The 284,716-nt window shown below is 40.0% G+C and overlaps 1 long non-coding RNA gene and 5 pseudogenes across 2 annotated transcripts; 3 read left to right on the top strand and 3 right to left on the bottom strand.

Annotated features, from left to right (window-relative positions):
* The first annotated feature begins 14,819 nt into the window (after positions 1–14,819).
* LOC149119230 (heterogeneous nuclear ribonucleoprotein Q pseudogene) lies at positions 14,820–16,360 on the top strand (annotated as a pseudogene).
* Positions 16,361–24,083: 7,723 nt separating this feature from the next.
* On the top strand, positions 24,084–240,441 carry LOC149119231 (uncharacterized; annotated as a pseudogene).
* LOC149119232 (uncharacterized) lies at positions 32,809–52,356 on the bottom strand. The gene is made up of 3 exons (XR_016228731.1): positions 52,274–52,356; positions 36,134–36,235; positions 32,809–33,160 (listed from the first exon to the last, which is right to left on the bottom strand). It is a non-coding gene; the product is annotated as an uncharacterized LOC149119232 (long non-coding RNA).
* Positions 57,205–57,591, top strand: LOC149119233 (vesicle transport protein GOT1B pseudogene; annotated as a pseudogene).
* LOC149119234 (vomeronasal type-1 receptor 90-like) lies at positions 152,217–153,118 on the bottom strand (annotated as a pseudogene).
* LOC149119235 (serine/arginine repetitive matrix protein 1 pseudogene) lies at positions 159,846–163,654 on the bottom strand (annotated as a pseudogene). The gene has a single exon (XR_016228669.1). The product of XR_016228669.1 is annotated as a serine/arginine repetitive matrix protein 1 pseudogene (transcript).
* Positions 240,442–284,716: the final 44,275 nt, after the last annotated feature.

Consider the following 284,716-nt stretch of genomic DNA (forward strand, 5'->3'; position numbering starts at 1 on the left):
CCTATGTGGACTTGTAGTTCTGGAAGGTGAACCAGAACCTGATCTCCAGCATGAAGATGTACAGAAACCACAGCATCATGGCATAGCCATGCTTGGCTCTGCATCGTGGTGCCCTCATGGCCACCTAGCTCAGTGCCAGGAGGAAGCTCAAGTTACCCACCCAGCACAGGGTTGCACTTGCTGATCTTGACTGCCTCTGGTTCTGTTCCACCAGGTGTGTGTCCATGACAGCCATGCTGCCTATCATCACCAGTGAGGTCAGACCACTTGTGATGGTGGTTCCAGGGAGACAGTACCATGCTCAGCCTGGGCACACATGATTCCCATGCGAGGCTAGACAAGGCCCTAAGTGGATGGGAGAACTACAGTGCTTAGCAGCTCTCTACCTACAGGGGTGACTTGGTATAGTCAGGCACCCAGGCACCCTGTGTCCAGCTGCCTTCAGGGTGTGGCTGTTCTGGCCTGGTATGTTTGGAACATGGGGAAGACCAGAAGAGACCAGGTCAGCTTGCAGGCCAGGCAGCCAAACCCATCCCCACATGGTGTCTCCTGCTTCATGAAGCATTTTTCCAAGCTCACCACCTGAGCCCCCTGTCACATGCTGGCACCAGTGCAGGAGCAGAGGGCTGGAGCCATTGGGGCAGAGCCTCCAGGGGGAGCTGCAGGCCCACCTGAGATACTGAGACTTTCCACTCCCCACAAGGAAGGAAATGGAACTCACACAGGTGGTTCTACAGGGTTTCATGCATCCCTGAATTCCCAACATTTGTTCCTGCTGCACCTGTACAACTGTCCACCCTGAACTCCCAGCAGAGATCAAATCCTCTGGTTCTGCAGGTGCCATCTGTCCCCACCAGAACAGGTTGGCTCACTTCACTGAACCAGGAGGCCCAGCAGAGCTTGTCCAGCATCCTGCATGGGGTTCTGGCTCTAGATTTGAGAGGACCCTTATATCACCACCTCTGCCTTGCAACCCCAGCCACCTCCTCCCTGCAAACACTTCCATTCCCTGCTGTCTGCCTTAGAACAACCTGCTTGGAATACATGTTAGGAGGCTACTGACATTGCCCATGTCAAATATAGTACTAATAGTTTTCTGGTATTCAGTTTAGGCTCCTAGTTTTGTGGTGAAGGTGTTGTCATCCATGCTGTGTAACAAAGTTGCAGCCAGAAGAGGGGGAACTCTGCAAAGCAAGAAGTCAATGACTAAACTGAAGCCATTCTCTGCTGTGTTTAATAGTCTGAATGATGTAGTTATTGGGTTTGGGTGTGGGGATCATGAATATCAATGCTAAGCAAAATTGTTTCTTGTAAAAAAATGAATACAGGAGGTGACTGGAGAAATGAGAGGGGAATGTCCTAAAAACTGCATAGAGAAAAATGTTATTAGGAACATGTATAATGAGTTTTATGAGAAAATAGAAAGAGCATGCAGGTGCTTGTTCTCACAGACCCTCCATTGCCTTACACAGGAGTGTATGATGAAACTGGTAAGTACATAGTTAATACTACGGCAAGTGGACTGATGTACAAGCACTGACATTCTTACAAAGGTTAGATGTTATGCCCCTGCTTGGAAATATAGAACAAAAGAACAAGGAACTCTTAACATTAGGCAATGCAATAGGTCCTGTAAGAAACATTTTAAAATAAATCCATTAACCTTAAAAATCTTAGACTTTTTGTCTAGCAACTTTAGATAAGATAAGCAAGTTTCATATAGCTGAGGCATCCACTATGCATAGAGGAAAGATTAATGGGAAGGTTATGATGAGGCCATGAAAGGAAAATGAAACAAAACATGATTAATAGAGAAAGGTTATGCATAGACAATCATTTGTGATGTGCTCTTTCTCTGAAAGAATAGAGGCTTAGAAGGAAGAAGGCTTAATGAAGAATATGTGTAAAAAGAGTATAAGGTAAAGCTGTGAGAAGGAACAGCAGAATGATGCCTCCCCTTGCTAATTAAATCTCATCTCCTTATCTTGTCTCTTCACTGGCACCCCCCCCTCCTTCGGGAGCCCTTGGACCTGCCACGGCTGGACCATGGCAGTTTTGTCCTGGCTGTGTCTCAGTTGTTGCTTGTATTTGGGGAAATGAATGAGAAAATAGAAGAACCCTCACTGTCAACTTTCTGTCTCTCTCTCTAATACTTTTTAAAAAATGTTTAAATATTCAGTGTTCTAATACCTCTTACAGTAACACAGTACCTTCTTGTCATTCTTCATATTCAGGATTCCTTTGGAAGTATTCAATTATTTGAAATGAATTTTGAATACCTATTTAAATTTAAGAAAAAGGTATATTTAGTTTCAAATAGTAACTGAGAAAACTTTTAACCAAAAAACACGATCCCAAGTTAATCTATCCAGGTACATTTGGGGATTGAGCCAGCAGCTGAAAGATTTTCTCTCTCTCTCTCTTTCTCCTCCCTCCATTCCTATCTGTATGTAGCTCTGCATTTAAAATAAATAAATCATACAAAAATTATTTTCAAGACAAATGCAAAACAGAAACAGTTTGAGACATAATACAAACCTAAATAACTAATCTCCATCAGAGCTGCACTTCAGGAAATGTTCAAAAGTTTCTTCCAGAGGAGGAAAATGATGCCAGATGGAAATACTTGACTACATGGGGTATGTACTCTTTAGAATACTATACCGCAGTAAGAAACAATGAAATCCAGTCATTTGCAACAAAATGGAGGAATCTGGAACATATCATGCTGAGTGAAATAAGCCAGTCCCAAAGGGACAAATACCATATGTTCTCCCTGATCAGTGACAACTGACTGAACACCAAAAAGGAAACGTGTTGAAGTGAAATCGACACTATGAGAAACAGTGACTTGATCAGCATAGCCCAGACTGTTAATGAACAACTTAATACATTATCCCTCTTAGTAGTTTTTTTTTGTCTGTTCTACTTAATATGACTGGTTTAATTCTGTAATTAATACACAGTTATTCTTAAGTATTGAAATTTAACTGAAATGTGATCCCTGTTAAACATAAGAGTGGGGATAAGAGAGGGAAGAGATGTACAATTTGGGACATGCTCAAGCTGACTTGCCCCGAATGGTAGAGTTAGAAGCATACCAGGGGACTCCAATTTAATCCTATCAAGGTGGCATGTACCAATGCCATCTCACTAGTCCAAGTGATCAATTTCTGTTCACAATTGATCATAATGAAAGGACTAAGAGTCAAAGGGAGCTCATAAACAATGTAGTACCTGCTAATACTAACCGATAGAATAAATAAAGGGGAGAGTGATCCAACATGGGAAGCGAGATACTCAGCAGACTCATAGAATGGCAGATGTCCTAAACAGCACTCTGGCCTCAGAATCAGCCCTAAAGGCATTCTGATCTGGCTGAAAAGCCCATGAGTATTTCAGGCATGGAAAGCCAAGACACCCTTGCAAAAAAAAAAAAAACCAAAAAAACAAAAAAAACACACCTAAATGAAAGATCTCTGTGAGTGAGATCCCAGTGGAAAGAACAGGTCTTCAAAGAAGGAGGTACCTTTCTCTGAAGGGAGGAGAGAGCCTCCACTTTGAATATGACCTTGTCTAAACAAGATAAGAGTTGGAGAACTCAAGGGGCTTCCATAGCCATGGAAACTCATGACTGGTGCATAGGGAGATTACTGATGCCATAAACAGGAGTGTCAATTTCTAAAGTCAACAACAGGAGTCACTGTGCACTTACTCCTCATGTAGTATCTCTGTCCTTAATGTGCTGTACATTGAGATTTAATGCTCTAACGAGTACTCAAACAGTATATTTCGCTTTGTGTTTCTATGGGGGTGCAAACTGTTGAAATCTTTACCTAATGTATACTAAATAAAAATTATTGATCCTGATCCCTGTTGTCTGGAAGCCCAGTCATGATTCTTAATTGACTTATTGATTCATGTCTCACATTAACCACTCATGAAGTGGTGAAACCCAGGTAATGTGCCAGGTGGGCTAGTAAGATGGGTAAGTCAGGGCTCTTCAGAGAAGTGATTTTCATTATTAACTAATAGTTTCATGCTTACCCCACTGCTTTGTAATACATACAGTGACATAACTATAGAACAGGTAGACAAATCAGCAGCCATTCTTCTACAAGAAAATTAAATTAGGTCATTTATCAACTGCTGGGTGATTTCAGATAGTTACTTATCTCAAAATGAAGCCTCCACTGCATGTGTCAAATCTGTAGCTCAGCCCCTAAAGTTCCCTCAAGTTTGGGAGCATAACTAGTCAGTTTTGTTTCTCCTGTCTTCCTGATATGCTATTTTAATTTTCAGAAATTTCCAACAAACCGAGAAAATGGCCTTTAGTCAGGTATGGCTCAATAAAATGATTTATTTTTCTTCCTTGGAATAAAGTAGTCACTTGTTCAAAGCAATTAACTGTGATCTTCTGTACATATAGTTAATTGAAAATGAATCTTGATATGAATGGAATTGGAGAGGGAGCAGGAGATGGGAGGGTTGTGGGTGGGAGGGAAGTTTTTGGGGGGTGAGCCACTGTAATCCAAAAACTGTACTTTGGAAATTTATATTTATTAAATAAAATTTAAAAAAAGAAAGCAATTAACTTGACAGAACAGGCTCTAAAACTAATAAAATAAATGTTCTCTAGATTAGTGTGTATATGATCATGGTTCTATAATAATAATCAGCAACCATATGTGATTATATGGATAAAGAAAAAAGCACATAAGGACCCACAATAGATGCTAACATTGGTTAACATTGGAGTGAGCATTCAGATGAGTGAAGAGTGCACAAATTTTCATAAGATCTAATACATTATTTATGTAATGCGTATAACATTTCAAAAATTACTTTAGCTGTTTTGTAAATATTCACTTGTTTAATCGCATAATAACTATTTAATTGGTTCCATTGTTATCTTCACTCTACAGATGAGAAAAATAAGACCTGGGAATTCTATTATCACTTGGGCAATCTGAGTATGTGGCAGTGCTGAAATTTAACACCATTGACTGGGCTCACCTGTGTTATGCTCTGCAGTCAGTATTACAGGAGATACCAACAAATAAGAGTTTCTCATGGTAGTGAGATTCCAGATAATTTTTTACTCTTTCAGGTATTATTCTGATATCTCATGAAGAACATGAATAATTCATACAACGGGAAAAAATAAAAATACTAGTTTGGTACATCAGATCAGTACAAGGTCTAATTTATTCATTTAGAAAGAATTTGTTGAGTTATTGTTATATTCTAATAAGTATGTTAAGAACTTTACATATATGTGTGTGTATATATATATATGACTTTAATTTTTGATGACAATTTACATGATAATTAGGTATTTCAGTGGGAAGCAAGAGACTTGAATATCTGTGAAAATCTTCTGAAACAGTTATTTTCAATTTTCATTTCCATTTCCATTTATAAGACCCCTTCTGTCCAGATTTTTCCAAAAATTTGTACCACTTCATAAGCATTCCTGGAGTCTATGTAAACATCCCCTCTTGGCCCTCAAGAAGCTTTAGAGTGTGATTGAGGATATACAACTCAGAGGTCTGAGCAGATAGGTTTATAGGTAATCTGTCATTTTCACATATTGAATGACTATTACCATCCATAATTGCATAATCATTATATTTTCCCTCATGATTCAAGTTTATCCTCAGAGAGCCACATCCCCTCATGTAAAGGACCATCTCTCATATCTGCTTTCATACTCTACAATACCTTAACAGTTATGGTCAGGTATTGTTTTACAGGCTCCCACCTTTTATAAAATTCAGCTAGGTTTGTACAGCATTGATTGTTAAATTAATCTTTTCCAAAAGAATGACCTCCTATTTTAAATTCTGGAATTAGTCAATTATATTTATCTCTTTGGTTTAGATTTTTTTTTTGAAAGATAGAGTTACAGAGAGAGGTAAAAACAGAGAGAGGTCTTCCATCCGCTGGTTAAATCCCCAGATGGCTGCAACAGCCAGAGCTGCACCAATCCGAAGTCAGGAGCCGGGAGCTTCATCTGAGTCTCCATGTGGGTGCAGGGGCCAAAGCACTTGGGCCATCTTCTACCACTTTCCCAGGCCATAGTAGAGAGCTGGATTAGAAGAGGAGCAGCTGGGACTAGAACCAGCGCTCATATGGGACATTGGCTCTTCAGGCCAGGGCTTTGACCAAATAATTTGGGTGTTTCAGTCAATCATTGAAGCAATGCAGTCCACCTATTTTGTTTTCTTCCCCCGTTCGGATTTTCCACTGATAGGCAAAGTGGTTTCTGCTTTCTGTGTCTAGTGGGCAGATCTAGAAATCACATTTTAAGTCAGCATCACTAAAACTTGTGTGGTCATGGGGAATTTTACTGAGAATGGTATAAGAATTGTAAACCACAGCATGACAAGCCTGTGCAATTTAGTAGATAGCTCTTAATTCCTGTAATAATCTATAAAACACATCAGATTTCTTTACTAGTAAAGCTGTTTCAGCTTAATTTTTAGAGGCATAATTTTAACCTTCCTCTACTTCCCTCTTTTGCCCATACTGAAGAGTCAATATGATGTTGTTGTTGTTCTCTCTGGAAATTTTAGGACTCATAGCTGCCCATTATTTACTGTGAGTATCTGTCCTAATTTTAATAATTAGATTTGCTGAAGTGATTGGTTCCCACCTCTGGAATACATAGGAAGGAACTTCACATTTCTCCTGTACCTAATTTAACTTTTTCTTTCAAAAGCAACATTTTTTCTTACATTTGTTGAATATTTAGTGGAGGGTTAAGCTTATGATTTTAAAATAAATGGAATGTATGTCATAGTAAAAATTAAAAAAAGAATAAGAAAGAATGTAGGAGAGAGAGTGGGAGCTTGGGTAGGGTGGATATTATGGTGGGAATTATCAGTATGCTCCTGAATCTGTACATAAGATTACATGAAATTTGTTCACTATTATAAAAATTATTAAAACTAAAAAAAAGGACCTGAAAGTCATCCTTATTTACCCCAGACATTTTTAATTTTTCTTTGTATAATTTTATATCCTATGTTTGGCAAGCAAGGGAGAACTAGGCTGACCTGGAATCCACAAGGAATATTTAATCCTCCTCTTTTGGTTCCAACTCTAGATATATTAAGTGCTCCAGGAAGGACCTCTCAAAAAGGAATCACTGACCACCACCACCCCAGTCCTCATCAAAGATCAAGAGGTGAATTATCTTCATTTTTCTAACTCTGAACATTTTTTGGAAATGCCCTGGCTTTCCACAGTGGTAAAATGCCATGGCTCTAATAGCTTTCACTGGCTTTAGAGTCACTCCTTCCCTCTTTGTAGTTTGCTGGCCCCAGTGAGCTTTCATGTCTCTTTGAAGAGGCCTTGTTTTTAACATTTTGTGTATTATTTTTTCCACTGTGGATATGAATTTTTCCATATGCTATTTTTTAATCCTCCTTCCTTCACACAAAGATTTTTTGAGCTTCTGTGTGTCTCTATGTGGCTAACTTTAATTTTGACATATCTAATTTAAAAAACATTGTCTCAGCTGACTCTCAGGGCTGAGCCCAGCATATTTTCTTATCTCTAAGCCTTTGTAAGAATGCAGAGGGATTTTTCTCTTTCTTTTGATGTTGAAGTTCAAATGTCTTTGATGCATTTTGTGATCTCAAGGTTGATTTTTTAAATTTTTTTTCATCATTACCTCCCTTACGCCTTACAATTTTACTCTGGGGAATTATCACATTAATGATCTTTGGGATGTTGTCCTTAGGTGAGGAGATTCCCAGTCCAGCAATGTCTTCTCTTTCCCAAATTTTCATAGCCTCCCTCCCGATCATCCCATTTTTCTCTCTTGCAGATAATATGTTCATTAAAGGCATCACTGCAACCCAGGTATAGTAGCTGAGTTGCAAGAATTGATCTAAATGTTTTGTCAGACTAAGTGGGTTTTTTGAAATTGGCTTCATTTCTTTCTTGAAGTTTCTGACTTCAATACTTATAAAGGAAGCTTACTAAGACAACATCTCCCTGAAACATTGGGACTTCCTGAGGTAGACGCATAATATATGTCATCTGTTTAAGCAGAATAAGAACGTTTTCTACATTTTTTTTTTACATTTTTGCTTTTTTCAATTTTGTTCATAAATCAGGATGTGCGGTACGTTCAGCCTTTCCATATTTTTAAACCCCTCTTTCCTTGGCTCCTCTTCCCATGATGCTCATTCTGGGCTCCATTTTAAGCTGTGTAAGGAGACAGATATGATTACAGATCCCAGAATTTAGCCCCAGAACCTTTTCCCTCTTCTATTAGAGGAAATATGGGAGTAGGAATTAAAACAACAGGACTTAGAGTTTTCATTACAGCAAAGAGTATAATCTCTCTCCTGGGGAGACAAAGCTTTATCATGTACAGACAAAATGAGACCCTGACATATCTAGACTTCATGTGAACCAAGTTTAGGACAGAAAAATGAGGGCATTACAATTTTCTTTCTTTATTTTTTTGCAAACAAAACACAGATTTCACAAATATAAACATGCATATAGCATGCATAATTGAAAATGCATCCAGAGAGAAATGATTCAAGTTCTGTTATTTAGGACTTACAATTTATGGCCCAAGACTTCAATTTTTTTGATAAAGTTTCTTTTTTTGATAAAGTTTCAAGAGGGATGAGACAAAAATAGAAATTTGAGAAGTTCAACCTAACCAAAACTATCTCTTACAAAGATTCTCTGCATCTGTAAGTTGTTTCTTCTATTGATCAAAATTAAACATATTTTAAATAGAAGAATTTTATACAATGGGGAATAAGCTCCAAACAGAAATAATAACATTACGGGACAAAATAATTTATAACAATACAACACACAATCAAATTTAGACCAAGCTTTACAATAGTCATAGCCAAAGGAAAAACAGGATACATGTAGAGTTTGATGCAAAGTAAGGAGCCAAGTATAACTTTTTAGTTTTTTGTAGTTGAAAGTTTGTTTATTTGTAGTTGAAAAACAGAGAGACATACAGAGAGATCTACATCTTCTGCCCACTTATTTACTCTCCAGATGCCCACAACAGACAGGGATGATCCAAGTTGAAGCCAGAAGGCAGGAACTCATTCAAGGTTCCCACCATGAATGGCAGGAATTCAAGTCTTTGGACCACAATATGTCTTTCATTGTACATGTTAGCATGAAACTGGACTTGGAAGCAGACCCAGGAATTGAATCCAGACACTCCAGCATTAGGTGCAAATGTCCTAAGTAGTATCTTAGCCACTATACCAAATGCGCAACCTTGAATATGTTTAATGTATTCAATTAGAACAAGTTTTTTTTTATAGATTTATTTTATTTATTTGAAAGGCAGAGTTAGAGGAGAGAGAGGTAGAGCCAGAGAAAGAGAGAGAGGTTTTCAATCCATTGGTTCACTCCACAAATGACCACAATGGCCAGAGCTGAGCTGATCTGAAGCCAGCAGCCAGGAGCTTCTTCTGGGTCCCCAACATGGGTGCAGGGGCCTAAGGACTTGGGTCATCTTCTACTGCTTTCCCAGGCCATAGCAGAGAGCTGGATTGGAAGTGGAGCAGCCAGGACTAGAATTGGTGCCCGTATGGGATGCTGGAACTTCAGGCCAGGGCTTTACCCACCATGCCACAGCGCCAGCCTGAGAACAAGTTTTATGGGTACTTAAATCTATTTGGAAAATAATTCTTATGTGTTTCTCTGCATAAGATCCTAGCGATCTATGGTTTTGTCTTTTTTCATGATTTACTACACAAGCAATACGTGTGATGTGTTAAAATAATTTTAATCCACACAAAATTAGGTGAGGTAATATATTATGCATTTATAAAATAAGGCCAATTACTTCCCTAAGCCCAAAATGTTAAAAAGGTAAAATGGTACATTGCGGGGAATATAAGCCAGGGGTAAGTTTCACACAGTGGTGTAAGACACTAGTACTCAAACAGTATTATTCACTTTGTGTTTCTATGTGGGTGCAAACTGTTGAAATCTTTACTTAATATATGCTAAACTGATCTTCTGTATATAAAGAGAATTGAAAATGAATCTTGATGTGAATGGAAGGGGGGAGGGAGAGGGAAAGAGGAGGGTTGTGGGTGGGAGGGAAGTTATGGGGGGGAGCCATTGTAATCCATAAGCTGTACTTTGGAAATTTATATTCATTAAATAAAAGTTAAAAAAAAGACACCATTTAAAATGCACACATTGGTATTGGAGTGCTGATTGCAGTCCTGGCACCTCCACCCCAACCCAGCTCCCTGGTTAAACAATACATTAAAGCTCAAGATGATGCCTCAACAGTTTGTGCTACTGCCACCCACAAGGAGACATATCTGAGCCCTGGATCTTGGATCCTTGCTCCTGGCTATGGCTTTTTCCAACCCTGACAGTTGTGGTAATTTGAGGAGTGAACTAGCAGATGGAAGATCTCTGTTCCTTTCTTTTAGTTCTGTTTTTGTTCTGCCTTTCAATTAGATAAAGTAAATAAATAGCTGTTTTTTTAAAAAGTACAGATAAAAAAAATCATGAAAGGTACAGCGGAAAATAACCTTGTCATCAAAGATAATAGCTTTGAAAATTTCATAAAGAAAGTATCATTTTACAATAAATCATTCTTTGAAGAAATTCATATGGCTTTGCTCATATAAAATAATTATCATTTAAGTATATGGTATAACTATTGTTACAGGACAACAACAAAATGATTGTTACAAATGGCCATGGTGACCTCACTGTCATCTGAAATGCCCCAGACTATTATGAGTGGTCTTACTTTAAATTTCTGTGTTGATGCCTGAACCACTTGAAATGCTTTGTGGATGTAAGAATACTGAATGAATATAAGGCCACTTTTTATATATGCTAGAGTTATAAAATATCTACGCACATTGCTTAGCACTGCACATGGAACACTGATACATTAGTGCTGGCCATTTCAGAAATTTGCTTTATATTAAAATTGAATGAGAATTGTGTATTATAACTCTCATACAAGGAGTTAAGATACTTCCCAGTGTATTCTGTGTTCTTCTCAGTGTGCATGTCATTCTCGGCCATTTTTGTTGATTCTGCTTCTCCTGTGTCTTTATCCAAGGTCAAATGTATGCTCTATATCACCAGGAATACTGAGGTGACCTTTGAAATGTGTTCTTTGCCACTCTGCCTCCCAAATCCTTGCTCAGACTTGTAGCTGTTCATATATGTTTTTAAAATGTATATCTAATTGTGTTATCCCATTGCTTAAAAAAACACAACTGTCAGGACCAGCATTGTAATACAGCAGAGTAAACCATGCTTACAATCCTGACATTCCATTCATAGTGTCAGTTCAAATCTGGGTTGCTCTACTTCCAATCCAACCCCCTGCTAATGCACCTGGAAGAGAAGTGGATGATGGCCCAAGTACTTGAGCCCCTGTCACCCATGTGGGAGAACTGGATTGAGTTACAGGCTTCTGTTTTTGTCACTGCTCAACCATCAGCCACCAGAGTTATTTGTAGAGTAAAACAGCAGGTGGAAGATCTTTTTATCTTCCTCACTCTTTAACTCCACCTTTCAAGTCAATTGTTTAAAATCTTTAAAACTCAAAGTATCATTTATGAATGAAATACAGTTAAACATTTCAATTTATATCATCATTTTGTAGTATTTTTCTATGTCTAAGCCATTGCTTTAGATATTTGTGCAGTAGAATTTTTGTTTTCAGTTAAGAATATCTTTCCATTTTTGTGTCTTTCACTGATATTTTATAATTTTTATTGTAGTGATCTTTCACTTTTTTGGGTAAAATTCATTACAAAATATCTGACTGTAGCTGTTATGAATGGTGATTATTCATGATTTTGCTTCCACTGAGTTCATTACTACTACTTGAAAAAACAACTGTCTTTTTCGTATTGTTTTTGTAAAATGCACCTTTACTGAACTGAATTATCAGTTCCAAGAACATTTTTGTGCAGGGTTTAGATTTTTCTATATACAATAACATCATCTGCTAACAAGAATATTTTGAGTTTCTCCATTCCAATTTTGTGGCCTTTCTTTCTCCTCCCTATTTGATCCTCTTAATATTTCTAATATACAGAATAACATGTTGAAACTAATAACAGTGTTGAAACTAATAATGTTTTGTTCCAGACCTGAGAGGTGTGGGGAGCAACTGGGAGCAACTCGGACTAGACTAAGTTACTGGAATTAAGACTTATTCTATGCATCTGCTCTCCCACAATATGGCACTGGGAGAGGAGGAAACAGCTTCTACACAGCTGCCTCCAGTTCAACCAATAAACTGTAGGACCTGCTCCTGATTGGAGGAGAGCAGCGTACTCGGCATGTGGGTAGCAGAGTTGGGATTGGTGGAGAGGACTATAAAGGAGGAGAGAGACAACATGCACCAGGAACATCTAAGAGGAACACCTGTGCAGCCCCCGAGAGAGCCGGCCAGCGGTGTGCTACTCCCCCGCGGAAGTGGGAAAAGTGGCAGGGGGAAGCCAACCCCGGTAGCCAACCCGGGAAGAACCAGCAGCAAACCCGGGGAGGGCCGAGCAGACAAAAGAACAGTGCAGGGTCCTGTGTCGTTCCTCCACGAAGAGGGGGAGCGACAGAGGAAATGATTTCAGCATTTCCCCATTCAGTATGATTTTGACAAGATGCCAAAAGGTAGCCTTTATAATTTTGAGGTCAGCTCTTATATTAAATTTTTGATGGGCCATTAGCTTGAAGCGTTCTTGAATTTTGCGAAGTGCTTTTCCTCATATATTTAGATGCTTATATTTCTTGTACATTCTATTGACATGGTTTATGGTGATTTTTATTTGTGAAGGTTGAATCACCTCTGCATCTCTTAGATAAATCACACTTGATCTGATAAACTATCTTGTAGATGTGTTGGATTTGGGTTGCTAGGCTTTGGTTGATAACATCTGCATCTATTTTCACCAAGGACATTGATTTGTAGCTTTGCTTTTATATTGTGTCCTGTTCTGTTTTGGTATCAGAGTGATCTGTAAGAGGTTTGGCAGATTCACATCCTATTCATATTTTTGTATATGATTTAAAAGGTGTTTGAGTTAGTTCTTCTTAAATATTTTGTAGAATTCAGTAGTAAAGGATATCTGGATATTAAATTATTAATATTAATGAATCTAAAGGGAGACAATCAATTTATTTATTTTTTTTTTGGACAGGCAGAGTGGACAGTGAGAGGGAGAGACAGAGAGAAAGGTCTTCCTTTTGCCATTGGTTCACCCTCAATGGCCGCTGTGGCCAGCACACTGTGGCCAGCACACCACGCTGATCCGAAGCCAGGAGCCAGGTGCTTCTCCTGGTGTCCCATGGGGTGCAGGGCCCAAGCACTTGGGCCATTCTCCACTGCACTCCCAGGCCACAGCAGAGAGCTGGCCTGGCAGAGGGGCAACTGGGACAGAATCCGGTGCCCCGACTCAGACTAGAACCCAGTGTGCTGGTGCTGCAAGGCAGAGGATTAGCCTAGTGAGCCACGGTGCCGGCCAGAGACAATCAATTTAACACAATAGTAAGGGAGGACATCAACAACACCCCACTTTCTTCAATGGACATATCAACTAGACAAAAAATCAGTAAAGAAACAAGAGCTAATCAAAACTCTGGACCAAATGTACCTAGCTGGTATCTACAGAACTTATTTTTTTTAAAGATTTATTTTATTTGGGGTAAGTCCAATAGAGCATGTGCCAAACTGTACAGTTAGAAATGTGCCAGGGGATTCCAATTCAGTCCCTTCAAGGTGGCATGTACCAATGCCATCTCACTAGTCAAAGTGATCAGTTTCAGTTCATAATTGATCATAATGAGAGAATTAAGTGTCAAAAGGATCACATAAACAAGACTAGTGTCTGCTAATATTAACTGATAGAATTAAAATGAGAAAATTATACAACATGGGAAGTTGGATACACAGCAGACTCATAGAATTTTAGATGTCCTAAACAGCACTCTGGCCTCAGAATCAGCCCTTAAGGCATTCAGATCTGTCTAATAAGCCCATGAGAGTGTTTCAGGTATGGAAAGCCAAGACACTCTGGCAAAAAAAAAAAAAAAAAAAATAGCCTAAATGAAAGATCTCTGTCAGTGAGATCCCAGAGGAAAGAATGGGCCATCAAAGAAAGAGGTACCTTTCTCTGAAGGGAGGAGAGAGCTTCCACTTTGGCTGTGGCCTTGTTAAATAAGATCAGAGTTGGTGAACTCAAGCGGCATCCATAGCCTTGGCAGCTCATGACAAGAGCCTCCAGTGAGTGTCAACTGGGGGAGAGAGAAAGAGAGGAGCAGACTTGGCAGGGACTGGGGGACAGGGCGGAGAGAGCAAGAGAGGGAGGGAGTGAGCAATGAGCGAGCATGCCAGGAGTCAGCGAGAAGGGGCAAAGCTGCCACTCCTGCCTGAGGCACCATAGATGGGAGTGGGGGCGGCAGGGAAGGAACACAGAGGGAAGAAGAAAGGCCAAGAGGAGAAGGCGGCCGGAGGCAGTGGCGGCGGCTGCTGCTGCTGCTGCTGGTGGTGATAGGGGAGAAGGAGGAGCAGGTGGAGGGCAGGGGCTGAGGGAGTAAATGAGAGAAGCAAAGGCGCGAGGGAGGGGAGGGAAGGGGGGGTCACGCGGGGGCGCACGTGCACACAGGGAGTACTCTCAGAGGCGAGTGTAACTGGATCGGATTTGCTGCCAGCGGTATGAGCTTTGGCCGCCATTTTACAACAGCTCCACTTGCAGGGATACAGGGAGCAGCGAGCACGCAACCCGATCCCCTGGGACAGGATTCCTTGGCCATAGCCCAAAGGGGAGGGCTAGTTGCACATAGTGATTTAGATGAAAGAGCTATTGAAGCTTTGAAAGAATTCAATGAAGACGGTGCATTGGCAATTTTTCAGCAGTTTAATGACAGTGATCTCTCTCATGTTCAGAACAAAAGTGCCTTTTTATGTGGAGTCATGAAGACTTACAGGCAGAGAGAAAAACAGGGGACCAAAGTAGCGGACTCTAGTAAAGGACCAGATGAGGCAAAAATTAAAGTACTCTTGGGAAGAACAGGCTACACACTTGATGTGACCACTGGACAGAGGAAGTATGGGGGACCACCTCCAGATTCTGTTTATTCAGGTCAGCAGCCTTCTGTTGGCATTGAGATATTTGTGGGGAAGATCCCAAGTGATCTATTTGAGGATGTGCTTGTTCCTTTATTTGAGAAAGCTGGACATATTTGGGATCTTCGTCTTATGATGGATCCACTCACTGGTCTCAATAGAGGTTATGCATTTGTCACTTTTTGTACAAAAAAAAAGCAGCTCAGGAGGCTTTTAAACTGTATAATAATCATGAAATTCGTTCTGGAAAACATATTGGTGTCTGCATCTCGGTTGCCAACAATAGGCTTTTTGTGGGCTCTATTCCTAAGAGTAAAACCAAGGAACAGATTCTTGAAGAATTTAGCAAAGTAACAGCGGGTCTTACAGACGTCATTTTATACCACCAACCAGATGACAAGAAAAAAAAAAAATAGGCTTTTGCTTTCTTGAATATGAAGATCACAAAACAGCTGCTCAGGCAAGGTGTAGGCTAATGAGTGGTAAAGTCAAGGTCTGGAAAAATGTTGGAACTGTTGAATGGGCTGATCCTATAGAAGATCCTGATCCTGAGGTTATGGCAAAGGTGAAGGTACTTTTTGTATGTAACCTTGCCAATACTGTAACAGAAGAGATTTTAGAAAAGGCATTTAGTCAGTTTGGAAAACTGGAATGAATGAGGAAACTGAAAGATTATGCATTCATTCATTTTGATGAACGAGATGGTGCTGTTAAGGCTATGGAAGAAATGAATGTCAAAGACTTGGAGGGAGAAAACATTGAAATTGTTTTTGCTAAGCCACCAGATCAGAAAAGGAAAGAAAGAAAAGCTCAGAGGCAAGCAGCAATCAGATGTATGATGATTACTGCTATTATGGTCCAACTCATATGCCCCCTCCAACAAGAGGTCGAGGGCGTGGAGGTAGAGGTGGTTATGAATATCCTCCAGATTATTATGGATATGAAGATTATTATGATTATTTTGGCTATGATTACCATAACTATCATGGTGGATATGAAGATCCATACTATGGATATGAAGATTTTCAAGTTGGAGCTAGAGGAAGGGGTGGTAGAGGAGTAAGGGGTGCTGCTCCATCCAGAGGTCATGGGGCTGCTCCTCCCTGTGGTAGAGCCTGTTATTCACAGAGAGGAGGTCCTGGATCAGCAAGAGGCATTGGTGGTGTGAGAGGAGGTGTCCAAAAACAAAGAGGTCATGGGCAGGGAAAAGGGGTCGAGGCCTGTCCTGACCTGTTACAATGAAGACAGACTTGCTATGTGGGATTACACCAGAAGCTTGCAGTGGAGTAATGGTAAGGAAATCAAGCAACCTTAAATATCTTGGCTGTATAGGAGCATATTCTATTGCAGAAGACCTTCCTATGAAGATCATGGAATCAAATCCGGGACATTGAACTAATACTTGGACTTTGATATGAATTTCTTTAACAATTTTCTATGCAGTGCAAGTTATTAAACTAAAGCTACTCTATTTTCCAAATGTGTTCCAACAGAAATCCTTCATAACTTCTAGCATGATCGCTTAATAAAGAATAAAGTTCTTCTCTTTAAAAAATCTGCTCTAAGTAGATTCTTCCCCTGTTTTTTTAAATTAAGGATCCCAGCAGTGGTATTCTGAAATATTATCTTGAATTTGTGCATTTAAATTTTATTGCTGTGGTATAGATGAATTCCACTATTGGTATCCTTAAATTTTATTTCTACTCACCAAGGTTAATCATGATTGTCTGTATCTTTTTATAGTAATAATCACTTTTGAATTGTGTTCAGATATGCAGTTTCAGGTGTAATCATCAGGGCTGGTTAGTCAGGCATTCCAGATAGTGGTTCTTTTCAGAATCTTTTTTAAAGGGTTGGTTAACTATCACAGTAGCAGAAGATTTAACTATACCCTGGCTGTACTGTACATAGAAAAATCTTTGTAGATAAAAGCAAGGCTTGTTAAATATGATATGAGGGTAAGATTTGAATATACCAAATGTAGTATTCTTAGTTGCCTTTAGTTTCAGAGGCTTGTAAGACTTCCTCATGACCATGATAACAGGCCTTGCTTTTGTCATATTTTATGGCTGAAAAAGCAGCCTTGCTTCTTCATACATTGTAGTTATTTGGATGTATAATAGTTTAGCAATATGTTACTTTTTTAAGACATCAGATGTTCAAAAAAAGTCCATCCAAACTTGTACTAAATACTGCAGTGTCCCTTTATAAAAAGTCAGAATAAAACTGACAATTGTACAGCAAAGCCTGACATTTGGATATTTTGAAGTTTTTTCATAAATCATAGAAATTAGTATATGGCTGTAGTTTAGCTTTTTAGGTAAAAGGTATGTTTCATTAGTGCATTTCTTACTGCTGATCACTGTAAAAATGTGAATCAGCTTTCCATTTCCTATGCAGGTCATGGTAACTTATAGAGTAGAGTACAATCATTTGTGCTATGTTTTTTTAATTTTCTAAAGCACCTTGATGACAGTGAGTATTCAGTGGTGAAGCATCCTCTATTGAATCACCCTCAAAAATTTTTTTGCCAAGTCCTAAGTTGATAGATTAAAGTCAAAAGTAAAATTATAGTTTAATTAGGACTTTGTGTAAATAAATCCCTTCTCCCCTTCCCGAAAGGGATACTGCAGTTATATCACACAAACCCAATAGGCACCATGAGGAAGATCAGAGCTTATACTTAATTAAGGTTTTATACACACCAGTTCCCCAGTAAATGCAAATTTAACAAGAAAATTAGACATGTCATATGTTCAAAATGCTCATGGCAAACAATCATTTTGCATTCCTGCAAATAAAATTGTTTTATACTGTAAGCTCGAGGCGAGTGTAACTTATTTTTGTAATAAAGTTTTTATTTTTTATGTGTATTAATATAAATGTGTGTTAGTGTAGAAATCTTCTGGTTTAAAAATTTAGAATTGCACACATTTCAGTATGTTTATTTGTACTTACATAATTTTAGAATAGTGGTTGCCAATAGCCTGTATGTTTTACATTAATTGTTTTTTGTTATCTTAATAAACCATTTTGGTATGTTGTATGTCAGTTACTGGGATAGCTGGGACATAGAGTGTAATTTAAAAATTTGTCAATAAGTATTCATTGGAATATATGTAAATGTGCCTTGCCGGTTGTTGAAACTTACCTACAAAATGAGTATGGGGTGACAAAATTAGTTCTTGGTGCTTAATGAAACTTTCTGCCACTGATTTTATATATTATTACCCCGTGCTTTTTAAAAGTACATCTCTCTCAAATCTTAGTGTGAGATTGAGGGCTACACAAAACATTTACATTTCATTCTACCATAATGAATATGCTAGGTTGTGGAAAGTGGGTAAACTAAATGTAGCCTTCAGTAAAATTGAATCTCAGTGTAATCCTTGGTACTGGTATTTTCCAGTTCCAAGGAGTTAAATGATCCCATCCAAGAGGTCATTGCCATGCCTATGGGCACTTTACTGTCGTACCATTTTTAAGGGACACTGTCAAGGTGTTTAAGTTAATTCTGATTTATTTGTTGGGATTTTAGAACAGGATTGTTTGACAAACTAAAAACTGCATTTTCAAAGTTGAAAGATGAACACTTTTGTGAGTTCACAAATGTGTTCTTTAAGAAAACATTAAAATAAGAAGCTGTGGACTTCCAAGACTATTTGGCATTCTCAGTTTGGGGACTTGGGAAAGAAAACTGATGTAAAGAAATTGTGAAGAATTGATGGTTATATGTAAAGAAGGGTAATGTAAACATTGATGATGAAATATGTATACACTCAAGTGAAATTACTTGACAGTATTCATTTGAATAACTTTGAATTCAAGCCATTATAATTACTTTTAAAATTAAATATCATTTGCACTGTTCTGATAATGGGTGCAGTTTTTGAGCAATATAATCAGGGCTAAATATGCTTGTAGTGATTAGTGATGTGAACAATTAAGTTCTGACAAGAAATACTAACAGATATTTTCAACCTTAAATTTGTGTAGTAAAATGAGTATCAAACTGTTAACAGACATCAAGGAAAATAGGCAATGCATATAAACATACTTTTGAATGTTGTGTGGCCTATAAAGCAATAATGCGATTTTTATGGAATGTCATGGGATATAAGAAATGGAAATGCAAAAATAATCCTTTAGTAAAAATGTCAACATGTTAAAGGGGGGATGTTAATTAATGTAGGTTATTGCTATTTGTGATTTGTTTATGGGTTCTTGGCTTTGACAGCTTCAAAGAATGGACACATGGCAAGTTAAAGAAATTTTGTACATATTGTCAAGGAAAGGGTCCTAAATCCAAGAGTCAGGTCCCTTTCTTGGGATCTAAAATGTTTCCTTAAAACATTCTGATTGTTAAAAAGAAAACTTGAGTTACCTAACCCAAACATACACAAGATTTTGTTTCTGCAGACTACTTTCAATCAAAAGTGTTCATAAATTTAGTTTTATCAGTTTTCAGAAAGTTACTTTGTGAGAAATCTGTGTTGTCTCTATTCCCCCAAGCATGCTTTTTGTGAAAGATTTTCAGCCTTTGCAACTTAATCAGATGTTTAAAAAGAAGGGAGAATTCACAAACAAGAGCTGTTGCACTCTCATGGTAACATGTGTAACATGACAAACTTTTCTACTGATAACAAATCTTAACAAAAAACATAAAACATCTTCCTCATAAAATAGGAACAACATAGAAATGGATTAATGGGGTAATCTGGGGCATTCCGTTGTATAAGATATTTGAAAAGAATTAGGTTGAACTTCATGCTAGATGAGCAAAATTGACAAATTCATTACAAGTTTTTTCACGTAGCCAAAAGTTAATCAAAAATGTGGCAAAAGATCACCATGACATGTAGCCTTTATTTTAAGGGGAGAAACAGAAAAGTAGAACGGCTTCATGCATTTAGGAGAGGGAGCGAATCCTACAATAAATGATTGTTCCAGTCTCTAGAACTTTGAACAGTACCCACCATGACAGTTTTTTGTGCATACCATAAAATTTTTCCCTGGCCATAGGAACTCAGTGGTGGGTATGAAGTTAATGAATAAGTAGCAATACATAAAAGAAACAGACTGGGGTGGTGTTTAAGGTGTAGTTATTACTTACTAACCATGCCACTCAATAGGGCATGCCACTAAATATGCTAGTTATAACCAATTCTTGCATTTTTTACCTGGGCAAATTAGTAGACTGACTTTAGAGTCTGTCACTTTAAAAAAAAAAATACTTGAGACTTAAATTCTGTTAGTACCACAGTCTGCCTTCAGTAATATTAAAATATCTTTGAGGACCAGAAGCATTCAGTTGGAAAAACAATCTTTTTGCAAATGCAAATCAGTATTACTAACACTCTGGGTCAAAGATTAGGTTTTTAATGATATTAACAGTAGTCTGGTAAACATTTAGAGTCTGACATTGAGAAACAAAAGCTTGTTACCTGACTAGTATTTTTGTTTAAAAATATTAGTTCCGTTAGCTTATTTAAATTGTCTGACATTTATCCATAGAATTTATATTTATTTCATTCCTTTCATCTCACTGAAAACTGTCTGCAGTTGATTTGGATTAGATGTGTGAAGTACTGTCTTTTGCCAAAAACCTCAAATTAACTGTTCTTTTAAATGTAGTGGATTTGTGTTTGTTTGGAGATCAGTTCAAAACTATCTGTACTATCTGTACTGCCTCTGATGTTAAGATTTTATGTATAGCATAAGGAAGCTAGCTCTGACTATTTTCCTAAGAATAAATACCTATTTTTGTAGCATGTCTTAGGATCTCCAGGAGTCCAAGAATTATTGTGAGTGTCCTCCATTTCATTTTTCACATAATAGCTTTTAAATAGACATTTGGGAGTCATTAGAGACCTATCTTGCTTTTGGATTATCTTATACATTCAAAGAATCTAGTCATTGGTAAAAAAAAAAAAAAAATCCCCAAGATATCCTCAATTGCAAGCACATGAGTGGGAGGTGTATAGAATAAATATTGGTCTGGTCTTCACTTAATTTTAATTGTTTATGGAAATATCCTGTGATCATGTACATGTCTTTGTATTTGAAGTTAATGGTAATTTAATTCTGGTTTTCTGGGAACATGGCCCACTGTGCAGTGTTCTTTTCTACCACTGGCAAATGAAATTTCTCTGAAGATTTGGAAAGAAACAAAAAAAAGAGTGTCCATTGTTAAATAAACAACAGCAGTCACCGTGCACTTACTCCCCATGTAGGATATCTGTCCTTCATGTGTTGTAGAAAAAAATACACTAGAGAAAGAGAATTATAGATAAATATTCCAGATGGACATAGATACAAAAATCCCCATCCAAATATTAGCCAATCTAATCCAAAACACATCAGAAAGATCACTCACCTAGACAAATTGGGATTTACCCCTGGTATGCAAGGATGAATCAACATTCTCAAGTAAAGAAATGTGATATATCACATTAACAAACTGATGAACAAAATAAACAAAGATGATCTTAATAGATGCAGAGAAAGCATTTTATAAAATACAACATTATTTTATGAAGAAAGCCTTATGCAAATTGTGTATAGAAAGAATATTCCTATATAAGAATGTTGTTCATATATTGATTGTGATCACATTGAATCTCTAGAATTATTTTGGTTGTATAGAATTTTGATAATATTGAATCTTCTAATCTTGAAAGATTTTCCCATTTTGTATATTCTTACTCTTTGTTTAGCATTTTGTAATTTTCTTAGAGATTTTTGGAATCCTTAGCTAAATTCAATCCAAGAATTTATTTTTTGTGTCTATCTTGCATGAGATTAATCTTATGAGTAGTTTCTCATCCCTGGTATTGTGTTTATATTTTTAAGAAATGTTATCTTACTAACCACAAACATTATTTTTTAAGATTTATTTATTTTGCTTGAAAGTCACAGTTGCAGAGAGAGGAGAGGCAGGGAGAGAGAGAGAGAGAGAGGTCTTGCATCCACTGGTTCACTCCCCAGATGGCCACAATGGCCAGAGTTGCCTTGATCCAAAGGAAGGAGCCAGGAGCTTCTTCCAGGTATCCCACATGGGTGCAGGTCCCAAGGACTTGGACCATCTTCTACTGCTTTTTCAGGCCATAGCAGAGAGCTGGATCATAAATGGAACAGCAGGGTCTCAACTGGTGCCAATATGGGATGCCGGCACTGCAGAAAGTGGCTTTACCCGCTTTGCCACAGTACTGGCCCTAGTATTCTGGTTGAATGCAAAGGTTATTGAATTTTGTGTGTTGATTTTATATCCTGCCACTCTACCAAACTCTCAGTGAAGTCTTTTGGATCCTCTCTATATAGAACCATGTCATCAAATAGGGGTAGTTTGGATTCCTCTTTTCTAATTTGTATCAATTTGGTTTCTTTTTATTGCCTAGTGGCTGTGGCTAAAACTAGCAGGACTATGTTAAATAGCAATGGTGAGAGAGGGGATCCACTGTATGGAGGAGAAAAAAAAATTATTCTCCTCAAATCAGCTAATTTGGCCCCTTCTAAACAAGAACTAAAAGGTCAAGAACATGCAAGTCTTCTGGAATTAAATCATTTAAATTTAAATTTAGATAATTTAGATGATTGTACAAAGACCCAAGGAACCGCATTGTTTGGAAATATCATGAACATTAGCTATCACTTCGATGGAGCAAAACCAGAACATTTTCCTGAAGCCATATGGTTGTGGTTCAGTATGTTTTTTGAATGACCCAGTTATCTTATTATTAAGGGTCAAACTGATAGTTTTGAGACACAAACACAAAAGCTCTTGTAATTAAAAGTGTGACAGTGAGAGAACACTCAATTATCAAGAAGGATTGGATAGGATAAGGTTGTATTTTTGAACGTTTAACATTGATATCAAGAAACCAGAGTACTGATCTTTTTGAGGGTGGCCAATCCATTTGACGTAAACATGAAGAACTTCTAAAGTAAAACTTCTTGCACCTTTCATTAAGTGCATAAATTGGAAATAAGTCTGGGAAAGCTCTTCAGAAATACATAGGAGTCCCCTATCAGGAGGATGAGTGCCCTGCCAATAGTGTAAGAAAAATTCTGTCCTCATTAAGAAATTTTCTGATACTATATGTAATTTTATTGTTTTTAGTAGAATTAGTGTAAAACAGTGGCATGACTTTGTAGTACTAAGTAATTTTTGGGTTTGACATTTGTAAAATTCAGGCTTTTTATGTATGATGTATCATAATAGAGCTAATTTATCCACTTGCTGATCTTTGCATGATCAAAATACCAGCTTTTTGCTGCTTTGAAATTAGATTTTTTTAAATGTAACTGTTGATATTGGCATTTGTGTATGAAAAGACTCCTTAATCTTGTTTCTAAAAATTCAAATACAACTACAATAAATTCTAGTTAGTCAAGTGTTACTGCATAAATATTCTGTAATATGTGTATAAAAGTGATGCTTTTGACTTCATATGAAACACTCCATTTGACTTATTCATTGATGACTACTTAAATTAATAAACATCACATTAAATTTTCATAAAGGGTGATGCTCTTTGGGAAACATTTGAGTGAACTTATAAGAGTACTAGAGACTCAACCAATTTTCTAGTTAACCATTATTATACATTGCATGCTCACTATCCAGACATTCAGGTAAGTGCCAGCTATATGGTGATTAATAATAATTATTATTAATAATAGCACAAAACTACATTAAATGTACTGGTGGCAGTTATATGACAATTGAATGTAAGATATTTATATAGGCAATAACAATAAGAAAATAATTATTATTCAGCTTTTGTATATTTTAAGAGAAGGTATGGAATATAATTCAAGCATCATTTCCAAGTAGTTCTACATTGAATTATTGTTTTTATTTATCATACTTAGATTAAAGGTGCACTGAATTAGCAGAATTCTCAGTCAGGTAATCATCTCATTCATACATTTCTTGACTTTTATATTCTCATGGATATTTCATTTCTCCATGTAGCATTTGAAGTAATTAAAAACACATGAAAAATCTTACGGACATTTCATTTTAAAGATGTTTATGTTGAGTGGCCCATGAGAGCGGGAGGAGGTGGTGGTGGCGGGAAGATGCTGCTCTTTGGCATAAATTGCAATCAATTAGGGATCGTTTCTCAGAATTGAGTTAGAAGTGGAAGTTCAGAAAAGCAAGGCCACCATTGCTGCTTTGAGCACCTCAGAAGGGCAGAATGGATTTATCAGGAGTGAAAAAGAAGAGCTTGCTAGGAGTCAAAGGAAATAATAAAAAGACTGCTCTGATAAGAAGTCTAAGGACCGCTCTAAAGATAAAAGGGCCACCAAGGAGTCCAGTGAGAAGGACCCCAGCCAGGACCAGGCGCGAAAGCGGCACAGCGCTTCCAGCGGTAGCAACAGCACCAGGTCTCCTTCCAGCTGCAGCTCCAGCTTGGGCTCCAGCACCAGCAAGGGCTCCAGCTCCACCTCGGCTTCAAGCTGCTCCTCAGCTCCAGCTCCAGCAGTTCCTCTGACTCCTGGAGCACCTCCTGGTGCAGGCACAACAGAAGGCACTTGGGCTCCAAATCCAAACCACCTTAAAGAGATGGAAAGCAAAGGAAAAGACGGAACCCATCCCCTAAACCCACCAAAGTGCACATTGGGAGGCTCACCAGGAACATGACCAAGGACCACATCATGAAGATATTTTCCACCTACGGGAAGATTAAAATGATTGACATGCCTGTCATATATGTGATAACAAAGCAGTGGATGTAGAGAGTGTTCAAGTGATACAAAAGCAGTTGTGGATTGCCCATGTTCTTGAGCCCCTGTGCACACGAGAGACCTGGAAGAAGCTCCTGGCTCCTGGCTTCAGATCAGTGCAGCTCCAATCCATTATAGCCAATTGGGGAATGGATCAGTGGATGGAAGACCTCGCTCTCCCTCTCTGCCTCCCCTCTCCTTGTATCTCTGATTTTCAAATAAATAAATAAGTCTTTTAAAAAAGATGTCACAATGATGTAGCTCCAATAGAACACTGTATTGTTTTCCTTTCAGATCATTTCAGTCATTCCATCAGCAAAACTAATAGCTACTCTGAAAATTCTAGAATCTGAGGAGAAAAGGAGAAATCTAAGTGGGATTTCATAGGGGAGTCATTACTTGTTAATATATTATCAAAATAACATTTTTAAATGAAAAAATATCCTTTGTCATTAGACTTTGTGATGCTTCAGATTAATCCCTGCTAAGGATACTTTGGGAAATAGATGTTGACAGTGTAAGTGAAGAAAACTTAGTTCCCACTGTTGTAAGTGTGCCTGGCAGAACACAATGTCTGTCACCTAGCAAGAGGGCAGGATAAAAGGCCATCATCACGGTATAGCAGGTTAAACCACCATCCATAATGCCAACATCATGAGTGCCAGTTTGACTTCTAGCTACCCCCGCAGCATTTCCTTAAAGGGCCAGGTGTCTGTGCCCCGGCTGAGGCTGAGCAGAGCCGGCTGCGGGGCTGTGGTCATGGGGGGCCGCCATCCAGAGCGTCCTGAGCCAGGGAGAGAGAGGCCAGCTGCTGGGCCCTGGCCACATCGGCTCCAGCCCCATGCCCGCCTGAGTGCCAAGGAAGCCAATCCCTGCACAACACCACTGGCGCTGCCCTCCCCCAAGAAGCCCTCAGCCAGAGGCTGGGTGGGGAGGAACCCCCTGCTCCCGCTCACTGCCCACCTGCCCCCACCCCGCCCCTGCCCAGTCCTGTCCAGCCGTGGTCACCCCCGACCTCCCTTCGGGCTCCCGGTCTGGGTGGGGCCCTGGTTGGGAGGGAGCTGGGGTCCCGGGACAGCCCCCTCCCCCCACTAAGTGCACCCCACGGCCTCTCCACTTCCCCCAGAAGTTTCTCTCCGGCCTCGGCTGTCCGCGTTTCCACGGCTTATGGAGTCTGTGGCTGGGAATTGTTGGCCATGATCTGACATTTTAAAGAGTTTTTTATTTATTTGACAGGCAGAGTGGACAGTGAGAGAGAGAGACAGAGAGAAAGGTCTTCCTTTGCCATTGGTTCCTACAATGGCCGCCGCGGCCAGTGCGCTGCGGCCGGCACACCGCGCTGACATGATCTGACTTTTTAAAGAGTGATTGATTTGAAAGTGGGAATTGAGAGAAAGAGAGAAACAGAGAGACAGAGAGAGAGGTCTTCCACCCTCTGGGTCACTCCCCAGATGGCCGCGCAGATCAGGAGCAAGGAGCTCCATCTGGTCTCCCACGCAGGCATGGGGCCCAAGGACCCGTGCCATCCTACACTACTCTCCCAGGCCACAGCAGAGCTGGATCGGAAATGGAGCGGCCAGGACTCGAACCCGCAACCACGTGGGATGCAGCCCAGCAGGCGTCCCAAGCCATTGCCTCTTTAATCAAACCTCCGCTCGCCCTGAGCTCTGCTCAGGGCCCGCGTTCCGTCTGGACGCTGTTCAAACCCCGGGCCCAGAGTGAGGCCCGGAGGCTCTGCCCCCGGTTCGTGGATTCCGCTCCTTGAGGGCTTCAGGCAGCTGAGTGGGGGGCCGCCCGCCTCCCCCGCCAGGAGACGCTCGCGGTCTCCCCGGCCACTGTGTAGCACAGCGCCGGCGAGGCCCTGGGCCGGGGTCCTCGCCCTGCCCGGCCCTGCCGCTGGGCCGCGGCCTCCACAGGAGGAAAACGTGCCGAGGGGGAGGTGGGCCGTGGCCTCCGCCTTTCTCCCCTTCCTCTCCCATCCACCGCGTCCGCTTCTCGCCCAGGCCCTGCCTCCCCTGGCCTTCAAAGCCCTGGGGTCATCATGCAGCGACAATGAGGCTCAGAGGCAAATGACGGCGAGGGGCCGGGCCTCCTCAATGGGTCCCGCACGCGCCGCGTCCTGCTGTCACAGCCACCAGCGCCATGCCCACAGCTTTACTTCGGGGCCGGGTACAGGGCCAGGTGCGGGGCTAGGTGCTGGCCAGGCACCTCCTCCCTCTCCAGCCTCCGCTGCCTGCTGGGCCCCCGGGAGGGCTCTGGAGTCCCGGGCCCTAGAGGGAGGAGGTGCCCGTCCTGGGGGAGACGCGTCGCAGGGTGGGCATTGGAGCAGGGGGCGCCCTCCGGCCCCTAGCCCCACCCCAAGCCCCGTGGTCCCCCCAGAGCCTCCGGGGTCCCCCAAGGTCCTGCCCTGAAGGCCAGGCGCACCCTTGGCGCCCCATGCATGCACAGCCATCCCAGCGCCCGCAGCCCGGGACCCTTGGACCCTCTTCCCTGCATGAAGGGCGCCCCCTCCCCCAGCTGTGGCCCCAGCCCTGGGGCTCCAGGAAGGGGCCCTGGGAGGTGGTGGGAGGGGTCCCGCTGCTCCGTGGGCCCTGCGCGCCAGGCCTGGTACAGGAGCTGTGGAGTGGGCGGCAGGGCTGGGAGCAGCTGCTCCTCCCAGGGGCGGGCGCGGGGGGCTGCTACCAATCAGAGCTGTGGCCGCCCCTGCAGCACAGTGCCATGGGTGGCCACTCGCCTGAGCTCCCATCACAGCTGCCCTTTCCATCTCTCTTCCTCTCCCCCTCCAGCTCCAATGGTCCCAGGCCATGGGAGTCGCTTGAGCTGAGCCTGTGGTGGGGCGGGGGTAGGGTCAGCGGTGCCCCGCGCCAGCATGGAGGTGCCGGGCGCCCAGGTGCCCAGCAGAGCCGGCGAGGATGCGGGCTCTGAAGCTTCCAGAGTGGCAGCTGGGCTAGGACAAGACAGCCAAGATGTGGTGGATGGTGAGTGGGCGCCGGGCCCACGTGGGCCAGCGTCGTGGCCCCAGGGCTGTGTGGCCGGCTCGGCTGGGCCCCTGTGGCACGGGGGGGGGCTGTGGGCAGGTGGCCCCGGGGGCTTCAGGCAGGGCCGGGGGGTTGCCGCGTAGGGCGGGGCTGGGGCAGCTCCACTAAGCTTTGGAGCCCTTCTGGAAGCTTCTAGGGGGCCAGGATGCGGCCCTTGGGGATGTGATCCCTGCCTTGGGGGAGGGAGAGATTCCAGGCCTGACTTGGGGCCAGAAGAAGCCTGGGCCTCTACCTGGGGATTCAGAGCCTGCGGCCCAGGGCCAGGTCTCCTCCCACTCTGGGAAGTGGCCTGGGTCTCATGGCCGTGGCACCAGGGCCCTGTCCCCTGCAGCTGCCGGGCAGGAGTGGTGGTCCCCAGTCCCTGGTGCCGAGTTCATGGTCAGCTTCAGCTCTCAGTCTCCCCTTGGCCAGCATTTATCATACACCTACTGTATCCTGGCCCCGTCTCAGGTGCTCAAGAGAAGGGCAGGTGGTGGTGGCCTGGGGCAGGTGCCCGCGTGGGCCTGCATAGCCTCAGAGTTGAGACCGGACAGTTGACGAAATGGGCAAAGAGAAAAGCGGGCTGAGGACAGGGCCTGGGTAAAGGCCCTGGGCCAGCACGGAGCCAGGAGGCCGGTGCGGCTGGAGCAGGGGGGTGGGAGGGTGCCCACAGCAGAGGCCCAGGCCTCCCATTCAGGGGGTTATGCCTCCCCCAGGGAGCCCAGGATGCACATTGTCAGCGGGGGGCATTTACTGCAGAGGTGTGGCCTGGGGGCACCTGTGTGCCTGCCCCTCCCCAGCCCTCAGCAGGAGCCTGGAGCTGCATCATCCTGCCACCAGACTCCCAGCATAGTGTGGTCGGGTGGCCACCCTGGCACCTGGGAAGGACCCACATGCCCGCCAGGGCCGCGCTGGCCTCGCTGTGCAGGGCTGAGGTCCCTGTCTCCGGAAGCTTCAGAGCCCAGTGGGGCTGAGGCCTCTACTGGAGCAGTGTCTACACTGGGCTGGATGGGTCCAGGTGGGAAAACTGGAACTGCAGGCGGTGTGGCCATGAGAATCGCTTCCGTGGCTTTGTCTCTTCCGTGGGGGGGGTCTCATGAAGGAGGCAAGAGCGAGGATGTGCGGGACCAGGACAGGCGCCGGCCGCCACCAGCCTCAGTCTCCCCTGCCCACTGCCAGGCCGCTGCCCAGGCCGGAACTGTGGGCCGGGCACATGGGCAGCCATGTTTGGACCCCAGGAGGCTCTGCTGTGAACTGGCAGTCAGGTGGGGGGGCTCGTGGGCACCGGGCTGGCGCTGAGGAAGGGGTGCTGGCTGAGGGTCTGGGGTCCGGGGGACGAGGTCACGGCTGTGCAAAGGCCCTGGGGCAGGATGGAGCTGTGGGTGGGTGGGCGGGGCCCTAGGGAGCCACGGTGGGGTTTAGGTGGGCAGTCGCCCCCCATGCCCATCTGAGTGCCACCCACCACCTCCCCTGCTGTGTCCTGGCGCTGGGGTGGGGGTCGGGGCACTCCATCTCCTGGCTCTCGGGCACTGCACACTGTGCCCACATCTGAGGCTCCAAGGAGCTGACCAGTCTGCTGCAAACTACAGAATGTGTCCCAGGGCCAGGCTGGACAGGGGCCACGGGGCCATGGGCACCTCCTCACCCCCACCCTTACACTGCGCAGATGGGGACTGGGCCCCTGGGGCGGGTGAGTGAGTGAGTGAGTGAATGAATGAATGAGTGGCCTGCCCAAGTGAGGCCCCTCCATCTCCCAGGTCAGTGGCCCAGTATCTGGCCCTCCTCCAGTGCTCAGAGAGGGGCAGGGGCTCCCAGGGGCTCTGAGCTCAGCCGGGCAGGCTTGGCCACCTGCGCGGGGTGGACGTGACTTGGGACCAGGTGAGGCTGTGGCGGGGCTGTGACCGGGTGGGAGGAAGTGAGGGAGCTGTGTGAGGTCGCAGATGCCGCAAAAATGAACACGAAAACACAAATTTTTGCCAGAATACAGAATAGCAGTATATCTTATTCATTACTGGTGAGAATGCATAGTGGGACAGAAATTTTACCAGACATCTTGATGTGTTATTAGAAATCCAACCACAGTATAACCATATCATACAGCACACTGGTTCCAATATATTTAAAACAAGAGTAGATAAAAAACTGATGTGAAATATATATAGCAATATATATTGGATATATTGAATATATATATATGAATATATATATATATATATATGGCTATATCTATATATGGATAGACCACGGGAGGAAAACAGGAGATGCATAAACAGGAGGTGCATAGGGTATGGGTATTGGGCATGGGGACGTAGAGAAACACCTGGTTGCAGTCAGAGGCATTCTAGAAACTTAAGTATGACAGTGGGTTCCCCCACAAGAGCAGAGAGGTATATAAAGGTTGCCATGAGCTGGAAGCACAGACAGTGAAGTTACTGCAGGGTAGCAGAAAGATCACTCTGGGGAAGGGAAGCAGACAGTTGAGGGAAGATCTTGGCTTCATGTAAGAGGGGCTGGAGGACATGATGATTGACATGGTGCAGGTAGACACTCAGGAAAATGTGCTGGAGACACAAGGGATGGAGACTCATGCAGCTGGCATGTGCTGCAGGCACAAGGAATAGGGAATGTTGAAAGCTGACATGAATGTCAGAGATGTTATAAATGACAAAAAATCAAGGGTGAACAGGCATCACAATTAAATGAGATAGACACTGGAGAAAATACATGGGTTTCAGACATAGGAATGGAGAGACATGAAGCCTGATATGGCTGTGGGCACATGGGGATGGAGATACTGGGGCAGACAGGACCTGCACACACAGGGTTTGCAAACATGTAAGAAAATTAAGGGATTGCAGAAAAACCAGTGCTGAGAGAAAATCTGCATCCTTAAGTGAATATGTTAGGACAGCACAAACCAATCATCCCAGCTTCCTTCTTAAGAATTAAAAAAGAAAATGCATGAAAAATGTTTAAATAAAGTCAGGAAAAGGGTAATAGCAAGCATCAATAAAATGCTGGTTTCACAAAAGTACTACAGATACATATAAGCAAGGAAGAACATTTTTTAAAATATTAGCAAAATTTATAAGCCAGTAGCCAAGTTTAAGAAATGAAAACAGTGCTATTCTTTACAGGGCTCATAGAACTCTCCAAGATATTAAGGTTCTGTGAAATTCTTATGAATAAAAGTTTGACTCCAAAGAGGCAACTAACAGAATGGGAGAAAATATTCCCAAGCTATGTAACTGTTAAAGAAATGCAACAACAACAACAAAATAAGCAATCCACTTAAGAAATGGTTCAAGGCTGGCACCGTGTTCAATAGGCTAATCCTCCACCTGCGGCACCGGCACACCGGGTTCTAGTCCTGGTCAGGGTGCCAGATTCTGTCCCTGTCACTTCTCTTCCAGGCCAGCTCTTTGCTGTGGCCTGGGAGTACAGTGGAGGATGGCCCAAGTCCTTGGGCCCTGCACTCACATGGGAGACCAGAAGAAGCACCTGGCTCCTGGCTTCGGATCATCGCAGTGCGCCGGCCGCAGAGGCCATTGGGGGGTGAACCAATAGTAAATGACGACCTTTCTATCTGTCTCCCTCTCTCTCACTGTCCACTCTGCCTGTCAAATAAATAAATAAATAGAAATGGTTCAAAGGACTCAAACAGATTTTTTATCAAAAGATGAAATTCAAATTGCCAACAAACACATGAAAAAGGATTATGTTCCCTAGCCATCAGGGAACTGAATATAAATACAACACTGAGGTTTTTACCTCACCCCAGTTAGAACAGCTTCATAGAGCAACCAAAAAACAATAAATGCTGGTGGAGATTGTGGGGGGCATACCCTAATACACTGTTGGTGGGAATGTAAACTAGGACAGCTGTTGTGGAAAACAGTATGGAGATTCCTCATACGACAGGAAGCAGGAGGGAGGATGGCAGCATGAGTGGGAGGGTAGGGTGGGAAGTAGCACTATGCTCCTAAATCTGTATTTATGAAATACATGAAATTATTTACCTCATATAACTAGAAAATTACTTAAAAATTGACTCCAGAGTTAAAAATCTGCTATATTTTTTTGAAGTCCAATTTTCAAAAACACAAATATAAGATGAAATAGGAAAATTCCTATATAATTTAATAAGTTGAACAAATTTTTGGAAATCCAAACCAACTGATCAAGAAAAATGTTCCACAAGGAAAAATCTGGGTCCAGACTTATGGAACATTATAACTTCTAAGAGAAAAATAAATAAATAAATAAATAAATAAATAAATAAATAAATAAATAAATAACCACTGAATTTCCCTGACTTGTTCCAAGTGGACATACACAGAAGGTTTTTGAATCTGTTTTGGGAAGCTAGTGTTACACATATGATGCAAACGAGACCAGGGTATACAATGAAAATGAAATCAAAAAGCATGTCTTTCATAAACTGAGGTACATATATGTAAGCAAAATATGATTATATGAGTTCAGTCATCTAGGAAAGCATACCAGATCAAGAACAAATGAGCTACACTAAAAATTGAAGATTTTTAGCATTCTCAAATAAATCCTATCAATCATCCAGAAAGGTGAAAAATATGAGAAATTACATGACCACTTAAATACTAAAAAGCATTTAATAAAATTCAATATCTGACCAGAAAATAAATCTACTTGTAGCAGAACAGGAAAACACAGACTTCCTTCATGTGATCAAGATAGTCTAAAATGGAGTACAGCACACTACTTAATACAGGGCCAGTGAAAGCTTTATCCTGGGAAGAGACATGGATGTGACTGTCTTCTCTCCCCATCCCTTCAACTCTGTACTGGAGGAGTGGTCATGAAATCAACAAAAAGAAACATAAACTTTAAATATCAACTTTTAAGCAATAAAACTCAATATACATGGATGACACCATTATAAGAAGAGAGAATGCACTCTAACCCCAAGCCAAATACAACCGGTAAGTGAATTTAGCAAGACTACCAGGTAGACAATCATTATAAGTCACAGCAAGAAACAGAAAACATTAAAGGACAAAAGGCAAACTAGCAAACATGTATCTACAAGAGGAATTTAAATTATGTAATATCTTCAACATTATTCAAATGCATATTAAACACACATACACGCACACAAAGGACATAACAGAGAAATGACTCCACAACATGGAGAAAGCAAAGACCCAGATGTCAATGAAGTGCCAGTAGGTCAGGAAATTCTATCTCACCTGAGTATGACTTCAGATCACCAGGGCTGTGCAGGAACATGGAGGTGACCCTGCCACTGGGGAATCTGGCAGTAGAGGAGGCGGCTTCAGACCCCAGCCCAGCTCCTCACTCCCCTCACCTGGCAACACTCCCCTACACCCACTGTGCCAGGGAGCCTACTGATTGGCTACTGCTTTATGACATCATCCATGCCCACCCGCTTTGCAAACTGTCCAACCAGGCACCCCTTGGGGGAGAGGCAAACATGTACTCTCGTGAGATTGTCATGTCACAGTCTCTTCCAGGCTGCACTGGGCAAAGTGTCCCTGTGGTGGCTCAGCTTTCTCCCCTCTGCAAAGAGGGAGCTGGAGACTTGAGAAGCAGGAAATGCGGAGAGCTTAGGGCCCGGTGTCTGAGAAGGGGGAGGTGGAATGGGTGGATCCTGCTAGGACTGACTGTCCTGGTCCCTCAACTTGGACTTGCCCATGGGGAGCTCCTGAATTCTGCAGACTCCACAAGGTGAGGGCTGGGCTGGCTCCAGAATATGGGTGACATACCCTATCCCTGCACAGTGACTTAATCCACCAGGGAGGCAACAGGTGATGGCACAAGTATGCAGGTTCCTATCACTCATGTGGGAGACCAGCATGGAGTTCCTACCCTCAACTTGGCTGAGCCCTGGCTTTGCAGACATTTGGGGAATGACCCAGTAAATGGACGATCTCTCCTTGTTCTCTGTCACTCTGCCTTTCAAATAAATAAATCTTTAAAAAGTTTAGGAAGAATTTTCTCACCAACCATCTCTTGTCCAATAGCAATGGCTGGAAGTATGTTCTGAAGTGAGACATTAACAGACAAATGGCCATCAAGGCCATGGGTACATGGCGGGGCTGCTTGTAGCAGGCAGTTCTATAATGTTTTAGGAGGAATGCTCCCTCTGGACTAAACACTCAGAGATATGCTCTGCACCCTTCCCTCCCTGCCCTTGCAGTAACCTTCAGTAATGGCTAAATGCCCCTGCCCCAGGATACTGCTTTCAAAACTGTCTGTGGCCACAGAGAAGAGGTGGCCTGGACAGTGGTCACTGAGGAGAGAGGAAAGGCTGGGAACCTCAGGGACTGCTTTCCCTGGCCTGGAGTCCCTGCTCCTATGTCACAGGTCTGCAGCAGAGCATGCCTGTCACCTCCCTCAGCCTGCGGCACCTCTATTAACATTGCCCATGACTATGTTAGACTTGGGGAGCACAATGTACTGTCCACTATCTCAAGTCAAACTCCTAGGTTTGCTACAAAGTCATCTTCTCAGTGCATCCCTCCCAGGCCATGAGGTTGGGAAGAAATCTCCCAGCTGGTCAGAGGCTTCTGACCTGACCTGTGTTTGGTGGGGGGTGGCCTGTCCCCATCTGTGAGTGGGACCTGTTGTCTCAGCTGCAGCTCTACCGGCCCAATCCTTGGTGTCTAGAAGGATTCACCAATGAAGCCTCGGCAGGGTGTGTGTGGTGGGGGAGAGTGGTCAGGTGGCTGATGTCCCCATTAAAATGCAGTAGTGGAAACACTGTCCCCAGGCACTTCTGGGTGAGCTCTGTGCTTGCTCTGCCCTCTTCTCCAAGGACTCATCCAGGAGGTACCACTTCTCCATGGGCCCCTCCGACTTTTTCTTTTTTTAAAGATTTTAATCATTTTTTGAGAAATAGAGCCACAGAGAGAGGGAGAGACAGAGAAGGAGATCTTCCATCTGCTGGTTCACTCTCCAGATGGCTGCAATGGCTGGAGCTGTGCCCATCCATAGCCAGGAACCAGGAGCTTCATCCAGGCCTCTCATGTGGGTGCTGGGGCCCAAGCACTTGGGCCATCTTCCACTGTTTTCCCAGGCTATAGCAGAGAGCCACATAGGAAGAGGGGCAGCTGGGACTTGGACTGGCACCCATATGCAATGCTGGTGCCACAGATGGAGAGTTAGCCTGCTATGCCACAGTGCCAGCCCCCTGACTTTTTCTTTAAGGGGGGTGAGGGTATGGGTAGCATAAGGCTTCAGGCTCTGCCTGTGTGCTAAGGGAAGGTAACCATAGAGGGCCAAAGGAGCTGTACCCTAGAATCCCCAGGTTCTGTGCCTGTTCCTATCTCTCTGCATCTTCTCAGGTAGTTTTCTTTTCTTTCTGGTTGTGAAACATGCGTCTGTCATCTAAAGATTGTGAGTCCTGCATTAGCTGCACACACACTTTTATCTAGGGCTGACTGGTTCTGGTGTTTTGCATTCTTCTCCTGCAGTCTCTTTGCTGCCTCAGGGAGTGCTGGCCTGTGGTCATTACAAATTTTGACTACTGGGGTCTCACCCACAGTATTAGATAAGTACATCTCTAAAGCCATTTAAAACAATTTCTGTGTTTGGAAATGAAGAAGTTGCCATTACTGATTTGACTACATGCCTGTTTAAATGACTAACTCTGGGGCCAGCGCTGTGCCGCAGTGTGTTAAAGCCCCAGCCTGCAGTGCTGGCATCCCACAGGGGTGTCAGTTCCAGTCTCAGCTGCTCCTCTTCTGATCCAGCTCTCTGCTATGTCCTGAGAAGGCAGTAGAAGATGGCCCAACTTCTTGGTCCCCTGCACCCACATGGGAGACCCAGAAGAAGCTCCTGGCTCCTGACTTCAGATGGCTGTTGCAGTCATTTGGGGAGTGAACCAGCAGAATGGAAGACTTCTCTCTCTCTCCCTCTCTCTGTAACTGTCTTTCAACTAAGTAAAATAAATCCTTAAAAAAATTAACTCCACCTTGACTTAATTATTGATTTCCCAGTTGGAAGTTAATAGAGTTTTTAGAAAGCTTTTAATAAATATAAATTTCATAGGTACAACTTCTATAATTTAACAATTCTTAACCCCAATCCCACCTTCCCACTCCCAAACTGTCCCACCTCCTACTCCCTCTCCCATCACATTCTCCATTAAGATTCATTTTTAATTATCTTTATATACAAAAGGTCAACTCTATACTAAGACTTCAACTGTTTGCACCTACGTAAACACACAAAGTATAAAGTACTGTTTGAAGACAAGTTTTACCGTTAATTGCAGTAGGTTAAGCATGTGATGCTGGCATTCCACATCAGAGTACGGTTGGAGTCCCAGCTGCTCCACTTCTAATCCAGCTTCCTGTTAGTGTACCTGAGAAGGCAGAGGAAGAGGTTTCAACTGCTAGAGCCACCACTCATGTGGGAGACTCAGATGGAATTCTCGTCCCCAGCTTCATCCTGAGCAGACCTGGCTATTCTGGCCATTTTGGGAGTGAAACATTAAATGGAATATCTGTATCTTCTCCCTCCCAACCTTCGGTATAATCACCATTCAAATAGACTTTAAAATTGTTTTGATATTCATGTACCATTTTTGCATAATATGCATTTTCCATGAAGTTTTTGAAGACTGTTACATGTATGGATTTCAAAATTGGTTGCACAAAGAAAAGGTCCTTTAATTCAATTCTGCACAAGTTTTTCAAAACCTCTCATTTTTTTCTATTTTCTATAAATAATATATATTTGCATTTCTTGAAAAACATTGATTGTATTTCCTTCCTCATTTTGTCCCCAATGATATCATTCTAGTTTGATTTTCATTTTTTTATCTGCACAACTGTATTCTGTCTTGCAATTTCTTCTCATTTCAGTCTATCCTATGTGAAGTGATTAGATCAAACTTCTTGGAGAACAGTTTTTATGTTGTTACTCTCCTGTACAAAAGTGGTTAAGAAAACAAAAAGAAATACTCATATTTCATTAAGAATAAAATACAAAATCTTTAGTCAGATGATTATGGATATCATAAATCCAATGGCCTGTTAACTTTTTTTTTTTAAAAAAAGGCTTATTTATTTGAAAGGCAGAGTGACAGGGAGGGAGATAAAGGGAAGGAAGAAGGGAGGAAAGGAAGGGGAAGGGGAGAGGGAAGAAAAGGGAGAGAGAGAGAGAGAGAGTGCGTATGCAACCAGGGGTTGGGGGGGTTAATCTGATGAGTCACTCACCAAATGCCCAGAACAGGTGGGATTGGGTAAGGCTGAAGCAAGGAGCCAGGAATTCCATTCAGATCTTCCACATGGGTGTTAGAGACCTAAGTACTTGGGCCATCATCTGGTGCCACCCATGCACCATAATAGGAAGCTGGGTCAGAAGCAGAAGCAGGGTTCAGTCCCAGGCATTCTGATATGTGTTGTAGGCATCCCTAGTGGGAGTTTAACCCACTGCACCATAATGCCATTACTGGAAGTTTATTTGACATTTCTTTGATATTTTATGTTTCTCTGGCATTTTGAATTGCTTTACCTACTGGTACTGTGATACAGCAGGTTACTCTCTCACCAGTGATGCTGGCATCTCATATGAGCACCCTCTTGAGTCTCGGGTGCTACATTTCCCATCCAGCTTCTGGCTAATGCATCTGGAAAGAAGCAGATGATCCACGTCATTGAGTCCCTGCCATCCACATGGGAAACCTGGATGGAGTTCCAGCTCCTGGGTTTGGCCTGACCCAGCCCCAGCCAATGTGACCATTTGGGGAGTAAGCCAGCAGATGGGAGATGGATCTCTCTCCCTCGCCCTGCATTTCAAATAAGTAAGTAAATCTAAGAAATAAATTTATTTTTCAATATGTTTCTCCTTAGCTTCTAGAATAGCATTCTCCCTTGGTGCTACTGCTATCTGTTGACTTGTCTTTCTCAGTCTCTTAATGGAGCACAACCCATCTCCCAAATGTTGATATCCTGTCACAGTTATTTGGCCTCTTCTGTTCTCTAAGTTACAGACTCTTGAGCACCTAAATAACTCTCATGCATAACCTTGCCTATACATGCCTGAGGACTCCAAAATATCAGATTTCAGGTCTGACTTAACTTTCATTTTCAAATGACTGATGAAAAAACACATCTGGAAGACAGCATTTAGCCTTGTGGTTAAGATGTTGGTGTCCCACACTGGAGTTAATGGGTGTGATTCCCAGTTCCGGCCTCTGGGAGGCAGCAGTGTGATGGCTCAAATGATTGGGTTCCCCACTCCTCAACCACCTCTGGACATTGCGGGTATTTGAGCAGTGAACCAGAGGGTGAATACCCCTTCTCTTCCTGTCTTTTTGCCTCTCAAATTAAAACACAAAACAAAACAAAAAACCCATGTCTATGTCTTCCAATAAAATGACTGACTTAATGGCTAAAAGCAGTTTCATTGTTAAATTCAGCAAAAATAATTCTTGGTTGTAAATGATATTTGAATAATGAATAATTGTAAATCAAATTTACATAATGGATTGGGAAGAGAGAAAGATGTGGACAATGATTTTTACATGTCACTTTGATACTTCTTTGTCATGTAACCTTAAAAAATCCATTGTGCCTAAGTTTGATGTCCTTAAAATTATGGGCTCATCTAGTTGAGGCAGTAGTATAAAGGGAAGTGGTCAGAATCTTAGAAATCATCTTATCCTGCCCCAAAACAGTTAAGAGACATCAGCAAGTCATTTTATCTCTCTAGTTCTTTCTCCCTTGTAACATAAGAAGACCATCTTTCTATTTAAAGGATTTATTCTACACATTCCTATCTTAAGGTAAGATTCACATGACTGTGACACATTTTGTGACTGTCAGGTCTTCAATTCTACTGCATTGTTAGCAGTGTAATATCAAGCTGGCACTGAAGATGAAGTGCTAAACAACATAGGACTGCCAGGGCTTATTAGGAGCTACAAAGAATCATTTGAGTTCATGAAAATGTTTAAATTTAAAAATAGAATCACTCTATTATTGTTCAGAATCAGTATAGTTATGAATTTTTTTGTTTTAATAATTGAGTATCAGTAGCTTCATTTCTGATAGTATATCCCTGGTATTGTATATTGTAATATTGTACAAAAGTATATATTATATATTGTAGTTATACAATATTTATAGACTAACTAAAATTATAGGTAGCAATATTTATTGCTTTTTTTCTTTTATTGGATTTTATCATAGCATATGTCAATAAACCTTTCTATTTCAGATTAATGACTAATGAGATTATCCACTGTTCAGCCTCCTGGCTTTGACCTGGCCCACTCTGCAATGCTGTAGATATTTGAGAAGTAAACCAGAGGATGAAAGATCTCTTCCTTCTCACTCCCTCTTGCTGTAACTCTGCCTTCAAATAAATAACTAAATTTGTAAAACAAAAATATTATCCACTGCAAATTGAACATAATCAGAAGGAGAAATTCAAATTGGAAAGTATAACAATTTGGTAAAAGATAAAGGCATTTGTTATATAGTAAAGAGATTATTATGCAACCCAGAATTCTCCTAAATTGTATGGAGGAAAAGGAGCACTGGTCACTGACTCTCACCCTTAGAGGTTTACTTGGCATCTCTATTTTCTGGGTTTTTAAGGCACCAATATAATTGTAAATCCAAGTTTATATCTTTAGTTATTTAGAAGGTGGTTAATCACCTTGCCACCCACCTCCAGTCACACACACACACACACACACACAAACACACAGAGTCTGGTTAGGAATGCAATCAATCCATTGAGAAGTTTAATCTCCCTGGGCAACTTAATTTGATACTATAGCTATCAATTTTATGTAGCTTTGCTAATGTTACAGTAAAGCAGGACTGTTTTAAAATTTTATCATTTACAAAAGAAAACAGCCATGGTTTATACACATTACATTTATAATTTATCTAAATATTTTTGTATTTTCAAATCTTTGTATTTAAAAGTTGTTTTATTTTCATTGAGTTCACAAATATTTTTATTTAAGCACTGATATCTATCTATCTTTAAACATTCTCTTTCCCTGTTTTTCTGGGTTGTGCAGACAGTATCCCCTCTGAGACCTCAATCTCTTAGTTCCTCAGTGATTCCTGAATCCTTGATGGTGCATTCCAGACAGGCTACTCATTCATTATTCTAATCAGCAGCCTCACTGACAGAATCAGCTATCTGATTCACTATGCACCTTCTTTGCCACAGGCTGCAGGAAGACACGTGCAGTTTTATCTTATATGACTGTCTATAGGCTATCCTGCAAGCCCTGCACTGAGAGGAGTTATGGAATGTTTTTGTTCCAAGTTGGCATACCTGATGCTATGAACTATTTCCCAATTCTTAGTTATTTCATTTCAATCTCTGGGTAATACTCATTTCATTATTTTAATTTCATTGAGTAACTAGTGAACTCATAGGAGGTAACTTTTTTTTTTTTTTTTTATTCTTTTTTTTTTTTTTTTTTTTTTTTTTTTTTTACAGGCAGAGTGGATAGTGAGAGAGAGAGACGCAGAGAGAAAGGTCTTCCTTTTGCCGTTGGTTCACCCTCCAATGGCCGCCGCTGCAGCCGGCGCACCGCGCTGATCCTGGCAGGAGCCAGGAGCCAGGTGCTTTTCCTGGTCTCCCATGGGGTGCAGGGCCCAAGCACCTGGGCCATCCTCCACTGCACTCCCTGGCCATAGCAGAGAGCTGGCCTGGAAGAGGGGCAACCGGGACAGAATCCGGCGCCCCAACCGGGACTAGAACCCGGTGTGCCGGCGCCGCAAGGCGGAGGATTAGCCTATTGAGCCACGGCGCCGGCTCAGGAGGTAACTTTTTAAAAAAATAATTAAAAATTGTTTTCAGGAAGAGTTTGCTGCTAATGAGGGTTACATGGGTTAAAGATTGATATGACTGATTAAGATTTCTTTTTTCATGGCTTTATTGAAAATTATTTCAGGAAGCCAATCTTGCTTCTGACATTCCATCTTTTTTTTTGAACTTTTATTTAATGAATATAAATTTCCAAAGTACAGCTTATGGATTACAATGACTTCCCCCCCCCCATAATGTCCCTCCAACCCACAACCCTCCCCTTATCCAATCCCTCTCCCCTTCCATTCACATCAAGATTCATTTTTGATTCTCTTTATATATAGAAGATCAGTTTAGCATACATTAAGTAAAGATTTCAACAGTTTGCTCCCACACAGAAACATAAAGTGAAAAATACTGTTTGAGTACTAGTTATAGCATTAAATCTCAATGTACAGCACATTAAGGACAGAGATCCTACATGAGGAGCAAGTGCACAGTTACTCCTGTTGTTGACTTAACAAATTGACACTCTTGTTTATGGCCTCAGTAATCACCCTAGGCTCTTATCATGAGCTGCCAAGGCTATGGAAGCCCCATGAGTTCACTGACTCTGATCATATGTAGACAAGGCCATGGTCAAAGTGGAAGTACTCTCCTCCCTTCAGAGAAAGGCACCTCCTTCTTTGATGACCCGTTCTTTCCACTGGGATCTCACTCACGGAGATCTTTCATTTAGTTTTTTTTTCCCCCCCAGAGTGTCTTGGCTTTCCATGCCTGAAATACTCTCATGGGCTTTTCAGCCAGATCTGCATGCCTTAAGGGCTGATTCTGAGGCCAGAGTGCTGTTTAGGACATTTGCCATTCTATGGGTCTGCTGTGTATCTCACTTCCCATGTTGGATCATTCTCTCCCTTTTTGATTCTATCAGCTAGTATTTGCAGACACTAGTCTTGTTTATGTGATCCCTTTGGTTCTTAGTCCTATCATTATGATCAATTGTGAACAGAAATTGATCACTGGGACTAGTGAGATGGCATTGGTACATGCCACCTCGATGGGATTGAATTTGAATCCCCTGGTATGTTTCTAACTCTACTGTTTGAGGTAAGTCAGCTTGAGCATGTCCCAAATTGCACATCTCTTCCCTCTCTTATTCCCACTCTTATATTTAACAGCGATCACTTTTCAGTTAAGTTTCAGCACTTAAGAAGAAATGTGTATTGATTACAGTATTCAACCAAAAGTATTGAGTAGAATAAACAAAAAAAATACTAAGAGGGATAACATATTAAGCTGCTCATCAACAGTCAGGGTGAGGGCTGATCAAGTCACTGTTTCTCATAGTGTTCATTTCACTTTAACAGGTTTCCTTTTTGGTGTCAGTTAGTTGTCACCTATCAAGGAGAACAAGTGGTATTTGTCCCTTTGGGATTGGCTTATTTCACTCAACATAATGTTTTCCAAATTCCTAACAGGGATCACTTTTCAGTTATAATTTAAACACCTAAGAATAATTGTGTGTTAATTACAGAGTTCAACCAATGGTACTAGAACAAAAAAAATACTAAAATGGATAAAGTGTTACATTGTACATCAACCATCAGGACAAGAGCTGATCAAGTCACTGTTTCTCATAGTGTCCATTTCCCTTCAATAAGTTTCCCCTTTGGTGCTCAGTCATTGCAGGATCACTAAATCAATCTTGTTTTAGTGTGCTACTATGCAGACTGTTCCAGGATGTGCTTCCTTGACTCAGGGTTGAGCTGAGAAGTGGAGCAGGGGAGTAACATTGTTATTATTTGACTTGGAAACCTTATGTCATTCATTAGAACAGTAGGGAGGTAACAGCATGCATGTCATCTTTGCCAGCTAATGTGTGAAATGGGAAAAGTGTGCATACGTTTTGTTTCCTAAGCTTAGGTTAGTATTCATGGATAAATTAGAAAAAATTAGTAACGAAGCCAGGAAGTGATTAACAGTGTTTTAGTAATCCAAGAATATTTTCCTAATCAAAATAGAAATACACAGATAATCTTTGGTAAGTCCTAATATATACCATTTCTCCATGGGATAGACTCTACATTTGTTCATTTACAGAACTCTATTGGTCATCAAACTTGTGCTTCTTATTGTGCTTAACATTGGGCATGAAAAGAAAATTAAGGTCAAGTTTATATTTGTTGAGGAATTCACAGCCTGTGAAAGTATAGATGTAAACTGGAATGTAACATGGCAGTGGGTGGATTTTTCCTTCTGCCTCACCACTTTATATCAAGGTGACAAAGACCCACATCCTTGTGGAGTGCAAGGCTTGCCTTTCTGGGCCATTGCAGAGATTTCCAGTGGAGCACATTGATGCAGAGCTATGCTGGACAACTGCAAGCCCATACACAAGTGATGAGCTGAAGGGCTAACTTTCCTTCTCAATCAGAGTGATGGGTGGTATGTTCTGGAGTTGAAGGAAGGTCTGAGGACTGGGGTCCTCAGGGCAACAGCCTTGAATTGTGATGGACGGCTCCCATCCCTCTTAAAGGCATCACTCTGGGAGGCCAGCACTCCAGCATAGCAGGTTAAGGCATGGCCTGCAGTGCTGGCATTCCATATGGGCACTGGTTTGAGTCTTGACTGCTCCACTGCCAATCCAGCTCCCTGTTAATGAGCCTGGGAGGCAGCAGAGGATGGCCCCATTCCCTGAGTTCCTGCACTCATGTGGGAGACCTGGAAAAATCTCCTGGCCTCAGCCTAGCCTAGCCCTGGTCATTGCAGCCTTTTGGAAAGTGACCAATTAGATGGAAGATCTCTCTCTCTCTTCTCTCTCTCTCTCCTATCTCTCTCTGTCTCTGTACTTATGCCTTCTAAATGAATAAATGAATCTTTACAAAAAGCCACCACCCTGTCTCTGGTTATAGTTTCCCTTCTCCAAGTTGCCTTGCTGAGGTTGGAAGTTAGAAGAGCTAATGTGTGCTCTAAAGAAAGGGCTGAACCAATCATTTACTCTTGGATATAATTATGTATTGCTTCCTTTGGATCTTCTTTAAATTTTTTTTTCTCTTAGATAGTAGTCCTGAGCCATAGGCTACTATGACTGTCTGATGATTCAGATATGCTGAAATGCATAAATGAAAATGCAGGATTGAAAAAGAAACCAATTTGTTGAAATATGGTAATCAAAATATTAAAAAGAAAAAAAGGGTAGAGAATATGTTCACTTCCTGGGAGATGGAATACACACACTTTTCCCTATTTCTTCCCTTTGAATACAACTAAAATGTTTGTACATTATGGAGGAAACAAACATAAAAAGTCTGAAATGTAGGAGCCGGCATTGTGTTATAGTGGGTTAAGCTGCCTCCTGCAATGCCGGCATCCCATCTGGAAACTAGTTGGTGTTCCAGCTGCTTCTTATCCAGTTCCCTACCAATGTGCCTGGGAGAGCAGCAGAGGATGGTTAAAATGCTTGGGTCCCCCACCACATACAAGGGAGACATTGAAGATGTTTCCATCTCCTGGCTTCAGTCTGGCCCATCCCTGAGTGTTGTGGCCATTTGGAGAGTGACCCAATGGATGGAAGATCTCTCTCTTCCTCTTTCTGTAACCATTTTTCAAATTAAAAAATAAATCTTAAAGAAAAAGATGAAATGTAGAAAGACGTAGGACAAACAACCAGAGACTAGACCCAAGGAATGAGATGAGATGGTGGAAAGTTCTCTAGCTTGTCCTTTTGCTTAATATATGTCACACTTGGGCCCCAACAACTGGTAACCCAGAAGTGCCAGGAGAAAGACAAAAAATGTCCCAACAAAAGCTCTGTTTCCTAAGCCAAATGATCAGGAAAGGAGCAGCCTCACAAGACAGATCTGCTTAGGGTTGTCTCTCCCTGTTGGGTGTCAACATAAGCCAGCACAGAACCTGGACTTATCTCCAATCTGAGAACAAAGCAGGACTGCTTCTATAGAAAAAGCACATCCCAAACCAGCTGCAGCATGTTTGGCAAAATAGGATGTAGGTTCTCATCATAATTACTCACTCAGACTTAGAAAAGCACTTGTCATACCGAGAACCAGGCAAATCTCAACTTGCATGAACCCAATAAGTAGATACCAACAATGAGAAAGCAGAGATGTTAGAATTATCTGACAGGGCCTAAGGCAACAATTATACATTTGACTGCCTATATTTGCAAAAGAAATGATTGTCTTTATAAAGCAAAACAAATTCAAGAATCAGGTAAAATAAAATCCTGAAACCAATAAATCCAATGAGGTCTTAGAGTTCAAGATAAACAAGCAAATTCAGTAGTATTTGTATAAAATAGCAATGAATTACAGGCAACAAAATGAAAACTCTAATGCAACTGTAACCACTCAAATGAAGGAAAGGGTCAACATTATGGCATAGTGGGTTAAGTTGCTGTGGGTGGTACTGACATCTCATATGGTCAATGGTTTGGCTCCCAGCTGCTCTACTTCCAATCTAGCTCCCTAATATGTCTTGGAAAGCAGAAGATGGCCCAAGTCCCTGGGTCCTTGCACCCATGTGGGAGACCCAGATGAAGCTATTGTCTCCTAGTGTCCTTCAACCCAGCCCAGCCCTGGTGGATGTGACCATTTGGAATAAGGAAGAGGGAGATAGGGAAGAAAGGGAGGATGAGATGTATCACTATGTTCTTAAGATTGTATATATGAAATACATCAAATCTGTTCCCGTTACATATATAAATTCTAAAAAGAAATAAACCAATGACTCCTAATTTTAAAATATCACATATTATATTTTGGTTAGATTGTTTTTATAGGCAAAAATTGTTCTGGAACTAAGAGAAAGTTGTGACCTAGCTAAAATAACTTTCACATTTATCCTATTCAAAGAGGATTTGTTATTAAAAGGCAGAGCCTGTAGTTTATTCAGTCAATACAAATTCATGGAGCATATAGAATGTGCCTTCCCAGGCAATCAAGTCTCCCATTTGCCTCATCACTTACTTTGTTTTTCTTGCAAGCATTTGTCATAATCTAGAACTACCTTGTTGCTTTATTAGGTAACTTGTTCTTGACATTTGAACCCACAAGATTGTACATTCCACATGGGTAGGAATTTCTTTTATTCCTCTGGGTGTCAGTAGGGCCTTGTTTGAGTAGGCAGTCGATGAGTATATTTTGAATGCGAGCTTGGGCCAGAGATTAATGAACTATTGTGCCTTAAGAAGATGAGCTGGATCTTGAAGATGGATCAGATAAGGGAAGATTAAAGGAAAGGGGAACAATCCAGACAGAAGGTCATCAAGAGTAAAATCCTAATGGCTTTTATAGCAGTATTTGCTGCCCTCCCAATTAGAATAAACAGCAAAAACATTGAAGCTATGATTTTATATTAGATACTTTTGGGGAAAAAATAAAGTTGTCAGGGTAGGGACAGACTCTAAGGAACATCCAAAGCCAGACAGGATTTTGGAGCTGGAAGTGTTTTTAGGGATCCAGTCAACTCCCTTGTAGTGAAGTAACTGAGGAACTAAGGGGTGATAGTCACCTGGTTAACCAGAAAGTTAATTCTGTACGATCAGAATCTTATTCATTAACTTAAATCCAGTGCTCTAAGGTAATTCAGAAATATTTTAATAGAGAATAATATATGGTAAAATGGTGTTTATGGAAAGAAATCTGGGGCTGGTGCTGTGGTGTAGTGGGGAAAGCTACCACCTGCAGTGCTGGAATCCCATGTGGGCACCAGTTTGAGTTCTAGTTGCTCCACTTCCAATACAGCTTTTTTCTATGGCCTGGGAAAGCAGTAGGAGATGGCTCAAGGGCTTGGGCCCCTGCACCTGTGTGTGAGACCTGGAAGAAGCTTCTGGCTCCTGGCTTTAGATAGGCTCAGCTCCAGCCATTGCAGCCAACTGGGGAGAGAACCAGCAGATGGAAGACCTCTCTCTCTCTCTATCTCTCTCTCTCTCTCTCTCCACTTTCTGCCTTTCTTTCTCTGTGAACCCTGACCTTCAAATAAATAAATAAATCTTAAAAAAAGAAATCTGACTCCATATTTAAGGCAAATTGGAAGAGAATCTAATTCGAGGGAACACACAAACACTAGGAAGTAAAACTGGCATGACACAAATGAAGCCTTGATGAGGTGGTGAATATATGAAGGGGAAAGAACAAATTCACATTGGAGTGTAAACAAGCAGAACAAAATCAATGCTACTGTTTCAATGGCTCTTCTGGAGAAAATAGCTCTTGGCCTGAGGATATTTTTGTTCAGTCCCACCTAGAATATTTACATGATTTGTTTTCAGTTACATGTTTTTTAAAAGATTCATTTTGTTATATGAAAGGCAGAGTTACTGAGAGGCAGATTCAGAGAGACAGAGAATAGAGGACTTCTACCCACTGGTTCACTCCCAAAAATGGCCACAATGGCCAGAACTGGGCTGATCCAAATCCAGGAGCCAGGAGCTTCTTCCAGGTCTCCTTCCTTTGGAGCAGGGGCCCAAGGACTTGGGCCATCTTCTGCTTTCTCAGGCCATAGCAGAGAGCTGAATCAGAAGCAGAGCAGCTGGGTCTCAAACTGGTGCCCATATGGGATGCCAGCACTGCAGGTGGTGGCTTTTCTTGCTATGCCACAGCACCGGCCCCTTCAGTTACATTTTGAGAATACATTTTTGATTGGATTATATATTTGAAATGCAGAAAAACAGAGAGAGGAGAAAGGGAGACAGAAAGGGAGAGGGAGAGAGAGATGTTCTATCTGCTGGTTCACTTCTTCAAATGACCATACTGGCTGGGATTGGGCCAAGTCAAAGCCAGGAGCCAGAAGCTTCTTCAAGGTTTCCTATGTGGGTGCAGGGGCCCAAACACTTGGGCCATCCTCTACTGTTTTCCCAGGGATATTGGCAGGAAGCTAGATTGGAAGTGGGGTAGCTAGGACATGAACTTGTGCTCATATGGGATGCCGGTGCTGCAGGTGGTGGCTTAACCAGCTACTGTACAGTACTGGCCCCAAGGGCATGCAGTTTCAGTTAAGAGTTTTTGGGGGTTGGCACTGTGGCATAGCATGTAAAGCTGCCACCTGCATTTCCAGCATCCCATATGGGCTCCGACTCCAGTTCCAGCTGTTCACTTCCAAATCATCTCTCTACTACAGTTACCTGGAAGAAACTCCAGGCTCTTGGTTTCAGATTGAGCCCAGCTCCAGCCATTGAGTGCACCAGCAGATGGAGGATCTCTCTCTCTGCCCCACCTCTGTATAACTCTTTCTTTCAAATAAATCTTAAGGAGTCCATGCATCATTCAGCCAATCAATAAATTGACGATATCATCAGTGAGCAATGGGTCCTGACTATCTTGCAAGACATAATAATAATTTAATATTATATTATATAATTATATAATATTATAAAAATACTTCCATGAATTATTTTTGTAAACTTTTATTGAGATGGGTTATCTCCAAATATTGTATGGTCTGGTCATGATGGATTATGAACCAAAAATCAGACCTTTGCTTAATGCCATTTCCTCAGATTACAGTGCATTTCTTACTCCAGGTGATTCCTCTTTTTATCTGTAAGGCCAAGAAAAGGCTCTTTTGAGTTGTTACAGTCACCTTGAATGACTGCAAACTTCACCTTAACTAAGATGTTAAAAATCAGGTTAAATTTGTGTGGTTGGGCCAGCACTGCTGCACAGTGGATTAATTCTCTGCCTGTGGTGCCAGCATCCCATATGGGCACAGGTTCTAGTCCTGGATGCTCCTCTTCCAATCCAGCTCACTGCTATGGCATGAGAGAGCAGTGGAATATGGCCCAAGTGCTTGGGCCCTGCAAGACCCAGAAGATGCTCCTGGCTTCTGGCTTCTGGCTTCAGATCGGCTCAGCTCTGGCTGTTGTGGCCATTTGGAGAGTGAACCAGCAGATGGAGGACCTTTCTCTCTGGCTCTCCCTCTCACTGTCTGTAACTCTACCTCTTAAATAAATGGATAAAATCTTTTAAAAAAGGGAAAAAAACATTGTAGTCACCATGTAGTAAATTACTTTCTTATGCTGTCAAAAAGCATCTAAGCCAGAATTGAGGAATCTGTACATGTCAAAGCTTACTGATTCAATGGCAGGGATGCTCTATAACATCAGGCTAACTCCTTTAGCTGCAATTTTGGGCTTACATTGGAAAACAAAGTTAGAAATACTGTGACACCTGGCACAAGGTAGGCACCTCCCTGTCCCACACCACCCAAATATATATTGTACACTTTCATCTATGATACCTGTCATGTCCCAGAAATTCACTACTGTTTCTCTTCTCTCCAACACAATGATAGAAATTTGAACCATGAATAGTAAAATATTGTGGTTGGATAATAGCCCCCGTACAAGAGACATGCTCCAGTGAAAATTTTGGGGATTGTTTCAAGTGATGTCATGACAGATAACATAAACTGTTCTATTTGTTTTTTCAGAGTGCCTGTATGAAATTACTCTATGTTAAAACATTTCTGTTTCAAACAGAGTGACAAAACATTACCAAAATGAAGAAATTGACAGGAACATTATATAGTGTATATTTGCAGGGTTATGTGGTTTCTCATATTAAATCTATTTCAACTTATTCCATACTAGAGAACACTGGGAAACACTACCTGAGAAAATGTGCTTTTAGCAGCCCTGAAAGTCCAAACTCTAGTTTCTGTTATCATCTGACTTCTCCTTCCATGAAAGCCAAGAAGTCATAATGTGACGAGCATGAGTTTTTTTTTTAACAAAAGGAAGATGTCTTGCAGATATTCTCAGACATTTGAGTCCATGCGCTCTTAATATCTTGTCCTTATTTCCCTGTTCATTAGTAGATATTGCTTGCTTCACCAAAGTCTATCTGCAAGATCATTAAACACTCATACATTCAACAGTGATTTGCACTGCTTCCATTGTAGCAGGTACCATGCTCAGTGGTGTGATGCAGCAGTGGGCAGGAAAAAGTACAAGTCCTGGCAGCCACAGTCTAGTGGGGACAGACATCACATTATCAAATGATCATGGAAGTTAATGGGAACATGTGACTCCAGAGAACACAGTGCTATGAGAACATCTGAAAGGGAATCCATCTCAATAGATCAAGGATGCTGTCCCTGAGGAGTGGCCACTGCAATGATTTGTGAGTGGTGGGAAAGAACTAAAACTGCACTGCATGCAGAGGAGCCAGCATATCAAGGGCCCTAAAGGTCAGTGGGCAGACAATGTCATGGCTGAGAAATAACTCTTAAGACCAATCCCATTTACAATGCTTACAAAAAATACCTTGGAATAAATTTAACCAAGGCAGTGAAAGCATTAATATGAAAATTACAAAACATTAAAGAAAGAAGTAGAATAAATAAAATGGAAGAGTCTTCAATTTTCATGGATTAGAAGAATCAACATCATCAAAACACCCATGCTACCAAAAGCAATTCACAGATTTAATGCCATGCTAATCAAATTACCAGTAATATTCTTCTCAGCTCTAGAAAAAATGATTCCATAAAAATAAAAAATGATTCCATAAAATAAAAAATGATCCCATAAAAATGATTCCATAACAACACAGGAGACCTTGAATAGCTAAAGAGATATTATACAACAAAAACTAAGCTGGAGGCATCACAATACTTGATTTCAAGCCATGCTACAGGTCAGTTATGATCAAAACAGCCTGATATTGGCATAAAAACAGACGTGTAGACCAATGGAACAGAAGATAAACTCCAAAAGTCAATCCACACACCTACAACCAACTTATCTTTGACAAAAGAGCTACAATGAAAACCTAGAACAAAGACAGTCTCTTAAAAAATGTGCTGGATAAACTGGATCTCCACATGTAGAAGTATGAAACTAGACCCCTACCTTATACCTTACCCAAAAATCCACTCAAAATGGGTCAAAGACCTGAAGCTATGACCCAATACTGTCAAATTCTTAGAGAATATTGGGGAAACTCTGCTTGACATTGACATAGATAAAGATTCTTGGAAAGACCCCAGAAACACAGGCAATCAAATCAATATTGACAAATGAGATTATATTAATCTGAGAAGCTTCTGCACTGCAAAAGAAACACTCAGCAAAGTGAAGGGGACAACTGACAGAATGGGAAGAAATATTTGCAAACTATGCAACTAATAAAGGGTTAATATCCAGAATCTATAAAGTGCTCAAGAAATTCAATAACAACAAAAAAATCCAGTTAAGAAATGAACAAAGGACTTTTCAGGCATTTGTCAAGAGAGGAAATTCAAATGGCCAACAGATATTTGAAAACATGCTCAGGATCACTAACCATCAGGGAAATGCAAATCAAAACCACAGTGATATTTTACCTCAACAGGCTCTCGTACAGAAATTAAACAACAAGTGTTGGGAAGGATGTGGTGAGAAAGGTGCCCTAATCCACAGCTGGTGAGAATGTAAGCTGGTACAACCACTATGGAAGACAATATGGAAATACCTCAGAAATCTGAATATATACCAATCATATGATACACCATCACACTTCTAGAATTTACCCAAACAAAAATAAATCAGCCTATGAAAAACTTAACTGTTCTACCATGTTCACTGCAGCACAATTCACAAGAGCTAAGATATGGAATCAATCAAGTTCTCCATCAACTGGTGACTGGATAAAGAAATTATGGTATATATGGTATATATAGTATATATAGTATATATATATATATATATATATATATATATATATATATACACACACACACACACACACACACATACACACACACACACACACACACACTATGGATTACTAATAACCTGTAAAAAATATGTCTTTTTGCAACAAAATGGATGCAACCGGAAACCATTATACTTAGTCAAATAAGTCAGTCTTAAAAACACAGATACTATGTTTTCCCTGATCTGAGGTAACTTATAGAGTACCTGAAATGTAATGCATTGGAGTGAAGTGAACATTTTGAGAATCAATAATTATTACAGCCCGTCTCTTTCACTGAGGAACAGTTTTTTTTTTCATACTATTTGTTTAACTCCTTTACTTAGTGTAGGATTAACTGAATGATCATTAAATAAACTGAAATTAGCTTTTTGTAAAAAATTAAGAGCGGGAATGGCAAAGGGAGAAGGAAGAAGAATTGGAGAATGGGAGGGAGGGAGGGGGGAGTGGGAGGTATCATTATGTTCCAAAACCTATACATATGAAATACATGAAAGTTACATAACTTACATAAAATTTTAACAAATCTTAAAGACAAAGATGCCAGTAGGCAAAATGCTTAAGTACAAAGACAAATACTTATGTTTGCTGTTGATGCAAAAAAAAAAAAAAAGTCCACAGGGGAATGACAAATTCTCTCAGAACTAAGCATCTTGTAAACATATGCAATGGAAAAGCAGACTCAAGCTCAACCGAGAACACAGCCACTGTGCTGTTTAAGGCTAATTTGTCTTCCCCACTTGGAGTCAATATACTAAAAAATAAGGAGTTAAAAAGATGTTCTAGGCTCCCATGACTGTTGAGTCTATTTCTCCTCTTGTGAGCTGCTCATTTGTTGTGGGGACACAACCTTTCTAGACTCTTGCAATATTTGCAGTAGATCAAATTCAAGGTTAACTCACATTTGCTGGCCCACAGCTCCTCAAATCCTTCTGACCACAGCAGTGCTTCCTCTGGGGGAGGCCTGCAAGAGAAGTTCTGCAATTAAGAGGGCACATATCAGGTTCCCTTTCCAGCTCAGCTGTTCAGGTTTGTGAGCACAGGATTCTCAATTTAATTAATGAAAGTTTATTGTTTGCTTTTCTTGCTGGTTTTGGGCTTCCCAGGAGTGGAAGAATTTTTGCAATAAATAACTCAATCATGTCTTTTAATCTTAAAAAAAAAATCACTAAGCAAACAGGTTTGAAAGCACAACTACAGCTGAATATATTTTTATCCAATAAAGCTGTCTAGTAGCTACAGACAAACCAAATGAGACAAAAACAAGTAGCAATCTTATTGACCTAATATTTAAACTTAGCATCGAATTACTGAAGTTTTCACAGTTCCTCAGACTGTAACTACTAATGTTAAGAGTAAAGGTCAGAACTACCTTAAAATCACAAAGATATCATTTTTTAAAGATTTATTTGTTTATTTCAAAGTCAGAAGCACACAGAGAGAGGAGAGGAAGAGAGAGAGGGAGAGATTTTCCATCCACTGGTTCACTCCCAATTGGCTGCAATAGGTGGAGCTGTGCTGATCCGAAGCAAGGAGCTTCTTCCAGGTTTCCTACATGGGTACAGGGACCCAAGGACTTGGGCCCTCTACTACTGCTTTCCCAGGCCATAGCAGAGAGCTGGATTGGAAAAGGAACAGCCAGGACTTGAACCCACACCATATGGGAATGCACCACTGCAGGCAGTGGCTTTACCTGTTACACCACAGCACCAGCCCCATCACAAAGATATCTTAACATATTGCACAGTCCAAACAGCAGATGATGGGACCTGGCACCATGAATTAAGCCATCCACCCCATATTGGCAATGGGTTGAATCCAGGCTGCTCCACTTTCAATTCAGTTCCCTGCTAATGCAGTTGGGAAAGCAATGGTGGATGCCCCAAGTCCTTGGATCCCTAAGCCCTAGTCCAAGACCCAGAAGAAGCTCCTGTCTCAGCCTCACCCAGGCCCTGGTCCTTGTGGCCATTTAGGGGAGTGAACCAGAGGTTGGAAGACTTCCCTTGTTCTGCCTCTCCCTCTCTGTAACTCTGACTTTCAAATAAACCTTAAAAAAAAAAAAAAAGCTATTTCTGGCCCACAAACAGTGGCAGTTTCTTTGCAAGGTTAATTGCTTTGCACCTTTGGTCCTGGATGCACCAGAGACCATGCATAGGGAGTGATGAGTGATGAGTGATGAGTGATGACTGGCCCCAGCCTCACACCCCTCTGACCCACAACACTCCTTTGAGGAAGACACTGCAGAACTATGATTTGTTCCACAGTCATGACTATGTGAGAACGGCTTTATCATGAAAAAGTGAGAAAGGACTCAAAAGGAAGTCTTCAGCCAGCAAAAGCATGTCCCCTGATATGAGCAGGCATACAAGATTAAGTTAATCAGATTCATGAGCTGGAAAACTATGTCCCCAACCCCTATGTATTCCACCTGTATTCCCAACTTGCCAAGCAGACAACTAATTATGCCCCTTTGGGGAGTGTATAGAAAGCATGGAGCCCTCTGGCCTGCCCTTGCCCTCCCAAGCCTCCAGGCACACAGCTTTTTAGCAGCCCCTCCACTGTCTGCCCACACAACGTGGTTTTGTGGTCATTCCCGCCTGCACAGTTTTTCCTCTCCCCATGGCTCTGGACTGTGAAGGCTTGTACATGGCCCTTGTTCACCCCACGTCTCTTGGTGTGGGGCCTTCTGGCTGCCTCTGGAGCCTCCTGGCTTGCCCCGCCGCTGCTCTCCTGCCCACATGCTCTCTCTCCTTTGCAGCCTCTGGTCTACTCCCTGGAAAAGCCTGGTGTGCCACAGCCGCTTTCAATTTCTGACCCCCTTCCTCTTGGTAAATCCCTCACCTTCCTGTGTATTTCTCTCACACTCTAAATGCTAGACTGTACCATGTTTTCTCATTTACAGAAACCCAATATTTAGAATTCTTATCTAAATAGACAAGGACCCTCAATATATCAATCTTGATTTTAAAATAAACGATGTCCCGCCCACCCCTTCCCCCCAGCAGCAGCACAGGATGATTAAGAGCACAGCGTGGCCAGGGTTCCTGGGATGAAACGGTTCTCAGCCACACACAAGGCCGCTCCACCTGCCTCCTTGCAAGCCCTCCCCGAGTGTCCACACTCACAAAGTGAGCACAGCCCTCATAGATACAATTTCCCGGAGTAAATTTGTATTGTGCACTTGGCTTTTCTGCAGACGTTCAGGTTACAGGATATCCCAAAGTGCCGCATATGTAGCAAGCCGCATGTACTCACTAGGACCAGTTCATCTTCTCCAGCTTTTTCACACTCTTGGTGTCATGCGGTACCAGTCCCCGCACACACAGACTACTAACCCGCAGCCCTCAGTGGGCCGCAGCCTTTACAGCCGGCCGGCGTGGAGGCGGGTCTCTCGGGGCCAGCCCCGCCCTTCTAGAGTGATGATTGGCTGAAGGCCTATGGCAGGGGCAGAGCCTGAGCCGGTGCTGGGCACTGAAGCCCACTAACTGGCTGGAAGCCAGGGAGCTGTTGACGTCTGAGCTACCGCTTAGAGCGCCATCTGGCGAGATGCCACAACCTGCAGGCCTGCAGAAGGCGATGAATTTTTCCAGGCCACAGAGCTATGGCACAGGCTGGCTCAGGCCCTCCTTTCCCCCAGCCTGGGGAATCTCTGCCCCCTAGCTGAGCGGATTTCCGGAAAGCACAACTGTGCCTCTGCTTCCCTCCTTAGTGAGCGGGTGAACCAGGAACTCTGCAACACGGGGCTGGGTAGTCTTTAGCAGCAGGAGACAGTGACTGTCTGAAGGTAACACCTGAGGTGGGCCTGCTTTTGGGTGGACTCTGGGTGGGTGTCTGTGCTCCTGGGCCTGTGGGGCTACTCATTGCCTCCTGGCAGCACTGGGAGCTGGCGTCCTGGTGGCGAGGAAGGGTGAGTGAGGCGCAGTGAGCTCCGAACTTGGGCGCACTGAGGTCTTATGAGTCTAGCAGTGCAAAGAGACAAGCTCGCCTCCTGAGTCACTGCTGGCCAACTTAGAACTCACCAGAACCTTTAATTAACAAAAACAACGTATATAGTGGTGCGGTGGGGTGGGAGCACTTTACTTGAATGAGCTGCATTTGTGAATTCATCAGAAACCACCACCCCCTCCCTATTCCTGCAGCCTTAAAATGGTTGGTAAGTGGGGCATCACTGTGTCCTAACGAGTAAAGCCGCTGCTTTCAGTGCTGACATCCCATATGGGAACTGGTTCAAGTCCCAGTTGCTCCACTTCCAATCCAGCACTCTGCTACAGCCTGGGGAAGCTGTAGAAGATGGCCCAAGTCCTTCAGCCCCTGCACCCGCATGGGAGGCCCAGAAGAAGATCTTGGCTCCTGGTTTCAGATGGGCACAGCTCCAGGCCTTGCAGCCATTTGGGAGTGAACCGGTGGCTAGAAGACCTTTCTGTCTGTCCCTCTCTCTATGTGTAACATTACTTTTCAAATAAATAAATCTTTTTTAAAAAGTTGTATCTAATGTTGTGAACTAACTGTGCATACACAATTAGTTAAGTAAGAAGAATAACAAAAAATAATAAGGAAGAGGAGAATGAGGAGGGGAATGCTGAGATAATGTGGTACAATAAGAGAATGAAGATGTTTCAGGGCTGGAGCCATGGGATATTGGCTAAAGCCACCTCCTGCAGTGCCAGCACCCCATATGGGCATCACTTCTAGTCCCGGCTGCTCTTCTTTCAATCAAGCTCCCTGTCATGTCCTGGGAAAGCAGTAGAAGGTGGCCCAGCTCCTAGGTCCCCTGCACCTGTGTGTGAGACCCAGAAGAAGCTCCTGGCTCCTGGCTTCGGATTTGCATAGCTCTGGGTGTTGTGGCCATTTGGGGAGTAAATCAGTGCATGGAAGATTCTCTCTGTCTCTGTCTCTCTGTCTCTCTGTCTCTCTCTCTCTCTCTCTCTCTGCCACTGCCTCTGCCTCTGCCTCTGCCTCTCTGTAACTCTGCCTTTCAGGTAAATAAAAAAAATCTTAAAAAAAATAAAAAGAAAGAAAATGGTCCAAGGAGAAGAAAGTAGCAAAACAGCTGAATGCTGTTGCGAGTTTAAGATAAAGGCAGGGAAGTGACATTGACTTAGACAAGATTGAAGTTTTTGGCGATATTGCTTAGCACAGCTTCTATGAAATGATGAGGATAAAGTCCAGTTAGAGCAGACTGATGAGATGAGAGGATAAAAAGTGAGGGAATGAAAGAATGACTGTAGAAAGCACTTTAGGGAAAGAAAGGAGAGAATTGAAGTTGTAACTCTAAAGGAGGTGTGATCAAGGAAACAGCTTTTTCTCTTCCCTCCCTCCTCCCCCTCTCCTTTTTCCTCCCTCCCTTCCTTTTTTCCTTCTTTCCTTCCTTCTTTTCTGCATAAATACTTAATAGAGAGGGGAATTTTGTGCAGAAGTAGTTGAGGGTGTCATCCAAAACCCAAGTGAGAAGCCTATAGAATCAGGAACACATCATCTGTTGAAAGAGGAGAGAGAAGGTAGAATTTATATGTGGGGAAGGTGTCTTGCATGGTAGGAATATTAGAGTTCCCAACTCATTCATTATACTTGCTCAATGAAGTATGAGCCAGGTCATCAGTAGACAGTAAGGGACAGTCAGGGGTGATACAAATTTGAGGAGGAAAAGGGTTTGGAAAAGTAACATGGATAGTGGAGAAACCAATGTCCTTGGGAAGTATAGTGTAATACTCACCAGTGTTGAGTGCCCATTTGAATCTGAGATTACAAATAAAAATGGGTTCATTTCTCCTGACTCAGCTTCCCACCATTGGCATTCCGAGCTGCTGCCACTGCTGCCCTTACCACCACAGCCATGATCTCCTTAACAGACACCCAGAAAATTGGAATGGGGTTACAGGATTTGGAGTGTTTTTCCTATTCTTTGGAATGGTTCTTTTTTGACAAAGTGTTACTTCCTATTGAAACGTTTTGTTTGTGGCTGGCTTGGCTTTTGTAATTGGTTTAGAAAGAACATTCAGATTCTTCTTTCAAACACATAAAATGAAAGCCACTGGATTTTTCCTGGGTTGACCTTTGGTAGGTGTGTTTTTCAAAACTTATGGATTCTTTCTCTTGTTCAGGGGCTTCTCCTGTGGTGGTTGGCTTTATTAGAAGAATGCCAGTGCTTGGATACCTCTGCAATTTACCTGGAACTAGATAATTTGTGAACAAAGTTGGAGAAAGCAACAATATGATATAACAAAAAGTGAATTTGAAGAATCATTTAAAATATTATTTATAAAGTTCTTTGAAGAATATTCAGCACAAAATTAAATTTCATGAAGTAGCTTTTAATGTTCTTTACAGAAGTTTAAAATGTATAGCCTACAAAGTACCAACAGCAGTTAGCAAAGGAGCAATGAAAAAACAGGCCTTCTAATCAAGTGACTGGAAGTCAGTAAGCAAACTGAGGGAGAGGAAATCATGTTGCAATGGGTATTGAGACTCCTGAAGGCTGTCTTCATTGTTTCCACCAAGTATGAAACACAGCCATCTTTGAGAACTGTGGTACCTGATTTTTTTTTTTTTTTTTGCAAGTTAAGAAGCACCCATAGGCATTTGGTTTGTAGAAATGTCCACTACAATGGCAAATATATTTCCAATGCAGTGTACCTTTGAAAGTGTTGCATGAGTTAGATTAGATTATGTTCTTTTGATGTATTAAAACCAAGGGAAACCCAGTTTTCATGTATGAATTGCTTTTGTTTTGTAAATATGTGGTTAAAATAAAACTTTTATGGTCTTTCTGAATCTTAGTTTTTTACAGCCAGATGTAAATCTGAACTTTGTAATAGTCTTTTTTTCTGGAATAGGCAGAGGTCTATTAGTTCTCTTGCTTCCTAAATTACAGCTGACTAAGCACTTTTCTGGTCAACCACACACTCTGGAAGTGTGGATGCTTCTTTGGAGTCTGACCTCCTGAGTTTCTGTATCCTTCATTACATGTTAATATTTAATAGAAAGCATTTTTGACCATGAAGAGGTCTGTTATGAAACTTGTCTCATTAAATATTCTACTTAATGATACCAAATGATGCAAACCAAGTAGATTTTTCTACATCATGATGTGGTTTTTCTTCATTCTTTTATTTTTTTTAATTTTAGCAGTGGCTTTACTATTTTGTTTTTAATTAATTAAAATTTACTTTTAATAATGTTTATTTTAAGACATATAACATATTAAAATGTTAAACTTATAACTTATTAAAAGCAGTTCATTTAATCTGAATCTTCATTTATTTTCACCTTTTTCATAATGTACAAAAATGACTATATATGATGTATGCTTCATATGATCATTCTTTGGGTTAAGGAAATGGAAAAAAATATTTTAAGTTCACATCCTAAGGTTATTTTATTAGAATTAAACTGGCCATGGTTACCTAAAAATATGACACTAAAAAAAAAGGTGAGAAGTTGCTGACTGACAGCAAGAAACAGCAGTTGTTTCTTTTATAATAGATGTGGAAACACATTTCAACAGGCACAGTACTATTTGTTTTATCATGAATGTTTGTGCTATTTATTTTTAAACACTTTCAAAGCTTTTTAATACATAAAATACTAATTGAAATTTGTGGTATTATTTACAAACATGTCTACAAACTATATTACAACTTGTATTATCTTTAGTAAATCTTTTGATGCACGTAGAATTCCTAACCTTGTTCATCTAAAGAAAGAAAGACTTGGTACATAGTCTGATGGTTCAGTTTTGGAGATTTCTGTCTTTTTGGGAACTTTCATTTGACCTAAGATGTATCTGTGAAAATGGCGATATATGGAGACTCCTACCTCAATCGTTCATGGAATAAAAGACCTCAAGTTGTGTCTAATGTTCTTCAAAAATTAATATCCTCACTTGGGCAGTGTCAAATATATACACATTGAGTGTTGTCTTATATAGGTGCCCTGTAGGACTCTATTAAACATATTTTTGACTGATTCATATCATTTACAGTGGGTCAATTATTTTCAGAGTAAGAAGAGTATCTGTTGATGTAAAGCACATTTATATTGTTTCACTTCTTTGTAGACATGTATTTCTTATAAAATGTTGCACTGTAACAGAGATACCTTTTCAACAAAAAATAAGAATAGAAATAGTAGAGGGAGGAAGAAAGGTTGGAGTATGGGCAGGAGGGAGGATAGGGTGAAGGGAATCACTGTGCTCCCAAATTTGTATATATGAAATGTATGAAGTTTGTACACCCTAATTTTTTTTAAAGTAAGGAAAACACAATGAGCACCCATGCACTTTCACTAAGTTCAACACTTGCTACAGTTTTGTGGCTTTTGCTTCATCTATTTATGTGTGCATTTTCTGTGAACCACTTCAGAGTTGCAGACATCATGACAGTGCATACTCAGAATGCCTGCCTCAGAAATAAAAGCCAACATTTATAGTCTCAATGATCACCATTTAGCCTCCTTGAAATGTGCCTGAGAAGTCAGCAGAAATTGCCCCCAAATCGTTGGGTTGCTACTAACCACGTAGGAGACCAGAATAAAGTTCCTGGCTCCTGGCTTATGCTTGGCCCAGACCTAGTTATTTTGGGCATTTGGGCAGTGAACCAGCAGATGGAAGATATTTCCCTATCTCTCCTCTTTCCTCTTTTCTCTCTCTCTCTTGTGCTCTCACTCTCACTTTCTCTCCATGTGTGTTGCTATCCCTTTCAAATGAATGAATAAATGAATGAATGAATATTTGAAAAGATACAGTTCAAATAGTGGAAGACAAGTGCCATGCGAGGAAACAGTAGAGGAATTGTATTTAAAATTTATCAAAAACTTAATCAACAATAAGAAAATAAACTCTTCAATTTAAACAGTTGATAAAAATGTGAAAAGTCACTTTCTTTTAAAGATTTTATTTATTTATTTGAAAGGTAGAGTTACAGACAGTGAGAGGGAGAGTCAGAGAGAAAGGTCTTCCTTCCGTTGCTTCACTCCCAAATGGCCACAATGGCTGGAGCTGTGCCAATCTGAAGCCAGGATCCAGGTGCTTCTTCCTGGTCTCCCATGTGGGTGCAGGGGCCCAAGGACTTAGGTCATGTTCTGCTATCCCAGGCCATAGCAGAGAGCTGGATTGGTCACTTTCACATCAAATATACATATTAGAAATAAGTGAATAGATGCAGCGAACTGGAGCCACTCTTGAGCACTGATTTCCAGCTTTTTTTTTTTTTTTGACAGGCAGAGTGGACAGTGAGAGAGAGAGAGAGAAAGGTCTTCCTTTGCCATTGGTTCACCCTCCAATGGCCACCGCAGCTGGTGTGCTGCGGCCGGCGCACCACACTGATCCGATGGCAGGAGCCAGGTACTTATCCTGGTCTCCCATGGGGTGCAGGGCCCAAGCACTTGGGCTATCCTTCACTGTACTCCCTGGCCACAGCAGAGAGCTGGCCTGGAAGAGGGGCAACCAGGACAGAATCTGGTGCCCTGACCAGGACTAGAACCTGGTCTGCCAGTGCTGCAAGGCAGAGAATTAGCCTAGTGAGCTGCAGTACTGGCCCTCCAGCTTTCTTATAGATTGTCCTCTAAGCATCTCATGAAGACAGAAGAAATGGACAATCTCATTTGTCTCTACTTTGAACAAGGCTTATTCATACTTGCAGACCCTGGGAGGCAGTGGAAATGTCTCAAGTAAGTCTTATGCCTAAGTGTGAGACATGGATTGCATTCTTCACTTCTGGCTTCAGCCTGGTACAGTTCTGGAAATGCACATTTGACAGCAATCTCCTATTAGTTAAGATCCCCTCTGATAAATCTTGTCTAGCAGAATACCACCTAGCACTCCTAGAATACTAGCTTTTTTTTATAAAAAAAATCTTCAGCAAATGTCCCAGAGAATATTCTGTTGAGACTGATTTTTATCACATGCTATAAGTCCATTGTAAAATAATTGCTAAAGAAGTAAATGTTAATCATAACACATTTCAATCTTAAGCATAATGCTATTTTTAAAAATAATCTTTTCACTCTCATGTTCATCTGCAGATTACCTTTTCCAAAGTCTCATGTTATATGAAGTCAATTTTTTTCCAAAGAAACTTGAAAATTGTTTCTTTTTCAAATTGCTATCATTTTTTTCTATGAGACTCAGGGGTTTAAAATTCTGCCTATGGGGTCCATTGATGTGTTGCAGTAAACTAAATCTCTGCCTGTGGTGCTGGTATCCTATATTGGAACAGGTTCATGTCCTGCCCCTCTTTTGATCCAGCTCTTTGCTATGGCAAAGAAAAGCAGTGGAAAGTGGCCCAAGTACTTGGGCCTCTGCACTTGTATGGGAAACCCCCAAAAAACTCCTGGCTCCTGGCTTCAGATCAGCCCAGCTCCAGCCATAGTGGCTGTTTGAGGAATGAACCAATGGATGGAAAACCTTTATCCCTGTGTCTTCCTATCTCTATCTGTAACTCTACCTCTCAAATAAATAAATAACATCCTTAAAAATTCTTCATTTTGAAATATTGTGGTATCATAAGGAAGCCTTTTTGTTCTATGATAATAAATTCCAAGAAATTAAACAGCTCTGCCCCTTGAACACAAATAAAATACTTGAAATTCAACATATTTTAGGGTTAATTTCTAAATGTGACTCTTAATAATAGTGCAAAATACAGACTGCATATCATAAGAGGCAGTCAAAATTTATTTATCAAGTCACATTTAATACTGACTGTAGTTTGAATACTACAAATGTAAAAAATTGTGTATAACTTATAACCTCAAAGAAAAGTTACTCTGTTTTGATATAATCCATGTATTACCAAATTTATAAATGATCCAAAGCTCAGAACAACAATTGACAGGTAGATTAATTGTAGTGATAGAGCATAGGAGGACATGTCTATTGAAAAGGGAAGAGTCTCAGTACAAAGAGACTGCTGATGATCAGTGAGATGGTGAAGAAAGAACCAGGAAGATCAGCATGGCTTGGGACAATTACATAAGGAAATAAAGAGCTTGAACTAAAAGATTAAAAAGCCAGGGCGGGCACTGTGGTTTAGCAGGCAAAGCTGATGCTTGCAATGCCAGCATCCCATATGGGTGCTGGTTCAAATCCATCTGCCCATTTCTGATCCAGCTCTCTGATGTGGCCTGGGAAAGCAGTAGAAGATGGCCCAAGTCCTTGGGCCCCTGCACCTGTGTGGGAGACCTGGAAGAAGTTCCTGGCTCCCTGCTTCAGATCCATGCAGCTCCAGCTGTTGTGGCCAATTAGGGAGTGAATCAGCAGATGGAAGACCTTTCTCTCTCTAACTCACTCTCTCTCTCTTTCTCTCTCTCTCTTCCTCTCCTTATCTCTCTGTGTGTAACTCTGACTTTCAAATAAATAAATAAATCCTTTTTTTAAAAAAAGAGATTTAAAAGTCTATTTCAGAAGACTATCAAAGACCTGGTGACAGAGAGGGAGTGCTGCAAAGAGCAAATTGCTAGAGGAGATCACAGAAATCAGCTCTACCCTCTTGGAATGAAAGGGCTGAAATTTTGTTGCATCATTCAAAAATGCTTTATATAAATCTCTGAAAGTCTTCTTCACAGGAGACTAGAGCTGAAAGTCCTTCCACTGAAAGAGGGAGAAGAGAGCAATTGCTATGTAATCTGCTATGCTAGCATTGGGAAACTTTGAAAGTATTGAAATGTCTGTTGTGCACATTACAGGGTAAAAGGGCACACAGGAATACATCCTATGTGAATAAACCCAATGCTAATCAAAATGGGGAAAAACTGTTCTGAGGTACAATCTCAAGGATGGATATAATCTGGTATAGAAAACTCTTGACATGGCAGATTTAGTACAAAAATTTAGCTGAATTTTGAAAGATTCTATATAATGTACAGTAACTTGTAATTTTGCTTTTCATGAGGTTGTGTGGCCCTCTGTGTGAGGTTATAGCATAGATATGAGTCTACTACAGCTACTGAGTGAGGTGATCCCTGAGTATTTATTTACATGTCACTGCAGTTTTGTGTTCTCTTCTCACATTAACAGTTTATAGAATTCCAGTGAAATGCTACAATACCATATTTCTCCATGAAAAATGAGTCTGTGAAGATTCATGATTCATTTGTCAGTGAAGATCCACTCAAAGTGTTAGTAGTTTTATCCATAAACTTACACTTGATAAATTAAAAATGGATTATCAAATTACACAGAGGCATGGAAATTTGAAGTTATCAAGTTCTATATGGAAACAATAAAAAGTGATTTGGGAACCCAACTTAACAAATGTTCTAAATCACCTGAAATTTGCTCTTATTGTGAAAGATAAAACTTTAGTAAAATCTGAATAAAAGAAACAAAATATGCTGACCATTAGGGAATTATAATGAGAAAGCATTAACTATACATTAAGTGAATGCAAATTCACATATCAATAAAACAGTGGAAGTACACACTTATAAGGGTGTTAACAATATAAAACATCAATGACAATGACTATGGTTTACAAGTATACAAAACACCAGAAAGTCTTATTCATGGCAGGTGGGAATATATAGTGGTGCTTTACAAGATATCTTGACATGCTCTCATAAAGGCTACAATAGTATCAACATACCATGCAGCAACCATGTCCCTATTTATTTATCCAATTCTCATGAAAACAAACTTATGCCCACATATAACCATATTTACCATGACCTAACTTTTAAGACATAAAGATTCTTTAAGTAGGTTAACAGATAATCAAATTGTCACACTAGGTAAAGACTTGTGAGGCAGAACATCCTTAATGTGCAGCCGCTTGGCATGGGGACCAATAGAAAAGGAAGAAACATAAAGTGGACACAGATAAATGGCACAGAGCCACCTGAAGGAATGCATGCCCTCTCAGACAAAGGACAGAAGTCACCAAATGCTCATATGAGCTGAGACACAGGGAATGGAGAGACTGCAGGACAGAAACAAAGTCACCCTGTAGGTCAGAAAGGTTAGAGACACTGAAGTCCTGAAATGGGCTATATGGACAAGGGAAGCAGTCATTCTTGTAAGTGGCAGACTCCTCAGCCAGCACATGCTGCAGGCACAATTGACAGAGTCTTCTAAGAGCTGGGCTGGAGACAAAGATTCTTCAATGACAAAAGCTAAAGGACTGACAGGGTTCACAGTCACATAAAATGGTATACTTCAGAGAATATACTGGTTTCAGGATCATGATTAGAGACACACAGAGTCTGGCATAGTTACAGGCACATGGGGTTGGGGCCATTGGGAGGCAGATGGGGTCTGCAGGTATAGGATGTAGAAGCAAAGGTAGGAGTACCTGGGATTCCATTTAAATCAGTTCTTGGAGAAAATTTATATGCTTCGGTGAATATGTTGGAATCAAAGGCAAAATCAATCATTTTGGGTTCATTCTTATAATTAAAATAAGAAACAGAAAGAAACAGAGGGTAGACTGTGGCATAGCAGGTAAAGCCACTGCCTGTAGTGTCAGGATCCCATATGGGTGCCGGTTCAAGTCCTGGCTACTCTACTTCTGATCTAGATCTCTGCTATGTCCTGGGAAAACAGTAGAAGATGGCTGAAGTGCTTGGGCCCCTGCACCCACATGGGAGACCTGGAGGAAGCTCCTGGCTCCTGGTTTCAGATCAGATCAGCACAGCTCTGGCTGTTACTGCCATTTGGGGAGTGAACAAGCTGATGGAAGACCTCTCTCTCTCTCTGTCTTTCTCTCTCTCTCTTCTCTCTCTCTGCATCTGCCTCTTTCTCTTTGTAACTCTGCCTTTCAAATAAATAAATAAATCTTTAGAAAAAGACTGTCTTGGGGCTGGCTCCGTGGCACAGTAGGTTAATCCTCTGTGGTGCCAGCATCCCATATGGGCACCAGTTCTAGTCCTGGCTACTCCTCTTCCAATCCAGCTCTCTGCGGTGGCCTAGAAAAGCAGTAGAAGATGGCCCAATTGCTTTCCCCTGCACCTGCATGGGAGACCAGGAAGAAGCACTTGGCTCCTGGCTTCAGATCAGTACAGTTCCGGCCATTGCAGCCACCTGGGGAGTGAACCAGTGGAAGGAAAGCCTTTCTCTCTCTCTCTCTAACTCTACCTGTAAGATAAATAAATAAAATCTTCTTTAAAACAAAAAACTAACAGCACAATAAACAAAGAACATTGAAACCTTTTCTATGGGCTAGAGCTCCTCTCACAGTCTCTCCTCAACAAATGTAGTGGAGATGTGGTCAGGAAAATAAAACATAAAGAAAATGTTAGATATAACGAAAAATTTTTAAGAAGCTAAATTGTCAATATATGAAGATGGCACTATTATCTACAAAGATAATCCAAAATAGTCCAAACGTAAATCCAAACTGATAAGTGAATTAAGCAAAATTACTGGATTAGCAAGCAATATATGCAATCAAGTGGGTCATTATGTGCCAGCAAGAAACAAACAGGAAACAATTGTAAGTGACCAAATACAGACCAGGAAAGAAATTCTTAAGGGAAATGAAACAAATGTAATATCTTTAAATATTCTTAATATATATTCAAGTGACCTAAGGGCAGAATAAAACAAGACTATGAAGACAAAGAAAGGCCCTGGATCCAATAGACAGAAAGATCCAATAGGTCAGAAAGGTTAGAGACACTGAAGTCCTGAAGTTGCAACTCATGAGCACTTTGTTGTTGCAGTTTACATGACCCCCGTGCGTGGGGTCACCAGGGAGGTGACCCAGCCCCCTGCTGTCTGCAGAGTAAGGCCATAGGAGGGTGAGATGGCTTCAGACTCTAGTCCAGGCTTCATCCCTCACTGTCCTCACTCTGCATGACCCCAGTGACTGCCCCCATGCCAAGGGCGATTCTGATTGGTTGCATCTCCTCTGATGTCATGTGCACTTACTGGCTGTGAGAACTGTCTATTCAGCGCACTGGGACAACACTGCATAACCATGGTGATCTTCTTTGCTGGCTCCGTTATACTGGGCTTTCCAACTCTGCTGCTGAGAAAGGCCCCAGGTGGGTGAGGCTTGTCGTTCTGTGAACATCTCGCACAACTGCAGTCCTCAGAAGTGCAGGGGGAGGCCTTGGAAGCCGGGCAGGGTGAGTGTGTGGGGCCATTCTACTTGGCCTGCAGGCTGTGAGCTCAGCCTACAGCCTGGACACTGGCCATTTTGTCTCACTCGGCACTCAGAGACTTCAGCTCAGACCTAGAGCTCCTTCTGTGCTGCTTGGGGTCCCCTCAATTTGTGTGGGGAGGATGGAACTGTCCTCAGGGAGAATTCAGAATGCATGTGTTGTGTTCCTGTGAGGAGAAACCATGATCTCTGGGATCCTCTGTCCCTTCTTTCTGAGGGACAGAGTTGGGGGAATCAGGATCTCAAGCCTACAACCTGGTCCTCCCGGCATAGCTCTTCTAGGGATCTGGGCACACTTTCTGTTGCTAGTAACACAGTATCACAGACTGTGCAAGTTACAGAAAACAGTTTTATTTGTCTTACGGTTTTGGTCTAATTTGGAGGGGCAGCATCTGATGATGGCCTTCTTATTGACAGAGCCCTGAGGTGGCTCAGAGACCATGTGGCCAGTAGGGGAGAGGCCAATGTAAAAAGGCTTCTATAGCAGACACCCTGTTGAAAATCCATTAAACACTTTTTATAAAGTCCCACCTGGTACCACTCATTGATAGCTCATAATTGCATTTATTTTTCTGTGGGTTTTAGATGGGATAAACCATGTTAAGCCATGCTGTAAAGTCTGGCAGTAAATCCCTAAATGTTCATCTCTCTTCCCCACCTTGCCAAATGCCAAGTTCCCTACTGAAATTTCAACACTACAAAATATTTTCCCCTTGATGTTTTTAATTAAGTTTAAGCTTCTGTATTTTAATTGATTTTTTCTATAGAATAATCAATAAGTCTTTGAAAGGTTTATTTTCTGTTTGTATTTACTAGGAGAGAAAGTAGAAACTCCAGTGTACATACATATATATAATGTATATAATGTGTATATTATACACATACATTATATTATGTATAATATGTATAATGTATAATGTGTATATATAATGTGTACATTATATATGTATGTGTGTGTGTGTATATATAGATATGTATATATATATATGAAGTCCTGGAGTGGACATTTGAGCAGATGTTTTATTAAGAGGCTGCTTGGGATAGCCACATCCCATATCAGAGTGTCTGAGGTCTTCCCATGGTTCAAATCCAGTTTCCTGCTAATTCATTCTCTAACTGTAGGTGATGATGTCACAAGTCCTTGGATCTTTGCTGCTCACAGGCAAACTGTAGATTTGGTTTTGGTTCCCTGTCTTCACTCTGGTCTAGTCTGGCCTTTTCAGGCATTTGGAGGAGTGAACCAGTAGATGGAAAATCTGTCTTTCTCTGCAATTCAAATTAAAATAAATAAATTTAAAAAAAAATCTGGGCACCTCTCCATTTCTCTGTCTATGTGCTGATGTCTTATCAGCATGACATAGAGTTGAGGCTTTCCTTGGAAAATTTAAAGCGATGTCTTCTCAATAAACCCTCTACTCTGCCATTGTCTGGGTTTTAAAACCATCTGTTGGTAATGACCTGAGATTCCCCCAGTGATCAAAGCCCCTAGGAATGTGGTGTGCATAGCAGCTTCTGTGTCAGTCTACTTGGAGAACAGCAGGAGGAAGAACTTGTCATGGGAGTAGCTGGGTCCCTGAGACTGGGGCCTCTGCTGTATACCCTCCACCTAGATAGCTTACACCTTGGGAAAGTAAAACTTTTTCCTCCTTACTGTGGTTCCTATTCCTCAGAGACACTGTCAGCTAATTTAAAGGCTCATATTCAAGAGACAAGATAGTAGTAATTCATGCACTCTGTATTCTCTCAGCTTTGTGAAGGGAAAAAATAAAACTGACAAAAGCAGAAGAAAACCATCATAGCTAAGTGATGTGAAACCTAGAAAGCAATGTGCTTTGGATGCACAGCAGTTTGATTTTACATTTACAGAGTTGATCTTATCAGAGCATGGTTTGTGTAAATGGAGAATAGGAAGATCAGATTCTGTTGGATGAGAAAAATTTGTGAATTTAAAGAGTTTATTTCAGTTCCTGGTATAATAAAATATTTGTTTGGACTTGCCTTAACTTTCTGGCACAGAGATCCAGATCCAGAGACACTGGAAATTTCCTGAGTGATAGGGGTGGCTTTTTTTAAAAAAAAAAAAATGTATTTACTTATTTGAAAGTCAGAGTTACACAAAGAGAGAAGGAATGGCAGAGGAATAGAGAGAGAGGTCTTCCATCCACTAATTCACCCCTCAGATGACCACAACAGCAGGTGGAGCTGTGCTCTGATCTGAAGGGGGTGGTTTTGATTCTGCATGACACATACTTTTAAGATAGTAGCTAAGTTTATGCTAATGAGGTGACTGGGCAGGATCCCTAGATAACATCACAATGGAGACCAGTAATCAGAAAAAGCAAACACTGGCTTTTCCACTGGCATCTGCGGGAGGACTGTTGTGGCACTGAGCACTTAGCCTTTGAGGCCTCTGCTGACTCTAGATGGTGGTACAACTGAATTGTTTGGCAATTAATAGGTATTGGAGAATTGGTTAGTGTTCAACAAACATCTCATGTTTGATGTTAAAACTAATGTCAAAGACACCCTGGGTCAGAACCTTAAACTCATTTTGGGTGAGTGTGTTGAGCTGCTACTCTAGTTTTGGATGATTCCGCATTACTGAAAGTGTGCAGGCTCCAGAGTTACATTTTCTGGTTGTTAATGTTTCATTCATTCTCCAGCTAGCATCACATCTAAACAGTCAGAGTGATTGTCAAGGCTTGGAAACCTGTTTAAGCTTCTGCATTTGGGTTCCTTTGTGAACTGTGGATTAAGCAGGCTGCTTCCCAGAGCTATTCTCCTTTATGTGCTTTGTAGAAGCTTGCTGCAATCTAATTATACTTTGCCCAATTATTTAGGAATTATGTACTGTCATTTGAGTGTTAGATTTTTATGTTCTTGCATGGAACCTGAGTTTATTCAATAAGGCATGAAAAGGGAAAGAGAATTTTTTAAAGATTTTTTTATGTATGTATTTATTTATTTATTTGAAATGCAAAGTTACAGAGAGAGAGGCAGAGATAGAGAAATCTCCCATCTACTTGGCTCATACCCCAATGGCTGGAAAGGCTAATGCTGTGTCAGTCCATAGCCAGGAGCCAGAAGCTTCTGGCCATCCCACATGGGAGCAGGGACCCAAGCATTTGGGCCATCTTATGCTGATTTCCAGGTGAATTAGAGAGCTGGATTGGAAATGGAGTGCCCATATGGGACACTAGTACTGCAGTAAGGGGTTTTACCTACTATGTCACAGCGCCAGCCCCAGAGAAAGAGAATGCTTGGCATCTTTCTTTTCTGCCAAGTTTCAAGAACATATAAACATCCATAGTGTTGTCCCCAGGATAAATGGGCCTTGGTCAGTTTAGGTGTCTTCCTGATCTTTTCTATTTCTCCCCCCGGAGATGATCAAATCTTGATTCTTTGGGATGTTCTTTGTAGCTTATTGTCAGTTTCTACCTTTTTTTAAAATATTTTTATTTATTTATTTGAAGGTCAGAGTTACACAGAGAGAGGAGAGACAGAGAGAGAGAGAGAGAGAGAGGTCTTCCATTCACTGGTTCATTCCCCAGTTGGCTGCAATGGCTGGAGCTGAGCCAGTCCAAAGCCAGGATCCAAGAGCTTCTTCTGGGTCTCCCACACAGGTGCAGGGGCCAAGACCTTGGGCCATCTTCTGCTTTCCCAGGCCATAGCAGAGAGCTGGATTGAAAGTGGAGCAGCCGGACTCAAACCAGTGCCCATATGGGATGCTGACACTGCAGGTGGTGGCTTTACCTGCTATGCCATGACACCAGCTCCTCTGCCTTTTGTGAACTGTCCAATTTCATGTTAACCTATTGATGCTAAAGTAATGCTGCTTCCCCCAAAATTTTTCACATGCAGCATGCTGCTGTTTGAGGCTGTGGTTCACCAAATTCTCTCATCGCTTCTGTATTTTATGGCATTTGGCTTGTTTTAAGTTTATATTTGATGTTGATGACAGTGTTTGTTTTTTTTTTTTTTAATTCTTGAAGAACTAATGCATGGTAAAGCTTTGTACATAATGGGAAAATTTTGTTGTTTCATACATGGTGAATAAGTTCAAATTTAGTAGGAAGTGTTGATAGATTAATATATAACTTTTCATATATGCATTTATTTGTTTTACAATTTGCCAAAACAGAGTGGACTTAATTATTGATTTTCCCATCTTGTGTTAACTAGCGTCTCTGAATGATTACACTAAATAATAGGAATCACTTGCTTGTTATGTGTACTGTTGTGTTTATACATTTAACAATGTTGTGTCAATATTTTGCTTTGCAATTCTGTAAGTTTTTGCATTAATTAGTATGATGCTCTGTTACATGTATAGTTATGAAGCATTGTAATTCCTTTTTAGACAACTGCCTGCTGTATCTTATGTAACCTTTGCAAATTTTTTTCTGATCTAAATCCTGATTTGTCTGAAATGGTTATAGATATTCCAAGTTCATTTGGACTGGTGTTATAATGCTCTATATTTCTGTATGTATTTAAATTTGTATCTTTATGCTTATATCTTTTTTAAAGATTGAGAGAGAGAGAGAGAGATTTTCCACATGCTGATTCACTCTCCAGATGGCTACAATGCCTTGGAATGGTTAGGCCCAAGACAGGAAATTCTTTGAGGTCTCCTATGCAGGTGGCATGGCCTAAGCACGTGGGCCATCCTCCTCTGCTTTTTCTAGTCCATTAGCAGAGAGCTGGATTGGAAGTGAAGTAGCTGGGACATGAACTAACACCCATATCATGATGCCACCATGCCAGCACCTATGCTTACCTTTTAAAATACATATTTATATAACTTAAGTTGACAAACATAAGTTTACCATATAAAATGAAGTTTGGAAATACTTATACATTGTAGAACAGATACATTAAGCTAATTATGATATGTATATTATCACATACTTATTTTTAAAGCTTTATTATTTATTTAAAAGGTGAAGTTACAGAGAAAGAAGCAGAGGAGGCAGAGAGAGAAATCTTTCTTCTGTTGGTTAACTCCCCAAAGGCCAAATGGGCAGGGCTGGACCAGGCCAAAGCCAGCAAACTGGAATTCCATCTGGGTCTCCCACATGAGTGGCAGGGGTTCAGGGACTTGGGTCATCTTTGCTGCCTTCCCAGGTGAATTAGCAAGAAACCAGATCAGAAGCAGAGCAACTAGGACCTGAACCAGTCCTCATGGAATGTCAGTATGGCAGATGGTGGCTTAATCCACTATGCCAAAATGCTAGCCCCACATACCTATATTTCTTATGGTGAAAACACTTAAATTCTAATCTCTTAGTTAATTTCCATAATAGAGTATGTTGTTATTAATTATTGTCACTGTATTGTACATCAGATCTCTTGAACATATTCCTCTTACACAATGAAATTGATTCTCCTTGGACCAATGTGATGTCAAATTCCCTCTATATTTAATTTTTTTGTAGACAACATAATGTTGTACTTTTAATTTTCTTGTTACTTTTTTTAAGATTTATTTATTTTAAAGGTGGAGTTTACAGAGAGAGGCAAAGACAGAGAGAAAGAGATCTTCATCTGCTGGTCCACTCCTCAAATGGCCATAATGGCCAGGGCTGGGCCAGGATGAAACCAGGAGCCAGGAGCTTCCTCTCAGTCTCTCATTGTGGGTACAGGAAACACAAGTACCTGGTTTCATATTTTTCTGCTTTCCCAGGTGCATTAGCAGGGAACTGGATTGGAAGTAGAACAGTTGGACTTGAACCACTGCCCAAAGGGGATGTTGGCATTGACTTAACCACTGTGCCACAGTGCTGGCACCTGCTACTGTATTTTTTGATACATTTAGATAATATACATTTAAGGTTATTGATATAGTTGGATTAATATTTCCCATAATTATTTTTGTTCTAGTTCTTATTTTCCTAAAATCTTATTTTTTGTTTATATGAAAGACAGAGAAAGATCTTCCATATGCTATTTCACCCCCCATATCACTCCAAGAGTCATGGCTAGGCCAGTAAAGTCAGGAGACAGGAACTCCATCTGGGTTCCTACCTGTATGGAATAACCCAAGTATTTGAGCCATTACCTGGTGCCTTCTAGGATGTTCATTAACAGGAAGTTGAATCAGAAACCATGTAACCAAACTCAATCCAGGAACTTCAATATAGGTTGTGATCATCACAAATGGGCATCTAAACATACCAAACACCCACTACAGTTTTTGTTTTTTAAAAAAATTCTGCCTTTATTTTTATTTTTAAAACACATTTCTGTTTCATTATTTATCATATTTGGAGCATAGAGAGATAGAGAGATGCACCATCTGCTGGGTCACTCCCCAAATGCCTGCAATAGTTTGGGCTGGGCCTGGCCAATGCCTGGATCTTAGAGTAGACAGGGATCAAAGTATTTGAGCCATCTCTTGCTTCTCACAAGAGTGTGTATTAGCAGGAAGCTGGAATTGGGAGTAGAACCTGGACTCAAACAGGCACTCTAATATGGGATGAGGGTATTTCAAGTAATTATGCTATGCCTACTCCTCTCTTCTCACTATTTTAAGGTTTATTTAATATATTTGAAAGGCAGAATTAGAGAGAGAAAGAGAGGCATTCCATTTGCTGGTTCACCCCCCAAATGACTGCAATGGCCGGGGGCTGGGCCAGGAGCTTCTTCTGGTTCCCCCATGTGGATGCAGGGGCCCAACCACTTGGCCTATCCTCTGTTGCTTTCCCAGGTCATTAGTAGAGAATAGGAACAGAAGTGGAGCAGCCAAGAATTGGATTGATGCTCATGGGGTTATAAGATCTGGCATTGCAGGCAGGTAAAGCCACTGCCTGTGACACTGGCATCCCTTAGGGTACCAGTTTGAGTCCCAGCTGCTCTGCTGCCAATCCAGTTCTCTGCTAATGTGCCTGGGAAAGAATTGAAATATGTCCCAAGTCCATGGGCCCCTACATCCACATGGGAGACCAGAAGAATTTCCTGGATCCTGGCATTTGACTGGCCCAGCTTTGACTGTTAAGGCCATTTGGAGAGTGAACCAGCAAATAGAAGATTTCTTTCTCCCTCTCTCTTTCTCTCTCTAAGTCTACCTTTCAAGTGAATGAATAAATCTTAAAAAAAACCTGCTTTATGTGATCTGACATCTAAGATTATGTTTCTCTTTTTCTGGAATTAATTCCTTTTCTGTTTATTTGTTTGAGAGACTTACAGAGACTTCCCATCCACAGAATTACTCCCCAGATGCTCATAACTGCCATGTTAGGGGCAAGACAATACTGGGAGCTGGAAATTAAATCCATATTTTCCATGTGGGTTTCATGAGCTTAACCACTTGAGCCATCACCATGGCTTCTTAGGATCTGCATTAGGAGGAAGCTGGAGTCATGGGCCATATCCGTATCCAGAAATTGAACCCAGGTACTCCAGTGAAGAACACAGGCTTCTGTACTGTTAGGCAAAATCCCACCCCCATTCTGTGTTTTAACTGTGAGCCACAGATGCAGAGTTGAACATCCTGCCAGTAATTTGACAACTGTATTAACAATGAGTTAAACAGTGTAAAGATTCTTCCATCTGGCTTAAAGGTTAGTTTTACATTACTGGCATTTTCAGAACACCTGACTACTTAGTTGTCAGTCATGTAAGGACTGATTAGAAAATCCAAGGGGGAAGCTGGCATTGTGGGATAGCAGGTCAGGCCACTACCTGCCATGCCAGTATTACATATTGTAATATCATACACCAGTTTGAATCCTGATTCTTCCACTCCTAATCCAGATCTTGCAAATATGCCTGAGAAAGCAGTAAAAGCAGTAGAAGATGGTCCAAGTACTTGGGATCTGGCTCTCATATGGAGACCCAGATGAAGCTACTTGCTTTAACTTGGCCCAGCCCTTGCTGTTGCAGCCATCTGGGGGATGAACCAGTGGGTGGATGATCTCTCTCTTTTTCTGTCTCTACTTCTCTCTCTAGGGTAGCTTATTGCTTTGGTTTTAAATAATTTTCATCAATTTTAATAACATAAGGCCTGTCAAAGAAATAAGTGTATCTTTCAAAAAAAAAAAAAAAAAGAAAGAAAGAAAGAAACCACACATAAAATAAATGAGTGGCCTGCATTGTGGTACAGCAAGTTAAGCTACTGCTGAGACACTGGCATCCAATATGAGTTCTGGCTGTTCCACTTCCAATCTAGCTACTTCCAGTGTGCCTGGGAAAGCAAGAGAAGATGGCCTCAGTGCTTGGGCTCCTATACCCCACATGGAAGGACCAAGCCAGCCCCAGCTGTTGTGGCCATTTGAGAAATAAATGAGTGGATGGAAAGTATGCTTTCTCCCTCTTTCTGTAAGTCTGCCTTTCAAATAAGTAGATAAATCATTTAAAAAGAGAACATCTAAGGAGAAAGACCACCTTGACATTTTTGTTAAGATTGTATGTTTCATTAAATTATTAAGATTGTATGTTTTATTAATCCCTAAGAGTGCTGGAGGACACTGGCTCCTGTTTTTAATGATACTATATCTAGGATTGTTTCCTCATTTCTTTTTTAGATAGTTCATTGTTAGTGTATACAGATGCTTCCAATTTTTAACATTTTATTTAAATAATTTTTGATTATACATTACTGTAGTGTACAATGCATTTTTTAAGATTTTCTTTATTTGTTTGAAAGGCAGAGTTATACAAAGACAGGGAGAGACAGCAAGATAAATCTCTATCCACTGATTCACTCCCCAAATAGCCACAATGGACAGGCAGAAACCAAAACCCAGGAGCTCCATTTTGGTCTCCCACATGGACATCAGGGGCCAAAGAACTTGCAGCATCTTCTGTTGCTTTCTCAGGCACATTAGCATGAAGGTGAATCAGAAGTGGATCAGCCTGATCTTAAACTGGCACTCATATGGGATGCTGGTGTCACAGGCAGTTGTTTAACCCACAGTTAACAAGGCAATGCCTATTTTGGGATTTAAAATAAAAATTTTACATTATAATGGCATGGATAATAAACATCTGAATGGCCTTCAAAACACATAATTACATGAGTCATTTGTAAGAGACTCACATTCCATTGAATTTAATTCTTTTTAGCTAATTTGTCATTAATATGTGACAGTTGCCAACAGAATTAAGAATTCATGAAGCATACAAACATTAAAGTTGATTCCCAGAGAAAATTCGGAAATGAAAGCCAGTAGTTGTATGTACCCTTATGTTATTAAAATTGATGAAAATTATTTAAAACCCAAACAAGAAACTTTCCTAGTAAAATCTCTGGAAATGTTCCAAAAGACATACTGAAGAGCCAAAGTGACTCCATTTTTAAACAATAAAAAAAGCAGCCTCCATTTCCCTTAGCAGACCCGAGTCCTTGTAAAGACAGGCATTCAGGCATTCTGGAGACATCAAAGCTTGTCAGGGACAGCTAGCTCAGTAGACCAAGGAAAGCACAGTAGAGATTGCTGAACAAAGTAACTCCCTGTGCCCAAAGCTTCCATGCTGTAAGCCCCTGCTGTAACGCCCTGTACCCAAAGCTTCCATGCTGTATGTAACTCTTTTTTCCTGCTGATGTAGCCCTTTTTTCCTTTAAAAACTCTCCCAAACAAAGACTGGGGCCTCACTCCTTCCTCCTCTGTGCTGGTTGGTTGGATGGGGTCCCTGTCTCGGCTTGTACTCCCGAATAAACCTTGCTTTTGCAGTTCACTGTGATCGACTCTCTGGGGGTCTCTGCGGGGATCTAACCATCTGGGCACAACATAAGACATACAATGAGTAAAGCAATACGTACTGAAGAAAATGCCTTGTATTGGGCATGAGAACACTTGGATCCTGTCTTCCATTACATGTGATGTACACAGTAAGTACATCTATAGGAACAGCACATTTGTGTTGGCTTTGGTTTGGGAGAATTGAGGATGGGGAGGAGATAGAAAAAAAGTACTACATTTATTTTATTTGTTGTTTATTTGAGAAGCAAAAGGAGAAAGAGGAGAGAGCAAGAACGAGAGCAAGCCGGAGCTGCGGCTTACTAGGCTAATCCTCCCCCTGTGGTGCCGGCACACCAGGTTCTAGTCCCGGTCAGAGTGCCAGATTCTGTCCCGGTTGCCCCTCTTCCAGGCCAGCTCTCTACTGTGGCCAGGGAGTGCAGTGGAGGATGGCCCAAGTTCTTGGGCCCTGAACCCCATGGGAGACCAGGAAAAAAACCTGGCTCCTGCCATTGGATCAGCGCGGTGCGCTGGCCACAGCGTGCAGGCCATGGCAGCCATTGGAGGGTGAACCAACGGCAAAGGAAGACCTTTCTCTGTCTCTCTCTCACTGTCCACTCTGCCTGTCAAAAAAAAAAAAAAAAAAAAAAAAAAAAAAAACACGAGAGCAAGACCAAGTACTCCCATCTGCTGGTTCACTCATCAAACAGCTAAAACTGAACTATGTCAAAGCTGGGAGCATCAGGAAAGTCATTGCAGTACAGCAAGTTAAACTATCAATTTGGATGGTCACATCCCCTTTCAGAGTGCTGAATCCGTTCCTGGATATTCCTTTTGATCCTTCTTCCTGCTGATACATATGGGAGGCAACAGATGATGACCCATGTACTTGGGTTCCTGCCCCTCACAGGGGAGAATCAGATGAATTTCTGGCTTTGGCCAGTCTGTTGCAGGCATTTGGATGAGCGAACTGGCAGATGAATGATCTCACTCACTATCTCTTTGTTTTTCAAATAAGTAAATTAATTAGTTAATTTTTTAAAGATCGATTTATTTATTTGAAAGACAGAGTTACAGAGAGGCAGAGGCAGAGACAGAGACAGAGAGAGATCTTCCAACCACTGGTTCACTCCCCAAATGGCTGCAGTGTCTGAAGCTAGGCTGATCTGAAGCCAGGAACCAGGAGCTTCTTCCAGATCTCCCACGTGGGTGCAAGTGCAGGGGCCCAAGAACTTGGGCCATCCTCTACTGCTTTCTCAGGCCATAGCAGAGAGCTGGATTGGAAGTGAAGCAGCCGGGTCTCAAACTGGTGCCCAATATGTGATGCCGGCACTGCAGATGGCAGCTTTACCCACCACACCACAGCACAGGCCCTGTAAATTCATTAATTTAAAAACAACTAAAATTAGCTCTATCCTGGTCTCCAGCATGGATCAAAGGCTCTCATCTACTTGAACTATTGCTTTCTGGGTGGTAGTCTCCCAGGGTGTGCATTAGCAGGGAACTGAAATTGAATCAGGCAGTCAAGCCCAGGCATTGTGAGATATGGGTGTCTCTAGCAGTATTTTAATAACTTAGCCAAACATGCACCCTCAACTCTTTTTAGGCTAATGAAAATGTCCTATAATTGAATGGTGGTGATGTTTACTTATAATTATAAAATAAGACTTGTATACTTTTAGTGGATAAATTAGGTTCATATCTCAATTACATTATTTGATTTCTGACATTTTTAAAAGAAATAATTCAATTTTTATAATATTTATAATTTTAGTGCTTCAAATTTAAATCCACATAAAATGCAAAACCCTTCTGTAGGCAACATAGCATCTTTATAAGTAGATATGGATAGAAATGCACGAGAAATTGATAACACTGTAGAAACAGGGTAATTAACATTGATTCAGGTTGGGATTCTTAGGAAAGGTGATGTTAATGTTACCTGTATATCCTTTATGAATATATTTATAAAATAAATTAATATAAACAAAACATAGTCGGACAGCATTGTAGCACAATAGTTTGGGTTGCCACCTGTGATGCCAGCATCCCATATGAGCACCAGTTTGAGTTCCAGCTGCTCCACTTCCAATGCAGCTTCTCATTAATGTGCCTGGGAAAACAGCAGAAGATGGTCCAAGTACTTGGGATCCTACCACCCATGTTGGAGACCTGGATGGTGTTCCAGACTACTGACTTCAGCCTTGCCCAGCATCAACCATTGCAGCTATTTGAGTACTGAACCAGGAGATGGAGCATGTCTCTACCTATTTCCACCCCCTCCCACCAATTACTCCGCCTTTCAAATAAATAAATCTTAAAAAAATTACAAGCATGTTCAGACAACATGGACATGACTAATAATATTGTTAGTGATGAACAAGAAAAGAATGACCTCATGTCTTAGTGCTGCTTGGATCCTAAATTAGTCCCACTCTGTTTATTATTCCCTTTATCTTTACACAGGGACAGTTAATTCTTCTGCATTCAGTACAACTTAAATATTAGAGGGACCAGAGCTCTGGTGTAGCTGGTTAATTTGCTGCCTGTGATGCCAGCATCCCATATGAGTGCTGATTTGAGTCTTGGCTGCTCCTATTCTGCTCCAAATATGTGCTTATGTGACTGGGACAGTAGTGGAAAATGGCCCATGTACTTGGACCTCTGCAACCATGTGGGAGCTCCTAGCCCTGGCCATTGTGGCCATTTGGTGAGTGAACCAGCAGAGGGATGATATTAATTCTTTCTCTCTCTCTCTCTCTCTCTCTCTCTCTCTCTCTCTCTCTCTCTCTTTCTCTGTGACTTTGCCTTTCAAATAAATATTTTTTTAAAAAAATCAAACATTAGAGGGGCTAGTGCTATGGGCTAAAGCCCTGGCCTGAAGTGCTGGCATCCCATATGAGCACAAGTTCTAGTCCCAGCTGCTCCTCTTCCAATCCAGCTCTCTGCTATGGCCTGGGATAGCAGTAGAAGATGGCCCAAGCCCTTGGGCCCTTACACCTGCATGGGAGACCCAGAAGAAGCTCCTGGCTCCTGGCTTCAGATCAGCACAGCTCCAGCCATTGTGGCCATCTGGGGAGTGAGCCAGCAGATGGAAGACCTCTCTCTCTCTCTCTAGATCTACCTCTCTTTATAACTCTGTATTTCAAGTAAAGAAAATAAATTTTTAAAAAATCAAACATTAGAGTAACTTATGATCGCCAAGTATTACATGGAGCTAAGAGAGAAGTGGTTACTTAAAGTCAGCTAACCATAAGTGAGTATAGTGTTCCCACTTTTACAGCAATCCTCATGGAATCCACATCTCTAACCCTACTATGAACACCCCCTGCTAGTGGAAGTATGTGACCACCAGTATAGGAGCAATGACTCCTAAGAAAAAACAAAAGGATCAACTATTCCATGATGCCAAGCTAGTTCCTTAATCCCTGCACATTTATTTTCTATTTCAAGGAATGTGACTTTGAGACCTTTGTGTTCAGGATACAATTGTGTTCTGAGATGGAGGTACCTAGGCTTGAACGTTTGAGACTGGGATTCTTTGATTAGCAGAATAAACTCACTGAAGGACAATGTCAGGATCAGAGAAGACAGAGGAATTAGCACAGGGAAAATTGTATCTTAGACATAGAGAAAACTAGACATTGGTTGGGGCCCAATGCCCATATCCCTATCACATCCCCACTCAAGCCCATACCAACACTGACCAATGCTTATCATTTGTAGAGGAGTAGTGATTGCAGTCATATCTCCTTGAAACACTTGTGTTGACCTTGCTGGATTTGTGGCAAAAATCAACAAATGGAGGGAAAACTGAAGTCTAGCTTTCAGGACAATAAGTGAGGATTTGTTAGAAGTTTAAATGGACAGTCAATGGGTACACAAATGGATTTCAGGAGTTCCTAGGTAAGTAAATACCAGACATTGGAAGTTTTGCATTTGTACAATGAATTTAGGATGAACCCACATTAAGACTTGGTATGCCATTCCAATATATGCAGTAGAATATTTTCCCAATGGGGGAACAAGATCCATGCATGGTTCAGGCATTCTTTTAGTAGATGAGAGCAAGCATCTTATTAAAGGATTAGACATGAGTTGCTATAGCAATATTAGTTTTTTGTTTGAGGATATTAAAGTAAAATAGAGTGATTTTCCTCATGCTTTAAGCAAGCATCACTAATAATTAGATGTGTGTTCTATATGTACAATATAATTATCAGAACTAAAAATGAAAATAAAACAGAATGACAGTTATCAACAAATACTCTACCTGTATTTGAATTTCTCAATTGCTTGTTTTGCTTGCTTGCTTGTTTCTTTTCCCTCTTCACCCACCCCCATTTCTTTTTTCTTTATTTTTACAGATGTATTTTTTTATTTGAAAGAGTTACAGAAAGAGCATTTTTAAAAGATTTACTTATTTGTTTGAAAGGCAGAGTTACAGAGAGGCAGAGGGAGAGAGAGTGAGAGGTCTTCCATCCACTGGTTCACTCTCCAGATGGCCACAATGGCTGGAGCTGCATTAATCCATGCTAGGAGCCAGGAGGTTCTTCCAGGTCTCCCACATGGTTGCAGGGGTCCAAGGACTTGGGCCATCTTCTACTACTTTCCCAGGCTATAGCAGAGAGCTGGATCAAAAGTGGAGCAGCCGGGACTTAAACTGGGACTTAAACTGGGATGATGGCACTGCAAGTTGTGGCTTTATCTGCTACGCCACAGTGCCAGCCCCAGGAGATCTTTATCTGCTGGCTCAACCCCCAGATGGCAGCAATGGCCAGGGCTGGGCCAGGCTGAAGCCAGGTGCTTCATATGGGTCTCCAACATGGGTACAGAGGTTCAAACACTTGGGTCATCTTCTGTTTTTCCCAGACCATTAGCAGGGAGCTGGATTGAAAATGGGGCATCCAGGACTTGGAATGCCAGCATCAAAGGCAGCAGCTTTACCTGCTATACCTCAACACTGACACCCCACCATTCCTTCAAATGTGAGTTTCACAAGCCAAGAATTAATCATCAGAATTCCTTATGGCTGGCACATGGATGAGGACCAACTCTGATGCATCATAGCTGGTCTCCAGGCAGCAGGGCTGAATACATGAGATATGCAAATCCTACTTGTTTCCTAATGGAGAGGTACAGAAGCTTGTGTAGTTTCACCCTCCATGACATTTGTAGCACAGAACCATGGGAAGGGCCTTTTCTGATTGGATCTGAGCATGGACTGTTCTGCTTTCATCTCAGAAATTCTGGGCTCTTGTAGCTCTCTGATCCTGCTGCACAGGCTCTGAGTGGATTCTGTATCTTTGAAATTTGGTGTCAGGAAGAAAGATGGACCCAGCTGGCCATAGGGAGCCCTGCTGAGTGGAACATGTGTTCTCCACTTTTAGGGGTAGAAACAACAGTGTCTCAGGTGGGCAGTATTTGACATGGAGTTGTGATTCCCAGCCTGGGCCTATGGGGGAAGTCAGTCTGTCATTGGATCCTCAGACCAGGAACAGTGCAGGGACACCATGTGCTGTACTTTCAGCAATTGCATTTTTTACAATTTTATTCTTATTTTTTCAGTGATTACATTTTAATAGGTGAGTATTCTGCCATAAGCTGATGTGTTCTTTTAGAAATACAGAGCCTGGTTCCAGAAACTCCATAAATGGAGTGGTCAATCCAAGATGTCTTTTTATGGGACATATTATAGCCATACCATATTTCAAGTTCCATGTGTTTTTTGGCCTTTTCCAACCTATTGTTTAGCTTCAGTAGATTTTCATTTTAGTAACTATATTTTACACCTCTAGAATTTAATTATTTTTCTTTTTTGTTTACTTTTCTCCTAGTAAGCCCTATAATTTTTTCAAGTACTTTTATATAATCTTTTAAATACTAGAAGATATTTAGAGGCTTTTAACAATCTTGCCTGCTAATTGCAGCATTTGAATTAACTTGAGTTTTTCCTTTTAATAACTTTTCCCCTTGATCATGACTGAGATTTTCTTTTTTCACATATATAGTGTTTCTGAATTTTGTCCTGGGTGTTGTAAATCATATGTTTGGGAACAGTGGATACTGTTGAACTCCTTAGAAAAATGATTTATATTTTACAAGGCAATTAATTAGCTGGATTCAGATTCCAAACTCTATTCCTTTCAGTGATCAATAAATGAACTTAGCTTCTGGTGGTTGTTTTTTATCCTTGCATCTGAAGTCTTCCATTATACATGTGCAGTGTAGTAGTCAACAATTTTGGTGAGTTTTTTTTTATGTCAATTTAAGCACTTATTTTGTTCTCTTTCTTGCAGGGCTTATCTTCCTCCATGCTTTTATCTTATCTTCTCTATGTTTTTAAAAACATATTTATTTATTTATTTATTTATTTGAAAGAGTGACAGAGAGCAAGATCTTCCATTCAGTGGTTTCCTTTCCAAATAGGTAAGCCACACTGAAGACAGAAGCCAGGAACTTCATCAGATTCTCCCATGCAGGAGACAGTGGCCTGAATACAGTAGGCCATCTGCTGCTGCCTTCCCAGGCAGATCTGAAGGGAGCTGCTTTGGAAGCCAAGCAGTCAGAACCCAAACTGGCACTCTGCTAGGAGATGCCAGCACAGCTAGCAGCAGGTCAACCTGTTGCACCACAATGCCTGCCTTTCTTCCTCCATTGTTCACTTGTCTTCTTTGCCATAGACTTTCTGGTACAATATACCAAGTCATTAAAACTGCAGCTTTTCCTTTCTCATTTTCTATACAAGCAGAATTTCCTGTGATAAAATGTCCCAAATATTTGACTTTTTTCCTTTTGTTTTGGTTCCTAGTCAAATCTCCATATAGCTGTGCATTAAATTTTGGTTGAATTGCATGTTTTTTCTTTCTTTTCAAGGGTTCATCTTGTAAAATATGTTGTCATCAGCATGATAATTTTCAGGTGCTGATAATATAAAATCTGTCTTCTACAATCTAATCTCATAAGTCATTATTTCCACCCTGGATTATTGCTTTAGATATTGTCCTGTTTTATTTTTCTGTTCAAATCGTCTTCCTTGCATGACTTATACAAATAAATACACATGTCAGATTTCACTGAATTCATTTTTATACATGGACTATGTGCTCCTCTTTTGGTTTACTGATTGTAACATCTTAAATAGTAGTTTTGTGTTTTTTAGTAGTCATTGTTTTTAATATTTATATGCGTATTTGAAAGACAGTTAGTAAAAGGGACACACACATACACACATAGATATCTGCTGTCTGCATGCTCACTCTCCAAATATCCTAATGGCCAGTATTGGGCCAGGCTAAAACCAGGAACCAGGAACTCCATCTGGATCCCCTACATTGGTGACAGGGTCCCAAATACTTGGATCACCTCCACTGCCTTCCCTGGTACATTAGCAAGGAGCTGGATTGAAAGTGGAACAGCCAAAACTTGAACTGGTACCCATATGTTTTGTCAGCATCATACATAGTGGCTTAACCCACTGTGTCCCAATGCCAGCCCTGAGTCATCATCTTTTACTTGCAAATCATATTATACATCTTTGGGTATGGTATAATAACTGAATTACTATACATCCAGTTATCTTTGCCTGGTTTCTATATAATGCTTGTCCTACATTTTACCCCTACATGTTATAAGTCCTTCAATACATTTTTTTTGTCTTGCTTCAAAAGGTCAGTGATTTCTTTTTTAATGGTTCATTTTATATATTTTAAAGGCAGGGTTACAGGGAGAGAGAGAGGAAGATAGAGAGAGATCTTTGATCTGATGGTTCACTCCCCCTGCAATGGGCAGGGCTGAGACAGACCAAAGCCAGGAGCCAGGAGCTCCTTCCAGTTCTCTCACGTTGGTGCAGGGGCCCAAGCACTTGGACCATCTTCCACTGCTTTCTCAGGCTATTAGATTGAATCAAAAGTGCAGCAGCCAGGACTTGAATCTGCACTGACATGGGATGCTGGCATTGCAGTTGGTGGCTTTACCTGCTACACCACAAGGCGAGCCCTGTCGATGAATTTTTAAAGAGTTTGAAAATAAAATGGAAATATATATATATTTCTATGATTTGTATTTTATTTTTAATTAATTAATTTTAAGGGATACAAATTTCATAAGTACATCAGAAATGTAGTTATTCTTTCCACCACACCCGCCCTCCCTACCACACTCCCATCCCTCCCCCTCCTCCCTCTCCCATTCCCAGTTGCATTCTCCATTAAGATTCATTTCCAGTTTACTTTGTACATAGCAGACCAACTCTGTACTAAGTAAAGATTTCAACAAGCACACACATACACAAAGCTGTTTGAGAACTGGTTTCACAGTTAACTCTCATAATACAACTCATTGAGGAGTGAGGTCTTGCCTCCTAGAAAAGGATTGAATGTGGGGAGAAGAGAGCTGACTCCTTAGAGAGAGAGGGATACCTAAGAAAGAGACATACACAGAGAGGCTACCTGAGAGACCTCTCCCTGACCACAGTGTAGGGTGAGAATCTGGGGACACAGACAGAAAAGATCTGCTATGCCAAACTTCTCATCAGTGCCCAGCCCTATCAAGAGCCACTTGTATTCACTGTGAAAAAAATATTCCAGGTGAGGTTAGCAGGACAAATGAAGAAGGAAAAGGAGGGAGATGTTTGGCCAAGGTTCAGTGTTTGACCCCAGGTTTGACTTACAGGGTGGCAACTAGGAACCTGGAGGGGCCTTAAAGCTCTCTTAACTCCAACTTAATTTGGATTTCATTCATTCCCTAACCAGGACCACACCTCTTTTCCTTTGGTGGCTCTATTCTCTGATAGCCACAGCCCTTCTCACCCACTGCTGCACTAATGGCTGAGCCTGAGGATCCAAGAACCTCCATGGCCACTCAGACTGCTCTGCTGGCCCACTTACCACCCTCACGAGTGAAACTTGGGCTTTTGGCCTTAGCAACTCTGTCTTAGGCCTACCTCAGCCTCACTCTGCAACTCCTCCTACCCTGTGCCTAGACCTTCCCTGATCTATGTTACAAAGTCCAACTGTGAACACAGCACAGCCCCTGCCTGTTGCCAGGGAAGGCAGACATGGACTTCCAGGCTAGTAACTCTCCACCTCTTTGTCTTTGCTCCTCCTTAGCCCCTCTCTCATCTTCTCCCTGTGCCTCAATGCAGTAGCCCCTGCATGGCCAGATTAATCCTGTGTCTTTCCTCCTAGCCCTCCCACAGATCCTCTTCCTGCCCAACCCCAGGAGGGCATAACCAGCTCCCAGCCATCTTTATGGGCTCCAGTCAGGAATCCCCCTGCCTTGAAGCCAAGGGGGACTAGAAGCTGGAATGGGGCACCCACAGGTCCACTGGTAGCAGCCACTGCATGGACTTGGCCACATTATGGGCCTGAGTATTTTGGCCCTGCCCAAAAGCTGAAAGATGTAGAGTACTGGGATTTCTGGCTTTCATCCCCTACCAGATGGCTGAGAGAATATGTGCTTATTGAGACTTTTGCCATAGAAGGTCTTAGAGAAACACAAAAGTCACTGGCTCTAATCCTCATCAACATGCTGGGCAACACAAACCTGATGTGGCACTCGAATTTCATGCTCATAGCTTGACACTGGGCCAGGCCTGTGCTACTGTGCTCAGACCCTATGGAGCTCATTGCCTTTCTACCTGCCCTGTCAGCACCTTGTACCTTTTGGCTTCACACCTACCCCTACATTTTTTTAAAATTTTTTTTATCTTTTTTTATTTTTTTGACAGAGTGGACAGTGAGAGAGAGAGAGACAGAGAGAAAGGTCTTCCTTTGCCGTTGGTTCACCCTCCAATGGCTGCCGTGGCAGGCGTGCTGTGGCCGGCACACCGCGCTGATCCGATGGCAGGAGCCAGGTACTTATCCTGGTCTCCCATGGGGTGCAGGGCCCAAGCACTTGGGCCATCCTCCACTGCACTCCCTGGCCACAGCAGAGAGCTGGCCTGGAAGAGGGGCAACCAGGACAGAATCCGGCACCCTGACTGGGACTAGAACCCTGTGTGCCAGCGCCACTAGGCAGAGGATTAGCATAGTGAGCCGTGGCACCAGTCACCTACTCCTACTTTTAATGTAGCAACTCTCTCTGCATGCATTGGCCACTCCCTGGAGTACCTGTTGTAGGAGTGCACTAATCTGGCTGTTCTGTGAAACTCATTGTGGTGAGCTGGCCACCTTTCCCATGAAGCCTAGGGAGCCACAAAGCCTGGCCTTGCCAGCTCTTGTTCCCCCTTAGTCAGAGAACTTCACTCCCCTCTTTTTGAATCCCTCTGTACCCTGAAAGTGTCATTCTGTTTAGCCCAGGAAGTTGTTGCCCTCAGCATCTCTTCCCTGACTCCTTTTAGGTAATCAAGCATCTCAGCATGGGCAGTGAAGAAGGCTGGCCCTAGGTCTAGGGGTCGGTCTATGGTTACTCTGCTCCTGGAACTTGGAATTTGCTATAGGAGTTGCTTTGATGCAGAAGAGCCATCTCTCTCTCTCTCTCTCTCTCTCTCTCTCTCTCTCTCTCTCTCTCTCTCTCTTTTACAATTTTATTGATTTTATTTGAGAGTTAAAGTTACAGTGAGAGAGAGAGAAACAGAGATAAAGGTCTTCTATCAGTTGTTCCACTCCCCAGATGGCTGAAAAGGCCAGAGCTGCACCGATCCAAAGCCAGAAGCCAGGAGCCAGGGATTTCTTCCTGGTCTCCCATGTGGGTGCAGGGGTCCAACGACTTGGGCCATCTTCCACTGCTTTACCAAGTCATAGCAGAGAGCTGGTCTGAAAGTGGAGCAGCCGGGACAAGAACCAGCGCCCACATGGAATGCTGATGCCACAGGCAGAGGACCAACCCCACTGTGCTACAGCACCAGCCCAAGCCATGCCTCTTGAAAGTGCTCATAGCCTCCCTTGCAGGTCAGTCATATCCCATTTACTTTTACTTCAATCTCATAAGAAACACTTGCCTATGAGATTGTGCCCTGGGCTTTCATGAGAGTGAAAGAGTTGGAGTGACAGACACCCAAGAGTGTCCAACTCCATGTGCTTGTGTGGAGGTTGGAGTTGGGGCATTGAGATATGGGTGTGAGCATTGACAAAAGAGACTAAGAATGGAGGTTTCCTGCTAGCATGCTTACCTTGAAAGAGGGAAGTCATCCTGTCTGCATGCAAACTCCCTGATTTTAACCCAATGGGGCATTTAACCCTGGGGAAGAGCTGCTTACCACTCCCAAGGATGGCATTGACAATGAGCTGGAGCTTGGACATGCAGGAGATTACATCCAGGGACTGACTGTTCACACAGGAGAAGGTCCAGTGAAGGACTTTAAGGCCCTGAGTGCAACAGTCATCAAAGACATTTACCTCTGTAGCAGCAGACCTCCATCTGTTTGTGGTGCAAGACGAGGTGGCTGGGCCTTGACTGTTAAGTCTCCTAGAGACAGACCCTACTAGTAAGCATGCAGGCATTGGACTTTGCTTGTTTCTTTAATCTGCTGGCTATGCTATTTATTTTATTTATTTATTATTTTTTTGACAGGCAGAGTTAGACAGAGAGAGAGAGAGACAGAGATAAAGTTCTTCCTTTTCCATTGGTTCACCCCCCAAATGGCCGCTGTGGCCAGTGCACTGCAGCTGGCGCACTGTGCCATTCTGAAACCAGGAGCCAGGTGCTTCCTCCTGGTCTCCCATGCAGGTACAGGGCCCAAGCACTTGGGCCATCCTCCACGGCCTTCCCAGGCCACAGCAGAGAGCTGGACTGGAAGAGGAGCAACCAGGACAGAATCTGGTGCCTCAACTGGGACTAGAACCCAGGGTGTCTGTGCCACAGGCAGAGGATTAGCCTAGTGAGCCGTGGCCAGCTGGCTATGCTGTTTTGCACTATATTAGGCATGCTAAGAAAAAAAGCTTTTGGAATTTGCAGTCTCTCTAAGAGTTTTACGTGTCCTGTGTTTTCCAGAGAAGAGTCTTGCAGGTCCCACGGGCCCAGAGCCCCCACAGGACTGAATGTGCAACAAACCAATGTCTGCCTGTATGGATGACATGAATGTGCGGCACATGTGTGAGTGTGGGGAAGTATAGATGTGATTTAAAGGCCTATAGGAAGAACACTAAAGGAGGAGCCAGAGAAAGGCCCCTAAAGTTATCTCCTTTTCTGTGAAAGGCAGAGCTGACTCATCCCAGTCCTGGAAGGAGTTGCAGTGTGAGATCTCAGCGGGACTGGGCAAGAGACCTAACATTGACCCTGAGGTCCCAAAGACTCCTCTCTGCAGAGAAGACTCCATTTGTGGTGGGAATCTGAGTACAGATCCATAGCCAGGATGATCGTCACTCATCAACTGATTGGGCTTAGGGTAGCCGCTGGCTAACATGTTTTTGTGTACTGACAGCAGCAGCAAGTACACTAACCTCTAGACACCCTCCTTAAGTCCACAGCACCATAGACCCTAAACTTTCTAGTCCCCCAGATGGAATCAGAAATCCCACCCCAGGGACCTCTCATTTTGTTCCAGAAGCCTCAATAACTGTCTCTCCACAGCTGAACTTCCTGATACCATCTTGTAGCAACTTGTAGTTTCATATCTTTGGACCCAAGCTTTGATTCAAAAGTCCCCTGATTCTCTAGGGGCCCCTAGCCCAAGACCAAACCCCAGCCATAGCTATATCTATAGCCTAATGGAATGCTGCTTGTCCTAGCTGACTGCATTGGCTATGCTGTTAGGAAAGGATGCTATGGAATTACATATATGTCTGCTAAGGGGCTAAAAGCATCCTTGTCCTCAGGGCTTCAGGGGCTCCTAAAGTTGTCTCTCCCACCCCACTTCAGGACTTGTGAATTTGTCCCCCAGCAGCACTAGGACTGTGCTAAATTTGCCCTGGGTCACTCCCTCCACCAGGGAGAGAGAACATCAGTCCACCTTTGTCCCCAAGTCCATGGGCAAGTGGTCCTCACTGTGGATACTGTAATCTTCAGAAGAACATGTCAGTTCACATCTCAATTTAAAAAGGGAAGTATAGCATATGGTGATGGCAGTTAATGTGCTGCTTGTGATGTAAGAATCCATATGGTTATGACTGTTGGCTACTCTGCTTTAGATCCAGCTTCCTGATTGTGTGCTCCCTGGGAGGCTGCAGATAATGGCTGGAGTATTTGAGTAGCTGTCACCCATTTGTAAGATCTGGAGGGGTTCCAGGCTCCTGGCTTCATCCTGGCACAGCCCTTGCCATTGTGGTCATTTGTGGGAGCAAACCAGTGGGATTTGAGGTCATTCTCTATTTCTTTCTGATATCCAAATAAATAAAAGAAATGAGTCTATGAAATGTATTGAAAAATTAATCATTGGAATTTAATAAAGAACAGGACCATACTGCAGTGACTCTAAGGGAACATACAAATGTTTCACTATGAGTTAAGTTGGACTAAAATATGCTGTAGCAGCAAACATTTCCCACATCTTAGTGAATTCCAAAGGAACTTTCTGTTTGTGTACAATGCACATCTGGCACAAACAAGAAAGTAGCCACTCCATCTAGTCCCTCAGGCAAAAGTGGGCTCCATCACCTAGAAACCAGTTGCCTCAATAGTAACTAGTTTAGATTTTCATTGTCTTAACCTGGAAGGCATGAACATATTTTTGATTTCTTAAATGTCACAGATTTCATGGACTATTTTAGAATTTCAGATATAAGAAAAATAAAGCAAAATTTAAAAGTAGTCAACAAAGGGAGACTTAAAATTTTTTGAAAAGTACATGACTACAGGTAAATCTTAATATATACTAAATATGAATTAGGAAGTACATATTTAAACTCCTTGATGAAATAACAGCATGTAGAAATAAAAATGACACCTTTATAATTCAATAAGGTTTATCCAAAATTGTCAAGGAATATTGGGACATATAATAATACAATATTTGACTTTGAAAAGTCAGATAAAATAGTCAGATAAAATAGTTTACTAACCTGATTCTTGAATGGCCAAAATACATCTTACATTAGCCAAAATACATCTTACATTAGACAAAAACACAAGTAAATATCTTAGTGTGATAAAATATATTTACTAGAAACTACTTTTTTTTTTTGATAGGCAGAGTTAGACAATGAGAGACAGAGAGAAAGGTCTTCCTTCCATTGGTTTATACTCCAAATGGCTGCTACAGCCGGAGCTATGCCAATCTGAAGCCAGGAGCCAGGTGCAGGGCCCAAGCACTTGGGCTATCCTCCACTGCCTTCCCAGGACACAGCAGAGAGCTGGACTGGAAGAGGAGCAACTGACACAGAATCCGGCACCCCAACCTGGATTAGAACCCAGGGTGCTGGCACCACAGGTGGAGGATTGGCCTAGTGAGCCATGGCACCTGCCTAGAAACTACTTTTCAATATTGTTGTTAACAAATCAATGCATTCTATTTACATTATTATTGTATTTATTCACCTTTCACTAATTTATGAATGCTATGACTCCATTGGTGTTCTATTGTAGGTTAAAGTTTGTTTTCATCTCTAATAGCTACTGTTGTCATAGGTTTTTGCTTTATATTGGAGGGAGAAATATTAAAGTGCTTGAAGATGAAACCCAGTGATAGGAGAGAGTATACATTGGAAAAAGCAATCTCTAGAAGTGATAAGACAAGATATTAGATAATAAGAAATTGATAAAGTGTGCTTACAGCTGATATTTGGGAATAGATCAGGTCAAATTCAGATAACATTTTCAGAAAATAAATGAAAGAAACAATGACCTGTCAATTTGTAGTTTAGTGTTCATAAAAAAAAAAATCTGTGCCCAATGAAATTCTATTTGAAACAGAAGCATGGTCTCGATTTTGGAAACAAATAAGCAGGCAGAAAATGCCAAAATGCAATTTTCCAATATGAAAGAACAACTACAATGGAATAACTGAAAAAATTTGTTCTAAAAAAACATCCCCAGCCTTCCTCTTCAGAAGTAGGGTAACTGGACACTCAATCAGTAGTTGCAACTGGTTCCTTTACTTTTATAAAAGAACAGACATTTAGTCATTCACCCACATAAGTATATAAATTTTCTTTTATTAACATAGGACTGGACTAGAGACCATGGTGGTAAAATGTCTCATGTTCAACTTTTGTTAAAGTTCAGGCAGCAAGATATATCTATATATAACAGCTTACAAATTCTGAGTTACTCCATATCTGCTATTGTTTCCTTGAATTAGGCCAAATGATTACAAACTTGGCTACCTTGGCTGCTTCATTTCTCTCTCTACACAACTGTCATAACACACCTATACTTTTGCACAATCATATTTTATAACATTGAAGGTTGTTGTAAAAGTGAAACAAAGAACTATCTTTTCACATCCTTAATTTTGTTTCAACTTTGAGCTCCATGTCTGAAATTTTTTTAACAAAGGCCCAGCAAATGATTTTTCTTCACTTTTGAGAAATTAGTGTATTTGGATCTATTAGTTAATGTGAATCCCACCTCTGAAAGTGAATCTATTTTGTTTCAGTAGAATCAGCAATTCATCTTTAACTCAGTAGGACTTTGGCTGATAAATCTAAATCTTCTGTTGCTCCTTCCTTTTGACTGTTTCTTCTCTTTGTATTTGTCATTTATTTTCTCCTACATTAGTTCATTCAAGACTCCTCATATCTTCTGTGAGGTCAGCTGGACTATAATTTAAAGAGATAAGGCAGAAAACTCTCCTAAATTCTTTCATATTTTCCTGGATTAAAGGTGAGTATGTAGATAAAATATTCAATGGGGAAATGTGAATAAACATTATAAAAATAACATTTCTAATACCAAGGCTACTTTTGAGGGACCTGAGGTAATATTTAGGGTTCAATAATTACTTTGTGGAGTAGTCTTGAAATATCGTATACTTGTACATTAGGAAAGTGCCTTCTCCCAGATAGCTCAGTATTCAGCAATGTTTGTACAGAAAACTTTCCTTCCACTTGCAAGTTTTCACCATCCAGTCTCTTACAATTTGCATAATATGGAAAAGTATGTAACACGTGACAGCAAGAGTAAGCCTTAGGCTGTGAAATTTGCACCTCACTCACTAATATTCTTGCAGAACTCTCAGCCTGTATCAATATTTCAAAGTTATATCCAGGTGTCCACCTGCTACTTATGTCGTACCTCAAAAATGTGATGACTCCTGAAATTCTCTAATTTCTTTGTATTGAAATATTTTCAGACATTGATTTACTTATTTTAAAAATAGGAAATAATGAGTTACATAGGTGTGCAGTAATATTTCTCTGGCTTGGAGCAAAATGGAGAAGAGATATTTATCAGGGTGATTTTGAAAATGAATTATTCCTGTTTAAGTGACAAGCCTACATTAGCTCCCCTAATTTGGACTGAAGTCACACATAAATAAATTTTAGCTGCTATTAATAAATGAACTTAATTCACTCTTTCTGTACATGACAGTTTGTTGTTTGTTTATTTGGAGTTTTACTGTTTTCAGGATTTTTAAAAATTTGTTTTCAAGGGTTCTTTGGGGAGGGGAATGTTTCTTTTATATTTTCAATTTAAAATTTTAATTAATTTTTAACAGATTCAATATAGTTTATAGATAAAATTATGAGAATAAAATGATATTCCCTTCTTCTCTCCCTGTCCACCTCCCTCCCCCTCTCCATCCCACCATCCTTCTCTCTCCCTTTCTTGCTTGCTTTCTCATTTTACACTTGGAGATAACATATTTTAAATTTACATAACAATAAAAGGCTTACTTATTCACCAAATGAGAAGTTTAACAAGTAAAAAGCAACATAGTTTGGCAAGAATATAAGCAATGGCTATACACAGTAATTGAATGGAAAGAAGTGACCATTTCACTTATGTAAAGTGCATTTTAAAGCAATCACAGATCATGAAACTATAGTAGTATAATAGTCCTAACCACTGGTTTGGCAAAGCTAAAAAGCAACATTTTATAAAATTATATTTCCATCAATACTGATACACACAGGTATTTCTTGTTTTGTTTTTATTTGTTTGATGGGCAGATTTTTTTAGATAGAAACTTCTAGCAAATCCCTCCACCCCACTCCAATCAACCTTTCTGTTTCTGCTTTAAAACATAATGCAAAAAAATCCACAAACCCTGCTCTCTGTACCCAAACCCTTCTATCAGGAAAGCTAGTCTACCTGTGAAGTCTCACACTGTCTTTGTAGCCAGATAACAGTAACAATGACAACAATAATAAATAGAACAAGACAATTGGAAAGTACTATTGGTGTTTACCAACTGATGTTTTTGTTTTGTGCAAGCTGCATGGAAAGGGCAGGAACCTGCGTATTTCAGGGCAGCACTTGAACCCCAGAACCCACTGTGGTCATGGAACCAGAGACACCTGGCCCCCCTTCAGAATTCCACTCCAGCCAAGACCTCCACTGCAGTTCACTGGCAATGCTGTGTCTCCTGGATGCTGCTGCCACATCTGTCACACCCACACTTCCCTGCCTCTCCAGACTCTCCTCCCTTAGTGCTCTGGAGTAGAGGAGGAGAGGCACCCCAGGCAGGATGGCTAAGAGTTGGGATATGGAAACTGTGGCCTCATTCTGGCCCCAGGAGCCTTGCCTCCTCATGATCCTGTGTAGGGGCAGGGTGAGCTGGTATTTGCCCTTCCTCTTTTCTTCATCTTTCTTTTGAAAGATGGGTTGTTGACCAGAATTGCTTGTCAATGCTTTCAATAGGATGGAAAAACTTGGTCTAGCCATGGAAGTGGAGGGAGACCAGCAACCAAACAGATGTGGTTTCTGCTCTTGTATATTATTTTTGAGTACTCACAAACTCCATGGTGGAGGCTGTCTCTTGCCAGAAAGTGCATGTTGGGGGCCCTCACCTGCCCTCACATTGAAGCCTCTGTGTCTCGGCCTCAAGACCCCCAGATTCCTTGTGTATTCATACTCGCTTCTCTGCCCTGCCTCATTGCTCCTTGTTTCATCGCCCCTTTCTGATCTGTGTTTACCATATTTTGTGAGCTGGCCTCTGCCTGAGAAAACACCCTGTGCATTGGAAAATACAGGGGAGAACAGAAAAACATATATTGCACTTCAATAAAATTAAAATTTTGTGTAACAAGTGATTCTATAAACAAACCAGAAACACAGTTCACAGAATGGAAGAGTACACAGGGATACTTAAGTTCATGGAGAGGATGTGTATTATAAGAATAATGTATGTGGATTACAAAGTACCAAAATAAATCCACCTTTTAATTCCATCTTCCACACATTTTAAAGTACTGTCTTACCTGGAAATTATATACTGATAAGGAATTAGTACCTAGTACATAAAAAGAACAATCACTACCCAACAACAACAAAAACCCTGAATTTAAAATGGAGAAAGGTTCAGAATAAACTTTTCTCCAAAAAACATTCACAGGTTGCAAACAAGTTCTTGAAAAGATGCTCAGAATCATTCATCACAAGTCTATTTGTGAATTCACATCCATATAAATTACTATAATAAAAATTAAAAATCATTGGCAAAAATCATGGAGAAATCTGATGTTTGTATATTGCTGGTAGTAATGTACAATAGCACAGCCACTGTGGAAAATAATTTTTCAGATTGTTCTTCAAAATTCAAACACAGAATTAGATTGTTCTTCAAAATCCAAACAGAATTGTCATGCAATCATGTCATCCAACTCCTTAGTATATACTCAAAAGAATGACAAACATTTTTATATAGACATTCCTGGATGTGTGATTCTCAGGAGCCAAAAGTGGAAAACAAGCCAAATGTGAATCAGCTGATGAGCTGACGCAGTGGAAATTGGCAACAAAGAGCAAGTTAGTGCTCATCCATCACAAGCTGTTGAGCGATCCATCCATTGATGAAAGATCACATATTAGATGATTTAATTTATATACCATACCTTGGATAGACTAATATATTCAAATGCATTCATGGTTTCCAGGAGTTAGTGGGAGGGAGAAATAGAGAATGATGGATAGTTGGTATAGTTTGCCAATGATATTGTAAAATGCAGTAAAATAATAGAACGTTGTTCCCTTATTGTATTAGAGTGGTCCATTTAAGATTTTTTTAAATGAGATTATCTAAATAATGCAAATTTAGGTCATATTTATGAATGGAAAATTTTCTGTCATTTGATTTCCAATTAGAAGTATTAACACTTGGCCAAGACCAAAATTTCTTCTTTTGTAAACACACACAGATTCTACTTTCCTCAACTCTCATTTTAAAAATGTTGTTAAATGCTTTGAGAATGATTTATCACCAACAATCTTGTCTTTATTTCCTTGATGATAAGATGATTTAATGAGAAAGATGAGTTGTCTTGCATAAAATAGAAAAGGCTTTCTTCATGCTTGCTACAAACTTGGAGGTTCTTGGTTTAGAGTCAGATGCTCACATTTACACCAGGTCTTCTGTATCTTTAAATACATGTGCAGATACTTCTTTTTTTATTTTTTGACAGGCAGAGTTAGTGAGAGAGACAGAGACAAAGGTCTTCCTTCCATTGGTTCACCCCTCAAATGGCCACTATGGCCAGTGTGCTATGCTGATCCAAAACCAGAAGCCATGTGCTTCCTCCTGGTCTCCCATGCGGGTGCAGGGACCAAGCACTTGGGCCATCCTCCACTGCATTTCCAGGCCACAGCAGAGAGCTGGACTGCAAGAGGAGCAACCAGGACAGAACCAGTGCCCCAACCGGGCCTAGAACCTGGGGTGCTGGAGCCACAGGTGGAGGATTAGCCTAGCGAGCCACAGCACCAGCCTGCAGATACTTCAATAAGTTATTCAGACACATATATACTGGAACTAATAATCCTGGACAAAGCATTTTTAAAATTTTATATATTTTGAGAGACACAGAGAACACACACACACACACACACACACACAGATGAGAGGGAGGGAGGGAGGTGAGTGGAGAGAGAGAGAGGGAGAGAGAGGGAGAGAGAGAGAGAGAAAAGAGGAAGAGGAAAAAGCATGCAGATAGAGAGCACCCATCAATATGTTCACTACTCCAATGTCAACAGCAGCCAGGTTAGGCCAGGCTGAAGCTGGGAGCCATGAACAACTCCCAAATTAGTGGCAAGATCCACCTACATAAACCATCATCTGCTGAATCCCAAAGTGTGCATTTAGCAGGATGTTGGAATTGGAAGTGGTGCTTTACGTGGGTTATGCACATCTCAACAAACTTCTAAAAGTCTGCTTCCATGTAAATGGAATGTCATTTTTAAAATTTTTAAATGTAAGACATTTTTAAAAACTTAAGACTCACAAAACATTGTTAAATTATTGATATTAATCCAAGAAGTTGCTAAGCTTTGACCTCATCATGTAACTTGCTTGTGGCCCAGTGATTTTTGCAAAAAAAAGAAAATATTTGTAGAACGATTTAAAAAGTATTACTGTTACTAAAAAATGTTACTGTTGAGAATGATATTGATAAATCTTTTTATTTATTTGAAAGGCAGAGAGAGAGAGAGAGACTTCCATCTGCTGATTCACTTCCCAAATGGCCACAATGGCCAGGGCTGGGCTAAGTCAAAGCCAGGATCCAGGAGCTGCTTCTGGGTCTCCCATGTGTTTGCAGAGGCCCAAGCACTTGGGCCATCCTCCACTGTTCTCCTATGCTATTAGAAGGGAGCTGGATCAGAAGCAGAGCATCTGGGACTCAAAAAGGCACCTATTAAGGATGATGGTGCTGTAGGGAGAGGCTTAATCTGCTATGCCACAGTACTGACCATGAGAAATGATACTGGAAAATAGAAGTTCTGGGGGCAGGCATTTTGGCATAGCAATTTAAACCACTGCTTGTGGTGTCTGCATCCAATATATGGAATGCCTGCAATTTAGTTTCACCTCTGCTTCCAGTCAAGGTTCCTCTAAATGCACTTTGGGAAGCACCGAGTGATAACTCAAGTACTTGAAACCCTGGCGCCCATGTGTGAGACCTAAATGGAGGTCCCAATGCCTGGCTTCAACCAGGGCCAGTCCTTGATGTTACAGACTGTTGAGGAGTGGACCAGGAGAAAGATATCTCCTTCTTTCTATATTTTTTTCTTTTGAAATGCAGTTTTAAATTTATGTTATATTTAACAGATTCAATATGATATACATGCAAATCTAACAACACAACAATATAACCTTCTTCCCTCTTTGTCACCCTCCTTCCTTCTTATTTTTTCAGTTTTTGAGACAACATATTTTAAATTTACATTACAGTAAAAAGGGTTAATACATCACTGAGTAAGAAGTTTAACAAGTAAAAAGCTAAATGTCCCTAGATTAATGGGAATATAAATAATGGCTATGAGCAATTATTGAATGGAAAAAAATGGCCATTTCACTCCAATATAGTAAATGTTTAAGTGATCATAGATCATTCAAACTACAGTAGCACAACATTCTTAACCACTGGTTTTATAAATGTATAAAACAGTTTTACCAAATTATATTTGCAGTGATACTGATACACACAGACACTTCCTTCTTTTTCATTTGTTTTTAAAATTTTCACTCCCACATGTAAGGTAGAACCTGTGTATTTTTCTTTCCAGGTCCAGCTTATTTCCCTCAACATGATGTCTTCCAGGTGCATCCATTTTGTTGCAAATGGTAGAATTTCATTTTTTATAGTTAATATTCCATTGTGTATACATACCACATTTTCTTTATCCACTCATCTGATGATGGACAACTTGGTTGGTTCCAAATTTGGGTTACTGTGAACAGTCTTGCAGTTAACATGGTGGTTCAGGTATCTCTTTTATACATTGTGTTCAAGACTTTTGGGTGTATACCCAGTAGTTGGATTGCTGGATCATTTGTCAAGTTTATTTCTAGTATTTCCACACTGTTTTCCTCAGTGGCTTCACTAGTTTACATTCCCACCAACTGTGTTTAAGTATTCCCTTTTATCCACATCCTAACCAGCATTTATTAGTCTCTGTTTTTAGCCATTCTAAGAAGAGTGAGGTGATATATCATTGTGGTTTTGATTTGAAATTTCCTGATGGCTAGTGATGTTAAGCCTTTTTTATACATTTGTCAGCCATTGATATTTCTTATTTTGAGAACTGTCCATTGATGTCCTTTAACTACTTCTCAGCTAAATTGGTTTTCTTTTGTTGTTAAATTGCTGATATATTTGGGTTATATTTTGGGTTATTAATTAATTTGGGTTGTAAGTGAAGGACATTTATACATAGACTATGTTCATTATTTTAGCATGTATTTATATATTTAGATGATAACTCTAATTGATTTATCTACTTCACTGACTTTCTAGTTTGCCCTTACAGACACTATCTTGTCTTTCTGTCTTAAATTATTTTCTCCAAGTGCTTTTTCATTTTTGCGTAACTTTCTATTATCTTTTCCTAATTTTTAAAACTTTCTTTACTGGTTTTCTTGTTATTTGTGTTCTACTATATTTTTTCATTTCTTCCAGTTAATATTCCCCATTTTTCTATAGACAGAATAAGATCACATTGAATTTTAAGATTTTAATCAATCTTGGAGACTAATGAAACAGTATTTATTATTTCCATCTGCATTTAACATATGATTCAAGTGGTTGTTCAAATTAAGCACCCGAAATTTAAAGCCCATAATGATTTATCTGGATACAATAAGTGGCAGAAATTAGGTATAATCCCAAGTTTCTTCTTTATAAGTCTGCTACTCCTCTTTGTAATTATACAGAAAAGAAATTTGTCTAGTGTTCACACTAGATGAATAAAAATGGAAGAAGCAGTTGAACCCAATGGAAGGAAGTTTAAGAAGAAAAGGACAGATTTGAAGAGGAACATTATTGGCATGGATAGGAAAAATGCTTTAAAATGTTCTTTCTCCCTTTTTATTTATTGTTATTATTTTTTATTTCTTTTTTGTTGCTGTTCTTTACTTTCTGTGTTCCTTTCCCCTCTTTTCCTTTTATTTTTTCTATTTTCTCATTCTTTCATATCCTCTAAGCTTTGTTTTTTTTTTTCTCTTCATCTTTACTTTATAAATTTTTTTCTTTAATCTTATTTTCTTTCCTCCTTGTTTTCATTCTCCTTTTTCACCTCTCTCTCTCTCTCTCACACACACACACACACTTTCATTCACCTCTAGGTAATACAGTCTACTTCCTATGTATTGATCTTTAACTATATCAACCTCAGTAGACTTTCTGACTTTGATGCTGGAGGATATGATAGAATATAAAAAGATCAGAACCCTCAAACCTGATTTCTCTCCTTTGACTTGAATATGACTCAGGCTTACAATCCAAATGAAAGCTCACTTGGGTGGGAAAATGTGCTTTCCCTCTGGATCTCCCAGGACTAAACAAATGTCCCCAGGACCAAGTGCTATCTGCCTTCCCTCTTGCACACATTCCAGGCAGGGCCCTGGTACAAGAAGGAGGCAGAACTACATGAGACTCAGCTACACTGCCTTAGTTCACAGTCATGCTCAAGTTTAAATCCAGACTTCTAGGAATAGGACTTGAAGAAAAAATAATGTAAGCAGCCAGCATGAGATGGTCTCAGGGCTCCCCTCCCCCCTGCCCTTTCAAAAGGTGTGAATGTTCCCAACTTCAAAGGAAGACCCTGAAGAATTACACAATCTCTTAGCCTGTGGTGCCTTTTCCAGTTCTCCCCTTGCAGCCCATGCCAGTAACCACCTTTGCAGGACCTGGATGTGTCTTCATGTAACACAGCAGCAGGCAGTGGGATGGCCTTTTTCTTGGTCAGAAACACAAGTCATAACATTTGGCCTATATGAGCAGAGGGATATGCTCTGGGATACACTGGTCAATGAACCTGTGTACCATCTGAGTGGAAACATAGTACCTGAGAAACAATATTATGATTCTATTTGGGTTGTCATGTACACATCTATAAGCAGCAATTCAGGATGAGGAAAGGTAGCAACTCCTTAAGTCTAAGAAATCTGCTCTTCCACATTTCTTTCCAAATGTGTAACTAACTGTAAAGTAAATCATTAATTTATACATGTATTTATAAAAACATTGATACCACAAAGACAGTCATACTTTTTTTTAAAAAATCACTTCCGCTGATTAAAACACTATTAAATCAAACTTTTATTGCTATTATCCCATATAATTATAATTCCTATACTTTTCTTCATCCTGAATTATTTCCTATAGATGTATACTTGACAACCCAAATAGAATCATATTATTATGTCTCAGTTCCAAGCTGTAAAAAATACAATTCAACATATTTTTCTTTAATCCTCATCAAGACATTTACATACATATATACATCCATTTATAATATAAAATAATATTTGGCCATATAATGAATTGAAATAATCTTTGGGTTTTTAATTAGATTTTATTTCTTTGAAAGTCAGAGATACAGTGATGGAGGGAGCTTTAGAGAGAAAGATCTTTCACCAGCTGGTTCACTCTCTAGATGGTCACAGTAGCTACAGGTAAGCCAGGCCTGAATCCAGGAGTCAGGAACTTCTTCCAGTTTCAAACATGGGTAGGAGGAGCTCAAACACTTAGCCATTTTCTGTTGCTTTCCTGGGCCATAGGCAGAGACATGGATTGGAAGTGGAGTAGCTGGGACATGAAACAGTGCCCACATGGGCTGTTGGCATTGATGGTCACAGTGCCAGACCCAATCTTTGGGTTTTAGATACACTTAGTTTTAGAACCCCAAATGATGATTTCACTCTAAGCCTTAGGAAATATTTTATGCTATACTACACTGACTTAAATAAATGAATCATGCATATTAGTAAATTTTTACTATGCAGAAGCAATACAGTTAGCACATAATTACATTACTAATCATAGATTGATAATTATAAATTTAAGAAAAGTCCTATGGCCATATATGGAGATGAATAAGTCAAGTCTAAGAATCATATTTGTGGGCATCTGGCCAATAGTTAAGAAACCAGTTAGAATGGCTTCATCCCAAATCAGAAAACCTGGATTTGATTCCTGCAAGGGGCTCCTGATGGCAAATTCTTGTTATTGTGCTCTCTGGGAGTGAGCAGGTGATTCTGAGGTGGCTGATTCCTTGCTGCACATATGGCAGACCAAGACTGGTCTACTGGCTCCTGGCTGTATCCTGGGACAGCATTGGCCAGTGAAGTCATTTTGCGAAATAACTATTAGATGGGATATCTCTCTTCCTTTATCTCACCAATCTAAAATAATTTTTAAAAAATGAAAGAAGTATGTTTCATGTTTTAACATCAGTAAAAATTATGCTGAAAGATGTAAGTAGCAATGGACAGTTCTCAGAATTCCCAGGTGATTATCTCCCTCTTCTAATCCTAATGCAGATATCATGTCTATAAAATGTAGTTAATCATTCATGAAAAAATGTGAACTGTTCATGTTAAATACATACACATTCATGAATTAAATACATGCTCATGAATATTCAACAACTAAAAGCAATAGCAAGAAAGAATTACAGATGTTTGAAGCAGTTAAAGAAGGATAAGTTGGGGCAGGCATTATGGTGCAGCAGGTTAATCCACCACTAGAGACAACTACTTCCCATCTCAGAGTGTCATTTTGAGTCCTAGAAATTCTGTTTCCAACCCAGCTTCTTGATAATGTAACTCACAATGAAGTAGGTAATGATTTAAGTACTTGAGTTCCTGCCATCCATGTGGGAGACCTGGATAGAGTTTGAGGTTTTGACTTCAATGTGACTCAAACTCAGCTGTTGGAGGCATCTGGGAGTTAACCAGCAGATAGAAATGAGATCTCTCTCTCTCTCTCTCTCAATTCAAATAAATAATTGAGAAAAGAAGAACAAAAATTATAAAATAAGTCTTTCTAGGAATAGTATCAGAAATAAATGGATATCATATTTGGATCTATCCACTATAGTTTTTCTAATAGCCTTTAAGCATAAGGAAAAGTTTTGTATGAACTTTTATAAAGGCATAAGACACAAAATCAACATATGAAAGCAGAAGTATATTTATACACCAGTAATGATCTTAATGAAAGAAAAATCAAGAAAGAAATTGTATTCATAATAGCTACAAGGGTTATATACTCAGGAATAAACAACTAAATAATTGAAAGAGTTACACAATGGAAAATATGAATTATTGATGAAAGAAATCATCAAAATCACAAAATGAATTGGAAGAATTAATGTCATTAAAAGTCCATAGTCTCAAGCCGGCGCCGTGGCTCAATAGGCTAATCCTCCACCTTGCGGCGCCGGCACACCGGGTTCTAGTCCCGGTTGCCCCTCTTCCAGGCCAGCTCTCTGCTATGGCCAGGGAGTGCAGTGGAGGATGGTCCAGGTGCTTGGGCCCTGCACCCCATGGGAGACCAGGAAAAGCACCTGGATCCTGGCTCCTGCCATCGGATCAGCGCAGTGCGCCGGCTGCAGCGGCGGCCATTGGAGGGTGAACCAACGGCAAAGGAAGACCTTTCTCTCTCTGTCTCTCTCTCTCACTGTCCACTCTGCCTGTCAAAAATTAAAAAAAAAAAAGTCCATAGTCTCCAAAGCAATTTACAGGTTCAATGCAATCCCTGTCAAAATAACAATATTAGAATTAGAAGAATTAATTAGAAGAAACAGTGCTAAAATTCATATAGAACCATAGTCATAGGATAGCCAAAGTGATCCTGAGGAAAAAAGTCAATTAGGTTCTGAGGAGCTGCAGAGGGCAAGAAGCCCAGCATCCCAGGTTACTGCAGGCCCTGCAGCTTGTGAGTCCCAGAAAGCAAGCACTCTGATCAGCCCCAGCCTTCAGTAGCCCACCCCTCACACCCAAATTTGTATCCCTGTTACCTGTTCTTGTCTCCAGCTGCTACACCACTTTCACCAAGCAAACAGGAGCGACTGCCCTTGGTCTGCTTCACCAGCCTTGGCACCTTTGTGGTAACCAGTGATTTAATCCTATTTGTTGGCCTATGCCTTGGCTCAATAGGCTAATCCTCCGCCTCTGGTGCCAGCACACCAGGTTCTTGTCCCGGTTGCCCCTTTTCCAGGCCAGCTCTCTGCTGTGGCCAGGGAGTGCAGTGGAGGATGGCCCAAGTGCTTGGGCCCTGCACCCCATGGGAGACCAGGAGAAGCACCTGGCTCCTGGCTTCAGATCAGCGTGAAGTGCTGGCTGCCACGCGCCATTGGAGGGTGAACCAACGGCAAAAGGAAGACCTTTCTCTCTGTCTCTCTCTCACTGTCCACTCTGCCTGTCAAATAAATAAAATAAAAAATAAAATAATCCTATTTGTCATTTTCACACCTGATGGAGGAGCTGAAGAGAAACTTGCCCTTCTGAAATGGGAAGGTAAAACCTTCATTGCCGAGACTTCTGGCCACTCTCACCGCCTCTCAAGCCTAAGGATAACCCTGTAGATGAACGACTGGTTTCCAGTCGACCTCCCAACAGGGCGTTTCCAACCTCTGAGTGCACAATCTCTGTAACCAAGCAACACTCCAGAACACAGGTGCACATGCGCCCTCTAGCGGTCAATGGCTGAGCGTGCACACAGAAGTTTGGAGGCAATGGGTGCTCCATATGCACTTGCAAGGTTTCTATCTCTCAAACAGGATGGATTTTGTTGCTTGCAAATGTCAGTGGAATTTGACTGAGTGTTGAGGTCATTGTAGGAAAGTAACACTCGTGCCTGTGGGAAAGCAGTCTGTACTGGACCAGGACTACAGTGGAGTGCAATTTCAGGATGCCAAAGGCCTAATCTAAGTAAACTTTTAAAATCCTTCTCTCTAAATCCCCTTATTGCTCTTTATTCCCCCTCCATGTCCCTTTGAGTCCTAGTTGGTTTCAATGGGGCTTTAACAGTTGGTAAAGCAAAATCATTTTGTGTGATTTCAGAAACTGTGACCATGTGTGTCAACAAGTGTGAACTTGGGACAAGAAATCAACACAGATTTTCCAGAAGTAATGAAACCACCGTTCTTTGTGCCTCTTACTCCTCTCATTTTGCCCATTTGAGTTTTTGCTATTATTTCCCTTAACTGAATCTTTAGTGAATCCACACTTGAATTTGGAGCATCATGTGGTGTTTACAAATTTTTGTAAAGTGGCTGTTTACTTATCCCAAACACTTCATGTTTTGATGGTATGTTACAATGCCACTTTAACCTGAAATATCTAAGTATGCCTTTTTTGTTTCTGGCTTTTACAGTGTGTTCTATTAAGCGGTCTGCTTCTCTTTTTTTTTCTTCTAATCCATGAACATTTTATTCCATCACCAACCACTGTGCCCCATCTAAGCAACAGTCCATAAGTCATCAATCAATTACAATCCAGTTGTAGAATGATCTGAGGCATTTACAGTATTTTTAAGTTTGAGGAAACAGAAATCAAACCGAAGAATCTCCAAATCCTTTGCCCCAGTCAATACAAGTAATGCAGCAATTTTATGTGTATTACATGTCCGATACTCCAGAGGGACTCCACAGCTCGGGGACAAAACCCCTACATGACCAGGCTATGAAATAAGCTGATGACCTCCTCCTCCCTGCTGTGACTGACCCACAAGGGAGAAGGGAGTTCAGATAGCTTGTCAATGCTGGGGAATGCATAGAAGCAGGAAGTGTTTCTGGAATCTGGAAAAGCCTGCTGTAGACTGAACACTTGAGAGGAACAGAGGATGACCGCTGCGCACTGGTACCACCAGGCCAAGTCTACCATGGGCACAGTCCCAGTAGATGGACGCCCACACCGGATAAAGTTCTCAGGACCCAACACAGTTCACAGAGCCTGCCACATTATGTCTGCATGGAGGTTCTTCTTGGAGGATTGTCCTGGGCTCAAGTTGTAGCCTGAGAATCCCTAGATGTACCTGGTGTACGAGACGGAGCCATCAGAAAAGCTGCACATCTGGCCCAGTTCCTCTGCATTACTGTTGGAGAACAGCTGGTAGAGGCTGCAGGGCATGCAGTGCATGGACATACAACCCTGCCAGTTGTGCCTGGTCGAAAGCTGCTGGTACTGTCAGTCACACACTTGCTGATGTGCAGTTTGTGCAAGCACCAGGATCCTGGCCTGGCCCTCAATGACTACTGGTGGCAGAGGCCAGGGCCACAGCAGCCTCCTGAGCAGGCACCCCGGGGCTTTGCTGCTAGGGAGCAAGCACCATGTAGGTAGGCTCTGGCTTCAGGAAAGCTATTTTGGTGGTGCTGTGGTTCATCAGGGCAGACAGCAGAAGAGCCAGCACTGCTCTCCTCATGAGAAATCCACTCATCTTGGACCTGGCTCTTGGTACCCAAGGCCACTGGCCAGGAAAGCAGAGCACAGGGCAAGTGGCCCATGGACAGCCTGAGAACATGCTCAAGGTGGTGCAGCCTGCTCAGCCTGCCCCAGAAAAGGTGACACCCAGATTATCAGTGCACCTTAACTCACTCACCTCTGAAGTATGCAGTATGTTGGTGTGAGTGTTTGGAACATTGCTTAGGATACCATGTGGGATGTCCACATCCCACATAGGACTGCCTCGGTGCTTGGATCAAGTCTAGGCTCCTATTTTTCCTGGCCCTTTCCCAGTTGTTGCTGTCACTTTGGGAATGGGCCAGTGACAGGATGATCTGACTCTCTGTCTCTGTCACTCTCTGCAATTAAAATAACATGAAAGGAAATAAAATATTAAAATTTTAAATGGACAGTATTTTAAAATCTGTTACAGTTAGAAAACTCCCACCTTTTTTTCCCTTTCAGGATTCTCTTGGCAATAATTATTATTATTTGAGGTGAATTTTTAAACCTGTACAATTTTTTAATCTATATAAATTTAAATAGAATATGCTTTGGGATTTTTATTGTGATTAGGTTAAGAACAGTATTTTAACTGTACACCCAAATGTTGCCTTCCCCCTACTTTTTGTCTTATTTGTTTCTTAAAACCTATTTGAGAGACAGAGTGGGTTTTCCTGCATTTTCAGGAAGCAAGCCAGGGAATCTTGTACCTAAAAACAATTTCTCTAACTCCCTTCTCTGATGTATTTGTTGTCTAAATGTCCATAGTACATGATTTAGCACATTTAGCACATTACTCTGTGATCTTCTGATACAACATCCTTGGATAGAAGGGAGAACAATGTGAATTGGGCTTAGAGGAGTAGTATTTGAATTATAACTCTTTAAGTGCTAGTAGTGAGCTGCTGAAGCCTGTTTATTCATATATGAAATGGCTGTAGCATCCCTAACTCATGTAGTATGGGATTAACAGTGATTGTGTTTGTCCAAGGGAAATTGGATAATAAAATGATTTTTTTCTTTAGTTGACATGAAGATTTGCCTTAATGGGGCCATCATTGTGGCTTAGTGGTTTTGTCACCAGCTATCATTTGGGTGCCATTTTGAGTCCTGATTGTTCCACTTCTGATCCAGCTCCCTACTAGTAGTACTAAAGCCCATCAGTCTGGGTTTGGTTTTCTAGGAAGGTATTTCATTGATCTGATCAGATTTGTTTGCTTCTTGGAGAAATGGATTTCTAACACTCTAACACATATTCCTATGGTTTTTCTGCTCATCTAATGTTTTTATGTTTGTTTATAAGAGGAAAATTCTGTTGGGCTTGGATAGGAATGGGTTCAATAACCTTCTCCCTGAGCTACCACCAGGGGATAGATAAGTTTATAAGGTCTACTAAGACCAGTGTCTTGACTTCTGAATTCTGTCCTTGTGTCCCTGAGACCTCTTTCTTTCACTTGATCTACCCAGACTCAGAGGGCTTTGGCTTACTCCTGGCCAGATGTTTTCCCTTGGTCAAACTGTGAAGATAGAAAGTTCACCCATCTTTACAGATTTTTGACTTCCCATGGGTCTTTTTCAGGCTAGCAACACATGTTTTCCACCCTAAACACCTGCTTCCTTCATGTTTCTCACCACCATGGTAATGTGTGCATCTATCCTCTGGTGCAGTTTCACCAGGGACAACTTAAAATTGCAATGGCCATTTTGAGAGACCTTTGGACATCTCCAAAAGAGGTACTTTGAATCAATAAAGCACTGTGGCCCGGCAGGTAAGGTTGCCACCTGCAGTGCCAGCATCCTATATGGGCACCAGTTCAAGTCCCGACTGCTCCACTTCTGATCCAGCTCTCTGCTATGGCCTGGGAAAGCAGTAGAAGATGACCCAAGTCTTTGAGACCCTGCACCCATGTGGGAGAGCTGAAAGAAGCCCTTGGCTCCTGGCTTAGGATCGGCACATCTCCAGCCATTGTGGCCATCTGGGCAGTGAACCAGCAGATGGAAGACCTCTCTCTCTCTGCCTTTGCCTCTCTGTAACTCTTTCAAATAAATAAATAAATCTTTTTTTAAAAATTCAGAGGAAACTTCTTCAGCAGACTATCTTGTTTGTCTAAGAGAGATCATTTTGTTTAATGTAGAAGATATAACCTCTTCAGTTTACATATTTGGGGTTTAATAAATGCTAGCTAGCTATTTAATTATAACTTGATAGAGTTGACAAAGATCCATGTAATGTCAAAAGCAGCTATTTTCCACTCCCTTGTGGGTGCATATGTTTCAAAATCTGTATTTCTACATGTTAACATTCTTTTTTTTTATTTAATTGGGTTGTTTGCTTTATAGTTGTTTCATGGTATTTTTTTTAACTTTTACTTAATGAATATAAATTTCCAAAGTACAGCTTATGGATTACAATGTCTTCCCCTCATAACATCCCTCCCACCCGCAACCCTCCCCTTTCCCATTCCCTCTCCCCTTCCATTCACATGAGGATTCATTTTCAATTCTCTTTATATACAGAAGATCAGTTTAGCATACATTAAGTAAAGATTTCAACAGTTTTCTCCCACACAGAAACATAAAGTGAAAAATAATAGATGATTTTTTAAATGATGATGAAATCAGATCAGACCTATTGCCATGTTTAATCCCAGTGAGAGTCAAGTTGGGAATTGCTAATTTCTTCTTCTTTTTTTTTTTTAACAGAAAATCAGTTTAGTATACATTAAGTAAATATTTCAACAGTTTGCACCCCCATAAAAACACAGAGTGAAATATACTGTTTGATGTTAACATTCTTTTTGCAAAAGAAACTTAAGTAGCCTTTTACAGTGATAACTGTAAATTCGATTGTAGCTGACTCCCTCTTAATTTTTTCTTCTGTCCACTTCTTTTTTTTCTTTCTCATGAACTTTTAAAGATCAATATGTGAAAAATGCATTTGTTGTCATGAATACACTTTGGGAATACAGTCCAGATAAATTTATCTAAAAGCAAAATTTAAAGTAAGTAACATTGAGGGTATGCTGTTTCCTAGGCATCATTGTAGCCATGAAAGAAACAGAAGTTAAAAAAAGAAAAGAAGGTGGAGGCCCTCAGTAAAGTGGTTAAGATGACACCTGAGATGTCTAAATCCCTTATCAGAATACCTGTGTTGGAGTATAACTCCTCTCCCACCTCCATCTTCCTGTTAATTCACACCTAGGGAGGGAGCCTATGATGTCTCCAGCCCCTGAGTCCCTGCCACCTGGATTGAGTGTCAACCTCCTGACTTCAGCCTGGGTCTTGTGGGAATTTGAAAAGTGAACCAGTAGGTGGACGATCGCTCTGTCTTTGTATCTCAAATACATTAATTAAATAAAAATTATTAAATGAAATTTAAAGCATATCTTTACAATTGTATTCAACTAATGGAATGATAATAATGGAGATCTTTAAAAGGCTGTAATTTCATGAAATGCAATGCTATGAATCATGACAACTCAGTGATAACCAAGTTGGAATTTCCAAATTCTCAGCTAATTTTAAGAACTTAGTTCTAAGTTAATTAAAAATAATCTTTGGGTGTTTTTACTGTTCCAAAGGAAAAGAAAGTAAATACACTCATTTACACTGACTTTTTAAATGACAGTATGATAAGAAAGCATGCAATTTTTTTGGAAAATATTATATAGGTGTGTATATATATTATATAGATATATATACTTATATACATATTTATTTTATCATATATACATAATTAAGTTTTCAGAGGAGATATATATCTACTTCTTGCTTGTGAGATGAAGGGAGCTTTGCTTAACAACACTGTAGCTCTGTTTCCTCAATTGTAAATGGAGATACATAGCATGTGACTCCTAAAGCTGTTTTAAAGAATAAATAAATAATTACCTTCAGGGCACCCAGAATGCTGACACCAAGAAGGAGCTCAAAGAATATTTGCTGTTATCATAAGGAGTAGTACTGTGTTTCTGCATTTTCTTGCTGTTTTTCCAGTTATAATAGAAGATTGAATTTCAATTCATCTGGTGTGGTTCATTTAAGCAGGTTAGGAAGCCTCTGGGAATAAATAGGAAGAGATCAGTTCCCCTCAGGAAGTTGGAAAATAATCCTGGAACTTGTTAATTAAAATCTTGCTAATTAACCTGCTTATCCATGGTCTATTAAATAATCAATGAAGTTTGCCACACAAGTAAAGGCCTTGCCAAATGTCTCCTTTTCCCAATTCTCCTGACCCAGCTCTAACTTCTAATGGCCTCACCTAAGAGACACAAACTTCTAAATTCTTCCAAATCTGATATAGCCTCTTCATCTCATCATAGTGGTTGAGCACAGAGTACAGCTATGCTTTCATCCTAGAAAAGATCTCTAGTGCAGAAGATGGTCACATGTTGGTGTGATCAGCCTGTCACCTCCTTTCCTCCAAGCTGAGTAATGCCCAGGTGTTTGTCCCCAGTGTCTTCAACACTCATCTGCACTTCTGGATGAACCACACAAATGATCTGCATAGTCCTCTCTGTGAGCATGATTCCTGCTACAGAGATCTGCCCTGGCAACCAAAGAGTTCTGAGAGTGTGACTCTGCATCCAGAGCTTGCCCAGACCCAGGCTACACCTTGCCTCCTCCCAGGCAGTCACAGTGCTTTCACAGTCTCAGCACCCAGGGTTCCCATGTTCAAGGACTGCCAGAGGGTACACTCTGCCCCACTAGCCTGTTCTGCCCACACAGTGACTGAGGAGTTCCTGGAGCCACATGCCCTGTATTCTACCCTGGCAGATGGAGCCTCTCAGCCAGACTGTAAGTCAGTGGGGAATGTAAATTTTTCCCTCTGGCAAAATCCTTGGGTGACATGCATATGCAATACCTGCCAGCCACAGCCCCACTCCTTTCACAATTGTGCTGGGTGTGTACAAGTGTCCCAACTGGCAACATTTCCCTTTGGTTGCAATAGATTCTCCTCCAAGCCTATTGCAGGTTGAGCATGGAGGAGCTGGTGTTTACCTGATGACAAGGTGGAGACAGTAACCACCAATTTACTTAAAGTGCTGTGGTTGCCCCTGCCAACAGTTCTTACTAGTTGCTGTGAAACAGAGTAGTAGAATTCACTAAACTGTACATTAAATTTCTATGAAGCTACAAATGTTTGAGAAGTCATAATATTGTAAGTTGAAAATGTTATTTAAATCTGAAAATCCTATTATTCTGTACACTTTTGAAAAAGTTTCAAGATTTGGAAATACTTTGAGCAAAAACTGAAAACTTGAAAGTAGTTTACGTAAGCGCTTTTTGTGATACTATTTTTGAAAATTATTTCATGTTTTGGTGAATTAAAAAGCAAATATATATTGGCCAGCACCATAGCATGGGAGACCAGGAGGAAACACCTGGCTCCTGGCTTCAGATCGGTGCAGTGCACCGGCCATAGTAACCATTTGGGGGGTGAACAAACAGAAGGAAGAGAAACATGAGAAATCCATAGAGGAATTTTTGTTGGTAATTGTCATGAGACACATATGATGAAAGGCATTTAGTTTAAATTCTCATTTCTAATATTTCTAAGGAAGATCATAATAGAATATTACAAAAATTGTAGCTTTATAAAGCCCTATTTAAAGCATATCAGACATAGACAGTTGTGATAGAGAAGTAGATGTATTTCTAGCAAGCCAGGGTATTTTATGTTATTTGACTTTATATATATGTATATCAGAATATACATGAGAAGGGTGGCATTATCATGACATTTTAAAAACACATTTCCAGGAGAAGTCTTATAGATTTATATATATATATTTAACTTTTATTTAGTAAATATAAATTTCCAAAGTACAGTTTATGGATTACAATGGCTTTTCCCCCCATAACTTCCCTCCCACCCACTCCCCTCCCATCTCCCACTCCCTCTCTCATTCCATTCACATCAAGATTCATTTTCAATTATCTTTATATACAGAAGATCAATTTATTAGATTTATAATTATTTAAAATACAAAGTGGTGAAATGAAGGGATGGCATTATGGTGTCATGGGTAAGGCTGCTGCCTGAGATGCCAGCATTCCATATGGGCACCAGTTCTTGAACCAGCTTACTCAACATCCAATCTAACTCCCCACTAATGGCCTGGGAAGATCACCAGAAGGTGGCCCAAGTGCTTTGCCCCTGCTCTCCATGTGGCAGAGCTGGAAGAAGTTCCTGGCTCCTAGTTTTGGCCTGGACCATAGTTAGCAATAGCCATCTGGGGAGTGAATCAATGCATAGAAGATATCTTTCAATGTCTTCATCTGTCTTTCTGTCTCTCTCTCTGTCTCTCTCCCTCTTCTTTTTTCCCTATCTCCCTGTAACTCCTTCAAATAAATAATTATTTTTTAAAAATAAACACTAAAATGAAATATTCACCAGAACAATAAATTCAAGAAATACAAGAATGGCTTGGTTTCTTGTCTCAGAATTCATTAATTCTATGCAATTTCCAACTAAGCACAAAAAATAAAAACAGAATAGAAATACAGAAAAATATAATCCATCTATATGACTCTTTAAATGATGCTTGAAGCTCTACATGCACTCTTTAAATACGCAAAAACCCAGTGACAATTATTTTTTTATTTCCTATATTTGGTTCTGCATTCAATTATGACTGCCACCAAAAACTTGGTGTAGACTGAAGGTATTAATAATTATCAATTATTTACCATTATTATTCATCACCATATGCTTTTCACTTACCCTTATATCTGGATAGTGAGCAATCAATAAATAATGATTAAAAATTGAATGGAAAACTGGTTAATATTTCTAACTCTTTCAGAAGGTAACTAAAACCTTTCTTAAGGAATTTCTCTTGTGCTAGCAGATTCATATCAAAGATGTCAAAAGCCTGCTTTGAATATTATAGGCTTTATTCACTATTTGCTAAGTTGAGATGCAGGAAACCATAATTTAAAATTATATAATAAATTCAAAGGAATAATTCCTTTAGCAGTTCTTTGCAGAGAAATAATTTCTTCAGTCTGTTGGGGGCTGAGAGTGTAGAGGAATCACTGAGCCATATATTTCAAATAATTATTTAACATTAGTTTTATTATATTATCATATTTGAGACAAATTCCTATGCCATCATGTGTTCTGAACACAATAATAAAATGAACCACATATGTTCTTCAACACATGCTGGTTGTCATAACAGGAATATCATCACTTCATTACAGTGCAAGTATATGCTGCCTCCCTGAGCTTGCAGAGTGCATCTGTGAGTTACTGGCAGGGTGCCTTTCTCCCCATGGAGGCCCTATGCTGTGAGTATGTCAGAGTCCAACAGGACACTGGAAGTTCAAGCTTGCACTGGTTGAAAAGTTTATTTGTGTGAATGATTGAAGTGCATCTTTTGCAGTAAACAAGAGAGCAGGGAGAGAAGGATTCATATTATATTTGAAACTAATCCTTGGAGCTTGACACATTATCTTACAATATCAACATCCATTTGCTTAAAAAATCCTGGAAGTAAACCTCATCAATTTTTAGAATGTAAATAGAGAGTAATATAGTATGGTTGGTTGTATTTCAATGGTAGAAGCACTAGGAAATGCAGTAGGAGGAGGTTTGATGTATTTGAAGGTTGTTGGGAGGAGTAACCATCAAAGTAGGATGATACAGGGAAATTTTGTTTATCACTTTCTATTTTCCCATTGTTTTTATCACCTAGACAAAGTTCTAGCAAAAAAGCATATGTAATAATAGAGAGGTGGGAACAGAGAAGGTTCTAGTGGTCTGATTCCTTAATTCTGATGCAGTCAGTTGCCAGAGACTTGTTTGGTTTTCAGCCATGCAGCAAAGCAGCTGCCTTGGGAGACCTGGCACTAAATGCATCATGTCATCAGATTTTAGGGCCTGCAGCATTAATCAGGCATTTCAGCCAATGGTGAAGTTTAGGGAGCAGCCAGTTAGGACCTTATCCACAAGTTATGGTCCCAACTGATAAAAATAAGACAACAAATTTTATTTCAACTGTTGTTTCAAGCATTCAAGAAAATATACAATAAAAATATTAAAAAGTATAAAATAGGCATGATTGAAATGTGAATTACAAACAATAAAGATGGTTGCTTATTTTTTGAATTTTTTTCAGTTTATGAGTTTACTCAATTGGGAGTGCATCACTTCTAGGTTATTATACAATTCTTGATGATAGGTTTACTCATGTGGTGCCACTGCAAAAAAGGTAATAGTGAATGATTTCAGTCTGGAAAATGTCCTCTGGCATTCTGTATTTTGAGTGAACTTGAGTTGGTTGCTTGCATTTACTGTCTAATACACATACATACAATGAAATGCATGTTCTTTGGAAGTTTTCTGTAAGTCTTATGTGGGTAAGTACCAATGTATCTGGGATCATGAAAAATTCCACTTCACCCCCATTTCTATTTCTCCAGACTTATCCTCTAGGGGAAAATAACCAAGGAGTAGAGGAGTGAAGAGAGATGAAAAATTCAATGTCTGTGACTTGAAAAATAAACTACAGATGAATATTTTCTTTAGAAATTCATATGTATTGGAATCCCCTGATATGCTTCCAACTCCACCACTTGGGGCAAGTCAGCCTGAGCATGTCCCAAATTATACATCTCTTCCCTCTCCCATTCCCACCACCATGTTCAACAGGGATCGCATTTCAGTTAATTTTCAACACTTAAGAATAACTGTGCATCAATTACAGATCTAAACCAGTCATATTAAGTAGAACAGATAAAAAAACTACTAAGAGGGATAATGTATTTAGTTGTTCATTAACAGTCAGGGCTATGCTGATCAAGCCACCATTTCCCATAGTGTCCACCTCACTCCAACAGGTTTCCCTCTTGGTGTTCAGTCAGTCGTCACCGATCAGGGAGAACATATGGTATTTGTCCCTTTGGGACTGGCTTATTTCACTCAGCATGATGTGTTCCAGATTCCTCCATTTTGTTGCAAATGACTGGATTTCGTTGTTTCTTACTGCGGTATAGTATTCTAAAGAGTACATATCCCATAATTTCTTTATCCAGTCTATCGTTGATGGGCATTTGGGTTGGTTCCAGGTCTTAGCTATTGTGAATTGAGCTGCAATAAACATTAGGGTGCAGACCTCTTTTTTGTTTGCCAATTTAAATTCCAATTCAATCCCATCGAGGTGGCATGTACCAATGCCATCTCACTGTTCCAGGTGATCAGTTTCAGTTCACAGTTGGTCATGGTGAAGGGACTGGGAGTCAAAGGGAGCACATAGACAAGTCTAGTACCTGCTAACATAACTGATGGAGTAAATAAAGGGGAGAGTGATCCAACATGGGAAGTGAGATACTCAGCAGACTCGTAGAATGGCAGATGTCCTAAATAGCACTCTGGCCTCAGAATCAGCCCTAAAGGCATTTGGAGCTGGCTGAAAAGCTCATGAGAGTATTTCAGGCATGGAAAGCCAAGACACTCTGGCAAAAGATCTCTGCGAGTGAGATCCCAGTGGAAAGAACAGGTCTTCAAAGAAGGAGGTACCTTTCTCTGAAGGGAGGAGAGAACCTCCACTTTGACTATGACCTTGTCTAAACAAGATAAGAGTTGGAGAACTCAGAGGGCTTCCATAGCCTTGGAAACTCTTGACTGGAGCATAGGGAGATTACTGATGCCATAGACAGGAGTGTCAATTGGTAAAGTCAACAGCAGGAGTCACTGTGCACTTACTCCTCATGTAGGATCTCTATCCTTAATGTGCTGTACATTGAGATTTAATGCTATAACGAGTACTCAAACAATATATTTCACTTTGTGTTTTTATGGGGGTGCAAACTGTTGAAATCCTTACTTAATGCATACTAAACTGATCCTCTGTTAAAAAAAAAAAAAAAGAAATTATCAATTCCCAACTTGACTCTCACTGGGATTAAACATGACAATAGGTCTGCTCTGATTTCATCATCATTTAAAAAAATCATCTATTATTTTTCACTTTATGTTTCTGTGTGGGAGCAAACTGTTGAAATCCATACTTAATGTATACTAAGCTGATCTTCTGTATATTAAGATAATCAAAAATGAATCTTGATGTGAATGGAAGGGGAGAGGGAGTGGGAAAGGGGAGGGTTGTGGGTGGGAGGGACGGTATGGGGGGGAAGCCATTGTAATCCATAAGTCATACTTTGGAAATTTATATGCATTAAATAAAAGTTAAAAAAAGAAATTCATATGTAATACTTGAAACACTATTTTAAAAATCAGGTTCTTTTTCTGTTAACAATTCCTTCAACAATTCACTTTGCAGACCTTTCATTAATTTATCTAGAAGAAAAAATACATATAAAGCATCCTATTATTATATAAGGCACCATGTTTTGAACATCAAAGTTCACACACAGAAACATATGCATATAAAGCACATGTACACTATGAACTTCTGTATAATCACATGACACCAAATTAATCAGCTATTTAAATTGCTGTGTCATTGTTGCCTTGTAATTAAACTGTAAGATATTTTTATACAATTTAATGTAATTTGTCTAAATACCATGGCTCACAAAGGAACAATATTGTATTTATATGGCTTAGTGTGATGTAGACATTAATGTTCTATTCATAATTTTATTATAAGCTTTAGTACAATTATACAAAGAATGTAGAAAAGCAAATCTGTTGTACACGCTACTCCATGACAACAATTTCATCACATTAAAATATTTATTTATTTATTTATTTATTTATTTATTTTAAAGATTTATTTATTTGAAAGTCAAAGTTATAGAGAGGTAGAGGCAGAGAGAGAGAGAGAAAGAAAGAGAGAGGGAGGTCTTCCATCCAATGGTTCACTCCCCAGATGGCCACGATGGCCATGTCTGTGCTGGTCCAAATCCAGGAATCAGGATTCTCTTCCAGCTCTCTCACATGGGTACAGGGGCCCAAGAACTGGGGCCATCTCCCACTGCTTTCCCAGGTCATAGCAGAGAGCTGGTTCAGAAACAGAACAATCAGGACTTGAACTGGTGCCCATATGGGATACCAGCACTGCAGGAGGAGGCTTTACACTCCATGCCCCAGTGCTCTCCCCACAGTGGAGACTTTCATTGAAAATATGGAGTCTTTCACTGAAAATATAACTGAGCAAATCAATTTGTTAATATTGTTAATATATTTGGCCATATTAGCATATTTTAGAAATTATGTTTAAGATGTCACAGTGATGTGTTGCCAATAGAACAATGTATTTTTTGCTTTCAGATCATTTAGTTGTTCCATTAGCAAGGGTGATAGCAATGATGATACTTCCGGAATCTCAAGGAGAAATTTAAATGGAATTACTAGGAGAGACATTGCTTGTTATTGTAATATTATCAATATAAAGATCCTTTCAAATGAAAGGAAAAAAAGTCCATTGCTGGCAGGCTTTGAGGCTCATCAGATTTATCCCCACTAAACACAATTTGGAAAATAGATGTTGAAAGGGTAAGAACTGATTCCCACTGTGGTAAGGCTGCCTGGCATGGCCACAGTGGCTGTTGCTCAGGAGAATAGCAGGAGACAGGGCCAGCACCATGGTGTGATCATCCCCTATGAATAGTGGTTTGAGTTTCAGCTGCTCTATTTCTGATCCAGCTCTCTGAGAATGTACTTAGGAAAACAGCCAAATATGGCCCAATATTAGGGGCCCTCCATCAATGTTGGAGACATGGATGGATTTCCAGGGTTCTCGCTTCATTCTGTTGCAACCCAGGCTATTGCAGCAACTTGGCCAGTAAACCAGTAGATGGAAATGTGTGCTCACTTGTGCTCTCTCTCTCTCTCTCTCTCCTCTCTCCTGTCCTCTCCATCTCCCTCTTCTTTCCGCTTACTCTATTTCTCTGATTTTCAAATAAATGAGATATTTTTAAAAAAACTTAAAAAATATTTTTCTGATTCCTCCAGTTTTGACTAAATGTAGTTAAAAAAAAAGAGAGAGTGGAGACAGGTTGTTCATATCCATGTTTGACAAAGAGCACTGTCATGGAACTGTAGGGAGTTCACCAGTGTGTGGCAGTACATCAAAAATACCTCTGGATGATCAACAACAAGCAGCACAAAGAAGCACTTGAGGTTTGGGCTATAGGCTCTCTGACATGTCCCATGACATTCTCAGTTGAATGATTAACCAGAGATTGGCAAGGTCAGATAGCATTGTGACTTCATCCAATGCTGCATTGTCTTGAGATGGTTGATGGATATATTCAGACACTGCCATATGGATCAGGATGGTAGGATTCAGGTGTATAATCAGCAGTACCTTCTCATGGTCCTCATAATTGTATAACATCAGCCTTCTGTGATTAACCACATAAATATGTAAGAAACACTGAAATGCCAAATATCTTACCTTTAATGAAACAGAACACAATACTAAATTTTATATAGTTAATATCTGAGGACCTGTTAAATATGTGTATAGTTGATTCATGTTTCTGTAGTTCAGCAGTATTATGATAATGCAAATATTGCAGTTGTGATGGTATCATGATGAACACATTGGGTTCGGTAACTCTTTAATTGTGCCATTGTACATACTGCATTGTCAAACTGAAAAGATGTGTCAGGAATTATGCTTGGGCAAAATGATCATGTGATTTTCTAAATCTCTCCAGTCCTACAGTAAAAAAAATTTTCAACCAATAGGGATTTTAAAATAATACAGATGTTCCTGTGTCTTATTTTAAAAGAGGCATATTCATTGGAAAATACAGCAAAAGCAATAAAGCAATATTTACTTACTGAAAAAAATTACTTGAATTCTTCCTAAGACTTACATGGTCATCTAGATTCAAGCAGCTAAAAGACCCAATGTAGTCCACCCCACTGCAAGAAAAAAAAAAAATCCAGAACACACTTTAGTCAAACTATGAAACATAAAGGAAAATGAGAGAATTCCAAATACAGTAACACACAGTGTCATGTTTATCATGTTTAATATAAAGGAAAAGAAGCAAGTTTTTCAATAGAAACCATAGAGGCCAGAAGAGATTGGGGTGATATATTCAATATTTGAAAAGAAACCAAAAACACTGAACCATGAATATTATATCCAGCAAAACTATCCTTTAGAAATGGAGGCAAAATAAACTATTTCATAGACATACAATAACAGAGAATTCTACACCACTAGATGAGGCTTACAAGATATTGGCACAGGCAAAGAATTTCTGGAAAAGACCCGGGAGGCACAGGCAGTCAAAGCCAAAATCAACTATTGAGATTGCATCAAATTGAGAAGTTTCTGTACTGCAAAAGAAACAGTCAGGAGAGTGAAGAGACAACCGACAGAATGGGAAAAAATATTTGCAAACTATGCAACAGATAAAGGGTTAATAACCAGAATCTACAAAGAGATCAAGAAACTCCACAAAAACAAAACCAACAACCCACTTAAGAGATGGGCCAAGGACCTCAATAGACATTTTTCAAAAGAGGAAATCCAAATGGCCAACAGGCACATGAAAAAATGTTCAAGGTCATTAGCAATCAGGGAAATGCAAATCAAAACCACAATGAGGTTTCACCTCACCCCGGTTAGAATGACTCACATGCAGAAATCTACCAACAACAGATGTTGGCGAGGATGTGGGGGAAAAGGGACACTAACCCACTGTTGGTGGGAATGCAAACTGGTCAAGCCACTGTGGAAGTCAGTCTGGAGATTCCTCAGAAACCTGAAGATAACCCTGCCATTCGACCCAGCCATCCCACTCCTTGGAATTTACCCAAAGGAAATTAAATTGGCAAACAAAAAAGCTGTCTGCATATTAATGTTTATTGCTGCTCAATTCACAATAGCTAAGACCTGGAACCAACCCAAATGCCCATCAACAGCAGAGTGGATAAAGAAATTATGGGATATGTACTCTTTAGAATACTATACCGCAGTAAGAAACAATGAAATCCAGTCATTTGCAAAAAAATGGAGGAATCTGGAACACATCATGCTGAGTGAAATAAGCCAGTCCCAAAGGGACAAATACCATATGTTCTCCCTGATTGGTGACAACTGACTGAACACCAAAAAGGAAACCTGTTGAAGTGAAATGGACACTATGGGAAATGGTGACTTGATCAGCATAGCCCTGACTGTTAATGAACAACTTAATACATTATCCCTCTTAGTAGTTTTTTTGTCTGTTCTACTTAATATGACAGGTTTAATTCTGTAATTAATACACAGTTATTCTTAAGTGTTGAAAATTAACTGAAATGTGATCCCTGTTAAACATAAGAGTGGGAATAAGAGAGGGAAGAGATGTATAATTTGGGACATGCTCAAGCTGACTTGCCCCAAATGGTAGAGTTAGAAGCATACCAGGGGACTCCAATTTAATCCCATCAAGGTGGCATGTACCAATGCCATCTCACTATTCCAAGTGATCAATTTCAGTTCACAATTGATCATAATGAAAGGACTAAGAGTCAAAGGGAGCACATAAACAAGTCTAGTACCTGCTAACACTAACCGATAGAATAAATAAAGGGGAGAGTGATCCAACATGGGAAGTGAGATACTCAGCAGACTCATAGAATGGCAGATGTCCTAAATAGCACTCTGGCCTCAGAATCAGCCCTAAAGGCATTCGGATCTGGCTGAAAAGCCCATGAGAGTATTTCAGGCATGGAAAGCCAAGACACTCTGGCAAAAGATCTCTGTGAGTGAGATCCCAGTGGAAAGAACAGGTCTTCAAAGAAGGAGGTACCTTTCTCTGAAGGGAGGAGAGAACCTCCACTTTGACTATGACCTTGTCTAAACAAGATAAGAGTTGGAGAACTCAGAGGGCTTCCATAGCCTTGGAAACTCATGACTGGAGCATAGGGAGATTACTGATGCCATAAACAGGAGTGTCAATTGGTAAAGTCAACAACAGGAGTCACTGTACACTTACTCCTCATGTAGGATCTCTGTCCTTAATGTGCTGTGCATTGAGATTTAATGCTGTAACGAGTACTCAAACAATATATTTCACTTTGTGTTCCTATGGGGGTGCAAACTGTTGAAATCCTTACTTAATGCATACTAAACTGATCCTCTGTTAAAAAAAAAAAAGAAATTATCAACTCCGAACTTGACTCTCAATGGGATTAAACATGACAATAGGTCTGATCTGATTTCATCATCATTTAAAAAAATCATCTATTATTTTTCACTTTATGTTTCTGTGTGGGAGCAAACTGTTGAAATCCTTACTTAATGTATACTAAGCTGATCTTCTGTATATTAAGATATTCGAAAATGAATCTTGATGTGAATGGAAGGGGAGAGGGAGTGGGAAAGGGGAGGGTAATGGGTGGGAGGGACGGTATGGGGGGAAGCCATTGTAATCCATAAATCGTACTTTGGAAATTTATATTCATTAAATAAAAGTTAAAAAAAAAAGAAATCCTGAAGGGAGGCCTATATTAGAAATAAATGATAAAGACACATAACATTACCAAAATCACCAACAGTTCTGATACCATCAGCAACCAATCAGCTTAATGGCAGGTGGTAGTTCTTATCAGAACATACTAAACTTGAATGTAAATGGATTCAATTCTCCTGTCAAATACATACTGGTTGGATGAATGGATTAAAATTAAAAAGACCCAACTCTACACTGACTACATGAAACTAACTTCACAAGTAAAGAAACAGATAAACTAAAAGTGAAAGCCTGGAATTTGATAGACCAAGCAAATGGAAACCAAAAGTGAGTGAGAATAGCAATACCCATGTTAAATCAAAATAGCATATTAAATAAAAATAACATATCAAACCAAAAACTTATATTGTCACAAACTATAGAAAGAGACTAAGAAGCACATTTTATGCTGATAAAAAGGTTTAAGTCCCAAGAGGGTATAGCAATCATTGATATCTATTCACCTAGCAAAACACCACCAAGAGATATACAATAAATATCATTAGACCTAAAAGGAGAGATGGACTCCAATGCAGTAACAGTGGGCAACTTCAATGCCACACTGTTACCAATAGATAGATAAACCAGACAGAAATTCAATAAAGATATATCAGAATTTAACCACACTGAGAAAATGGATCAGTTACAGATGTAGTTACAGAAGTAACTGGGTGTAGTTTCAGCCACCAGCTGCAGCATACACATTCTTTACATCAGTACAGGGAGGATATTTTTGTTTTACTATCAATTCACATTTTAAGACTCAAATCAAGTCTCACTAAAATTTAAAAGAGTGAAATAATTCCATGTAGCTTCTCAGACCACAAAGGACTAAAACCAGAAATCAATAAGAACAGTAGAATATTTACAAATTAACAGCATGCTACTGAATGGCCAGAGTCCTTGAATGAATTTAAAAAGAGATAAAATGCTCTTGAAATAAATAACAATGAAAACACATCATATCAAATCCTGTGGGATACTGCCAAGACAAAACTAAGAGGGAAGTTTGTAACAATAAGTGCTTAAATTAAAGAGTTAGAAAGACTGCAAATAAATGACTGCAGCATGCATCCCTGAAACTTAGTAAAACAAGAAAGAGCCAATAGAGAGGTGAGGTGAGATGTAATAAAAGTCAGAATAGAGATAAATAAGATTGAAACTAGAAAAACACTGTAAAAAACATAAAATCAAAATCTGGTTTTTAAAGAAGATAAACTTAATACACAAGTTTTAGATAGATTAACAAAATAGAGAAAAATCGTAAAATTACAAGTATAGAAGGAGATATTATAGCTGATACCACAGAAGTAAAAGGAAGACATAGAAAACCTAAACAGACCCATAACTGAGACAGAAATTTAAACAGTAATAAAGGCACTCCCAACAAAGAAAAGCCTAGGATCAGATGGATTCACTGCTGAATTCTATCAGACATTTAAAGAAAAACTAACTCCAATTCTCTTCAAACTATTCAGAACAATTGAAAAAGAGGGAATCCTCCCAAATTCATTCTATGCAGCCAGCATCACCTTAATTCCTAAGCCGGAAAAAGATGCAGTGTTGAAAGAGAATTACAGACCAATATCCCTGATGAACATAGGTGCAAAAATCCTCGACAAAATTCTGGCCAATAGAATACAACAACACATCAGAAAGATCATCCACCAAACCAAGTGGGATTTATCCCTGATATGCAGGGATGGTTCAATGTTCACAAAACAATCACATGATACACCACATTAACAGACTGCAGAAGAAAAACCATATTATTATCTCAATAGATGCCGAGAAAGCATTTGATAAAATACAACACCCGTTCATGATTAAAACTCTAAGCAAACTGGGTTTGGAAGGAACATTCCTCAATACAATCAAAGCAATCTATGAAAAACCCACGGCCAACATCCTATTGAATGGGGAAAAGTTGGAAGCATTTCCACTGAGATCTGGTACCAGACAGGGAAGCCCACTCTCACCACTGCTATTCAATATAGTTCTGGAAGTTCTAGCCAGAGCCATTAGGCAAGAAAAAGAAATTAAAGGGATACAAATTGGGAAGGAAAAGCTCAAACAATCCCTCTTTGCAGATGATATGATTATTTAGGGGATCCAAAGAACTCCACTAAGAGACTATTGGAACTCATAGAAGATTTTGGCAAAGTAGCAGGATCTAAAATCAATGAACAAAAATCAATAGCCATTGTATACACAGGAAATGCCATGGCTGAGGAAGAACTTCTAAGATCAATCCAATTCATAATAGCTGCAAAAACAAATACCTTGGAATAAACTTAACCAAGGACTTAAAGATCTCTATGATGAAAATTACAAAGCCTTAAAGAAAGAAATAGAAGAGGATATCAAAAAATGGAAAAATCTCCCATGCTCATGGATTGGAAGAATCAACATCATCAAAATGTCCATTCTCCCAAAAGCAATTTATAGATTCAATGCAATAACAATCAAAATACCAAAGACATTCTTCTCAGATCTGGAAAAAATGATGCTGAAATTCATATGGAGACATAAGAGACATCGAATAGCTAAAGCAATCTTGTACAACAAAAACAAAGCCGGAGGCATCACAATACCAGATTTCAGGACATACTACAGGGACAGGGCAGTTGTAATCAAAACAGCATGGTACTGGTACAGAAACAGATGGATAAACCAATGGAACAGAATTGAAACACCAGAAATCAATCCAAACATCTACAGCCAACTCATATTTGATCAAGGACCAAAACCAATCCCTGGAATAAGGACAGTCTATTCCATAAATGGTGCTGGGAAAACTGGATTTCCATGTGCAGAAGCATGAAGCAAGACCCCTACATTTCACCTTACACAAAAATCCACTCAACATGGATTAAAGACCTAAATCTATGACCTGACACCATCAAATTATTAGAGAACATCAGAGAAACCCTGCAAGATATCGGCACAGGCAAAGACTTCTTGGAAAACACCCCAGAAGCACAGGCAGTCAAAGCCAAAATTAACATTTGGGATTGCATCAAATTGAGAAGTTTCTGTACTTCAAAAGAAACAGTCAGGAAAGTGAAGAGGCAACTGACAGAATGGGAAAAATATTTGCAAGCTATGCAACAGATAAAGGGTTAATAACCAGAATCTACAAAGAAATCAAGAAACTCCACAACAACAAAACCAACAACCCACTTAAGAGATGGGCCAAGGACCTCAATAGACATTTTTCAAAAGAGGAAATCCAAATGGCCAAAAGGCACATGAAAAAATGTTCAAGATCACTATCAATCAGGGAAATGCAAATGAAAACCACAATGAGGTTTCACCTCATCCCAGTTAGAACGGCTCACATTCAGAAATCTACCAACAACAGATGTTGGCGAGGATGTGGGGGAAAAGGGACACTAACCCACTGTTGGTGGGAATGCAAACTGGTTAAGCCACTGTGGAAGTCAGTCTGGAGATTCCTCAGAAACCTGAAGATAACCCTGCCATTCGACCCAGCCATCCCACTCCTTGGAATTTACCCAAAGGAAATTAAATTGGCAAACAAAAAAGCTGTCTGCATATTAATGTTTATTGCTGCTCAATTCACAATAGCTAAGACCTGGAACCAACCCAAATGCCCATCAACAGTAGAATGGATAAAGAAATTATGGGACAGGTGCTCTATAGAATACTATCAAGCAGTCAAAAACAATGAAATCCAGTCATTTGCAACAAAATGGATGAATCTGGAGAAGATTGTGCTGAGTGAATTAAGCCAGTCCCAAAGGGACAAATATCATATGTTCTCTCTGATCGGCGACAACTAACTGAGCACCAAAGGGGAAACTTGTTGAAGTGAAATGGACACTATGAGAAACAGTGACTTGATCAGCTCTTGTCCGGACTGTTGATGTACAATTTAATACTTTATCCCTTTTGGTATTTTGTTGTTGTTTCAGTACTATTTGTTGAACTCTGTAATTAAAACACAATTATTCTTAGGTGTTTAAATTTAACTGAAAAGTGATCCCTGTTAAATATAAGAGTGGGAATAAGAGAGGGAGGAGATGTACAATCTGGGACATGCTTAATCAGACTTGCCCCAAATGGTGGAGTTAGAAATGTGCCAGGGGATTCCAATACAATCCCATCAAGGTGGCATGTACTAATGCCATCTCACTAGTCCAAGTGATCAATTTCAGTTCACAATTGATCACACTGATAAGTCTAAGAGTCAAAGGGATCACACAAACAAGACTAGTGTCTGCTAATACTAGCTGATAGAATAAAAAAGGGAGAGAATGATCCATCATGGGAAGTGGGATACACAGCAGACTCATAGAATGGCAGATGGTCTAAACAGCACTCTGGCCTCAGAATCAGCCCTTAAGGCATTTGGATCTGGCTGAAGAGCCCATGAGAGTATTTCAGGCATGGAAAGCCAAGACACCCTGTCAAAAACAAACAAACAAACAAACAAACAAAAAAACAAAAAACCCAAAAAAAAAAAAAAAAAAACGAAAAGATCTCTGCGAGTGAGATCCCAGTGGAAAGAATGGGGCATCAAAGAAGGAGGTACCTTTCTCTGAAAGGAGGAGAGAACTTCCACTTTGACTGTGACCCTGTCTAAATAAGATCGAAGTCGGCGAACTCGAAAGGCTTCCATAGCCTTGGCAACTCATGACTAGAGCCTAGGGAGATTACTGAAGCTATAAACAAGAGTGTCAAATTGTTAAGTCAACAACAGGAGTCACTGTGTACTTACTCCTCATGTGGGATCTGTCCTTAATGTGTTGTCCAATGTGAAGTAATGCTGTAACTAGTATTGAAACAGTATTTTACACTTTGTGTTTCTTGTGTGTGCAAACTGATGAAATTTTACTTAATACATACTAAATCGATCTTCTGTGTATAAAGATAATTGAAAATGAATCTTGATGTGAATGGAATGGGAGAGGGAGCAGGAGATGGGAGGGGTGCGAGTGGGAGGGAAATTATGGGGGGGGGGAAGCCATTGTAATCCATAAACTGTATTTTGGAAATTTATATTCACTAAATAAAAGTTAAAAAATAGAAAAAAATCATAAAGTTACAAGTATAGAAGGATATATTATAGCTGATACCACAGAAATAAAAGAATCATAAAATTACTATGAATATTGCATGGTAACAAATTTTAAAATATGAAATAAAGTAATAAATTCCTAGTTACATATATTATAGCAATGACAAGGTTTTTTAAAGCTTTTTAATTTTATTTTTTGGAAGGTAGAATGACAAAGCGAGGTAGAGACAACAAAGTGATCATCAGTCTGCTTGTTCATTCCCCAAAGGACCTCAATTGTCAGGGCTGAGATCGTCAAAAGCCATTAGCCTGGGAATCCATCTGAGTGTCCTGCATGGATGGCAGGGGCCTAGCTACTTAGTCCATCATTCTTTGCCTTTTCAGGTACATAAGCAGGGAGCTGTGTTGGAAGCAGAATAATGGTGACCTAAACAGGCACTCTCGTATGAAGTGTCAGCATCACAAGCAGTAGCTTAGTCTACTGAGCCACATGCTGGCCCTCACAGTTGGTTTTTAACCCAGGGGGTAACATCATTAGGTCTAAATTTTTTAAAATATAAAAAAAAAATCTGAAAGTCTGAACAAGGTTTCAGGAGGCAGGGTTGAAAGGAACACAGTTCAAAGATTACTGCAGTAATCCTCGGGTACATAGTAGTAACCCGAACTTAGGTAAAGACATGGGAGAAGCAGAATCAACAAAGACTAGGAATGACACTCTCACTGAGGAAAGTACCCTGGGAATTATATTAACTCCTTGGCTGAGAGTTACCTTATACAACATTTTTATTCAATTTAAATACAAAGGATATTTCTGAGCTAGACAGCACTATGACATATCAGTGCTTGATGCGCAGTGCTAAGCAGTGTATGTGCATATTCTTAGAATTACAGCATATGTAAAAATTTATTTTTAAAGTATTTTTTTAAAAAAATCCTTTATTTATTTGACAGGTAGATTTACAGTGAGAGAGAGAGAAAGAGAGAGAAAGAGAGAAAAAGGTCTTCCTTCCATTGATTCACTCCCCAAATGGCTGCAATGGCCAGATTTGCACTGATCCTAAGCCAGGAGCCAGGTGCTTCCTCCCATTCCCCCATGCAGGTGCAGGGGCCCAAGCATTTGGGCCATCCTCCACTGCTATCCCAGGCCACAGCAGGGAACTGGACTGGAATTGGAGCAACTGGGACTAGAACCCAGTGCCCATATGGTATGCCGGCACCACAGGCAGAGGATTAAACTAGTGTGCCATAGCGCTGGCCCCATAAAAATTTCTTATATTCTTGCACTGGTCTTATGTTTACAATGAATTCCATGTTGTTCAACTAGAAATATTGAAGTTTTAGAATAAAGCCACTCAAAATCCTCTCATGTTGTTTCAGGTGACTGAGTGATAGCCTGGCCATCTGTAAAAATTATATTAGTTGTAATTTTAAAAATACTTGTACCATATTCTTAAATGTACAGAAGTACTAATTATTTTTATGGGGAAAGCCATAAGTACTTGTTAATAGAACCTATTTCTTGTCAAGTGATGTTTTAATCACACTTTCACACTAAATCCATTTGCAAAACAATTTTTTTCATCTTTCCTTTTATATTTTAAATATGTATTTTTGTTGTTTTGAAAACAAAATACTTGTTTTTTTTTCCATCTACTTGAAAAGCAGAGCAAGAAAAAGAAAAGCAATAGACAAATCTTGCTGCTGTTATACTCTCTAAATTACAAGAACTGTCAGGGCTGGACAAACTACAGCCAAGAACAAGGACCCATGAGCTAGAAGCTCCATCTATGACTCATGTGGGTAGGCAGAAACCCAAATGATCCATTACCTACTGCTTTTCAGGGTGTGCTGTCCAAAAGTCAGATTGGAAGGAAGGTTGCCAGGACACATGTCAGCACTCAAATACTATCATGGGAATCACAAGTGGTGGCTTACTTCACTATGCCACACTCACCCCTACCTTACTCTCTGCAATATATCACTTTGACTTTATAATGTGTTTGTCTAGGGAAGTCAGTTGGCCATCCTTTATAAGATACAAAATATGTTATGTGAGTCATATAATTTTGTTATTGTAATTAAAGTGAATTTAACAAATTCATACTGCTTAATAATAATCATTTCATGGGATGTCCTGCAATGAAATTAAATATTTTACAAATAGTTTTCAGTACCCATAAAAGCTTGTTTGAATTGAAAATATTGGAGCACCTGGGTTCAAGTCCTGGGTCCACTTCTGTTTTCTGTTTCCTGAATGACAGATTGTGGTCCAAGTACTTGAATCCCTGCAACTGCTGTGGGGAACTCAGATTGAGCTCTTGGGTTCTGACATTGGCCTAGTTCATAACCGGATGTTGCAGGCATTTGGGTAGTGCACAAGTGGGTGGATGATATATTTTGGTCTCTCTTTCTCTGCCTTATGAATAGAAAATGAATTTAAAAAATATTAAACTTGGTTTATTTCTATCAAACACAATGGGTAACTTTCTTTTTCCTTTTGCTTTGACAGAAAGCTTAAAGTAAATTTGATTATATATTGAGTTAGTATGAGTGGCGTGATTTTCTTTGTCCCTTAATATTATTCATTCTGTTTTCAATTTAATCCCCATTGTATAATATTATTGCCCTTTAAGTTACATAGAAACTATCACTAGGAAAAAATAAAATTACAATTTGCATTACAAACACAGATAGTCTATGTAAGAGAATATTTTACCCATTTTAATTTTTAACTTTACCCTACCCATTTTAAATTTTATTTTCACGTTTTTAATTTTTAATTTTATTTAAACATTTTAATTTTTGTCTGTTCGTCCCTGAATCTTTACTCAGAAACAAGTCCTGGACCCTAAGTTGTGGACACTTTAGTCTGAACCGTAAGTTACTTCTCTCCACATGAATTCCCCACAATGCATCAGTGTATAAAATGAAACGTGTACATTAAAAATCAACTATGGAAACAATCAATTTTGTTCAATCACTTATCACCTGCCAGTGAAGCGTACTATAGAGGGCATTATGATTAACTTGGACACCGACTGAGGTGTAGGCTTTGCTTCTGCTGCTCTGAAAGGCGGCCTGGGTGCTTCTTCCTCTCAGGGGAGGAGGGCCTGTGGGAGCTGGGCGCCCAGTGTTCCTGGTCACAGGAGGGTGGCCTCGGCCACTGTTCCTGAGCAGCGGAGCTGCTGCCCTCAGACTTCCTCACTCGTGCTGGCAGCCTTATCCTTGTCGGGAAGAGGTACCTGGGCTGTGATTTTATTCCGTTCGCCATCTCTCACCCAGCGGAGGAGCTCAAGAGACACGCACACCCTTCAATGGGGAGGTAAGACCTCCGTCATGGCTGATCCTTCTAGCGGCTTTTCCCAGCATGGGAATCCTGAGGCAAGCCCAGGAGAGGAGCAAGCCCTGGCCTCAATGTCCCAGCACACAGGCTTCCTCTTCCCACAGTCTTAACTCACAGCGACTGTAGACAAGCAACGAGGTTAAAGGGAAGTGCATGCGCACCTGCAGAGGGCAGTCACTGCACATGCGCACGGAAGACCAGTGGCCGCCAATAATCAGTGCCAATGTTGGGTCCTTGCTTCTGAGCGATGGCCCTCCTTGCTTTCAAAATGGGTGGGCCCTGGTGACAGCAGGCAACATTTTGAGAAAGAAAGATTCAGATCTGGAACTTCAGGAGGTTGAAAGCCTTGTACCTAGTAAATTTCCCTAAATTCTCTGCCTCTCTTTATCACTGAAGTAGACATCCTCGACAGTTTCTTTAGAAACTTAATAGCTGCAGCAAAATTGTGTTTTCATGACGTTAGAAACCGGCCATATGCATTACCAGTTGCAAACTTAGCAACAGAAGTCAGTGCATGTTTGTAGTATTTCAATTTATATATTTTTTTGTTTATAGGAACAACCAAATAAAAACTACAGTTTTATGTTATAGATCATGTAAAACATGATAAACATAGATATTTAGGAATATAGAATAAATTTTAAAACTCTCCAAGGAAGCTTCAAAAACAGTATTTTAAAAATGACTTATTTGTATTCAGGCAATTTTTCCAAATATGTTTCTCTCTTTTTTTGTATTTTGATGCTACTCTGATTAATAAATATTTGTTGATATTTCTGATTAGTTTTTGTGCTCTGAAATTGTACAGACTGTACTGAGAGAAGATCTGTCTTGTACAGTACCCTATGTAATAATGGGAATGGATTTTATTTAATTATAATTTTATTGAGCACAATATTGTGATTGCAGTATTGATAATATATTATGGAGGAAAATAAAAGAAAAACCTGCTAGCATATATATGTATTTTATATATGGAAAGGAAAATTTTATAGTACTTTCTGATTTTAAATCTATTTTTTCTGATCTAGAAAACAAAGTGGATAAGCTAATTACTGAATGAAAAAGAAAAGGAATTTTTACCAAAGTCTCAATGCAGAAATGAATAAGCTTAGGATGGTAACAGAGGGTATAAATTATAGTAAGAGTATGTTGGCTTCTCAAATGTTGTAATTTCAGTCTGGAAAAAAGTTTGATTCAAAGCCTGAAGTACATTATAGAGCTCGAAATAGAATGTTTTGTCAGCTCCTCCTTACAACTCTTTCACAAGTCAGAAAAATAAGTTTAGTTTTCATCTGAAATCATTAAATTTAGAGAAAATTTCTAATATGGGACATCAAGATAAGAAAAATCATTTAGGGAAACTGTTTAAAAAACTGTCCAGTAAGAAAGGTAGTAGGTAGGAAAGAGACATTTCATTACAAAACTTGATATTGAAGACCTACAAATTAGATAAATGTAGTTTGAAAATGTTTCCTGCCACCATTTAGAAAACAGCACGCCTATTGAGAATAACACAATGACAGGAACTTTCTTTGAAAAACAGTAAAGATGAAATGAAGCAGATGAATTAAGATTTGTTTAAAATGTTCTCTCAAGTGCTTTATAGGTCTCCGTGAAGAAATGGAGTTGAAATGTTTTTAGTGCAATTTTGAATGTTGGCATTCTGGGTAAAAAGATACTACAACATTTTCTTGCCAAAAATACATCTTTTTGAAAGACCAACCTGCTTTGATAATTAATTAGAAAATTCATTAGAGTTCTCTCAAAGAATAGAAAATACACTAACATTTGATAATGCAATATTTAATCATAATGGTAGAAATGATGTTATAACTAACTTCTATTCAGATAAATGACTATCAAAATGTATGCTAGAATATCATTTTATATACTTAAAATATAGACATATAAAGAGGTATTTACAAAAAATGCAATTCAAATATGAATTTAATAAATTAGTAATTTTATAAATTGTAATATAAATGCTTGTGTTTTGAGTTAAAGTTTGATGTTTTTTTTTTTTTTTTTTTTTTTTTTTTTTTTTTTTGACAGGCAGAGTGAACAGTGAGAGAGAGAGAGACAGAGAGAGAAAGGTCTTCCTTTTGCCGTTGGTTCACTCTCCAATGGCCGCCGCTGCAGCCGGCGCACCGCGCTGATCCTGGCAGGAGCCAGGAGCCAGGTGCTTTTTCCTGGTCTCCCATGGGGTGCAGGGCCCAAGCACCTGGGCCATCCTCCACTGCACTCCCTGGCCATAGCAGAGAGCTGGCCTGGAAGAGGGGCAACCGGGACAGAATCCGGCGCCCCAACCGGGACTAGAACCCGGTGTGCCGGCGCCGCAAGGTGGAGGATTAGCCTATTGAGCCACGGCGCCGGCTGCAGTTTGATGTTTTATGACTATAAAGGCACACAGTATTTCTGCTTTATTTTTATTGAGACACTATATAAGACACTGGGATTTCTTAAATTCATTTGGTGTGAACATTAAATTCAGCTGGGATTTTCATTAAAATTTTAATAATTTTTTTAAAAAATGAAGTCACATTTAATAATGACATCAGATCTGTATATAAGTTTAACAAATGAATAATTACAAAGTAACAAAAGATGAGCTTATTTTGTTTCTCATTATAGTTATCTGTATTTTCACCTTATCTGAACTGTAAATTCTCTTCTTCAGCCCTTCTGCTCACTCCACTGTGGCATGACATGACTCTGTCTTCATGAGACTGAGCTGGCTCATTCTCACTTCTAGCATAGCTCCTCCTGTCAGCTATGTCATCCCACTACAAGATGGAAACTAGCATGAGAGGGATGGTGGCATAAACTAATATCTAAAGATAGCTCTGAACCCATGGCCTCCTGAGCCCATAACCTCTGTAAGTATGGACTGAACATGAGAATATCTTATTGTTAAAATTGTCTCTTACCACGGGGCCATCAAAGAAGGAGGTACCTTTCTCTGAAGGGAGGAGAGAACTTCCATTTTGACTATGACCCTGTCTAAATAAGATTGAAGTTGGCGAACTCGAAAGGCTTCCATAGCCTTGGCAACTCATGACTAAAGCCTAGGGAGATTACTGACGCCATAAACAAGAGTGTCAAATTGTTAAGTCAACAACAGGAGTCACTGTGTACTTACTTCTCATATGGGATCTGTCCTTACTGTGTTGTCCAAAGTGAAGTAATGCTATAACTAGTACTGAAACAGTATTTTACACTTTGTGTTTCTGTGTGAGTGCAAACTGATGAAATATTTACTTAATACATACTAAATCGATCTTCTGTATATAAAGAGAATTGAAAATGAATCTTGATGTGAATGGAATGGGAGAGGGAGTGGGAGATGGTAGGGGTGTGAGTGGGAGGGAAAATAAAAAATACACAATTACTCTTAAGTGTTTAATTAATGCTATGACTAGTACTCAAATAGTATTTTACACTTTGTGTTTCTGTGTTGGTGCAAACTGGAAATCTTTAATTAATATATGCTAAATTGATCTTCTGTATATAAAGATAATTGAAAATTAATCTTGATGTGAATGGAAGGGGAGAGGGAGCAGGATAGGGGAGTGTTGTGGGTGGGAGGGAAGTTATGGGGGGGGGGAAGCTATTGTAATCCATAAGCTGTACTTTGGAAATTTATGTTCATTAAATAAAAAAAATTGTCTCTGACCAAGTTAGCTGAATGGTGACTTTTCACTCTATCACTAAGGTAATGATGTCACATTTACTTCCTTACCTGATCCCTCTCCTCCAATAGGAAAATTCCAAAATCATCCTCCACTTATTTCCCAGAAAAATTAGCAGGGAGTTGGATTGGAAGTGGAGCAGCTAGGACTTGAATTGGTGCCCATAAGGGATGCCAGAACTGCAGGCTGGGACTTTAACCCACTGTACAACAGTGCTGGCCCTAATGGTTACTTTTGACTTTTCTATTTTTCATTTTTGCATTAAAATGGTTATATTAGTCTACACAAAAGCAGAATATTAAAACAATAACATTCTACCACTACCTGTATTATAAACATGTAGCTAAAATTTCTTTTAAAATTATGTATAAAATGCAAAACCTAAACCACATCCCCATGAATCATTCATTCATTAATTAATTTAAAATTTTAAACTATAGTTTGAATACCTCTTTTCTTTCTCATGCTAATAGTTCCTACTTAATAATTGACTCATATAGACTCATTTCATTTACTCTACAGTTGGATTTATTTTAATCGCAGTATTGTGAGAATGTAGCAAGTTAATATATAGGTAGCAAGTAGGTAATCACTTTGGAAATCTTCAAAATGAACCCCAATAAAATGAAAACCCATTAACCATATGAACAAAATATAATTGGCTAAGCATCTGGACTTCAATATCAGATATACCTATATTCAAATTTTAGTTTTCTTCATAACATCTTGAGTGCTTCCAGGCAATATAATGACACTTTCTAATCTTTATCATCTTCATCAGAAATTCAGAAAATGGAAACATATAGAGTGTTAGTGAAAATTCAATGAGATAAGTACCATTTGCCAGCCACAGTGCCTGACACAAATTCATGCCTCATTCATTGAAGATTTTCAGGTGTAAGACATTTGAGATTACTTCTGAACTTAATACAGAAGAATGGGAGGTCCAAGATGGCTGAATAGGGATAAGATATGCTGATTTTGACCACAGGAAGATAACAGAAAGAAGGTGAAGTAACTGAATTTCCAGGACAGATTTTAAGAGAAGTTTACAGTGGAAATCCTACAGAAAGTAGGAAGACTCTGGAGCAGCATGGACAGTACAAATACATAGCAGTGAGTGGGAACACCACAGGGGACTCCCACAGCTGGATCTGGAAGAGACATCATCTTCTTGGAGTTGGGTGAGCTCTATCTGTGACATCCTGTGTCACCTGTGATATTACCTGAGGGAGAACCATTTGGACAGCTTTGACTTTGAGTGAAGCCTGGTGGACAGTAAGGGACAGTTTTCCCACCTTACCCTGTGACAGAAGAGCATACTGATTTCTCTCTATTCCCCCACAAAGGTGGCTGGTGACTAGCAGGAAGAAAGTGCCATCTTAATAAGGCAAGTAAAGGCATCTGCAGCTCACATGTGCTTCTTGACTAGTTTGTTTATTTATTTATTTATTTATTTATTTATTTATTTATTTATTTATTTATTTATTTATTTTTGTTTAAGGAATAAAACTTTATGAATTTAATATATATGGATTTGGGAACATGATGCTTCTTCTCCCCCTCCCTCCCTCCCATCCAAACTCCTGCCTTTCTTCCTCCTCCCTCTACTTTTCCCATAATTATTTTAATGATTTAGTTATTTATTTGAAAGTCAGAGTTATACAGAGTGAGAAGGAAATGTAGAGAGAAAGAGAGAGGTCTTCCATCCACAGGCTCAATCCTCAATTGGCCACAACAACCCGAGCTGCACCAATCACTTCATCCTTAGCCCCTGGAAATCCACAATATATTCTGTGCTTATGATTGACTTTCTTAGATTCCACAAATAAGTGACATTTATTTTCTTTGTGTTATGTTAAACAGCATAAGGTCCACATTCATACTTTGGGATTCATGTTGTGACAAAACATCAGAATGTCTTTTTTAAGGTTGAATTTGATTCCATCTTGTGTATGTGTCTTCTTCTCTCTTTTCATCTATTGATAGACAATGTGGTTATTTCCATATCTTATACTTGTGAATAATGTTTACATGAATATGGATGTGCAGGTGTATCCTAGATATAGTGATTTTATTTCTTTTGTATACACATCCATTAGAGAGATTGTTTTGTCATTCATTCCATTTTTAGAGGCACCTCCATAGTGTTTTCCATAGTGGATGTACCAACTTACATTCCTCCAATTTATGTGTTCCCTTCTCTCTTGTCCAAAACTTATCTTTTTTTCTTACTTTTTGATAATATCCATTTTTATATATGTGAGGTGATAACCACTGTAGTCTTGATGAGCAATGCTGAGCCCCCTCCATTTTAAAGATTTATCTATTTATTTAAAATACAGTGTTATACAGTGTGAGAAGGAGAGGCAGGGCAAGAGAGAGAGGCAGAGAGAGAGAGAGAGAGAGAGAGAGAGAGAGAGATTGAGAGATACTTTCCATCTACTATTCACTCTCCAGATGGCCACAACAGCCAGAGCTGAGCATTTTTATGTCTACATTCATCAGGAATATTAGTCTATACTTCTCTTTCTCTGTCATATCTTTATCTGGCTTAGGAATTAAGTTGATGCAGGCTTCATAGAAGGATTTTGGGAGGATTACCACCCTTTCAATTGTTTTGAATAGCTTGATAAGAATGGGAGTTCATTCTTTAAATGTCTGGTAGAATTCTGCCATGAAGCCTTCAGGACCTGGGCTTCTCTTTGTTGGAATGGTCTTTATTACTGATTCGATCTCTGTTTTGATAATTAGTCTGTTTAGATGATTTATGTCTTCATGGCTCAATTTAGGTAGGTTGTATGTGCCATTTCTCCTAGGTGTCCTATTCTATTAGCAAACAGCTCTTTGTAGTATTTCCTGGTGCTTCTTTTTATTTATTGTTGTTATATTTACTTTTTCATCTCTGATTTTGTTGATTTGCATCTTCTTCCTTTTTATTTTTTGTTAGTTGCACCATTGATGTGTCAATTTTATTTTTTTCAAAAAAAAAACAGCTCTTCATTTCATTGATATTTTATATTGTATTTTGGTTTCAATTGTATTTCTTCCTTAATTTTAATTATTTCCTTTCTCCTACTAATTTGGGGTTTGACTTGTTGTTTTTCTTTTTTCTAGGTCATTGAGATGCATTGACAGCTCATCTATTTTGTTACTTTCCAATAGCTTGATGTAGGCACATATCACTATAAAGTTCCCTCTTAACACTATTTCTGTTGTATTTCATACATTTTGATATGAGGCATTGTCATCTTGAATCATTTACAGAAATTTTTTAATTTCTCTTTTTATTTCTTTCATAATCCACTGTTCATTTAGGAGCATTTTAATCATTCTTCATGTGTTTGCATATGTTCTTGACATTCTTGAGTTTTTTTTTTTTTCAAGATTCAATCCATTGTGGTACATGGTATAATTTTGATTTATTTAAACTTGTTGAGACTTGTTTTATGGCCTAGTATATGGTCTATCCTAAAGAAAGTTCTGTGCACTGTGGAGAAGACTGTATATTCTGCAACTCTAGGGTGAAAAGCTCTATAGTTATCAGTTAGGTCCATTTGGTCTATGATGTCAGTTAACTCTGTTGTTTCTTTGTTAATTTTCGTTCTAGTTGATCTGCCTATTGATGAAAATGGGATATTGAAGTACCTGTTACTATTGTATTTCGGTCTATATCTTCCTTTAAATCCATCAACAGATTTTTTTAAATAGCCAGGCATCCTGTAATTGGGTACATATACATTAATTATAATCACATCTTGCTGTTGTATTGATGCCTTAATCATTGCATAGTATACTTCTCTGTCTCTTTTAATAGTTTTTGTGTTAAAGTCTATTTTGTCTGATATTAGGATGGCTACACCTGCCTTTTTTCTGTTCACGTGAAATATCTTTTTTTCATCTTTTCAATTGCAGTCTATGTGTATCTTTCTGAGTTGTGTTTCTTTTAAGCAGCAAATAGATGGGTCTGTTTTTAATCCATTTAGCAGTCAGTATCTTTTAACTGAAGAGTTGAGGTCATTTAAATTCAAGGTAATTATTTTTAAAGGTTTACTTTATTTATTTGGAAGAAAGAGTTAGGGAGGTAGATATATAAAGACAGAGAGGTCTTCCATCTGCTGGTACTCCCCCAAATGACTGCAATGACCAGAGATGAGGTTATCTGAAGCCAGGGGCCAGGAGTTTCTTCCAAGTCTCCCATGCGGTGCAAGGGCCCAAGGACTCGGGCCATTTTCTACTGCTTTCCCAGGTTATTGCAGAGATCTTGATCAGAAGTGGAGCAGCTGGGACATGGACTGGCTCCCATATGGGATGCTAGTGTTTCAGGCTGGGGCTTTAACCTGCTGTGCCACACCACTGGCCTCTCAAGGTAACTATTGATAAGTAACCACTTGACCATGCCATTTTTCAATATTGCTATCAATCACTTTGGGTTTCTTTTGTACTTTTAGTGGGGGTTATCTTTGCATTCTGTCATGATGGTGGGTTTCATTCTGCATTTCTGTGTGTGGCAAGTCCTTCAGCATCTTTTGTAAAGCTGGATGTGTGGTGACAAATTCTTTTAATTTCCATTTATTATGGAAGGTCTTTATTTCACTCCAGTGAATGACCTTGCTGACTGGGTGAGGGTGACTTCAAGAATTTCTGGGTGCGCACACACAATCTGGGGCAGCCACTATGTCCCAAAGTCCAAAAGTGGTGCTAGCCTTTCCACAACTGACTGCAGGTCATTGTTGCAGGAGGGAAGAGGTAGATACAGACACTCTGCTTTTTACTTTCCTCTTGCATTCTGGATAAGAAGTGGCCCTGCTTTTCTGAGAGATCCTGGCTAAACTCAAAAAGGCACAGATCACAAAGCTTTCCCTCTCACAGTATCAACAATGGTACAGGCCCTGCAGTCTTGTCTCACCTGGTTTGCCAGGGTGGGTAGGTGGGGTGACTAGGGATTTTATCACAGCAATAAATCTGAAGTCCCCAATGATTTGAAGTCTGGCCTGCAGGGTTGACATGGGCTGGAGCTTCAACTTAGTCCCATAAGGCACTCCTCTCATCTCATTCCATCATGGACATTGAGACACAAACTTCATTAGTGAAGCACTGACAGACAGCTGATTCTGGGAACACCTTAGCTCTCTGCATGGATGACCACACTCATGGAGGCTGAGTAGAATTCTTGTTCCCTGTGAGAGTGGGAGGCCTGTGTTCTATGACTGTGGGAATTCTGTGACTTCATGATAGGGCATGATGTATAGCTACATCTATGAGCAATCACTGCATCTGGATTAAGAGACTCAGAGCTTCCTGTGTGCTTGGGGTGTGTCATTGAAGAGGGATCTGTGCTCACACCGAGGACTGCACAGATCCTTTGTGTGGTTCATATATATGCATGGGAAAGGTATGTACCAACTGTGGGTTCATCTTGGTCATCAGTCACATAAGCAGAGTGAAGGTGAGGCTATCATACCAGCTGAGGGGATCACATCACCCCCTGCCGACAGCAGAGGAATTCTATCAAACCCAACTTGCATTCTCAACCCATGTTCAAGCACTGATCACTGATCACCCAGCTCCCATGCAGCCCATGTATCTGTATATCCACTGCAGAAGCTGATGCTCTACTAAGACACAGATGCATATTTCAATGACAGATGCCACCAGATGGAAAAAAGTGTTCCCACAAATGCCTAAATATAAACATAGAAATACAAGATATGTCAGCAAATAAAGAAATATGACTTCACAAAAGGAATAAAACACTTCAATATTAAAATGTAAAGATGGAGGGAATGTTAAAATGCATGAAAAGAAATTAAAAAATGATTGTAAGATTACTCAAAATCATAGAAAAGCAAATATATGACTTAAAGACATACATGCATGACATAGTGAACATTTTTCTGGGAGACAGAGATACTAAAGAGAAATCAAATTGAAATTTCAGAAATGAATGATTCAATAGATGAAATAAAAATACATAGATATCATTAACAGCAGGCTTGTTGAGGCAGAACAAAGAATAAAGAATATCTGAGCTAGAAGACAAATATTTGGAAGTATCTCAGACCAAGGAAAAAAAGAAGAAAAATAGAAAAACTGAAAACAGTGTTCACAATTTAGGTGATACTATCAATTGACCAAATATGTGTGCCTTAGGACTTTCTGAAGATGTGGAAAGAGAATAGATTTTTAAGGTGTATGTATTTAATTAATTAATAACAGAAATTTTCCATAATTTGCACCAAACTAGGGACACACAAGTACAGAAAGCACATAAAACTCTGAATAGACAAGATCAGAAAAGATTTTAACCATGACACATCATAGTGAAATGTTTAAAAGTTAAACCTAGGGGCTGGCTCTGTGGTACACTTGGTTAATCCTCTAACTGTGGCACTGGCATCCCATATGGGTGCCAGGTTCTAGTCCCGGTTGCTCCTCTTCCAGTCCAGCTATCTGCTGTGGCCTGGGAAGGCAGTGGAGCATGGCCCAAGTGCTTGGGCCCCTGCACCCACATGGGAGACCAGGAAGAAGCATCTGGCTCCTGGCTTTGGTTTGGTGCAGTGCCAGCCGTGACAGCCATTTTGGGGGTGAACCAAAAGAAGGAAGGCCTTTCTCTCTGTCTCTCTCTATCTGACTGTCTTACTCTGTCAAATAAATTTTTTTTAAAAAAAGTAAAATCTGAAGATTCTAAAATATGCATGAGAGAAATGTCAGATTACCTTCATAGATATCCAATTCCACTGAGACTAATTTCTCATTAAAAACTCTATAAACTATGAGTGAATGGAAAGACATAGCCTAAGTCCTATAAGAAAAAAAGAAAACTGTCAGCCTAGCATAATATACTCAGAAAACCTTTAATTTATATATGAAGATGAAATAGATGTTCCAAAGCAAACCAAAATTGAAAGAATTTGTTACCACTCATCCTATATTACAAAGATATTTACAGGTGTGCTACACACAGAAACAGAGAAAGATAATCATCATTATGAAAGAACATGAACTCAGAATTTTCCTAGAAAAAGTAAAAAAGAATTCCAAAGCAAACAATAAGAAAATTTATGGAAAATGCCAGGTCAGGTCATTATGTATAAATGAAAGCCTAAATTTAAATGGCCTAAATACTCCAATTAAAAGGTACAGACTGGATGAATGGAAAAAAAACAAGACTCATCTATTTTCTACATAAAAATCAAACTTCATCAACAAAGAAAGAAACAGAATGAAAGAATAAGGATGGAAATGATATTCCATTCAATGGGAAGCAAAAGCAAGCAGGAGTAGTGATCCTAATATCAGAGAAAATAGACATTCTATTATTATGTAATGATTAAGGAATTGACTCAACAGAAAGATGTGATTTGAGTGAACGTACCAGCACCCAGTGGCAGGGTGCCTGGTTATTTAAAATTAATATTAATGGATCTACAGGGAAACATAGACTCTAGTAATAATGGAGGACATTTTAAACAACATGAAAAAACAAAGCTAGGTATATCACAGATTTCTGGACATGATGTAGGGCAGGCATAATCACAACTTCCTACTATTGGCACAAAAATAGAAAGGTAGGTCGAGGGAATTGAATTGGAGACCCAGAAATTATTTCATGCCATTATAACCAGACAATCTTTGACAATTAACTAAGATCAATATCTGGATAAATGAGATTCTCTTCAATAAATAATATTGGAAAAATTGATTCTACATGTGCAAAATATGAAAAAAAAAACTTACACTTTCTACAAAAATCAACTTACAGTGGATAAAGATCTAAATCTACAACTTGATGCCATCAAATTACTTGAGGAAAACAGACAAAGTCTGCAATACATTGGTTTAGGCAGACTTCTTGCACAGGCAAGTAAACCAGAAATAGATATGAAGGCAAGAAGTGTCTCCACTATAAAGCAAACACTCATCAAAGTAAAGATGTAACTGACAGAATGGATGAAAACATTTGCAAACAATGAATCTTATAAAAGGATTAATATTCTAGATCCACAAAGAGCTCATGGAACTGAACAACAAAACAAACACTCCAATTAAGAAATGGGCAAGTGACACGTATAGGCATTTTTCAAATGATGGAATACAAATGACCATCAGACATGAAAACATGTTCAGGATCTATAGCCATCAGGAAAATGCAAATAAAAACCAAAATCAGGTTTCACCTTGCCCCAGTTAGATTGACTGTCATACCAAATTCAAAGAAATAATACATACAGGTGAGGATGTGGAGTAAAAGTTACCCTAATCCATATTTGGTGATAATGTATACCAGTACAACCATTATGGAGACAGTGTGGAGAATCCTCAGAAATATGAAAACACATTTACCACATAACTAAGCCATGCCACTCCTAGGAATTTACCAAATGGAAATGAAACTGACTTATGAAATAATTTTCTGTATTCCCCCATGTTTATTGCAGCTCAACTCAAAATAGTTAGGTTATAAACCCAGATGTCCATTAAATGATGAATCGAACACACACAAACACACACACACACACACACACACACACACACACACACACACAGATTTTGGAAAACTACTCAGCCTTGAAAAATGATGAACCAGATGAACCCCTGTCTTTGTAACAAAATGGATGCAATTGGAAAACATTATTATTACTGAAATAAGCTAGTCCCCCCCAAAAAATGCCATGGTTTCTCTGATTTGTTTTTTTTTTTTCTTTTCTAATATCTTTTTTTTTCTTTTCTTTTTTTAAACTTTTATTTAACGAATATAAATTTCCAAAGCACAGCTTATGGATTACAAAGGCTTCCCCACCATAACGTCCCTCCCACCCGCAACCCTCCCCTTTCCTACTCCCTCTCCCCTTCCATTCACATCAAGATTCATTTTTGATTCTCTTTATATACAGATGATCAGTTTAGCATACATTAAGTAAAGATTTCAACAGTTTGCTCCCACACAGAAACATAAAGTGAAAAATACTGTTTGAGTACTAGTTATAGCATTAAATCTCAATGTACAGCACTCTAAGGACAAAGATCCTACATGAGGAGTAAGTGCACAGTGGCTCCTGTGGTTGACTTAACAAATTGACACTCTTGTTTATGGCCTCAGTAATCACCCTAGGCTCTTGTCATGAGCTGCCAAGGCTATGGAAGCCCCCTGGGTTCACTGACTCTGATCACTTTTAGACAAGGCCATGGTCAATCTGGAAGTTCTCTCCTCCCTTCAGAGAAAGGTACCTCCTTCTTTGATGACCCATTCTTTCCACTGGGATCCCACTCGTGGAGATCTTTCATTTAGTTTTTTTTTTTTTTTTTTACCCCAGAGTGTCTTAGCTTTCCATGCCTGAAATAGTCTCATGGGCTTTTCAGCTGGATCCGCATGCCTTAAGGGCTGATTATGAGGCCAGAGTGCTGTTAGGACATCTGCCATTCTATGGGTCTGCTGTGTATCTCACTTCCCATGTTGGATCATTCTCTCCCTTTTTGATTCTATCAGCTAGTATTTGCAGACACTAGTCTTGTTTATGTGATCCCTTTGGTTCTTAGTCCTATCATTACGATCAATTGTGAACAGAAATTGATCACTGGGACTAGTGAGATGGCATTGGTACATGCCACCTTGATGGGATTGAATTCGAATCCCCTGGTATGTTTCTAACTCTACCGTTTGAGGTAAATCAGCTTGAGCATGTCCTGAATTGCACATCTCTTCCCTCTCTTATTCCCACTTTTATATTTAACAGTGATCACTTTTCAGTTAAGTTTCAGCACTTAAGAAGAATTGTGTATTGATTACAGTATTCAACCAAAAGTATCAAGTAGAACAAACAAAAAAATACTAAGAGGGATAACATATCAAGTTGCTCATCAACAGTCAGGGTGAGGGCTGATCAAGTCACCGTTTCTCATAGTGTTCATTTCACTTTAACAGGTTTCCTTTTTGGTGCTCAGTTAGTTTTCACCTATCAAGGAGAACAAGTGGTATTTGTCCCTTTGGGATTGGCTTATTTCACTCAACATAATGTTTTCCAAATTCCTAACAGGGATCACTTTTCAGTTAAATTTAAACACCTAAGAATAATTGTGTGTTAATTACAGAGTTCAACCAATGGTACTAGAACAAAAAAAATACTAAAATGAATAAAACATTACATTGTACATCAACCGTCAGGACAAGAGCTGATCAAGTCACTGTTTCTCATAGTGTCCATTTCCCTTCAACAAGTTTCCCCTTTGGTGCTCAGTTAGTTGTCGACAATCAAGGAGAACATATGTGTCCCTTTTCCCCCATCCTCACCAGCATCTGTTGTTGGTAGATTTCTGAATGTGAGCCATTCTAACTGGGATGAGGTGAAACCTCATTGTGGTTTTCATTTGCATTTCCCTGATTGATAGTGATCTTGAACATTTTTTCATGTGCCTTTTGGCCATTTGGATTTCCTCTTTTGAAAAATGTCTATTGAGGTCCTTGGCCCATCTCTTAAGTGGGTTGTTTGTTTTGTTGTTGTGGAGTTTCTTGATCTCTTTGTAGATTCTGGTGATCAATCCTTTATCTGTTGCATAGCTTGCAAATATTTTTCCCATTCTGTCAGTTGCCTCTTCACTTTCCTGACTGTTTCTTTTGAAGTACAGAAACTTCTCAATTTGATGCAATCCCAAATGTTAATTTTGGCTTTGACTGCCTGTGCTTCTGGGGTGTTTTCCAAGAAGTCATTGCCGGTACCTATATCTTGCAGGGTTTTTCCAATGCTCTCTAATAATTTGATGGTGTCAGGTCATAGATTTAGGTCTTTAATCCATGTTGAGTGAATTTTTGTGTAAGATGAAATGTAGGGGTCTTGCTTCATGCTTCTGCACATGGAAATCCAGTTTTCCCAGCACCATTTATTGAATAGACTCTCTTTACTCCAGGGATTGGTTTTGGATCCTTGATCAAATATGAGTTGGCTGTAGATGTTTGGATTGATTTCTGGTGTTTCAATTCTGTTCCATTGGTCTATCCATCTGTTTATGTACCAGTACCATGCTGTTTTGATTACAACTGCCCTGTAGTATGTCCTGAAATGGGGCAGTTGTAATCAAAACAGCATGGTTTCTCTGATTTGTAATAGTTAATGCAGAACACAAATATATATATAATATGTATATATTTATGAATGAAGCTATTTTAGGCCCTGTGTATAATACTGTGGAACTATGGAATTTATATTCTTACATATTAAATATTATTGTTAGTGGCACATTAAACCTGTGGTTATAGAGTAGAGTGAAATTATGTATTTGCAAAACTTAAAGAAAGCAAGAAAGGAAGGATAGAAGAGGACTGACGGAGGCAGATAGTGAGCAAGAGCTTTATGGTTATCTTCTTGGATTTGTACCTATGAAATACATGAGATATGTTCTATTATATTCATAAAAAATTGAAAAATAAATGTTTAAATTAAAGTATGTCATGTTTAGTGCTGAAATTTAAAGATGTTTCATTCTGAGCCATACAACTGTTATAAGAGGGAGGAATAGTTTAATAGAAGGTCACAAATTAGATAAAATGACAATACATTTGTTGGGAAAAGGACAAGATCACTAACCTAAAACTCCATTTACTGAATTTCTATAGATTAAAATCATGGTTGTCATTGCAAAAATCGAAGATGGCACTGTTTAACACTTATAAAGTTACATATAATTCATAATAAATATTTTTGTGCACCTTTTTATTATTGGTATTGAGATCAATTTTTAAAAAAACTCTCAAAAATATATCAACACACAGTGTGTAGTTCCCCAAAAGGAGCAATTGTTAGGATCCACTGTTGTGGCATAGCAGGTTAAGCTGCAGCCTGCAGTGCCATTTTACTATATGGGTGCTATTTCAAGACCTAGCTGCTCCATTTCAAATCCAGCTCTCTGCTATGGCCTGGGAAAATAAAAGTTGGCTCAAGTGCTTGGGCCCCTGCAATTTCATGAGAGACCTGGAAGAAGCTGCTGGCTCCTGGAGTCAGATCGGCCAAGCTTTGACCATTTCTGTCATTTTGGGGAGTGAACCAGCAGATGGAATACCTCACTCTCTCTCTCTCTCCCTGCTGTTACCTCTACTTCTCTGTAACTCTGCCTTTCAAATAAATAAATTAATTTATTTTTTAAGAACAATGGTTAAACACTTGTTACTATGGTTTATTTTTTATGAGTGAAACTATTTTATTATAGCTTTTATGAACAAATTAAATAAATAATAGATTGTATAATTTTAAAATAATAGCCTATTGGAATATTATGAGCTTTAGCTTGGAACATTACATTTTTCTGATTTATGGGAAAGTATCACCAGAGTGTCCCTTAAGATGATTGTTTTATGAATTTTGAGGTAGAGAAGGAGATGTAATGCTATTTGCATCATATATAAAATGCACCAGAAAAGCCTTGTTTTGTACATAATCCTGTTTAATACACCATAATCCAGTAAGGTAGACATTTTTGAATTTTGAAAGATAGGTGAATGGTGAGATCAGTAGTTTGCCAAAACAAGGTCCAGATTCAGGCAACAGTGAAATGATGCTTTCTTACTCTTTATCTGACCTTACCTAAACAGGGACAGATGAGAGCATTGTCATACACACACACACACACACACACACACACACACACACACACACACGTATGTATATATCAGGTATATCCATATATATATCAGAATTTCTGTGAATTAAATTAAAATGAGAAATGTCTTTGCAGACTCGATGTTCATGAACACCTGATCTATCTCCATAGCAACTCAGTCCATCAGACAGGTGCTGGCAAGTTTGAAATTAGAGAAAAATTTGAGATGTTTTGATTTTAGTGTATAAGAGTTTTGTGCTCAAATAAGCTAATAGCCATTCCAACAGCAGGATGAATTTGGTCCTAGTGTATGATGTTCAGCTTATCTGGTGGAATTTTTAAGGTTTGATGATGATGAGGATGTTTCATCATGGCTTCCTTTGTGACTGTGTTGTGATAATTTACCTTTTCTTTACTTATAGCGATGCTTTCAATCTTGCTTCCTTGGTTATCCAAGAGTAAATGTGTTAAAATATATTTTTCTCTCAAAAAGCAATATGAGCACACTAATTTCAAAATATATATATATATATATATATATATATATATATATATAAAACGTATATAAAACAAAGGTATATATAGAAACAAAGGGGATATATGTATACTTATGTTCGTGGTGACTGTAGTGAACCAGCAGTTGAAAGTAGCTGGAAGTACTGGACAAGAACTCACACAGATTGCTTGTATATGAAGTGCTGGTGTCTTTGGCATTGTTTCTGTAATATGCATACTTTTTATTCACCCTTTTTCATAATTTACAGCTTTTAGGCTATTATTGATGAAGAAAATTAATAACTTGTTTCATATTACTATGCTCTTGGGTATTTTCTTAATTTTGAGGTTGGCTTTTAGATATTCAAGTTGAAGTTACTATGATAGTTCTGGGAATTCCAAGAAGGTATCAATTAACTTGAAGACAGTGAATCTGATAATCATTAGGTGAAGAAAAGAGATGGTGAATGCTTTAAAAATTTTATTGCCTTTAAATTATGCATGTAACCCCTTCACATCAACTATTTAATTTCATATATGGATACACATGTGTATAAATTTATAAATATTCTTGTACTTCCCCCCAACTCACTCATATACACACATTAGAAGAATTACAGTTCAAAAATGTATCTTTCTGTAAATTGGTCTTTAAGGAAAGGCTAAAATCTTAACATTTACAGATACAAATTTTTATAAATAAATTTCATATACTCTAAATATAATTTTCAGCAGGCCAATGATTTTTAATTTGCTGATGTGAAGAAAGTATAACTTTGGGTTGTTAGAATCGTGATTATGTATAAGGTCATCTACAGAATTCCTGTGGAATTTCTGCTTTTCCCAGGAAACAAAGAACATAATTATTTATATTTCATTATCATCCTAGAGGATAGTCTTAACAGAGAAGTATGTGGAGGTTGTAAGAATAGTGGATTATGTAACATCACCTAGAATCTAAACTTGATTTGGAGTTGAGTTTTAGATTACTGAAATAAGGTCATCAGATATCCAGAGCAGTGACTTCATTCAAAAGATTTGGAAGCAGATAAAAAAGTTATAATTGTGAAATTGGAGATTATGTGATGATCTTCTGAATTATTTGGATCAACATGAAGCTAAAACAATATTGGAAGAGAATCCTTGGGATTGTGGTGAGCCCTAATCCATTCTAACTGGTGTCCATATAAGAAGAGACACACAAAAAAGACCCCAGAGGTGTGTGTAGGCAGAGGTACAACCAGGCTGCGATATAGGAAGAAAGCTACTCTTCTGGACTGAATGTGTCCCCCTGAAAGTTGCATGTTGAAACCTAACCCCTAATGTGACAGAATTAGGAGATGGGTCCTAATTGTGCCAAAGGGTGGTGCCCTTGTGCATGAGATTAGTGCCCTGGTGAAAGGGACCCAGAGGGCTCTATCATGGTCTTTCTGACATATGAAGACACAGGAGAAGGCAGGTGTCTGAAACAGCATAGAGGTCACCACCTGACCACAGTGCAGTCACGCTGATATTCTTGATCTTGGACACCCCATCTCCAGAACTGTGGGAAATGTACTTCTACAGTTTATAAAAGCCTGGTCTGTGCTACTTTGTTGTATCAGTGCCATACCAAGACAGTGGTCATCTGCAAGTCAAGGAGAGGACTTAGATGACACCAGTCTAGTCTATGACCATGTCACATTCAACATACCTGTTCTTGTCTGGTCTCAGGAGCCAAGCAAAGTTGTGCCTGGTTCATACTTGGAGGGGAGAAGAAACCAAACCTGAAGACACCTTGTTCTTGAGTTTTCAGCTTCCAGGACTGTGAAGGATGAGTCCCTTTTGTTTAAGCCACCAGACTGTGGTATTTTGTTATGTTAAATGAAATGAAAATCAGATCTTTCTTTCTTACTAGACTCTGAAGGAATGGTTCAATGATCATTCAACCTCATGGCTCCTGGCATGTCCTAGGCATTTGGTGGATGTTTATTCAGTAAGTGGATGTGCAAGTGATTGAGTTGCTTGGAGAGGGCCCTCAAGATCATCTGGTTCAGTTTAAGTCACCTATTTCCCAGACTCATGCCCTTTCTGCCACTCAGATGGAGGGCTTGCACGTTCTCTGCAAGTTCAGATGTTCTCATGTGTTGTTTACAGTGCCATTAAATAATTTAAACAGGTGAGTCCCTGCCACTAAACTTTTCTAACATTTTGTTCTTGCTTGACCTCCACTCCCATTTCCAGAAAAAAGCCACAGAATATTAAAGCCAAAGGGAATTTTTGTGATTTCACAGCTGAATCCCTTAACTGATACTTTTCTCCTTCCTAAATATAATCTCAGAATATTGGAGAAAATTTTGAAAATACAAGGAAATAATTATTCTTACTAACTATTGGTATTTTGCATATTTGTTACCTGCATGTTTTTCTCTATATGGTGGTTACTATAGTATGTGAACAGATTATTTTTTAAAAACAAAGAATTATTGATTGATTTGCAAGGCAGAGTTACAGAGAGAGAGGGAGGGAGGGAGAGAACATCTTCCATTTGCTGGTTCACTTTCCAAATGTAATGTTCACTTTCCAGCTGTAATGGCTGGAACTGGGCCAATCTGAAACCAGGAGCCAGGAGGTGCTCCCGGGTCTCCCATATGGGTGCATGGACCCAAAGCCTTGGGTCATCTTCTACTGCTTTCCCTGGCTTCAGCAGAGAGCTGGATCAGAAGTAGGGCAGATGGAACTTGAACAGTGCCCATATGGATGAAGGCACTTCAGAAGGCGGTTTTAACACCATATACTACATAGAATATATTCCATCCTACAGTAATCTATATATAATCTAATATATATAGGAATATTTATAAAACTAATATACTTTATATTGCTAATATACTATGTATAGTAATATACTATATAGTTATATAGTATATTAGTATATAGTTATATATATTACATATTATATACTACGTATTATATATTACATATTACTATACTATGTATAGTAATATAATATATATTATTATAGCATATAATTATATGTAGTATATTAGTATATAGCTATATATATTACATATTTAGTAATCACCATATAGAGAAAAACATGCAAGTAACAAATATGCCAAAATACCAATAGTTGGTAAGAATAATTATTTCCAGAGCTGGCCCATGAACAGATCTCTTTTATTTCTCCACTTCATGAGTATGTTGCTGTCATTTCATAGAATTAAAAATTTTTAGTTTCTTAATTTATTTTCATTTTTTGAAAGAGAGATATAGAGATAGATCCTCCATCTGCTTGTTCCTTCCCCAAATGCTTGCAATAGCCAGGGCTGAGCCCAGAAAAAAAGAGCAACCCAAAACTCAATCACCATCTGCTATCTGGGTGTCAGGGACTCAAGTATTTAAGGTATCATTGGCTTCTTCTTTGGGAGTACATTAGCAGGAAGTTATAGTAGAAGTAGAGGAGTTGAGACTCTAGCTGACACCCCAATTTGGGATGCAGGTATCTAGTGGTGACTTAACTGATGCACCAAATGTCCACCTCCATAGCATTTTTAGTGATTGCATAACACTCCTTCCAAGTATATGTGTTCCATCTTCTTTATGTTCTCCTTTGAATATTTAGATTGTTTTATTTTGAGGCACAATATTCATGAATATCTTTGTTCTTATAAATAAATGTTTTCCATTTTCTTGGGAGAGAGCTCCTAAAGTAGAATTACCAATCAAAGAACAGTTTTGTGGGGCCAGCATTGTGGTATAGTGGGCTAAGCAGCCACCTGGGATATCAGAATACCACATGGGTGCCAGTTTTAGTCTGAGCTGCTCCACTTACAATCCAGTTTCCTGCTAATGTGCCTGGGAAAGCAGTGGATGAAACAGGTCTTCTGGCTTCATCCTGGATCAGCTCTGGTTTTTATGGCCACTTGGGAAGTGAAACAGCAGATGGATGATCTCTCTCTATTTCTCTCTCACACTCTGCCTTTCAAATAAACAAAATAAATAAAAATAAACAAATAAAAAGCGGTACAGTTTTGTGTTTCTTGAAACCATTATCAAATTGTTTTCAAAAGAGCTGTCTTAATTAAATTGCTCTGTTTCTCTCTATTTTATTTCAGAAATGGAAGCCAAAAGAGATCAAATGAAATATCCTAAGTTATAAAGGTAATAATGACATATGTAGAGTTAAAACCCATCTAGGACCAACATCCTTATTCTGTTGTTTTTTCTGCAGCCATAGGTGACTCTAATTTCCTGGGCATGCCTGAGAAGGAATCTGCACAATCCTACAGTATTACATCTCCTAATCCTCAAACACTCATGGGCTGTTTTTATGAATTTTTTCTACTTCTATTATTATATACTTCATACTTTTTTAAACTTTTATTTAATGAATATAAATTTCCAAAGTACGACTTATGGATTACAATGGCTTCCCCCCCATACCGTCCCTCCCACCCACAACCCTCCCCTTTCCCACTCCCTCTCCCCTTCCATTCACATCAAGATTCATTTTCGATTATCTTAATATACAGAAGATCAGCTTAGTATACATTAAGTAAGGATTTCAACAGTTTGCTCCCACACAGAAACATAAAGTGAAAAATAATAGATGATTTTTTTTAAATGATGATGAAATCAGATCAGACCTATTGTCATGTTTAATCCCATTGACAGTCAAGTTGGGAGTTGATAATTTCTTTTTTTTTTAACAGAGGATCAGTTTAGTATGCATTAAGTAAAGATTTCAACAGTTTGCACCCCCATAGGAACACAAAGTGAAATATACTGTTTGAGTACTCATTATAGCATTAAGTCTCAATGCACAGCACATTAAGGACAGTGATCCTACATGAGGAGTAAGTGCACAGTGACTCCTGCTGTTGACTTTACCAATTGACACTCCTGTTTATGGCATCAGTAATCTCCCTATGCTCCAGTCATGAGTTTCCAAGGCTATGGAAGCCCTCTGAGTTCTCCAACTCTTATCTTGTTTAGACAAGGTCATAGTCAAAGTGGAGGTTCTCTCCTCCCTTCAGAGAAAGGTACCTCCTTCTTTGAAGACCTGTTCTTTCCACTGGGATCTCACTCACAGAGATCTTTTGCCAGAGTGTCTTGGCTTTCCATGCCTGAAATACTCTCATGGGCTTTTCAGCCTGATCCGAATGCCTTTAGGGCTGATTCTGAGGCCAGAGTGCTATTTAGGACATCTGCCATTCTATGAGTCTGCTGAGTATCTCACTCCCCATGTTGGATCACTCTCCCCTTTATTTATTCTATCGGTTAGTGTTAGCAGGTACTAGACTTGTTTATGTGCTCCCTTTGACTCTTAGTCCTTTCATTATGATCAATTGTGAACTGAAATTGATCACTTGGAATAGTGAGATGGCATTGGTACATGCCACCTTGATGGGATTGAATTGGAATCCCCTGGTATGTTTCTAACTCTACCATTTGGGGCAAGTCAGCTTGAGCATGTCCCAAATTATACATCTCTTCCCTCTCTTATTCCCACTCTTATATTTAACAGGGAAAAAAAAGACTTAAATAAGTGATAAAAGAAGGGTGATGATATACCAATACAAGAGCAAGGTCCGCACCTTTAATATAGTGTCAGAACAGATATAAATATTAAGACATCATAGAGTAACTGCCTTCAACAAACAAAGGTAAACTTAGATTAATTTCTAAGTAGATATAGGGATTAGGTACCAAAGGTAGTTTCATAGAGCACACCACAAAAAGAAATGCAAATGTTCTCTTGCATTAAATTAAGAAAGAACAAGATGAGGAAACTTCAAATACATGCAGAACATTGAATTAACAGAGGCAGTGTCTAAGAGAAAAAACATTTAGAGGCTGGTGATGTGGCATAGCAGGTAAAGCTGTTACCTGCAGTACCAGCATTTCATATGTGTGCTAGTTCAATTCCTGACTGCTCCACTTCTGATCCAACTCTCTGGTATGACATAAGAAAGCAGTAGAAGATGACCCAAGTCCTTGGGCCCCTACACTCCTGTGGGAGACATTGAAAAAGCTCCTGGCTCCTGCTTTGGATTGCCCCAGCTCAGGCCTTTGCTGCCATCTGGGGATTGAACCAGCAGATGGAAGACCTCTCTCTATGTCTTTGTCTCTGTCTCTTTGTAGCTCTGCCTTTCCAATAAATATATACATCTTTAAAATATTTAGATACAAGTTAAAAATACAAGTTTTGCATGTTTAAATTAGAATTAAAATTCTGGACTTTTAAATATTGTACTTGATAGAATTTATGTTTTCAGGTGTGTTTTATCAGCTTGTTAAAATTGATGTCATATCACTCATGTTTTGAAGAATTCCAACTATTCATTTATTAGCCCTAATAAGCACCAAGGACTGACAGTGGTATAGATATTTCCCACAAGTTTCTGGGCATGCAGAACAACTGGATCATATTTCCACAATATAGTTGAGAAGGATGACATTATGATATCCACACAGTATACATGATCATAAAGAAACTTACCAACAGCAGGACAGTATGTGTGGCTCTTTTTGCTGGGGAGGTCCTTGGGAAATCCCTCATGCTTTGAAGGTACTCAGACCTCCTTTGATGGCTAGATAAGAAGATCAACATATAAGCACTGGAGAAAAGCATGATTTCTACAAAGATTTTCTGGGACAATGCGAGTGTGAAATATATTTCCATGATGATGGAGTTCATTGAAGAAATTCAGCAGTACTTACTAATATGGAATAGATTGGTTATGTTAGATAGAGCTGCACTGTAGATGATCATTGGATGACAGGTTGAAGGACCAAAAACAGAAGAAAGAATGGATAATATAATTTGTGAGCTTGTGTTTAAATCTTGACAAAGAGAAGGTGTTGGGGCTGATGGTGATGACCTGGATGATGCTAAGGTGGCAGGTGATACAGATGGAGAGACCCCTTCATCACTCTACTCAAGTAGAACAAAGCCTTACATTTTAAGTCACTTGGCAAATTCAATGACTTGAACATGTCTGGAAATAAAATATACAGTGTAGTGAGTAGCATCATTATGTGGAAAAAGTCAGGTGACAGATGGTCACATTAGTGGGCATAGGCCTAAGATCTTGGTGGATTGTGAAGATATTGAAGAGAAAGATAAAGACATTGGCTAAGATTCAAATGGCAGCTTGGAAAAAATACATAATTTTTAATGACAACATAAGTGGGAATTTTGTTCATATTAAAAGCATACAAGAAGCTTTTTTGGATACCTGTGAAACAAACAAATAAACAGATCTCACATCACCAGTGGCCTTTCTTTTTGTCATGAAAATTACTACAACTAATTATTTATATTGTACACACTTATTTTTAAGGAACCCTGATATTGCAAAGATTCTTTTTTCCATTTATGACTTAAGGTATACAAACTTACTACATTTCATAGGTATAAATTTAGGATGAAGATTCTTTTTTAAACTTTTATTTAATGAATATAAATTTCCAAAGTACAGCTTATGGATTACAATGGCTTCCCCCCAATAACTTCCCTCCCACCTGCAACCCTCCCCTTTCCCGCTCCCTCTCCCCTTCCATTCACATCAAGATTCATTTTCAATTCTCTTTATATACAGAAGATCAGTTTAGCATATATTAAGTAAAGATTTCAACATTTTGCACCCACATAGAAACACAAAGTGAAAAATACTGTTTGAGTAGTAGTTATAGCATTAAATCACAATGTACAGCACATTAGACTTCTGCACTACTCTCTACAACAAATTAAGTTTTTTCATTATATCCATTTTCTGACCCCTTTGAAGATTGCTCTATTTGGGGGTTTCAACAATTTCAGAAAATAAAATTATCTTAAATTTAATTTTTCTTTAAACTCTTTGAAGTACTCTTTACACACACACACACACACACACACACACACACACACATAATGCAAAAATGACTCATATTCAGGAATGAATGTCTGAAGTGGAAAACTCCAGAACCACATGACTTGCAGGAGTTAACAAATGAAAAATAGCATAGTTGATTGAATGGTGGCCTAACTTTCTTCGAAGACTTACTATAGTAAAATGAAAACACACTTGTGTATTGAAACTGAATAACTGATTGCCCAAAAACATATATGTCTTCCCTTAGCATTTCCTGTAGCCAGGGGAAGCACCAGGATTACACTGGCTAGAACATTAATTTAATTAACTTAATTCTAATTTAAATATGCAGAACTTGCAATGTCAGATTATATCTATTTTTTTTTTACTTTTACACTGATGATATTCTGCATGTATTGAAATTTCTTCATCTTGTGCTTTCTTAATTTCATGCAGAAAATCATTTTTTTCCTTTCTGGAGTGTGCATCTATGAAGCTACTTTGATACGTAATCTCTAGATCTTACTTCAGAAATTAATCTAAATTTACCTTTGTTTATTGAATCAGTTTCTGTATATTGTCTTAATATTTATTTCTGTTCTGACACTAATATGTGGTGAATTTTCTCTTGTCTTTGTAGATCATTATCCTTCATTGTATGAATTATTTGTCGCTTGTTCCTCTTTGATGCTACAAAATATGGATATTATTTATGCTGTCTGACATTTAGAGGATCTAAACCAATGCAATTTCAATAATATATTTAAGCATGAAATAATATTTCTGGAATACTTTTGGTATATACGCATATATTCAATTTGGGATACTCCGTACATTATGAGACATTCAGCAAAGGAGATAAAATATAATTACATGAAAAAGGGTAGGTAAGAATTTCAATATTTTCTTCTCTCACAACAGGAATAATTAGCTGATTCTCCCTAACCCATGTCCCTCTTTCTATAAATGCCCACCATGCACTGAAACAGACTTGATCTTACTGATCATGAATTGATGTTTTTCCATTGAGTCTCTTGATAATGTAGAGTTGGCAAGAGAAAAATGAGTATAATAGTTGAAGTGCTATCATTTACATAATTTCTTTTGAATCTTTGCCTTAATTTTTAGAATTTAACAATTGATAGTTGTAGACAACATATACATGGACCACAGTATGTAATTCATTGCTTATTTTAATTTTAATGTTAATTTTGTATCCTGTGATTTTATGTGAGTCATCTGACAATCCCATCATGGAAGCATCGCTGATCTGCAATAATATCTGGTGACATGGCAGAAATGGAACATAAGAAAGCTTGAGCATGGTCACCTATAATTTGGACAGAATGTAAAGGAGAATCGAGTCCTTTTTTAACAAAGTAAATACTTAAAATTCTGAATGTACAGCTCAGTTCTCACTGTAAAATGTGACGATCTGGGGTTTCTGGGCTGATGGTGCAGCCTCTGAGCACTCTCAGGAGACAGAAAGTGTGGACAACATTCACCCTCTTTATTCTGGCTTTCATGTTAATCTCCAAAGTGTTTATGTGATCTTGTATCATGGTGAGGGAAATATCACAGTTAAATGGACCAAGAGTAAAAAGACTGATGATGAAATCCCTGGGCTTAGATTTGACATGGACATGAAATAGAAGCAGTGTAATGACAGGGAGAAGCCATCTGCACAAACTCAAGGGCTACTTGATACACAAAGTATGGTGTTAAAAATTATTACTCAAAAGGTGGAAAGGCAGGCATGTATACATAGAATGAAATATCTTGCATTCATTGGTTCATCCCCTAGATGCCCTCAAAAGCTGGGGCCAGGCCTGTTCAAAGGCACTGCTGAAGAGCTCTGCTTCAGCCTCCCATATGTACATCAAAGATCCTCGTGCTTGAGCTGGGCCATCATCTGCTGTTTTCTAGGTGCTTTAGCAGCAGGAGGAAGATGCATCAGAAGCATGTGGTAACCAGGACTTGAAGCAACACCCTGAATTGGGATGTAGGTGTCCCATGTGGCAGCTTATCCCATTGCACCAAATGGTTTCCTCAAGAAAAATAATTTTGATAAAGCCTCTTTTGTCACCTCTTTTGTAGTATCAACTGTTAGTGAATTGGTATATTAGTGCTAAAATAGAGTATTGTTTTATGAATGAATGCACAATGATGTTTGCATTATATGCAAATTAAAGAAAATGAGAATATATGACAGAATATACTATGTTATTATTATGTTAATCTCCCATGTTATTTCCATTATAAGTTTTACCATATTTATTGATCAGCATTTAAAGAACTATGCCATCATTTACAACATTAAAATGGTTATGAGAATTTTAGATGAATTGATATGCAGAAGTAGATTGATAGATTCAATGATGGAATTAATTCAGTTGGCAGATTCAGGTGGATAAACATCTTCTCCACCATGATTAGCTCAATAAAAGGAATTTTTATAAAATTCCCCAATCCCAGAAGAATAAATAGGGAAAGCATCCAATTTCAATGAGTGACTGCAATGTGTCACCCATTCTTTGGAAACTGAATTTAAAGCAAATTCATGTGAAAGCACAGTGTTGATGAGAAGCACAGTCATAATCTGACACATGGAACTCCCAGGACCCTGAGAAAAAGCATGGGTTTTATAGTGTCACCACAGAAGTAGAAGATAGAAACTTTAGCAGGAAAATATAATAAGAATCTTATGCTGTGGATTTGGATACACCTAAAATTGCTCCCTAAAATTGTGTTTATTAAACTACCAGAGTCATATAGACACCAGGAAGGGATAAATCTATGCTTTTTAGAGCTAATAACATGCTTCCTAGTGCATCACTCTTCTAAGGAGGTGATAGCCATTGCAACCCTGTCAAAAGGCAAATTTAGAAAAAAAAAAATGACAAATACATCCTGGGCTCCCAGTTCCCTGATCAGGGCCAGGTGGTGCCAGGACACCTGAATATTATCCCCCATAAGGCATGAATGCAAAGTTTTAAAATAAAGACTTTAAGACCTAACACTGCAATTTTTGAACATATCAATAGAGGCATTTTGTCAGTCAGATTTCTTGAAGGGTCAATACCTGTACAGCCACAAATGGAGAATCCCTGTCATTTTATTCCACTATATTCACAACAATATCATGATTACATCCTCCCTTTCCTCCAAGAGTATTAGATATTAGCACTAGAATATAGTACACTATATTCAAGGTACTACATCAAGTGCCTTACTAGATCAAATTTAATTGAGATAAAAATCATAAGTTAAACTGAGAAATATAATGAGGAAATCAAGTACAAATCCAATTCAAGTGCATCATAAATCACAAATATAATTTTGCAAACCTATTTTGTATGGCCTTACACAATTCACAAAGTTTATCATTTCATGTCTAGAAATATTTGTTGCATTAATTGTGGAGTAATATCTAAGAGTGACATCATGAGCAGAGAATTCTGCTAATATATCATAGGAAAGAATTCTTTTTTACCTAAGAACCCAGTTGCTCTTGGAGATCACTCTGTACATGAAACAGAAAGACACTCACCCAGCTAAGTCCCTGATATGAATCCATTATTAGATGAATCCCTAAGGTGTTTTTATAGGGAAAGTATGGCATCAGCTCATCTCCCTTCAGGCCCATAACTATCATTTCACTTGTGGAAGCAAGACAGCCTAAGACTTGGCATCATGAAAAATAGGAGCCACCTCAGGGATAAATGAACTTTCCTGGTTTCTGGAGAGAGCAGAGGAGAGCAGCTGGGTTTCACTCTTCTCACCTGTGGACTCATTTCTCCAAGGCAGGCCTGCCTGGGCAGGTTGTATGCTCTCAGCCATTGACAATCAATAAAAGTAGAACAGTAGTCTTTACTTCAGAACAAGTACAAGCCACCTCTGATTTGTCAAGCTATCCCCATTGCTCCAGAAGCCACCTGGTGGCATCCCCATAAGTTCTCCTGTGGTTTCAGGTTCTCGGCAAAATAGTAAAGCACCTGTAAATCAGGAAACTGTGCCTGATGAATTCTGAGGAATAGTGATTTTTTTTTCCCCAGGGAACACATGCGTGAGTCAGGGAATCTGCACTGGTAGCAGAATTCAGGCTAAATTTCCTCTATTTAACTCTACTCCAGGCTAAGTGCATTTCTGGAGGACAGAAAGGATACCTGCATTTCACCTACACAGGTCATGGTCTGCACTATCCCCCGGATAACTTATACACATGTGGACCTCCAGTCCCCTTTGCCCTGTCACTTAACCATCAGTCTCTTCCGTCAATTTTACTCACAGGGCTTTACACACTCTGAAGTAGAGGAACTAGATTTTATCAACTAACAAACTTTCTATTTCTCTGAAACCTAACAGCCATCTCTTTGCTATGACTTATCCATATGTGAACCTTTAAGCTAAGCAGAACTGTTACATCTGTGGCCCCATTTATGAATCCAGTACCATCTGATTTTGATGTTGTGACATTTTTCTTCTCAACAAGTAGATATGCATGTGGATAAAAACTCTGAGTCTTGCGTACATTCTGGTGGGCCTTTATGTATCCTCTTCTATTTACTCTGGAACAGTTATCCATCTGCTCTGTGTAAGGCCCACCCGTCATCCCAGAGATGAAGACTACTGAGGAACCAGATCAGTGAGGTCTTCACCATCAGGTTCACTGAATAGAGCTGTTGGCTCTCCTTCATTTATACTTGTTCTCACTTGTCCTGTTGCAGTTGTCTTGATCACAGGGAAACTAAGACTGATATAGTGGGAAACAAGTGGGGAATATTACCTTGATTGAAATACAACACTAATCTCTTCTTTATAGTCATTATTTTTCCATTTACTGAGAAAAACTTTCCCTATTCAATGTCATGAAATTAATGTATGTTCTAAATGTCCATTTTAAGAATATTCCATTTAATGTTATATACTTTCTGGACTTCAAGGACGATAGGGTATGTATCTCATGAGTTACCTTAATATGTAAGGCTATCCAGGGGCTTTTCACTCTTAACATTTTAGTTTTTAATTTCATTTTAATTGACAAATAATAATTGTGTATTTATGGAACATGATGTGATGTTTTGACTCATAGGTGCATTATATAAAAATGCAGTCAAGTTGATTACCACATCCCTCACTATCCAATTTACTAATTTTAGATAAAATGTGTTTCTCTAAAAATGTATGTCTGCATGCATGTGTGTATGTATGAATGCATGTATGTATCTGAGAGACAGAGAAAGAAAGTTACAGAGGTTTTACTTCCTTCTTCACTCCCCAAATATACACAATGGCTGGGGCTGAAGCTGGATGAAGCTGTGATCCAGGAACTCATTACAGGTGTCAGGCATACTCTAACCCAGGCACTTTGATATGAGATGCAGTTATCTCAACCAGGATCTTAACTACCATATCAAATGCCTTACCTTAAATATCAATCATTTTAGCAAATGAGAAATACATCGTACATTATTTTCACATTTATTTTTCTTTATTTAAGACAGGATTACAGAGAAAGGGACTGAGGGAGGGAGAGAAAGAGGGAGAAAAGAAAGGAGGGAGGGAGGGGAGACAGAGAGAGAGAGAGAGAGAGAGAGAGAGAGAGAGAGAGAGAGAGAATCTTCCATTCATTTGTTCACTCCCCAAATGGAAACAGTTGTGGCTGGGCCAGGCTGAATCCTGGAGCCTGGAGCTTCTTCTGGGTCACCCACCTGCGTATGGGCCCCAAACACTTGTGGCATCTTCCACTATTTTCCAAGGGCATTAGCAAAGATCTGGGTTGGAAGTGGAGTAGCTGGGACTTGAACTGGCACCCATATAGGATGTCAGTGTTTCCAGCAGAGGATGTCAGTGTTTCCAGCAGAGGCTTAACATGCCAGGCTACAAAACTGACTATAAAAATATATAATATATTACCAATGGTGGTCAACTTGAAGTGTAATAACTCATTAAAATGTTTTCTTTTATACGCAGTTGAACTTTGCATCCTTCAGTAAACATCTTTCCTTTCCTCATCCCAACCTCATTCCCCTTGACAACCCGTGGTAGTCTCCATCCATTTTTATTTTTTTTTTAATTTATTTTTTTTTTGGTACATAATTTTAAATTTAGAAATTTATTCTGTTTAATCCACAAGCTTTATATAGCTTTAGTTTAAAAAAAAAATCAACAAACAAACAACAAAAAAAAAGTGAAACCAAGACACTATTTCAAAGTCCGGGCCCTTCCAGCCTTCCAAATACAAGAGCTCTGAAAGCTGTATATACCAATTGGAAGAACAAGACAAAAATATGATGGAGCCATGACATTTCATAAAACAAAATTTTATATAACTGAAGGATCCTTCCTGGGACTAGTTAATTGCCTTTACAAGAAAGAAAACAAACAAACAAAAAAAGAACACCCCAGAACAGAATAGAATGAAATTCCAGTGTTCCAAATCAACTTGTTCCACTTGGACAGAGACCCACAGTGTCCTGGCAAATGACGTGGCTTTGCTTTCTGTCTCTTCCGAGAGCTCCAATCCTGATTCACTTCAGCAGAGACTCCACAGGCAACAGGAAAGATTGTGGCATTAAAATACTCACTTAAACTTTTGTGTCGTTCAACAGTGGTCTTATTTCTGGGCAAGCTTACAAACCATGAGGTTGGAAGCATAACTTACATGGGTGGTAAGAGACTCAAATGAGAAAAGGTAAAGAAAAAAAAAAAAGAAAAAAAAAGAGTGAAAGAGGAACCCCTTTGGAAATAGCCAGGGGCATTTAAAGGAACCATAAGAATGCCAACAATATTTAAACCCCCTTTTTTAAAAAGGAGATTTTTTTTGGCTTAAAATATTTCACTCTAAATGAATGTATGTCAGCTGTCAATGAAAGAATGTCACTAATACACTGTGGACACCTTTTGCAATGTAAATCCATGCCCTTTTTTTTTTTACATGGTGAACTTCAACCTAGCAATTATTACAACAAATGTTATAGTCTAAAGCTCAAACACATTTTAGCAATTTTGAAATTGAATTGCGTACAAACCAAATAAAATGTACATCCTAACAAACGTTTCCACCTAGGACTGTGGGGACACCTGAGCCTTCCGCATGGACCGCAGGGCCTTCTCCCGCAGGTGCTTCTCTAGGTCATCAAGGTTATCTTCAGCTTCACTTTCAGTCTCCTTCTTGGGCTCCAGCGCTGCCTCTGCTTCCTCCTGTGCTGAGGTGGTCGTGGCAGCAGTGACAGCTGCAGGGGGGACGGCAGCAGCAGCCGCGACGGCCGCCGCTGCCACCGCCTTCTCCTTCTTGTGTTTTTTGTGCTTCTTGTGCTTCTTATCCTTTTTGTGTTTCTTGTCCTTCTTTTTCTTCTTTTTCTTTCCACCTCCTTCTTGATCTGAATTCCTTGCCGGTGACGGGCTTGGTGTTGGGCTCTTAGCCTTTTTGACCGGTACCGCTGGTGACCAGTTTGTAGAGGGCGACTGAGACTGGACAGGGGACGGAGGTGCTGGAGGTTTTTTAGCTGCTGGCTCAGGAGATCCAGACACAGATCGGGAGGATGAGACCCTCCTTACAGACTGTGGGCTTGGAGAGGCAGTCTTTTTTGTCTGTTTAGGCTCCGGAGTCCGGGAGACTCTCCTAATGGGCCTAGTACTTGGAGATGGAGACTGCCTTCTTTGGGGTGAGGACGACGGTGCTCTCCGCGCGGGTGGAGGGCTGGAGGAGGTCTGAGGAACTCGAGGCCGAGGGGAAGGCGAGTGCCGCTTGTTTGGCTGTGGCGAGCGGGCTTCCCGGGCGGAGCGGCTTGGCGAAGAGCCTTTCCTATGCTTGGATGACAACGAAGGCGAGCGTCTCTTGGTGACCGGCGAGCTTCTCGGTTTGGGAGGTGGAGAATGCGAGACTCGCCGCTTTGGTGGTGGAGATGGCGACGCCCTCCGTTTTGGAGGGGGAGGAGGAGAAGCCGTCCTTCTCTTGGGAGGTGGAGAAGGGGTGTATCTCCTCTGTATGGGAGGGGAGTACCTCCGAGGGGAAGGCGAGCGCCGGCGTGGCGGTGGAGAAGGAGTCCTTCGTCGGGGCGGTGGTGTAGGAGACCTGCGCCGTCGCGGAGGAGGAGCGGGAGAAGGAGAGCGCCGCCTTCTGGTGGGTGGTGGTGAGGGACTTCTCCTCCGTCTACCACTTTTGGTCACTGGCGACTGCCATCGCTTTCCCATCTGCATCCGAGGGGAAGTCTCTTTCTGGCGCTTTCGTGGTGAGGGAGAGGCACTCCTGGAAGGGGAATGTCTCCGCCGCCTGCCTACCTCACCATTCTTCACGTGGGATCTTTTGGGTCGCTCATCTTCTGAGGACGAAGAGGAGCCAGAGTCAGATGAAGACTGCTGGTTCTGTCGTCTGTACTGGCGTCTCTGCTGCACAGAATCTGCTGCAGCCATTTTGCCACCTTTGTCTTCTTCTGATTCAGATAATTCTACTTTTCTAGGTTTCGGTGCTGGTGAAGGGGATTCTCTTTTCTCAGTACCTTTATGCTTTGTCACTTTACCTGAAGTTCTCCCTGGAGACACAGAAACACGGCTTTTTCTAGTACGGTTTGACTGCTGGGGTGTTGGGGAATGGCGAGTTTTTGGTGGTGGAGTTGCTGGAGGGGATGGCCTGTGCCTTCGCCTTGGAGGACTCGCGGAAGGAGATAGCCTGCGAGTTTTTCGAGGGGGACTGGATGTCCTCTTAGGAGGTTTCTTTGGCGGCGACCGGGAACGAGATGAAGAGGATGATGAGCTACTTCCAGACAAGGATGCTGATGAACGTCGTCTTCTTCGCACTGGAGATCTGCTCCTCCTGTGCCGTGGCGGAGGAGGCATTCGTCTTGGAGGAGTTCTTCTCCGAGGGGATGGGCGCCTCCTCGGGCTTGGCCGTCTTCTAGGAGAGTATGATCTTGATCGGGATCTATGGCGCCGTCTAGGTCGAGTGTGAGAAGGAGAGCGAGACCGCATCCGTGACCTTGATTTGGAACGTGACCGAGATCGTGCTCTGGTCTTCTCCTTTTCCTTTTTGGAATTTTTTTCTGGAGAAGGTTCTTTAGGTTCTGGTACAGGTTCAGGCTTGGGAACTTTCAGGATGTCACTAGTCGAAGTCGCCTCCTGCACTGAGGGTTCTTTGACCTTCACTGAAGGTTCTGGGAGCTCAGGAGTTCTTTCCTTCTTTTCTGGCGCGGGGGAAGGACTCCGGCTCTTGGTTCTGTGGCGGGGAGATCGAGAATGACTGCGCTTTCTCTCTCTCCTGACAGGGGAAGACCGTCTTCTAGGGGAAGGAGATCTGGATTTGCGTCTTCTCGGGCTTCGAGACCGAGCGATCTCCGAGGGAGCGATCTCCGAGTGAGGCAGCAAGATGGACGCGGGATTCTTCCGCGGAACAAGTGCGGAACAGGATAATCGGTTTAGCAACAAACAGAAGAAACTACTGAAGCAGCTGAAGTTTGCAGAATGCCTAGAAAAAAAGGTGGACATGAGCAAAGTAAATTTGGAAGTTATAAAGCCTTGGATAACAAAACGAGTAACGGAAATCCTTGGGTTTGAAGATGATGTTGTGATTGAGTTTATATTCAACCAGCTGGAAGTGAAGAATCCAGACTCTAAAATGATGCAAATCAACCTGACTGGGTTTTTGAATGGAAAAAATGCTAGAGAATTTATGGGAGAACTGTGGCCTCTGCTGTTAAGTGCACAAGAAAACATCGCTGGAATCCCCTCTGCTTTCCTGGAACTGAAGAAAGAAGAAATAAAACAGAGACAGATTGAGCAAGAAAAATTGGCATCTATGAAAAAGCAAGATGAAGACAAAGATAAGAGGGATAAGGAAGAAAAAGAAAGCAGCAGAGAAAAAAAGGGAACGGTCTCCATCCTTTTTTATTAATATCTCCAATGTGTATGTGACACATTTTCAGGCTGCATGGGGGTATCTACACAGTTTTGCCATTTCATAGAATCATTGCAAGCAAGAACTTTGCTTTGTGAATTTGTTTTCAGTAGCTCAAGAAGCCCAAATAGAATTGCTTCTCAGATCTTATCATTCCTGAGATTATGGTTGGGGATAAAATCACCTCAAGTATTAAAGTTATTTATTTTTTAATATTTTATTTTTTAACTTTTATTTAGTAAATACAAATTTCCAAAGTACAGTTTATGGATTACAATGGCTTCCCCCCCTATACCTTCCCTCCCACCTGCAACCCTCCCATCTCCCACTCCCTCTCCCATTCTATTTACATCAAGATTCATTTACAATCATCTTTATATACAGAAGATCAATTTAGTATATATTAAGTAAAGATTTAATCAGTTTGCACCCACACAGAGCATAAAGTGTAAAATATCATTTGAGTACTAGTTATAGCATTAATTCAGATTGAACAACACATTAAGGACAGAGAACCTACATGAGGAGTAAGTGCACAGTGACTCCTATTGTTGACTTAATGAATGGACACTCTTGTTTATGGCATCAGTAATCTCCCTAGGCTCTAGTCATGAGTTGCCAAGGCTATGGAAGCCTTTTGAGTTCACTGTCTTTGATCTTATTTAGGCAAGGTCATAGTCAAAGTGGAAGTTCTCTCCTCCCTTCAGAGAAAGGTACATTATTAGTCACATTGGAAGAAGACATGAAGATGGTGAGAAAGTTTGAGAAGGGGTAACAGAGGAAAGAAGGCTGCTCAAGCAGCAGTGATTTACTAAAACCTACTAAGTCTGTTTATATTTTCTGTAGCAGATGTTATTATCAAGTATACCATATATTTTTGTATTTATTTATAAACTGTTTGTCTTCCTCACTCATAAACTAAAGTGAGAACTCCCTGAATGCATAGATATGTGTCTATTTTTTTCATTGCTGATTCTCTACCACCTACCATTCACAGAGTAGGAAAGCTGTCATATATGCCAAGCCATTGAATGAAAGTACTATGTTAATCAGTAATGACAGCAGTTACTGTGTAGCAACATGCACTAATCTCTGCCTAAGAAAGTTACATGCATTCTATTCTCTGAAAGCAATTTGCATGCATTTTTCTTTCTTGGTTTCAAAGCATCACCAAGTTACCCCATTATGAGAGCTCCCATAACTATATTGCAGGTTGGCAGAAAAAAGGGAAAGGAAGTGATCATGTGGAGAAGAGGCTATGCCTGTGGGTCACTTTACTTTATAATGGTATCATCTTGTGAGAATTAACTCATTCTAGGACACAGGCATGAATCTTTCCAATAGTAGTGCTCCCCAATATGCTAACACCAGAATCCGTCTGAAAAATATTCAACATGGCACTATTGCCCCTTTGGACAAAACATCCACCTCATGAACCCTCAGGGGCATTCTCAGACCAAATTCAAACCATAGTGTCACATGATCCAGTAATCCAATTTCGGGGTATATATACTAGGTATTGAAATCAATATTTTATGTTTATTGTAGAATTATTAACAACATCCAAAAGATGAACTCAAGTGTCCATTAATAATAGAATGAATAAAAAAATATGGTATATCGATAAAAGGGAATGCCACATGGCCTTTTAATAAAGAAGCTCTGTCATTCATTACATTAATAGAACTATGAAATGTTATAGAAGTTGAAATAAGTCAAATACAGAAAGAAATACAATGTGAATTCTACTATATGTAGAAATAAATCAAGTTAATAATCAAGACAAAATAATTTTTAACTTATATTCTAAAGTCAAAATAAAAGGATGGAATTAATGAGAAAAAAATATCAAAATTTTGTGTGAAAGTAGAACCAGTAAAAAAATGGGGTGAGGGCTTATACAGGTGTATGAGGTTTCAAATGTATAGAATATAAACAAATGTTTGTTTAAAATATAAATATGCAAGTATAAAATTAAATAAAACAAAGAATACTAATTTGGAAAACAAACACACATAACAAGTACAAATTTTAAAATGTTGACATTTACCACAAAGATAGATATACAACAAAACTAATTTTGAATTATTTCTCAAGACTCCCTTATAATGTATTTTACATGGAAACTTTATATTAAGGTTTGTAAAGCACTAAATTTTCCTTTTGTAACAACTATAAAAGAGATGTTGTCTGAGGTTTGTGGCTACTCACATAGTATTCATATTTTACTTTTATATGTTCTTTTTAAAAATTTATATAAAGGGAAATAATTTCATCTATTTTACACACACAGGTTTTTTTATTTGAAAGACAGAGTTACAGAGAGAGTTAGAGAAAGAAAGAGAGGTCTTCCATCCACTGGTTCACTCTCCAGATGGCCGCAATGGCTGGAGCTGTGCATATCTGAAGCCAGGAGCCAGGAGATTCCTCCAAGTCTCCCATGTGGGTGTAGGGGCACAAAGACTTGGTCAATCTTCTACTGCTTTGCCATGACATAGAAGAGAGCTGGATCTGAAGTGGAGCAGCTGGGACACAAACCAGCACCCATATAGGATGCCAGCACTGCAGGCGATGGCTTTACCCACTAAGCCACAGTGCCAGCCCCACCAAATCCATTTCTTCCACTCACAAATTCCTTTCATGCCCAATTTGCAGTTCATCCCATTCCCAACTTCAACACTAGGAAACTACAAATATGCTTTCTGCATTTATAGAATATATATTTTTAAAAAAGACATGTAGATTCTGTGTCTAGCTTCTTTCCCCTAGCATAATGTTCCAAAAATCCATTTTTGTTTTACATTTTGTTTGAGTAATAATTTCACTGAACAGATGCACCATAGTTTATCTATTTGCTCATTGAAAACAGTCAGGTTTTTCAGTTTTATTTGAGTATTAATAAAGCTGTTATGAATATTCAGATTCAGATTCTTTGTGTGAATGTTAAGTTTTCATTCCCCTAAGATAAATAGCTGGGAACGCAACTTTTAAATTATACTCATATGGTGATGTGTGTTTATAAAACACAGCCATGATTTTTTTTTTTACAGGCAGAGTGGACAGAGAGAGAGAGAGAGACAGAGAGGTCTTCCTTTTGCCATTGGTTCACCCTCCAATGGCCGCCGCTGCCAGTGCGCTGCGGCGGGCAAACCGTGATGATCCGATGGCAGGAGCCAGGTACTTATCCTGGTCTCCCATGTGGGTGCAGGGCCCAAGCACTTGGGCCATCCTCCACTGCACTCCCTGGCCACAGCAGAGAGCTGGCCTGGAAGAGGGGCAACCAGGACAGAATCTGGCACCCCGACAGGGACTAGAACCCTGTGTGCCGGTGCCGTAAGGTGGAGGATTAGCCTAGTGAGCCGTGGATGAATTTTTTCAAGAGCTGATATTCCAGCTTACATTCCAACTTGTAATTTGAGAGAGGTCTTGTCACTCCAAATCCTTGCTACCACTTTATATCATCAGCATAAACTTCAGTCAGTACAATAGATTGTGGCAGTATCTGATTCTGTCCTTAATTTGTATTTCCACAAAGGCTAATGAACTTGTTTATTTTTCATGTACTTACTTCCTATATGTATATACCTACCCCTTTATGAAATGTATGTTCATGTATTTATCCATTTCTAATTGGACTTCCTATTTTCCTACAAATGAGTTGAGTATATATATATACTCATATATATATATATATATATAAGGTGTATATAGTGTGTATATGTATATATAGTATCTATATACACACACATACATACTAGATACATGTACTTTTTGAGACATGTGATTTGCAAATGTTTTCACCCAGTTAGTAGGTAGTATTCCTTTTTTTGTAACACTGTAAATGCATACTGAAACATTCAGCTATCATTTATGTACACAATTGTTTCTTACCTCAGTCAGCCGTTTTTATATGTACAAATTTTGAATCTCTGTCATTTTGTAGATATATAATTATATATTCCTTGTCAATTGGTCTTTTTGTCATTATGAAATGTTATTTTTTATCCCTAGCAATATGCCATGTCCTGAAATCTATGTTGCCTCATCAATATAATCAGTCTAGCTTACTAAGATTAGTGTTTGCAAGGTATTCTATTTTTTAATTTGTCTGTGTACTGATATTTAATTTAATTTTCATTTATTTTAGAAATATAAATTCTTTAGCATATAGTTGGAATGGCTTTTTTTCTTCAGTATGAAAACTGAGTTAATTGGAATGTTTACAGCCTTTATAGTTAACGTAATCACCAGTAAGACTTTTAGTGTTTGATTGTACTGTATATTTGTTGTTTTTGTTCTTGCTTACTAAGTTTTCTTTCTTGATTCAGCTAATTGAGTTTATTTATTCACTGAGGATATGTTTTGTCCTAGCTATTTGTTTATGTGCTTTAGCCCTTTATTCTTTTTAAAATATGATTTTCTATGCATTAATATAACCACATTTACCTTATCTCAGTCTATTTGTTAAGCATTTTTATTTATTTATGGGCATGCAGGGATGGAGATGAGGGTGAGAGCTAGAGTGAGAGCAAGAAAATCAGAAAGAGTGTGTGTGTGAGGGAGAGAGAGGGAGAGAGAGAGAGAGACATCTCCCATCAGCAGGCTTCTCTCTCAAATACCAAAAATGCTCATGATTGGGCTAATTCCAAAGTGGTAACTGGACTGAAATCCAGATCTCCCACATTGGTGGCAAGGACCCATCAATTTGAGTCATCAGTTGTTGCTGCCCAACTGTGTACACCAGATGGAAACTGGAATCAGAAATCAAAGTAAGATTCAAACCATTATGTTAAAGGGAGGGAGAGAGAGAGAGAGAAGGACAGGGGAAGGGAGGGGAAGGGAGGGGAGGGGAGGGGAGGGGAGGGAAACAAAGGGAAGGGAAGGGAGGGGAGAGAAGGGGAGGAGAGGGGAGTGGAGCAGAGGGGAGAGGAGGGAAGGGAAGGGAAGGAAAGGGAATGGAAGGGGAGGGAAGGGAAGGGGAGGGAAGGGAAGGGGAGGGAAGGGAAGGGAAGGGAAGGGAAGGGAAGGGAAGGGAAGGGAAGGGAAGGGAAAGGAAGTGAAGGGGAAGGGAGGGGAGGGGAGGGAAAGGGAGGGGAGGAATACAAGGAGACAGACATTCTATAGGCTAGGTCACTCCACAGATGCTGGATGATGACAATACACAGAGCTGGTCCAGGCCAGAAGATGGCAAATCAATCCAAGCCACCTCTGTGGGTGACAGAGAATCAACTATTTGAGCCATCACCTGCTGCCTCCCAGAGTTTGCACCAGCAGGAAACTGCAATCAGGAGTGGAGCTGGGACTCCAATCCAGGCCCTCCCATAAGGGATGCAGCTGTATCAAGTGGTATCTTAATCACTGTGACAAAGGCCTGCCCCATATGTATTTTATTAATTCCAAAACCCATTGTTACTATTGTTACATTAAATGGATAAATGTGTATTGAAAGAATTTTAAAAATAAGAGAAACACATTTTATATTTACCTATGTATTTACCATTTCTGGGCTCTTTATTTATTTATTTTTTTTGTGGATCTGGATTTCCATTTGGAACAAATTTCCTTCAATTTACAATAAATATTTGTACAATAAAATTTTGTCAAATTATTGTGTAATTCATAGCAGATAATTTTTTCATATTTGTATACCTGAAAAAGCATTTCATCATATATATGAAAAATATATATGTGTGTGTACACAAATATATTTATCTATAAAATACATATATATGTTTCATACATATGTTTCTACTTTTAAACTAAATATAGATGTTATGATGAGTCTTTCACTCTCATTGTTGGAACTTGGAAACCTCCCAGTTTGGGGAATGGTTTTATCTCGGGCTTCCTAGTTTCACCTGACTCACACACACTTTAATATCCACCAATGCAGAGACCCTTATGCAGATTTATGTAGATCTTTCTCTGGATAGCTTCCTTCTTCCTGATCCACATCTCCCAAATCACACCTGCTTCAGCCTCTGACAACACAAGGTCTACTCAGCCCAGAAGAACCACCTTAGTTTCCATCCTCCTGAGCTACCTTCTTCTAACAGAAATGGGTCCTCTTTTATAGGGGTCTCTTGTTTTCTTGCTCAAGGATTATGGCCCAACACTGCTGTTGCCCAGTATCTGTATGCATTGGTCTCATTTTTCTGTGCTATTACTGTTTACGGTGGGAAGAAAAATCTGGTACCAATTACTTCAACAAGGCTCAAAATGAAAAAAGGCAGGTTGGCACCATGGCTCACTTGGTTAATCCTCTGCCTGTGATGCCGGCATCCCGGGTTCTAGTTCTGGTTGGGGCACCAGATTCTGTCCTGGTTGCTCCTCTTCCAGTCCAGCTCTCCACTGTGGCCCAGGAAGGCAATGGAGGATAGCCCAAATGCTTGGGCCCTGTGTCTGCATGAGAGAACGGGAGGGGACACCTAGCTCCTTGCTTTGGATTGGTGCTGTTCATGGGCCACAGCAGCCATTTGGGGGGGGTGAAGCAATAGAAAAGGAAGACCTTTCTCTCTGCTTCTCTTTCTCTGTCTAAATACCACTTGTTCTCCTTGATAGGTGACAACTAACTGAGCACCAAAAGGGAAACCTGTTAAAGTGAAATGAACACTATGAGAAACGGTGACTTGATCAGCCCTCACCCTGACTGTTGATATGAGCAACTTGATATGTTATCCCTCTTAGTATTTTTTTGTTTGTTCTACTTGATACTTTTGGTTGAATACTGTAATCAATACACAATTCTTCTTAAGTGCTGAAACTTAACTGAAAAGTGATCACTGTTAAATATAAAAGTGGGAATAAGAGAGGGAAGAGATGTGCAATTCGGGACATGCTCAAGCTGACTTACCTCAAACAGTAGAGTTAGAAACATACCAGGGGATTCAAATTCAATCCCATCGAGGTGGCATGTACCAATGCCATCTCACTAGTCCCAGTGATCAATTTCTGTTCACAATTGATCGTAATGATAGGACTAAGAACCAAAGGGATCACATAAACAAGACTAGTGTCTGCAAATACTAGCTGATAGAATCAAAAAGGGAGAGAATGATCCAACATGGAAGTGAGATACACAGCAGACCCATAGAATGGCAGATGTCCTAACAGCACTCTGGCCTCATAATCAGCCCTTAAGGCATGTGGATCCAGCTGAAAAGCCCATGAGAGTATTTCAGGCATGGAAAGCCAAGACACTCTGGAGAAAAAAACAAAATGACCTAAATGAAAGATCTCCCTGAGTGAAATACCAGTGGAAAGAATGGGTCATCAAAGAAGGAGGTACCTTTCTCTGAAGGGAGGAGAGAACTTCCACTTTGACCATGGCCTTGTCTAAAAATGATCAGAGTCAGTGAACCCAGGGGGCTTCCATAGCCTTGGCAACTCATGACTAGAGCCTAGGGTGATTACTGAGGCCATAAACAAGAGTGTCAATTTGTTAAGTCAACAACAGGAGTCACTGTGCACTTACTCCTCATGTAGGATCTTTGTCCTTAGTGTGCTGTACATTGAGATCTAATGCTATAACTAGTACTCAAACAGTATTTTTCACTTTATGTTTCTGTGTGGGAGCAAACTGTTGAAATCTTTACTTAATGTATGCTAAACTGATCTTCTGTATATAAAGAGAATCAAAAATGAATCTTGATATGAATGGAAGGGGAGAGGGAGTGGATAAGGGGAGGGTTGCGGGTGGGAGGGACGTTATGGGGGGGAAGCCATTGTAATCAATATTCTGTACTTTGGAAATTTATATTCATTAAATAAAAGTTAAAAAAATCAACACACACACACACACACACAAAAAAAACAAAAAATAAATAAATAAAAAACAGAACGTAATGTCACTTTCCATCTTCCTTTCCCTTCCCTCTATCCTTACTCACTGCCACTTTCCCTTGTGTTTCCTTTATTAGTTGTCTTTTGATTTTTATAATGACATATTCAATTTACTTTATAAACACAAGTTCAGCCCTCTACTAAGCAAACAAATTGAGAAGAAGTAGAGGTCATTAGGTTGATAAAATTCTAGCACCCTGGGCACCTCTATAGACAATGTAAAATCTAATGTTAACAGCGAAACAAAACCTAAGCTCAAAAGTGGGACTTTCTACTGGATCACATACACATAAGCCAAAGCCTTATTGCCTCTTATCAAGTAATATCTTTTTTTAAAGATTTTTATTTATTTGACAGGTAGAGTTACAGACAGTGAGAGACACAGAGAGAAAGGTCTTCCTTCCATTGGTCACTCCCCAAATGGCTGCAACGGCACAAGCTACTCTGATCTGAAGCCAGGAGCCAGGTGCTTCCCCCCTGTCTCTCGTGTGGGTGCAGAGGCCCAAGCACTTGGGCCATCCTCCACTGCCTTCCTAGGCCACAGCAGAGAGCTGGATGGGAAGAGGAGCAACCTGGGACTAGAACCTGGTACCCATATGGGATGCCGGCTTGACAGCAGAGGATTAACCTAGTGCACCACCACACTGGCCCCTCATGTAATATCTTTATTTTGCATCCATATTCCACCTGCCAAATGGAGTTCTCTGAATGTCTTCTGGTTTTGAGTTTTGTCTGATTCATGAATCTCTTAAATGCTTAAATAAATAAACTCTATTAAATTTATTTTCCTGAATAAGTTTATTTTCACAACAAGATTTGAGAAATTTTATTTCTCATGACCACCCCAGCACTATTCTGCAGAAGGAAGCCCCTGCTCAACTCAGAGGATTTTACACAGAGTGTGTAAATCAGGAGACCACGTCCTTTGAAGACCTGTCAGAGTTTCTTGCCATGGTGTGATAGAACCAATTTCACATGGCACTGTGGATGCTGGTCTTTCATCCTCCTCATGTTGTTGGTTGAGCAGACATAGTCAGTCATGCGAGCATCCTGGATGTCATTCCAGAACAACCAGAAAACATACTAGATCCTTAGAAACACATACCAAGTGACTGGAGACCACCCAAACGCTACTAAATTCATAGAAGACACACCCCCCCTTTTTTCCCAGTGTCTGGATTGTGAATATTCCACTGAACACTCCAACACCACATCACACAAGTGCCCTTAACTGAATGTTCTTTATACCATAACAAAATTATGACTATGTGGGCATTATCAGAACAAGTCAAAGATGTATTATGTTTCAAGCAAATTTTCTGTAAACTTCTGAGCAGGAGTCATTATTTTTGACCAAGAAGAGGAAAATGCCACAAAGGATGTAAAATTTAGAAACTAACTTGAAGACTAGTTTTTCCTGCAACAATTATAGGCCATGAAAAATCACTGTGCCTTAAACTTCAGAAAGCTATAGAAGAGTTTAGGGCATGTTTTCAAAGATGCTTTAGCTCTTAGTATTTAGAAACATTATATAGAGTGTCATGTTATGCTTTACCATAAAACAAATGTAATTGTATTCAGGCACTAATATCATCATTAGAAAAAATTATGCCTTAATTTTGAAGCACAGTCCCAAATACAGTTTTCTGCAGCTCAAAACTGCATTTGGTGGAAAGTTTGATCAACTCTATTATCCTTCTCAGGCCTTAGCATCAACATCTGACAAACAGCACATTTTAAGTCCTTTCTAACTTCAAGATGCATGCATAGGGAAGTGTCAAACAGTCCCCCAAAGCCCTGCTCAGCTTTCACATGAACAAATAATGATACAGTTACTCTGAGAGAGTGGTTAAAATTTTTTGTAAAAATATGTAATGTGTAAATTGCTTATTGATGTATAAACTACCTAATGAAACACACAAACTATTTACATAAAGTTTCAGGAATTATTACAAAATGAATATTCTAAGGCAACCAAGAAATAGAATCAATGTTGCTCATGATTCCAAAAGTCATTTTATTCTTCTGTCATTCTCAAGGCAAATCAGGATATGTAGCCAATGTTATAGATCACTTTTTTCTATTTATAACAGGAAAATATTTAAAGAAAAATTTAAACACATAAAATAAAAACATATATCCAAAATTTATCAAAAATCTAAGTTACTTCTAATCATGTGCCCTTTTTTTTCTAAATACATTTAAATGCACTGTCTCTATTATTTAAATATTTTTAGGTTTTCTTTTTCTTTAACTTATTTCTTAGCATTTTATTTATATAAGGTGAACAAATTTCATGTATTTCATATATACAGATTTGGAAGCCCAGTGATATTTCCCAAACTATCCTCCCTCATGCCCATACTCATACTTTCCCTTTATTATTTTTTATGTTTATAATGACATACTTTCAGTTTATTTATAATCATAAAATGAGCCGTCCTCTAAACAAAGAACTCAAGAAAAAGCAAGAGAAAAACACAGTTTCACAACAGTAGAGAGAAGTGCTATGAACAATAACAAATTCTCAAAATGCCACTTTTGCTAACACTCATTACATTTTTTGTACTCTATTTGTTACTACAGAACATACAAAACAAGATATTTGTTTTTGGTACTTGCTTATTTCACTAATTGTAATTGTTTCTAGTTGCATTCGTTTTGTTGTGAAAAACAAGACTTCATTCTTTTATATGGCTGAGTAATATTCCATAGTGTATCTATACCACATTTTCTTTATCCATTCATCAGACAATAGGCATCTGGGTTGATTCATTATTGTTTTTACACTCAGTTACTGTTTATAGCTTTTGTCTATATTCTTACTACACTAGGGTCTTATTGATTTTTACTTCTTAAACTTCTTCCTGGGTGAAGTATTAACCCTTTTTACTGTAAAGTATTTGAAATATGTTGTCTCAAATACTGAAACTAAAAAAGACAAAAAAAGGAGGATAAAAGAGCGTGAGAGAGAAGTGGAGGGATGGTGGGAGGGGTAGCATCACATTTTAAAATTGTATCTACAAATTATATTGAATCTGTTAAAAAACTATCAATAATTAAAATTAAAATTATTCAAAACACTTCAAAATTTAAAAAATGCTTTGAACTTGCTTTATAATCACAGGCTTTGTGGTTCACTAAATACTGAGTTCAGCCAGGAAAAAGTAGAAAGACTCTGATGGATATCTGGGCTGATTCAATATCTTAGCTATATTGAATTGAGCTGTGAGAGAAATGGCAGTGCAGATAATCCTGTCATATGAAGATTCCATTTCTTTAGGCATATTCTCAGGAATGGGAAGGCCATGTCATATGGTAAATATGTTTCAGATTTCTGAAAACCTCCATACTGCCTTCCATAAAGTTGTACTTGTTTACACTCCCCTAATAGTGTATTAGGGTAATTGTTTTACATATCTTCACCAGAAATTGTTTTTTGGATGATATTCATGTTGATGTGAGGTGATACACTGTGGTTTTTATTTACTTGCCTCATGTCTAGGCATCCTGAGCATCTTTTTTGTTGTTCATGTGATTGATGATAGTATTTCATTCTTTGAAAAACACCTCTTTGTTTCCACAAAAAAAGTGAAGATACAACTGGCAGAATGAAAGAAAAGATTTTCAAACTACTCAATGGTAAAGAATTAATATCCAGGGGCTGGTGCTGTGGCGTAGCAGGTTAATGCCCTGGCCTGAAGCGCCGGCATCCCATATGGGCACCAGTTCTAGTCCTGGCTGCTCCTCTCCTGATCCAGCTCTCTGCTAAGGCCTGGGAGAGCAATGGAGGATGGGCCAAGTCCTTGGGCCCCTGCATCCATGTGGGAGACCTGGGGGAAGCTCATGGCTCCTGGCTTCAGATCAGTGCAGCTCCAGCCATTGCAGCCATCTGGGGAGTGAATCAGTTGATGGAAGACTTCTCTTTCTCTACCTCTCCTCTCTCTGTGTAACTTTGATTTTCAAATAAATAAATAAATCTTAAAAAAGAATTAATATCCAGAATTTATAAAGACCTAAAGAAATTCAATAAAACAAAATTAACAATCCAGTTAAGAAATGGGCAAAGGCCATGAATAGCCCTGACTCAATTTTTTTTTTATTTTTTATGTTTCTCCGTCATTTGTGTTGCAGTTAATTTATACATTTATCAATTAAAACTTATGTGTTCAAAAGAGATGTGAATTTATTGTTCTTAATAAAGAGATACAGCTGGTGAATATGTAAATGAAATGTGACATTGGAGCTTTATTTTTAATTTTAGATTTTTACGTTTATTAATAAAAATAAATTATTTAAAGTGTTTCATAGATACATTTCTTTTTTATGCATTAATTTTATTTATTTATTTATTGTTAAAATATTTTTTAACTTTTATTTAGTAAATATAAATTTCCAAAGTACAGCTTATGGATTACAATGGCTTCCCCCCCATAACTTCCCTCCTACCCACAACCCTCCCATCTCCCACTCCCTCTCCAATTCCATTCGCATCAAGATTCATTTTCATTATCTTTATATACAGAAGATCACTTTAGTATATATTAAGTAAAGATTTCATCAGTTTGCACCCACACAGAACATAAAGTGTAAAATACTGTTTGAGTACTAGTTATAGCATTAATTTACATTGAACAACACATTAAGGACAGAGAGCTTACATGAGGAGTAAGTACACAGTGACTCCTATTGTTGACTTAATAAATTGACATTCTTGTTTATGGCGTCAGTTTATGGCATGGAAAGCCAAGACACTCTGGAAAAAAAAAAACCTTAAATGAAAGATCTCTGCGAGTGAGATCCCAGTAGAAAGAATGGGCCATCAAAGAAGGAGTTACCTTTCTCTGAAGGGAGGAGAGAACTTCCACTTTGACTATGATCTTGTCTAAATAAGATCAAAGTCGGTAAACTCAAAAGGCTTCCATAGCCTTGGCAACTCATGACAAGAACCTAGGGTGACTACTGATGCCATACATACACTTCTAAGAATATAGCCATATTCCATTTCCCCCTTCCCTCAGTCTCCCCTCCTTCCTTCCTATTTTCCTCTAATTTGTGCAAAATTATCTTTATGATCACAGGCTTAATGTACCACTAACCACAATCTTCAACAAGTTACTCAGTAGAAAGATCAGTGTTCCCTAGGAATAAACACAAGTTCTGTAAGCAATAGTCACATCAAAATAGTCAGTTTCATTCTTATATTTTTTGTATTCTGTGTTAACTAGTGTATTTCAGAGAAAGCATATATATTATTCATCATTTGGGGGTTGGATTATTTCACTAAGCATTACAGTCTCCAGTTGTATCCCTTTTGTTGCAAAATACATGATTTATTTCTCTTTCATGGCTGAATAGTATTCCACTGTGTATAAATACTACCTTTTCTTTATCTGGTCATCCATGGACATCTACAATGCATTAATATCTTAGTTACTGTGAAATGAACTGCTATAAACATGGGGATACAAATAACTCTTTCATATGATGACTTCATTTCCTTTGGGCAAATTCCCAGGAATGGTTGCTCGACCATTGGGTTGGTTTCCAGATTTCTGAGGAATCTACATTTTTGTCTTCCATAATGGTTGCACTAGTTTATATTCCCACCAAAAGTCTACTATGATACTTGCTTCTACACATCTTTGCAGGCATTTGTGATTTTTATTGTTAGGTGATAGTCATTATAATTGGGTGAGTTGATCTCTCATTGTGGTTTTATTTGTATTGCACTAATGATTCATGATTCAGAACATTTTTCATTTGTCTGTCAACCATTTGTATTTCATCCTTTGAAAAATACTTGTTCATGTCCCTTGCCCATTTATTTTTTATTAAAAGTATATTTAATTTAAGTTAAAAGTTTCATATGTTTCATAAATTTCTTTATACCACTGAAGAAACATAGTGGACATACCACACCTTCCCTCCCACTCATGCTCCAATCCTTCCTCTCCTTCCCTCTTGAATTCCCACTCTTAATTTTTACAATGATCTTTTTTAGTACACTTATTACTCATATAGTTAAAGCTACCCTAAGTAAAAGAGCTCAACAAGTAGTATGAAAGTAAAACAAAATACTGTTCCTCAATGAAAGAGCCTAGGACTATAAATCATCACTGATTCTCAAAATGTCTATTACATTTCAATAAACACAGCTTTCAAAAAAAATGAAATCCTATCTTTTGCAACAAGATGGTTGCAACTGGAAACCATTATGCTTACTGAATTAAGCCAGTCCAAAAAGGCAGATTTCACGTTTTCCCTGATCAAACGTAATGAATAGAGTACCATGTCCATTTCTTAACTTGATTGTTGTTGAGTTTCTTGAAATCTTTATATTTTTTAGATATCAATACTTTTATCAGATGCATTGTTTATCATTTTTCTATTCTGTCAGTTGCCTCTTTTATATTTAACCTCACCCTCCACAATAAAGTTGCTTCTGTGTCTCACAAAAAAAAGTTTCTTAGATGTTTTATCACTATTTTTCATAACTTTCTCTTTTTTTTACCCCTTTCTATGTAAGTAGCCTGCATTGGATATTTTCATATATTTAACTGGTTCAATATCCACAAAAATTAAATGAAAAAAATGCTAAATGCCACTAGCCATCAGGGAAATTCAAATCAAACCTGTAGTGAGTTTTCATTTTACTCCTGTCAGAATGGCTGTTATTCAAGAGACAGTGTAACATGCCTGTAAGGATGTGGAGAAAGGGATACATTTACACACTGTTTGTGAACATGTAAATTAGTGCAGTCCCTGTAAAAAATAGTATGGAGATTCCTTTAAAAATCTAAAAATAGATTTGCCATATGATCCAATAATTTCACTCCTGGATATATGCAGAATGGACACAAAAATAGTATGGAGATTCCTTTAAAAATCTAAAAAATAGATTTGCCATATGATTAAAAAATTTCACTCCTGAATATATGCAGAATAGACACAAAAATATTGGCTTAAATATACCTGCTCTACCATGTGAATAGCATCACTGTTCATAATGCAAAAATGTAGAATCAACTAATCAAATGAAGGGCTAAAGATATTTGTATACACACATCACACACACAAAGCACACCCAAATAAAATGTTAATGTAAGACAAAAGGATGAAAATCCAACAAATGCAGGAAATTGATTGGAATTGGAGGACAAATGTTTAGTGTAATAAATCAGACACAGAATGAATGATACCATATGTTATCTGTTAGGTGGGATATACATTTAAAAAAATTATGTCTGAATATGTCAATTGTGCTGCACATACTGTATTTTTCAACCATTTTTAAAACACGCATCTAACAAATTGATAGAAATTATTTAATAGTAGTTTTAATTACTTTATGACTACTTTAAATTTACTTCACATCAGTAAAGTTGAACATTTCTTTTATTTTTCTTTCATGATTATGTGATTTTTTTACTCATTTTTTGTGTTGTTTTTCCTTGGTAGTGTCAATTTGTATTTCTCATTTTTGTATATTTTGAATATATTTTACCTTTATATATATATAGGTTTTTTTACATTTACTTTAGTAATTTTAATATTCAAGATGATTTGTAGTTACAAACCTAAGAAGATAAGTATATTCTCTAGTTCCCGCCCTCCCTCACTCTCTCCAACACTCCTTCCTTCTACCTTTCATTTTCTTCTTACTGGTTTTTGAGATAACATATTTTAAATTTACATTACAGAAAATATATCACAGAATAAGTAGTTTAATGAATAAAAAAAGCCCCTACTTTAGTGGGAATATAGGCAGCAGATATCAATAGTTGAATGTACAATTGACCATCTCACCCATGCACAGTTTTTTTTCCAATTAGTCATTCAGAACTTCAATGAAATAGAACAAATGTCAATATAACAATTACATTTTTCCACTGTATTTAAAAATAATAATTAAGTTCATTTAGATGTTAAAGTGTTATCTTTCAGCAGTTTATGCACAAAATAATTTTGTGGAATTTGAAATGCAAATAATTATGCATCGCAGATTTTTGTACTCTCTTAGTTACCACAGATTAGAATAAAACCTATGACATTTGTCTATTAAGGACTGGGTTATTTAACTATGTATAATGTTTTCTAGTAGCATTCATTTTGTTAAGATAGGGTTACATTCTTTTTAAGGCTGAATAATATTCCATCGTGTATATGCACCACATTTTTCTCTCTCTAGTCATGAATTGATGAGCATCTGGGTTGATTCCATATCTTAGCTATTGTGAATTAAGCTGCAATAAACTTAGAGGTAGAGATAATTCTTTCATGTGCTGTTTTCATTTTTGGGGGGTAAATGCTCAGGAGTAGGCAGGCCAGATCATTTAGTGGATCTACTTTCAGTTTTCTGCAGAATTATCACAGCATTTTCCACAATGGCTGTTCTAGTCCACATTCCCCTGAACAGTGTATTACAGATTCTTTTCCTCACATCCTTACCACCATTTATTTTTTTTCATTTTTGTATAAGAGACATTCTAACTGGGGTGAAGTTAAGCCTCATTGGGGTTTTTCTTTGTATTTTCCTGTTGGTTACCGATCTTGAGCATTGTTTTCTGTATCTTTTGACCAATGGAATTTTCTTTTTAAAGAAATGTTTGTTCAAATCCCTTGAATACTTACTTGATTGTTTTTTGTTGAGTTTCTTGAACTCTTTATAGATTCTGGGCATTAATCCTTAGCAATTTCATAGTTTCCAAATATGTTTTCCCATACTATCAATTGACTCTTCAATTTGTTAAATGTTTCCTTTGCAGTGAGTCTTAGCTTGATGTAATCCCATTTGTCTATTTTTGCTTTGATTTTTCTGTGCTTCTGGTGTCTTTTACAATAATTAATTTTATATTCCAATGCTTTGCAAAGTTTCCCAAGAATTCTCCTCTAGTTATTTGATGGTATCAGGTCATAGATTTATATTCTTGATCCATTTTGAGTTGATTTTTGCTTAAGGTCTAGGTACAAGTCTTTTTTCATATTTCTGAAGGTGGAGGTTAAATTTCCTCAACAGCATTGGTTCTATAGACTGTCCTTTCTTCAGGGATTGATTTTAGCCATTATCAAAGAATAATTGTCTACAGATGTGTGAATTGATTTCTGGGAGTTATATTCAGTTCCATTGGTCTGCAAATATATTTAATTGCCAGTAGCAGGCTCTTTTGAATATAACTGCCCTGTAGGGTGTCTTAAAATCTGGTGTTATGATGCCTCTGTCTTTATTTTCTTTTTGGATAAGATTGTGTTATCTATTCAGGATCTCTTTTGTTTATATTTGAAATTTAGCACCATTTTTTTTCTAGGATCACATTGAATCTATAAACTGCTGTCAGTAGTATTTTCATTATGATTGTATTAATTCAACCAATCCACAGACAAGGAAATTGTGTTTCATTTTTTGTTTCCTGTTATTTCTTCATACAAGTTTTGAAATTTTTATTTTAGGGCTCTTTCACCTGCTGCTTCCTAAGGTGTCAGAAAGCTGAACTCAACACCTGAGCTTAAACTTGAATGAAGGCACCCTAATAAGAGATACAGAAATTCAAAAAGGCATCTTAACAACTATGGCGAATGCTTATGCTCCAATGACTTATCTCTTTTTTAAAACTTTTTAAAATTATTTTTCTTTCTTTGAAAAGTATACTTACAGAGAGGGAAAGACAGAGAGAGAGAAAAAATGAGAAAGAGTGAGAAAGAGAGAATGAGCAAGAGAGAGGTCTTCTATTTGCTGGTTCACTCCCCAAATGGCTGCAATGGCCAGGACTGGGTTCAAATAAAGCCCAGTAGCTTTTACTGGGTCTTCCACATGTGTTCAGTGGCCCAAGTACTTGGCTCATCTTTAGCTGTTTTCCCAGGCTCATTACCATGTAGCTAAATGAAAGTGCACAGTCAAGACTCAAACTAGTGCCCACAAAAATTCCAGCATCACAGGCAGCAGCCTTACCCACTAAACCACATCAGCTCAAGTGTCATTACTTTTGTACCAATTGTTTTCATGCTGTTTAGAAATATTTTGTAGCATAGTATTGATTTAATTAAATAATATTTCCATTAATTGCCATAGTGTTTATTTAGTAATGTGAATATATGACATTCTTGTTAATCCTATCAATGTGGATAAATGCATTAGCATATTTTCTACTTTGATTCCTGGTGTAAAGTATAAAAGCATCATTCATTTCAAATTTAGAACCAGTAATCTTCTTACCCCCTAAACAGATCAATAAGCTAAATGGAGAGTGAATCAATAATAAAAACCCTCCCAATAAAGAAAGTCCAGAAAGGACAGCCTCACTTCTGAATTGCATCTAACAATTAAAGAACTAATTCAAATTCTTCTCAAGCTATTCAAAATAACTGAAATAGAGGGATTCCTCCCTAACTTCTTCCTTGAAGCCAATTTCACCTTAGTTCCTAAACAAGAAAAAAAGTTGCAATAGAGAAAGATAATTATAGGGGCTGGTACCATGGTGTATTAGGTAAACTGCCATCTGCAGTGCTGGCTTCCCACTTGGGCACTGGTTTGAGTCCAGTCTGCTCCACTTCTGACCTGCTCTCTTCTGTGGCCTGGGAAGGGAGTAGAAGATGGCCCAAGTCCTTGGGCCTCTGCAACTGCATGGGAGAACCAGAAGAATATCCTGTCCCCTGGCTTTGGATCAGTGCAGCTGTGGCCATTACAGACAATGTGGGGAGTGAATCAGGGAATGCAAGACCTCACTCTTTTTCTTTCTTTCTGTAACACCAACTTTCAAGTAAACAAATAAAAGCTTTTTATTTATAGAGAAAGGGAATTATAGGCCAATTTGCCTGATGAACATAGACACAAATATCCTCAACACAATACTAGTGAATCAAATCTAACAACACATTAGAAAGATCATTCATCCCTGGTATTCAGGGATGGTTCAACATTCCTAAGTCAATAAATGTGATGCATCCCATTAACAAATTGACCTACATAAACCATATGATTATCTCAATAGATACAGGAAAGCTTTTGATAAAATACACATCCTTCGTTGATGAAACCCCTAAGGAAATTGGGTATAAAATGAATCACATCATTTTACCTTGGAAAGTGTGGAAAAGGTAAAGTTTCTGAAAAATTTGATACAGAGAGGTGAACAAGCACTTCTATTGAGCATGTCTAGGCACAAGCATGGTCAGTGACAAGTGGACATCAATAAAGTCTTTAAGTCTATATTATCACAAAGGTTGCTTAGTAAACAATTAAGGCCTGACTACAGAGACACACTGTGGAACTGAGATAGCTAGAATCTTCAGGATTTCAGGCCAGCTGATGAGTCAAGTAAAGCTCACAAAGTCCAATAACTAGAAAAATGAGACATTGGATTTCCTATAGCAGCTCACAGCTGTGGCTAGGAGCTTCCTATGGGTCTTCTACTTGGATTCAGGGGCCCAAGATTTTGGGTCATCTTGTGCTTCTTTCCCATGGAAAATTAACAGGGAGCTGAATTGGAAGTGGAGCAAAAACTACTCAAACTGGTGCTCTTATGGAATTACAGAACTGCAGACTATGACTACTAGGCCACAGTGCCAACCACAGATATTGTCCTGACTTCTCTGATTCTCCATTATTTTGATGGAGGTGTCTGAGACACTGCAGAGAAACAATCCCACAGGTGACTGTGGCAAGAGATTGTTGCACCAGCATGAGGATGTGAGCCTGATTCACATAGAAGTCTTTGCTCATAGTCTTTACCCTAGGCTTTGGGCCCACCTGTAAAAGTTTTCCAGAACTCTTGACCCCAGCTAGTACACACCTCTGGATTTGTTGGAAGATACAGGCATCCCACCATACCTAGGGGCAGATTCCTAAGTACAGAGACTTTAGAGGAGATATCAACAAGTGTTTTCTACATACACATGAAATTAAGCATAAAAATACAAGGAACATGAATGAGGGAGACAATATGACTGCAAAAGGAACACAATGATATTTCAGTGTTAGACTGTGCAGATGAGATTGATGAAATGCCTGAAGAGGAAGTTTAAAAATGTAAGGCTCCTCAGAAACACACAGAAGGAATCACAAGAGTTAAAGAAACCTGTGAATGATATGGGTAAGAAATTAGGCTAAGAAAAAAATTAAAAAAAAAATCAAACTGAAATATTATGAATAAAAAATTTAATAAGTAAAAAGAAACAGTGGAAAACTTGAAAAACAGACTCAGTAAGGTAGAATAAACAATGTCTGAGCTGGAAGAAAAAGGTTTTGAAATTGATAAAAAGAAAGGACATTTTAAAATTTAGAAAAATAAAAAAATGCCCCAGGATCTACAGGATACCATTAAAGACAAAATATACTGGTCCTATGCATTCCTGTAGGAGTGGAATAACAGAATGACTTTGAGAACTTATTTGGTGATACAATAACAGGAAATTTTCCTAATTTTGTTAAATATATGGATATCCAAGTACAAGAACACATGGAACTGCAAAGAGTCACATTCAGAGAAGATCTTTACCATGACACATTATATTCAAATTTTCAAATGTAAAAACACAAAGAAAACATCCTAAAATGTACAAGGGAAGTATCAGCTATCTTGTAACAGATCTCCAATTAGATTGAAAATAAGACTCTCATCAGAAAACCAACAGGTTAGGAGAGATGGAGAGATATAGTCTACATCTTACACAAAATAAAACCTCAAAAGCCCAAAACACTGCATTGAGTTCTTATTTATACAAGAAGATAAAATAAGCATCTTCTTAAAAAACTAGAAATTTGCCACCATTTGTCCAGCCTCACAAGTGATACTTAAGTATTTATTACACAGAAAAACAAAGAAAGATGATCAGCATCCTGAAAGAATGGAAAGGCATAAATTTAATAATCCAAATGTGATCCAAAAGAAACAATAGGAATATTTATGGAAAAATGTCAGGACTAAGACATTACTTTGTAACAATGACAAAGCATGTAAGTAGACTGAACACTCCAATTTAATGTTACAGAGTGGCTGAATGGATTAAAAAGCAAGTCCAATTTATATGCTGTCTACAAGAAAAACATCTCACAAAGAGAAAAACAGATCAAAAGTGAAAGGATTGAAAAAGTTAATACATGCAAATGGGAATAGAAAATGACGCATACCTATGTATTAGGAGTTATTAATTTGAAAGGTGGAGTTACAGAGAGAGGTAGAGAGAGAGATAGAGGGGTCTTCCATCCAATGGTTCACTCCCCAAATGGCCACAATGACCAGAGTTGGGCCAGGAAAAGCCAGGATCCAAGAGCTTCTTCCAGATCTCCCATATGGGTGTAGGGCCCCAAGGACCTGGGTCATATTCTGCTGCTTTCCCAGACACAGTATCAGGGAGCTGGATCAGAAATGGAGGAGCCAGGGCTGCAAATGGTACCTAAATGAGATACCAGCCCTGCAGGCCAGGGCTTTAACTCTCAGTGCCACAGTGCTGGCCCCATACCTATCTGAATATTAGACATAATATACTTTAATACAAATCTGTTAAAATAGACAAAGAAGATTATTATGTAATGATTGAGGGATCGATTCAACTGGAAGATTTGACTATAGTAAATGTATATGAACAAAATATTAGACCCCCCCCAGTTAGTTAAAATAAAAATTAATGGATCTAAAGGGAGACATATATTCCAAAGCAATCATAATTAGTGATTTCAATACCCCACTTTCGTCAATGGACACATCACCAGACAATATAACCAAGAAAGCAATGAGGTTAATCTACACATTGCTCCAAATGGATCTAATTCATATCTACAGAAGAATCCATTTCACAGAAGAAGAATACACAATCAGGGCATGGGACATTGTCTGGAATAGACCACATGTTTGGGAAAAATTTTCAACAGATTAAAAAATTATACTATATATATTTTCTGACCACAGTTGAAATAAGCTGGTAATTAATTGTGATGGAATGGGGTGAAAAGGTCATGCCAAGATGGCCACTGACAACAGAAACTCCCTGGCAACAGGCCATGATTGGATGGCTTCGGAAACCACATGACAACAGAGGAAACCACATGACAACAGGGCCTGACTGATGGCAGGCCATGATTGGATGGTTTCAGAAACTACCTGGTGAGAAGAGCCTGACTGGCAACAGGCTGTGATTGGTTGGGGCATAGACTGCCCCTTGACTAGATTGGCTGGTCTTTGCTATATAAGCTGTTGTACTAACTCAAATAAACTAGTTTGCAGGCTGCTCGCCTCAGGCCTGCTTTCACCCAACTCCTGGAGTCTGTGTGGTGACTCCACACCTCTTGCCCCCACCACGCTCCTCTCAGAAACGAATCCACTGCAACATTGTTGAGAAATCAACTGCAACAATTAATAACACAAAAATTCTAGAAAATATACAAAAACATGGAGTCTGAACAACATGGTTCTAACTGAACATTGTATCATAGAACTCAAAAGGAAATAAAAAAAATTCCATGAACTAAACAAAGATGTCAGCACATCATATCAACGTTTATGGGATATGGCAAAAACCATGTTATGAAGAAAGATTAAATAGCAAATAGTGCCTACATCATGAAATTGACAATACATCTCCAAGACCTAGATGAACAAGAATAAACCAAACCCATATTAAGAAATAATGAAAATTAGAGAAGAAATATATAAAATTGAAGTCAAAAAAGATACAAAAGAGCAGTGAAATGAAGAGCTGACTTTTTAAAACAACAGTAAAGTTGATTAACAGTTAGCCTAAATCACCAAAAAAGAGAAGACCCAAATTAATAAAATCAGAGATGGAAAGGCAGATGTTACAACTAATGCCACTGAAGTGAAAAGAATCATTAGAAATTATTTTATTTAGATTTATGCCAACAAATCAGAAAATATATAAGAAATGGATAGATTTATGGACACATAAGCTATACCAAAATTGAATATGATGACATTGAAATTCTAAATAGATCAATAGCCAAGATGGAAATTTAACCACTAATAAAGACATTCCCCCCAAAAAAGTGAAAGATTTAATGGCTTTGTAGCTGAATTCTAATAAACTTTTAATTAAACAATTTCAATGTTTCTAGAACTATTCAAAATAGTTGAAAGGGTGTGATTTATGTTTAACCCCTTTTACGGAGCCAGTATCACCTTTATACTAAATCCCTGAAAAAGATAAAACAAAGAGAACTACAAACTGATATTCCTGAAGAACATTGATGCAAGGATCCTAAACAAGGTACTAGCTAAAGAAATCCAACAACACACCAAAAAGATTACACCAAGACCCGGTGGGATTAATCTCAGGAATGCAGAGATGGTGCACCATATGCAACTAATAAACGTTATACATAACATTAACAAATTGATAGGTGAAATCTAAAAGATTATCTCAATAAATACAGAGAAAACATTCTATCATGATAAAAACATTAAGCAAAATCAGTATAGAAAGACATAATCAAGTCTATATGTGAAAAACTCACAGGCAGCATCATATTGAATAAGGAAAAATTGGGAAGCGTTTACACTAAGATGTTGAAGTAGAAATAAGCACACTTTCATCATTGCTATTCAATACAGTTCTCAAAGATTTATCAAGAGTCATTCGGCAAGAAAAAGAAATTTAAAATGGTACAAATTAGAAAGAAGAAACTCAAATTATCTGTTTGCAGATGACATCATCTTATATTTATGGGAACCAAAAGACTTCATTAAGAAAGTCTTGGAACTCACAAAAGAGTTTGTCAAAGTTGCAACTTATAAAAATCAACACAAATAGTATTTGTATATACAAACAATGCCGTGGCTTAGAAATAACACTAACCGAAACTCTTCAATGCCTTAAAATAAGTTTACGAAGGATGTGAATGATATTTAAAATAAAATTTACAAAACATTAAGTAAATAAATTGAGTAAAAACACAAAAAGTAGTACATTTTTGTGGTTTGGAAAAATCAATATAATCACAATGTCCATACTATGAAAAGCGATCAATGTTATTCCAATCAAAATACCATCCTCCTCAGATCTAGATAAAAGCAATGTTAAAATTGATATGGAAACAGGAATGATCCCAAATAGCAAAGAAAGGCCTTGTTTCATTATCGGTGTGAAAATATCCAATTTTCCCAACCTTTTTTGTTGAGAAGGATGTCCTTTCTACAGACAGTGATTTTAGCTCATTCATCAAAAATTCATTATGGATGCATGTACTAATTTTTGGGATTTCTATTCTGTTTAATTGGTCATCATGTATATTTTTGTGCTGTGCTAGTAGTAGGCTGTTTTGATTATACAGCCATGTGGTGTTCTTGAAATCTGATGTGGTGATGCCTCCAGCTTTGTTTTGCTGTTTAAGAATCCCTTAGAATCAAGACTTTTCTTTTACATCTTATACAAAAATTAATTCACAATAAATCAAGGATGTAAATCTGTAACCTGATACCATCATATTACAGTATACTTAAATTATTTATGGTAAATTTTAATATCTGATATATGATATATCATGGTTTCTTGTATATTAGAATTTTTGTTTAATATTCCCTACATTGCCTATTTTGATATTTGTTTTTATAAGTAATGACAATAAATACAGCCAATCAATCAAGTTAATTCAAATATTTCAATTTGTAGTTATTTATACCATTGATAAAGTACAGACTTTATTAAAACTAATACTGACAAAAATTATACACATATAGTTAAAGGGTGCTCATTCCCTCTACACAATAAGGTAAAAATATAGAAGGAGAAAAACAGAATGATTGGTCTATTTTGGGGCAGATTTTGTCTTAGCAGTTAAGATGCCCATATCCCATGTCAGAGTATCTGAGTTGCAGACTGGATTCAGCCTGTGAGTCCAGCTTCCTTGTCATACAACCCTGCGAGAAAGTCTTGGAGATTCATATGGTTTGGTTCATGCCACCTTGATTCAGCGTTTCAGTTGGCCCTAGCCTGAAGCTGTTATAGAAATCTGGGGAGAGACCTAAGGGATGTGAGGACTCTCTCTGTCTCATGGGATCTCATCAATTAATTAAATCATTATTTAAAATGAACAGCCTTACTATGAATAAAAGTTTATAAATACAATGTAAAATTAAAATTCACTGGGCAAGAGGTGGATTACTCTGTAGATTTAGTTGAGAAAATTGGATGGGCATTTGACAATCATTCAACTCTGGTTCACATATAATATTATATTTGAATTTTGATGTGAACAGTCATAATTGTTCCCAAGTGGCAGCTGCTAAGGATTATCAAACTGCCATGTTAATTGAGGATGGGTTTGCTTATACCTTTGGCCTGAATTTTTTTTTTATCCATTAAGAATTATTCTTCCACTTTTCAAGATTTATGTACCCAAATACATAAATTTCCATTTTAAAACAATAAGATGACTATTTTATATAAACCTATATGAACAAAAAAGTTGCAATGTTGAGAAGGCAACTTATTTTAGCCATTTAACCTTTAGTTAATTTTGGCTTTGACTGCCTGCACTTCCAGGGTATTTTCCAGGAAGTCTTTGTCGGTGCCAATATCTTGCACAAAATACACTGAACGTAGATTAAAGACCTAAATCTACAACCCAACACCATCAAATTATTAGAGAACATTCCTGAAACCCTAAAATTATTTTTAAAGTATATAAGTATATAATGTAGAAAACTACATGTAAATCAATGATTATTATGCTATAGCCAATAATTATGATTTGTTTAATTCTTTGAATTGAAAGAATAAAATATAAAATGAACAAAAAACATAGATCATACTTAACCACATGAAAAATAGAGTAAATCTTCATTTAGTGAATCTTTACTTACAGATGAACAACAAAGGACAAAACTCCTGAATTTGCACCCATTCAGCTTTTTCCACTTGACATGTACAGAGTACAGAGCAGAAAAGTGACATTCAGATATTTTCTGAACAAGAGAAACATTATTAAAATCATGTTTTTCATAAAAAATTGCATACTAATGGCCACCTTTTCCACTGATAGACCATAAGTAATCTTATTATGGTAGTGCAGCTAATTGGCCCCTTGCATCAACTTGCAGCAACCAAAGACAGAGTAATGTCCATTGGATAAAGAGCAAAGACCAGATAAAGAGCAGTTACACACTTTTCTCCATTAGGATCTAGAAATTAGTTTTCAACATACAAAAATAAATATCTCTTTCAAGAACCTAATTTATCTTTTACACATAGTAATGAATGATTTCTTTCTCAGTTGCCCACCATTTATCACCGTAGTGTAAAGTTTTTCTCATCCCCGTTTCTGGCTCTTCCCTTGCATTGCCCATTTTGTATTGATACATTTTATTCTTCTTAAAGATTACCTTAAAACTTTCAATTTCAAAATTCCCAAATCTGGCTCTCTCCCTCCTTTATAATTGATTAGATGTTGAGTGGTTTGGTGGCTAATTTCTCAACTGCCTAATTTCATATGTGCCTTCCATTTTACTCCTAACTATTGGTAATTTGCATTATGCTTAATTTATCCTGTGAAAAATAACACACACACACACACACACACACACACACACACACACACACACAACATTGAAGGTAAGGTTAAATGGATAAAATAAGTTGCCTTGTCAACACTGCAACATTTTGTTCATATAGGTTTTATATAAAACTATTTATATAAAATAGTCATCTTATTGTTTTAAAAGGGAAATTTATGTATTTGGGTACATAAATCTTGAAAAGTTGAAGAATAATTCTCAATTGATAAAAAACATTCAGGCCAAAGGTATAAGCAAGCCCATCCTCAATTAATATGGCAGTTTGATATCAGTTTGCATCAAATTGAGAAGGTTCTGTACTGCAAAAGAAACAGTCAGGAGAGTGAAGAGAAAACTGACAGAATGGGAAAATATTTGCAAGCTATGCTACAGAAAAAAGATTAATAACCAGAATCTACAAAGAGATCAAGAAACTCCACAACAACACAACAAACAACCCAATTAAGAGATGGGCCAAGGACCTCAATGGACATTTTTCAAAAGAGGAAATCCAAATGGCCAACAGACACATGAAAAAATGTTCAAGATCACTAGCAATCAGGAAAATACAACTCAAAACTACAATGAGGTTCCACCACACCCCGGTTAGAATGGCTTACATTCAGAAATCTACCAACAACAGATGGGACACTAACCCACTGTTGGTGGGAATGCAAACTGGTCAAGCCACTATGGAAGTCAGTCTGGAGATTCCTCAGAAACCTGAAGATAACCCTACCATTCAACCCAGCCATCCCACTGCTTGGAATTTACCCAAAGGAAATAAAATTGGCAAACAAAAAAGCTGTCTGCACCTCAATGTTTATTGCTGCTCAATTCACAATAGCTAAGACCTGGAACCAACCCAAATGCCCCTCAACAGTAGACTGGATAAAAAAATTATGGGACAGGTACTCTATAGAATGCTATACTGCAGTCAAAAACAATGAAATCCGGTCATTTGCAACAAAATGGAGGAATGTGGAAAACATTATGCTGAGTGAAATAAGCCAGTCCTAAAGGGACAAATATCATATGTTCTCCCTGATCAGTGACAACTAACCGAGCACCAAAAAGGAAACCTGTTAAAATGAAATGAACACTATGAGAAATGGTGACTTGATCAGCCCTTGCCCTGACTGTTGATGAACAACTTAATAGGTTATCCCTCTTAGAATCAGCCCGTAAGGCATGTGGATCTGGCTGAAAAGCCCATGAGAGTATTTCAGGCATGAAAAGCCAAGACACTCTGTCAAAAAAAACAAAATGACCTAAATGAAAGATCTCCGTGAGTGAGATCCCAGTGGAAAGAACAGGTCATCAAAGAAGGAGGTACCTTTCTCTGAAGGGAGGAGAAAACTTTCACTCTGACTACGACCTTGTTGAAATCTGATCAGAGTCGGTGAACTCAAAAGGCTTCCATAGCCTTGGCAACTCATGACAAGAGCCTAGGGTGATTACTGATGCCATAAACAAGAGTGTCAATTTGTTAAGTCAACAACAGGAGTCACTGTGCACTTACTCCTCATGTAGGATCTCTGTCCTTAATGTGCTGTACATTGTGAATTAATGCTATAACTAGTACTCAAACAGTATTTTTCACTTTGTGTTGCTATGTGGGTGCAAACTGTTGAAATCTTTACTTAATATATGCTAAACTGATCTTCTGTATATAAAGAGAATTGAAAATGAATCTTGATGTGAATGGAAGGGGAGAGGGAGCAGGATAGGGGAGGGTTGTGGGTGGGAGGGAAGTTAAGGGGGAGGGAAGCCATTGTAATCCATAAGCTGTACTTTGGAAATTTATATTCATTAAATGAAAGTTAAAAATATAATTTTAGACATGCACTCTCTATACAGGTTTACTGTTTATATATAACTGGCATATTTAAGCTTGCATTTGTGTAGTCTCTTATCTGAAAGCAAGTTATAGTACCATGCAGTAAACTAAACTAGAATTTGGTTGACTCAACAAAATTTCAAATCAGATATAATATGGTTTCATTTTGAAATATTTAAATAGAAAATACTTGAAAGTGATTAATGAGTAATTTGCATATATTCTACATTTTATACTTTTTCAAAATATTTTATTTGAATATTACATATCTGGTTTGACAGTTTTGACACTCATATTCACAGTTGTTCCCAAATGTTCAACTTTTAGAGAAAACATTTTCTTTACAGACTAATATTTTATTAGTATAGATAGTAGTTTAATATTTAATGATCAAAATATATTCAGATACAGATATATGTCTTCACACAAATAAAACTGATACCTGGATGAATATAGCTCTTATTATAAGTGGTCATAGACATTAATTCTATAGAGTACATATCCCATAATTTTTTATCCAGTCTACTTTAGGTTGATTCCAAGTCTTAGCTATTGTGAATTGAGCAGCAATAAACATTAATATGCAGACAGCTTTTTTGTTTGCCAATTTTATTTCCTTTGGGTAAATTCCAAGCAGTGGGATGGCTGGGTTGAATGGTAGGGTTATCTTCAGGTTTCTGAGGAATCTCCAGACTGACTTCCATAGTGGCTTAGCCAGTTTGTATTCCCACCAACAGTGGGTTAGTGTCCCAGCTGTTGAGGATTCAAAATTAACTGCAACAAAAAGTGCTTTTGCCAATGTAAAAGAGATGATAACCTCTTGAGTACATCCATCCTTAAAGTAGTTGACAATGTCAAACATCAATTTGCCTCATCCTATCTTCCATGTATAACAATTAGCAAGTTAATTTTTACATCACTTGTAGGTCATATTTCAGTATCCCTGAAATTGTAAACATTTATGTTATCTTAGAATTGATTTTTTTTTCCTGAGCATGAGGTGATTTGTAACATAGTAGGTTGTAATTTTAGTTAACATTTAGTTTATTTGCCATTATAATACCAAATCACATAAATGTGCTATATTTAAGATTTTGCTAACAATATTTGAAGTTATATAATGTTATAAATCTATCTGAAAGGGAGGTCAATCATTGCAGAAGCAGCAGGCCACTTTCTCACAATGCTATGCATATTAGATAAACACATGTAATGAAATGGAAGGCTAATGGATTAGTTACTAAATATTAGAATACTTAATTGCAATTGAAATTAAATAAAAAATAAAGTAAGCTATTTCTTTCTCTTGGGCTACAAGATTATTGAGGAACTATTATAGGAGATAATTTATGATAAGAAATACACTTATTTGTTGAATTTTTGATTTTTTTTGACTTTTATTTAGTAAATATAAATTTCTAAAGTACAGTTTATGGATTACAATGACTTTCCCCCGACCATAACTTCCCTCCCACTTGCACCCCTTGCATCTTCCGCTCTCTCTCCCATTCCATGCACATCAAAATTCATTTTCAATTATCTTTATATACAGAAGATCATTTTAGCATATATTAAGTAAAGATTTCATCAGTTTGCACCCACACAGAACCTAAAGTGTAAAATACTATTTCAGTACTAGTTATAGCATTACTTCACATTGGACAACACATTAAGGACAGATCCCACATGAGGAGTAAGTACACAGACTCCTGTTGTTGACTTAACAATTTGACACTCTTGTTTATGGCGTCAGTAATCTCCCTAGGATCTAGTCATGAGTTGCCAAGGCTATGGAAGCCTTTTGGGATTGCTGACTTTGATCTTATTCTGACAGGGTCATAACCAAAGTGGAAGTTCTCTCCTCCCTTCAGAGAAAGGTACCTCCTTCTTTGATGGCCCCGTTCTTTCCACTGGGATCTCACTCACGGAGATCTTTCATTTAGGTCTTCTTTTTTTTCCCCAGAGTGTCTTGGCTTTCCATGCCTAAAATACTCTTATGGGCTCTTTAGCCAGATCCGAATGTCTTAACGGGCTGATTCTGAGGCCAGAGTGCTGTTTAGGACATCCGCCATTCTATAGTCTGCTTTGTATCTCGCTTCCCATGTTGGATCGTTCTCTCCCTTTTGATTCTATTAGTTAGTACTAGCAGACACTAGTCTTATTTGTGTGATCTCTTTGATTCTTAGACCTACCTATCAGTGTGATCAATTGTGAACTGAAATTGATCACTTGGACTAGTGAGATGGCATTGGTACATGCCACTGATGGGATTGTATTGGAATCCCCTGGCACGTTTCTAACTCCACCATTTGGGGCAAGTCAGCTTGAGCGTGTCCCAAATTGTACATCTCCTCCCTCTCTTATTCACACTCTTATATTTAACGGAGATTAGTTTTCAGTTAAATTTAAACACCTAAGAATAATTGTGTGTTAATTACATAGTTCAACCAATAGTACTAGAACAAAAGATACTAATAGGGATAAAGAATTACATTGTACAACAACAGTCAGGACAAGGGCTGATCAAGTCACTGTTTCTCATAGTGTCCATTTCAATAGGTTTCCCCTTTGGTGCTAATTTCCCTGCAGGTGCCATCTTTGAATTGCCTCCTGGGACTAATTTCTCCACAGATTCCCTTTTTTGTTTTATATAAAAGAGAGAAAAAGAGGAACTGAGCAGAGAGTGTGCGTGTCTTAGGTTGTCCCCTCTGACTGGGATCAGCCCTTTAGGGAGCATGTCTGTCTTAGGTTGTCCCCCTCTGGGGACCTTACCTGCCTTTGTCTACTACTCCAGCTGTTAAGGGCTGTCCCGAGGATCTTACCTGTCATTGGCTACCACCTCAGCAACTCAGTGTATGATGTGTTATATCTCTACATCTTGGCAGTGGCCATGGGCAGATGTATAGAGTTCCCAATCTGGCACTTAAAGAGCGGCATATTGTTGTCTGACCACCATTAACTGGACCACAGCAATGCAATCTTAGACAAATTTACAAGGACAATGGAGACAAAGGGTCCACAAAGGGGAGGAGATAAGGAAGCCATCCCCCAAAGCTTCAAGTTCTTCTTGGAGGGTCTTGATCTTTTCCCTGATGATGCTGGAACAATTAGCATAAAAGCAGCACTCCTGATATACCATGATGATCCAGTCTGTGGGGAGCAACTTGGACTAGACTAAGTTACTGGAATTAAGACTTATTCTATGCATCTGCTCTCCCACAATATGGTGCTGAGAAGGGAGTAGCAGCTTCTACGCAGCTGCCTCTCACCAATTTGATTGACTGAGCTGCAGGAGCTGATCTTGCTCCTGATTGGAGGAGAGCAGTGTACTTGGCGTGTGGGTAGCAGAGTTGAGATTGGTGGAAGAGGACTATAAAGGAGGAGAGAGACAACATGCACCAGGAACATCTAAGAGGAACATCTATCTGAAGGAACACCTGTGCAGCCCCTGAGAGAGCTGGCCGGTGGTGTGCCGCTCCCCCGCGGAAGTGGGGAAAGTGGCTAGGGGGAACCGCCCTTCCACCGAGGTGGAAGGGACGATAGCCAACCCGGGAAGAACCAGCAGCAAACCTAGGGAGGGCCGAGCAGACGAAAGAACAGCGCAGGGTCCTGTGTCGTTCCTCCACAAAGATGGGGAGTGACACAGTCACAATAAGGCAGGGAGTTCAATATGGTCTTTTTATCCCTATAAAAGAAAAATCACTCCTCAGGAGGGTGTCCTCCTGGGTGACATTCTTTGGCAAAGGGGGGGTATTTAAGTTTTCTCACACGTACCCATAAGGGATTGGAATTCCCCTGAGGGAAGACACAACCAAATCCACTACCAGCCCTTATCAGTGGGTCTGGTCCTTGCCAGCATCCCTTTAGTGGGTTTTTCCATTTTCTCATTTACATAAGACCACTTTATCTGGAAAGCAAAAACATGAGTACAACATAGGTCTGACATCATTTACAGCATTTTAATACACTTTGCATAATCTGAATTGACTCAAACAGTTGTACTTTAACACATTTAGAGTCTCATCCTTTGAGTATTCCAGGGAAGCCCCAAAGTTGGAAGACTCATTTTAGAATTTAAAACTGTTAGACAGTCAAACCGCTTAGCCAAAAATTTAACCAAGGCTGTGGGCTAGATCTGATTAGATTTAAGGTAATCACTTAAATGTTAAAAACAGGCAAATAGACATAATATAGACCAAGCTTGATCATTGTTACAAGGTGATTATTTAAATGTTTGGAAATAAGCACATATTTAAATAACCCATAGCTGTTAATAAAAACTCAGCTGTTTTCAAACAATTAGAATTTAACAGGCATTAAGACAACATAATATATTACTTTAACTCATTGCTTTAACAGAGAATCAAATTTTAATTCTATGTCAAAGAGGAATGGAGAGAACATAATAGATTAACATTACTTTAACAGAGGATCAGATTTTAAGTTTATGTCAAAGAGAAATAGATTAGTATACTTGTGATGTTTTCCATCTGCCAATATCCTTGACTTACATTTTGAAATAACCTGCTAAGAATCTCCAAATTAACATAACATTTTTAAATAAGGTAACACAAATTTTGACCTGAGTTATTTTAAAGAGTGTTGAACTATTTTCATAACATGCTGAGTATATAAAAGTTTACATTTGGATGCATTTATCTCATCTGCCTTTACGCAATTTAAATTAGCAGTTACACCTAAATGACTTAGCGTGCTGATTTAATACCATCTGTAAAAATTAAAATTGCATTTATCTAACACAAGTACTAATTACCCATTGTTGTTTCATTGAGCATTGATTACCCAGAAACCTGTTAAAATAAATTGCAAAATAAGTTCAGCAGCTCACAAAGCAATATTTTTAAGGCTACTGAACATCCTAGATTCAAAGAAAAGTTAGTTGCCCTCCCTCTTTTTTTTTAAAGAATATCTCAGGCCCCATGACATCATAGTCTATCAGCCATGTGGGGCTGCTTTTGAAACAAAGGTTTAGGCAGCTGTCACAGTTCCCACTCCTAATTTTCCTGTCTGCCTTGCTCAAGATAAAACAAAAGAGCCATCAGAAGGGTGGGATACCTAATTTGTTTCTCAATAAGCAGGGAGCCCAAGGATGGGATTACCACTCCCTTGCTATTCTTATGGTAAAACTGAAACAAGAGAGGGACAAAAGACCAATTGGAAATCATGGAGACAGCCATTAAGATGAGGAGAGTAGACTTTGGACCAGGCCTGGTTCTAAGATAAAGTCTGAATTCCTAGGCAGGAGGGGGATGTATAGTGAGCTGAGATAGTGAAGTTGGGGCCACACATGTGGAAGGCAGAGGTTTAGGTAATGCCACTAGTAGCCAGAGGCACTTTCCCTCCCAGTGAGGAGAGGTTAGGGTTGTCAATGGAGAGAAAAAAAAAAAAAACAGCCCTAGGGAGTACTCTCCCTAGAGATATCTGGCCATGCCTGCATGGGTGCGTCAGGCCATGTTGACTGGAAGAGTGTGCAGAGAAAGGCCATGGTCACCCATTTACAGGGAAGACTGTGCACACCAGGGCCTAGCAGGACTGGCCACGGGGTTGGGTAAGCACACTGTTTACAAGATGGTGACAGGGAATCTAAGAGAGGGGAATAACCATAAAGGGGTGGCCACTTGGGCAGAATTGGAGGCTCGGTGGTTTGAGGCAGTGCTAGGCCTTTAGGGGTTGCCTCCACACCTGAAGACTCAACCTTCATTTTAACTGCCTCTGGGGATTTATGAGCCTCCCTCAGGCCAGCACAGGCTGTCTTATGATCAACATTCATTTCTTCCCAAACAAGCATCTTAACAAACTGATCCAGAAGGTGCCCAGCTGGGAACTTTTTTTTTTTTAACTTTTATTTAATGAATATAAATTTCCAAAGTACAGCTTATGGAGTACAATGGTTTCCCTCCCCCTTAACTTCCCTCCCACCCACAACCCTCCCCTTTCCATCTCCCTCTCCACAAGATTCATTTTCAATTCTCTTTATATACAGATCAGTTTACCATATATTAAGATTTCAACAGTTTGCACCCACATAGCAACACAAAGTGAAAAATACTGTTTGAGTACTAGTTATAGCATTAATTCACAATGTACAGCACATTAAGGACAGAGATCCTACATGAGGAGTAAGTGCACAGTGACTCCTGTTGTTGACTTAACAAGTTGACACTCTTGTTTATGGCGTCAATAATCTCCCTAGGCACTTGTCATGAGTTGCCAAGGCTATGGAAGCCTTTTGAGTTCACTGATTCTAGTTATATTTAGACAAGGTCGTAGTCAGAGTGGAAGTTCTCTCCTCCCTTCAGAGAAAGGTACCTCCTTCTTTGATGACCTGTTCTTTCCACTGGGATCTCACTCACGGAGATCTTTCATTTAGGTCATTTTTTTTTGACAGAGTGTCTTGGCTTTTCATGCCTGAAATACTCTTATGGTCTTTTCAGCCAGATCCACATGCCTTAAGGGCTGATTCTGAGGCCAGAGTGCTGTTTAGGACATCCGCCATTCTATGAGTCGGCTGTGTATCTCACTTCCCATGTTGAAGATTCCTCCATCTTGTTGCAAATGACCGGATTTCATTGCTTTTGACTGCTGTATAGTATTCCATAGAGTACATGTCCCATAATTTTTTTATCCAGTCTACTGCTGAGGGGCATTTGGGTTGGTTCCAGGTCTTAGCTATTGTGAATTGAGCAGCAATAAACATTGAGGTGCAGACAGCTTTTTTGTTTGCCAATTTTATTTCCTTTGGGTAAATTCCAAGGAGTGGGATGGCTGGGTTGAATGGTAGGGTTATATTCAGGTTTCTGAGGAATCTCCTGATTTACTTCCATAGTGGCTTAACAAGTTTGCATTCCCACCAACAGTGGGTTAGTGTCCCTTTTTCCCCACATCCTCTCCAGCATCTATTGTTGGTTGATTTCTGAATGCGAGCCATTCTAACCAGGGTGCGGTGAAACCTCATTGTGGTTTTGATTTGCATTTCCCTGATGGCTAGTGATCTTAATAAAAGCTAAAATATATACAGCATATAGTCACATATTACATACAATGAGTATTTCAAAATATTTGAGGAGGATGAAATTCAAAGACAAGTGTACTTTTGTGCAAGAAAATTTGTAATCCATTCATATAAAGGATCTTTAAAAACACATTGAAAATTTGCATTATACCTGTCTATAAATCTATTTTGTTTTTCTTAATATAAATCATTTAATTCCACTTTATGTGAAATTTTACAGTATCATTATACATATTGTTTTGAAATATGTATGCATTGTGTAATGGCTTAATAAAGAGAATTATCATACATATAAACTTGCACATTTTTCAGAGGTAGAACATTTTCAATCTATTTTCTCAGTAATTTTGGAGATTAAATTACTTTGCATTGACTATAATCACCATAATTCACTTTTGTCTTTAGCTTCCAGGTCAATACTTCCATATTTTTCTTTCCCTCATAAAGATCATTAAATATGTTTTTGCTTCAACTTAAAGGCAATCTTTCTACCTTTCGTACTGAAAGTTACTCTCTGTCATTATGTTTTATAAAATATTTATTTATTTGTTTGAAAGTCAGGGTTACACAAAGGGAGAAGGAGAGGCAGAAATAGAGAAAGAGGTCTTCCATCTGCTGGTTCACTCCCCAGATGGCCACAATGGCCATTGCTGCACAGATCGAAGCCAGGTACTAGGAGCTTCTTCCAGGTCTCCCATGTAGGTGCAGGGGCCCAAAGACTTGGGCCATCTTCCACAGATTTTTCAGGCCATAGAAGAGAGCTGGATCAGAAGTGGAACAGCTGGGACTCGAACTGATGCCCATATGAGATGCCAGCACTGCAGGCAGTGGCTGTACCTGTTATGTCATAGTGCCTGCCCCTGTCATTATGTGTTAAACTCAAATAATTGCCCATAGTTGAGATTTTCAAAGTGATAGAGCTGAAGTAATCTTTGTTCTCTGCATTAGGACCTATCAATTATTTTATTTTTTCTCCAGAGCACTTTAAAAACTTAACTACTTTTACATACATAATTTGTAAAACCATCTTCATATATGCTCTGTGAGGGTGGAGTTTTGCCATTCAGGACACTCCAGTAAATAGAAAAATCAGTTATATGAATCTCATTAGCATCAATACAATTTGGCAATTAAATAACATCCCCATAAAGAAAAAAAATAAAAACTGATGATGAGTACAGATCAGATGATTCAGATGTTGTCAGTAGTAAATAAGGGAATGTCTACCTAAGATATCTGGGAAATTTTAGTTGCTTCTCTAAAAGAAATCAGGAGAGACATGGCTCTATGAGGATGTGATAGGTTTTGAGGGCTCATAGTTCTTTTCCAGACTTGGAAATGGTAGTTGATGTGCTGAGATTACTAGGCATACAACAGTAAAGAAAAGGAGTGCAATGATTCTGTTACCAATCAGAACATATGGGTTGCAGACATTGAGACACATTTAGCCTGTGATGGCTTCAGGCCCATGGGGGTCGAAACACTGATAGACAGGGCCTGCATATACAGGGTTTGGAAACACAAAGGAGAATAAAGAGAATGCAGATAAATCAGTGCCTGGAGATAATGTACAGCTTTAAATTATAATGTTAAAATAAAACACTGAAAATCAAAGATTACATCTTCTTTGTCAAGAATCAAAAATATTGAGAGAATATTTAATAAAAGCAAGAGAAAAAGATAACGACAGACATCTATGAAATACCATATAAAGTACCACAAAAAAACAAGGATATAATGTTTTTTTTTTCAATAAAAATGTTAACAATGTTAGCAAACCATTAAAAAAGCATTTAAGGAAACAAATGGAACAGTAACACAAGCAACTGTCTCCATAAGTTAAACAAGATCATTATTTTCTAGAGATTATAAGCCTTTTCCAAGATATAAGGAGAAAGCTGTTAAAGCTTTAGGGGTAAAAATATGACTACAGAGTTCAAAATTCATTGTATTTTGAAAATCAGTTTCCAAAACAAAAATACAAATTACAAAAAACTCATATAAACCAAGTAAGTTGAATCACATTTAAAAAATTCCAACAAATCAATAATGAAAAAAGTCTCACAAATCTAGATTTCAGATACAGATTTAAAGAATACCTCAGACTTTCAAAGAGGAAAATGCAAATCTACATTTCCCATACATACTCAAAGTGGAAATAAGCAGAGAAAAATTTTTAAAATTTCTTTTGGAAAATCACCATTACATTAAAGATGATGCAATTGGACCAGAACTTACTTTTTTTAAAGTACCCCTTCAATAAACACAGCTACAAGTATCTTAAACAAAATATCAATATAATAAATGAACTCACTTCATAAAACATAACATATCCATAGCAAGCAAGTAGTAATGAAAAATGCAATAGTGGTTACGATTTTCAGACCAGGCATCCAGGAAGTAAACAGTAAAGGGAAATCACACGATCATGTAGATTATGTTTTGAAAAGCATTGGATAAAGTTCAGCATCTAGTACAAAATAAAACTGCTAGGAGAACAAGAGAAAAGTCAGTGATCTCCTTATATGATCAAGAGCACAAGGAACCTATAAAAAACTACACAGCTAATACAGGATCATTGAAAGTATTTTCCCTGGAAGTAAACTTAGACAATGCCTGCACTTTCTCTCTCCAACTTTCTGCTGCAAGAGTGGTCAGGGAAATAAGCAGCAAAAAACAAACAAGTTGTAAAGCTCAATTCCTATGTAATACAATGTGAATGCGTCGGATTATGCTTATATACAGATAATTGATGAAAATCTTTAAAAAAAACTGATAAATGAGATTACTAGAAAGATCATAAAATCCAGTCATTACTAAGAATCAGTATGAAACAAATAAAAATAATACTAAAGGACAATAGGTAGACTAGAAAAAATCTGCAAGAGAAATGGAAACAAAAGGATTAAATTACCTGTCTCTAAACGTTCTTTAAAGCAATATAAAAACAACTGTAAAGTGCGTCACACATACGATGAAAAATGCTCAGGAGCTAATAAACAGCCTTTAAATTTTTTTTTTCTTCTTTTTCTTTCTTTTTGACAGGCAGAGTGGACAGTGAGAGAGAGAGACAGAGAGAAAGGTCTTCCTTTTCCATTGGTTCACTCCGCAATGGCTTCTGTGGCCGGCGCGCTGCGCTGATCCGAAGCCAGGAGCCAGGTGCTTCTCCTGGTCTCCCATGTGGGTGCAGGGCCCAAGCACTTGGGCCACCCTCCACTGCACTCCCGGGCCTCAGCAGAGAGCTGGTCTGGAAGAGGGGCAACCGGGACAGAACCCGGTGTGCCAGCGCCGCAAGGTGGAGGATTAGCCTAGTGAGCCAAGGCGCTGGCCTAACAGCCTTTAAATTGTTACTAATCTGAAGCAGGTTGCTGTGAGCCCAGGTAGGATCCTCACAGGAAAGACCCTGGAGGCAGGAGTGGGCCAGCAGGTGGTGGACCAGGGAGGTGAAAACCCCCGTGGCAGGACACAATTTCAGAACGGAACACAGGACTCACCTCTTATTATTCCTTCCCGCAACATCTGAAGTTGTTTGTCAGCACTGTGGAGGATGCTGATTGATGCGACTTTGGTAATGTGCACGCTCAAGGATATCCACGCTGTCCAATCAGGCATGGGGCATGAATGCTACGTAATCACGCGAGATCTTGACTCCATAATAGTCTTCCAGCGTCACAGCAGAGAGAGGTCCAGGGCGGGGCCTCTGGTGTTTACTGAATTCCGGTGTAACTCAGCGTCAGGACACCGCTCCCCTCAGAACCTGTCATGGTGAGTGTGAGAGTCCTGGCATGCAGATGTGGGGAAGGAGGAGTTGGGGAAAGTTGTGGAGAAGGCTGGTCTGAGGCGGGCCTCCCCAGGGTCCTCTCTGGGAATCTGTGGGCCGCATCTCCCTGCTGGCACGGCCCTTCCCTCGGCCCACTCTGGTCTGCGGTGTCGGGGCTGGGCTGGCAGCTGGGACTCCTGGAGTCCTGTCTCCTCACAGCCAGTTGTCGGCTGGACCAGTTTCTGAGAACCAGTGTTGGTGGCGTCCCCTGGCCTCCCAGATTGTGTGGTGAGCACGCGATGGACACCAGGGAGAACCCAGACCCTGTGTGTGGGGTTCATGCAGGGGAAGAGTTGTTCTTCATGGAGTCCTTGCTTACTTTTTTCAGGGCTGACCTCGTTCTCCTTGTTTTCTGATTATGTCAGAAACAGGGTCTCAGCACAGCTCTTTCGGAGTCTTGCCCCTGCTTTCTGTTGACAATAACAGTGTCCTAGACTAGGTAAATTAAAAACAAAGTTTTATTTGACTCAGGTTTTTGTACAGGTTATAGGAGGGCAGGAGGACACTGTATATTGATATATGGATGTTATCTGAGCCATCTTATATGGGCAGGCTGTCATCTGTCTCTGAACTTTCAAAATACAAATTTTAGCTGGTCATGTTTCTGACTGTTTTAAAAACTGTTTATGTTCCTTGATTATCTTTCCACCTCGAAGATATAAACCCGGATTCCTAAGTTAATTTTTTTAATTTTTAGTTTGATAGAGGTAATTTTTTAAAGATTATTTAAGTATAATTGACAGACAAAATTAGTATACATTCAAGGCCTGCAACATGTTTTGCAATGTGGGGGACTTTTACAAACTTATGGAATAATCACATTATATTTTAAGCCCTTTATCAGAAACCTTTTAGTGTCCCCTTATACATATATATTGTGAAGTGATTAGGATAATTAACTAGCATATCTATCACCTTACATAGTTTTTAAAAGATATTTCAGATGTTAACCTGTTGTATCTAATACTGTATTCATATCATTACTGTGCTCTATTATACAACTCAATGTTAATTTATCTCCTAACTGCAAATGTGTCATTCAACTAGCATCTTCCAGTTTCTTTCACCCTTAGCCCTTCGCAACCCTCGTTATATTCTGTGCTTATGATTGACTCTCTTAGATTCCACAAATGAGTAGCATTTATTTTTTTTGTGAGTATCATGCTCTATCTTTTGATCTGCTGACAATGTGGTTATTTCAATATCTTATTCTTGTAAATAATGCTTCCATGAACATGGATGTGCAGGTGTACCTTTGAGATAGTGATTTTATTTCTTATGGATGCACATAAATTAATGAGATTGTTTTGTCATTTGTTCCATTTTTTAGAGGCATCTCCATAGTGTTTTTCATGGTGGATGTACCAATTTACATTCCTACAACCAATTTATATGTTCCCATTTCTCCACACCTGGTTCAATACTTGTTACCTTTTTTTGTACTTTTGATAATATCCATTTTTACGTATATGAGATGATAACCATTTTAGTCTTGATGATCCATACTGAGCCCTATTAGCTGTTTGTGTGTCTTCACTGGAAAAACAGATCAGATCATTTGTGCAAACTGATTAAGTCATTTATCAGTTTTTATTATATTTTCTATTGATTTCTGTATGTCTTATGTATTCTTTCTTTAATAATAATGTTTGCTAATATTTTCTCCCCTTCTTTGCTTTCTGTTTTTATCTTTTCCTTTAGCATGTAGTTTTTTGTTGTTGTTCTTTACAGTCCTATTTCCTTATTTTCATTTTTGTCACCTGTGTTTGGTGTTATATCTAAATCATTGTTGAATTTTTAAGCATTTGTGAAGTGACAAGTTGAAGAGAGTATTTTTTCAGTCTTTGTTTTTGAGTGTCTCTTTTTTAAGACTAATTAATTTCACCCCCCTCAATGAAACCTTTTATTTGAGGAATGCAAACTTTATGCATTTTATAAGTACAAGTTAAGTAACATAGCTATTCTTCCCACCATACCTGCCCTAACACCCACTCTCTCACTCCTCCTCCTCCCTTTCCCATCCCCAGTTCCATTCACCATGAAGACCTATTATTGCCTAACGTTATACACAGAAAACCAACTCTATAGTAATCAAAGAGTTCAACAATTTGGACATCAATAAAAAAACTGTTCCTCAACAGTCAAGACAAAGGCTGTTCAAAATCATTGCATCTACAAGTTAATTTCACTTTTTTGTTAGAACCTTAATTTTTAAGAAGCACCCAAGAATGATACGCCTTTTGAGAGCACTTTGACATGTTTATAATAGAACTCTTTTCCTCTACAGCCTAGTCAGCTTTTACTATTCATTTTTTAATTTTTTTTTCTTTTTTTTCTTTTTTTTTAACTTTTATTTAATGAATATAAATTTCCAAAGTACGACTTATGGATTACAATGGCTTCCCCCCGATACCGTCCTTCCCACCCACAACCCTCCCCTTTCCCACTCCCTCTCCCCTTCCATTCACATCAAGATTCATTTTCGATTATCTTAATATACAGAAGATCAGCTTAGTATACATTAAGTAAGGATTTCAACAGTTTGCTCCCACACAGATACATAAAGTGAAAAATAATAGATGATTTTTTTTAAATGATGATGAAATCAGATCAGACCTATTGTCATGTTTAATCCCAGTGAGAGTCAAGTTGGGAGTTGATAATTTCTTCTTTTTTTTTTTTTTTACAGAGGATCAGTTTAGTATGCATTAAGTAAAGATTTCAACAGTTTGCACCCCCATAGAAACACAAAGTGAAATATATTGTTTGAGTACTCGTTATAGCATTAAATCTCAATGCACAGCACATTAAGGACAGAGATCCTACATGAGGAGTAAGTGCACAGTGACTCCTGTTGTTGACTTTACCAATTGACACTCCTGTCTATGGCATCAGTAATCTCCCTATGCTCCAGTCATGAGTTTCCAAGGCTATGGAAGCCCTCTGAGTTCTCCAACTCTTATCTTGTTTAGACAAGGTCATAGTCAATGTGGAGGTTCTCTCCTCCCTTCAGAGAAAGGTCTGGAGATTCTTCAGAAATCTGCAAATAGACCTACCATATGAAACAGCTATTCTACTCCTGGTAATTTACCCAATGGAAATGAAATTATCATATGAAATAGTAATCTTTCCTATGTTATAGTAGTTTAATTCAGAATAGCAAACCTATGAAAACACCCCAGATGTCCATCAATTGATGAAGAAAATGTGCTCAGCCATTAAAAAAGAAAGAAATCCTGCCTTTCTCAACAAAATAGATGCAACTGGAGACCAATATTCTTAGTGAAATAAACCAGTTCCAAAAACACAAGTATCACATTTTTTCTGATATTTGATAGTTAATATAAAATACAAAAATGTATAAGAATGAAACCGATATCTAATGATTTGATTATTGTTTATAGTCTTTGTCTGTATTCCTGTGGAACAGTGGTCTTTCTACTTTTTAACGAACATTATGGTTAGTGATACTTCAAGTTTGTGATTATGAAGAAAATTATGTTATTGCAAAAAGTAAAGGGAAAAAATAAGCAAAGGAAGGAAGGGGATTGAGGAAGGGAGAGAGGAAAAGTGTTCTTAGAATTGTATCTTGAAATACATGAAATCTGTTCTCATTATAATTATACAAAATTATATATTTTATATATAATACATATTTAACATATATTGACATTATATAAAAATGAGAAAGAAGAAATGTGAAAAGTTAACACAACAAAGAAAAAAGAATTATATTTTTATTATTAAAAACAGGATTCTGTGAATTACCAAAAGATAAAAATATGTTTTCTAATATATTCTTTGAAGTTTTAGAATTTCATGTTTCATTTCTAGTATTATGAATAATCAATTATTTTATGTATGTACAGGCATAGATTCCATGTTTCTTTTTGTTTAACATGGACAATGACTTTTTCCAACAGAAAATTGTTGAAAATTCTTCAGTACATTATCTATGATTATAAAACAATCAACTTAGTGCATGTGCATTGCATCCATTGATCAATGTGCTGATATTTATGTATATTTTATAAGTCATCCTGTCTTAAATATTGAAACTTTATTTCCAGGCATAAAGATATAAGTGAAGAGGTATAAATATGCCATCTTTTCCCCCTGAAGTTTCTTTGTCTGTATCTGGTCCTTAGAACCAACTAAAACATTTCTACAAAAGAAAGTGGATTGTGGTTTTGATTGGACTTAAACCAACAGAGCAATTTTGAAAAATAAATGATCTTGAGAATACTAAAAAAAAAAATAGAACTCTTTGAGGACAGAGTTCCTGCATGGTAAGTTAATGCACAATGAATCTTTTGGTTAATTTAACAATTAACACTCTTATGTATGACATCAGTGATCACCCGAAGTTCTTGGCGTGAGCTGCCTAGGCTATGGAAGCATTTTGAACCCACAAACTCCATCAGTATTTAGACAAAGCCATAAACAAAGTGGAAGTTCTCTCCTCCCTCATTCTTTGATGACCACTTCTTTCCTCTGAGGTTTCACCCACCGAGTTCCTTCATGTAAGACATTTATTGCCACAATATCTTGGCTGTCCATTCCTGAAATGCTCTCATGAGTATTTCAGCCAGACTAGAATACCTTAAGGGCTGATTCTGAGGTCATAGTGCTATTTAAAGTGATTGTTATTTTGTGAGTCTGCTGTGTGGAATGCTTCCCATGTTGGAGCATTCACTTCTTTTAATTTCTATTATTATTACCAGAACCTCAATCCTATTCATATGATAACTTTAGCACTTAAGATGGTATTTTTACCCCCAGCTTAAGGGATATGGGACCTCATGGAAAGTTTTTAACCTGTACCCTTAGAAGTAAGACTGTAGGAATGTATGCAGAGCTATAAAGCTTTACAGCCAGAAACTTCATACACTTCATAATTACAACTTTAAGTATATGGTGATCCTTCCCATCATACCCATCCTCTCACCCATACTTCCAAACTACTCTTCCTTCTCCCTCTCTTATTTCCACTCTTTTTACTGAGATCTATTTTCAATTGACTTTATATACAAGAGTTCAAAAAATAGTATAAAAAATGCTCTTCCACTATCAAGACAAGAGCTGTTCAAGTCACTGCTTCTCAAAGTGTCAATTTCACTTCTACAGATCAGCTTTTAGGTGCTCTACTAGTTATCACAGGTTGGGGAGAATATGTGATATTTGTCTTTTGGGGACTGGCTCATTACACTAAGTATAATGTTTTCCAGATTCTTCAATTTTGTTGGAAATGACTAGGTTTCATTTTTAGCACTATGTAGTATTCCATAGTGTACATATCCCATAATTTATTTTCCCAGTCTTCAGTTGATGGGCATTTGGGATGATTCAATGTATCAGTTATTGTGAATTGAGCTGCAATGAACATGGGTGTGCAGATAATTCTTTCATATGATGGTTTCATTTTCCTTGGGTACCTTCCAAGAAGTAGAATAACTGGGTCATATGGTAGACCTATATTTAGATTTCTGAGGTATCTTCATTCTGTTTTTCATAGTGGCTGTGCCAGTTTACATTCCCAGCAACAGCAGATTAGGGTACCTTTTTTCCCACATCCTTGCCAGCATTTGTTGTTTGTTGATTTCTGTATGAAAGGTGTTCTAACAGGGGTGAGGTGAAACCTCCTGGTGGTTTTGATTTGCATTTCTCTAATGACTAGTGATTGAGCATTTTTTTTCCTGTGTCTGGTGGCCATTTGCATTTCCTCTTTAGAAAATGTCTGGGTAAGTCTTTTGCTCATTTCTTCACTGGATTGTTTGTTTTGTTGTTGTTAAGTTTCTTGATCTCTTTATATAGTCTAGTTATTAATCCTTTTTCCATTGCATAGCTTGCAAATAATCTCTCCAATTCTGTTAGTTGTCTCATCAGTTTCCTGAGTGTTTCTTTTGCAGTACAGGAACTTTTCAACTTGATGAAATCCCACTTATGAATTTTTGCTTTGATTGCTTGTGCCTCTGTTTTTTTTTTTTTTTTCAAGAAGTCTTTGTTTATGCCAATGTCTTGCTGAGTTTCCCCAATATTCTCTAATAAGTTGATGTTATCAGGTCATAGATTTAGGTTTTAATCCATTTTAAGTGGATTTTTGTATAAGGTGCAAGATGAGGGTCCTGCTTCATACTTTTGCATGTGGAAATCCAGTTTTCTAAGCAGCATTTGTTGAAGAGACTGTATTTGATCCAGGGATTGATTTTAGTTCCTTTGTCAAATTTAAGTTGGTTATAGATGTTTGGATTGACTTCTGGCATGCCTATTGTGTTCCCTTAGTCTATACATCTGTTTTTGTATAAGTACCAGAATATTTTGATTATAACCACCGTGTAGTGTGTCTTGAAATGTGGTATGTAAAAGCTATTTAGATAATTGACACCAAATCTGAGTTAGATTATGGCTGTTATTCCTAGTCTTACATAGAATGCTGGGGTGACTGTAGTACACTGTAAAGTATTCTATACTTTATAAGCAAACAGAACAACAGTGTTCCAAGGCTTGATCATGAAGTGCGATTCCAGAGAAGGGAGAATGTTGCTTACTCTGATTTGATCAGTAGCCACTGTTTTCAGTGATTAAAATTTCACATTGTAGCCTATATATATGTATAACTATAGACAAAAAAAACTCAAAAAGCATCTCACTCAGTGTTTAAAATTAAGGAGTGTTAAAATATTTGAATTAGTATCACAGCTAAAATTATGATGTTTGCAAGCAGTTTATTAAGAGAGACAATCTGGAAATAACTGAATTGATATTTTGTCATGGTACATGGTTTGGTTAGGAATCAAAAATTTCCTTAAATTGGTGATTAATGCATCTTTTACATTGTTTCACATAAGAAAAATGAGATATTTCTCAAGCATAAGTGGAATTAATTTGAATTAGAGCAATTGAACAATCTCAAGCAATAAATGAGGAATTAAAAGGTGTAAGAATTTCTAGAATCATATGCATAGTTCTTTCACACAAAAACATTGTCCATGAATTGTAAGTTCCCTCATATTATAGTTTTATATATTTTTAACCAAATTGAGGGTGTTTTAATTTCATGCTCTACAAAGCATGTGAAACTCTCTCATATTTGTTTTTTTAAGATTTATTTTATTTATTTGAAAGAGCTACATAGAGAGGCAGAGAGAGAGAGAGAGAGAGAGGTCTTCCATCTGCTGGTTCATTCCCCAGATGGCTGCAACAGCCGGGGCTGTGCCAATTCAAACCAGGAGCAAGGAGCTTCTTCCAGGTCTCCCACTCAGGTGCAGAGGCACAGGATTTGAGCCATCTTCCACTGCTATCCCAGGCCACAGCAGAGAGCTGGATAGGAAGTAGAGCAGCTGGGACTAGAACCAGCGCCCATAGGGGAAGCTGCCACTTCAGGCCAGGGCTTTAACCTGCTGTGCCACAGTGCCAGCTCCAACTCCCTCATATTTGTTCATTTTCACTTTATTCTGTGAAGACCAAACTCAGGATGCTATCTGCCTAGACCTAACTGCCCCATGTTTTAAGTGAGTATTCCATGCTTTCTAAAATTTTGGGAATTACATAATGATTACCACAGTCTTATATAAACACATTTTGTTAATTCCAAATAACCAGTATTATTCACAATAAATCCTCATTCACCATCAGCAACAGAGAGGCACTATTTTAAAATCTGTTTTCAGAGATTGAACTTTTTTGGATGTGTCCTAAAATTGGAATCATAGAGTCTTACAGTATTTGGGGTTTTACTTTTGATTTCTTTTTTCTTGTGAATTTCACTAGATCTGTAGTCTGTCATTTCATAATTAATTTTGATTGCCAAATAGCATACCATTATGAAAGATGTACTTCATAACATATTTTCTTATACTTCGGTATTTGTGTTGCTTTTGCATTTGGCTTTCATGAATATTGCTGCTGTGAGCCTTTGTGTGCATGTGGATTTTGAATATTTTAGTGGCATAGCTGGGAGAGAAACTGCTGAGGCAATAAATTGTCCCTTGTAGAGTTTTTTTTTTCTTTCTTTATGTCATTTCTTTGGCAGAATCCTCTACTCAACTGATGAATAGAAGTGTTAACAGTATCTGTGCCTTATTCCCATTTATTGAAGTCTGCTATAGATTTCCTATATGTGCCTTTCTTGTGGAAATGCTCTTCAATTCATAGTTTGTTTATGGTTTTAATGATAAGGTGAATTCAGTCAAATTTTTCTTGATTAATGAGATTAATGAACCTTTACTTTCATTTATTAACATAGCTTATTATATATTAATGCTTATCATTATTAGTAGTAGCATGTTAATTTGAGTGGCAGAGAAGGACACAGCTCCTAACTGCTGGTTCACTTGCCAGATGTCTGTAATGTCCAGATCTGCACACTGTAACTGGAACCAGAACCAGAAGCCATACTTATAATCCTAGCCTCCTAAGTAAGTAGCAGAGACCCAATTATTTGTCACATCATGACTTGTCATATGTAACATTGACAGGAAACTTGAGTCAGGAGCCAGAATTGAACCCAAATACTGTAGTATGAGATGTGGACATCTTTTTTTTTAAGTTTTTTGACAGGCAGAGTGGACAGTGAGAGACAGAGAGAAAGGTCTTCCTTTTTCCATTGGTTCACTCTGCAATGGCTGCTGTGACTGGCACGCTGCTGCAGCCAGCACACCACACTGATCCAAAGCCAGGAGCCAGGTGCTTCCTCCTGGTCTCCCATGATGGTGCAGGGCCCAAGGACTTGGGCCATCCTCCACTGCACTCTCAGGTCATAGCAGAGAGCTGGACTGGAAGAGGAGCGATCAGGACAGAATCTGGTGCCCTGACCGGGACTAGAACCCAGTATGCTGGAGTCACAGGCAGAGGATTAGCCTATTGAGCCACAGCACTGGCAGGGATGCAGGCATCTTAAACAGCATTTTTACTGAGAGACCAAATGCCCACCCTTAGCTTCTCTATTCTATTACTTTGATCTTTGCATCTGTGTTCATGCTACTTCCACAATTTTTGATTACTTTTCCTTTTGAATTAAGGGATTGTGAAACTTCCATCATTAATATTATTTTCAAGAATATGTTGGGCATTTGGATCCTTTGTCATTCCATATGGATTTTCTGTTTTTTTTTTTTATTTTATTTTTAAGTATAACTATTGGAGTATTATAAGGAATCATTTGAATCTATAAATCAATGAGATCATTTTTATTATTTTTATTTTCAATTATTTACATAAGGTGAACAAATTTGATGTTTCTGATATACAGATTTAGGAGCATTGTGATACATCCTGCCCTAGCCTCTCTCCTACCCATGCTACCAACCTTCTTTTCTTATTTTTTCTTTTAATAGTTACATTGACATACTTTCAGTTTATGTTACTTAGCCTTCCACTGAGCAAACAATTCAACAAGTAGTAAATACAAAAAAAAAAACAAAAACAAACTATTCCTCAATAGTATAGACAAGGGTTATAAACAATAGTTAAATCTCAAAATGTCAATTTCATTCATATAATATACAGTTTTGTACTCTGTATCATAGTTACTACAAATCAGGGAAAATATAGGATATTTGTCATTTTGGGGGACTGACTTATTTTATTAATCATAATGGCTTCTAAGTCCGTTTGTTTTATTACAAAAGGCAGGAATTCATTATTTTAAGGCTGAGTACTATTCCATAGTGTGTGTGTGTATCACATTTTCTTTATCAAGTCATCAGTTGATTGCCATCTGAGATGATTTCACATCTTAGCTATTGTGAATTGTGCTGCAATAAACATGGGGGTACAGATCACTCTTTCATATGCCAATTTTATATCTTGTGGGTACATCCCCAGGAGTGGGTTGTCTGGGTCATATGGTGAATATATTGTCATATTACAGAGAAATTATGGTACTGTCACCAATAATGGTTGTACTACTTTATGTCATAGCAAAAGTGTACTAGGGTACCTTTTATCCCTCATCCTCACCAATATCTATTTATTTATTTATCTATCTATTTACTTATTTATTTTTGGATGATAGGTATTCTAACTGGAATGTGGTGAAACCTCACTGTAATTTTTTAAGCTTTATTTATTTATTTGAAAGAATTACAGAGAAAGAGAGGCACAGGCAGAGAGAGAATGTTCCATCTACTCATTCACTTCCCAAGCAGCTGTAATGATCAGTTCTGGGCCAGATCAAAAGCATGAGCTAGGGGCTTCATTTCGATCTCCCATATGGTATAGGGGCCCAAGGACATGGGCCATCTTCCACAACTTTCTAAGGTGAATTAGCAAGAAGCTGGATCAGAAGTGGAACAACTGGAACTCAAATTGCTGCTCACAACGATGCAGCAGGAGATACCTTCACATGCTACAAGGACAGCTGGCCTCTCATTGTGTTATATATTTGCATTTCCCTGGTGGCTAGTGATTCTGAGAACTTTTTTATTGTTGTCCATTTGAATTTCATCCTTTGAAAAATGTTTGTTCATGTCCTTTGCCCATTTATTAACTGAATTGTTTGTTTTGTTTATGTTCAGCTTCTTGAACTCTTAATACATTCTGGATATTAATCCTTTATTTCATAATTTGGAAATAATTTAACCAATTCCATTAATTACCTCTTCACTTTGCTGAGTGTTTTCTATGCAGTCTAGCATCCTTTTAGCTTAAGTTAATTCCATTTGTGTATTTGCTTCTATTACCTGTAATTCTGTGGTCTTTTCCAAGAACACATTTCCAATGCCAATGCCTTACAATTTCCTTAATGTCTTCTTCTAGTAATTTGATTGTATCAGGACATAGATTTAGATAGACATAGTTTTGGATTAGGACATAGATTTTGAGTTGATTGTTGTATGAGATGTAATGTAGGGGTCTTGTTTCATGCTTCTGTATGCGTAGATATAATTTTCTGACATAATTTGTTGAAAAGACTCTTTTTTTACAAGAGATTAATTTTAGCTCATTTGTGAAATCATGATGAGTTGGTTGTAGATGGGCATTTCGATATATTAATTCTTCCAATCCAATCCACAGACATGGAAGAGTCTTCCATTTTTTTGTGTGTCTTCTTCTATTTCTTTTTTTAATGTTTTTAATTTTTATTATAGAGATTTTTCACATCCTGGGTTAAATTTATTCAAAGTATTTAAATTTTTAGTAAATATTGGGAATGATACTGATCTTACAAGTTCATTCTCAGCAATGGAATTTTCTTTGTATACAAGTGTTATTAATTTTTGTGTGTTGATTTTATTTTCTGCAACTTTACCAAACACTGTTATGAGTTCCAATACTCTCTTGGTGGAGTCTTTTGGTTTCATCTGCAAACAAGGATGATTATTCTACTTTCTCCTTTCCTTTAATTTCTTTTTCTTACCTAATGGCTCTGGATAAATCTTTGAAAACTATATTGAATACTAATGATGAGAGTGGACATCCATGTCTGGTTCTGGATCTTAGTGGAAAAGCTGCAAACTTCTCCACATTCAGTATAAGGCTTGCTATGAGTTTGTAATATATTGCCTTGATTGTGTTGAAGAATAAAGACTTTTATCATTAGATGATATATTTTATCAAATGATTTCTCAGCATCTATTCAGATAATCTTATGAATTTTATTGTTCCATTTGTTAATGTGATGTGTAATATTTATTTATTTCCATATGTTGAACCATTCTTGCATACCAGAGATAAATTCAACTTGTCCAGGTGAATGCTCTTGCTGACGTGTCATTGGATTCAGTTAACTGTTATTTTGTTGGCGTCTTTATATCTGTTCATCAGGAATATTCGTCTATGAGTATCTTTCTTATATCTTTTTCTGCTTTAGGAATTTAGGTGATGCTGGCCTCATAGATGTAGTTTGGGAAGATTACTTCCTTTTCAAATATTTTGAATAGTTTGAGAATTGGAATTAGTTCCTCTTTACAAATTTGCTAGAATTCAGCAGTGAAGCCACCTGATGCTGGGCTTTCCTTTATCTGGAGGTTGTTTATTTCTGAGTTAAACTCCCTGTTGGTTATTGGTCTGTTTAAGAGTTCTATACCTTCAGGAACCAATTATGCCAATTAAAACAACAGAGTGACTATTCTCAGGCAATAAGTAAATGCTTGTGAGGATGCATAGAAACAGGAGCACTTACAATTTGTTAATGAGAATGAACTTCACTACAGCCACTGTGGAGACCAGTATAGATGTTCCCCACAAAATTTTTTAAAAAATGATCTGATTTATGATGCAGCTATCCCACATCTAGTCATATGTTTGAATGAAATGAAATTAACACATAAAAGAGAACCTGTGCTCTCATGCCTGGCTTTATACACAGTAACAAGGTATGGAATCAATGTAGATGTCAATTGATTCATGAATAGGAGAAGAAAATTCAATACATAGAGACAATAGAATATTTTTGAGCCATGAATAGAATGAAATTCTAACATTACCCAAATATGGATCCAACTGGAAATTATTATATTAAGTGAAATCAGCCAATATTTCCCAAAAGAAAGTTGAAAACAATGTATTATCACACTTATATGAAAGTTTAATAAAAAAAGATCTGAAATTGTAATAATAACTACTGAAGACTAGGCATTATGGGGTCAGGGTAGAGAAAGGTTGGATAAAGAGTGTCAAAACATAGAATTAATAAATCTTAAGATTCCATAGTACAGTAGGATAACTATAGCTTATAATAATAAAGTTGATGTTTACTTTTTTGAAAACAAGTCCATTAATATCACAAAATGGATTTATTGCAATAATCATAGCATGGGAAAAGTGATATATTCTCATATACATGGCATAATTCAATAAATAATTATATCTATATAAAATAATATATCCATGCAATTTTTATAATTTTTTATATTAATGTCCACAAATAACAGAAGCATAATAATCTCCAGTTGCATCTATTTTGATGCAAATGCCAGGATTTCATTGTGTTTTGTGGCTGTCATATTCCATCACATATGTGTGTGTGTGTGTGTGTATATATTATATATATATATACATATATATATTACATATATATATTATATATAATATATATATGTAATATATATATATTACATATATATATTATATATATATATATATATAAATTCTATATCCAATCTTCAGTTTATGGACAACTAATCTCATTCCATATCATTTCTATTGTGCATTTGGCTGCCATAAACAGGTTTTATACGTTGATTTTATTTCTTTGGATATATCCCACTGTGTCAAATAATTGGATCATAAAGTAAATCCACCTTGAGTTTTTATGTCCCTCTATACTGTTTTTTCTTCTTCTTTCTCTTATTTTTTAACTTTTATTTAATAAATATAAATTTCCAAAGTACAACTTTTGGATTATAGCAACATTCCCCCCCTTAACCTCCCTCCACCTGCAACCATCGCATCTCCCACTCCCTCGCCCATCCCATTCTTCATCAAGATTAATTTTCACCAGCACTGTGGCTCAATAGGCTAATCCTCCACCTCTGGCACTGGCACCCTGGGTTTTAGTCCCAGTTGCCCCTCTTCCAGTCCAGCTCTCTGCTATGACCTGGGAGTGCAGTGGAGGATGGCCCAAGTGCTTTGGCCCTGCACCTACATGGGAGACCAGGAGAAGCACCTGGCTCCTGGCTTCAGATCAGCATGGTGTGCCTGCCTCAGCAGCCATTGTGGGGTGAACCAATGTCAAAAAAGAAGATCTTTCTCTCTATCGCTCACTGTCCACTCTGCCTGTCAGAAAAAATGATTCATTTTTGATTATCTTTATATACAGAAGATCAACTTAGTATATACTAAGTAAAGATTTCAACAGTTTGCACCCACACAGATACAAAATCTATACTGTTTTCTATAACAGTTACAGTAATTCTTTTTCCCACCAATAGTATATTAGTGCATTCTTTCCTCTACAATGTTTTCAGTATTTTTTACATTTTGATCTTGGCATTGTAGTCATTCTAACTGGGGTAGATTGATATACAACTGAGGTTTTAATTTGCATTTTCCTGACGGTTCGTGATATTAAGTTTTTTTGCATGTGTCTGTTGGTCATTTGTGTTTCTTTTGAAAAATATACATTGATATCCTTTGTCCGTTTTTTAACCATATTGTCTTGTTGATTTCTTGAGCTACTTTATATGTTCTGGATATTAATCATTTATCAGATACATAGTTTGCTGATTCTTTCACTCACATTTTTCTTTTCATGTTTTTTTTCTTTGCAGCGCAGAAGCATCTTAAGCTTGATATAATCCCATTTTTCTATTTTTTTTCTTTATTGCCTGTGCTTCTGGAATGTTACATATAAAAAAAAAATCTTTAGGCCAATGTACTGCAACATTTCCCCTATGCTTTCTTCTAATAATTTGATAGTTTTATATCCTAAAATTAGATTCTTGATTCATAAAGGCATTTTTGCATAGAGTATAATGTAATGGTCACATTTAAAACTTCTGCTTGTATAAATCCAATTTTCACAATATTTGAATTTTTTAGCACATTTATCGCATATTAATTGATTGTAAATGTACAGCTATTTCTGCTTTTTATATTCTGTTCCTTTGGGTTACATGTCTATTTTTATGCAGTGCCATACTTTTTTAATATTAATCATCCTGCAGTGTGTATTGTAATCTGATATTTGATGCCTATATCATTATTTTTATTGTTTAAGACAGATTTGGCCATTTAATGACATTTACATTTCTGTATAAATTTTAAGATTTTTTTTTTCTGTAAGGAATGTCCTTGAAATTTTGATGGGGATTGTACTGAATCTGTAAATTTAGGAGATAATGACATTTGGAATAATATTAATTCTTACAATATTTGAAGCATTAATTTTTTTCATTGTTTGTACCTTCTGTTTCTTTCATTAATGTTTTTTAATTTTCATGGTAGAAATCTTTTACATACTTTGTTAAAATATTCCATTATTAAATTTTTGGTAGCTTTTGTGAATGGAAGAGTTCTTATAAGTCCTTCTTCAGCAAGATAATTGTTGATAAGTATGAGTGATATGGATCTTTGTGTGTTCACGTTGCATCCTGAAACTGCTGAATTCTCATATAAATCCTAATAGTCTGTTGGTGGGGTCTTTTTGTTTCCCAATATAAAGAATCATATGAACTATAGTGTTACTTTAATTTCCACCTTTCCAATTTTATCCTTTTTGTTTCTTATTTCTTGCATTATAGCTCTAAATAAAACTTTCAGAACCATATTGATCACCATAGTGGAGATCCTTGTCTAGCTGCAGATCTTAGTCCAAATTCTTCCAGTTTTTCCCCATTCTATATGATATTTGCTGTGGGCTTGACATATATTTCCTTTATTTTGTTGAGGTACATTCCTTCTATACCCAATTTTTATGACTTTTATCATAAAAAGGATATTGTATTTTATCGAAAGTGTTTTCTGCATCTACTGAAGAACTTGTATGGATTTAATCCTTATTTTATTGATGTTATGTATCACATTTATTGATCTGGGTATGCTATATATAACAGCCCTGAATCCCTGGTATAAATTCATTTGGTCAGTATGGATGTGTCATTGAATTCAGTTTGCTTTTATTTTCTCAAATGTTTTTGCAGCTACATTCATCAAGGATAATGGTTCCTAGTTCTCTTTTGTATTGTATCCTTGTTTGGTTTTATCTTTAAGGTAATTTCAGCCTCATAGAGTAAGTTTTGAGTGGTTCCCTCCCTATCCATTGTTTTGAATAGTTTAAGAAAAATTAATGTTAGTTTATCCTTGAAAGTTTGGTAGAATGCATCAATGAAGCCACCAATTTCTGAGCTTAGTTTTGTAGGAAGGCTTTACATTTCAATCTCAACCTTGCTTATTGGTCTATCCAAATTTTCTATGTCTTCATGCATAAATTTTGGTGTATGTTTCATAAGGAACTGAAGGAGAGGACTAAGTTACTAAATAAAAGTGGTGGAGAGGTAGAGAGGTTGATTGCTTTCTTCAATCAGTTCTCACTGTGTTTATGCATTGAAATATTTAATTGTGACCTATAAAAGTGTATAATTTGGCTGGCGCTGTGGCTCAACAGGCTAATCCTCCACCTGCGGTGCTGGCACACTGGGTTCTAGTCCCAGTCGGGGCTTGGATTCTGTCCCAGTTGCCCCTCTTCCAGGGCAGCTCTCTGCTATGGCCTGGGAGTGCAGTGGAGGATGGCCCAAGTGCTTGGGTCCTGAACCCGCATGGGAGACCAGGAAAAGCACCTGGCTCCTGCCTTCAGATCAGCATGATGCACTGGCTGTGGTAGCCATTGGAGGGTGAAACAATGGCAAAAGGAAGACCTTTCTCTCTGCCTCTCTCTCTCTCACTATCCACTCTGCCTGTCAAAAAAAAGTGTACAATTCAATAAAATTTTAAAACGAATAGTTTTTATTGTGCTTTTAATGAGAATCAGTGAGAATGCCCAGGGTAAAGAGGCTTGGGATTAGCTTCTTTGTAACTCTAGAGTGTAGTAGCTAGGCATCTCTGATTTTCTGTCACTTGGCTTTGGAGTGATTTAGCAGAGGAATGCCAGACTAAAATGTGAAAACCTTATACAAAAGGCAGTTGGTGCTGTGTGATGAATTGTGGAGTTTGCCTAGAAAGCTGCATTCACAAGCCAGTCCTTTACCATCTCAAAGAATCAACTAACCCTGAGAACAGTTTGTCCCTGGGCAGCCTTCAGTTTATCTATCTCATGTAAATTCTCACTTTTGCAGAAACGTGTTATCATATTACTTTATATTGTTCATCTACCCATTTTATGGATGTTATCTCTTTCACTTCCTGTTATTGTTAAATTATGTCAATTGTCTATTCTCCTCATAAGTGTTGCTGTACTGTATTGATCATCTTTAAAGCATATTTTCATATCATTCATTTTTCTATGCCATGCTTCTGTTTTCTGTTTCATTGGTTTATATGATTCATATTTTTTCCTTCTATTTACATTGTGCTTCATTCATTTTACTCTGTATAGTTTAAGATTGAAGGACACAATTCCATTTTTAAAGACATTTATTTCTTTGAAAGGCAGAGTTACAGAAATGCAAAGGCAGAGAGAGAGTAAAGGAAGAAGAGAAAGAGAGAGAAAAATAGATATAATGAGAGAGAGAAAGAGAGAGAGAGGTGTTTTCCACTTTCAGGTTCACATTGAAAATGGACACAGTGGTTGGAGCTGGGCCAATCTGAAACAAGAGCCTGGAGCTTCTTCCAGGTTTCCCACTTGGCTGCAGTGGCCCAAATACTTGGGCTATCTGCTGCTGGTTTCCCAGGCACACCATCAGTGAGCCAGGAAGTAGGACAGCTGAGGTTCAAATTGGTACCCACATGGGATGCCAGCACCACAGGCCATGGCTTTAACTGCTGTGCCATAGAGCAAGCACCATATTTTCAATTTCAAAACATTCATTTTTTGCAGATGATTGAATTGAAAATTTGATCTTCAATAAAAATCCTTTCACTGATAGTAAAGTATCACATGCTCAGAGATTTAACTTTACAATACAGAATTCCTCAGAATAAAGTTTAGTTATTTTTTTTTTGATAGCATTCTTGTTGTTAGTGGCAAAGATTCAATTAAGCAAGTCTGGTAATTTAATTATGGCAGTATTTTTCTTGTTCTCTTTCAGATTTTTAAGGAATCTTTTTATCACAGCCACCAAATGGTCAAGTTTTACTTAAGGAAGTAAATACAATATTTTTGAAAACATCATTCTCTTCTTTGCATATTAAAAGTTGCATCAATTTTTTATTATGGAAATGTTCTTATGCTTTAGGAAATATAATGTGCCTTATAGCAAGGCCATTTCAATACATTTGGTTTTGGTTCTGAAGACTACATGTCATTTTAGGTGAGTATAGATGTCTCTAATTTCTGTTTGTATTGTGCTTTCATTACCTTCATTCCCAGTACCATTTTGCGAGGTACTCTCTGCATTTTTCAGTATGGCACCTGACCTCAATCAAAGGAATCAACTTGTGATATTTTAGATACAAGTATGAACAGCAACTATTTGGAGGAGGATGTACATTCATATTTGAAAAATGTGATTAGTATCCTTCTTAACTCTTCAGTGGTATGTTTTATCTTCAACCTGTGCCTCTGTGGCTGAGTGGAGTGATTGCTCCCTCACTGAATACAGAGGTGCTTCATAAGGCAAGTCAGCTCTGGTCAGGGCTCAAGTGTGGGACAAGAATCCAAGGTGACACCCACATTGGGCCTGGTGAATATGTATTGTCAGTAAGGTGGAGGGTAGGAGCATGCCTGTTGCTATAATCGCAACCTAACTCCTCTCTTCCATGTTGATCAATGCTCAGGATTAGCCCCTGATGGATATAAACCTCACCCATGCTGAAGCATGAACTGCAAAACAGGATCTGTGCAGTCCTCAGGGTGAGCATGGGACCCTCTGTAGTGACCTATCTCAGGCAGTTAGGGTGATCTGAGATTCTGATGCCAGACACAGTGATTGCCCAGAAACCCAGTTAGGCCCCATGCCATATCCTGCAGTCACAGATTTCCAACAGTCATGGGGTGAAGAAGATACCCTATGCCCCATGAGCCTGCCTCATCCATGTAGAAAGCAGAGTTGTTTTCAGAGCCAGCTGCTTAGGGGTGATCTGCCTTGGCAATTTGAGCCCCAGAGCCTGTGATATGTTGAGAGGTTGGGGGCGCCTCTAAATCCTAAATAGGAGCACAGCTCCCTCTCAGCCCTTCCAACCAGACTCAAAGTCAGTGGAGAACACAGCATTTTTCTTCTAGGAATCTCCCCCAGTCACACACAGGAGAGCCACCGCAGCTTCTGCTGGTGTCAAGATGGTACCTTCTCCCTGTTGTGAGCACCCTTGTGTGGGGATGAGGAGAAAGAAATGTGCTTTTCCTTCACTGGATGAGGTGCTTATCCTCCCTCTCCCTTGGGCTCCAGATGGATTCAAATTCAGTGTAGTCTGAGAGGTTCTCCCTCATGCCATATCACCAGTGGTACAGGCTGCCACAGTGTGCCCTCATCTTGATATTAGAACCTTTTGTCTCCTTGAGGATTGTGGGATTCACGTGTAGTGTGACACTTGCTGCTGTGTATCTGCACTCTCCATGCTGCTCCACAGCATTCCTATTCTTTCTGTAGAATTTCCCTGCAAGCTTCTCTCCAACTCTCCCCTGAGAATTTACTTTCTATTTTTTTCTAGTACTTCCTCTTGTCAGAATCAGCACCTCTCTTTCCTAGTCAACCATCTTTGAATCCCCTCCAACTTGTACTTTTATAAACAATTTTTGTCAAGAGAAATTCTGCATAAAGCAATTTTAGGTGGCGTTGTCCATTCACAACTTGCATTCTTACATGTGTTGAAGAAACTTTATATGGCAGAATGATCAGAGATTTTTAAAATATATATTAAGGAATGTATAACACAATGGTGAGAAATACAATTGTGAAGTATATGGAAATAGCCAAAATAAATACAGTGAGTAGTTGTAAGAAACGCCTCGGAAAATTTATGTAAGTAAGAAAAAAATTGGGGCAAAGACAGAACCCACTATGTCACAATAATATTTATCTCTATAGAAGAGCAAACTACAAAAGATATAGCTCAGTTTTTCTCTCCATAATTTTGATTGAAAAACATACAACTTATTTTCTGAACAAAAAGTACAATTTCTACAAGTTTAAGCTACTAATATAGCCCTTGTAGAAATTATGTAGTTCATTTTTATTTCCTTAAGAATACCTATGCCACTAAATCATCAATCTAGAATGTACATTATAAGCATAAAGCTGGTGATTTATCCAAAATCAAAAGAAAAAAAAAAGGAAAGCATCTTATCTCGGTAGGGCTTTAAGGAAGAGAGCTACTGTAGATTATGTCTATATTGGTATGGAATCCAAACCCAGACAGTGAGTAGTCCCTGCTGATGCTTCTGTCAGTATAAAATCTGATGCAGGAAGTTAGACCCACATCAGAACAGAATTTGGTGTCATCTGGTTTACCAAGGATATATTCCATATTTTCTAAGACACTTAATCATCCCCATTCCATCCATGTGCACATCTTTATATGGACACCTCCTCTTCTTTTTTAAGATTTATTTATTTATTTGAGAGTCAGAATTACAGAGAGTGAGAGAGGCAGAGAGAATTGTTTTCTATCTACTTGTTCACTCTTGAAATGCCTGGAACAACCAGAGCTGGGCCAATCATATAATCCAGGAGCATGGACTTTCTTCTAGGTCTCCGACATGGGTGCAGGTGGTACTTGGGCCATCTTACACTGGTTTCCCAGGCCATTAGCAGAGAGCTGGATTGGAAATGGGTCAGGCAGGCCTCAAACCGGAACCCATATGTGATGCCAACACCGCAGGTAGAGACTTAGCATACTAAACCAAAATTCCAGCCCATGCACCTCCTTTTCTTGAGTTTGATCCTTTAGGTCCAATTAATTTCATGGTGGAAGAATTCCTAAATCAACAATTCAGATATCAGATCTTAGAGACTGACCATTCCTACCACTATGGGGCCAGCCAGCCCAATGTTGGTAAGCAGAGTAACTCCACCTGATGGTGACATGGACCATAATCTTAATCATTCCTTCTATAAATTGTATCCTCAGTATCTGATGGGTCCCTGCAGCCCATTAAGAGGGTCTCAAGGCATGCAGATCCTTGAGCACCATCTCCCAGATATGGCCCTACTTGGAGAGCAAGTCCAGGGGATTGGTCTCACACATCTAACTTTGAAGACTGCCCAAGAAGATTCAGATTTCTTCCATGCCACCACACTCCTCCACCCAGAACAACATCCAAACTGCCAGGTGATGTGTCTCTTCACAGCCCATGAGGATATCACCACTACTATGCCCAGGTCTGCCTATACCATCCACATAGGCTCCAAAGCACTCTGCACACTCCAATGCACATGTTAATCACTTCTAACTTTCAGCTTGTATAGTAATTGGATGATTATTGAAGAATTTCAAGTTATCTGTGTTATAATTCAGATTAATAAACAGGAATGCTTCTCTATACAAATATATGTGCTCATGCATATATACATAAAGATATCTTCCTTCTCAGTTTGAATGTGTTTTCATTCTTGCCTAATTAGTCTCATTAAGTCTCCTAGGGCTATGTAGATTACAAATGGTGAAAGTTTTCTTTCATTATTTATTATGTTGAGATAGTTTTCTAGTACTAATTTTTTGAGTCTCTTTATCATGAAAAGGTGTTGTGACTTTTTTTCTGTATCAGTTTAAATGGTCATATTTTCCCCTTCATTCTGATAATGTGGCATTATGACAATAATTCATTTTCATAAGTTGAACTAACCTTGCTTTCTAAGAATAAATCTATTGTGTAAAATCTTTTAAACAAGCAGTTGCAATTATTTTGGAATTGTTTTGTACAGATTTATTGTATCAAGATGCATAATAGGTATGAATTTTTGGGATCCCTCTTTTTCTTTTTCTTTTTTTTTTTGACAGGCAGAATGTATAATGAGAGAGAGAGAGACAAAGAGAAAGGTCTTCCTTTTCTGTTGGTTCACCCCCCAATGGCTGCTGCAGCTGGCACACTGCGACTGGTACACAATGCTGATCTGAAGCCAGGAGCCAGGTGCTTCTCCTGGTCTCCCATGCAGGTGCAGGGCCCAAGGAGTTGGGCCATCCTCCACTGCACTCCCAGGCCACAGAGGAGAGCTGAACTGGAAGAAGAGAAACTGGGGCAGAATCTGGCACCCCGACCAGGACCAGAACCTGGGGTGCCAGCGCCACAGGCAGAGGATTAGCCTATTGAGCCGCAGCACCAGCTTGGGCTCCCTCTTTTGCTAGCAGCTTTGCCTGCCATTCTTATTAGGGTATTGTTTTCTTCTTAAAATAAATTAGAAATCTTTCCTTCCTTAATTTTCTGTTTGGAAAGAATTGTTATTAATTATTTTGTATTTTTTTTTAATTCATTCATGAATGCATTCATCCTCAGCTTTATCTCCATTCTGGGGTTTCATTATTAATTCATGTCTATCTCTTATTAATTTTCTCATTAATTATAATTACCTTTAAAATTTTTTGTAACTTCTTAAAATCTCAAGATATCTATTTCACTCCATTACATTATATTTTAGATACTATGTTAGTTATCCCAGATCCAGGAACACATATGGTATCTATCATCTCAGTATTGTCTTATCTCACTCAGTATAATGGCTTTCAGTTGTGACCATCTCATTACAAAAGACAGGATTTCATCTTTTTCTCAGCTGAGTAGTATTGCATAGTGTAAATATAACAAAATTTCTTTAGCCAGTCATCAGTTGATGGGCATCAGCATTGATTCTGTCTTAGCTATTGTCAATTGTGTTGTAATAAACATGGAGGTTCAGGTAACTCATCTACTGTTTTCTTTTGTTTTGTGTAAATTCCCGGGAGCATGATGGTGTGATGGCTACACTGTATCTCTGAGATCTCTGTCTTCCATGGTGGTTGCACCAGTTTACATTTCCACCAACAGTGTACCAGGGTACCATTTTACCTACATGCTCTTCAGCATTTGTTGATTTCTGTATGTGGGCTGTTCTAACTGGGGTGAGATGAAACCTCATTGTGGTTTTGATTTGCATTTCCCTAATGGTTACTGACCCTGAACATTTTCTAAGTGTCTGTTGGCCACTTGAATTTCCTTTCTTGAAGAATGCCTGTTCAACTACTTTTCCCATTTCTTAACTTGGTTTGCTGTTATTGTTGCTGTTGTTGTTGAGTTTCTTGAACTCTTTATAGATTCTGGATGTTAACCCTGTATCAGTTTTGTAGTTTGCAAATAATTTCTTCCATTCTTTCCATTACCTCTTACTTATGCTGACTGGTTCTTTTACAGTGAAGAAGATTCTCAGCTCTATGTAATCCCATTTGTCTTATTTGGATTTGATTGCCTGTGCTTCTGGAGTCTTTTCCAAGAACTCTTTTCCTATGCCATGCTATTCATGGTATCAGGTCATAGATTTTTGTCTTTGATACACTTTGAGTGGATTTTTGTGTGAAGTGTGAGTAGGAGTCTAATCTCATACTTCTGCACATGGAGATCTAGTTTCCCCAGAGCCATTTGTTAAAGAGACTCATTTCTCCAGTGGTAGATTTTAGCTTCTTGAACAAAGATAAATTGGTTGTATGCATGGATTCACTCCTGGAATTTCTATTCTGTTTCATTGGTCTACCAGTCTATTTTTCAGCCAGTACCAGGCTGTTTTGATTATAACTTCCTTGTAGTATGTCTTGAAATCAGGTATTGTGATGCATCTGCCTTTGTTCTTATTACATAAGATTGTTTTAGGTATTCGGGGTCTCTTTTGTTTCCATATGAATTTTAGCATCATTTTGTTCTGGACAGGAGAAGAATGTCTTTAATATTTTCATTAGAAATACATTGAATCTTCAAATTCCTTTTACTAATATGGGCATTTTGATTATATTGATTCTTTCAATCCATGAACATGGATAATTTTTCAATTTATTATGTCTTTTTCTATTTCTTTGGCATTTTGTAATTTTCACCTTAGATATCTTTGACATCCTTGGTTAAATTTACTCCAAGATATTTGATTATTTTGGAACTATTGTGAATGGAACTGATCTTTCTCAACCATTACCTTGTCTGTGTATACAAAGACTATTCATTTTTCTGTGTTGGTTTTATGAAACTCAGAGTCAGTGCTGAATGCTAATTTTCCCCATGGTAAAAATCCATATATCACAAGAGTTCACATTACCCACCAGCCACAGCCCTACTCTTCACAATTGTACTGGGCAGGTACAAGAGTTCTCATGGGTGGCACTTTCCTTCTGTGGTGCTGGCTCCCATTCCACACCCATTGCAGGGTAAGCAGAGTGGAAGGTTGCTGTCCCAGTGTCTGCATGGGGGCAGACCCCAGCAGTGCTCTCAAACTACTCTATTTGCCCCCGCTGACAGTTCCTTTTAGCTTCTGTGTGTGCACAGAAGAGCTGGAGCAGCTGCTACTGTTTATGTCTGAAATGGCACAACCTTTTCACAGTTAGCCACATGGCACTGGTGTGGAGGAGGAAGAAATGGAGACAGAGATGCACCGCTTACCCCACTCCCCATTTGAGCAGTATCCTATCTCTCCTGAGGGTTCTGGGCCAGACTCAAGCATGGTGTTGTCTACTAGGCTGCCCTCCAGCCATATCAACAGTGGAACGGGCCAGTGCAGTCTTACCTCAACTTGCTAGCCAGTGTGGGCTGCTGGTTTCTTTGTTGTGTTCATGCTTTGTGCTCCATGCTGCATGCCTGTATCTTCCACTCAGGTCAAGACCATTTCCACTACTTTCACATCACCTCCAACTGCAGTTGTCCCTGCAACTTTTTTTTTTCACAAATTTCATAGAACCTAGAGCAGACCTACCTGCTACTATTCCATCATCTTGCATCCCCCATAACATACTGTTGATAGACCGTGCTTTTAGAAACTTTTAGGCATGGAAATATTTATGAATGTGCCTTATAATAGTTATACCTATTTAAGGAGTCACTATTTTGTCATGTTTTATCTTTCTTTGTGTCTTGTAGTATGTTTGTCTAATTCTACTTATTTATAACAATACAGCCTCTTCTCTCTTTTGATTGCCATTTTCATGAAAAAACTTGTCCATCCTTTCAGTTTCTTTCTTTCTTTTTTTTTTTTTTGACAGGCAGAGTGGACAGTGAGAGAGAGAGACAGAGAGAAAGGTCTTCCTTTGCCGTTGGTTCACCCTCCAATGGCTGCCGCGGCCGGTGCACCATGCTGATCTGATGGCAGGAGCCAGGAGCCAGGTGCTTTTCCTGATCTCCCATGGGGTGCAGGGCCCAAGCACCTGGGCCATCCTCCACTGCACTCCCTGGCCACAGCAGAGAGCTGGCCTGGAAGATGGGCAAATGGGACAGAATCCGGCACCCCAACAGGGACTAGAACCTGGTGTGCCAGTGCAGCAAGGTGGAGGATTAGCCTAGTGAGCTGCAGCACCGGCCCCTTTCAGTTTCAAAATAAGAATCTGTTCATATCTGATTTGAATCTCTTATAGGCACTATATAGTTTAACTTCTGTTTGTTTTTATCCATTCAAGCTATCTCTGATTTTCATTGGGAAATATTATCCATATTCTATGTTCTCATTGGGAAATATTAAATATGGACTAGATTACTTAGTTTTGCCATGATGTTCCATGTTGTCTCTAGGTCTTATATTTTCTTTTTCAGTGACCCCTACTTTTGTTGGCTTCCTTTCTTTTTTTGACAGGCAGAATTAGACAGTGAGAGAAAGAGAGACAGAGAGAAAGGTCTCCTTCCATTGGTTCACCCCCCAAATGGCTGCCACAGCTGGTGCACTCCTCCAATCCGAAGCCAGGATCCAGGTGCTTCCTCCTGGTCTCCCATGTGGGTGCAGGGCCCAAGGACTTGGGCCATCCACTGCCTTCCCAGGCCACAGCAGAGAGCTGGACTATAAGAGGAGCAACCAGGACAGAATCAGACACCCCAAATGGGACTAGAACCCAGGGTGCTGGTGCCACAGGCAGAGGATTAGCCAAGTGAGCTGTGGCACCGGCCTTTGTTGGCTTCCTTTATGTTCAGTTTTTGACACATTCTGAATACCTTCTCATTCCTTTTTTATACATAAAATGTCTTTGTGGGATTATATTATTATTTTATCTATGGGGATTATAAATGTTGTTCTAAAGTTGTAATGATTCATGTCAAGTTGATTCTGACTTAAGTGTATATGCATAAATAATTTTTCCCTAATCTGTGGTAACTAATAAATTACTTGAAATTTAATATGTTGGAGTGAAATTGACATTTTGAGATTCAATGATTGTTTATTGCCCTTGTCTTTTCTGTTGAGGAACAGTGTTTTCTTATTCATACTATTTGTTGAACTGCTTTCTTAGTGTAGGGTTAATATAATTAGTATAAAGTAAACTGAAAATAGATCTTTGTAAAAATTAAGAGTGAAAATAGGGGAGAAAGGAGGATGAGATGTGGGAGCATGGGCCATAGGAATGATGAGGTGGGAAGTATAACCATGTTACTAAATCTGTGTATATGAAATATATACCTTAAGTAAAATTTTAAAATATATTTCTCATTGGGAAATTTTATTCCTGGACTGATGAATTAATTTTGGCAACAAAGTACGTAGTTTTGCCATGTTCTGTGTTGTCTTTAGGTCTTATATTTTCTTTTTTAATGTTTCCTACATCATTGGCTTCCTTTGTGTTTAACTTATTTTTTTGTAGTGACTCATCCTGATTACTTTCTCATTTCCTTTTATATATAAAAATGGCTCTGTGGTTATTATGGGGATCACGCATATTGTTCTAAAGTTACAATGACTCATGTTAAATTGATACTACATTAAATGTATATGCATACAAAAATTTTAATTCTTTGTAGAATTCATTTATAATAATTAATATTAAGTCTTTAAAGTTTATATTATTGATGACACAAATTATATCTTTGTATATTACAAACCATCAGAAGTGATTCATTTGGAAAATTATTTTATGATTCATTTATTTGAAAGCCAGAGTTACAGAGAGAGAGGGAGACACAGAGGGATGCCTTCCATCCACTATTGACTCCCCAGATGGCCACAACATCCAAAGCTGGGCCAAGACAAAGCCAGGAGGAAGGAACTTCATGTGGTCTCCCACATGAATAGCAGGGACTCCACAGCTCCAGCTCCTCCTCAGTGACCAGCCACTTGGCAGCTCCAGCTCCTCCTCAGTGACCAGCCGCTCCAGCTCCAGCTCCTCATCAGCATCCAGCCAATCCAGTTCCCGCTCCTCCTTGGTGTCCAGCTGCTCCATAGCTCCAGCTGCTGCTCAGCATCCAGCCGCTCCAGCTCCAGGCCCTCCTCAGCCCTCAGACGCTCCAGCTCCAGCTCTTCCTCAGCATCCAGCTGCTCCACAGCTCGAGCTCTTCCTCATCCCCCGGCCACTCCACAGCTCCAGCTCCACCTCAGCCCCTGCTGCTCCACAGCTCCAGTTCCTTCTTGGCATCCAGCTGCTCCATTTCCAGCTCCTCCTCGGTGTCCAGCCACTCCACAGCTCCAGCACCTCCTCGGGTCCAGGAACTCCAGCTCCAGCTTCTCCTCAGCATCCAGCTATTCCAATTCCAGCTCCTGTTTGGCGTCCAGCTGCACCACAGCTCCAGCTCCTCCTTGGCATCCAGATGCTCCATCTCCAGCTCCTCCTCAATATCCAGCCACTCCACAGCTCCAGCTCCTCCCTGGTGTTCAGCCTCTCCAGCTCCAGCTCCTCCTCGGTGTCCAGGCATTCCAGCTCCAGCTCCTCCTCAGAATCCAGCTACTCCAGTTCCAACTGCTGTTCGGTGTCCAGCTGCTCCATAGCTCCAGATCCTCCTCGGCATCTAGCTGCTCCAGGTTCAGCTCCTCCTCATTGTCCCATTGCTCCAAAACTCCAGCTCCTCCTCAGGTCCTGGCAGCGTGGCAGCTCCAGCTCATCCTTGGTGTCCAGCCACTCCAGCTCCAGCTCGTCCTTGGTGTCCAGCTTCTCTGCATCTCCAGCTCCTCCCCGGTGTCCAGCTGCTTCAGCTCTAGCTCCTCCTTTGCCACCAGTCACTCAGCAGCTCCAGCCCCTCTAGGCCCACAGCCACTCCAGTTCCAGCTCCTCCTCTGCATCCAGCCACTCCGCTGCTCCAGCCATTCTTCAGCCACTGGCTGCTCTTCATTTCCAGCTCCACCTCAGCCCCCGCCACTCCACAGCTCTAGTTCCTCCTCGGCATCCAGCCTCTCCAGCTCCAGCTAATCCTCAGCGTCCAGCCACTCAGCAGCCCCAGCACCTCCTTGATGTCCAGGTGCTCCACAGCTCCAGCTCTTCCTCAGTGTCCAACCACTCCAGCTCCAGCTCTTCCTCAGTGTCCAGCCACTCCAGCTCCAGCTCCTCCTTGGCTCCCAGCCACTCCAGCTCCATCTCCTCCTCGGCATACAGCCACACGACAGCTCCAGCTCCTCTTCAGTGTCCAGCTGCTCTGCAGCTCCAGCTCCCCTCCACATCCTGGCAGCTTGGCAGCTCTAGCTCCTCCTTGGCCCCTGTCACTGGGAAGCTCCAGCTCCTACTCGGCTCCCAGCCACTCCAGCCCCAGCTCCTCCTCAGTGTCCAGTGGCTCCAGCTGTAGCTCGTCCTAGGAGTCCAGCTGCTCTGCAGCTCCAGCTCCTCCTCAGCCCCTGGTTGCTCCATACCCCCAGCTCCTCCTTGGCATCCAACTGAACAGCTCCAGCTTCTCTTGGCATCCAGCCACTCCATAGCTCCAGCTCTTCTCAGCCTCCAGCTGCTCTGCAGTTCCAGCTCCTCCTCGGCATCCAGCAGCTCCAGCTCCAGCTCCTCCTCAGCTTCCAGCCAATAAAGCTCCAGCTCCTCCTTGATGTCCAGCTGCTCCACAGCTCCAGCTCCTCCTCAGTGTCCAGCTGCTCTGCTGCTCCAGCTCCTCCTCAGCATCCAGCTGCTCAAGCTCCAGCTCTTGCTCAGCATCCAGCCACTCTGCAGCTCCAGCTCCGCCCTGCATCCTGGCAGCTAGGCAGCACCAGCTCCTCCTTGGTGTCCAGCAGCTCCAACTCTAGCTCCTCCTTGGCCCCCAGTCACTCGGAAACTCCAGCACCTCGTCGGCTCCCAGCTGCTCTAGCTCCAGCTCCTCCTCAGTGTCCAGCAGCTCCAGCTCTAGCTCGTCCTAGGAGTCCAGATGCTCTGCAGCTCCAGCTACTCCTCAGCCCCTGGTCGCTCCATACCCCCAGCTCCTCCTTGGCATCCAGCTGACCAGCTCCAGCTTCTCAGCGTCCAGCCACTCCGCAGCTCCAGCTCCACCTTGGCTCCCAGTCACACCAGCTCCAGCTCCTCCTCAGCCCCCAGGAGCTGCAGATCCAGCTTCTTCTCAGCATCAAGTTGTTCCAGATTCAGCTACTCCTCAGCTCCCAGCCACTCCTCCTTGGCATCCAGCTGCTCCAGCTCCAAACCCTCCTCAGTGTCCAGCCACTCGGCAGCCCCAGCTCCTCCTTGACGTCCAGCCACTCTGCAGCTCCGGCACCTCCCAGGCTCCTGGCCACAAGGCATCTCGGGCACATCCTAGGCATCCAGCTGCTCCAGCACCAGTTCATCCTTGGTGTCCAGCTGCTTTGGAGCTCCAGCATCTCCTCGTCCAGCCCTTCCAGCTCAAGCTGTTAACCAGCATCCACCCACGCTGCAGCTCCAGCTTCTCCTCGGCTCCCGGCTGCTCAGCAGCTCCAGCTCCTCCTCAGTTCCCGGCCGCTCAGGAGCTCCAGCTCCTCCTCGGCTCCCAGCTGCACCAGCTCCAGCTCCTCCTCAACCCCAAGGAGCTCCAGCTCCAGCTCCTCCTCAGCATCCAGCTGCAGCAGCTCCAGCTCCTCCTCAGCATCCAGCCCGCTCCAGCTCCAGCTCCTCCTTGGCATCCAGCCACTCGGCAGCTCCAGTTCCTCCTTAGTGTCCAGGCACTCCATGGCTCCAGATTCTTGGCATCCAGCTGCTCAGAAGTTCCAGCTCCTCAGCCCCTGGCTGCTCTGCAGCTCCAGCTCCTCCTCAGCCCTCAGATGCTCCAGCTCCAGCTCCTCCTCAGCGTCTAGCCGCTCAGCTGCTCCAGCTCTTCCTCAGCCTCTGGCTGCTCTGCAGCTCCAGCTCCACTTCAGCCCTCAGCCGCTCCAAAGCTGTAGCTCCTCCACAGCATCCAGCCACTCCTTCCCTGTTCCAGCTCCTCCTCAGCATCCAGTTGCTCGGCAGCTCCAGCTCCTCCTAGGCCCCCAGCCTCTCCAGCTCCAGCTCCTCTTTGGTATCTAGGCACTACAGCTCCAGCTTCTCCTCAGCATCCAGCTACTCCAGTTCCAGCTCCTGTTTGGTGTTCAGCTGCTCCACAGCTCCAGCTCCTCCTCAACATCCAGCCACTCCAGCTCCAGCTCTTCCTCGTTGTCCAGTTGCTTGGAAACTCCAGCTCCCCCTCAGCTCTGGGCAGTGCAGCAGCTCCAGCTCTTCCTTGGTGTCCAGCTTCTTGGAAGCTCCAGCTCCTCCCTGGTGTCCAGCTGTTCCAGCTCTAGCTTCTTCTTTGCCCCCAGTCTCTCGGCAGCTCCAGCCCCTCTAGGCCCTCAGTTGCTGGCTGCTCCGCAGCTCCACCTCAGCCCCTGCCACTCCACAGCTCCAGCTCCTCCTCAGCTCCCGGCCACTCAGCAGCCCCAGCACCTCCTCGATGTCCAGCCGCTCCACAGCTCCAGTTCCTCCTCAGCTCCCGGCCACTCGACATCTCCAGCTCCTCCTTGGCATCCAACTGCTCCAGCTCCAGCTCCTCCTAGTGTCCAGTTTCTCCAGCTCCAGCTCCTCCTCAGCCCCCACTGCTACACAGCTCCAGCTCCTCCTCAGCCCCCACCACTCTGCAGCTCCAGCTCTTCCTCAGCATCCAGCCATTCCACAGTTCCAGCTCTGCGTCAGCCCCTGGGCACTACACAGTTCCAGTTCCTCTCTGGCATCCATCAGCCCCAGCTCCAGCTACCCTTTGGCATCCAGCCACTCCGCAGCTCCAGCTCCTCCTCAGATCCTGGCCACTTGGCAGCTCCAGCTCCTCCTCAGCTCCCATCCACTAGGCAGCTCCAGCTCCTCCTTGGTTCCAGGGCTGCTCGGCAGCTCCAGCTCCTCCTCGGTGTCCAGCAGCTCTAGCTCCAGCTCATCCTGGGTGTCCAGCCACTCTGCAGCTCCAGCTCCTTGGCTCCCGGCCACTCCGCAGCTCCAGCTCCTCCTTGATGTCCAGATTCTCCAGCTCTAGCTCCTCCTCAGCATCCAGCTGCTCCAGCTGCAGCTCCTCCTGTGTCCAGCTGCTCCAGCTCTAACTCCTCCTTGGCCCAAGCTACTTCACACCCCCAACTCCTCCTTGGCTTCAAGGCACTTGGCAGCTCCAGCTCCTCCTTGGTGACCAGCTTCTCTGTGGCTCCAACTCCTCCTCAGACCCTGCTGCTATGCAGCTCCAGCTCCTCCTTGGCATCCAGCCACTCCACCTCCAGCTCCTCCTTGGCATCCAGCCACTTTGAAGCTCCAGCTCCTCCTCAGATCCTGGATGCTCGGCAGCTCCAGCTCCTCCTCAGAGTCCAGCCGCTCCAGCTGCAGCTCCTCCTTGGAATCCAGCCACTTCAGCTCTAGCTCCTCAACCTCCACCTGCTCCAGCTCTAGCTGCACCTCAGCATCCAGCCACTCCACCTCCAGCTCCTCCTCAGTGCCAGCTGCTCCACCTCTCCAGCTCTTCCTCAACCCCCAGCTTCTCCGCAGCTCCAGCTCCTCCTCAGTGTCCAACCACTCAAGCTCCAGTTCCTCCTCAGAGTCCAGCTGCTCCAGCTCCAGGTCCTCCTCGGCCCTCAGACACTCCAGCTCCAGATCTTCCTCAGGGTCCAGCCGCTCTGCTGCTCCAGCTCTTCCTCAGCCCCTGGCCTCTCTGCAGCTCCCACTCCACCTTGGCATCCAGCTGCTCCAGCTCCAGCTTCTAATCGGCGTAAAGCCACTACGCAGCTCCAGCTCCTCCTCGGCTCCCGTCCACTCTGCAGCTCCAGCTCCTCCTTGGTTCCAGGGCTGCTCGGCAGCTCCAGCTACTCTAGGTGTCCAGCTTCTCCAGCTCTAGCTCCTCCTCAGATCCTGGATGCTTGGCAGCTCCAGCTCCTCCTTGGCATCCAGCCCTTTCAGCTCTAGCTCCTCCTAGACCTCCAGCCACTCCAGCTCCAGTTCCACCTCAGCATCCAGCCACTCAGCAGCTCCAGCTTGTCTTCGACTTCAGCTGCCCTGCGGCTCCAGCACCTCCTTGGCTCCCAGTTGCTCGGCATCCCCAGCACCTACTCGGCATCCAGCCACTCCAGCTCCAGCTCATCTTTGGTGTCCAGCTGCTCTGCAGCTCCAGCACCTCCTCGGCATCCAGGCGCCCGGCAGCTCCAGCTCCTCCTTGACGTCCATCCACTCTATTTCCAGCTCCTAATCGGCTTCAAGCCACTATGCAGCTCCAGCTCCTCCTTGGCTCCCATCCACTTGGCAGCTCCAGCTCCTCCTCAGTTCCTGGCCGCTCCTTAGCTCCAGCTCCTTTTCAGTGTCCAGGTGCTCTGCAGCTCCAGCTCCTCCTCAGCATCCAGCCTCTCAAGCTCCAGCTCCTCCTTGCCTCCCAGAAGCTCAGCAGCTCCAGCTCCTCCTCAGTGTCCAGCTGCTCCAACTCCAGCTCCTCCTTGGCTCCCTACAGCTCAGCAGCTCCAGCTCCTCCTTGGTGTTCAGCCACTCCAGCTCCTCCTCGGCATCCAGCTGCTCCGCAGATCCAGCTCCTCCTCACATCCTGGACACTCGGCAGCTCCAGCTCCTCATCAGAGTCCAGCTGCCCCAGCTCCAGCTCCTCCTCAGTGCCCTGCTGTTCTGCTGCTCAAGCTCTTCCTCAGCCCCTGACCACTGTGTAGCTCCAGCTGCACTTCAGCCCCCACCGCTCCACAGTTCCAGCACCTACTCAGCGTCCAGCTGCTCCACCTCCAGCTCCTCCTGGGCGTCCAGCTGCTCAGCAGCCCCAGCTCCTCTTTGGCGTCCATCCGCCCCATGGCTCCAGCACCTCCTCAGCTCCCAGTCGCTCAGCATCTCCAGCACCTAATTGGCGTCCAGCCGCTCCACCTCCAGCTCCTCCTTGGCGTCCAACTGCTCCAGCTCCAGCTCATTCTTTGTGCCAAGCTGCTCTGCAGCAACAGCACCTCTTCAGCATCCAGGTGCCCAGCAGCTCCAGTTCCTCCTCAGCTCCTGGCTGCTCGGCATCTGCAGCTCCTCCTCGGCATCCAACCCCTCCAGCTTCAGCTCCTCCTCAGCATCCAGCCACTCGGCAGCTCCAGGTCCTCCTCGACATCCACCCCTTCTGCAGCTCCAGCATCTTCTTGGCTCCCGGCAACTTGGCATCTCCAGCACCTCCTAAGCGTCCAGCTGCTCTAGCTCTAGCTCATCGTCGGTGTCCAGCCACTCCAGCTCCAGCTCCTCCTTGGTGTCCAGCCACTCTGCAGCTCCAGCTCCTCCCCAGTCCCTGGCCACTCCTCAGCTCCAGCTCCACCTCAGTGTCCAGCCACTCGGCAGCCCCAGCTCCTCCTCAACATCCAGCTGCTTCAGCTGAAGCTCCACCTCGGTGTCCAGGCCCTCCAGCTCCAGATCCTCCTCAGCGTCCAGCTGCTCTGCAGCTCCAGTTCCTCTTCAACCCCCAGCTGCTCGAGTTCTAGCTCCTCCTCAACACCCAGCTGCTACAGCTCCAGCTCCTCCTTAGTGTCCAGCCACTCCACTTCCAGCTTCTCCTCAGTGTCAGCTGCTCCACAGATCCAGCTCCTCCTCGGCATCCAGCCACTGCAGCTCAGCTCATCCTCAGCATCCAGCCACTTGGCAGCCCCAGCTCCTCCTTGAAGTCCAGCCGCTTGGAATCTCCAGCTTCTCCTAGGCATCCAGCCACTCCAGCTGCAGATCCTCCTTGGCTCCTGGCAGCTTGGCAACTCCAGCTCCTCCTCGCCATTCAGCCACTCCAGCTCCAACTCCTCCTGAACATCCAGCTGCTCCAGTTTCAGCTCTGCTTGGCTTCCAGTTGCTCCACAGCTCCAGCTCCTCCTCAGCATCCAGCCGCTCCAGCTCCAGCTCCTCCTTGGCCTCCAGTCGCTCGGCATCTCCAGCTCTTGTTCGGCCCCCAGGTGCTCCAGGCCCAGCTCCTCCTTGGCGTCCAATTGCTCCAGTTCTAGCTCCTCCTCAATCCCCAGCTGCTACAGCCCCAGCTCATCCTCAGTGTCCAGCCACTCCAGTTCCAACTACTCCTCGGTGTCCAGCTGCTCTGCAGATCCAGCTCTTCCTCAGCATCCAGCCACTCCAGCTCAGCTCCTTCTCAGCATCCAGCCACTCGGCAGCCCCAGCTCCTCCTTGAAGTCCAGCCGCTCCAGCTCCAGCTCCTCCTTGGCTCCCGGCTGCTTGGCAGCTCCAGCTCCTCCTAGGCTCCCAGCCGCTCCAGCTCCAGCTCCTCCTTGGCTTCCAGCCATTCCAACTCCAGTTCCTTTTTGGCTCCCAGCCACTTGGCAAGTCCAGCTCCTCCTCAGTGTCCAGCCACTCCAGCTCTAGTTCCTCCTTGGCACCAGTTGCTCCCCAGTTCCAGCTCCTCCTTGGCGTCCATCCACTCCACAACTCCTGCTCTCTTCAACCCGTGGCCACTCTGCGGCTCCAGCTCCTCCTCAGCTCCAAGCCACTCCAGCTCCAGCTCCTCCTCAGCCTCCAGCTGCTTGGCAATTCCAGCTCCACCTTGACATCCAGCTGCTCCACACCTCCACTCCTCCTTAGCTACCGGCCACTCCAGCTCCAGCTCCTCCTTGGCTTCCAGCCGCTTCAGCTCTAGCTCCTCCATGAACTCCAGTTGCTCCAGCTCCAATTCCACCTCAGCATCCAGCTGCTGCAGCTCCAGCTCCTCCTCAGTGTCCAGCTGCTCTGTGGCTGTAGCTCCTCCTCAGCCCCTGGTGCTCTGCAGCTCCAGCTAATCCTCAGCACCCACTGCTCTGCTGCTCCATCTCTTCCTCGGCTCCCAGCTGCTCTGCAGCTCCAGCTTCTCCTTGGCATCCAGCTGCTCCAGCTGCAGCTCCTCCTTGGCATCCAGCCACTCTAACTCCAGCTCCTCCTTGGCTCCCAGCTGCTCAGCAGCTCCAGCTCCTCCTCAGTGTCCAGTCACTCCAACTCTAGCTCCTCCTTGGCCACCAGTTGATCCTCAGCTCCACCTGCTCCTTGGCATCCAGATACTCACAGCTCCAGCTCCTCCTCGGCTCCTGGCTGCTCCAGCTCTGGCTCCTCCTTGGCCTCCAGCTGCTCAGCAGCTCCATCTCTTCCTTGGCATCCAGGTGCTCCAGCTCCAGCTCCTACTCGGCGTCCAGCTGCTCCAGCTCCAACTCCTCCTTGGCTCCCAGCCACTCAGCAGCTCCAGCTCTTCAGTGTCCAGCCACTCCAGCTCTAGCTCCTCCTTGGCCACCAGTCACTCGGCAGCCACAGCTCCTCCTTGGCATCCAGCTGCTCCAGCTCTAGCTCCTTCTCAGCCCTCAGCCCCTCCAGCTCCAGCCCCTCATTATCCAGCCATTCCAGTTCCAGCTGCTCCTCAGCATCCTGCTGCTATGCATCTCCAGCTCTCCCTCATCTCCTGGCCACTCGGCAGCTCCAGCTCCTCTTTGGCATCCAGCTGCTTCAGCTCTAGCTCCTCCATGACCTCTAGCCACTCCAGGTCCAGCTCCACCTCCACATTCAGCTGCTCCAGCCCCAGCTCCTCCTCAGTGTCCAGCTGCTCTGCATCTCCATCTCTTCCTCAGCCCCCAACAACTCCACAGCTCCAGCTCCTCCTCGGCATCCAGCCAATCTGCAGCTCCAGCTCCTCCTCAGATCCTGGATGCTCAGCAGCTCTAGCTCCTCCTCATAGTCCAGCTGGTCCAGCTCTAGCACCTCCTTGGCACCAGTCGCTTGGCAGCTGCAGCTCATCTTCGGCCCCCAGCCTCTCCAGCTTCAGCACCTCCTCGGTGTCCAGCTGTTCCAGCTCTATCTCCTCTTTGGACCCAGTTGCTCTGCAGCTCTAGCTCCCATTTGGCCCTAGCCACTCCACTTCTAGCACCTCCTCAGTGTCCAGCCGTTCCACAGATCCAGCTCCTCCTCAGTGTCCAGCTATTCCAGCTCCAGCTCCTCTTCAGCAACTAGCTGCTCCAGCTCCAGCTCCTCCTTGGCTGTTGGCTGCTCAGCAGCTCCAGCTCCTCCTCAGAGTCCAGCCGCTCATCTCCAGCCGCTCATCTCCATCATTGGCCCCCAGCCACTCCAGCTCCAGTTCCTCCTTGGCCCTCAGCTGCTCCAGCTCCAGCTCCTCCTCAGCATCCAGCCATTGCAAATCCAGCTCCTCCTCGGCATCCAGCTGTTCAAGCTCCATCTCTTTCTTGGCATTCTGCCACTCCACAGGTCAGGCTCCTCAGCCCCCAGCTGCTCCACAGCTCCAGCTCCTCCTTGGCCCCCAGCCACTCCATCTCCATTTCCTCCTCAGTATCCAGCCGCTCTGAAGCTCCAGCTCCTCCTTGGCTCCCATCCGCCCAGCAGCTCCACCTCTTCTTTGGTGTCCAGCCACTCCAGCTGCAGCTCCTCCTCGGCCCCAAGCTGCTCCACAGTTCCAGCTCCTCTTTGGCTCCTAGCCACTCAATATCTTCAGCTCCTCCTTGGTGTCCAGCCCCTCCAGAGCTCCAGCTCCTCCTTGGTGTCTAGCAGCTCCTCAGCTCCGGCTCTTCCTCGGCATCCAGCTGCTCCACAGCTCCAACTCCTTGGAGTCCAGCCACTCCAGCTCTAGCTCCTCCTCAGCCCCCAGCTGCTCCCCAGCTCCAACTCCTCCTCAGTGTCCAGGCACTTAGCATCTCCATCTTCTCCTCAGCATCCAGCCGCTCCAGCTCCAGCTCCTTGGCCCCCAGCCACTCAGCAGCTCCAGCTCCTCCTCGGTGTCCAGCTGTTCCAGCTCTAGCTCCTCAGCATCCAGCCACTCAAGCTGCAGCTCCTCCTAAGCGTCCAGCCACTTCAGTTCCAGCTCTTCCTCAACCCCCAGCCACTCTGCAGCTCCAGCTCTTCCTCAGCCCCCAGCTGCTCCACAGCTTCAGCTTCTCCTCGGTCTCCAGCTGCTCCAGCTCCAGCTCCTCCTCAGTGTCCAGCTGCTCAGCTCCTCTTTGGTGTCCAGTTGCTCCACAGCTCCAGCTCCAGTAGCTCCTCTGGCTCCCCGAATGCCTCCTGTCACAGGCAGGACAACAAACGGTGCCTGTGCTCCAAATCCAAACCACCTAAAATGGAGAGGAAAAGATGGAGCACATCTCCTAAATCCACCAAAGTGCACATTTGGAGGCTCACCAGGAACGTGACCAAGGACCACATCATGGAGATATTTTCCACTATGGGAAGAGTAAAATGATTGACATGCCTGTCGACAGGATGCACCCATCTGTCTAAAGGCTATGCCTGTGTGGGGTTTGAGGAGGCCAAGAAGGCACTGAAGTACATGGATGAAGCACAAATTGATGGCCAGGAAATCACTGCTACTGCTGTGCTGGCCTTCTGGCCCAGGCCACCCCCTTGGGGATTCAGTCCTCCCAGGAGAATGCTTCTGCCACCTCCTATGTGGTGCAGGTCACCCCCCATGGATGAGAAGATCTCCCTGAGGTCAGGTCTCCCGTGCACTGGCAATCTCGCTCTCCTGGCTGCCGCCACCACAGGAGCCCCTCCAGCTCCAACTCTTCCCACCGAAACTTGTTCCCCTGTAACTTATATCCCAGCCACCTCAGTTCTGTTGCTTTTCTGGCTGGAAAAGAATCAGTAGGAAAGGGAATTCCTCATGCAGGCAGGCTTCAGTGTCCACAGTGGAGTCATTTTCTCTGCAGGTCGAGTTCTGGCTGCAGAGACTTGAGGGTGTGGGGTTGTGCCTGGGAAGATGCCCTCCAGTTTCAGAGCCATAAAGCTCACCCATTCCTGATTCCCAAGAGTCCCTTCAGCAGAGACAAGTGAGGCTTCTGGTACAACGAAGCTCCGTCTGGCAGTGCAGTGACCCTTCCACTGGTGGCCTGGGCCAGGCTGTAGCCTTCTCACACCCTTGCTGGGCACTGCTGTCCTACAACCAGCTGCTGTTGGCCCAGAGGGGTGGCCATGAATGGCTCTGTCTCTCCACATACTCCTCACACCCCTCTCCAGTTCCCATCACTCATTGATGTTGAGTGAGCTGAGAGCCCGCTCTGCAGGGTCATCATGGAAACCCCCCATTGGCACCTGCCACTCACGGTGGGCTTGCTGGTTACCTTGGTATTGCTCTTGTTGGCTTTTATTGTACAGTCAGTACTACCAAATTCTTGTTTTGAGTTTTGTAACTTTACAACATTTTAGATAACTGTTGTGTTTGTTCTTTGTTGTGTATAGCGAAATAATTGTGTTGAATAAACCTAGGGTTAGAATGCAAAAAAAAGGATGTTTATGTTAATACTATATTTTTTAATTTAATTGTGACACCAACATTTAGAAATTCCAATTACATAAAAATGGTTTGTTACAAATTCATTACTCTTCTACCACATTGGAGCACACAATAAAAGAAAGATTGTTTCCTTAAATTTTTCTTCTGAATTTTCTTCTTATGCCTTGACCTAATTGATTTGGATTTGAGCAAGCTGACTTATGCTTATATCCTTGTTTTATTCCCAAGCTATTGACTGGAACACAACTGGTACTTAAATTTGTAAAAATGTCACCAACTCAATAACTGGAATTGATCTGTGTCTTAGTTAAGGCATACTTCCATATCTAATTTTTATCTCTGCTAATTTTGACCACTCAGATATAATTTAACAGATTTTTCTTCAATTTTTTGCTAAAATATATGTACCTGAAATTTTGTTGGAAAAATGTGTATAAAGCAATTTCTATTCTTATTAGTGATTCACAGTGTCTTGATTTATGATGGAACTGAAAAATTTGGCAGCACTTAGAACTGAAATGATATTTTGAGGTTAGAACTTGGATCCAATGGATTTCACATTTTGAGCATTAAATACCTTTGTGTCCTTGGAAGAAAACTCTGAGACATTTGTATCCTGTTTTTAAAATTCATCAAAACGTGGCCGGCGCCATGGCTCACTAGGCTAATCCTCCGCCTAGCAGCGCCGGCACACCGGGTTCTAGTCCCGGTTGGGGTGCCGGATTCTGTCCCGGTTGCTCCTCTTCCAGGCCAGCTCTCTGCTGTGGCCAGGGAGTGCAGTGGAGGATGGCCCAGGTGCTTGGGCCCTGCACCCCATGGGAGACCAGGAAAAGCACTTGGCTCCTGGCTCCTGCCATTGGATCAGCGCAGTGCGCTGGCCACAGTGCGCTGGCCGTGGCGGCCATTGGAGGGTGAACCAACGGCAAAGGAAGACCTTTCTCTCTGTCTCTCTCTCTCACTGTCCACTCTGCCTGTCAAAAAAATAAAAAAAAAATTTTAAAAAAGAAAAAAAAATTCATCAAAATGTGAAAGAAATTTCAAAACTAACCTCACAGAAAGTGCTTATGTAAACTACTCTCAAATTTAAAGTTGGTGATCAAAATATTTACAAATCTTGAAACTTTTTCAACAGTTCATGAAAATGACACTATAGTAGCATTTTCAACTTTAAATAGTATTTTCCATTTCCAATCATATGTGACTTCATAGAACTTTGATCTGTAGCTGAATTTAAAAACATACAAATGAAACAGAGATCTATAAAGTTTATTTAGGTGTAAAATATAAATTATCCCAGAGTTCATATATACATACATATTTATGAAGGCCATCATTTAATTCAATCATCCACAAAGAACAGATATTCAAATAAATTAAATCACACTGTTAATAACATGTAATATTTAGTTAGGCTTACAATGGTTACATCTGTTTTGAATAGGTACAGAAGTTTTTCGTCTTGTCAGTATGCCATGAACAATACAGTTTGAAAAGTATTTACAAAGAATGTACTTGGTATCCCATACCATAATATATTTAGAGATTAAAGTATGTAAAAGAATGTGCATAGATTATTTGCAAAAACTCTGATATTTTATGTTGGGTACTTGAGCATGCATGTAATTTGGCATGTATACCAAGTGGAAATGTATTTCATAACTAGTATGGTAACAATCATTCTAACCAGAAACTCAGCTACTCAAAAGAGAGGCTAGTCAATGGGTACTGACTGATTATCAGTTTTTCTCTAAGATACACAGAAGATACCAACAAATATATATGTGTACACAATGTAAAATAATTCCATATTAATCATCTTGAATTATACAGAAGGCAATTTATTGTCTCCTAAGCTTGGTTTAACTGGGGCCTTCCTGTAACCTATTGTATCCTGTCAGGGAGTCTACTATGCTGTGCTTGCCTATTTTCTTAACTGTGTAGCTTACTAAACTGAAGCTTTGGGTCAGAGATTCTCCTCACTCAGCAATGGATTTTCTTTGATAGCACACTATCCTTTACATATTGCTTTATAAAATCAAACATAATTCAAAGGAAGTATAAAATAGCGTCTGACTTCAAGAGCCACAGATGACTACTGAAACCACAGTAAGTTAAAGGCATCTCCCAAGTGAATTCTATAGATTTTGAAGGTATTGCCCTCCAGACCTTATTAAGTAAACCATAGTATCTCAAAGGGTTATGAAAGATGGAACTTACTGACTCTTTATGCCTGGAAGAACAGGAGCCCTATGAAAGCCTGGAGCCCCTAGGGTCAAATAGATAAGGCATCTGAGTGACCAACATCAGCAGAGATGGAAATTAGAGATGGAAATATGACTTAACTAAGTCACACATTAATGACAGCTTTTGATTTGATGACATTATCAAAAGCTTAGCTGATACCACTATGTTACAGTTTGTAGCCAGGGGAACAAAGCAAGAACATAAGCAAAAGTCAAGTTCTTCAGTAGTCAATTCAATGAGGTCAAGGTATAAGAAGAAAATCCAAGAGAGGGTTTTATGGGAAAGCATGCTGTCCACCCTTTATCTTGTGCTTCAATTGTAATAGAAGAGTAATTATATTTATTCATTTCTAAATACTGGTATCAGAATGTAAGTGGGAAGCATGATTTTACCATGGTATTTTAAAAAAGAAATGTCCAGGAGAAATATTGTAAATTTATAATAGTTTAAAATACTAAATGGTGAAATTAAATATGCACCCAAATAAAAAGTTCAAGAAATGTAAGAATGGCTTGGTTTCTTGACCCACAAATCAGCTAATTCTATGCAACTTTCAGCTAACCACAATAAAAAAGTACAAAATAAATACAGCAAAATTTTATTCAATGGTATGATTTGGCATGTACACTTATGTCTAGGTAGTGAGCATTCAATGAATGATGATAAAACAATTGACCACAAGACTAGTTAAGTATTTCCAAGTCTCTCAAAATCCCATTAAAATCTTTCTAAAATGTTTCTTAATAAATTCTATAGTCTGAGTACAATCATATCAAGTATGTCAAAATCCTGCTATACACATCTCAGACTTTATTCTCTATTTGGTAAATGATTGAGCAGAAAATTTCATAAATGAAACATAAAATTAATACAAATACATAGTTTCCTTGCAAATATTCACAGCGGAATCACTTCTCCAGTGTATTGGGAATGAAATTATAGACTGAACACTGAGTATGTCATTTGAAATAATTAGTTAACATCAATTTTATCACATGTGAGGTAAATCCCTATGTCATTGTGTGTCTCTAACACAATGAGAAAATTAGCCATATATGCTCTGCAAGAATTTTTTTTGACAGGCAGAGTGTACAGTGAGAGAGAGAGACAGAGAGAAAGGTCTTCCTTTGCCATTGGTTCACCCTTCAATGGCCACCATGGCCGGTGCTCTGTGGCTGGTGCATCGCGCTGATCTGAAGCCAGGAGCCAGGTGCCTCTCCTGGTCTCCCATGGGGTGCAGGACCCAAGGACTTTGGCCATCCTCCACTGCACTCCCGGGCCATAGCAGAAAGCTGGCCAGGAAGAGGGGCAACCAGGACAGAATCTGGCACCCCAACTGGGACTAGAACCCGGTGTGCCAGCACCGCAGGTGGAGGATTAGCTTACTGAGCTGCGTTGCCAGCCTCTTCAAGAAATTTTGATAGTGCTGAATAGCATCACATCACCACAGAGCAACTATGTGCTGTCACCTTGAGCTTGCAGAGTGCACCTGTGAGGTGCTGGTAGGATGACTTTCTTCCTTCCCCATTGTGGACATATACTATGAGTATGTCAGAGTCCAGTTGTACACTGGAGGTTCAAGTTTGGATTGAATGAAAAAGGCATCTTTGCAAATGACTTAAAGACACTTTTGTATTTACTTCCTAGGATGATGGAGGAGCAAAGAAAAGAGAACAACTAATTGTTGGACCCAATAAATCATCTTATAGTATAAACAAATAATTGATTAAAAAAAAATCCTGGCAGTTACCATCATCAATTTTCAGAATCTAAACAGTAAAACAGTGTGGTTGGTTTTATTTAATGCTAGGAACCTTAGGAAATACAGGAAGTGGAACACTAGGTTGGTTTGGATACTGCAGGGCAGCAGTGCCTATCAGAGTTTTAATGGTAAAGGAAAATTTTTGCTTATAACTCATATTCTCATTTTCTCCCCTGCCTCAGTATCATCCAGTAGAGAAAGTTCTAGCAAAGCCATATATGTGATAACAAAGCAGTGGATGTAGCGAGTGTTCAAGTGACACAAATCCTAAATTCTTATGGAATCTGTTACTAGGAACTTGTTCATTTTTGAACCAAGGAGTGAGGAAAGCAGTTTTAGAATAATTGGCCTTAGTGTATCATGTTATTAGATTTTAGGGCCTGGACTATTAATCAGGAAGTTCAGCAAATGGTAGAATTTGGGGTGCAGCCAAAAAGGACACTATCTATAAGTCATTGTCACAGGTCATTAAAATAAGACAATTACCTCTATTTCAACTACTGTTCAAACATGCAAGAAAATGAAGAAAAAATTAAAAGGTTTAAAATCAAGATGGCAATGTTAATTATAAGCAATGGGTGTGGTTACTTATTATTTCTGATTTTTCTTCTCAGTTTGAAAGTTTGATTCTCAGTTGGGAGGAAATCTCTGTTAGGCTATAATAGAATTCTCTGGTGCTATGAGGGTTACCCATGTGTTGCCACTAGAAAGAAGGTAATAGCAACTAGCTTTCACCTTGAAAATGTCCTCTGACATTTAAGATTTTCATAGAAAGGAACATGAGTTGATTGCCTATATTGAGAACCTAATACACATGCATACAATGAAATGCATGTTCTTTATTTTTGGAAAATTTTCTGTATGCCTATGTGTATAATACCCATATACATGAGATCCTCAAAATCCCACTTCACCAATATCTCTGTTTCTCCAGGTTCATCCTCAAAGGGGAGAAAAATATGTAGAGAAGTGAAAAGAGATGAAAACTTTAATGAATGAGACTTGATGAAAATAAGATACAGATGAATGACTTCTCTCAACTGTTCATATGTAAAATCACAAACATTTTTAAAACTAGATTCTGTCTCTGGTGCTGTGTTATAGTGGGTAAAGGCACTATCCATAGTGCTGACATCAAGTCCTGGCTGATCAAATTCTGAGCAGGGACTTGATAATGTGCCTGGGAAAGCAGCAGATGTCCTAAGTCCATGGGACCCTACACCATGAGGGAGACTTGAATGAGGCTCCTGGCTTTGACCTAGCCCAGCCCTGAATGTTGCAGCTGTCTGGGGGTGTCCCAGCAGTTGGAAGCTTGCTCTCTCTCTCTCTCTCCCCTCCTTCTGCCTTTGACTTTCTCTGTGATTTTGTCTCTAAAATCAGTAAATAAACCTTTAATAAATAGTCTCTGTAAATGCAATTCCTTTTACATGTAGAGCTTTTGATAATTTATCCAGAAGAGAAAAATGCATATTAATCATGTTAGTATTATCTAGGGTACCATATTATGAATATTAAAATTTACACACAGAAACCCACCCATGTATATAGAGAAATACTATGAAATCTTGTATGATTACATGACACTGAATTAAGTAACTGCTGCTTAAAATGCTATGTACCATTGTTTCATTGTGATTGAAAAAATGAAACATGACTCACAAAGGAACAATAGTGTATTTACATGGCTTAGTGTAACATACACATTCATGGTCTATCTATAATTTTATCATAAACTTTGGTACAACTACACAAAGACAGAAGGAAGGCAAATATATTGTTAACCTTATTCTGATTCATATACTTAACATTAAAATCTACAGTTGAGCTTTTGATTAGAAATATCATTAAAATTACGTTTTCTGTGATGTTAAACAATATCAGCTATATTTGCATCATACTACCAGTTTTTTTCTTTCAATATTACATTTAATTAAGTTGTCAGAGGGGCCAGCCCTGTGGCGTAGCAAGTAAAGCCACCTCCTGGAGTGCTGGCATCCCATATGGGTGCCTGTTCAAGTCCCAGCTGCTCTATTTCTGATCCAGCTCTCTACTATGGCCTGGGAAAGCAATAGAGGATGGCCCAAGTCCTTGGGCCCCTGCACCCACATGAGAGACCTGGAGGAAGCTCCTGGCTTTGGATCAGAGCCAATCTGTTGTGGTCAATTGTGGAATGAATCAGTGGATGGAAGACCTTTCTCTCTCTTACTCTCTCTTTCTGCCTCCCCTCTCTCTGTGTAACTCTGATTTTTGAATAAATAAATAAATCTTTTAAAAAATATGTCACAATGATGTAGATCCAATAGAACAATGTATTGTTTTTCTTTCTTTCTTTTTTTTTTTTTTTGACAGGCAGAGTGGACAGTGAGAGAGAGAGAGAGAAATGTCTTCCTTTGCCGTTGGTTCACCCTCCAATGGCCGCCGTGGCCAGCGCGCTGCGGCCGGCGCGCCGCGCTGATCCGATGGCAGGAGCCAGGAGCCAGGTGCTTTTTCCTGGTCTCCCATGGGGTGCAGGGCCCAAGCACCTGGGCCATCCTCCACTGCACTCCCTGGCCACAGCAGAGAGCTGGCCTGGAAGAGGGGCAACCAGGACAGAATCCGGCGCCCCAACCGGGACTAGAACCTGGTGTGCCGGCGCCGCTAGGCGGAGGATTAGCCTAGTGAGCTGCGGCGCTGGGCACAATGTATTTTTTTTTTTCAGATCATTTCAGCAATTCTATCAGCAAAACTAATATCTACTCCAAAAATTCTAGAATATGAGAAGAAATCTAAGTGGGATTGCATATGGGAGTCATTACTTATTAATATATTATCAAAATAACACTTTTAAATGAAAAAAATATCTTTTGCCATTAGGCTTTGTGATGCTTCAGGTTAATCCCTGTTAAGGATACTTTGGGAAATAGATGTTGACAGTGTAAGTAAAGAGAACTGAGTAGCCGGCGCCGTGGCTCAATAGGCTAATCCTCCACCTTGCGGCGCCGGCACACCGGGTTCTAGTCCCGGTCGGGGCGCCGGATTCTGTCCCGGTTGCCCCTCTTCCAGGCCAGCTCTCTGCTATGGCCAGGGAGTGCAGTGGAGGATGGCCCAGGTGCTTGGGCCCTGCACCCCATGGGAGACCAGGAAAAGCACCTGGCTCCTGGCTCCTGGCTCCTGCCATCGGATCAGCGTGGTGCGCCGGCTGCAGCGGTGGCCATTGGAGGGTGAACCAATGGCAAAGGAAGACCTTTCTCTCTCTGTCTCTCTCTCTCACTGTCCACTCTGCCTGTCAAAAAAAAAAAAAAAAAAAAACAGAGAACTGAGTTCCCACTGTTGTAAGTGTGCCTGGCAGAACCACAATGTCTGTCACCTAGTAAGAGGGCAGGATAAAGGGCCAACATCGTGGTGTAGCAGGTTAAGCCACCACCCATGATGCAAACATCATAATGAGTGCCAGTTTGACTTCTAGTTGATCTACTTTGGATGCAGCTCCCTGTGAATGTGTTGAAGAAAGCAGAAGAAGACTGGCCAGTATTTGGGCCTTAGACATACAAATAGGAGACCTAGATGGATACTGAGGGCTGGCTAGTCCTTGAACCAACCCAAGACATTACAGCCATATGGGAAGCAAACCAGTAGATGGAAGATTCTTTCTCTTCCTTCCTTCCTTCCTTCCTTCCTTCCTTCCTTCCTTCCTTCCTTCCTTCTTTCCTTCCTTCCTTCCTTCCTTCCTTCCTTCCTTCCTTCCTCCCTCCCTCCCTCTCTCTCTTTCTCTCTTTCTCCCTCTCTCTCTTTCTCTCTCTTTCTCTTTCTTTCCTTCTCTCTCTCTCCCTCTCCCTCTCACTCTCTCACTTTCTCCCTCCCTCCCTCCCTCCCTATTTCCTTCCCTCTCCCTGTCATTTCCACAATCTCAGTAACCCTGAGGTTATAAGGGTGGACAAAATGAAGTGCGGATTAAGGCATAAACTTTTTTTCTTGACATTTTGAGTCCTTATTAAAAACCAAAACTTCAAAGCAAGATGAAGAATGAGATCTTACATTTTCACCAGGATTTCCAGAAGGACACTCTGAACCACATGTACCAATACAATTCCAATAACAACAACAAAAAAAGAAAAAGATGCTCATATCTGCTAACATAATACATTTATTGAAATAAATGAAAAAATGTCACAGATAATTATGTCAATACTCTGTGATAGTATGAAGTATCCCTCACATCCTGTGTTCAGCAAGAAAATAAAATTATCTGCACAAGTACAAATATCTAAGAACCATAGACCAAGTACATTCAGAGTATTTTAATTCAGATACTCTACCAAAAGGAACATATTGCTTAAGCCACTCAATAGGACAGAACTCCCAAACTAGATTGTCATTTCTTGTTACATTAGGACAGACCTAGAAAAATAAATAATGGGAGAATCCTGTATAACTGAGTCTCCATGCTTCCTTGACATGTCCAATTGGTACAAGTTCACAAGGAGTCCCTGTAGGTCTACTACAGCCATCATCTTGTTGTTCATCACTGACATCAATTACATTTTTTAATCATTTTTATTGGTAGTCAAACTCCATGAACATACTGATGATAGTGTGGCAACTTCATTAAAGTTTTTCTAAAAAATTTTCCTAATGTTTATTAAATGACTATAAACATAAAATACCCCTGTGCCAATATTTTATTGGTATTCAATAGGCACAGTGGAATAAGTTGTTCTATTTTGTTTTTAAAAAGATTTCATTGATCTATAATCCTGACCATTATTTCTGGTAATATCATAAGGTAATGACATTTTGTGAGGCAATTTCATATCCTCACAGTTGGCATAGAGTCCATTATGTGAGTTTTCAATATGGCATGAAATAAAGATCTCTTATTTTAGAAGTCAGGGCACATAATGCATGGTATTGGAAGGCAAGTCACATAAATGATAACTATTTAGGCACTGAAGAAAGTTTGAAAAAATATTGCATGCATTTCTGTGATTAAAAATTACTTAATATAACCAGTGGACATTATAATGTGCAATGTAAAGGACAGCCAAAAGGAATCATGTCACATTGATTTTGCTTTCCTTTGTCTATACTATAAAATTCAATCATAAGGTCTTACTTGCTGCCACATAAATCTTGAAGTTTCCTTACACCAAACTAGAATCTTTTTTTAACTTTTATTTAATGAATATAAATTTCCAAGTACGATTTATGGATTACAATGGCTTCCCCCCCATACCATCCTTCCCACCCACAACCCTCCCCTTTCCCACTCCCTCTCCCCTTCCATTCACATCAAGATTCATTTTTGATTATCTTAATATACAGAAGATCAGCTTAGTATACATTAAGTAAGGATTTCAACAGGTTGCTCCCACACAGAAACATAAAGTGAAAAATAATAGATGATTTTTTTTAAATGATGATGAAATCAGATCAAACCTATTGTCATGTTTAATCCAGTGAGAGTCAAGTTGGGAGTTGATAATTTCTTTCTTTTTTTTTTTTTTTTTACAGAGGATCAGTTTAGTATACATTAAATAAAGATTTCAACAGTTTGCATCCCCATAGAAACACAAAGCGAAATATATTGTTTGAGTACTCGTTATAGCATTAAATCTCAATGCACAGCACATTAAGGACAGTGATCCTACATGAGGAGTAAGTGCACAGTGACTCCTGCTGTTGACTTTACCAATTGACACTCCTGTCTATGGCATCAGTAATCTCCCTATGCTCCAGTCATGAGTTTCCAAGGCTATGGAAGCCCTCTGAGTTCTCCGACTCTTATCTTGTTTAGACAAGGTCATAGTCAAAGTGGAGGTTCTCTCCTCCCTTCAGAGAAAGGTACCTCCTTCTTTGAAGACCTGTTCTTTCCACTGGGATCTCACTCACAGAGATCTTTTGCCAGAGTGTCTTGGCTTTCCATGCCTGAAATACTCTCATGGGCTTTTCAGCCAGATCTGAATGCCTTTAGGGCTGATTCTGAGGCCAGAGTGCTATTTAGGACATCCGCCATTCTATGAGTCTGCTGAGTATCTCACTCCCCATGTTGGATCACTCTCCCCCTTATTTATTCTATCGGTTAGTGTTAGCAGGTACTAGACTTGTTTATGTGCTCCCTTTGACTCTTAGTCCTTTCATTATGATCAATTGTGAACTGAAATTGATCACTTGGACTAGTGAGATGGCATTGGTACATGCCACCTTGATGGGATTGAATTGGAATCCCCTGGTATGTTTCTAACGCTACCATTTGGGGCAAGTCAGCTTGAGCATGTCCCAAATTATACATTTCTTCCCTCTCTTATTCCCACTCTTATGTTTAACAGGGATCACATTTCAGTTAATTTTCAACACTTAAGAATAACTGTGTATTGATTACAGAATTAAACCAGTCATATTAAGTAGAACAGAGAAATAATAATAATAATAAATAATAAATAATAATAATTATTCCGTGCTCACAACATTTAGTTCTCATTCTAAAGCTGGCTTAAGTTTAGAATCTGTAAAGTGAAGCTTTGGCAAAGGGACTGAGGATATTCTCTTTCTGCATTCACTTGGAGGGCAGCTAACCTCTGCAATCACCAGGAGGGCAGCTAACCTCAAGGCCAGGAAAGCTCAGACAAAATTTGGGATTATGAGGGCTGGCGCTGTAGCGTAGTGGGTAAGGCCAATGCCTGCAGTGCTGGCAACCCCTATAGGCACTGGTTGAAGTCCCAGCTGCCCCACTTCCAATCCATCTATTTGCTATGGTCTGGGAAAACAGAAGATGACCCAAGTCCTTGTGCCCCTGCACCCATGTGGGATACCTGGAGGAAGCTCCTGGCTCCTGGCTTCAGATCAGCACAGCTCTGGCCATTATAGCCATCTGGGCAGAGAACCAGCAGATGGAACTCCCTCTCTCTCTGCCACTCCTCTGTCTGTGTAACTCTGACTTTCAAAATAAATAAACCTTAAAAAAATTGGGATTATGTAATGCTATCTGTGATATAAAGGAAAGTAAAAAAAACAATGCCCAGACTCACCCAAAGTCTTTAGTACAAATGTGTTGTTTAAGTTGTTTCCAAGATAGCAAAATAGCAACAAGATGATCTGAATCATGTAGGACAATATTAATATTTAAAAAAGAGTGATGATATACAGCTGAGATAAAGCTGTGGGAAATTTGAAGTGGGAAACCCAGTGAGAACAGCAGAAATGCTCCAGGTCTGCACTGAAAGCAAATAAGGAAAACAAAAAGCAGAATCTCAAACCTGGGGATGTGAGTGCTGGCCCCTGGCAGACCATGTGAGAAGTGAATCCACAGGTCCACAGAGCTGCTGATAGCAGCAGGAAGGAGAGCTTGGCAAGCTGCCTTTGAAGATCCAAGCAGGAAAAAGAAATATAAAGGAACAAATAAGGAGGTTGGGCATCTCCCTCCCCACTTCCTCCACCCTACAGGGACTAGAAGCTGGCCAGGAAAAAGCATTTTGCTCCTTTGTACTTTAGGAGGCAAGCAGATGGCTGCCACCCTTGCCCTCTGTGCTTGTGCCCAGCAACAGCAAGGATCACCTCACTTCATGTCCCCATCCAAATATGAAGACCTCAACAATTCAGAAGGATTTCATCCCCTACCATGCAAGCTGTATGACAAGGGGATACTACACTTATTGGAAGCTCAAAGTTACCCCCCACAACACTGAGAATGAGCCAGTTTCCAGTAGGTGGAGCTCCAAGCACCAGCTTGCAAAGCATAGACCTATAGCAGCTCATAACAGAGGGAAACATGCTCACAGTAAGTCTTCACAGATAAAAAAGATGCTGTTCATTAAGCAGTGCAAACTAATGCTGAACACAGCAGGGAATAGCACTGGGGAGTCCTGCTACTATGAGGATAAAGGCAGGTCACACCAACAAAAGTGAACACCCTCTTCCAACCAGATAACATGAGGAAAGCTACAAAGCCCTATGGGGCCTTACCTTTGGTAATTGCTTTATCCTGGAATACTTAAGAGAGAACATAGGTCACATCCAGCACATGCCTCTTGGTATTCACGGAAAGTATAGATATCCCACTAAACCACAAGAAACAAATCAAAGAGAAAAGGAGCCAGCCTGAATGGTCTGAACATAGACCTACCATGTGACTCAGCCATCCCTCTCCTGAGAATTTACCCAAGGGGAATGAAATCAGCATATGAAAAAAACTATCTGTACCTCCATGTTTATCTCAGCTCAATTCACAATAGCAAAGATATGTAACCAACCCAAATGCATTCTTTCAACAGAAGACTGGATAAAGAAATTATGGGATATGTACACCATGGAATACTACACATCAGTAAAGAAAATGAAGTCTAGTCATTTGCAACAAAATGGATGAAAATGCAGAGCATCATACTTAGAGACATAAGTCAGTCTCAAAGGGACATCTTCTATATGTTCTCCCTGAGCTGTGATGACTAATACAGCACCTAAACGGCAACATGTAGAAATGAAAATCATTGAGAAGCAATGATTTTGACTTCCTTTCCTTTGACTGTTGAGAAACCACTTTTTATTCTAAATTTTTTATTTATTTTTTCTTTATAATATTTTTATCTTTTTTCTTTCATAGAAATCATTGAACTCTATAACTTACTTAGAGTTAAGCATATATCTATAAAGTTAATTGAAAAAGATCTTAGTAAAGAATAATAGTGAAAATCAGGGAAGAGGAAAGGGTTGATTATGTGGGTGGGAGGGCAAGCACAGTGGGAATAATTCTCCAGATCCTAAAGCTGTAATTGTGAAATGTATGAAGTTTTTAACTGCAAAGCATTATAGTACTACCTACTTTCCAGTGGACTTACTTTTAAGGGTACAGCTTAACAGCTTGCCATAGGACTCCCAAATCTCTTAACCTGGCTCATGAAAACAGCAACTTAAGTATTAGAAAGATCAACTGAATAGGATTAAGTGGAAAAGAGACCATAAATATAGGACCAAGTGATAAAGCAATCTTATAAGTAGGACTAAGTGTTTTGAAACAATAATAGATAGAATTAAAAAGGAGTGAAGGCTACAACATGAGAAGCAGTCCATAAAGCAGACTCATAGCATGACAATCACTTTAAGAAGCACTCCAACCTCAGAATCAGCCCGTATGTCATTCTGGCCTGGCTGGAAAGCTGGGGTGGGGGGTATTTTCAGTCATGGGAAGCCATGGAACTCTCATAAAAAATGTCTTGCATAAATGACCCTTCTGAGTGAGACCCCAGTGGAAAGAATAGCTACCAAAGGAGGAGGTACTTTTCTCTGAGAGGAGGAGATAACTTCCACTTTTCTATGGCCTTGTTGAGATAGTGAATTCAAAATGCTTCCATAGCCAAGGCAAGAGCCTTGTGTTATCACTGATGTCATTTATATGAGTATTATTTGTTAAATAAACAAGAGTTACTGTGCACTAACTTCTCATGCATGACCTCTATTCCCAATGAGTTGTACCATGAGACTTGTTCTCAAGGGTCACTTCCTCTTAGTGCATTAAATGGAGGATATTAAGCTATATTTATGTCTGAGAGTTCATAAGCTATAGTTATGTCTAAGAGCTCACAACAGATGTATCATCCTTGGGTTCTTTAAAGACAATTAATTTTCCAACAGCAAAGAAGTGGGAGGAAGGAAGGGAAAAAGGGAAGGGTGAAATAAAAAAGCAAAGTCACCTTAGAGATGAAATAACATAGAACAGTCCTTGTATAGACTGTTGAGGAACAGTCCTTATTCTTTTTTTCTTTCTTTTTCTTTTCCATTCTCAGACAAAACAGGAGAGTGAAGAAGAAGTGGGGGGAGTATGGGTGGTAGGGTGGGTATGGTGGAAAAATTACTATGTTCATAATGTTGAATTTATGAAATACATAGAAATAAAAATAAAATTAAAAAAATGCTTTGTTTAAAGAATGATTAGTGGCATCATCCTGGATGCTTCAGCACAGTCTCTCTTCAGCCTATGCCTCCTTCTCCTAGAACCCTTGTCTCTGTCATTTTTCTGATCCATAAGAAGATCCTTTGGAAGTCTTCCAGAGCTCTTGTAGATAAACACAGATAGAGGGAGATAGCCCACAGTGAGTCTCATTCAGGGGTGTCCAGTGGCATATGGACTTCATTTAACCCAGTGACTATCAGGTAGATCATACTATGTTTGACAAGAGACTGGTGAACTTCAGAGAATTCACCAGTGTGTTGAAGTACATCACAAGCTGACAAAATAGCTTCTGTTTGAGACAACCTCAGGATGATTGACAATAAGAATCATAAGCAAGTACTCTTAGCTTTGAGCTAAAGGCTTTCTGATCCATTCCATGATATTCTCACTTGAATTGTTAACAATGATGGGACAGAAAGCACTTGCTACTTCATCTAGAGCATCATAGTCCTGTAGTGATTGATGAATATATTTCAATGCTGCTATATGGATTAGGATGGGAAGGATTAGGTGTCTTATGGACAGTACCTTCCATTATATTCAAAATCATATAACACCATTATTTTTTGAATAGCAACACAAGAGACAGTAAAAATTCTAAGTGTCTTCCAGATTCTAGGTACTATATTTTATATAATTAATAACTGGTTCCTGTTTGTAAATATATGGATAGCTGATTTTAACAGTATCATTATTATGTAAAAGCTACAATTATAAAGAAATTGTTATGCAAATATTGGGTCTAGAAACTCTTTAATTGCACCACTACATATATTTTATTGTTAAAATCAATAATGTGTCAGGAATTCTGCTTAGAAAAACAGATCATGTATTTTTCTAAGTATTTCCAGTTCTACAGTAAAAATATGTGTATCCATCAATGGTACTTTACTACAGAATTTGCATGGAGAGATTTTGTGTGCCTTAGTTTTAAAAGAGGTGTGTTCATTGGAATATGTGTGGAGAGCAACTGGGAGCAACTCGGACTAGACTAAGTTACTGGAATTAAGACTTATTCTATGCATCTGCTCTCCCACAATATGGTGCTGGGAGAGGAGGAAACAGCTTCTACACAGCTGCCTCCAGTTCAACCAATAAACTGTAGGACCTGCTCCTGATTGGAGGAGAGCAGCGTACTCAGCATGTGGGTAGCAGAGTTGGGATTGGCGGAAGAGGACTATAAAGGAGGAGAGAGACAACATGCACCAGGAACATCTATCTGAAGGAACACCTGTACAGCCCCCGAGAGAGCCGGCTGGTGGTGTGCCGCTCCCCTGCGGAAGTGGGGAAAGTGGCTAGGGGGAACTGCCCTTCCACGGAGGTGGAAGGGTCGGTAGCCAACCCGGGAAGAACCAGCAGCAAACCGGGAAGGGCCGAGCAGATGAAAGAACAGCGCAGGGTTTAGTGTCGCTCCTCCACAAAGAGGGGGAGCAACATAATGGTGCCATGACTCAGATAGGAAGCCTAGGCAGGGTCCTGTGTCGTCCTCCACGAAGACGGGGAGTGATATAATGGTGCCGTGACTCGGATAAGAAACCTAGGAAGGAAGAAACGGGAAGAAGTGGAAAAATACCAGAGAGAGAGACTAGCAAAGAGCCTAGGGAAAAGCCAGACAGAAAAGGTGCCGGAAGAAGCTATCGAAAGCCTAGGCATAGACTCGGATATGGACTGTGGGAAAGAAGTTAGGAGAAATCTCTAAGATTGAAAGCGAAAGTGAAAGCTAGAACAAACAGACTCAGACATGGATTGTGGGGAGAAGCCAGGAGAAATGAGGGGGAAATATTGTTGGAAGAAAACTTAGGGAAACATACCGGGTAGAGAAAAATATGTTAGGGAGGATGTAGCCGCGGGGGCAGGCCGAGGCGGAGACATAAGCTAGCTTGGAATTCTTCAAGTCAGCCCGGGGAGCAAAAGGCGAAAATCTGGAACCAGAGGCAGAGATGTGGGCCGCCAGGTTGGAATCCGTCAGATTAGCCCAGGGAGCAAAAGACGGGAAGCCAAACCGAAAGGCGCAGACGTGAGCCAGGTTGAATTCGCCAGGTTAGCCCGGGGAACTTAGATTGAATACCGGTGGCGGAAATGTGAGCTAGGCTGTGTGACTCGCAGAAGCTGCCGCGTGCAGAGAGAGCACCGGGCGTGAATAGATAGGGAACATGGGGCTAGCGCGAAGGCCGTGGTGCAGGTGCGAAGGGGCATGGAGACCTAGGAGTGCGCGCGAAGCCGGTAAGCTGCGCGCGCGAAGCGGGGAAGCTGCTGCAGGGTGGGCGCCGGGAAGCTGCGCAGATGGGAGAAGCGTGGGCTGAAGCGGCTCAGAGCCAGGATGCCGCCGCGGGGCGAGGCGCCGAGAAGCAGCCTCAGGGCGGGCACCGGGAAAACGCGGGGATAAGAGAAACAGAAGTTCAGAAGTAAAATGAGAGAAATAGGAATGCTGGCAGATAGAAGTAAAATAGGAGAGATAGGAATGCCCGGAGATAGAGAAATAGAGAAAAATAAGGCCTCCCCACACCAAAGCAATGAGAGAGCTTGGATTCAGTCTGCCTGATTAGTAAGACGATAAGCACCTGTGGGCAGCTAGCAGCTTATGCGCCGCAGGTCACCGAAGACAGGCACGTTATCAACACCAATAAGTCTCCCCACAAGACGGCAATGAGAAGGCTTGGATTCGGTTTGCCTGATTGGTAGGGCTTGTAAGCACCTGCAGGCAGTTCTAGCAGAGCAGAGCATGTGCTGCAGGGCACCGAACACAGGCACGTATCAGCGCCTAAAAACCTCCTCACAACATGGCAAAGAGAGGAGCCAGATTCGGTTTGCCTGATTGATAGGGCTTGTAAGCACCTGTGGGCAACTCTAGTAAGCAGAGCAGAGTGTGTGCCACAGGGCACCGAAGACAGGCGCATATCAACGCCAAAAATAAAAAGAAAGGGGGATCTGTGGGGAGCAACTGGGAGCAACTCGGACTAGACTAAGTTACTGGAATTAAGACTTATTCTATGCATCTGCTCTCCCACAATATGGCACTGGGAGAGGAGGAAACAGCTTCTACACAGCTGCCTCCAGTTCAACCAATAAACTGTAGGACCTGCTCCTGATTGGAGGAGAGCAGCGCACTCGGCGTGTGGGTAGCAGAGTTGGGATTGGCGAAAGAGGACTATAAAGGAGGAGAGAGACAACATGCACCAGGAACATCTATCTGAAGGAACACCTGTGCAGCCCCCGAGAGAGCCGGCCGGTGGTGTGCCGCTCCCCCGCGGAAGTGGGGAAAGTGGCTAGGGGGAACTGCCCTTCCATGGAGGTGGAAGGGTCGGTAGCCAACCCGGGAAGAACCAGCAGCAAACCGGGAAGGGCCGAGCAGACGAAAGAACAGCGCAGGGTTTAGTGTCGCTCCTCCACGAAGAGGGGGAGCGACATAATGGTGCCGTGACTTGGATAGGAAGCCTAGGCAGGGTCCTGTGTCATTCCTCCATGAAGACGGGGAGCGACAAATATGTACTGTAAGCAATAAAGTAATACCTATTAAGTGAAATAATACTTTAAATCTTTCCAAGTATTGCATGGACATCTAGATTCAGAAGGCTCAAGAACCCAAAGCAGACTTTCAAAATACAAACATCCTCCAACAAGTATTTTAGTCTGTCTCTCCCTCCCTCTGTGGCTCTGTCTTTCAAATAAAACAAAACTTTAAACAGAGGAAGTTAATAATTATTTTAAAATCACCCAACTATATGCTGCCTACAGTAAATTCACAACAGTACAGAAAGACATAAACTGAAAGTGAAGGGCTGGAAAATGATATACCAGGAAAAGAAAACCAAAAATAAATGGCAATAGCTATACTGGTATTAAATAAAAAATCATATTATATAAATGCAATATAAATAAAAGTCAAATTATTCAAATACTGTAGAAACAGACAAAAGGGTCATTATGTATTGCTAAAAAGATTCACTCTGCATGAGGGAATAGCAAGCATAAATATATATTCTCCAAACACAACACCATATATATAATATATTCATAATGCATATTTTTAGACTTAAAGGGACAGATACACTCCAATACATTAATAGTGGGTAAATTCAATGCCACATTATGATCAATGAACAGATTACCCAGACAGAAAAGGAACATAAGAGTTGAGGGTGGTGCTGTGGCACAGTGGGTTAATGCCATGGCCTGAAGCGCTGGCATCCCATATGGGTGCTGGTTTGAGAGGTGGCTGCTCCATTTATTATTCAGCTATCTGCTATGGCCTGGGAAAGCAGTAGAAGATGGACCAAGTATTGGGTCCCTGCACCCACATGGGAGACCCAGAAGCTCCTGGCTTCTGGCTTTGGATCGGTGCAGCTCTGGCCATTGCAGCCAATAGGGGAGTGAGCCATCAGATGCAATATTCTTTCTCTCTCTCTCTCTCTCTCTCTCTCTCTCTCTCTCTTCTCTCTATGTAACTCTGACTTTCAAATAAATAAATAAATATTAAAAATAAAAAAGAAACATAAGTTTTGAACCATACTATTGAATGAATGGACCTAATGCACATTTTAAATACTCTATCCAATAGTACATGGAAGATTTTCTACTATTCATACATTAGGCAGAAAATCAGGACTTAGCAAACTTTAAAAGATTGCATTATATAAGTTCTCAGGCTGCAAAGGATTAAAAGTAGAAATTATGAAGAATAATAGAACATTTGAAATACATGGCAATTAATCTACCTGCTACTGCATGACTGGAGTCATTGGAGGAATTGCGGAGGAAGTAAAGACAAAAGTTCTTAGGAAAATGACAATAACATATTAAACTGGTAGGGAATAGCAAAATCCACATAAGAGGAGATTCTATCACAATATGTTTTTACAGTTAAAATCAGAAAGAGCTCACATACCAGGGGACTCCAATTTAATCCCATCAAGGTGGCATGTACCAATGCCATCTCACCAGTACAAGTGATCAATTTCAGTTCACAATTGATCATAATGAAAGGACTAAGAGTCAAAGGAAGCACATAAAAAAGTCTAGTACCTGCTAATACTAACTGATAGAATAAATAAAGGGGAGAGTGATCCAACATGGGAAGTGAGATACTCAGTAGACTTATAGAATGGTGGATGTCCTAAACAGCACTCTGGTATCAGAATCAGCCCTAAAGGCATTCGGATCAGGCTGAAAAGCCCATGAGAGTATTTCAGGCATGGAAAGCCAAGACACTCTGGCAAAAACAAAAACAAAACCCTAAATGAAAGATCTCTGTGAGTGAGATCCCAGTGGAAAGAACAGGTCTTCAAAGAAGGAGGTACCTTTCTCTGAAGGGAGGAAAGAACCTCCACTTTGACTATGACCTTGTCTAAACAAGATAAGAGTTGGAGAACTCAGAGGGCTTCCATAGCCTTGAAAACTCATGACTGGTGCATAAGGAGATTACTGATGTCATAAACAGGAGTGCCAATTTGTAAAGTCAACAACAGGAGTCACTGTGCACTTACTCCTCATGTGGGATCTGTGTCCTTAATGTGATGTACCTTGAGACTTAATGCTATAATGAGTACTCAAACAATATATTTCACTTTGTGTTTCTATGGGGGTGCAAACTGTTGAAATCTTTACTTAATGTATACTAAACTGATCTTCTGTAAAAAAAAAAATAGAAGAAATTATCAATTCCCAACTTGACTCTCACTGGGATTAAACATGACAATAGGTCTGATCTGACTTCATCATCCTTTAAAAAATCATCTATTATTTTTCACTTTATGTTTGTGTGGGAACAAACTGTTGAAATCTTTACTTAATGTATGCTAAACTGATCTGTATATAAAGAGAATCGAAAATGAATCCTCATGTGAATGGAAGGGGAGAGGGAGTGGGAAAGGGGAGGGATGCGGGTGGGAGACATAATATGGGGGGAAGCCATTTTAATCCATAAGCTGTACTTTGGAAATTTATATTCATTAAATAAAAGTTTAAAAAAATAAAATAAAATAAAAAAGAGGTTTCCATAGCCTTGGCGGGTCATAAGAAGAGCCTTGGGTGATTACTGATGTCATCAATAAGGGTTTCCCAGTTGTCAAATCAACAACAGGAGTCACTGTGCACTTGCTCCCCATGTAGTACTTCTGTCCCTAATGAGTTGTATGAGAATTAATATTAAAATTAGTCTTCAAACAGAAAAAAAATCAGAAAGAGCTCAAGAAATGACATGCATCTCAAGGATTTAGTAAAACAAAAATCAATGCAAAATTAGCAGGAATTGAGAAATAATAACATCAGGGTGTAAATTAATGGACTTCAAACTAGAAAAATGATACAAAAGATGAACAAAATCACAATCTGATTTGTAGAGAAGATAATAAACTTTTATACAAAGAAAATAGAGAAAATTCAATTAAATAAAATTAGAGATGCAAAGTTGATACCTTATATATCAGATATTCAAAGGATAATAAGAAACTACTATAAAACTGCCTGCTAACAAGTCTTAAAATCTCAAAGAAACAGATAAATCCCTGAACACATATGTTATAGCAATAACAAATGATTGTTGGATTTCTAAAAGATATTTTTAAAATTTTTTTGAAAAGCAGAATGACAGAGTGAGGGAGAGACAATAGAGAAGGAGTTCATTGATCTGCTCTTTCACTCCCCCAATGACCTCAGTGGCTTGTGCTAACCTAGAACATAGGCAGAAAACTGGAACTCCTTTGGGTCTCCCACATAGGTCACACAGCCTCAACTACTTGGGTCATATCCATTGCATTTCCATATGCATAAGCAGGGAGCTGGATTTGGGGCAGAAAAACTGTGACTTGAAAAGGTACTCTGACATGTAATGACATCATCACAAGCAGTGACTTAATCTGTTGTGCCATAGTGCTTGCCCCTATGGTTTGATTTTAAGCAAGCAAATAACATCATCAGATAGAATTTTTGAAAAAAAATTTTAAGAAAAGCTGCAGATATGGCCAAGGTTTCATTAGGCAACACAGCAAAGAAAACAATTAAAATGTTACTACACGGATTCCTGAGTAGTGCATGGTAGTAATTCTGACATTGGGTAAAAACATAGGAGAGGAGAAGGAGGGAAGATGGCGGAATAGGAAGGGAGCACACTGATAGTCCGGGGAGAGATAGTTTAATAAAAGTGGAGATACTGCAGGTTCAAGGAAGAGTAGGGGAGGAAACAGCAGAAGAAACTATTCCGGAACGCATGATTCACAGCAGACCTGCGTGGAGAGCATGGGAGCCCACAGTTCGGGACACCAGCGGCAGACTCAACACACCAGCGCTGGAACGCGAGGTGAGCTGAACCTCAATAGCCCAAGACACCGGCAGGCAAGCGGAGAGAGGAGACTAGAGGGAACGACCCCCGGTGGGGGGAAGTTCACCAGGCTAACTGGAAGAGAGAGAGAAAAAAAAGGTGACTGGTACGGACATGGGTTTCTCTCTCTCTGCTCACCTCTCAAGGGCGAGCAAGACAAAGAGGAGGCACCATCTTGGACGTACGTCATAAGCAGAGAGACCTCAGGTCTGCACCGGCCCTGAGCCTAGCAGAAAAACCTGACTCTGGGCAGGGCAAATTAACAGGAGATTAGGACCTAGTAAATTTGTGGTGCTACTGAACTGAGACTGTGAAAAAAGAGACAGTGGGGGAGAGAACTCACGGTATTCACGTGAGCACTCTCCAGAGATGCTACAATTCTGTAACTTTGGCAACCCAGTGGGAGACTGAAGGAGAATTTGAGCCCAATCTGAGGGCAGAACAAATTCCCTCGTGGTCCTTGGGAAAGAGCTTCTGATCTCTGGCTCCTGTGGGTATATCATTTGCCTGCTAACTACCTACAACTTCGTTCAGCTGTGTGGAATTATTCCCTTTTGAATCAAAAAAAAAAAAAGAAACAGAGAGAGAGAGAGAGATTTCCATGCCTAACCTGGGAGTGTCACCTTTGGCACACCAAACAGAGCTCTCAGGCCACACCCATCTCAAGCCCTAAGGCTCCATCAAAAACAGATAGTCCACTTAATCTAGAGTCATAGTATAACAAGAAAAAGCACCACAGTGAAGAAACCAAATATCTCCAATATGCCAAATAACAAACGCAAAAACTGAGGTAATAAAAACAAGGAAGTCACCATGACGCCCTCAAATGAAAAAGACACCCAATTCAAGATTATGAAGATGATGAGTTAGAAGAAATGCAAGAAGCAGATCTCAAAAAATTGATAAGAACATTAAGAAGTTCTCAAAAACAAATTCTTGAACTACAGAAATCCTTAATGGACAAGATAGAAAATCTCTCTCGTGAAAATGAAATATTAAGGAGGAATCAAAATGAAACGAAACAACTAGTACAACAGGAAACTGGGATAGTGACTGAAGTGAAGAATTCAATAAATCAAATGAAAAACACAATAGAGAGCCTTACAAACAGAATGGGTGAAGCAGAAGGGAGAATATTGGACTTAGAAGACAGAGAACAGGAAAGGATACAGTCAGACCAAAGAAAAGAAGAGGAAATTAGAAATCTAAAACATATTGTCGGGAATCTTCAGGATACTATTAAAAAACCCAACATTCGGGTTCTAGGAGTTCCTGAAGGCATGGAGAGGGAGAAAGGATTAGAAGGCCTTTTTAGTGAGATATTAGCAGAAAATTTCCCAGGTTTGGAGAAGGACAGAGAAATCCTAGTACAGGAAGCTCACAGAACCCCTAATAAACACGACCAAAAGAGATCCTCACCACGACACGTTGTAATTAAACTCTCCACAGTGAAACATAAAGAAAAGATCCTAAAATGTGCAAGAGAGAAATGTCAGATTACCCTCAGAGGATCTTCAATCAGACTCACAGCTGACTTCTCATCAGAAACTCTACAAGCTAGGAGGGAATGGTGAGACATAGCACAGGTACTAAGAGAGAAAAACTGCCAGCCCAGAATATTATATCCTGCAAAGCTATCATTTGTGAATGAAGGTGAAATAAAGACTTTTCATAGCAAACAGAAATTGAAAGAATTTGTTGCCTCTCGTCCAGCGCTGCAAAAGATGCTTAAAGATGTGTTACACACAGAAACACAGAAACACGGTCATCAATATGAAAGAAGGTAAAGGAAGGAAACCAAGGAAGGAAAGCTCACAGCAAAAGATCACAGGGAATTCAAAGCATATATTAGAACTTTTCTTTGGCAAATGGCAGGGCAAAGTTACCACTTATCATTAGTCACATTGAATGTTAATGGCCTGAACTGTCCAGTTAAAAGACACAGATTGGCTGATTGGGTTAAGGAACAAAACCCATCTATTTGCTGCTTACAAGAAACACATCTTTCCAACAAGGATCCATACAGACTGAAAGCGAAAGGCTGGAAATAGATATACCATGCCAACAGAAATGAAAAAAGAGCAGGCGTAGCCATCTTAATATCGGACAACATAAACTTTACCAAAAAATCTGTTAAGAGAGACAAAGAGGGGCACTATATAATGATTAAGGGATCAATTCAACAGGAAGATATAACAATTATCAATGTATATGCACCTAACTACAGGGCACCGGTTTATCTAAAAGATTTATTAATGGACTTAAAAGGAGACTTAGACCCCAATACAATAGTACTGGGGGACTTCAATACTCCACTCTCAGAAATAGATCAACAGGACAGAAGATCAACAAGGATACAGTAGATTTAAATGACACTATAGCCCAAATGGATCTAACAGATATCTACAGAACTTTCAATCCTACAGCTAAAGATTTTACATTCTTCTCAGCAGTACATGGAACCTTCTCTAGGATTGACCACATACTAGGCCATAAAGCAAGTCTCAGCAAATTCAAAAGAATTAGAATCATACCATGCAGCTTCTCAGACCATAAAGGAATGAAGTTGGAAATTAGCAACTCAGGAATCCCTAGAGCATACGCAAACACATGGAGATTGAACAACATGCTCCTGAATGAACAATGGGTCATAGAAGAAATCAAAAGAGAAATCAGAAACTTTCTGGAAGTAAATGAGGATAACAGCACAACATACCAAAACTTATGGGACGCAGCAAAAGCAGTGTTAAGAGGAAAGTTTATATCAATAGGTGCCTACATCAAGTAATTGGAAAGGCACCAAATAGATGAGCTTTCAATTCACCTCAAGGATCTAGAAAACCTACAGCAAACCAGACCCAAATCTAGTAGCAGAAGAGAAAAAATTAAAATCAGAGAAGAAATCAACAGGATTGAATCAAGCCACTATGGAAGTCAGTCTGGAGATTTCTCAGAAACCTGAATATAACCCTACCGTTCGACCCAGCCATCCCACTCCTTGGAATTTACCCAAAGGAGTTTAAATTGATAAACAAAAAAGCGGTCTGCACCCTAATGTTTATTGCAGCTCAATTCACAATAGCCAAGACCTGGAACCAACCTAAATGCCCATCAACGGTAGACTGGATAAAGAAATTATGGGATATGTATTCTTTAGAGTACTATACCGCAGTAAGAAACAACGAAATCCAGTCATTTGCAACAAAATGGAGGAATCTGGAACACATCATGCTGAGTGACGTAAGCCAGTCCCAAAGGGACAAATACCATATGTTCTCCCTGATCGGTGACAACTGACTGAACACCAAAGGGGAAACCTCCTGAAGTGAAGTGGACACTATGAGAAATGGTGACTTGATCAGCATAGCCCTGACTGCTGATGGACAACTTAATACATTATCCCTCATAGTATTTTTTTTTGTCTGTTCTACTTGATATGACTGGTTTAATTCTGTAATTATCACACAGTTATTCTTGAGTGTTGAAAATTAACTGAAATGTGATCCCTGTTGAACGTAAGTGTGGGAATAAGAGAGGGAAGAGATGTGTAATTTGGGGCATGCTCGGGCTGACTTGCCCCAATTGGTAGAGTTGGAAACATACCAGGGGATTCCAATTCAATCCCATCAAGGTGGCATGTGCCAATGCCATCTCGCTATTCCAGGTGATCAATTTCAGTTCACAATTGATCATAATGAAAGGACTGAGAGTCAAAGGGAGCACATGGGCAAGTCTAGTATCTGCTGACACCAACCGATAGAATGGATAAAGGGGAGAGTGGTCCAGCATGGGAAGTGAGATGCTCAGCAGACTCATAGAATGGCGGATGTCCTAAATAGCACTCTGGCCTCAGAATCAGCCCTGAAGGCATTCAGATCTGGCTGAAAAGCCCATGAGAGTATTTCAGGCATGGAAAGCCAAGACACTCTGGCAAAAGATCTCTGTGAGTGAGATCCCAGTGGAAAGAACAGGTCTTCAAAGAGGGAGGTGCCTTTCTCTGAAGGGAGGAGAGAACCTCCACTTTGACTATGACCTTGTCTAAACAAGATAAGAGTCGGAGAACTCAGGGGGCTTCCATAGCCTTGGAAACTCATAACTGGTGCATAGGGAGATTACTGATGCCATAAACAGGAGTGTCAATTTGTGAAGTCAACGGCAGGAGTCACTGTGCACTTACTCCTCATGTAGGATCTCTGTCCTTAACGTGCTGTACACTGAGGCTTAATGCTATAACGAGTACTCAAACAGTATATTTCACTTTGTGTTTCTATGGGGGTGCAAACGATTGAAATCTTTACTTAATGTATACTAAACTGATATTCTGTAAAAAAAAAAAAATTATCAATTCCCAACTTGACTCTCACTGGGATTAAACATGACAATAGGTCTGATCTGATTTCATCATCATTTAAAAAAAATCATCTATTATTTTTCACTTTATGTTTCTGTGTGGGAGCAAACTGTTGAAATCCTTACTTAAGGCATGCTAGGCTGATCTTCTGTATATTAAGATAATCGAAAATGAATCTTGACGTGAATGGAGGGGGAGAGGGAGTGGGAAGGGGGGGGTTGTGGGTGGGAGGGACGGTATGGGGGGGGAAGCCATTTAACCCATGAGTCGTACTTTGGAAATTTATATTCATTAAATAAAAGATAAAAAAAAAAAAAAGAAAAACATTACAAAAAATCAGCCAAACGAGGAGCTGGTTTTTTGAAAAAAAAAAACAAAATTGACACCCCATTGGCCCAACTAACTAAAAAAAGAAGAGAAAAGACCCAAATCAATAAAATCAGAGATGAAAAAGGAAACGTAACAACAGACACCACAGAAATAAAAAGAATCATCAGAAATTACTACAAGGACTTGTATGCCAGCAAACAGGGAAACCTATCAGAAATGGATACATTCCTGGACACATGCAACCTACCTAAATTGAACCAGGAAGACATCGAAAACCTAAACAGACCCATAACTGAGACAGAAATTGAAACAGCAATAAAGGCCCTCCCAACAAAGAAAAGGCCAGGACCAGATGGATTCACTGCTGAATTCTACCAGACATTTAAAGAAGAACTAACTCCAATTCTTCTCAAACTATTCAGAACAATCAAAGAAGTGGGAATCCTCCCAAATTCATTCTACAAAGCCAGCATCACCTTAATTCCTAAGCCGGGAAAAGATGCAGCACTGAAAGAGAATTGCAGACCAATATCCCTGATGAACATAGATGCAAAAATCCTCAATAAAATTCTCGCCAATAGAATGCAACAACACATCAGAAAGATCATCCACCCAGACCAAGTGGGATTTATCCCTGGTATGCAGGGATGGTTTAATGTGTGCAAGACAATCAATGTGATACACCACATTAACAGACTGCAGAAGAAAAACCATATGATTATCTCAATAGATGCCGAGAAAGCATTTGATAAAATACAACACCCGTTCATGATGAAAACTCTAAGCAAACTGGGTATGGAAGGAACATTCCTCAATACAATCAAAGCAATCTATGAAAAACCCACAGCCAACATCCTATTGAATGGGGAAAAGTTGGAAGCATTCCCACTGAGATCTGGTACCAGACAGGGATGTCCACTCTCACCACTGCTATTCAATATAGTTCTGGAGGTTCTAGCCAGAGCTATTAGGCAAGAAAAAGAAATCAAAGGGATACAAATTGGGAAGGAAGAACTCAAACTATCCCTCTTTGCAGATGACATGATTCTGTATTTAGGGGACCCAAAGAACTCTACTAAGAGACTATTGGAACTCATAGAAGAGTTTGGCAAAGTAGCAGGGTATAAAATCAATGCACAAAAATCAACAGCCTTTGTATACACAGGCAATGCCATGGCTGAGGGAGAACTTCTAAGATCAATCCCATTCACAATAGCTACAAAAACAATCAAATACCTTGGAATAAACTTAACCAAGGACGTTAAAGATCTCTACGATGAAAATTACAAAACCTTAAAGAAAGAAATAGAAGAGGATACCAAGAAATGGAAAAATCTTCCATGCTCATGGATTGGAAGAATCAATATCATCAAAATGTCCATTCTCCCAAAAGCAATTTATAGATTCAATGCAATACCAATCAAGATACCAAACACCTTCTTCTCAGATCTGGAAAAATTGGTGCTGAAATTTATATGGAGGCACAAGAGACCTCGAATAGCTAAAGCAATCTTGTACAACAAAAACAAAGCCGGAGGCATCACAATACCAGATTTCAGGACATACTACAGGGCAGTTGTAATTAAAACAGCATGGTACTGGTACAGAAACAGATAGATAGACCAATGGAACAGAATTGAAACACCAGAAATCAACCCAAACATCTATAGCCAACTTATATTTGATCAAGGATCTAAAACTAATTCCTGGAGCAAGGACAGTCTATTCAATAAATGGTGCTGGGAAAATTGGATTTCCACGTGCAGAATCATGAAGCAAGACCCCTACCTTACACCTTACACAAAAATCCACTCAACATGGATTAAAGACCTAAATCTATGACCTGACACCATTAAGTTACTAGAGAACATTGGAGAAACCCTTCAAGATATTGGCACAGGCAAAGAGTTTCTGGAAAAGACCCGGGAGGCACAGGCAGTCAAAGCCAAAATCAACTATTGGGATTGCATCAAATTGAGAAGTTTCTGTACTGCAAAAGAAACAGTCAGGAGAGTGAAAAGACAACCGACAGAATGGGAAAAAATATTTGCAAACTATGCAACAGATAAAGGGTTAATAACCAGAATCTACAAAGAGATCAAGAAACTCCACAAAAACAAAACCAACAACCCACTTAAGAGATGGGCCAAGGACCTCAATAGACATTTTTCAAAAGAGGAAATCCAAATGGTCAACAAGCACATGAAAAAATGTTCAAGGTCATTAGCAATCAGGGAAATGCAAATCAAAACCACAATGAGGTTTCACCTCACCCCGGTTAGAATGGCTCACATGCAGAAATCTACCAACAACAGATGCTGGCCAGGATGTGGGGAAAAAGGGACTTAACCCACTGTTGGTGGGAATGCAAACTGGTCAAGCCACTGTGGAAGTCAGTCTGGAGATTTCTCAGAAACCTGAAGATAACCCTACCGTTCGACCCAGCCATCCCACTCCTTGGAATTTACCCAAAGGAATTTAAATTGGCAAACAAAAAAGAGGTCTGCACCCTAATGTTTATTGCAGCTCAATTCACAATAGCCAAGACCTGGAACCAACCTAAATGCCCATCAACGGTAGACTGGATAAAGAAATTATGGGATATGTACTCTTTAGAATACTATACCGCAGTAAGAAACAACGAAATCCAGTCATTTGCAACAAAATGGAGGAATCTGGAACACATCATGCTGAGTGAAATAAGCCAGTCCCAAAGGGACAAATACCATATGTTCTCCCTGATTGGTGACAACTGACTGAACACCAAAAAGGAAACCTGTTGAAGTGAAATGGACACTATTGGAAAAGGTGACTTGATCAGCATAGCACTGACTGTTAATGAACAACTTAATACATTATCCCTCTTAGTAGTTTTTTTGTCTGTTCTACTTAATATGACTGGTTTAATTCTGTAATTAATACACAGTTATTTTTAAGTGTTGAAAATTAACTGAAATGTGATCCCTGTTAAACATAAGAGTGGGAATAAGAGATTGAAGAGATGTATAATTTGGGACATGCTCAAGCTGACTTGCCCCAAATGGTAGCGTTAGAAACATACCAGGGGACTCCAATTTAATCCCATCAAGGTGGCATGTGCCTATGCCATCTCACTATTCCAAGTGATCAATTTCAGTTCACAATTGATCATAATGAAAGGACTAAGAGTCAAAGGGAGCACATGGGCAAGTCTAGTATCTGCTGACACCAACCGATAGAATGGATAAAGGGGAGAGTGGTCCAGCATGGGAAGTGAGATGCTCAGCAGACTCATAGAATGGCAGATGTCCTAAATAGCACTCTGGCCTCAGAATCAGCCCTAAAGGCATTCAGATCTGGCTGAAAAGCCCATGAGAGTATTTCAGGCATGGAAAGCCAAGACACTCTGGCAAAAGATCTCTGTGAGTGAGATCCCAGTGGAAAGAACAGGTCTTCAAAGAGGGAGGTGCCTTTCTCTGAAGGGAGGAGAGAACCTCCACTTTGACTATGACCTTGTCTAAACAAGATAAGAGTCGGAGAACTCAGAGGGCTTCCATAGCCTTGGAAACTCATGACTGGAGCATAGGGAGATTACTGATGCCATAAACAGGAGTGTCAATTTGTAAAGTCAACAACAGGAATCACTGTGCACTTACTCCTCATGTAGGATCTCTGTTCTTCATGTGCTGTGCATTGAGATTTAATGCTCTAACGAGTACTCAAACAGTATATTTCACTTTGTGTTTCTATGGGGGTACAAACTGTTGAAATCTTTACTTAATGTATACTAAACTGATCTTCTGTAAAAAAAAAATATCAACTCCCAACTTGACTCTCACTGGGATTAAACATGACAATAGGTCTGCTCTGATTTCATCATCATTTAAAAAAAATCATCTATTATTTTTCACTTTATGTTTCTGTGTGGGAGCAAACTGTTGAAATCCTTACTTAATGTATACTAAGCTGATCTTCTGTATATTAAGATAACCGAAAATGAATCTTGATGTAAATGGAAGGGGAGAGGGAGTGGGAAAGGGGAGGGTTGTGAGTGGGAGGGACGGTATGTGGGGGAAGCCATTGTAATCTATAAGTCGTACTTTGGAAATTTATATTCATTAAATAAAAGGTAAAAAAAAAAACTATAAAACAATCAACATCCAGCACTGAGAGATGAGATGACAGGGCATTGAAAATTCCTGTGGCTTTCTGTGAATTCTGTATGCTGTCTGTGAATTCTGTATGATGTCTGTGAATTCTGTATGCTGGCTGACCATTGTTGAAGGTGTGTCAATCAGCAAAGTTATGTATAATGCAGCCTTGGTTTCTGAGGTCTTAACTCTGACTATGACTTCATTGATGTCTCATGAGAAGCTTTGGAAAACATTCTATGTTTTAAACAATGTTTATATGTGGACTTCTGTTGTCACTCACTTTGGGCCTTATATTTTCATAGAGGTTTATGGAAAAATGGAATTCATTTTCCACTCTTGTAGCTGCAGCTGTTGTGCATTTCCACCCTGATTTGTTTGTATCCCTACCAATGAATTGTTATAGAAATTGAATCTGATGTTCTGAAACCAAGCATTGTGATTTTACGTTAGAATTACACATTGGAAGCATTAAGACTATGTCTCTGGATCATAACACTTTAGTGTGAAATCTACTTTAAAGACATATTTTTCAGCAGTCTGGATCTTTTTTTTAAATTTTTGACAGGCAGAGTGGACAGTGAGAGAGAGAGACAGAGAGAGAAAGGTCTTCCTTTTGCCGTTGGTTCACCCTCCAATGGCCGCCGCGGCCAGCGCGCTGCGGCCGGTGCACCGTGCTGATCCGAAGGCAGGAGCCAGGAGCCAGGTGCTTCTCCTGGTCTCCCATGGGGTGCAGGGCCCAAGCACCTGGGCCATCCTCCACTGCACTCCCTGGCCTCAGCAGAGGGCTGGCCTGGAAGAGGGGCAACTGGGATAGAATCCGGCACCCCGACCGGGACTAGAACCTGTTGTGCCAGCACCGCTAGGCAGAGGATTAGCCTAGTGAGCTGCGGCACCGGCCTAGCAGTCTGGATCTTAAATTTATTGGGAGGAACTGAGGAAGAAAAAGTGAGTTTTTTTCAAAGCATTTCTTAAGTCATTGATTCTTTTAATATCTCAAATGTTAATTAAAATAATTGGAATCAAAAAAAATATACATAGAAAAATACCACAGATGAACAATTTTAATCTAGTTCAGAAAATAAGCAATCTAGGGGCAACCAAATCATAAAATCAACATGTGAAATGTCTATTCTTGTTTCAGTTGAAAATGGTAATATAATAGCAATGTATTTTGGATATTTGTTTGTGAATATCCATTCTATAGGCAAATGCCTAATGATATTTAACTTCATGGAAATGTGTGAGTCTTAGAAGTGTCAAAATCAAAATTTATGTCCCTGATTATACCTCTTATCAATGTTGTTTGTCTTGGTATTACTAATTTTCCATGCTGTTTTAGGGTACAAACAAAAACTAATCATAAAATGTTATTAGAGACATTTCTTTACCTTTCAGTGGAAGATTACTTTGACCACCTAGTTTAACTACTGGAAAGATCTGAATGCCTATTTCATTGTTTCTTACCATAATTGTTGGTAATGTATTTTCTTTCAGTCCCCAAAATTGATCATTTGGCAAATTTGAAGAGTGTGACATCATTAAAGTCTACTTTGTAAATGTTTAAATAAGATTGTTCAGCGTATAATAGAAAATGTGTAAGCATGAATTTCGTGAGTATTTATTGGGCTATTGAGAGAAGAAACTGGTTAGAACTTTAGGAGATAAGAAGTAAATTAGTTGCGGCTGGCGTTGTGGCATAGCGAGTAAAGCCGCTGCCTGCAGAGCCGGCATCCCATATGGGTGCCAGCTCACGTCCCAGCTGATCCAGCTCTCTGCTGTGGCCTGGGAAAGCAATGGAAGATGGCCCAAGTCCTTGTGCCCCTGCACCTGCATGGGAGACTAGGAAGAAGCTCCTGGCTCCTGGCTTCGGATCCGTGCAGCTCAGGCCTTTGCAACGAATTGTGGAATGAACCAGCAGATGGAAGACCTCTCTCTCTGCCTCTCCTTCTCTCTCTGTGTAACTCTGACTTTCAAATAAATTAATAAATCTTTTATTTAAAAAAGTAAAAAAAAAATAGGAGAATCAGAATCAACACAAAAGACCAGGAATGCCGTTCACACTGAAAAAACTACACTGGTAAGTATATGAATTCCTTGACTGAGAATTCCATTATACAACAGTTCTTATTCAATTTAAATATCCAGGACATTTCTAGAAAGCACTATAATGTATCAGGTATTGATATGTAGATATTATTGCAGAAATATCTTAGAAAAGTATTATATTCATGCAATGATCTTATCTGTACAATGAATTTCAAGTTTTTCTTTTTTTTTTACATTATCCCTCTTAGTAGTTTTTTTTTTGTCTGTTCTACTTAATATGACTGGTTTAATTCTGTAATTAATACACAGTTATTCTTAAGTGTTGAAAATTAACTGAAATGTGATCCCTGTTAAACATAAGAGTGGGAACAAGAGAGGGAAGAGATGTATAATTTGGGACATGCTCAAGCTGACTTGCCCCAAATGGTAGAGTTAGAAACATACCAGGGGATTCCAATTCAATCCCATCAAGGTGGCATGTACCAATGCCATCTCACTAGTCCAAGTGATCAATTTGTAAGTAAAAGGCAAAAGCCAAAGTTCTTAATTTTTAGGTTAATACAGCTAACAACATATTGTTGACCATGAATGTCTAGACATTTGTTTCAAAAGTGGCAGCATGGTAAGTGGTTTGCAATATCTGTCTTAGCATAGTGTGGTTTCTTTTTCTTTTTCTTTTTTTTGACAGGCAGAGTGGACAGTGAGAGAGAAGAGAGAAAGGTCTTCCTTTTTCATTGGTTCACCCCTCAATGGCCGCTGTGGCCAGCGTAATCTGGCCAGCACACCACACTGATCCAAAGCCAGGAGCCAGGTACTTCTGATCTCCCATGTGGGTGCAGGGCCCAAGGACTTCGGCCATCATCCACTGCATTCCCAGGCCACAGCAGAGGAAGAGGAGCAACCGGGACAGAATGCAGCACCCTGACTGGGACTAGGTCATCAAAGAAGGAGGTACCTTTCTCTGAAGGGAGGAGAGAACTTCCACTTTGACCATGGCCTTGTCTAAATATGATCAGAGTCAGTGAACTCAGGGGGCTTCCATAGCCTTGGCAGCTCATGACAAGAGCCTAGGGTGATTACTGAGGCCATAAACAAGAGTGTCAATTTGTTAAGTCAACAACAGGAGTCACTGTGCACTTACTCCTCATGTAGGATCTCTGTCCTTAGTGTGCTGTACATTGAGATTTAATGCTATAACTAGTACTCAAACAGTATTTTTCACTTTATGTTTCTGTGTGGGAGCAAACTGTTGAAATCTTTACTTAATGTATGCTAAACTGATCTTCTGTATATAAAGAGAATTGAAAATGAATCTTGATGTGAATGGAAGGGGAGAGGGAGTGGGAAAGGGGAGGGTTGCGGGTTGGAGGGACATTATGGGGGGGGGAGCCATTGTAATCCATAAGCTGTACTTTGAAAATTTATATTCATTAAATAAAAGTTTAAAAAAAAAGTTACAGATGCTAGTAGAAGGTGGACTTTAGAATATAGGGTTATACTCTCAATGCCCTCAATGGAAAATTATTAAGGAAATATATGACTCAACCCATCAGAGGAGAGGAGCTTTAGTGTGCATAGTCTCTCGAGTGGTTAGATGGAAAGGAGCGAGTGTTGTCATAAGGGAAGTAACTCATTCTTGTCCACTTGTTTTTTTTTTTTAAGATTTAATTTATTTGAACGTCAGAGTTACAAAGAGGGAGAAGGAGAGGCAGAGAGAGGAGAGGCAGAGAGAGAGAGAGAGGTCTTCCATCTGCTGGTTCAATACCCAATTGGCCACAACGTCCAAAGCTGTGACGATCCAAAACCAGGAACCAGGCACTTCTTCCTGGTCTCCCATGTGGGTGCAGAGGCCCAAGGACTTGGGCCATCATCTACTGCTTTTCCAGGCCATAGCAGAGAGCTGGATCAGAAGTGGAGCAGCTGGATCTTGAACTGGTGCCCATATGGGATGCCGGCACTGCAGGTGGCAGCTTAATCTGCTGTGCTATAGCACTGGCCCCTGTCCACTTTGTTTAAGAATAACCCTGGTGATCTTGTGAGGCCACCTTCTTTACTGACTCCTGTAAAAGAAGAGAAACATATGTTTCAGGTGAAGATTGGCAGGTTGACTTTATTAATATGCCTCCAATAAATAATTATAAATATCTTCTAGTTTTAGTTGATACTTTTACAGGATGGATAGAAGCTTTTCCAACTTAAACAGAAAAGTCACGAAAGGTATCCAAAGCCATTCTGAAGGATATTGTGCCACGCTTTGGACCCCCCCCCCATCACTCTAGAGTGACAATGGACCTTAGTTTGTATCTAAAATAACTGAAGAGTTAGCTGCTGCTCTAGGAATTTTTTATCATGTCGATGCCTCTTAGAGATCTCAGTTGTTGGGTAAAATTGAAAAATCTAATCATAATCTTAAGAAAATTGTAAGATCTGCCAATGCACCTCAGAAAATTGGAAGAAACTATTGCCTATTGCCCTTCTCAGAATGATAATACCATTCAAGACTGTCTTCAATTTAGTCCATATGAGATGCTGTTTCAAAGGCCATTCTTCACTTCTGACACCCTCTTTGATTAAGAAATTCAGGATAAGATAGCATATAGTATCAATTTAGGCAAGGTACAGAAGGCTTTGATAGGGTGATAAAGTTCTCCCAGTGCCGGATTCTAAGTCACATGAGTAGCCTATTTCCTCAGGAAATTTAGTTTTGTTGAAAACTTTGAAACAAGGATCACATTCAGACCGTTTGCAGCCTAAATGGAAGGGACCCTGCCAGGTACCACTGAGCACACCCACATCAGTGAAATTATAGGGCATCCAAAGCTGGGTGCATTTGTCAGGATTAAACTTCTACATCCTAAGTCTTTTCCAGATGCACTTGAAAGATATTATGGCCTTCTACTATGAGCCAATGGAATGTCTCCAATAAGTGAAGCATTTCTTTTTGAAACATCAAGACTGCTGCACTTTATATCAGACAAGCTGTACCTCTCTCTTCTTTTGATTCTTCCTTGGAGCTGTTATTGGCAGGAGAAATCCTTAGTATTTTTTTCTATTATAATATTCGATGATCACACTGAGCCAAATGAATCTGATTTTAAAAATCTGGCCACTGATTTAGGCAATCTGGCTTACACTTCAGGCCAACCTTTACAGCAAGTACTTATGTCTGTTGGCATTCTATTGAAGGTAGTTATGGACAGTTGACAGGCCTTGTAAAATATGTTAAAAAAAAGAGGGGCATGCACAGTGATTAGTGGGATCTACCACCTCTACTTTAACAGTACTATGAAAGATATTAAAAAACTGCTACACTCAGGCAATCTGCATAAAGATAGCCTGTCACCACTCACTATCCGGGGGTCTATAAAATATATTATTTCCATCATAAAGGACATTCCACTTCCAATTTGTTTTGTTCCAGTTTTGCTCATGCAGATTGATAAATTTGTATGTTTCAGAATTCAACAACTTCTGAGAGTAATGATGACCATGTTGGGGACACAGGCATCAGCCATGACTGAATATACTCCAGCTCATTAAATGAATTCATTAGATTACTTGGGAAGAGACTCCAGACTCAGGACATGCAGGGCCTGTGTCCACGATGAGCTGGAAGTAGATACAGAAAATATGATGAGCCTATGCCCTTCAGTGAAGATGAGGGGCTCTTTTTTCAGTATTTGCTCTCTAACTTTCTCAGTTCTATAGCTTGCTCCCACTCTCTCCTGCTGAACCCTTGGAATGAGTGGTATAAAGATCCCCATTTACCCTTTTGAGCCCACTCTCACTTAATAAAGCCCTAATGTCCCTGTGTATTCTTCTCACACTCTAGACAAATCTTACAATGCTGCATGCCATGTTTGAGCCTGTGCTTAGACTTCTTTTCTAAGTAAAAGAAAAGAGTCTGAGATACTAATTTTTAGGTTAACCTAGCCCATAATATCACTTTGCCTTTATAATGTGTTGGTTTAGTAATGGAAAATGGTCTTTCTGATAAGATACATAGTATGTTACATTTGTCACAGAAATTTGTTGTTAGGTCTAGCATGAATTTTACACATACTGCTTCCATCATATTTAGTAATTGCAGTATATGGAAAGCACATGAAAATCATCATTCATGGGTTTTCTGCAAAGAACTTAAATAGTATTTTACAAATAAGTTTCAGTACTCACAACAGCTTTTTTTATTGAAAATATCTTTAAGGGTGAGCATTTGGTTTAGTGATTGAGATGCCAATTGTATCCCATATCAGAGTGCCTGGGTTTAATTGATGGATCTCCTTCCAATTTTAGCTTCCTGCTGTGTATCATGCATGATGAATTTTGGTCCAAGTATTTAAAGCCTTGTCACTGATTGGGGGGGGGACCAGATTGAGTTTCTTGCTTCTGACTTTAGCTGAGTTTATCCAAGGATGTTGTAAGTATGTGGGGAGTATGCCAGTGTGTGAACAATCATTGTCTGCTCTTTTCTGCCTTTAAAATATGTATTTGAAAATATGTTAAACTTGGCTCATTTGCTTATATCAAACACTATGAGTAATTTCCCCCCCACCCTCCCACCTTTGGTTTTGACAATCATAAACCTTGATCTAAACTTGATTATGCATTGTGTCATTATGAGTCACATACTTTTTTGTCCTTTAATGTTACTTTTTCTAGTTTAATCACCATTGCATAAAATTATTGTACCTTAAATTATCTGTAAACTGTAACAACTGGAAAATGGATTGCCGGTGGGTTTTTTTTTTTTTTTTTTTTAGGCTCAAAGTTAATTATGTTTTCTTTGTAAATAAGCTCTGAGAAAACTTGTAGGAAAGAATTAGGTATCATTTCTGTTGCTCTTTTTTTTTTTTTTGACAGGCAGAGTGGACAGTGAGAGAAAGAGAGAGAGAAAGAAAGGTCTTCCTTTGCTGTTGGTCCACCCTCCAATGACCGCCATACTGCGACCGGTGCACTGTGATGATCCAAAGGCAGGATCCAGGTGCTTATCCTGGTTTCTCATGGGGTGCAGGGCCCAAGGACTTGGGCTATCCACCACACTCCCAGGCCACAGCAGAGAGCTGGCTTGGAAGAGGAGCAACCGGGACAGAATCCAGCACCCTGACTGGGACTAGAACCTGGTGTGCTGGCGCTGCAGGCGGGGGATTAGCCTCTTGAGCCATGGCGCCGACCTACCAGTTTGTATATTATTTTTTTAAGATTTATTTTTATTTATTTCAAAGAGTTATAGAGAGGGTAGAGACAGAGAGAGAGGTCTTCCATCTGCTGATTCAATCCCCAAATGGCTGAAATGGCTGAAGCTGTGCCAATCTAAAGCCAGGAGCCAGGGGTTTCCTCCAGGTCTCTGGATGCAGGGGCCCAAGGACTTGGGCCATCTTCTACTGCTATCCTGGGCCATAGCAGAGAGCTGGATCGGAAGAGGAGCAGCCAGGACTAGAACTGGTGCTCATATGGGGTGCCAGCATTTCAGGCCAGGGTGTTAACACACTGCACCACAGCACTGGCCCCCACTTTGTATATTCTATGTAAAGATACATATATTTATATTTTTGGTGAGATTTATCCATTTTTTATTTTTGTCTGTCCTTCCCTAAAATTTTACCCAAGCAACTTAAATCCTGGATCGTAAGCTACGGACACTAAAGTCTGAACCATAAGTTATTTCTCACCCAATGAATTCTCCATAATATATATAGTATATTAAGTAAAATGTGTATATTAAAAATAAACTGTACAGTTAATTGTGTTCATCAAATCACTTTTTATGTCACTAAAGTGCTCTATAAGAGGCATAATAATTAACTCAGAAAACCGACTCAAGTTTTGACTTTGCTTCTGCTGCTGCTAAAGGCAGCCTGGAGGAGCCTGCATGGGACTGGGAACCCAGTGTTCTGGTTACAGGAGGGCCGAGCCCTGTCACCATTGAGTCTGTAAAGGCCAGTGTTTTGCTGGGTCCTCCAGACCTTGGCTCCTGGCTCATGGTCCCTATTACCTGTTTCTGACACTTTTCCTGAACAGCAGGAGCTGCCTCCCTCAGACTTGTTCACCTGTGTTGACAGCTTTATCCTCATCAGGGAAGTGGTACCCAGACTGTGATTTTATCCCATATGACATTCTCACTCTGATGGAGGAGATCAAGGGGCAATTGGCCCTTCTTATATGAGGTAAAACCTTCTTCATGGCTGAGATTTTGGTGATTTTTTCCAGCATGAGAAACCTAAGGCAATCCTGGAGAAGAGCAACCTCTCATCTGGAAGTCTCCACAGAAAGACCCTGCGTTCTGTAGTCTCAGCTTACAGTAACTGTGACCAAGCCATGCCATTAAATGAAAATGCACCCGAGTGCCTCCTAAGGACCAACCACTGCACACACACATGCACAAGGAAGCCGGTGTCCACCAACAAACAGTGCCTATGGCGAGTCCTCCATACTGAGCGATGGCCTTGCTTTCAAAAGCGCCTGGGTCCTGGGTAACAGTTGGACACATTCTGGGAAAGAAAGATTCCTATATGGAACTTCAGGAGATAGAGGCTTTACCCAGATTAAGCTCCTCTAAATTCTAAATAACGCTGTTTATCTCTGAGGTCCAAGTGCTTCTGAGTCCTAGCCAGTTTCCTGGGGAATTTAACAGCAGCACTAAAATTATGTTGTTGAGATCTTAACAACTTTGTCATCAGTTACGAATTTAGAAGGAGAAATCAGTACACGTTTGTGTATTTCAGTGTTTATTAGAATACTATTTTGTTTACAGGGACAAAGCAAAAAGATGCATCTTTTATGTGTATATCATGTAAAATATTGTAAACATAGATTCTTGTGGATACAGATTAGATTTAAAAATTCTTTGAGGAAGCACCATTATTTTTAAATCTGACTTATTTGTAATTAGCTAATTTTCCCAAAAAAGTTTTTGTCTTTCAGGGCTGGAGCTGTGGCAAAGCAGGTAAAGCTGCTAACTGCAGTGCCAGCATCCTATATGAGATCTGGTTCGAGTTCCGTATGCTCCATTTCTGATTCAGCTCTCTACTATGGCCTGGAAAAGTAGTAGAAGATGACCCAAGTCCTTGGTCCCCTGCACCCATGTTGGAGACCCAGAAGAAGCTCCTGGCTCCTGGCTTTACATTGGTGTAGGTCTTGCTGTTGCAGACAATTGGGCAGCGAACAAGTGGATGGAAGAACACACACACACACACTCTCTCTCTCTCTCTCTCACTCTCGCTCTCTCTCTTTCCTTGTGTGCGTGTGTGTGTAACTCTGACTTTCAAATAAATAATTATTCAAATAAGTTTTTGTCTTTCTATTTTCATTCTACTCTGATTAATAAATAGTTGTCAAAATGTTTGGACAAAACTTTTATGCTCTGAAACAATAGAAATCATGTTTCTAATGATGATCGGCATTATAAAATATCTAATAAATAGATTAGATTTTTGCTAATGTTCACTTAATGGTATATAACTGAATTATTATGAATGCAGTAGTATTAAAATATTATGGGGAAAATAAAAAATGTTATTAAGTTCATGTCTTTTATAAATGGAAAGGAACATTTATTTGGTGTTAGTACTACTCACTGACTGAAAATTTAGTGTTTTCCTGATCTTCAAAAAAAGATAAATAACCTAATTAATGAATGAAAAACAAATTCAATTTTTATCAAAGCTGCAATGCAAAGGTGAATGATCTGAGAATGCGAACAGAGGATATAAATTTTAGTAAGGCTAATTTTGGCTTCTCAACTGTTAGAATTTCAATTTGCACATAAACAAGTCTAGTACCTGCTAACACTAACCGATAGAATAAATAAAGGGGAGAGTGATCCAACATGGGAAGTGAGATACTCAGCAGACTCATAGAATGGCAGATGTCCTAAATAGCACTCTGGCCTCAGAATCAGCCCTAAAGGCATTCGGATCTGGCTGAAAAGCCCATGAGAGTATTTCAGGCATGGAAAGCCAAGACACTCTGGCAAAAACAAAAACAAAACCCTAAATGAAAGATCTCTGTGAGTGAGATCCCAGTGGAAAGAACAGGTCTTCAAAGAAGGAGGTACCTTTCTCTGAAGGGAGGAGAGAACCTCCACTTTGACTATGACCTTGTCTAAACAAGATAAGAATCGGAGAACTCAGAGGGCTTCCATAGCCTTGGAAACTCATGACTGGAGCATAGGGAGATTACTGATGCCATAAACAGGAGTGTCAATTTGTAAAGTCAACAACAGGAGTCACTGTGCACTTACTCCTCATGCAGGATCACTGTCCTTAATGTGCTGTGCATTGAGATTTAATGCTATAATGAGTACTCAAACAATATATTTCACTTTGTGTTTCTATGGGGGTGCAAACTGTTGAAATCTTTACTTAATGCATACTAAACTGATCCTCTGTTAAAAAAAAAAAAGAAAGAAATTATCAACTCCCAACTTGACTCTCACTGGGATTAAACATGACAATAGGTCTGATCTGATTTCATCATCATTTAAAAAAAAATCATCTATTATTTTTCACTTTATGTTTCTGTGTGGGAGCAAACTGTTGAAATCCTTACTTAATGTATACTAAGCTGATCTTCTGTATATTAAGATAATCGAAAATGAATCTTGATGTGAATGGAAGGGGAGAGGGAGTGGGAAAGGGGAGGGTTGTGAGTGGGAGGGACGGTATGGGGGGAAGCCATTGTAATCCATAAGTTGTACTTTGGAAATTTATATTCATTAAATAAAAGTTAAAAAAATTAAAAAAAATAAGAGGTAGAAAAGTTGCATTTCATTTAAAAATTTAATATTGAAGGATTATAAAGATGAAAAATGCGGTTTGAAAATGTTGTCACCATTAAGAAAATAGTAAGCCTATTGAGAATAAAAACAAAGAAAATGATTTTTTTTAATCAGCAAAGTTTAAATGGAGCAGCTGAGTGTAGATTTGTTTAAACCATTCTCTCATGTTCAAGAAAATCCTCAGCTTTATAAGTGTTCACAAAGAAGTGGAGGGAAATTATTTACAAGGAATTTTTGAACAGAAGCATTCTAGGTGAAAGGATAATCTGAAGTTTTCCTGCCAAAAATATATCCTTTTGAATGACTGCTGTACCCTGATAATTGAGTATAGTTATCTGAAAGAGCAGAAAAGTTGCCAGTGTATTTTTTTTTTGACAGGCCGAGTTAGACAGTTCACCCCTCAAATGGCTGCTACAGCCAGAACTATGCTGATCCAAAGCCAGGAGCCAGGTGCTTCCTCCTGGTCTCCAATGCAGGTGCAGGGCTCAAGCACTTGGGACATCCTCCACTGCCTTCCCGGGCCACAGCAGAGAGCTGGACTGGAAGAAGAGCAACCAGGACAGGACCAGCACTCCAACCGGGACTAGAACCCAGGGTGCCAGTGCCACAGGTGGAGGATTAGCCTACTGAGCCAAGGCGCAGGCTGCCAATGTATTAAAATGTAAAATAATTAGTTATAATAGTACAAATATTTTATAGTTAGCTTCAAGATAAATGACTAATACCAAATACATCTGAGAGCATTGTTTATTTTATAGCTATAGTATATAGACACATAAACAATATTTCTAAAATACACTTGTAATTCAACTATAAACTTAAGAAATTAGTGTCTATAATACAAATTTTATGTTTTGAATTATGTTTGAAAATTGAGGTTTTATGATGAAGGCACACAGAATTTAAGCTTGTCTTTATTGAAATATTATATGAGACTCTACACATTTTGAAGTATATTTGGAATGAATATCATCTTGAGCAAAATGATTTTAAACTTGATATTGATATTAATCTTAATTTCCCACAATACAAGTACATGTTTAATAAATAAATAACAATTTTGGTAGGCTACAAAGCAATTTCTCACCAGAAGTTTCTCAAGAATTTAACATTAATTGAAGCTCTATGTTTTATCCATTAAGTGACCTAGCCCAACAATGTCAGCTACTTGGGGTTGACTATGAGACAAGGAAGTTTTCAGACAGTTTTCAGACATCTCCCAAGAGTAACTGTGTGCTAGGAATGGAATCTGGTAGTATAATGGTGATGGAAGAACTTTAGCCCCAGATTCCTGCAAGGAGACAGTTAATTGAGGTGGTCTTTTATTGAGTAAAGATAGTATCATTGTTTTTAGCTGCTTCCCAAAAGGGAGGCAGAAGAGATCAAGATGTTGTTGCTCATTTGGAAAACCTATAATGAGAAAAAAAGAAAACCCAGTACAAATTCTTCTCTGAATATCTTCAGATGAATGAAGCTGACTCAGGTTGGCTGAAAAGCATCCATTTGTGGTCTACATTATTATCCTGGTCAGACATCTCTGACCAACAGTAACCATTGGCTGTTAGCTTTTCTTTAGACCTCATTTTTTTCCTAGGCTAGGCCTTTTTACTGTCTACCTTAGGGTTCACTCCTGTAGAGATTTTAAATGACCCATAGTGATACATGAGCTATGTTATCTTTATTTGCAGAGCAAAGCATTTACACTTTAACTCCAGTCAGGGATACTTTTTGAACAGCCATGGTTGTTTTGAACCTGATTGTTAACTGAAAGTGGAGGGACACTCTCAACTTTTGTATAAAATATAGTAGTACCCAGGATCAAAGGAGGGGAGAAAGACACGGAAAAGTAGGATCCTGATTCCTAAGGGTGATAGGCACTAGGGCTCTGAGTGCAAGAACAATCCAGTTCCCTTAGAGAGTTAAGAAAGAGTGAAGAGGCCAGCGCCATGGCTCACTAGGCTAATCCTCCGCCTTGTGGCGCTGGCACACTGGGTTCTAGTCCCAGTTGGGGCACCGGATTCTGTCCCGGTTGCCCCTCTTCCAGGCCAGCTCTCTGCTGTGGCCAGAGAGTGCAATGGAGGATGGCCCAAGTGCTTGGGCCCTGCACCCCATGGGAGACCAGGAGAAGCACCTGGATCCTGCCATTGGATCAGTGCAGTGCACTGGCCACAGCGTGCCAACCGTGGTGGCCATTGGAGGGTGAACCAATGGCAAAGGAAGACCTTTCTCTCTCTCTCTCACTGTCCACTCTGCCTGTTTAAAAAAAAAAAGAAAGAGTGAGGAGACCAAAGGAAATGAGATGACATCAACATTTTTCATTAGGTAAGACTCCGCCATTAATTCACAAACTTGAAAGTGCAAATGATAAAATATCAGCAGTCGATCCAAATTTAGATAGGTGTATCATGATTTAAATGAGATCAGGAAGAATTTGCTCCATGATAAATGTTATAACAAAAAAGAGACAATGCCTACCAATCATCATCACAGTTCTTCACTACTAGAAAAGCATCCACTAATTGCAGCAACATGATGTAGAGACATGGTCTCAACTGGGTAAGTTTGTCTTCCTGGAAATTTGTGAATTATCTGGAGACATTTCAAGCTTCACATAAGGGACTGCACTGTCTTTTAATTGGTAGATGTCACCCTTCATAATACAGTACTTTCCTGTGCTTCAACTAAGTTTGTACTGTTAAAGATGTGTAAGGTGTTCAGGTGGGAATTTAGACATAGGAAAAAATATATATTTGCTCCACTTTAGAGTCTTCACCTCTTAAAACACTTTTGCAAAAGTACAGGATGTTTTTGCATCATGAACAAAGTTTTCAGAGAAGAGTGGGCTTGGAAAGCAGAATATTAAGAAAACACCTGATATCTTTACCTTGTGTTACGGTCTGCATTTTCCTCTCCCTTAGATTGTGGCTAGCTCTAACTGACTGAGCATGCAAAAGCTAATATACTGGCACTTGCATTGTTATGGTATTGTACATCAGGAACCACCTGGAAAATTTCAGGGCTTCCTTTTCTATCTGGCTTTTGGCTTTGGATCAGCATAGCTCTGGCCTCTGAGAATAATTGGGGAGTGAACCAGCAG

Source organism: Oryctolagus cuniculus, chromosome Y, assembly GCF_051225735.1.
Source record: "Oryctolagus cuniculus isolate XC-2025 breed Fujian yellow rabbit chromosome Y, ASM5122573v1, whole genome shotgun sequence".
Taxonomy (NCBI): domain Eukaryota; kingdom Metazoa; phylum Chordata; class Mammalia; order Lagomorpha; family Leporidae; genus Oryctolagus; species Oryctolagus cuniculus.